The following is a 214,483-nucleotide window of genomic DNA, read 5'->3' on the forward strand; positions in this document are numbered from 1 at the left end:
CTGACCCGCTGAGTTCCTCCAACTTTTCATGTGTTGCAGGAGACGAAGAGAGGCTGAATGACACAAGAGGGGTTGGTGCCTGCTGAGAGAGAATGCTTGAGGTTTTCCCAGTAACCTGTTCTCCCTCACATATCCCTGACCCTCCTACCACCCATCCACACCAGAGGTAATTTGCAATGGCCAATTAACCTACCAACCTGCACGTCTTTGGGCTGTGGGAGGAAACCAGCGCACCCGGGGAAAACCCATGTGGTCACAGGAAGAACGTGCAAACGCCACACAGACAGCACCCAGGACCCTGGCACTGGAAGCTGCACCACTCGCCGAATTTTAAGACTTGAATTTGCTCCCTCTGGTCAAATATCTCTGACAATGAGTTCTGTCAGTTCAACGATGACCTTGGGTGTGAAATCCAGCTTAACCTTCAGGGACCTTTCCAGCGAGAATTTGCCGAACCTAAGGGAACATTTCTTACTGCTTTGGACCACCCAGCTTGTGAGGGCATAACATGGGGCGACTTAAACAATTCCCCACCCGCAAAATAAATTTAACTGCAGCTGTCAAAAGCACATTAAAATTGCAAGAACATCAGCAACATTCCAAAACACTAAAAACAATTTTAAAAAAGCAAAGCAACCCTTTTAAATAGTTCAAACATTTCTAAGCACCTTAAAAATGTTTAGAATTTAAAACACCTTTGAACACTTAAAATATAAATTAACAAGGTAATTAGAGATTATCAAAAAAGATTTTTGGAAAGAGTTAAAAGAATATAGATTAAATAAATAAGTGTTTGAAGTAGGCAAGCTCTTCCCCAGGCATTCATTTCGATTCGGATGCCCTCGCTCCCAGCCTTCTGTTCCAAATTCCACCAGGACTCCAGGGCTAGAGAGCAGCTTGGCTGCAGGACCCTATACCATTTGGGATTCCTGCTTTTGCACACAGATGTGCAGAAATCCTGCAGTTACATTGAGTGACACACTGAAACTCCAGCAGTCCGTTATCCCATTGTTTGGAAATTCCAGTGTTCGGCATCACTGGGGCTCTGTTATCCATATTCCCTATAAACTTGCCGGCGCCCTGGTTCTCACACTCCCTTTAAAGTGGTCCCCCCATAGATACTGCCTGATCCGCTGAGTTCCTCCAGCACTTTGTGTGTTGCTCCCTTTAAACTGGATTCACTGGATAATTTATTATAAAACAGGTAAATCAGTTTATTGTTGTCACACGTACCGAGGTTCAGTGAAAAACTTGTCTTGCATACCGTTCATACAGATCAATTCATTACAACAGTGCATTGAGGTAGTACAAGGTAAAACAATAACAGAATGCAGAATAAAGTGTTACAGTTACAAAGTGCAGTGCAGGCAGACAATAAGGTGCAAGGGCCACGATGAGGTAGATTGTGAGGTCAAGAGTCCACCTTACGTACTAGTGACCGTTCAATAGTCTTTTGACAGCAGGATGGAAGCTGTCCTTGAGCCTGGTATACGTGCTTTCAGGCTTTTGTACCTTTTGCCCAATGCGAGGGGGGGGAGAAGAGGGAAGTATAGACAGAGTCCATGGAGGGAGGCTGGTTTCCATGATATGCTGCTGTGAAACATTTTTTAAAAAGTGAATTAAAAGTATTAATAAGAGTTATATCCAATTGTCTGGAACATCTGCCAGTCCAGCACAGCCAAAGTCCCAAGGGTGTGGGATTATCGGAGTTTGCAATGGTGAATGGTGGTAATTTCTCTGTAGTTATCCAGTAATGCCTGGCCTGTGTTTCCTCTGAGCGAAAGGTATTATTACTTGTGATGAGGGTGTATGCTGCAGGGTGTGTAATGTGGAGTTCTTAAGGAGACAATGTGCTTTCTTTAATCCTTCACGTTGTAATTACTTGTTTGAAAGGTTGCTTCAAAGCTTGCCATCTGGAACCACAGCATCGAGGTCCACATCTCTGCTGCCAACCTCCAGCTCTACACCACTGCTCCCAAACTGAACATGACTCTTTTAGTTCTACTTTTTCTCTCTTTTAGCTGGTTCTTGACCAACGCCAGAATAATATCCCCCAATCTTAGGTGGGCTACTTTTCTTTAGTAACTCTTATGTGGCATTTTATCAAAGGCTGTCTTAAAGTCCAAAGTACTCCCCATCAGTTGATTCATGGCAACAACCTTTCCTCCAAAGTCAGCAAAACAAAGGAGCTGCTCATTGACTTCAGGAAGGTGGGGTGGTGCACAAGCTCCTGTTGACATTAATGGTGCTGAGGTCATTAGTGCTGAGAGCTTCAAGTTCCTAGGAGTGAACATCACCAATAGCCTGTCCTGGTCCAACCATGTAGACACCACAGCCAAGAAAGCTCACCAGCGCCTCTACTTCCTCAGGAGGCTAAAGAAATTTGGTATGTCCCCATCAACCCTCACCAATTTTTATCGATGCACCGTAGGAAGCATCCTGTCTGGTTGCATCACGGCTTGATCTGGCAACTGGTCTGTCCATGACCGCAAGAAACTGCAGAGAGTTGTGGACAGAACTCAGCACATCACAGAATCCAGCCTCCCCTCCATGGACTCTGTCTACACTTCTCGCTGCCTCGGTAAAGCAGCCAACATAATCAAAGACCCCACCCAGCCCGGACATTCTCTCTTCTCCCCTCTCCCATCAGGCAGAAGATACAAAAGACTGAAAGCACGTACCACCAGGCTCAAGGACAGCTTCTGTCCTGCTGTTATAAGACTATTGAACAGTTTCCTAGTAGGATAAGATGGACTCTTGACCTCACGATCTACCTCGTTATGGCCTTGTACCTTATTGTCTGCCTGCACTGCACTTTCTCTGTAAATGTAACACTTTATTCTGCATTCTGTTACTGTTTTACCTTGTACTACCTCGATGCACCATGTAATGAATTGATTGTATGGACGATATGCAAGACAAGTTTTTCACTGTACCACGGTATATGTGTATAATAATAACCAATTCCAATTCCACACCTCGGTGATTCAAGTGCTTGTCCAGATGCTTCTCCAATGTTGTGGGAGTCTCTGCCTCCACCACCCCCTCAGGCAGGGCGTTCCACACTCCAACCACTCTGCGGGTGAAAAAATTCCCCCTCAGATCCCCTCTAAACCTCCTTCCTCTCTCCTTAAACTGATGCCCTCTAGACACCCCCACTGTGGGAAAAAATGTTTTACTATCTACCCTATCCAGCCCCTCATAATTCTGTACGCCTCTCTCAGGTCCCTCCTCAGCCTCCTCCACTCCAGGGAAAACAAACCCGGCCTATCCAGTCTCTCCTTATAACTGCAACGCTCCATCCCAGGTAACGCCCTGTGAATCTCCCCTGAGCCCTCTCCAACGCCATCACATTCAGAGTCATACAGCGTGGAATCAGGCCATTCGGCCCACCATGTCCATGCCACCCAGTGGCCACCCATGCGTATCTAGCACTTCCATGCCTAGCTGTTTCAATCTGTTGTCTAGGCACTTCTTAAATGCTCTCGGGGTCTCTGTCTCCAGCACTCTCACAGGCAGTGCATTCCAGGTACTTGTCGACCTCTGGGTGAAAGAGGTCCCATTCTTCCTCAAAATAAATCCTGACGTTCCCCCTACTAATGTTGGGATCTGGATCGCACTGTCTGAGAATAGTGGAAGCAGATGCAATAGCAACTTCTGAAAAGGAAGTAATTTTTCAGGGTTGAGGCACAGGAGACTGCAGATCTGGAGCATCACACAAGATGCTGGAGGAACTCAGTGGGTCAGGCCCTCCTCCTGATCCACCCAGGTCCCCTCACACACCCCCTTCTTCCCAGAGCACCCCTGCTCGGTTTCCCAATTTCTTTCCCCTCCCTTACCTGGTCTGCCTATCATCCACACACTCCACAGCCCCCTATCCGCTCCCCTATCTGGTTCCACTCACCGTCTTACTTCCTTATCAGATTCCATCATCTGCAGCCCGTTATTGCCTCCACCAATCATCTCCCAGCCTCTGTCGCTACCTCTACCCCTCCCTGCCCCACCTGGCTCCCTCTGCCCACCAACCCCTCCTTCACCTGGCTCCACCTATCGCCAGCTCCTGCCTCACCCCCTCCCCCTCACCTCTTTACACTACCCGTCTCCCCTCTCCATTCTGCAGGGTCTCGACCGGAGATGTTGACCATCCCCCTGCCTCCACAGATGCCGCCCGACCCGCTGAGTTCTCCCGGCAGTCTGTTTCGGGTAATTTTGCAGGGTTATTGGTTGCAGGAGGAAGGGGAAGTGAGAGTGAGTGGACAACTCCTCCAGAGAGCTGGCACCGGTACATCGGGCCGAATGGCCTCCTGCCTCTTGGGCTTCTGACTGCCTCCTGTTGCAGCTGACTGATAATGTGAGGCAGAACAGTGACACAGTGAGTCAGAGATGGTGGCTGGCGCCTGGTGCACAGAGGTTTCTGCCTGGGGATTGATGTGAAGCAGAGGCCAGGACTGATCATCGGGTAAGAATTGCAGCTCTATCGTGACCTGTTGGCAGTGCCCCATGTTGTACAAATTAACCATTGATTGGACGTCAGTTTCAGCATTGTGTGCGGCTGATTGCCCTGTTTCTGCTGATAGATATCTCCCCGATTTTGTCAGTATTGCTGGCTTCCTGTTTCACAAGCTGCTCACGGTTCTAGCACCAGCCATTTGCCCGACAGAGCAGCAATTGTCCTGTTCTAAATATAGGTTTATTCCCAACGGGAGTAGCTTCTGCCGGTGGTATTCATGATCTGCTGCTGAGAAGGATTCTCCAAAGAACCCTTGTCCCTCTCCCATCCCTCCTGTCTTGTGTCCCTGAAGTAATTATCTGCTATGCAGTATTTGTGCTTCCTCCCAGTCTCTCTGTTACTGTCTCTGTCTCCCTGCCTCTGTCTCCCTGCCTCTGCCTCTCTGTCTCGGTCTCTCTCTGTCTCTGTCTGTCTGTCTGTTTCTGTTTCTGGCCCCTGCTTCCCTGTCTCGGTCTCTGTCTGTCTGTTGGTCTGCCTCTGTCTCTTTCTCTGCTTCCCCTCCCCCCCCCCCCCCCCCCCCCCCCCCCACCATGCTCTCTTGCCCACCCCTCATCCTCCCCCATTCAGAATCAAAATCAGGTTTATTATTGCTGACGTATGTCGTGAAATGTGTTGTTTTGTGGCAGCAGTACAGTGCAAGACATAAAGACATAAAAATTACTATAAGTTACAAAAATAAATATAGTGCAAAAGAGGAATAACGAGGTAGTGTTCATGGGTTCATGGACCATTCAGAAATCTGATGGTGGAGGGGAAGAACAGTTCCTGAGGGCACAGACCAACAGGCTCAAGGACAGCTTCTACCCCACGGTGATAAGACTATTGAACGGTTCCCTTATACGATGAGATGGACTCTGACCTCATAATCTACCTCTTTGTGACCTTGCACCTTATTGTCTATCTGCACTGCACTTCCTCTGTAGCTGTGACACTTTACTCTGTAGTCTGCTGTTGTTTTTACCCTTCATGGACTGTTCAGAAATCTGATGGCGGAGGGGAAGAAGCTGTTCCTGAAATGTTGAGTGTGGGTCTTCAGGCTCTCTGATGGCAGTAAGGTGAAGAGGGCACGTCCTGGGTGGTGAGGGCCCTTAATGATGGATGCTGCCTTCCTGAGGCACTGCCTCTTGAAGATGTGCTCCCCCAGTTCTCTCTCATCCCTTCCCCCTCTATTCCCCTTCCCCATCTCTCCTTTCCCTGCCTCTCTCTTACCCTCTTTTTGCTCTCTACACCCTTTCTACCCCTCTTCCCCAGATTTTTTTCTTCTCTGTGCTCTTTCTTCCCCACCTCCCTCTCCCCTTCTCTCTCCTTCCCTCTCACCCTTCCTTCTCCCCTTCCCTCTCTCTCCCCCTTCTCTGTCTCCCTCTTCTCTCTCTTCTCTCTCTCCCTCTTCTCTCTCTCCCTCCTCTCTCTCCCCTTCCCTTTCTCCCCTGCTCTCCCCTTCTCTTTCTCCCCTTCTCTATCCCCCTTTCCTCTCTCCCCTTCTCTCCCTCCTCTCTCTCCCCTTCTGTCCCCCCCCCCCTCCTTCTCTCTCCCCTCTCTCCCCCTTCCCTCTCTCCCCTTCCCTCTCACCCTTCCTTCTCCCCTTCCCTCTCTCTCCCCCTTCTCTGTCTCCCTCTTCTCTCTCTCCCTCTTCTCTCTCCCCTCCTCTCTCTCCCCTTCTCTCTCCCCTTCCCTCTCTCCCCTGCTCTCCCCTTCTCTGTCTCCCTCTTCTCTCTCTTCTCTCTCTCCCCTCCTCTCTCTCCCCTTCCCTCTCTCCCCTGCTCTCCCCTTCTCTTTCTCCCCTTCTCTATCCCCCTTCCCTCTCTCCCCTTCTCTCCCTCCTCTCTCTCCCCTTCTGTCTCCCCCTCTCTCCTTCTCTCTCCCCTTCCCCTTCCCTCTCTCCCTTTCTCTCTCTCCCCTCTCTCCCCTTCTCTCCACCCACCTTCTCATCTCTCTTCCCCTTCTCTCGCTCTCACCCCTTTCTTTCACCCCTCCTCCTCGTCCTCTTTTCTTGCATCCCCCCCCCCGTCTCTCTCCCCGCCTCACAACCTCTCTCCCTCCCCCTCCCCCCCTCCCGTTACGGCTACGTTTCCCCTGATCTTCTTGCTCTACCCGGTTCCCTTTCACCTCCCAACAACCTTGTGCGTCTTGCCCTTGGAGTCCAGCAATGAGACGTGGACCCTGCACTGGGTGCCGAGGGTCAGCAGGATCTACCCCGACAGTAAGCTGGCCACGGTGAAGCCTCTGTTACAGGTGCTGGGAACAGCACCGCTCCCTATTCGCCCAGTGTCTTACACGGAGTAACGCTCCCCCAGCAGTGACCAACCAAGGTCAGGCACCCAGCAAAAGCAAAAAGAGAGGATTTAAAGGGGAGAAAGAGGTGGGGGAACAGAGAACTTTCAGCTCCCAGATGTTTTGGATTCTGACTCACAGAAGACAGGTACCAGTGCCGAGGTAGTTTAAAACTGAACTTGCAAGAGGACAAACTGGAATTGGTTTAGTATTGTCACTCGTACCAAGGTCCAGTGAAAAACTTCTTGCATACGATCGTACAGATCAATCCATTAAACAATGAATTGAAGTCGTACAAGGTAAAACAATAGAGAATGCGGAGTAAAGTGTCACAGCTACAGAGGAAGTGTAGTGCAGGTAGACAATAAGGTGCAAGGTCATAGGACGGGTGTGAGGGTTTGTGGAGTTGGAGGAGACGGGGAGGTGGCAGAGTGGTTTGAACATGTATAATTTATATTCTGTGTTGTCTGTAACTATGCACCTGTGATACTGCTGCAAGCAAGTTTTTCATTGTACCCGTACCTCACTGTACTTGTTTACACGACAATAAATTCATCTTGATTTGCCATGAGGGTGGTGTGTGTGAGGAGCTGCTGTCGAACGATCAGCACCAGGTCAGTAGATGAACAGGGCCCTGGATGTAGTTTCACTCACTCTGAACCAGGCTGCCTGGTTCCTTTGGGAAACTCCGACATCGGTCATCCGGGCCTTGGCTCGGCTTGGATTTCTGTGGAAGCTCAGACAACTCCAGCAGTGTAATGAGCAGGCCAAATGCTAACATATCTCAACATCCACTGCCCAACTCACCGGGGGAACAGCAGTTACCACTCCAGATAAGGTCAAGACACCCTCTGCCTCTGGCCTCCACTCCATGCAGGGAGGGTGGAGTGGGAAAGGTGACCCCAGTTCTTGTGAGGGAATAAAAGTGTGTAGGTAGGTGGTGAATGTTTTCATTTTAATCTGTTTGAATACCCCCAAGGTATTCAGGGGCAGGGTGCCAGAGGAGGCTACCTCCAGCTGAGGCCCAGTCAAGCCTCGCCACCCAGTCCTGGCACCAGGAAGCTAATTGGACCCACAGTGTAATGGGAGGCAGGAAGGGGTTTGGGAGCAAGTGCAGGTGAAAGGCTGAATCAAACCCAATCTGGCAGCAGAGCTTGGAATGGTTTCACAGTTAAAGTCAAAGTCGAGTCTATTGTCATATGCAGAAGTCCATGTGTGCACAGGTGCAATGAAAAACTTACTTGCAGCAGCATCACAGGCACACAGCATCATATCAGCAGCATTCACAAGAAAAACTTAAATTAAACATAAATTATACACAATTTTTACAAGATAAAAACACAAATAGAACATAAAAAATGAAGTCCATTTTAGTGCAAAGTGATCAAAGTGGTCATAGTGTTGCTAAACTGTGGCGATTAGGGTTGTGCCGGTTGGTTCAAGAACTGAATGGTTGAAGGGAAGAGGCTGTTCTTGAACCTGGTGGTGTGGGACTTCAGGCTTCTGTACCTGGTAGCATGGATGGTGGGTGGTTCTGGAGCACTGCAGGAGAATAGTGCAGGAGCTGCCTTCTCTACCTCACCTAATGTCAGACGTCAATTTGAACCACGAATCAGTTGCTAGGAAGAGTCTGAAGGAGATCGCTTCTCTTTCAAGGAAGGGGCTGTCAATAGAGCACAGGAGTAGGTCATTTTGCCCCTCATGCTTGCCCCACCATTCAATACGATCATGGATTATCTGCCCCAGGCCTCATCTCTCCTGTGCCGGTTCACCTTAGCCCTCAGTTCCCTGATCTTTCAAAAATTTATCTCCTCATCCAGCCTTCTCCTCACGTTAGAGGCATGAGAGACCACGGATGCTGGAATCTGGAGCAACAACCAATCTGCTGGTAGAACTCGAGCAGCATCTGTGGGAGGAAAGGAATTGTCAACGTTTCAGGTCGAAGCCCTGCCTCAGGACTGAGAGGGGAGAGACCCAGTATAAGGAGGAGAAGCTGCTGTCTCCAATCTTCACACTGCCCTCCCCCCACCTTGCTCCCTCTGTTTTACTTCCCTTATTCCTCTCTCTCTGTCTACCTCTGTCTATCAATTCACCTGCCACTGTCTCCCAACTCCGCCCCCACTCCCCTCCCCTACCTGCCACTACCTGCGCCATCTTACACCCCTCCTCAGTCCACCCATTGCCTCGGACTCCTTTCTCACCACACCCCTCCCCCTCTGTACTGACCCTCACGTCTCCACTCTCAGTCCTGATGCAGGGTCTTGACCTGAAATGTCAACAGTTCCTTCCCAACCCCCCCCCCCCCCCCACAGTTGCTGCTCGACCCGCTGAGTTCCTCCAGCAGACTGTTTGTTGTGCCTTGCCTTAGTGTATTGTCCTTGCCACAAGCCCATCTTCCTGCCACACATTGCTGACGGACGTATACATTGGGGCGATCGTCGGCCCATCCCAGAGAACTGTGAAAGTTACTGGGTGGGGGATGCAAGATGGAGATTTACATCTCTGTTTTGTGACCTCTGGATGACAGTCATGCTGTGCTTTTTGAAGTGTAGTCACCAGTTATGTAGGAAACTCAGTCATCAAATTGTGCCCAGCAAGCAGCAGAGTGATAATGACCAGATAATCTGTTTTAGTGAGTTGCATCGAGGAACGATTGTTTGGAGTCATAGAGTCATGCAGCATGGAAACAGGCCCAACTGGTCCATGCCAACCAAGATGCTCATCTAAGCTAGTCCCATTTGACCCATGTCCTTCTAAACCTTTCCTCACCATGTACCTGTCCAAATATCTTTTAAATGTCATTATTGTACCTGCCTCAACCACTTCTGCTGATAGCTCGTTCCATGTACACAACACCCTTGTGGCAAAAGTTTCCCTCAGGTTCCTATTAAATCTCTCCCCTTTCACAAACCTATGCCCTCTCATTCTCAATTCCCCAACCGTGAGGAAAAGACTGTGTGCATTCACCCTCTCTGCGCCCCTCATGATTTTATACACCTCTATAAGATCACCCCTCATTGTCCTGTGCTCCAAGGAATAAAGTCCCTGCCTGCCCAACCTCGACCTCCAGTCCTGGCAACATGCTCGTCAATCTCCTCTGCGAGCTTCCCAGCTTAATAGTATCTTTTCTAAAGCAGGGTGACCAAAACTGAACACACTCCAAGTGCAGCCTCACCAACGTCCTGTACAACTGCAAGATTTGACAGGGCCCTGGGAAGATTTTCCTGTTCACCTTCAAAAGAGACAGCTGGGAGGACATCTCATGCAAAGGACAGCACCTCTGACACCTTCTCAATTGAGGGCTGCAGGGAACTGGCACAGCAGAGGAGTTGAGGCCTGGGGCAGATCAGCCATGAATGGCGGGCCAGGCTTGAGGGGCCGTGGCCTACTGCTCCTATGTTCTTCTGACAGCCCTCTCCTTGCAAGAGAAGTGATCTCCTCCAGACACTTCCTGGCAACAGACTCACGGTTCCCAAAAATGTACGGGAGTGGAAGCCCATATTCTAGTTTTGAGTCTCTGGAGCAGGATTTGAACCCCTGAGACACAAGAGACTGCAGATGCTGAAATCTGGAGCAAAAAACAAATGGCTGGGGGAGCTCAGTGGGTAAGGCAGCATCTGTGAAGAGATGTCCATTCCAGATGAAGGGTCTCGACCCTAAACATCAACTGTCCCTTTCTCTCTGGTTGACGTTTCAGGTCACGGTTCTACACAGGGATTGAGAATATAGGCGGGAGATATCCATTATAAAGAGAAGGAGGGGCGTGGCAGGGGCTGGCAGGTGACGGGTGGACTCAGGTGAGGAGGGAGATGATCGAGGCAGGTGGAGGAGGTGTGGAGTCAGGAGACTGGCTGGTGGGTAATAGGTCGAGACAGATAAGGAAAGAGAGAATAAGGAGGTGTTGGGTTGCATTGATGCAGACTTTGTGCTGCTGTTCCCAGGTCAGGAGGCAGCCTGAAGGCAGCCAGCTTGGACACTCTGCCGCAATGGGAGAATCCGTGCTGAAGAAAGACACTGCAACCTGGCAAAGGCCTCAAATCTCCAAGAAAGCACTGATGGAATGTTGCCTGGTGAAGTGGATCGTTAGTCGTGCGATCCCGCACAGAACAGGTATGATATCCACAAGTCACCCCACTGAGCTTGGATGCACAAAACCACTGTGCTTATATTGTCTATCACTGAGAGACAGGAGAGGGGGTGGGGAGGATTTAATACAGGATGTTCAAAGTGATGATGGGTTGTGACGTGTAAATTGGAAAAAAACTGGAAGGAGGATTAATAGTTCAGAGGTGAAAGTTGAATTGAATTTGAATTGGTATTGGTTTATTATTGTCACTTGTACCGAGGTACAGTGAAAAACTTGTCTTGCATACCGTTCGTACAGATCAATTCATTACACAGTGCATTGAGGCTGCACAAGGTAAAGCAATACAGAATGCAGAATAAAGTGTCACAGCTACAGAGAAAGTGCAGTGCAGGTAGACAATAAGGTGAAAGGTAGATTGTGAGGTCAAGAGTCCATCTTATCATACTAGGGAACCATTCGATAGTCTTATAACGGCGGGATAGGAGCTGTCCTTGAGCCTGGTGGTATGTGCTTTCAGGCTTTTGTATCTTCTGCCTGATGGGAGAGGGGAGAAGAGAGAATGTCCCGAGTGGATGGGGTCTTTGATTATGATGGCTGCTTTACTGAGGCAGCGAGAAGTATAGACAGAGTCCACAGTGGGGAGGCTGGTTTCCGTGATGTACTGAGCTGTGTCCACAACTCTTTGCAGTTTCTTGTGGTCCCAGGCAGAGCAGCCATGATGCATCCCGATAGGATGCTTTCTGTGGTTCATTGATAAAGGTTGGTGAGTATCAAAGGGGACATGCCAAATTTCTTTAGCCTCCTGAGGAAGCAGAGGCACTAGCCATGGCGTCTATGTGGTTGGACCAGGACAGGCTGTTGGTGATGTTCACTCCTAGGAACTTGAAACTCTCAACCCTCTCAACCTCAGCACCGTTGATGTCGACAGGTGCTTGTGTACTGCCCCCCTTCCTGAAGTCAATGACCAGCTCTTTTGTTTTGCTGACATTGAGGGAAAGGTTGTTGTCATGACACCAGATCACTAAGCTCTCTATCTCCTTCCTGTACTCCAACTCATCATTACTTGAGATACGGCCCACTACAGTGGTATCATCTGCAAACTTGTAGATGGAGTTAGAACAGAATCTGGACACACAAAAGTTATCCAAAAAGCCACAAAAGTCAATGATTACAAGGCCAAGTGGGAGGTGACCTGCAGGTGGGCCAAAATTCATCCCTGCTCGCTGATGTTGAATTGTAACTTCAGCGCACTGTAGTCTCCTTCTGAAGGTTGCCCTATTGTACATGAACAAGAGTTTCAGAAAGGGCAGCGATGTGGGAACATACAAGGTTGTTCACTTGGGTGGGAAGAGTAGAAAACAGAATGCTTCAAACAGAGAGAAGCCACTTGGGATCGACATCAATGACTTGGCCGAGGAGAAGTAAATGTTATCTTTCCACGTTTGTTAACGATACTAAACTGGGTGGAAGTGTGTGTAGAGAGGATGTAAAGATGCTTCAAGGAGATGTGGATATGCTGAATGAGTGGCAGATGGAACATAATGAGGAAAAATGTGAGTTCATCTACTTTGGTGCAAAAAAAAACCAGGAGTACCGAGTATTTCTAAACGGTGACAGATTGGGAAGTGTTGACTATGTCCGTGTTTTGTTGATTCATTCCAGAGAGGAGACCATTGGTCTCTGAGTCTCTGTTGGCTGTGATCGGAAAGGCCTTGGTGTCTTTGGTGTCTTTGTGCACAAGTCACTCCAGGTACAACAAGCATTTATGAGGACAAATGGTGTGTTGCAGGGGTATCAAGGGGTTTCCGGGGTATCAAGTCAAACATGACCAGAGATTGAGTTGGCCAGGTCTGTATTTTTTAGAATTGAGAACATAAGGAATAGGAGCACGAGTCGGCCATCTAGCCCGTCGAGCCTGCTCCGCCATTCAATAAGACCATGGCTGATCTGGTCTTGGACTCAGATCCACTGACCTTTTTCCCCATAATCCTTAATTCCCCTACTATGCAAAAATCTATCTGTGTCTTAAATATATTTAATGAGGTAGCCTCTACTGCTTCCCTGGGCAGAGAATTCCACAGATTCACTGGGAAAAGCAGTTCCTCCTCATCTCCATCCTAAATCTGCTTCCCTGAACCTTGAGGCTATGTCCCCTAGTTCTAGTCTCACCTAGCAGTGGAAACAACCTTCCTGCCTCTCTCTTGTCTCTTCCTTTCATAATTTTATATGTTTCTATAAGATCCCCTCTCATTCTTCTGAATTCCAGTGAGTACAGTCCCAGGCAACTCAATCTCTCTTCATAGGCTAACCCCCTCATCTCTGGAATCAACCTGGTGAACCTCCTTTGCACGACCTCCAAAGCCGGTGTATCTTTCCTCAAGTAAAGAGACCAGAACTGCACGCAGTACTCCAGGTGTGGTCTCACCAGTACTCTGTACAGTTGCAGCATAACCTCCCTGCTCTTAAATTCAATCCCTCCAGCAATGAAGGCCAACGTTCCATTTGCCTTCTTGATAACCTGTTGCACCTGCAAACCAACCTTTTGCGATTCATGCACAAACACTCCCAAGTCCCTCTGCACAACAGCATCCTGCAATCTTTCACCATTTGAATAATAATCTTCCATTTTTCCTTCCAAAGTGGATGACCTCACATTTACCAACATTGTACTCCATCTGCCAGACCCTTGCCCACTCACTTAACCCATCTATATCTCTCTGCAGACTCTCCGCATCCTCTGCACAATTTGCTTTTCCACTCAATTTAGTGTCATCAGCAAACTCAGATACACTACACTCGGTCCCCTCTTCCAAATCGTTAATGTATATCATGAACAGTGGCTGGCCCAGCACTGACCCCTGCGGCACCCTGCTCACCACTGATTGCCAACCAGAGAAACGCCCATTTATCCCAACACTCTGCCTTCTGTTGGTTAACCAATCCTCTATCCATGCTGATACCTTCCCCCAACTCCGTGCATCCTTATGGATAAGTCTTTTATGTGGCACCTTATTGAAAGCCTTCTGGAAATCCAAGTATACAACATCCACCTGTTCCCCTCTATCCACTGCACTCATTATATTCTCAAAGAACTCCAATAAGTTTGTCAAACAGGACCTGCCCTTCCTGAATCCATGCTGTGTTTGCCTGATGGAACCACTTCTATCCAGATGTCTCGCTATTTCTTCCTTCATGGTAACTTCAAGCATTTTCCCAACTACAGTGACAGCTGAGAGTGAGAGGAGATCTCACTGAGACTTGACATCCTTACAGGACTCAATATGTTGGATGCAGGGAGGATGCTCCCCCAGCTGAGGAGTTGAGAACCAGGGATAGGATGTGGTAGGCTGCTTGGAACTGAAATAAAGAGAAACTTCTTGAGGCAGAGGGTGGTGAATGGAGTCATGGAGCCATGCAGCACAGAGGCAGGCCTTTAGCCCACCATGTACATGCCAACCAGCAAGTACCTATCTATACTAAGCCCATTTACCACCACTTGGTCCCTCGCATAGTATGCCTTGGTGATTGAAGTGCTCATCCAGGTGCATCTTGAATGTTGTGAGTCCCTGCCTCCATCACCTTCACAGACAGTGGACAAACTTAAATTAACATAAATTATACATAACTTAGACGTGCAAAAAAACCAACAAAATAAACATGACACCAGTGCAAGATTGAGAGAGAGGGAGGGCCTGAGGTAGTGTTGGGGTTTTTCAGGTCGGTTCAGGAACCTGGTGGCAGTGGGGAAGGAGTTGTTGTTGAACCCTGAGATATGGGAGGAGCCGCAGTGGCGGGGTGGGACGGGCAGTGGGCGGAACAGAGGGACTTTCTTCAATGGGCAGTTAAGGAGCATTTAAGCCCCCTTTGTCTGTGTGGACTCCAGATCGAGGGCCTCGACCCGAAACGTCAACTGTCCACCTCCCTCTACAGATGCTGCCTGACCTGCTGAATTCCTCCAGCAGATTCCAGCATCTGGAGTCTCTCGTCTCTCCTTCGTCTGTGTAATTAGTTGTTGATGTTGTAAAGTCTGTGTCGTGTTGTATAGGCTGGCTAGATTTTATTAAAACAGATTGTCCTGAGATTGTCACACCGCTGTTTGTGGGAGCTTGCACAACTTGGCTGCTGCGTCTTCCACATTACAACAGGACCTGCTTTTCATTGACAATGAAGTCTGGGGAAATCCTGGGGCTGAGAAAGTCACAACTGAAGTCTACGCTTTCCTTTTGCTTTTGCTACTGACTTTGACATCTGCTGTAAAATTGCGCCCTCGAGTTATTGATGCTTCAGCCGCTGGAAACCTTCCTAATTATTTTCACAAAACTAATCCACAATTTTCAAATCTCCTGCAAGCCTTCTCTGCTCTCAGGAAGGTAATTCCAGCTTCTCCGATCAATACTTCCAGCTGTAATGGCTCATCCTTGGAAGAAAACCAGGAAATATTTTCTGAGAAACCTTTGTGTCACCTTCAGTGTAACACGAGGAATTGGACACAACCTGCTGTCTTGTAAATCTCTTCTGTCAAGTCTCAAATGGGCTGACTGCACATAGGCTATCGAATTTTAGAATCGTACAGCACAGAAACGGGTCCTTCTGGCCCACCTCATCCATGCCGACCCTGATGCCCATCACATTTGTCTGAATTAGGATAAGATAAGATAAGATACCTTTATTAGTCACATGTACATTGAAAGACACAGTGAAATGCACCTTCTTGTGTAGAGTGTTCTGGGGGCAGCCCGTAAGCGTCGCCACGCTTCCGGCCCCAACATAGCACGCCCACAACTTCCTAACCCGTATGTCTTTGGAATGTGGGAGGAAACCGGAGCACCCGGAGGAAACCCACACAGACACAGGGAGGACGTACAAACTCCTTACTGACAGTGGCCGGAATTGAACCTGGGTCGCTGGCGCCGTAATAGCGTTATGCTAACCGCTACACTACCGTGCCTGCCCTCTACACCTACCATACTGTATCCCTCTACACCTTTCCTATCTAAGTACCTGTCCACATGCCTTTTGAATGTTGCAATTGTATCTGCTCCTACCACCTCCTCTGGCAGCTCGTTCCAGAAATGGACAGAAATGGACTGTCAACGTTTCAAGTCGAGACCCTTCATCTGGGGATAGGACTCGGTCCTAATGCTGGCAAATGGGATTGGTGTAGATGGGCAAAATGGTTAGCATGGACGTGGAGGGCCGAAGGGCCTGTTGCTGTGCTGTGCGACCATGGTTCGAAGCTTCAGTGATTGCGAGGCAGAAGGGAGGACAAATTAAGTTGTGTGGAGGGTGGGAGGAGATGGAATATTGAAGGAGGATATGGTTATGTTCCTTCAAAGCCTCGCAGAACTGAGAGAATAAACAGGTTCCACTGGTATCACTCACCTTTGCTTTTGGTTGTTAAGCCAGCTCCATGTGGGTTGGTATTTGTATTATTGATGCTTGGGGTGTGATGTCAGAGCACCAGCTGTGTACTAAACAGGAACCGCCTTGGTCTCTGTTTATTTGCACACCAACTTTCATGTTATGCTTTGAGTTTGTAGATAAAAGGATGAAACGCACATGAAGGACATCTGTGGTGCTGCAGCAACCTTCACTCGATAGAAGCGAGGACTGAGTAAAGGCTAGGGGTTAGAGGTGAGGGGCTGAGGATTTAACTGTGAAACCGCCAGACTCATAGCACACTACCCCCAGTGACAGGCGGGACAAACTTTCTTTATTCCACACAGAATGCTGAATGAACTGGGAATAATGAGGGCACAACCTCAGAATAAAGGGACGTCACTTTGGAACTGGGATGAGGAGCAATTTCTTCGGCCAGAGGGCGGTGAATCTGTGGAATTCATTGCCAGGGAGGGCTGAGGAGGCCGTCATTGCGAGTATTTAAGGCACAGGTTCTTGATTGGTAAGGGGGGGTGGGGGTTAAGGGTTACAGGGAGAAGGCCGGAGAATGGGGTTGAAAAAAAACAGCCACGATTGAATGGCAGAGCAGACTCAATGGGCCGAATGGCCTCATTCTGCTCCTGTATCTTATGGTCTTGTCGCCTTGTGAACAGTGTTCATAAAATGATTCAAGATATCAGCTGGCATGCAGGAACCAAATAATTCCCTTTCAGAAATAGGATGAAGGCAGCAGTAACTTCAATTTTTATGGCAGTTTTAATATCCCGGGCTGTTTCACAAGAACAGAATTGGACTAAGTTTGACCCCAATTTACAGAAGGACTTGAGGGACTGGGTTATAGAGAGAGGTTGGACAGGCTAGGACTTTATTCATTGGAGCACAGGAGACTCGGGGTGAGCTCATAGAGGTGTATAGGATCACGAGGGGCATCAACAGGGTGAATGTGCGTGGTCTTTTTCCCAGGGCTGGGGAATCAAGAACTAGAGCGCAGAGGTATTAAGGTGAGAGGGGAAATAATAGGATCCTAAGGGGCAACTTTTTCACCCAGAGGGTGGTCTGTATATGGAATGAACTGCTAGAGGAAGTGGTTGAGGCACGTACATTAACAACATGGACAGGTACATGGATAGGAAAGGTTTAGAGGGATATAAGCCAACCACGGGCAAATGGGACTAGCTTAGATGGGAATTTTGGTCATCATGGACCAGTTGGACTGAAGGGCCTCTTTCCGTGCTGTGTGACTCTATGACTCTATAAGATGTCAGGCAGATTTTAAGGAATATCTAAAGGAGGAAATGAGGTAGAGAGGTTTAAGGAGGTGACTGGGGTATAAGCAGTTGCAGAGGATGAGATCATGAAGAAAGGGAGGTTGAAATGACTGGGGGATTTGAAATCAAGGTTGAGGATTTTAAATTTGAGTCTTTGAAGGAAGGGAAGCCATTGTCGTTCAGTGAGCTCAGAGGCTGGGTGGTATTGAGGGGCTCGGGGTACTGGCCACAGTGTTGTGTATGAGCTGCAGTCCAGGGAGGTTGGGGGCTGGGAAGCTGCCCAGCTGTGCTTTGGGACAACGACAGGGGTTGCTGATGGAGAGGATGAGGGGCCAGAAGCCCCGCTCCCCCACACCAAGATGGTGAATACCTGGTCTGACTGCAGGAAGAGAGGTAGAGAGGAAAGTACCTGTGGTGGGGATCGGATGGCTTTAGTCTTCCCAATGTTTATTGGAAGAAATTTCTGGTCACGCAGTGCCGACATCAGACGCTGTCTGGAAACCTCGTGACAGTGGAAGGCCGATGGCCGACGTTTCATAGCCACATGGTCATAGAGTCATGAAACATGGAGACAGGCCCTTCGGCCCACCGAGTCTGTGCCGACCCATTTACACCAATCCTACACACAAATGCCTTCAACTCCCCCCAGATTCTACCACACACTAGGGCCAATTTGCGGCGGCCAATTAACCTGCCAACCCACATGTTGTTGGGATGTGGGAGGAAGCAGGAGCGCCCGAGGGGATGGGAGAACTCACACGGTCACAGGGAGAACATGCAAACACCCCAAAGACAGCAGCCGAGGTAAGGATCGAACCCGGGTCTCTGGAGCAGTGAGGCAGCGGTTCCACTAACTCCACCACTGTGCTGTCCCAGAGTCGGGGATGACGACAGCGATAAGGTGCGGAGTTGGAGGATCCGGGGAGAAATCCCAGGTGCGGAGGTTGCAAGTACCATCGAGATGAGACGCTTGGATGCTCAGCAGTAAGGAGTGCCTGTGAATGTAGGTGTAGAGGCACCAGCAGCAAGGGCAAGGTTGATGAGGGAGCGAGGGGTGAGGAGGAAGGACGAGGGGAAGAAGCCTGTTGGGGGCTCAGACTCCTGCAACTAGAGGGGATTAGACTGCAATAGCAATTCCCCAACCCACTGAGCTGGGAGCTGAGGTGCTGCCCCCAGCACACAGGCAGGACCACAAGACATTGGGAAAAACATGCCTTCTCAAGGCTACAAATTAACAAAGCAATAGTATTGGCTGAGGGATTATGTTGGTGACCCAGGGGAAAGAAATACTGCATACATTTCCCATTTGCTGGACAATTATTGGCAGCACAGTGGTACAGCGGGTAGAGCTGCTGCCTCACAGCTCCGGACACCCAGCTTCAATCCTGACCTCCGTGTGGAGTTTGCATGTTCTCCCTGTGACTGTGTGGGTTTCCCCCGGGTGCTCCGGTTTCCTCCCACATCCCAAAAAAAGTGGTAAATTGGTTTATTATTGTCACAGGTACCGAGGCACAGTGAAAAACCTTGTCTTGCATGCTGTCCATACAGATCATTTTATCACGTCAGTACATCGAGGTAGTCGACCTCAATAACAGTGTATTCTGTTATTGTTTCCCCTTGCACCTTATTGCACTGCACTTTCTCTGTAGCTGTGACACTTTACTCTGTACTGTTATTGTTTTTACCTGTACTACATCAATGCACTCTGTACTAACCCAATGTAACTGCACTGTGTAATGAATTGATCTGTACGATTGGTTTGTAAGACAAGTTTTTCACTGCATCTCGGTACAAGTGACAATAATAGACCAATACCAATACACTTCAGTGCATTGAGGTAGTACAAGGGAAAACAATAACAGAATGCAGAATAAAGTGTTACAGTTACAGAGAAAGTACAGTGCAGGCAGACAATAAGGTGCAAAGATTGCCCCTGGTGTGGAGGTGAGTGGGAGAATCTGTGGGGAGACATTTGTGGGGGAGAATGAAATGTGATCTATGTTAATGGGCGCTTGATGTTTGGCACGGATTTGGGGTTGGGGGGGTGTGGGGGGCTGAAGGGCCACTGGGCAATAACAACTCGAATGCCACCAAGCACACCTCACCTGTTTTAACGGAACTCGTTGTTCAGTGGTGGGCAGGAGCCGCGCGTCAAACCCTGTCAGCACCGGATAACTCAGCAGCAAGTGACGACAGTGCTGCTGCAGGAGAGCAGGCAAAGGTTGTCTCAGCTGCCTCACTCACCAGGCTCTCAGCCAGCCTGACGTTCGCGCTGTGGACATGGGAGGACTGGCAGCCAAGCTCTCCACAGAGGCCCGCCGGCACCTCAGCCACAGAGGGCAGCGCTGCATGCCGGCTGGGGAACAACGGAAATCCAGCAGCTCCAAACATCGGCACTCAGGTACAGCAGAGAGCACACACCGGGCAACAGTCACTGGGCTCAGAGTGTGGGGGCTTTAGTAACGTGGTTAGTACTAGTTACAGAACCCGGTGATGGTGAGGAGCTCGTGGTGTGGCTGAAGTAGCTAAGATCAGATCTCTTTATTAGTCACATGTACATTGAAACACACAGTGAAATGCATCTTTTGCGTCGAGTGTTCTGGGGGCAGCCCGCAAGTGTCACCACACTTCCGGCGCCAACATAGCACGCTCACAACTTCCTAACCCGTATGTAACCTGTAGGTCGTGTTGATCCAGTTAAGGTTGCCATCACCTCCATCCAGGGACCCAAAAAGTCCTTTCAGGTGAGATGGAGGTTTATCTGCATCTCCCTTAATATCATCTACTGCATTCAGTGCTCCAAGTGTGGTGAGACCAAACGTAGACTACGTGACCGTTTTGCAGAACACCTGCACTCCATCTGTAACCGCGATCTGCATCTCCCCATTGCCAGTCACTTCAAGTCCCCCTCCCACTCCATCACGGATATGTCAGTCCTCGGTCTCCTCCACTGCCAGGAGAAATCCAAGCACAAACTGGAGGAACAGCTCCTCATTTTCTGTCTTGGAACCTTGCAGCCTAATGGCATGAACACTGAATTCTCTTCATCCAGAGAGCGGTAAATACCTGGGACACACTGCCAGAGAGGGTGGTGGAACCTGTGTTGCTGACAACATTTATAAAGTGTCTGGACAAGTACCTGAACCGGTTGGGTATTGAAGGCTATGGACAAAGTGCTGGAAGATGGGATTATTACGGATGGGTTCCTGCGGGTCAGCATGGACGTACTGGGCCCAATGGCCTGTTTCCATGCTGTAAGACTTTATGACTCCGTAACTCTATAACTTGGATAAAGAGAGGCCGTTGGGAATGGTTCTGTGGATTAAACAGAATACAAGAGGTGGGACCGGACTAAACATTGGTTGGGCCTCAGCTGGAGCACCGTGTAGGGTTCTGGTCACCACACCCCAGTGCTGGCAAAGGAGACAGGGGAGGTTTGAGGATGCTGCCAGCGCTGGGGAATTCTGGCTGTAAGGAGAGACTTGCTTTCAGGAGAGGTTTAATTGAGGAGAACACCATTATGAGGTGTAGCCATGGTAATAGAAAGAACCTGCTTCCCTCAGCAGGACAATCACCAGGAAGCAGATACTTAAAGGATTTGATAGAAAGGTTAGATGGGACCAACTTTGCCCAACAAGTGGTTGGGGCTGGAACTCACTGCCTGATAGCACGGTGGAAGCAGAAACCCTCTCCACATTGGGAAAGCACCTGAATGAGGTCTTGAACCCCCGAAATTCAGGGCTGTAGACCAGGAGTGGGGAAGGGGGAATCAACAGCGGGTGGTGCGAACACGGTGGACTGAATGGTCTCCTGTGTGTGGACTATGGACTTAGACACCAGTGAGCTGAGGGGTCCTTCACGTCCCATCTCCTGGTCCACATTACACACACTGCATCCATAGTGATCCAAGCTTCAGGTGAATCAGTCCCCCAACACCCTCAGGTCCCTAAAGCTGGTTACATTTCTATTTCCCCGTTCACAGGATGTGGACGTCACTGGCAATGCCAGCATTTATTGCCCATCCCTAATTGCCTCAGAACTGAGAAGGCAGTTTAAGAGTCAATAACTAGTGGCGCAGCTGGTAGATCCACTGCCTCACAGCTCCAGAGAGCCGGATTCAATCCCGACCTCTGGTGCTGTCTGTGTGGAGTCTGCACATTCTCCCTGTGACTGGGTTTCCTCCAGCTGCTCCGGTTCCCTCCCACATCGCAATTAGATTAATTGGCTGCTAAAAACTGGCCCTAGTGTGTAGGTGAGGGGTAGAATCTTGGGGGAGTTGATGGGATTGTGGGGAGAATAAAATGGATAAGTGTAGGATTGGCCTCGAAGGGTGTTTGATAGTTGGTGCAGACTTGATGGGCTGAAGGGCCTGTTTCTGTGCTGTATGTCTCTGTAACTCTGACACACTACTGGGTCTGGAGTCACATATAGGTCAGACTGGATAAGGATGGCAGATTTTCTAGCCTGGAAGGCATTAGTGAACTAGATTACAGTGGTCACTGTTATTAAGATCTTTATTTAGAATTACTTCATTAATGGTATTTAACCCTCACCAGCTGTAATGTTGGGATTTGAACTCATGACTCAGGACATTACAGGTGTTTGCTCACTTTGTATCTGGGTCTGGTGTAGTCCGACATATCGAGAGCGATCGCTCTGTGATCATTGCCCCGACCACCTTCAGATCTTCGCAACCCCTGCAATCTGAAACCTTTCCCACATTTTACGAAGTGTTAACGCAGCGTAACGTGTCACCCTCCTCAAAAGACCTGACACCTTCGATCCACCTCCATGCAACCAGCAAGGGCAATGTGGCTGTGGCCCAACCCCCACAGGAAGTCACTTTGGACTGCAGAACAGTGGTAAAAGATGCAAGGAAGTGCGTTAAACACGAGCGGGGTCAGAGTGGTGTTACTGAGCAGTCGGGCAAAGAATACAGTCTGAGAGTTTACCCTGTGTTGTTTTTAAATTTATCTGCTCTATGAGAAGCATTGGCCACTATCTTTCAAAATTCTATGGATTCTGGAATGGTTTACCTGGTAATAGTAAACACACCAATGAATACAGAGATGGGCACAAAACAACAGGAAGGCGCAAAGATAGTAGTGCAAACCAAAGTAGTGGAAAAAGAAATACTAAACAGAATAACAGAATAGAATTAAGAGTCCGAGGACGTAACAGCACCACTGGGAAGGGGGTGTGCAATGTGAAGGGGAGAGCAAATGTCATCCCATTATATAAGATAGGAGCAAGAGGAAAAACAGGGGACAACTGACCAGGCAGCTTAATGTCAGTGGTGGGGAAATGCTAGAGCCTGTGATAGAGGATATAATGACAGAGCACCTAGAAAGGTGTAACAGGGCTGAGCAGAGTCAGTATGGACCTAGGAAAGAGAAATCATGTCTGAGTAATTTGTGGAGCTCTTGCTGGATGTGACTGACAGAATGGATGAACCAGTGTATATGGTGTGTTTACCTCTCCCCAGCCCCTTTCCCCTTCCCTCTCTCCCCTGCCCCTCTCACCTCTCCATCTCCTCTCCCCCTCCTCTCCCCTCCCCTCCCCCTCTCCCTCTCCCCTCCCCTCTCTCCCTCCCTCTCCCCTCCCCTCTCTCCCTCCCCTCTCCTCCTCCCCTCTCCCTTCCCCTCCCCTTCTCCCCCTCCCCTCCCCCTCTCCTCCCCTTCCCCTCTCCCCTCCCCTCCTCCTCCCCTCTCTCCCTCCCCTCTCCTCCTCCCCCTCCTCCTCCCCTCTCCCCCTCCCCTCTCCCCCATTTCCCTCTCCCCCGTTTCCCCCTCTCCTCACCCCCCTTCCCTCTCCCCTTTCCCAGCTGGAGGTAGGCTCGATTTGGATCAGAGATGTAGACATCACTTCATGCACAGCTAGCAACACTCCCAGAGCACTTGGAGACCTCCAGAGGTGGTGAAGAGAACTGTCAAATATATTTTTTCTCTAGTGTTTGAACAAAACAGAAACTAAAGTAGTGTGAAGTTTGGTCAATAGAGCTGATTCTGTTTGGGAGTGTTCTGGGTTGATGCATTCATGCATAGGATGTGGACATCCCCACAAGGTCAGAACTTAATGCTCATCCCTGAATGCCCTTGAGAAGGCGGTGGTGAGCTGCCTTCTTGAACTGGTTCTGTTTTTCTGGTGAAGGTCTCCCACAGTGCTCTTGGGGATGGAGTTCCAGGATTTAGATCAAGTGACAATAAAGGACAAGTTGCATATTTCCAAGTTAGGATGGTAACTGGTAATTGGTTTATTATTGTCACATGTACTGAGATACAGGGAAAAGTTTTTGTTTGCGTGCTGTCCAGGCAGATCAGAATCAGGTTTATTATCACTGACTTAGATGACGTGAAATGTGTTGTTTTGCGCAGCAGTACAGTGCAAAGATATAAGGTTACTCTAAATAACAAAAATAAGTAATAGTGCCAAAAAATAGGAAAAACGAGGTAGTGTTCATGGATTCATGGACCGTTCAGAAATCTGATGGCGGAGGGGAAGAAGCTGTTCCAGAATCATTGAGTGTGGGTCTTCAGGCTCCTGTACCTCCTCTCCGATGGTAGAAATGAGAACAGGGCATGTCGCGGATGGTGAGGGTCCTTAGTGATGGATGCAACCTTCCTGAGGCATCGCCTCTTGAAGATGTCCGTGATGGTGGGGAGGGTTGTGCCCGGGATGGACCCTAGAGGGGACCCTGCAGGTGGTGATGTTCCCCTGCACCTCCTGCCATTGTGCTTGGTAGAAGTCGTACGTTTGGGAGGTGCTGTCAGATTAGCCTGGGCAGCACCAGTTTCAAAAATTTGCAGCCGAGTCATGGACAAGATTGCGGAAAAGTGTTACCAGCCTTCTGCTAACTGCTGTAGTGTGGAGCTCTTATTGACTGGTAATATCAGCCTCTTGTTAAGTGCGTTAATAAACACCTCTAATTAAGTGCAATAATATCAAGCTTCTATTAAGTGTGATAATATCGAGCTTCTATTAACTGCGTCTGTGGAGAAAGAAACAGAATGAATTGACGTGGCGTCTTGGACCTGAGACATTGACTCTGTTTCTCCCTCCACAGATGCTGCCTGACCTGCTGAGTGTTTCAAGCAGTTCCTGTCCTTATGCCTTCACAACCTTTCCTCCTTCGGCAGTCCCTGGGGATTGAGGGTGACTTGCTTCCAGTCCAGTTTTATGGATGGTTATGTAGCTAACAAGGCCAGTGTGGGACCTGCAGACTCATTGAAGTTGGGGGCAGGAGGTGTTGATGGGACAGGTGGCCTGTTGGTTTGGGACATGGTGCAGTCCTTCCACTGTTTATATAGGGCTTCTGTGTGCTCCCCGTGCATGAACTCAAGGTTCTCAATCCCATCCCAAATGTTCCTTCATGTTGAGCGGTCAATCCCATGCGATGGTGGGAACGTTACACTTTTTCAGTGAGACTTTGAGAACATCCTGGTATTGTTTCCTCTGTCTTCCAGGTAACCTCTTGCCGTGATGGAGTTCAAAACAGCCCATCTGTTTCAGGAGTCTGGTGTGGGGAATGTGAGCGAGATGAGCTGATGGAGTGTAACTGGGTCCTCAGTCCTGTGGCGTTAACCTGGGAGAGGACAGTGATGGCCCTGACAGCCCTGCAGGGACTTGTTGAGTTGTTCTTGGTCCCTCTCCTCACTGCTGCTAGAGCCTTCTTGAAGTTTGTTACTTTCCCGAACAGTCTCTGATGAAATCCATCCACATCTTCACCGTTCTTTCTTTTACATTATCTTCTGCCCAGTCTGCCAACAGCGGGAACAGAGCACGTCTCCCACGCCCTTCAGTGGTTTGGCATTGCCTGGAATGATCTCTGCCTCTTGCCCCATTTAATGGTGCATTCGGTACTCGGTGGGATCTCCAACTCTCACTCAGTGAACAGGCAGCCGTTGACAGGTTCAGCATGGTAGAGACCGCTGGTGAGGCATTGGTGTGACTGCACTTGGAGTACTGTGAGCAGTTTTGGTCACCCTGTTATAGGAAAGTCATTGTTAAACTGGGAAAGAGTGCAGAGGAGATTTACTAGGATGCTGCCAGGACTCGAGGGCCTGAGTTATAGGGAGACGTTGGACAGGCTAGGTCTTTATTCCTTGGAAAGTAGGAGATTGAAGGGCGACCTCATAGAGTTGTATAAAGTCGTGAGGGGCATAGATAGGGTCTTTTTCCCAGGGAAGGGGAACTAAAAACTAGAGGGCACAGCTTTAAGGTGAGAGGGGAAAGATTTAAAAGGGACCTGAGGGGCAACTTCTTCACGCTGGTATGTACATGAAATGAGCTGCCAGAGAAAGTGGTTGAGGCAGGCACAATAACAACATTTAAAAGACATTTGGAGAAGTACATGGATAGGAGGGGTTTAGAGGGATATGGGCCAAACATGGGCAATTAGGGCTAGCTTGGTGAGCACCATGGTCGGCATGGACGAGTTGGGCCGAAGGGCCTGTTTCCGTGCTGTATTACTCTACGACTCTGAGGTTCTTTAAACCACAAATTCCATCCTTTCACTGCTGTTGTGGATACGTCCAGTTCATCGCATACATCCTCCAGCTTCTCTGCAGAGAAAACAGATTGCATATCATCAGAATTTGTCAGCCTGAAATGTCCATGCTGGTGACTGGTAGCCAGACTTACACAGTGCAGTCTCGAGTCCGGTATGTGGCATTGTCCATCATCATTCTGCACACCAGGAGGTTGCCTGGGAAGGAGAGGCTGAGGTATGAGGAGAGACTGGATAGGTTGGGGTTGTCCTCCCTGGAGTGGTGGGGGCTGAGGGGGGACCCTGATAGAGGAATACAAAATCAGGAGGGGTAGAGATGGGGCAGGTAGTAAGAAATGATCCCCCAACAAAGATATCTAGAACTAGAGGGCATGTGTTTAAGGTAAGAGGTAAAAGGTTTAGAGGAGATCTGAGGAAGAACTTTTTCACCCAGGGGGTGGTTGGAATCTGGAACGCACTGCCTGGGGTGGTGGTGGAGGCAGCAGAGACTCTCAAAGCATTTGAGAACTATCAAGACAAACACTTGAATCACCAGGGCAGAGAAGGCTGCAGACCCAGTGCTGGTAAATGGGATTGTTGTAGATGGGTTCTTGATAGTAGCATGGACAGGAAGGACCAAACGAAGGGCCTGTTTCGGTGCTGTATGACTCTTGTCAAATCTGCTTCGTTATTTGTAGAGCACATGATGACTGCTTGAATAAGAATCAGCAGGTCAGGCAGCATCTGTGGGGAGAGAAGCATCAAAACCAGTTCTGAAAGGGTCCCTGACCTGAAATATTAGTTATTTCTCTCTCTCTCCCTCTCTCTCCCTCCCTGTATATGATGAAAGAACAGCCCTGACCTGAAGAAAAGACTTCAGCTCGAAGGGAGCACAGTGACGTTATGTAATGAACGTCATCTGTTGACAGGTTAAACTCAATGCATCCAGAATCAGGCTCTTGTCGTTTGTTCAGCCTGTTCCTTTGTGTGTACTTCAGGCACCCTGGGGAAGTTTTTCAGCAGAAGGAAGAGACCCTGTGTTCGGGATTTGCCTCTGAATGCACTCCGATAACACTGTGTTATCTAATTTTGCCAGCATTGTGTTTGGTGTTTGAAAATGACTTTAAGTAAATATCAAGAGTGCATGGGTGAAGTCTAACATCAGTTTGCAGGTCGTATAAAGGATCTCTCCTCCGTCATCAAATGTTTCCCTGAGATATCACCTTGTGCAGTCTGGAGCCCTGACGTAGTGCCTTTTGTGCTCTGCACTTCACTACTGTAGATAAGCGGGGAGGTAATGTGTTGCAAATCTCAAAGTAGATGCAAAACTGTTGACTGAGTAATTAAATCACTCGAATCATGCCCGTGGATTAATAGTCAGTAACTGGAGATTTTTCAATGTGTTCCCAGTCACACCACAGATCACACTTCAGTCTGTGGGTCTGCTTTGGTTGCAGAGTCTGCTGGTGGGTATAGAGTCATAGAGTAATACAGCACGGAAACAGGCCCTTCAGCCCAACTCGTCCATGCTGACCAAGGTGCCTATCTGAGCTACTCCCATTTGCCCGTGTTTGGCCTGTATCTCTCTAAACCTTTCCTGTCCATGTTGTTAATGTACCTGCCTCAACCACTTCCTCTGGCAGCTCGTTCCACATACGGACCACCCTCTGGGTGAAGCAGTTGCCCCTCAGGTCCCTGTTAAATCTCCCCTCACCCTCCAACCTTAAATCCATGCCCTCTGATTCTTGATTCCCTTTCCCTTGGAAAAAAAACTGTGTGCATTGGGTATGGGTGTGTCTGCTAGCATTGTTTATACAGATTGCCAGCACTGGGAATGGCTGAGAGGCTGAGAGTGGGAGTGCTGGTGATATTCCAAAACACAGGGTAGGCAGGTCGTCCCATTGTGCCTTTACATCTAAAAGCAGTGGACGTGGGTTTAAGGTGAGGAGCATGAGGCTGAGAGGGGCTCTGAGGAAAAACCTTGTCACACAGAGAGGGGCTGCAATCTGGAACACACTGCCTGATGGAGGCAGAGACTCCCACAACATTGGAGAAGTATCTGGACGAGCACTTGAATCACCAAGGCAGAGAAGGCTACAGACCAAGTGCTGGTAAATGGGATTATTGTAGATGGATACGATGGTCAGCATGGATGTGGTGGGCCGAAGGGCCTGTTTCTGCAGTGTATGACTGCATGGCTGTAAGCTTGATATCGCAGGGTCTGCAGTTTTAATAACATCATCATTTAAGTAGGGTGCCTAGTGTTCTCTTATACAGGTACAGCCATCAGTCGGAGATGGCTGTTGCCCACAGGAGATGTTGGAATCCGGAGCAAAAAGATAAATCTGCTGGAGGAACTCAGTGGGTCCGGCAGCATCTGTGGGGGAAAAGGTCCAACCCCGAAACAACAAATTTCGCAACGTATGTCAGTGATAATACACCTGATTCTGATTCTGAAACCCTGCATGGACTCGATGCAGTCCTGATGCAGGGTCTCGTCCCAAGATATTGATAATTCCCTTCCCCCTACAGACGCTGCTCGACCCGCTGAGCTCCCCCAGCACCTCCTGCCATCAGTTGGAGCCAGTAAGCAGCTGATTCCACCCCCCTCCCCGAGATTCCACTGCACTGTGGTGCATGAATACACCACCAGATGGAGCTGCTGAGCCTGCCAGCCCATTGGCAGAGCCCTGTCTGGGTCAGTTGGCGCAGTAATTGAGACTTCAAACATTGACACTTTGCACACACTCCTACCTTGCCTAGTGCTCAGGATGTGCTCCCAGGAGCAAGTAGAACCAATGCTAGAAGGGATCATTATAGCATCACATATACAGTAAAACTCTGATAATTGGGCACTCTCAGGACTTTGGTGGTGTTGCGCTACCAGATTTTCCAGACGTTTGGATGTTACTCCAATTAAAACCCTAACACACTTCCAATTCACCTTTTTATAGATGTTTCTAAGCAGTATAACAAATTTTCCAGTGAACTTGGTGAATTTAAATGCAGCAACACACAAGATGCTGGAGGAACTCAGCGGGTCAGGCAGCGTCTATGGATGGAAATGGACAGTCGATGTTTCGGTTCGAGACCCTTCATCTGGACTGGAAGATATGAGGAAGATAGCTGGTATAAAGAGGTGAGGGGAAGGGGTGGAGCAAGAGCTGGCAAGCGATAGGTGGATCCAGGTGAGGAGGGGTGAATTTGGAATACTGAGCAATTTTAAGCCCCATATCTAAGGAAGGATGTGCTGGCCCTGGAGACAGTCCAGAGGAGGTTCACAAGAATGATCCAGGGAATAAAAGGCTTAATGTATGAAGAGCATTTGATAGTGAGCAGGACAGTTTCAGTAAGATCCATGTCAGGAGGGTGGTCCTGCATACAGGGGGTCTCTCTCTCTCTCTCTCTCTCTCTCTCTCTCTCGCTCTCTCGCTCTCTCTCTCTCTCTCTCTTTCCCTCTCTTTGTTTCCCACAGCTCTACTAGTGTGTTATTCCTAGCCAAGCCCACTCATCCTCAAACCCCAGACTCCTGAGTTCCAAATAGAAACACTTCCAAGTAGAAACCTGTGTTCTGGTCATAAGTGTTAAATGGAGTTGTTTGTATACAAGTCTCAACACTGAGTAATACCTGGCAGTTCAACCACAGAAGCATCGCTGCCCAGCCTAACTCTGTGGTTACCTGACATGCTGCACGTGGTCACAGTTGAAGGACAGAGGACTTTTCTTAGAACATTAGCACAGGAACAGGCCCTTCGGCCCACTGCGTCTGTGCTGACCACAGCACCAATCCAAACTAACCCTATCTGCCTGCACATGGTCTGTATCCCTCCGGGATATAGGTGGCCAGCCATTTCAACTCCATTTCCCATTCCCACACCGACATGTCCGTCCATGGCCTCCTCCACTGCTGGGTCACGGCTAAACCATAATTAGAGGAACCACACTTCATATTCCACCTGGGCAGTCTCGACCTGACGGCACCAACATCCAATTCTCAAACTTCCGATATCCCCTCCCCCTCTGCCCCTTTTCCCCTATTTTCGCTCTCCCCATGGTCCTACTGGCCCCCCATCACCCCTTCTGTTCTCCCTCCCTCACTCTCTCCCTCTCCACCTGTCCGTCACCCACACGCTCCTCCCACCGGTTCCCCTCCCCACCTCCCTCCCTCTATTCCAGGCTCCGCCTTCCTCTCCTATCAGATTCCATCGTCTTCAGCCCTTTGTCACTTCTACCTATCACCTCCCAGCTTCTGACACCATTCCTGCCCTCATCTGCCTATCACCCCCTCCCCTCACCTGGATCCACCCATCACCTGCCGGCTCTTGCTCCACCCCTTCCCCCCCCCCACCTCGTTATACCGGTTCTCTCCCCTCTTCCTTTCCAGTCCTGATGAAGGGTCTCGACCCGAAACGTCGACTGTCTATCTCCCTCCACAGATGCTGCCTGACCCACTGAGCTCCTCCAGCACCTTATGTGTTGCTCCAGATTCCAGCGTCTGCGGTCTCTTGTGTCTCTGTACCCCTCCATTCCCAGCCGATTCCTGGGCCTGTCTAAATGCCTCTTGTTGTAGTTCCTGAAGATGAGAGAAGCTAAAACCAATCCCAGCAGTTCCAGAGGAATCATTGGAGTTACATTGGCTCATGGATCAATAACTAAACATCACAGCTGTGGAATCGTGCAACTTGGGATAAAAATAGCACCGAGTGAAATTTCAGCTCCGGGAGGAATAGAACGGAGGTGATGAGTCAGGCCACAGTGAAGAGGCAGGAGAACTGACACAGCAGTTTGAGAGGTTCAAGTAAGCTGGAGAATGGACCATGAGCTGCTCCCTGCAAGGTAAATCCAGGGCATCACTGTGACAGATTGCCCACATGGTGAGATGGGAAGATACTGGAATTCAATGGCACAGCCAGTAAAGCTGCTGCCTCACAGCGCCAGAGACCTGGGTTCATAGACCATAGAACAGTACAGCACAGGGACAACACACAAAGCGCTGGACGGACTCAACGGGTCAGACAGCACCTATGGAGGGAAATGGACAGTTGGCGTTTCAAGTCAAGACCCTTCACCTGGATTGCAGGGGACACCAAGTGAAGGGCCTCGATCCGAATCGTCGACTGTCCATTTTCCCCTCACAGATGCTGCTGGACCCGCAGTTTGTTTCTCGCTTCACAATCACAACGTTCTACTTAATAACACTGGTAGTTTGAGTGATCCACAAGCCTGACATTCCCAGCCGTAAAGAAATAATGCCAAACAGCTCAGAAATTGCTCTGATCAATAGGAGCGGCCAAAGCCTAGCTGGGAGTTCACTCTCCATGATCTATGATGGTGCCACAGAAATCCAGGGAGCTTCTGCTCATCAAATGCGAACACTGCAGGCACCTCTGCAGAGACTGGATCACCTCTGTTTGAGAACCGAAGCCAACTGTCCCACCAGCAATACTGTCACTGATACGACTCCTGGCACGCAACCGACGCTTTGTACATCGGAGACCGAGAAATCGCAATGGAACTCAACGTGTAAGGGGTGGCGTGCCAGTCTGGTGGTGTGGCATTTGTCACCTGCCAGCTATTCAAGGAGGGGCAGAGCAACGTTTTCTGTAGAGAGGCACCAGAAGGCAGGTATGGCTGGAGTGGGGCAGGGGTGGTTTGAATAATACAGGGAGGGCTGTAGGAAGGCAGCAACTCAGGATGCACCAATCAGCACCAAACCTTGAGTAACATACTGCTGACCTGGACACAATGCAGGAAGGAGATTATTGACCTGACCTCCTAAGTGAATATAAAAGAGCCATTAATTCTGTGCACTAAACCAGTGATACAATTAGCTGATAACTTCCACTTTCTGGCTTTCAATGATTGCTACGATTGCTAATTAAGTAAGGATTACACTCTGTAGCACCAGCTATCTCTGGAAATGGTTCTTCACATCTTCTTCCTTGGTTCCAGGCCCCTACCCCTGCAATGCCAACAGCCGGAGACCACACTCAGGAAGAAAGACACTTGCAACCTCCTATGTCTTCTGCAGTGGTCGAAGGGACTGAGAGTTTGCATGTGGGGAGGGGATACGTAGAACATAGAACAGTACAGCACAAGAACAGGCCCTTCGGCCCACAATGCTATGCCGAACTAATTAAGCTGATGATGCCTAATTACGTGAATCCCTTCTGCCTGCACATGGTCTATATCCCTCCATTCTCTGCATATTCATGTACTTATCTAAGAGCCTCTAAAATGCCTCTTCTATCACCCCTAACAGCGCATTCCAGGCACTCACCACTTTGTGTCTAAAAAAATATCCCTCTAAAACTTCCTCCTCCCACCGTAAACCTATGGACCACCATTGGAAAAAGATTCTGACTTTCTGCCCTATCTATGCCCCTCTTAATTTTATATACCTCCATCTGGTCACTCCTCAGCCTCCTTCACTCCAAAAGAGAACAAAACCAGCCTATACAATCCCTCCCTATAACTAAAGTCCTCCAATCCAGGTAACATCCTGGAGAATCTCCTCTGCACCCTCTCCAGTGCAACCACATCCTTCCTGTAGTGTGGTGACCAGAAGTGCACACAGTACTCCTAGTGCAATCTAACCAGTGTTTTATGAAAGTTGCAACATAACTTCCCAAATTTTATATTCTGTGAACCGATCTATGTAGGCAAGCATACCATATGCCTTCTTCACCACCCTATCTACTTGTGTTGCCGCTTTAAGGGAACTATGGACTTGAACAGCTCCTCATTCCGTAGTGCCCTGTCATTTCCTATATAAGCCCTACCCTACCCTACCCTACCCCTGCTTGATTTCCTAAAATACATCACCATACACTTGGTGGAATTAAATTCCATCTGACAACGCTCCGTCCAACTTTTCATGGATGTTACCTGGATTGGAAGACTTGAGTTATAGCAAGAGACTGTATCTGATCTAAATACTGCTGTAGCCTTGGACAACTTTCCTCCCTGTCCACAACTCCACCAACGTTCCCGCCATCCACAAACTTATCCATCGTATCTTCTGTGTTCACATCCAAGTCATTAATATATATCACAAACAGCAAAGATCCCAGCACCGATCCCTGTGGCACACCACTGGTCATGGACTTCCAATCAGAGAAACATCCTTTTATCACTACCCTCCGCCTCCTTTCACCAAGCCAATTTTGGATCCAATTAGCCAGCTCCCCTTGAATTCCATGCCTACTATGTAAGAGCTTGTCAAGAGCCCGACTCAAGTCCAAAGAGACAAGGTCTACCACCCTGTCTTCATCAATCCTCTCAATTACTTCCCTGAAAAACTGAATCAAATTAGTGAGTCATGACCTCCCCCCTACAAAGCCTTGCTGACTATTCCTGATAAGCACGCACCTTAACAAACATACATAAATACTCTCCCTTAGAACTTTCTCCAGTAATTTCGCTAACCAAGATAAGGCTCACACAGCCTGTAGTTACCTGGATAATCAACCCAATATCTATCTGATCACTGGAACCCAGGATCTGGTGAGGATTTTCCACAGGGTTTGGTAATAGTTTGTAACTGGGCCACAGGTGTGTTTCTGCCTCAGGCAGGTTGAATCCAATTGACAACAAAAAAAAAACTGCAGATGCTGGAAATCTGGAATCAAGACAGAAAATGCCGGAAACACTCAGTAGGTCAGGCAGCATCTGTGGGGAGAGAAACAGAGTTAACCTTTCAGGTTGAAAGGATTTGAAAATGAGAAAACAAGTTAGTTTGAAATTGAGTCACCTGGGACTATACTCGCTGGAATTCAGAAGAATGAGAGGGGATGTTATAGAAACATATAAAATTATGAAAGGGAGAGATAAGAGAGAGGCAGGAAAGTTGTTTCCACTGGTAGGTGAGACTAGAACTAGGGGACATAGCCTCAAGATTCAGGGAAGCAGATTTAGGACGGAGATGAGGAGGAACTGCTTTTCCCAGAGAGTAGTGAATCTGTGGAATTCCCTGCCCAGGGAAGCAGTGGAGGCTACCTCGTTAAATATATTTAAGATGCAGTTAGAAAGATTTTTGGTAGTTAGGGAATTAAGGGTTATGGGGAAAAGGCAGGTAGGTGGATCTGAGTCCCCGGCCAGATCAGCCATGACCTTATTGAATGGCGGAGCAGGCTCGACAGGCCAGATGGCCCACTCTTGCTCCTTATGTTCCTATGTATGAAATCGCAGAAAGATCGGGGGAGAAATGGGTAGGACAAAGGGAATACCTCTGATAAGTTGACTAATATCGTCCAGGTGATACCGATGTCTGTTTATATACAATAATAAAAGAAATTCTAGAAACACTCACCGGGATCAAAGAGCTTTCATCAGAATCTCTTTTTATAACTTGAATCCAATGTTACCTTAATATAGACCCACACTCTTAATTCTTTCCTCATAGTTCTGTGCAATGCATCTCACAATTATAAAAGGTGAATCAGGTTTCGAACACCTACTCTTCTGTTTCTGAGGGGTTATTTTGGATTGATATTTGGTTCCACAAGTTTAAATACCCTTCCCCATTTCTTGTCTTTTTCTGAATCTCTGCTTTGGTGTGTTGCTGTGTGTAACTGACCCCAACATAATGTTTTCTAACAAGCTGCCTCCAAAGGTTAGTGTTAAGTGGCTTTCCTGTTCATTGTCCCCACAGAGATCCATCTTCCCCACCCCACACCCCACAAGTCTTTGTACATTTCCCCGCCATTACATCCACTCGGAAAGTGGTCTTGGGGCGACCTCGCCCTCCCAGACCAATAGCCAAACAAAAAATGTCATTTCAGAAGTCAGGGACTCAAGATAAAAGGAGGTCATCCATTAACCAACAGCAAAAATTGTAACTCACTGACCGATGTTCAAGACCAATTGGTTAATGTTGACCTAAAGTAAACTTCACCAACTCAATGGTATAATGGTTATCAGAGGACTCCAGAGACTAACTAACCTTCTGCAAGCTTAGCTCAATGGTCAAGCTTGCAGAAGGTTAGTTAGTCTCTGGCATCCTCTGCCCCAGAGGGTTGTGGAGGCTGGATCACTGGGGGTACTTAGGGGAAGTTGATACACTTTTGAACGATCAGGGAACTGAGGGCCATGGGGAACTGGCACAGAAGAGGAGATGAGGGATGGGGCAGATCAGCCATGATCGTATTGAATAGGAGGAGAGGTTTGAGAGACCGAGTGGCCTACTCCTGCTCCTATTTCCTGAAGTAAACCATAGAAACCAGCGAAGCAACAGTCTAGGTCTAACTATAGTTACTACGTTAAAAGACATTGTATATCACATTCAACCAAGACACTGCACCTTGTGAAGCTGCCCACTAAACTCCCAGTTCTTGGTTGAACCAGTCCATGCAATGGCCTCCATCAGCATCCAGATGCTTTTGCAGTACACTGTGTTTCTGCAAACTGCCAACTCAGACAATATGGGATGCTGCTTCTCTTCAATAATTAACTCAGGTGTAGTCTATCAAAGGAAGCAATTACATAGTCAATTACAGCTTGAAATAACATTCTTAGCCATCGTAAGCTGCAATTAAATCACAAGGTCAATATTATTCAATTAAATAAACTTCTCCCAGACCATATCGTCAAGACGAAGTAGCCAAACAATGCTCAGGTTACACGATAATTTCCTCATTAACAAGCAGAAAATGCATCTTTGTGGAAAAAGTACAAGAGAAAATGTGGATGGAGGTATTCTAATTGTACTTGACAGCTAGGGTAATATTACTGAGCCGCTCATGGTCTGCAACATTGGGTTGTAAATCTTCCGATGTTAGCAAAGCTTGGAATAGTGGTGAAAATAGGAACAATGCTGCCCATGGGAATGTCAGGATAAGGGGCCGTGCATCCAGTCCATCTTGTTTTACTCTTCAGGTAGACTACAGGTCCTCGTTCCCTAGAGTTAAGTACCTTTGCTCAATGTGTCTTCGTCCCCCACCTCGTCAATCTGAATCTGAAGCCGATCTTCTAACATCTCCAACTTCCAGCACCATCACTTTTGTGAGCTCAGTAGCTGGTTTCTGCACAGCAAGATCCCACAAACAGCAGGGAGGTAATGACCAGTAGTAGTGCTGCAACCTTGCAGCCCCAGCTCACGGGGCTCAATCCTGACCTCGGGTGAAGTTTGCACGTACTCCCTGTGACCGGCGGGTCTCCTCTGGTTTCCTCTCACATCCCAAAGACGTGTGGGTCGGCAGGTTAGTTGGACACTGTGACTTTCCCTTAGTGTGGAGGTGAGGGGTAGCGTCTGGGAGGAGTTGGTGGGAACGTGGGGAGAACAAATTGGGTTAGGGTAGGATTAGTATAAAAGTGGGTGCTTGATGGTCAGCACGGACCTGGTGGGCCAAAGGGCCTGTTCCCCCGCTGTATCTCCGTGACTCAGTATTTGGATATTAAGGGAATCAAGGCATAAGGTGTTAGTGCAGGAAAGATCAGCATTAAAATCATAGAATCATACCAGCTGGAAACAGGCCATTCCACCCAACTTGTCCATTCTGACCAGTGGGCACCCTTCTGTATTAACCCCATCTCCCAGCACTTGGTCCATGGCCCTCTATGCCCATGCGATTCAATTGCTCATCCAGACTGTTGATCTAGAGCCTTGAATGGTGGAGCAGGTACAAGGGGGCAGAATAGCCAATTCCTGCTTCTACTTCTTACGTTCTGCCTTGGGATCTTCCATGTCCACCTGAGCTAGCAGATAAGGCCTCAGTTTAACACTTCACCTGGAAGCTGGGCTCTTCCCCAAATACCACTCTCCGTCATCCTAGGTCTCACTCATATCATTGATCTGCTGGAAATGAAGAGGCCTCCACAATCATAGCTCACTGCTCCAATCCTTATAGCAGGGCTAGAGTCACTTGCAACGAACAATCTGCTGGAGGAACTCAGCAGGTCGAGCAGCATCTGCGGAAGGAAAGGAATTGTCAATGCTTTGGGTCAAAACCCTGTATCAGGACTGAGGTAGAACGTTTAGAGGGTGGTTTGAGGGGAGTCGACAATTCCTCTCCTCCCACGGATGCTGCTCAACCCACTTGAGTTCCTCCAGCAGATCGTTTTTTGCTCCAGCTTCCAGCACTTGCAGTCCCTAGTTACTTACAATGATGAACTGTTGCTTTCTTGCCTGATCCTATGAGAAAGTAGATAAGGTACATAGCAAGAATCTTTTTCGCAAGGTAGGGGTTTCTAAGACAAGAGGGCATTATGTTTAAGGAACTTTATCACGCTGTCTGAGGGAGCAGTGGGAACAGTTACTCCTGCAACATTTAAGAAGCATCCAGACAAGCACTTGCATCACAAAGGTGTAGACCTAATGCAGGTAAGTGAGATTAGTATAGTTGTGGGGAATGATTAGCGTGGATGTTGTGGACCAAAGAGTCTGTTCCTCTGCTGTCTGAGGCAATGACTGTGCTTTCAATTGACTCTCTGAAAAGAACAGTAAGTTGAGCTTGAATCTATTATTAAATAACAAAAGGATGCCATTTGTGAACACTATCCTTTGGCACGGTGTCCAGATATAATTCATGAGGAGAGATCTTAAGCAAAATAGCTTTTTTTCCAAGTCTACTGACACCATTGTCTCAGCAAGGCATTGAAATCAGCACTTACCATAACATATTTTACAGCAAAGTCTGGTTGGTCTGCAGAGTTTATTTAAACAGTATACCACAGCAGACAGTCCGCAGAGTCTATTTACAGGGAATCTCCATTACTAATTCAGGAAATGTTTCCTGATTAAAAATTGAGTGTATCTGTAGCAAGGTGCAATGTGTGGAGGATAATAGATAAACACAAGTAATGCTCTTGACATGAATCCCAGCCACTTACAGCAAGTGTAGATCCCAGGCAATGGATGCGAGAACTACTCAGACATCTTCATTCTGGCCATGAACAGTGTCATCGCTTCATGAATCTGAGTTGGTGCAGGTGGAGTCTGTAAAGTTATGGAGCTCTCCTACACAACTTGCTGTCAGGTAGTTCCAGCTCTCTGAAAGTGTAGTCTGTGTATCAGGGGAGCTTTTAGGTTTGCCATTAAAATCAAGGGATTCTCCAAGCTTTTGGAACTACATTCTTTAGAGCAAAGATGGTCAGGAGGAGATTTGATAGGAATGAACAAGATCTTAACTAATAGAGGTTGTTCCCCTGAGTGGGTTGCTTGAACAGGGGGGCACAAATTTAAAGTGAATGGCAAAGATAATAGGGCATATGAGGGAAAACTCTCACAGTGGGAGAATGATTATGTGGGACCGAGTTATAGGGAGAGGTTGGACAGGCTGGGCCTTTATTCCTTGGAGCAGAGGAGACTGAGGGGTGATCTCACAGAGGTGAATAAAATCATGAGTGGCAGAGATAAGGTGAGCGGTCTTTTTTCCAGGGTTGGGGAATCGAAATCTAGAGGACATAGTTTTAAGGTTAGAGGTGAAAGGTTTAATAAAAACCTGAGGGGCAACTTTTTTACACAGTGGGAGGTTGATATATGGAACCAGCTGCCAGAGGAAATGGTTGAGGCAGGTACATTAGGTACGTTTAAGAAGTATGTGGACAGGTATACGGATGGCAAGAATTTAGAGGGATGGGGGCCAGGTGCTCGGAAGTGGGATTAGCATGAATGTACATCTTGGTCGGCACGGACAAGTATGGGCCGAAGGGCCTTTTTCCGTGCTGTACAGCTATGTGGAACTCACTGCCTATAAGCATAATTGAAGCAGAACTTTCAACAGCGCCAGCGACCCGGGTTCCATTCTGGCCGCTATCTGTAAGGAGTTTGTACGTTCTCCCCGTGTGTCTGCGTGGGTTTCCTCCGGGTACTCCGGTTTCCTCCCACATTCCAAAGACGTGCGGGTTAGGAAGTTGTGGGCGTGTTATGTTGGCGCTGGAAGTGTGGCGACACTTGCGGGCTGCCCCCAGAACATTCTACGCAAAGATGCATTTCACTGTGTGTTTCGATGTACGCGTGACTAATAAAGAAATCTGATCTTAAATGGGAGTTTGACTGTGCCTTGAGTGAAAAGGACTTGTAGAGTTTCAGGGAAAGAACAAAGGAATGGGAGGCCAATCAGATATCTCATCAAAGAGCCAGCATGGATTTGATGGGTCAAATGTCCTTATACTATTCCGTGCTTCCGCAATTCACGTACGGGAAGATCAGCTGCAGCCCTAGTGCCTTCGCGTTACAGTGATTCGTTGCTGCACGTGGCTACACGGCAGCAGCACCTGCACCAAAAGTTGCAGGAGAGAGGGAGCAAACCGCAATAATTCACAGTCTTTACAGATCCCCCATCAAACTTGCTCACTGTCACTGGCTGTTGTAAAATGTCCAACAACTCGTCTGAGGAAGGGCGGGGGAGCTCTCTGTTTAAATAATTTTCCCTCAACCAACAACACTAAACAAAGTTCAGGTCAGCTTGGTGTATTTGGGAGCTTCTCTGTACTCAAGTTATCCCAACAGTGATTTTTCTTCTAAAGCACCTCTTGGCTGTAAAATACTTCAGGACAGTAAAGCTTGTAAACTATCTACTTTGTTCCGTTGCACCAATTAACGCTGTAAAGAGCAGCAATTATTCTGGGATGAGAAGGTCGTCCTATCAGCAGACACTGGACAGTTTGGGTTTGTATTCCTTGGAGTTTAGAAAAATGACGGGTGACCTTATCCAAACACATAAGATCGTAAGGGGTTAGATAAGGTAGATGTTTAGATGTGTTCACTAGTGGGAGAGTCACAAATAAGGGGACATAATTGCAAAATAAGGGGGCAGTCATTTAAAATTAAAGTGCTAGAAATTTCTTCTCTCAGAGGGTAGTGAATCCCTGGAATTCCTGGAAGGGTGGAGGCTGGATCATTGGATATATTTAAGGTGGGAATAGATAAATATTTGAAAGATCGAGGAATCGAGTATTGGGGGAACTGGCACAGAAGAGGAGTTGAGGCCAGCGTAGGTCAGCCAAGATCGTACTGAATGGTGGGGCAGGTTTGAGGAGCTGAGTGGCCTATTCCTCCTGTTTTCTTATGTTCTTGTATGTTCTTGAGGCAATAGGAAGTCACGGGGGTGTTGTGGCCCACCTCTGATGGCGATATTGTTTGACCAACAAGTCCATTAGGCCACGGCTCCATAAGCCTCCATAACCTTGAACGTTGGGCAGCTCTGGGGACCCAGACGTTGGGCTTTTCATGTTCTACCCAGGACCATCTAGATACTCCAGTATCGTCCCCTTTTCCAAAGACAGAGGAGTTTGTAGATGAAACATTGTCCATGAAGGTGACAGAGAAGAGGAGCACTTTATACCGCAGCAAGATATAGATGGTCTGGTCAGTTGGACAGTGAAGTGGCAAATGCAGTTTAATCCAGAGAAGTGTGAGACAATGTAGTTGGGGAGGCGTGACGAAGTGAGGCAGTGTAAAATAAAAGGAAGGATATTGAGTGATGTGAAAGAACAGAAGGGCCTTTGCCCACAGATACTTAAAGGTAGCAAGACAGCTCAATAAAGAGGTTAAAAATCCAGATGGAATCCTTGGCGTTATTGGAATCAGAATACAAGAACAGCGAGGTTATACAGCATACAACACGCGTTCGGCCAGAGCTTGAACACTGCGTGGAGTTTTGGTCACAGCATTGCAGGAGAGGTTTGATTGCACTGGGCAGGGTGCAGGGGAGATTTACGAGGAGGTTCCTGGGACTGGGAAATTGTAGCTTTGAAGAAAGATCGGACTGGCTGGGGTTTTCTTTGGAAAAGAGATTTAATTGGATTGTATAAAATTATTATCGGGGGCCAGTTGGAAAGACCACAATTGACCTTGTTACCTTAACAGAGCAAGAGGACAGAGGTTCCTGGGCAGAGTGGGTGCTGTGCTGCAATGGCCCCTTTAGCACTGATTCCATTGATACTGTTGTTCCCGGGAATGCATTCTGAGCGCTGAGCCAGGTACCAGTCTATTCCAGATGTGGTCTCACCAGGGCCTGATGTAATTGTTTTCAATGTCTCTACTCTTGTACTCAAATCCCTTTACAATAAAGTCCCACTTACCATTTGCCTTCCTAGTTGCCCGTTGAACCTCAGGTGAACCTACTGTGGTTCCTGTACAAGGGCAGCCAGGTCCCTCCCAACAACAACACCGTTCTGTCTCTCACCATTCAAAACATATGCTTTTGTTCTATTTGTTTACCAAAGTGGATGACCTCACGTCTTTCCACATTGCATTCCATCTGCCAGGTCTTTGCCCAGTCACTTAGCCTGTCTATATTCCCCTGAAGCCTCTCTGCATCCTCCTTATATCCCATTTGTATTAAATGTGAACTTTGATGTATTGGTATTGATCCTCTCTTGTATATCAATGAAGTAGATTGTGAGCAACAGGGGCTGTGGGACTGTTCCCTGTGGTACCCACTGCTTCCAACCTCCCAACATGATAATGACCCATTTATTCTGTTTTCTGTCCATTAACCAATCCATGCCGAAATGTTGTACCAATACAGCATGTATACTAATTTTGTCTAATAACCTCTCGTGTGGCATCTTATCGAAGGCCTTCTGAATGTCCGGAAACACCACATCAGCTGTTTCACCCTTATCCATTCTGCCAGCTACGTCAGGTTTGTCAAACATGATTTCCCTTTCGTATGTTGACTCTGCCCAATCCTATTATTATTTTCCAAGTACCCTGTTACCACTTCCGTAAAATGATCCCAGCATTTTCCCTTTGCTATTAATGATAATCCATGGAGATTCACAATAGATCCAAATTCAAATCTAACAATTTATAGAAATGAACAGTTAAAAAGCTATAAATCTGAACATTTATTAAATCACAGCCCAGAGCACCCAAGGTCAATTCCATCGTAATATCCCTGCACTCAGCACTGTTCCAATAATGGCCTTTTAAAGTTTTACAAACTCATTATGACCATTGCATTGACTCAGGCCTTTATTCTAAAATATTAAACATTGCTGGATCAATAGGAGGTTTTAGCGTACTCTGATTCTGCATTAGTCAAGGTAGGTAAATATTGACCACACTTAATGGGAACTGAGGTCCACACATCTGGTGTGTGTGAGCACATTCTGTACCAGTCTGCTGAGGGAGGTTCCTACCCTGAGCACAAGGACTCCATTCACTTTTTGAAGCAGTGTTGAATCCTTTGGTGGAGAACACAGCTACTTAACCATAATGTGCCTGGCTCTCACTTACAGAGTGGACCAAACTCTATTTGCAGTCATTTATCTTACAATCTTCCGTTACATATGAAAGTTCCCACACTCCCTACTAACGTGAACTGGATAGAGGGAATGCTTCATCGGAAAGGTCCCATTGGTCAATTCTAGATCAATGACTTGATACACAGCAGACTCTGCCCCACACCACAGGTGGGCATAATCCTTGGTTTCATCTCCTTCAGGATAATCATTGCAAAACTTCAGGGAATATTTTGAACTGAACTTCTGATAAAAGTCAGGGTAAAACCCCATCAAGTGGCAGGTATAGGGGTTAGATACAGATTAAAACTCCCTCCACACATACTCCGAGGGATAAGAGCAAGCATGTAATGCTGAGGCTTCATAAGGTGTTAGTCAGACCACATTTGGGTATGGTGAGCAGTTTTGGGCCCCATATCTAAGGAAGGATGTGCTGGTGTTGGAGAGGGTCCAGAGGAGGTTTATGAGAATGATCCCAGGGATGAAAGGGTTAACATATGAGGAGTGTTTCATGGCTCTGGGCCTGTGCTTAGAAGGATGAGGGGGGAATTTCATTGAAACCTACCCGATACTGAAAGGCCTGGATAGAATGGATGTGGAGAGGATGTTTCCAGTAGTGGGAGAGTCCAGGACCAGAGGGCACAGCCTCAGAATAGAATGATGTTCCTTTAGAACAGAGATGAGGAGGAATTTCTTTAGCCAGAGGGTGGTGAATCTGTGGAATTGATTGCCACGGATGGCTGTGGAGGCCAAGTCATTGGGTGTATTTAAAGCGGAGGTTGATAGGTTCTTGATTAGTAAGGGCGTCAAAGGTTACGGGGAGGAGGCAGGAGAATGGGGTTGAGAAGGAAAAGTAAATCAGCCATGACTGAATGGCGGAGCAGACTCGATGGGCTGAATGGCCTAATTCTGCTCCTATGTCTTATGGTCTTATAGTAAGGGTTAGATACAAGAGTAAAGCTCCCTCCAGACATACTCCCAGGGGTAAGGGTTAGATACAGAGTAAAGCTCCCTCCACACATACCCTGAGGTGCAGGGGTTAGATACAGAGTAAAGCTCCCTCCACACATACTCTGAGGCGCAGGGGTTAGATACAGAGTAAAGCTCCCTCCACACATACTCTGAGGCGCAGGGGTTAGATACAGAGTAAAGCTCCCTCCACACATACTCTGAGGCGCAGGGGTTAGATACAGAGTAAAGCTCCCTCCACACATACTCTGAGGCGCAGGGGTTAGATACAGAGTAAAGCTCCCTCCACACATACTCTGAGGCGCAGGGGTTAGATACAGAGTAAAGCTCCCTCCACACATACTCTGAGGCGCAGGGGTTAGATACAGAGTAAAGCTCCCTCTCCACTGTTCCATCATACATTCCCAGAGCATGACAGTGTAGGATAGACACAGTATAACTCCCTCTGCACTGTCCCATCAAAGATTACCAGGGCAAGGATAGCATGGATTAGGTACAGAGTAAAGCTCCCTCCACACTATCCAATCAAACGCTCCCAGGATCAGGGGCTGCAGGAGTAAGATTCAGAGTAAAGCTCCCTTTACACTGTACCATCACAAACTCCGAGATCAGAAGAGCACAGGGTGGATGCAGAGTGAAACTCTGTCTGCACTGTTCTATCAAACAGTCCCAAGGCAAGACAGTGTGGGTCAGATACAGAGTAAAGTTCCTTCTACACTGTCCTGTCACACACTCTGAAGGCAGAGATAACACATGCTGGGTATTGAGTAAAGCTCCCTCTCCCTTTCCCATCAAACACTCGCAGGGCAGGATCTGTAGAGTAGAGCTCCATCTATACTGTCCCATCACCTGCTCCCAGGGCTCGGACAACATGGTTTAGACAGGGTGTAGAGCTCCCTCTACACTATACCATCAAACACTCTCGGGCAGATACATCCCAAATTGGATAATATAAAGGAAATAAAATGCAGAATAAATCTCCTCTACATCATCCCATTAGACTTTACGGGTAAGGTAAGTCATAATATCGTTCATGATATTGTTACACAGTAAAGAGACACCTCCAGGACAATTAAAGTGAGGAATATATACAGAATAAAGCTCCTTCTGTATCTTCCCATCAACTTTCCCAAGGCAGGTACAAAGCTGGTCTAATGCAGGATGAACCTCCTTCACCCTCTCTTTCATTAAGTAAAAGACAGGACATCACATGAGGGACTAGATAGTGAATAAACCTCCCTGTACATGGTTGTCTCAGTCAGTACCAACACAAGTGCACTATTGCTTATATACAGTGTAAATCCCCGCTGCCCCCCTCTGCACGAACACTCCCAGGGCCAGCACATCACTGCTCAGGTGCAGAGTAACACTGTCGCATGCTGCCCCATCAGTCTCTTACGGGGCAGGTGTAGTGCAGCTAGGGGAAAATCCTGGGATTTGTGGTTGTAGTGACTGTGAAACTGCTGATGTTCATTGTCATTCCACTGTGAAACTGACACCGGGCATGTGTGGTTTCATCTGGAAATCCTAAACCGCAGATTCAGCATCTTCCACTGTTAGCGGGCTTCTCCAATAGAATCTAGCTAAGTCACTCGAACTGATGTCCCCTTAAAATATTTACAAACTAGCCTCACTGTAGAGGTCTCTCTCCACTGTCCCACTAAACACACCGGTATCAGGCATAACATGGGTTAGGTAAAAAGTAAAGGTCCTTCCAAGTTTTCTTACTAAACACTCTCAGAACATCTGAAATAGGAGTTAGACATGGCATTACGTTTCTTCTACATTATCCTATCAAATAATCCTCGATCAGATACAGCACAGGTTAGATACTTAATGAAAATATCTCTGTACTTGGAGGAGAAGGCTCACCAGGGTGTTGCCTGGATTGGTGGACTTTAGTTATGGGGAGAGATTGAACAGGCTGGGCTTGTTTTCCCTGGAGCAAAGGAGGCCAAGGGGTAGCATGATAGAGGTATATAAGATTATGAGAGACATAGATGGGGTACATGGTCAAAATCTTTTTCCCAAGGTAGGGGTAACGAAAACAAGATGGCATGGGTTTAAGGTGAAAGGAAGGAGTTTTAAAGGAGATCAGAGGGGAGTTTTTTACAGTGAAGGGAGTAGTTGAGATCACTACATCCAAGAGGCATTTAGACAGTTGCTTAAAAAGGCACAGCACGGAAGGATATGGTTCTAATGTGGGCAAATGGGATCAGTATAGATGAGCAAAACAGTCAGCATGGACATGATGGGCTGAAGGGCCTGTTTCTGTACTTAACTACTCTGTAAGTCTATGACTACGACTATCCATGGGTTAAACATGAACTTTCCACTACACTTATCCGATTGAACTTGCTTAGAGTAGTTACAGCATTGCTTAAATTCAGAATAGAGCTTCCTTTACACCGTTCCCCTCAAAAGGACCCAGAGTTAAATCTCTCCCAACATCCCCATCAAACACTTGAATGGTATTGCAGAAGGATCAGCTACAGAGTAAAGCTTCCTTTCAGCAGCTCCTTGAGTGCAAGGGGACAATATTTCTTTGCACTCAGTTTTCACTCCTTCACCCATCTGACTGCAGGAATTGTAGGGATAGTGTCCATATTTTGAATGGGTTATGAGGCTGGTTGAATCTCTGCTAAGAGCCTTCCTAATTCAATGTGTGCTTTCTGTATGGCAGGCACGGTAGCATAGTGGTTAGCATAATGCTTTACAGCGCCAGTGACCCGGGTTCAAATCCGGCCACTGTCTGTAAGGAGTTTGTACATTCTCCCCGTGTCCGCGTGGGTTTCCTCTGGGTGCTCCGGTTTCCTCCCACATTCCAAAGACGTACAGGTTAGGAAGTTGTGGGCATGCTATGTTGGCGCCGGAAGCGTGGCGACACTTGCGGGCTGCCCCCAGAAATCACTACACAAAAGACATATTTCACTGTGCGTTTCGATGTACATGTGACTAATAAAGATACCTTATCTTATCTTAGACCAATACCAGTAGGGGTTTGGGATCTGAGCTGAATGTGCATGGGTTTCCTGAGTTTCCTGGAAGTCACCAGTAAACACGGTGAGATTTCATCAGCTCAGGGGATGAAGGGTTGGCAGTCTAATCTGGCAATAAATGCTGCAGCCACACATTCTTCTTGAATGACCATGTAAAGTAATTTTCCTATAGCATATATGGAGTCATAGAGGCATACAGGCCCTTCGGCCCATCGTCTGTGCTGAACATCAGGTACCCATCTATACTAATCCCATTTTCCAGGACTCAGCCCATAATCTTTCTCATGGCATTTTAAGACCTCATCTGTGTTCTTCTTCAATGTTGAGGAAGTCTCTGCCTCCAGCATCCAGGCAGCGTTTTTCAATTCCAACCACCACCAGGGTCGAAAAGTCTTCCTCAAATCCCCTCAAAACTGGTGTCCTGTGGTTATAGAACCTCTGCCATGGGGAAAACCTCCTCACTATCCACCCTATCTATACCCCTCATAATTTTGTAACTCCTATCAGGTCAACCCTCAGCCTCCTCCACTCCCAAGGAAAACAAAACCAGCCTGTCCAGTCTCTCCTCGTAACTGAAACGTTCCATCCCAGGCAATGTTCTGGTGAATCTCCAGTGTAATTGTATCCTTCCTATAGTGAGTACCAGAACTGAACACAGTGGTCCAGCTGTGACCTAACCAATGCTTTATGAAGGCAGAGACACAAAAGCTTCAGATGTTGGGATCTGGATCAAAAACCTGCTGGTCAGCAGGTCAGGCAGCATCTGTGGAGGCAGAGGGATGGTCAAAGTCTCAGATCAAGACCCTGCATCTGTATGTTGGCCTTCAATGACTTGTGTACAAGGATCCCCAGGTCCCTTTAAACATCTGCACACTCGATCTTCCACCATTTAGCAAACACTCAGCTTCTCTGTTATGTGATCTCACAATCTTCCACTTTACATTCCATCTGCCTTGATCCACCCACTCACAGATCATTCATATCCCCCTGAAGCCTCTTTACATCTTCCTCCGTACTCACCAAGTTAGTACCGTCAGAAAACTTGGAAACTTGATGCGTGGTCTCCTCAGCCTAGTGGTTGATCGAGACTGTGTATAGCTGGGAGCCAAGCACGGTCCCTGCAGAACCCAACCACTAACAGGCTGACAACCTCAGGATCTGTTTATTCCCACTCTGCTTTCTATCTGATAACCAATTCCCAATCCATGTCAATATATTCCCCCAGTTCCATGTGCTTGTACCGAAGGCCTTTTGAACATCCAAAGCCACTGGTTCCCCCTCATCTATTCTACTGACCGCTTCCTTCAGCAGATTAGATAAATGTGATTTCCCTTCCATAACCCCACCTTACCTTTGCTCACACCAGACCTGATGCAGGCTCTCGACCCGAAACATCAACCATCCCTCTGCCTCCACACATGCTGCCTGACCCAGTGAGTTCCTCCAGCGACTTATTCTTTGCTCTGATATTCTATAAAGTTGTACCATAGAAAGCATCCTATCTGGATGCATCACGGCTCGGTATAGCAACTACTCTGCCCTGGACCACAAAAAACTGTAGAGAGTTGTGGACACAGCTCAGCACATCACGGAAACCAGCCTCCCCTCCATGAATTCTGTCTACACTTCTTGCTGCCTCAGTAAAGCAGCCAGCATAATCAAAGACCCCACCTACCCCGGACATTCTCTCTTCTCCCCTCTCCTGTTGGGCAGAAGATACAAAAGCCTGAAAGCACGAACCACCAGGCTCAAGGACAGCTTCTATCCCGCTGTTATAAGACTATTGAACGGTTCCCTTATACGATGAGATGGACTCTTGACTTCACAATCTACCTCATTATGACCTTGCACCTTATTGTCTACTTGCACTGCACTTTCTATGTAGCTGTTACACTTTATTCTGCATTCTGTTATTGTTTACTCTGTACTACCTCAATGCACTGTGTCATGAATTGATCTGGATAAACGGTATGCAAGACAAGCTGTTCACTGTACCTCGGTACATGTGACAATAATAAACCAATTCCAATTCCAATTCATAACCTCCCTGCTCTTACTTTCTGTGCCCTGGCTAATGAAGGCAGGTATCTTGTATGTTTTTTTAACCACATCAAGTTTAAGTTGATTGTCATGAGCACACATACCCAGGTATAAATGCCATGAAAATTAGCTTTTGGCAGCAGCAGCACAGTACAGTACAAAAACGATAAACAAATTAACATAAATCACACATAACTTACAAAAATAAATAAAGTAAACATAACAACATTGGTGCAAGTTGCGAGGAAAAAGAAATGCAGTCGGAGGCAGAGTTGGGGTTTCTCAGGTGGGTTCAAGAACCTGATGGCAGTGGGGAAGAAGCTGTTGTTGAACCTTGAGGTGTGGGGTCTTCAGGCTCCTGCACCTGCAGATCGAACATTGTTTCCCTGTGTTGCTACCGTCATGGATCCTTGGCCATGTACACCGAGGTCTCTCCGTTCCTCAGTATTTCCCAGGGCCCTACCATTCACTGTGTCCGTGCTGGCCTTATTTGTCTTCCCAAGATGCATCACCTCACATTTCTTTGGATTTTTCTGGAGATTGTTGAGAAAGCTCTGAAGGAAATCTAGTTAGAAATGGAACCATGCCTTTGAACCGAGCAACCAGTTGGTAAACTTATGCAAAGGGCAGTCAGATCTCCATCAGCTGTGACCTTACTGGATCATGGGGCAGGATTGAGGGGCTGAAGGGCCAATTCCTGCTCCAGACTCTTACGTTCTTAAAGCATCAACTAGTTCAATGCCAGATGTGTGGTAACATTGAAGTGTCTCTGACAGATGTGCATGCTTGTCTGTGTGTGTGTGTGTGTGTGAGTGTGAGTGTGTGTGTGTGTGTGTGTGTAACAATCTGTGTGTTTGTTGTGTTTTGAGGTTGTGCATGTGTTTGTGAGTATGTGTGAGTTTACATATGTGTGTGTTTGTAAGTGTGTGTGGGAATGTTTTTGATTATGTTACTGAGTGTGTGTGTGTGTGAGAGAGAGAGTGTGTGTGTTTCTCTTACTTCTTGACATAATTGATTGTGCGATGAGTTTCCACCCACAGTGACCCAGGCCCACCTCATTTGTGTTCACAGCAGTGACCCAGGCCCACCTCCCTCGTGTTCACAGCATTGGAACCCTTATCCATGCTTTTTTACCTCTGGTCTGGACTATCTCAAGGTACTCCTGATTGGCCTCCCATGTTCTACTGCCTGTACCCAAACTGGGCAGCAGGTCCGGTCTATTACCGGTGTAGTCCGCCCTTCCGCCCATCATCACTAACCCACATCGGTTCCCAGGAAAACATCGCCGAGTCTTAAATGTTTTCCACTGCTTCTGTTGTCTCATCCCTCTATCTCTGCAGCCCCTTGTGCGTGTGTGTGTGTGTGTGTGTGTGTGTGTGTGTGTGTGTGTGTGTGTGTGTGTGTGTGTGTTTCAAGGTCTTTCTATCTGTGTGTGTGCCTATGTTTCACAGGCTTCCTCTCAATATGTATTTGGCTATTTGTATGTGGTTGTGTTTCAGTCTGTGTGTATGTGCTTCTTGTGTTTGTATTTATCTGTGTACATGAGTGTTTGTGATTGTCTCTGTATGTGTGTGTTTGTGTGTGTGTATTTTACTGTGTTTAAGTGTGTCTGTGTGTGTGTCTCTATGTATGTTTGATCTGTGATCCTGTGTGTGCGTGTTTGTGTTTATTTCTGTGTTTATGTGTGTCTGTCTGTCTGCCTATCTGTAATTGTGTGTGTGTGTGTTGCTTATTTCTGTGTTTGTGTGTGTGTGTGTGTGTGTTTGTCTACATTTATCTCTGTGTTTCTGTGTGTGTGAGTCTGTGTGTATTTCTGTTTACTTCTGTGTTGCTGTGTGTGTGTGAGTCTCTGTGTGTCTGTGTTTATATGTGTCTGTCTGCCTATCTGTAATTGTATGTGTGTTGCCTATTTTTGTGTTGCTCTGTGTGTGTGTGTGTGTGTGTGTGTGTGTGTGTGTGTGAGAGAGAGAGAGAGAGAGAGAGGGAGAGAGAGAGTCTGTGTGTGTGTTTCTGTTTATTTCTGTGTTGCTGTGTGTGTCTCTCTCACTCTCTCTGAGGATGTGGGACCATTCGGGCGACGGGCTATGTGTCAGTGCCGCTGTCTGCGGTGTCGCTGTGGAGACCGGTGCCTTTCAATCACTGCCCCTCAACACTTCAGTGAAACTCAGAGAGTTAAGTTGAAGGCTGAGAAAGGCCGGCAGAGCAGCTGAGGTAAGCTCTGGATATCCTTCAGGTCGCCATGGTAATTCCATTACCAAAATCAATGCGGAGGATCTCAATGGCAGCGCAGTGGCTGGCACCTACACCCACTTACAGTGCTCCCTCCCCCGCAGGCTGATGCCAGGGGCTCTCCCTATAGCGGGCGGCAGTGAATGCACCATGTGGCAGCCTCTCGGCCCGTCTCCCGCTGCTCTCCGCTGACTGCGTCCCGCAGGAGCCCGGTCCCCGGGAGTTCCCCCCACTCACACACACACACCACCGCCGGTCCCCAGTGAGCGGGGGCTCGCCACACCATGGAGTTAATCGCAGTGGCGGTGGTGATTGTCTTGTTCATCGGAGTTCTCAAGCAGTTTGGGATCCTGGAGCCCATGTCTATGGAAGGTACTTGCGCCTTTGATAAAACTTGGGAGCTGGGGTGGGATGGGGGGCGTGTGAGATTTATGTCTGAGAGCTTCCGAACCCGGAGTTCAGGGGCATCAAGTCTCCCCATCCACGCCGCTACCAACAGACCTGCCCCGGGGGGTATCTGAGGCTGGTCCGTGTCACAGGAGGTGAGGTGGTGCTGGGGAGGGGGCTCATTATTGGGGCACAAACTTTTCCCACCTTCAGGCCTCCCACCCCCCCCCCCCCCGCCCTCCACCAACTTGGATCTTGAAACTTGAATCCCACCGGGGAGTGGGATTCAGCGAAGTCCGCGGTTGGGACGGGGCTAGCATGGGCGCGAGGGGCCGAACGGTCGCCGTGGGTTCCCAGCGAGCGCCCACCTACCTTCGCTTTGGGACGGGGGTGGTAAGTTTTGGATTTAGATAGCGGCCGGGGGAATCTGCGGCTTCCCCGGGGGAGTGGGGGGGGGGGGGGGGGGTGGAGATGGGGGTGTGTGCGTGGGAGGGCAGGGCGGGGAGGAGACCACGGGATGGGCGCTGGAGCCGGCGGAGGGTGCACAGCGCCTGGAATGGGGGTCCCAACGCGTCGGGAGCCGGGACAGTGAAGGCGCCCCCGCCGCTGCATCCTCGCCCCTTTGCCCCGGAGTCTCCCTGTCTGTGGAGCGCAGGCTGATCCAGCTGTGGACGGGGTGATCCAGCTGTGGGCGGAGGGGGGCTTCCAGCTGTGGACGGGGAGGGGGGGGGGAGCTCCACATGTGTGCCCACCAAGCTAAAGGCGCGGCCACCCTGCGCCAGAACCCGGTCTCACACAGCGGCCGCCTCTCCTCTCCCGGGGTCCGAGGAGAGGAATCTCTCCCCGGGACAGGGGCTGAGAGGGGCCCGGTGCCTGGTCTCTGACCCGCAGCGGGACATCTCCGACGGCGCACGGCCGGCCAATCCCACACGGGGACATCAGGGTGGGGAGCCGGCTATGGGCAGGGGCAGGGGCAGGGGCGGGGGTGGGCGGTGCAGGCGGCAGTCCGAGCACCGGGCCGTCCGGAGAACCGGGAGCACCGGCAGTGGGACTTTGGGCAACTCCATTCACAAGCTTGTTGGGCCGTTTGGACCATCGGGACTGAATGGTCGCTACCCTACCCTAACCCTTCCGCACCCTAACGCTAACATACCCACTCCCTACTCCAGCCTACCCGACCCCACATTGCTGTATCCTCAACCTACCCTCTGCCAACCCAGTGTAGCCATTTCTCTACCCCCTCCCCACTATGCTTCTAACAACCCTACCCAGCTGTGTAGGGCTGAGTACACCACTCTACCCATAACCAACCCCACAGCCCTAAACCCTAGGTGAGAGGGGAAAGATTTAAGAGGAACTTGAGGGGTAACTTTCTTACAGGGAGGGTGGTATCTATGTGGAACCAACCACCAGCGGAAATGGTTGGGGCAGGTACAATGACAACTTTTCAAAGACACTTGGACAGGTACATGGATCGGAAAGGTTTAGAAGGTTATGGACCAAATGCTGGCAAGTGGGACTAGGTTGGATGGGACACCTTGGTCGGCATGGACCAGTTGGGCCGAAGGGCCTGTTTCCGTGTTGTATGATTCTGTGACTAATCCTTACCCCATCTTAAATCGACCCTACACTGCCTTAACCAAACCCCACTGTACCCTAACCTTACCCTATGCTATTCCACTGTACCCATATCCTAGCATACCTGCATCAACACCTAGCCTTGCTCTACCCTAAAGCTACCCCACCCTAACCATTACCCCACTGTACCCATAACCTACCCTAATCCTTACCCCACCTTAGAAGTACTCTACCCTACATGTACACTTAACCCTGCATGACTGTATCCTAATCATATCCTATTCTAGGCTACAGAGTCCTTAACCTACTGTGCTTGTAACTTAACCCTACCCCAGCCTGAAAATAGCCTAACACCACCTTGTCATAACCCTTGCTCCATTGAATCCATACCATACTTTACCCTAACCCAGTCCTACCTAGCTGGACCTATAACCTACCCTGACCCTTACCCCATAGTACCCACACCATAGCCCTAAACTAACCTAAACCTACCCCATCCTAAACATACCCTGCCCTGCCATATCCTAACCTTACCCTACCCTAGGTCTGGCAGTGTCCTGGGATCTGAGCGTACCTGGTTTGGTGGGGGGGGGGGGGTGGGTGAGAACGGTGGGAGGGATATAGATGTCAGGTAGGTAGTTGGAGGTGAAGTAAGCAGTGGGGGTTGTAGGAGGGTCTGGGTGGTTTTGTGTGATAGGTAGTGGGGGAGTGCAGGTGGGGTGGGTGGGAATGGAGGGGAGTTCGGTGGAGATGGATGTGGGAGGTGGGAGGGAGGGTGAAGGGGATGTAGGTGAGGTGGGGTGAATGGGGAGGTGTCCATCAGTGCGCTTGATCTCCCCTTTGGTGTGGACCTTACGGACCACACGCAGGAAAGGTTCCGCAATTAGAAATGGCCCAGAGTTAAAAGGGAGTCCCATTTCCCAACATAACCGTCATCTGACCCTCACATAGACACACTTCACCAGGCTCCCTGCCGGCTGGGTATCAAAGATCCCTGGACACCACTTGAAGGAAGAGCATGGGAGGTCTCCCTGATGCCCGAACAATACACCGCACCCCATCCCACCTCCCCAATATCACTAAATCTCATTATCTGGTTGGTTGCAGTTTTGGTAGCTTGCTGTGCACAAACTAGGTTACTGTACCTCCTACAACAGTGGGGAACTCCAGAAAGTGCTTCATTGTAGGCACCATCATTAAGGCTGTTCCTTGTAACTCACCGATAGCCCCCTGAAGCTGGGGTGGAGATGGATCGGACAAAGCTCATGGTGGATCTCCCCGCACCCTATAAACCTCATGTCAGGATGGGCGACAAATTGTTTTTAAGCTGCATCTTAAGGGAGATGCAGAGACGTTCAGGGAGGGAATTCCAGAGCTTGGGGCCAGGCAGAAAACCATGGAATACTTAAACTCAGGGATCTCAAAGAGGACAGAATACTGGGAGCAGAGATATCTGGAAGGGTTGTAGGGAAGGAGAGGATTACAGTCACATCTGTTACACCACTAATTCATCAACTGAAACTGGTATATTGCTACTCTTTCTCTGTATCCTTTCATATTCCTTCTGAGTGTTGCTTATTTCTAAATTTTAAGTGAATCCCAGTAACCTTTTGCACTGTTATGTGTCGACAATGGTTCAACCTGATGTGTTAGTCCTGATTCTCTCTCCATGCATGCTGTCTGATCCATGGAGCATTTGCAGTATTTTCTGCTTGTAACTGTGCTGAACCTTCCTTATTTTACTAATCCATTGACTAAAGACAATAGCTAACAACCCCCATCCCTACCCTGCCTTTCCTTTTGCTGGGATATTCGTCATCATCATAGGGTCATAGAACAGTACAGCACCATACAGGCCCTTCGGCCCATATTCCTGAGGCTTTGATGTTTTGTGTTGTTCAGATACCAAAAACCTTTCCCTCTCCCCCAAATCTTTGTGCAAAGTTTTGTCCGATTCCTCATAACATTAGCTATCCCAGTAGGGAAAGCTACAATCTGCCACCCTCGTAGGCAACGTAGATCCTCTCCTTTCTAGATTTTGTTTCAGTGAATCGTTACTGTACTCTCCCTATCCCCACCCAACTACAAAAAGGTCGAGGGGCACTGACTGGTCAGTGAGATGGAGTTGGTTGGAAAAAGCCGAGAGAATGTCATAAATGAGAAATTCCCCCATTTGGAAAGCTTTCACGAGAGTCTTCCTGTGCCCATCCACCAACGTCGTGGGTCCTTCCATGGCAGGCACATGGCATTGTGCCCAGCAATGGATCCCATGGCAGTGCTTGGAAGAAGAACGGTGATGCCAGGATTGTCAATCAGGAAAACTCAGTATTCCACAAAGTGGGCACACCTATTGGCTTCACTGGGAACAGTGGCTGGTGATACTAATGGTGGGTGGAAGGTGCAGGCTGGTTCCACAAACTTGCACTCGTTGAGGATGGATGGATCGTTGAAGTGATGGAGACACTGACATGGTGAGCAAATGGTGCTTTCTATTCACTTGTGGGATGTGTTGCCATGGGTAAGGACAGCATTCGTTGGCCATACCTAACTGCCAAGTTGGTGTTGAGCTGACATCTTGAACCACGCAGTCCAACCGGTGAAGGTACTCCCTCCATGAAGGAATATGCTTCCCAGTCAGAATGGTGTGCAACTTGCAGAGGAACCTGTGGGTGGTGGTGGTCCCATTAACCAGCTGCCCTTGTGCTTCTTGGTGGGAGAGATGGTGGGTTTGGAGATGCTGGCAGAGTAACTGCGGTGCCTTTTGTAGATGGTGCACCGTGCATGTGGTGTTGGAGGGAGTGAGTGTTCAGGGTGGTGGAGGTGGTGGTGCCAATCAAGCGGGCTGCTCCGTCCTGCATGGTGTTGAGCTTCCTAAGTGTTGAAACTGCACTCATCCAGGCAAGTGGAGAGCGTTCCATCACACTCCTGACTTGTGCCTTGTAGATGATGGAAAGGCCTTGGGGAGTCAAGGAATGTCATTCCCGGCAGGATTCCCAGCCTCTGATCTGTTCTTGCAGCTACAGTATTCACGTGGCTGGTTCATTCGAGTTTCTGGTTGTTTGAATGTTCTTCATGGTCAAAGGAAGTATCAAAGGGGCATTCAGTTGAGGAAATGTGTTGAGGATGGGAGCAGTCCCTCTGACCCAGGCCAGCAGGGTTGTGCCTTCCTCCAGCTGAATCCTGAAGAGTTGAAGTTTGCTCATTAATAATACAGCTCGCTTTGTACAGACTCGGCTTCCTGGCTCTGCTGTCTTTGCAGACAGGAATAGATCAGTGACGTGCTGAAGGACACATGGACCCAGTCTGCAGTCTTCATCAACCCCACTTGAAGTGCCCTGAGGTCCATGTCTTGTGGTGGGAGCTCAGCACTGGCTTCCCATACAGAATAGCCCCAGCTTTTATTAAACTGGAAACAGTGCAGAAAAGCTTTACTAGGATGTCGCCGGGACTTGAGGGACTCAGTTATAGGGAGAGGTTTGGACAGGCTGGGACTTTATTCCTTGGAACATAGAAGACTAAGAGGTGATCTTATAGAGGTGTATAAAATCATGACGGGCATAGATAAGGTAAATCGCACAGTCTTTTCCCCATGATTGGGGAATCAAGAACTAGCGGGCATAGGTTTAAGGTGAGAGGGAAAAGATTTAGTAGGGACTTGAGGGGCAACTTTTTCACACAAAGGGCGGTATGTATGCGGAACGAGCTGCCAGAGGAAGTGCTTGAGGCAGGTACAATAACAACCTTTAAAAGACAGCTGGGCAGGTACATGGATTGGAAAGATTTAGAGGGTTATGGACCAAACGCTGGCAAGTGGGACTGGCTTGGATGGGGCATCTTGGTTGGCATGGACCAAGAATTATCCAGATGAAGGGTCTCGACCCGAAACATCGACTGTCCATTTCCCTCCATAGATGCTGCCTGACCCGCTGAGTTCCTCCAGCATTTTGTGTCTTACCCCAATTACCAATCACCAGTTAAGAGAGGGGCAGACACAGTCCACAGGATGAAAATCAAAAACACTGCAGATGCTAGAAATCTAAAACAAAAACAGAAAATGCTAGAAACACTCAGCAGGTCAGGCAGCGTCTGTGGGAACAAGAACAGTGTTGACTCTGTTTCTCTTCCCACAGATGCAGCCTGACCTGCTGAGTATTTCCAGCATTTTCTGTTTTTCTGTTACAGTTGGCAGGATGAGTTGGGTTGAGATTTATAGAGAGGCTGAAGGTTCTGCTATTTGCAAAACATTTGTTAGGGTCTTCTGAACTCTCGCTGACTCCCTCCCCTCCTGCAATCTGTCCAACACCCACACGCACTTTCACTTCACCTTCCTGCTCTGACACACCCCTCCCTCTGTCACTAGTGCTGGAGGTTCCAGACACACCATCCCACAGAGGCTCCCCGCCACATTATCGTTCACACGGGCTCCCACTGCCTGGTCCACTGGATGCATGTTTATTGGTCTCTTGTGGAACATCTGAACCCACGTAGAACAGGGATCGTGTTACTCTGTTATTCACAGCACAACTATTGATGAGCTAACAGAAGAGAGTCCTTTGTTGCAGGGTTGTTCTATTTACAGTAAAAGGTAGATTAAAAATAGCACGTCTGAATTGTAAGTGAAATTCGAGAGGACGAGAATGCATAGAGATGGAAATCATATCAAAAATCAATGAAACTGTGTGTTCTCTGATCATTTTAGCCTTTGGAGAGTGGAACTGATCTCAATGGCTACCTCAGCTGTGTAGTAGCTGGGATAGTGCCTGATATCCAGCCTCTTCTCTGCACCTAGGGTGGGGTTGGAGCCTCATAACTTGAGCAGAAAGAACGGGGATCGGTTGAACATTCCATTCCATAGAACCATAGAACCATAGAACAGTACAGCACAATACAGGCCCTTCGGCCCACAATGTTGTGCCGACCTTTAAACCTCACCTAAGACTATCTAACCCCTTCCTCCCACATATCCCCCGATTTTAAATTCCTCCATATGTTTATCTAACAATCTCTTGAATTTGACCAATGTACCTGCCTCCACCAGTGCCCCAGGCAGCGCAGTCCATGCCCTTCCAATAACTAAATGTCCATTGCTGATGACACAATAGGCAGGTTGGAAAGTAACCATGGAGAAGAACTGAGGTGTCAAGGGGATATAGATAGAGTGGGCAAAGATCGTCGGTAACAAGGTCATGATATTGTCTAAACATTGAGAGGTTGCAGAAACGTCAAAAGTTGAGTTGAAAATCAAAAGTCAAGTTTATTGTCAGATGCACAAGTCCATGTGTGCACAGGCGCAATGAAAAACTTACCTGCAGCAGCATCACAGGCACATAGTGTCATATTGGCAGCATTCACAAGGAAAACATAAATTAAACATAAATTATACAAGAAAGAACACAATTAGAACAAAAAAAAAACAAAGTCCTTTGTCAGAACTGACATGAAGAGGGGTCTTTGTGTCCTTGTGTATAATTCACAAAATAGGTATATGCAAGTAATTAGGAGAGCTAAAAATGTTATCGATTATTACTAGGGCAATGAAATACAGAAGTAGGGAAGAAAAAACAAACTGCTGGAGGAACTCAGTGGGTCAGGCAGCATCTGTGGAGGGAGATGGACAGTCAACATTTCAGGTTGAGACCCTTCATCTGGACAAAAGATAGAGGGGAGAGAGCCAGTATAAAGTGGGGAGGGCTGGAGCAAGAGCTGGCAGGCGATGGGTGGATCCAGGTGAGGAGGGGTGATGGGCAGATGGAGGAGGGAGGGAGTGGAGATAGTGACAGAGGCTGGGAGGTGAGAGGTGGAGGCGGTGAGGGCTGCTGATGGTGGAATCTGCTAGGAGGGGAAGGTGGAGCATGGAACCAGATAAGGGAGGTGGGGAGGGCGGATGGGAACAGCGGGGAGAGGGGACCAGGAGTGGCTGGGAAAGTGTCTGAAGGGGGCTGGGGAGGGTGTTGGAGGAACTGGGTAGATCAAGAGCAGGAAGTGAAGGGACAGAGAGGGAGCAGGTTACCTGAAATAGGAGAATTCAATGATGATGCCATTGGGTTGTAGACTTCCCAGGCAGAATATGAGGTGCTGTCCCTCAAGTTTGTGTTTAGCCTCACCCTGGCAAATTGGTAAACTAGTTTATTAACTTGGCTGTGTGGATTCAGAATTGGCTCACTCATAGAAGACAAAGGGTAGTTGTAGATGGAGCATATTCTGCCTGGAGATCGGTGACCAGTGGTGTTCTTCAGGGATCTGTTCTGGGACCCCTGCTCTTTGTGATTTTTATAAATGACTTGGATGACGATGTGGAATGTTGGGTTAGTAAGTTTGCAGATGACACAAAGGTTGGCGGTGTTGTGGATAGTGCAGAAGGTTGCTATAGATTACAACAGGATATTGATAGGATGCAGAGCTGGGCTGAGAAGTGGCAGATGTAGTTCAACCCAGAAAAGTGTGAAATGATTCACTTTGGAAGATTGAATTTGAAGGCAGAATACAAGGTTACTGGCAGGACTCTCAGCAGTGTGGAGGAACGGAGGGATCTTGGGGTCCATGTCCATAGATCCCTCAAGGTTGCCACATAGGTTGATAGGGTTGTTGAGAAGGTGTATGGTGTGTTGGCCTTCATTAGTCGGGGTATTGAGTTCAAGAGCCACAAGGTAATGTTGCAGCTTTATAAAACTCTGGTTAAACCACACTTGGAGAATTGTGTTCAGTTCTGGTTGCCTCATTATAGGAAGGATGTGGAAGTTTTAGAGAGGGTGCAGAGGAGATTTACCAGGATGCTGCCTGGATTGGAGAGCATGAGGATAGGTTGAGCGAGCTAGAGTTTTTCACTTTGAAGCAAAGGAGAATGAGAAGTGACTTGATAGAGGTGTACAAGATGATAAGAGGCATAGATCGAGTGGACAGTCAGAGACTTTTTCCCAGGGCAAAAATGGCTCACACAAGGGGGCATAATTTTAAGGTGATTGGAGGAAGGTATGGGGGGACGTCAGAGGCAAGTTTTTTACACAGAGAGTGGTGGGTGTGTGGAACGCACTGCCGGCGGAGGTTGTGGGGGCAGATACATTAGGGACATATAAGAGACTCTTAGATAGCTACAGGAATGATAGAAAAATGGAGGGCTATGTGGGAGGGAAGGGTTCGATAGATCTTAGAGCAGGATAAAATGTCAGCACAACATTGTGGGCCAAAGGGCCTGTACTGTGCTCTAATGTTCCATGTTCTATGTTCTGTTATTGTCACATGTACCAAGGTACAGTGAAAAGCTTTGTTTTGCATGCCATCCATACAGATCATTTCATCACATCAGTACATGGAGGTAGTGCAAGGGAAAACAATAACAGAATGCAGAATATAGTGTAGAGAAACAAAGGACGGCAGATGCTGGATTCTGGATGAAAAACACTGTGATGCTGGAGGAACTCAGCAGGCCAGGCAGCATCCGTGGAGTAAAGCAGGCGGTCAACGTTTCGGGTCAGGACCCTCCTTCAGGACTGAAGATAGGAAAAGGGGAAGCCCGATATATAGGAGGGAACAGCAGAGCAGTGATAGGTGGACAAAAGAGGGGAGGCGGGGTGGGCACAGGGTGGTGATAGGTAGATGCAGGTAAGAGACAGTGATAGGCAGCTGTGGGGGAGGAGGGGAGAGCAGATCCACCGGCGGAGGCGTCAAAGGTAAAGAGAGGAAAAAGGGTAGAAAAAAGAGAGAGAGGCTGGGAAAGGGAAGGAGAGAAGAGGCCTGTTTGGGGGATGCGGTTTTGGGGGGGTGCGGTTGAGGGGATTACAAAGTGGGAGTATTCAATGTTCATGCCGTTAGGCTGCAAGGTTCCAAGACAGAAAACGAGGTGCTGTTCCTCCAGTTTGCGCTTGGAATTCTCCCGGCAGTGGAGGAGGCCGAGGACTGACATATCTGTGATAGTGTGGGAGGGGGAGTTGAAGTGACCGGCAACGGGGAGATGCGGGTCGTGGTTACGGACGGAGCGCAGGTATTCTGCGAAACGGTCACCTAGTCTGCGTTTGGTCTCACCAATGTAGAGGAGGCCACACTTGGAGCACCGAATGCAGTAGATGATATTAAGGGATTGGTGAATGAAAGGACTGTTTGGGTCTCCGGATGGAGGTGATGGAGGTGTAGGGGCAGGTGTTGCACCTATGACCGGGGGCAGTTGAAAGTCCCCAGGGTGGGAGTGGGATGGGTGGGGGTGAGGAGTGGGATGGGTGGGGATGAGGAGTGAACTAGGGAGTTGTGGAAAGAGCGGTCCCTGCAAAAGGCAGAAAGGGGTGGGGAGGGGAAGATATGCTCGGTGGTGGGGTCCCGTTGGAGACGGCAGAAGTGGCGGAGAATGAGTGTTGGACATGTAGGCTGGTGGGATGAAATGTGAGGACAAGGGGCACCCTATCCCTGTTGGGTCTGGGAGGGGTGGGGGTGAGAGCAGAGGTGCAGGAAATGGCAGAGATGCGGGTGCGAGCTCTCTCGACCACATTCGGGAGGGAAGCCCTGGTTAGTAAAGAAGATGGACATCTCGGAAGTCCTGGAGTGGAAAGTCTCATCATGGGAGCAGATGGGGGGGAGGTGGAGAAATTGAGAAAAAAGGATATCATCCTTGCAGGGTGAGAGAAGCTCGATGTCCTGGAGAGATGTCCAACTCCTTCACTAACTGGCTTCCAGACCCAACAGGGACAGGGTCCTCTATTCCATTCCCAGGCAGTGTGTTGGGATGCTTCATGTTCACCTGAGGGAATGTATGGGCCTTCAGTTTAGCATTTTATACAAAGTATAACACGTGCAACCGATTGGACCCAGCAGTGCAGAATGCCTCCAATGCAGAGCTGCCATCCCTAGATTAATATCTCCAGTTTCCGCCGTGTGCCATAAATTCATAGATAGACACAGCACAGAACAGGCCCTGTGGCCCACCAAGTCCATGATGACCATCAAGCTCCCATCTTTACACTACTCCTACCCCAGCCCATTTTATTCTCCCCACATCCCCATCAACTTCCCCCAGATTCCACAACTCACCTTCACTCTAGAGCCAACTTACAGCGGCCATTTAACCCACCAACCCAGCTTTTCAATGCAGATGGAAACTGGAGCATCCGGGGGAAACCCGTGTGTGTTTTGAACACCCAGGGCGTTGAAGTTTCAAACTCCCCTGGCACAGAACGTGGAGTACAACAAGCCACCAATATATTGTCCCCATGGTCTTTCTTCCTGGTGTTCTTAGGCCTAGAAGGATCAAAGGATATGGGGAGGAAGCAAGAACAAGGGACTGAACTTGGACGATCAGCCATGATGATATAGAGTGACTGCTTGCTCGAAGGGCTGAATGGCCTAGTCCTGCTGCGATTCCAAGGTTGGTATTTGATGGTAGCAACAGCTCTGTGGTCAGAATTATTTGCAAACAGTGTCATAGGGATTGAGTCTTTTGAGAAGTTTGATGACAGCAGGGCAGTAGACCTTGTCTAAATGGACCTTGGTAAGGCATTTGACAAGGTTCCGCCTGGTAGGCTGGTCCAGAAGATTAAGTTGCATCGAATCTGAGGGGAGCCAGCTAATTGGATCCAAACTGGGCTTGGTGATAGGAGGCAGTGGTGAAAGGAGGCTTTTCTGATTGGGAGTCTGTGACCAGTGGTGTACTACAGGGATCCGTGCTGGGACCCTTGTTACTTGTGATCTCTATTATCGACTTGGATGTGAATGCAGGAGGTACGATTAATAAGTTTTCAGATGATACAAAAGTTGGTAGTGTTGTGAGCAGCGGGGAAAGTTGTCTAAAGCTGCAGCAGGACATTGACCAAGCGGAAAGTTGAGCAGAACATTGGAAGATGGAATTTAATTCTGACAACTGCGAGTCGATTGTTTCGGGAAATCAAATAGGGGTAGGACATGTGAAATGGTAGGGCATGAAGGTTGATGAGCAGAGGGACCTTGGGGTTCAAGTCCACAGTTCCCTGAAAGTGGCACCACAGGTAAATAGGGTGGTGAAGAAGGCATATGGCATGCTTGCCTTCACAGGCCAGGGCACAGAATATAAAAGTTGGGAGGTAATGTTATAACTTTACAAAACACCGGTTCGACTTCACTCGGAGTATTGTGGGCAGTTCTGGTCACCACACTATAGGAAGGATGTAATCTGTGCTGGAGAGAGTGCAGAGGAGGTTCTCCAGGATGTTGCCTGGATTGGAGGACTTTAGTTATGGGGAGAGATCGGAGAGGCTGGGCTTGTTTTCCCCGGAGCGAAGGAAGCTGAGGGGTCACCTGTCAGAGGTGTATAAAACTATAAAAGGTAAAGACAGGGGAGATAGTCAGAATTTTTTTCCCATGGTAGGGGTATCAAGAACAAGAGGGCATAGGTTTCAGTTGAGAGGAAGGGGAGTTTTTTACACAGAGAGGGGTTGATGTCTGGAACTCGGTGCCAAAGGAGGCAGTGGAATCAGATACAGTCACTACGTTTGAGAGACACTTAGACAGACACGTGAATAGGCAATGCGTGGAAGGTTATGGACCTAATGCGAGCAAATAGGATGTGTGTAGATGGGCAATAAGGTCAGCATGGATGTGATGGGCCCAAGGGCCTGTTTCTGTGCTGTATGACTCTATGACTCTCTTCATTGTGTTCATCCCATTGGAATTGGAATTGATTAATTATTGTCACATGTACCGTGGTACAGTGAAAAACTTGTCTTGCATCCGTTCATACAGATCAATTCATTATACAGTGCATTGAGGTAGTACAAGGGAAAACAATAACAGAGTGCAGAATAAAGTGTAACAGTTACAGAGAAAGTGCAAGTGCAGGGCGACAATAAGTTGCAAGGTCATAACAGGTAGATTGTGAGGTCAAGAGTCCATCTTATCGTACTGGGGAACTCTTCAATAGTTTTATAACAGTGGGATAGAAGCTGTCCTTGAGCCTGGTGGTACGTGTTTTCAGGCTTTTGCATCTTCTGCCCGAAGGGAGGTGGGAGAAGAGAGAATGTCCAGGGTGTGTGGGGTCTTTGATTATTCTGGCTGCTTTACCAAGGCAATGAGAAGTATAGACAGAGTCCATGGAGGGGAGGCTGGTTTCCGTGATGTGCTGGGCTGTGTCCATAACTCCCTGCAGAGTTTCTTGTGGTCTTGGGCAGAGCAGTTGCCATACCAAGCCATGATGCATCCAGATAGGATGCTTTCTATGGTGCATCAGTAAAAATTGGTAAGGGTTGATGGGGACATGCCAAATTTCTTTAGCCTCTGAGGAAGTAGAGGCGCTGGTGAGCTTTCTTGGCTGTGGCCTCTATGTGGTTGGACCAAGGCAGGCTGTTGGTGATGGGCACAGTGTATGAGCCACCCTCAAACAGTGGGCAGAGCACAAGATGCCACAGGCTCTGTCTCTTGCTGCTGTGTCAGATGCTGTAGCCCAGTCCCATTTCACCGTCACCTCTGCACCAGACTGCTCAGGTCCAAAGGCTGGTTAGCACCTTCTGGGGGTTCAGTTACCCCTCTGCCCTGCAGGAAGTCGCTCCACTCCCCGCACTGACCCCACTGCCAATCCCCATCATGAGGAAGCTTCTGCCTGACTTCAGAGTTGTCCTGCAGGGATCCAAGTGCCTAGCATCCCCTTTTTCCCATTTCCCAACAGCACGTCCAAATCTAATGCAATGCAACCTATCTTCGCCCAACCCTTTAACCTGTTGTATCATTCTGTGAACACGATCTGCACTAAATCGGCTCCAATGAGTTGCAGTTCTGTGGCTAACACAGCAGCCTTGGCGTGTGAGCCAACTGCTCCGGCAAGTACACAGCATGTCGTTTACGCCTCACAACAAGCCACGTAGTGAGTCCTGATCTCACAAGGTCAAGCCAAGCCAGGAATTAGATTACCAGCACCTACGCAGCAGGAGCAGGAAGGCAGGCAAGCAGGAAGGAGAAGAAAATGCTTAAGATGCCTCGTCAGCACTTTTAAAGAGAAAATGCAGGTTAATGTATCAGAGGGATGAGCCTTCACCCTCGGGAAGACTCTGCTCCTGAAGCGTGAATTGGACTTTTACCTCCTAATGGCAAGCTAAATTACTTTATACTTCCAGCTATTTAAGTTCAGGTTAAGTGGAGCTTTGCAGTAAACAGGCATTGGGATTAATGGAAATTTGAGAGACAACTTTGTAAGTTCAGTAATAGGTACCATGATCTTTTGTTTTTCAAAAAATGGAGCAAATTCAGAAGCAAACATTTGCATCGTCTGTTTGTCATAGGGAAAGATTTTGAGGCTATTTTATGGACAGTAGCGAATGATAACTTAGAACCATACAGTCTGAAAGGAGGTCACGTAAATATCTGCACCAACATTTTGTAAAGGCTTTCAAATTAACCCCAATAACTTATTTTCTGTTCTAAGTCTGGTTCACAGCAACTCGCTGAGTAAATTATTTATTTATCATGCTGCCATTTGCCAAGTAACGAAATTCTGTGTCTTTTACTGATCCTTCTGCATTGGAAATAGTTTCTTATTCCTCTGTCAAAACTCTCCACAATTCTGAATGTCTCCATCAAATCTTACCTTCAGTGTTATTAGGTAACAACCTCTGCTTCTCTGGTTTCTCCATCTAACCACAGTCTTCCATCCTCACCACAATCTTGATAAGTCTCTGCATTCTTTGGAAGGTCTGACAGTACGCTGACAGTATCACAGAATCATTCAGCATGAGAACAGACCCTTCAGCCCACTGAGCCCGTGCTAGCCATTAGCCACTTACACTGATCCCACTTTTATTGTACCCCATATTCCCACACACATTAGGGACACTTTATAATGGCTAATTAACCTACCAACCCGCAAGTCCTTGGGATGTGGGAGGAAACCAGAGCACCCGGAGGAAACCCACACAGTCTCAGGGAGAACGTGCAAACTCCACACAGACGGTGCTGGAGGTTAGGATTGAACCCGGATCTCTGGAGCTGTGAGGCAGCAGCTATGCCATTGTGTTACTTTTAAGGTTCTTACATCGATTAAGTCCTTGAGACAACCATCTTCTGACTCAGAAGTAAGGATGCTGGCAAAAGAGGGGAGAGGGCTCTCAGAATGCAGAGAGGAGTATATAGTGAATGAATAGTAGGGCACACACATAGAGACAGTGGCACTCACAAAGAAACTCCCATCGAGTGACATAGTCCCCAACCAGTGACAGGGCATCCCTGGTAGATGCCAGTGTTGTAACTATATTAGAGCTGCTTGGCTGGGCTGCAGGTCTTCAGCAGTCATCCAGGGTGCTGTCTGGTCCCACAGCCCAGTGCTGTCAGACATTTCTTGGTATCATGTGGATTGAACTGAATTGGCTGACTAGTTGGGATCTCAGGAGGAATCAAAGTTGGTTGAAGTTGTTTGCCAGTGCTTCAGCCTTGTCTTTGGGACTCACATGCTGGGCCCCACAAGTCAAGTCAAGTCAAGTCGAGTTTATTGTCATGTGCGCAAGTACGGTGAGGTACAGATACAATGAAAAACTTGCAGCAGCACCACAGGCACCTAGGTACAGACAACACACAGAGTATAAATTGTACATAAATTATACAAGACAGTGAAGAAAAAAGACTTCAAAGCTAACATCAGTGCAAAAAAGCAACACAAGTCCACAGTAGTGCAAGAGGTGGTCCGTAGTGTTCCGTTGCTGAGGGAGGGTTAGGGTTGTGCAGGTTGGTTCAAGAACCTGATGGTTGTAGTTCAATCATTGAGGGTGGGGATAATCTAAAGGCTTTCTGTTCTCATGAGCTGTTTAACTGTTTGACTAGCTGTGGCAGGACTGCAGAGCTTTGATCCCATCCATTGGCTGCGGGATTGCTTAACTCTGTCTTTTTCAGGCAAATTCAATTCTAACCAGAAAGGAATAGGAAAATACTTTGATAGTGTAGAGAAATGCTGATAGGGTAATTGGCTGCGTAGTGTGATAGATGATGGCAGACTTGGTGGGGGGGGGGTGGTGGAGGGAGTAGGTGGCAGGAAAATAAGTGGGAGAATGGAATTAATGGGGTTGCTCTGAGAGCTGCCACCCTATGATGCCACCCTATGATGCCATCCTATGATGCCACCCTATGATGGCAGCTCTCAGAGCAACCCCATTAATTCCATTCTCATGAGTCGATGGGCCAAATGGCCTCCTATGTCATATGGAATATAGAATTTTCTGAGCTTATGATGGATCCCCACATGCTGCGATAACCAGAAAGTAATTAAAGTGGTCCAGATTTTAAGTCTACAACCTGGTGAAGGAGAGAGATCGAACCCAGACGTACATTCACCATTCAATCTGATCGTTACACTTCCTTCTTCTGAGCTCGAGCTTGTGCTTATGCCAAGCGAAATTAAATTTCAATTCATCCTTATACCTCTTTGAATCATAAATATTCTCCGTAGGATCTTCCCTTCCTTGCGTCATCTTTGATTCTGTTTTTTTCCAAATAGCAGCATACGGAATCGTGAAAACCCACAACAAGGAAGAAGCCCTTCAGCCTATACACCTGTTCTATCTCTCTGGAGGGGAAGACGTGCTTGGTCCCATATTTTCCATATTTTCCCATAACCCTGTAAACTCCTCAACTCACTTCTGTCCAACTTGTATTTCCAATTATTTGTGGAACTCCATCCAGTGCTTCTTCGGGAGAATGTTCCACATCTCATTTTTTCTCCCAGTGGAAAAGACCGCAGTACATCTCTGCTTGCAATGAATTTGTGCAAAGACTTTAAACCAATGACCTCTGACTGTTGACCACAGACATTTTCTCTGTTCTATCAAAACCTCTCTTCATGTAGAAATCTTCTGTTACCTTTCCTTACCTTTCCATGTTCTGAAGAGCAGTCCTTTATCTTCCGACCTCGTCTGTGAAGATCAGTGAAGAAGGTTGTTAAAGAATACAGCGGGATAAAGATCAGTTCCAGAAACGGGCAGAGAAATGGCAGCTGGAGCTTAATCCGGGCAAGTGCGAGGTGTTACAGTATGGGAGATCAAATGTAAAGGGACGGTACACAGTTACTGACAGGACTGTTAACAGCATTGATGTACGGAGGGATCTTGGGGTCCAAGACCATATTTTTCTGAAAGTAGTAGCACAAGTACGTGGTGTAGCGGGTAGCGTAACGCTATTACAGTGTAAGCGATCCGGGGTCAATTCCAGCCACTGTCTGTAAGGAGTTTGTACGTTCTCCCCGTGTCTGTGTGGGTTTCCTCCGGGTGCTCCGGTTTCCTCCCACGTTTCAAAGACGTACGGGTTAGGAAGTTGTGGGCGTGCTATGTTGGCGCCGAAAGCGTGGTGACACTTGCGGGCTGCCCCCAGAACACTCTACGCAAAAGATGTATTTCACTGTGTGTTTTGATGTACATGTGACTATTGTGTGCAGTTTTGGTCGCCCCATTACGAAGGATTTGGAGAGGGTGCAGAAGAGGTTCACCAGGATGTTGCCTGGATTAGTGGGTATGAGCAATAAGGAGAGGTTGGACAAAGTTGTATTGTTCTCTCTGGAGCATTGGAGGCTGAAGGGAGACATGATGGAAGTTTATAAAATTATGAGAGGCGTCACAAGATCACAAGGCAAAGGAGCAGAAGTAGGCCATTCAGCCCATCAAGTCTGGTCCATGAGCTAAACTAAAACTATTCCTATCTAGCCCCAATTTCCAGCCTTATCCCCATATCCTTTGATACCTTGACTAATTAGATACCCACCAATCTCCTCCTTAAACACCCCCAATGATCGGGCCTCCACAGCTGTATGTGGCAAAGAATTCCATAAATCCACGACCCTCTGACTAAAGAAATTTCTCCTCATTTCTGATTTGAACCGGTACCCTCTAATTCTAAGACTGTGCCCTCTAGTCCTGGACTCACCCACCAAGGGAAACAGCTTAGCCACATCTACTCTGTCCAAGGGTAGACAGTCAGAATCTTTTTCCCAGCTTTAAGGTGAGAGGGGGAAAGATTAAAGGGGATGTGGACGGCAAATTTTTTAAGAAGAGAGTGGTGGGTGCCTGGAGTGGGCTGTCAGGGGAAGTGACAGAAGCAGATACGATAGTGCTGTTTAAAAGGCACTTTGGCAGGGAATGGAGGGGTAGGGATCATGTGCAGACAGATGGGATTAGTCTAACTTGGCATCATGATCAGCACAGACATGATGGGCCAAAGGGCCTGTTCCTGTGTTTTACTGTTCTATGTTCTCTGTTCCTCATCCCTGGTGACACCTTCCCCTTCCAAGGCCATTATATCTTTCCTGAAATATGCACAAAAATCCCACTGGGGCCTAACCAATGAACTACAGTGTTTGCCTCTGACCCCTTTGCCTCTACATCCGAAGCCTCTGTTCGTAAACACGTCAAACTCAATCTTTTCAACTCAGCTCATCCACTTGTTCTGCCACCTCTAAGCATTTGTGTACATGAATATCAAGCTCTCTGTTTGTCCCCACTTCCCAACATCCTGCCACTTGCAGTAAAACTCAAATAATCCAGGACTTTGGTGGCGCTAGGCTGGCAGATTTTCCAGACTATTGGATGTTTTTCCTACTTATAACCCAATTCACTTTTACTTCCCTTTTTGCAACATTACACAGTCACATAATAAAAGTGCCAGTGAAGCCGGTGTGTTTAAAGGGAGCAGGAAATGTACAAACAACTCCAGATCCTGGCTGCTGTCACAAACCTACACACATTCCTGACTCCTGGTATTCTGGACGCCAACCCCTACTCTGACCACACACCCACCCACACACTGGACCCCGGCTCACATTCCGGACTAATGAGTGAGCCAGAGACCAACAGGGTTTCTGAACAATCAGATGTCAGATTATCGGAGTTTTACTTTATATTTTACTGTCTCTTTACTTAATCTTCCCGAGGTCCGTTACTTCACACATCTCCACCAAACTCCATGAGTGGTGCTTTTAGTAATTTCACCACCTTGTCAATGACACCCTGAAATCCACAACTCATCTCTCATTCCCACCCACTGTTTACCCAGGTTCTGAATCATGTACTAACTTTAGACTCCTGCCCCTCGTATTGGGACCTAAGTCATTTAAGAATTGAGCAGTGGTGGACTGGAATGTGGAGTTCAGTGGTAAGGAAAGTGGTGAAGGATAGAACACCCTGCAAAGAATAATAGAGTCAGCATGGATTTATGAAAGGAAAATCATTTTTGACTGACCTAATGGAGCTTATTGAGGATGTGATTAGTAGCAAAGATAAGGGGGGCACCAGTGAGTCTGTCTGGATTTTCAGAAGGTCTTATTAAGGTCTCACACAGGAGACTGGTCAGCAAGGTTCAAGCAGATGGAATTAGAGAGATGTACTGGAAGACTGAGAATTCATTATTGGACAAAAAGCAATTCAAGTCGAGTTCATTGTCATGTGCACACGTACGGTGAGGTACAGGTACAATGAAACACTTGCAGCAGCATACATGGATTCAGACAACACACAGAACATAAATTATATATAAACTGTACAAGATGGGGAAGAAAAAAACTGCGCAAAACAAGACATTAGTCCAACAAACACAATCAGAGACAAGTCCACGGCAGTGCATGAGGTGGTCCGTAGTGTTCTGTTGCTGAGGGAGGGTCAGGGTTGTGCAGGTTGGTTCGAGAACCTGATGGTTGTAGGGAAGTCGCTGTTCCTGAACCTGGTGGTGTGGGACTTCAGGCTTCTGTACCTCCTGCCCGATGGGAGCAGTGAGAAGAGGGCATGACCCGGATGGTGGGGATCCTTGATGACAGGTGCCACCTTCTTGAGGCAGCGCCTCCTGTAGATGCCGTCAGTGGTGGGGAGGGCTGTGCCCGTGATGGACGGGGCTGTGTCCACTACTCTCTGCGGCAAGGAGCGGGGTTAACTGGATCCATGTCAGCCCGTCAGTTTGTGAGTGGTGGGTTTGGCAGGGGTTCGTGCTTGTGCTGCTATTGCTTTCCACAATCTCCATCAGTGCCCGAGAGGATGAAATGTCATGTTTCCGCATTCACTGACAGCACTCCACGGGGTGGGATGATGAGTCTGGACGAAGGTGTAAAGGGGCTTCAAGGGGACATGGAAAAGATGGAATACAATGTGGAAAATGTGAGGTATTGATATTGGTTTAATATCGCCACATGTACTGAGATACAGCGAGAAGTTTACGTCTTGTGTGCCATCCAGACAGATTGTGCAATACAGAAGTACATCAAGGTAGTAAAAGGAAAAACAGAATGCAGGACAGAACAGAAAGGCAAAGTATTTGATGAATAGTGAGAGATTGGGTAGACTTGATATTCAGAGGGACTTTTTGTACTTGTACATGTTGTTAAATACTCAACTGCAAGTGATTAAGTGAGCAAGTGGTATTTTGGCCTTTAATATTAGAGGATTTGAGTACAGAAGTAAAGATGTCTAACTGCAACTCTCTCGGGCCTTGGTGAGACCACACCTGGAGTATCGTGTACAGCTTTGGTCTCCTTACTTGAGAAAGGATACATGTGCTATTGAGGGAGTGTAGTGAAGACTCACTAAACTGCTTCCTGAAATGGCAACTGTACCGTATGAGTTTGAGTAGATATGGACTGTATTCTGCCATGTTTCAAAGAATGAAGGTCTCATCACAATTTATAAAACTCTTAAAGGGCTTGACAGGCAGGATGCAGGGAGGATGTTTTCCGATGAGGAGTCTAGGAACGGGGGGCACAGTTTCAGAGTAAGGCGTAGGCCATTTAGGACAGAGATGAGAATCTTTGAAGCAATAATCTGTTGGAGCAACTTAGTGGGTCGAGCAGCATCTGTGGGGGTAAAGGAACTGTCGACGTTTCGTGTCGAATCCTTGCATCAGGACTGCTCAGGAATCAGTTGAATCTTTGGTATTCTCTACCACAGGGGTCGTGGAGGTTCAGTGATTGTGTTCATTCAAAACAGAGATCGACAGATTTCTTGCCCAACCTCTCCTTAACCCCTAGCTCATACCTCCTGCCTGGATTAGAGGGCATGAGCTTTAAGAAGAGGTTGGACAAGAAGCAGTGGAGGCTGAGGGGAGACCTGATAGAAGTTTACAAAATTATGAGAGGCACAGACAGAGTGGACAGCCAGTTTCTCCCAGGGTACAAATGTCCTGCTGCAGGGTTTCAACCCAAAACATCGACAATTCCTTTCCTCCCACAGATGCTGCTCGACCCGCTGAGTTCCTCCAGCAGATTGCTGCGTTGGAAATGTAAATTACTGGAGGACATGCATTTGAGGTGAGAGGGGGAAAGTTTAAAGGAGATGTGCAGGGCAAGGTTTTTACACAGAGCGTGGTGGGTGCCTGGAATGTGCTGCCAGGGGTGGTGGTGGAGGCAGATACGGTAGAGACGTTTAAGAGGCTCTTAGGTAGGCACATGAATGTGCAGAGAATGGAGGGATATGCAGGCAGAAGAGATTTAGTTTAATTGGTATTGGTATTGGTATTGGTTTATTATTGTCACTTGTACCGAGGTACAGTGAAAAACTTGTCTTGCATACCAATCGTACAGGTCAATTCATTACACAGTGCAGTTACATTGGGTTAGTACAGAGTGCATTGAGGTAGTAAAGGTAAAAACAATAACAGTACAGAGTAAAGTGTCACAGCTACAGAGAAAGTGCAGTGCAATAAGGTGCAAGGTCACAACAAGGTAGATTGTGAGGTCATGGTCCATCTCATCGTATAAGGGAACCATTCAATAGTCTTATCACAGCGGGGTAGAAGCTGTCCTTAAGTCTGGTGGTACGTGCCCTCAGGCTCCTGTATCTTCTACCCGGTGGAAGAGAATGACCCGGGTGGGTGGGGTCTTTGATTGGGCTTTGTGTCTGTGTTCTAAGAGAATCAAGGGTAATGGAGATAGTACAGGGATGTGGTGCTGAGGTAGAGGATCAGCCATGACCTCGATGAATGGCAAGGAAGGCTTGAAGGGGCCAAGTGGCCTCTTCCTCCTCCGGTTTCTTACGTTCTTAATTAATATGTAACATAAAATTGAATCGGATCTTCTTACATTTTCATTTCTCATTTTAAGTGATGGGCTTTGTTAACAATTCTTGGGATAAAGGTTGGAAATCTGATCCATCTATAGATCTCTTCCCCGCTGCTATCAGTTTTCTGAACCGATCACCTCTTTCACACCCCCTTCCCAATGATGCTGCCAAGTTCTCGGTCTTAACTCTCCCTCTCTCGGTTATTGTTATTGTCACTTTAGCATTTCTTTTAGCAGTACTTCAGATTGCACCACAGCCTTTGCACCTTTCCATTATTGCTGCGTTTTCCGCTGTACCTATTGTGTTTATTATTACCCTGTACACTGTTTACTCTGTGAGCTTCACGTGAGCAAGGAATTTCATTGCACCCTGGTGTGTGTGACAATAAACTAATCTGAATCTGAATCTGTAACTAGATCACCCTCAATGATTCAGAAACAACTTCTTCCCCTCTGCCATTAGATTCCTGTACAGCCCACAAACCCATGAACACTACCTCGTTATTCCTTTCCTTTGCACTATTTATTTATTTTTGTAATTTAAAGGAATTTTTATGTCTTGCACTGTACTGCTGCCACAAAACAACACATTTCACATCATCTAAATCAGTGATAATAAATCTGATTCTGATAACTCTGGAGATGCTTATGTAATTTCAGTTAGACTATTGAACAGTCCTCTAGTACGATACAATTGACTTTTGACCTCATAATCTACCTCGTTATGGCCTTGCACCTTATTTTCTGCCTGCACTGCACTTTCTCTGTAACCATAACACCATATTCTGCATTCTGTTTTCCCTTGTACTACCTCAATACCTTGTTGTAATGAAATGATCTGTATGGATGGCATGCAATACAAAGTTTCTCACTCTATCTCAGTACTTGTGACGATAATAAACCAATTTACCAAACTCTTGGTCTTTCTCACCCAATCGACTGCCACCTTTCTATTGCTTGTGACAATACCTACACGACTGACTTCTCAGCAGAGAGAACAACATTGCTTCATGGGGCAGTGAGACTGTATGAGAGACCTGCAGCAGTGACAGGTTGCACCAGACTCAATTCTAGTATCTCTTTGCAGATAACAGTGACATTGATGATGAGCTATCGACACTGCGCCATCAGCCTGAGGGTCTTGATGAACTACAAGCAAGGACCAAGTTCTCCAAGAAAGAAATCCAGTCTCTGTACAGGGGCTTCAAAAATGTACGTAAGATCTGACTGCATTATCTGTGTGAAGGACCTAATTGTGCTGTCCCTATATGAAAGATCTTCCTTCATTCCACATATATAAAATCAGTGTTGGTCCTTTGTAAGATCTATCTCAGTAATATCTGCCTTTCCCTTGATAAGATCTGGAGATTGCAGCTGCTGGAACCTGCAGCAACAAACAATCTGCTGGGGGAACTCAAGTGGGTCGAGCAGCGTCTGTGGGGGAAAGAACTTGTCAACATTTCCATATCAGCTCCTGATGCAGGGTTTCGACCTAAAGTGTCAACAGTTCCTTTCCCCCTCCCCACAGATGCTGCTCAACCTGCTGAGTTTCTCCAGCAGATTGTCTGCTGCTCCTTTATAAGGTCTAATGTGTGCCCTACGTGTAAGACCTGACCTAACCCTGCTTATGAAAGCCCTGACTACATTATCTGTCCACGTGACCAGCTTATGTTGTACCTTTATAAGATCTGTCTTCCCCATATTTGTATTTGAAAGATCTGACAGCTTCTTTCCATGCAAAATTCAAGTCTTCTCTTCACTTGCAAAACCTGTCTGGTTTGTCAAGATGCCAGGTCTCGGGTTTGCTTCATTACTCTGCATTGCCCCATTGTATTTAAATCTCCCTGAGCTGTTAGCAAATTACTTCAGTGTTCTCAGTGTCTTCCACTCTAAGTTCCTTCTCAGCAGACTTCCAGAGGGAATTCCCAAAGTCAACCACTGTGGTCACAGTAGACCCTCCCTCGGTAAAGCTGTTGCAGAAACAGACTGGCAGGGGCCTGTAATTACAGTGTGGCTCACACACAGGCAGTTTCCATTATAAATATGGATGGAGGAAGTTAAAATGGAAATATTAAAGTGCCCGAGTCAATCACATTAAAATGAATACTGAGCTATGTTTGCAGTTTTGGTTCAGTCAGGTCCTATTATCTAATCTATTTCCATTGAAGATCTCACTTAGTCTTGTTTGTATAAGTTATCTCCATCTGTCTTTCTCTCCCTCTTACACACACACACACAGACACACACACATCTACACAAACACACGCAGACACTAGACACACACACTCCTACACACACACACACACAAGCACTAGACACACACACACATCTACACACACAGACACTACACACACAGACACTACACACAAACACACACACACAAACACACACACACATACACACACACACACACACACACTAGGCACACAAAGACACACATACACACAGACACACACACAGACACTAGACGTACACAGACACACACATATCTACACAAACACCCACAGACAAGACACACACAGACACTAGACACACACAGACACGCACACACAAGCACACATACAGACACTAGACACACACACAGACAAGCACACACAAGCAAACACTCTGTCTCTAAATGTACACCAACAGAAGTAATGCTTGAATACAATAAAATGCTCTAAAATGTACAGATCATTCAGCCAACTGCAATACGATAGTGGCATAAAAATAGGGATGGTGTGGTTCATTACTGAAGGTGACTGGCATATTATGAAACTCACATGCAAAGTAAATTTCCTGGCCTTGCTTTTTGGGGAAGTTGGGAGAATTCCTGTGGTACAGAATTGTTTCCAGCACCAAAGGGGCCATTCGGCCCATTGACTCTGTGTCACATCCTGCTGGACCGGTCCCAGCAGCCCCACTCCCCTGCTCTCTCCCTGTAACGTAGCATGTTACTCTCTCTGAAATGTCCATCCAATTTCATTCTGACAGCCCTGATTAATTCCGTTCCCATCACTTCAGCAGATCCAAACTACTCTCTCCATAAGCGACACACAAAATGTCGGAGGAACTCAGCGGGTCGGGCAGCATCTGTGGAGGGAAATGAACAGTCGACGTTTCGAGTCGAAAACCTGTATCAGGACAGGTTTTGACCCCAAATGTCGACTGTTCACTTCCCTCCATGGATACTGCCTGACCTACTGAGTTCCTCCGACAGTTTGTGTGTCGCTCCAGATTTCGAGTGTCTGCAGGCTCTCTTGTGTCTCTGTTGCACTCGCCACATAAGGAGGTCCCTCCTGTATGTTTCGGTCAAAACTTCGCCTCTCTGGTCCTTGAACCATCTGCTGAAGGAACTCTCCATTCACCCACTCTAAACCAGTCAAGATCTCGTCCACCTCTCTCAAATCTTCTCTCAATCTCAAGGGGACAGTTTCTCCAGCTTAGCCCTCTGTCCGTTGGAGCATAGCCAGGGTGACACAGGTAAAACCCTAGCCACTGCCCTCAAACTGGATTGTTACAGCCTCTCTCCAGTTGCAGGCTGACAGCTTAGCAACAGCATAAGGGAGCTGACTGTTGACTCCCTGCCTTTGAAGGAGGATGGATTTCTCTGCCCTGGAATAACTCTATTGATTTGTTACCCAGTTGAACACTTCTGCTGCTGTACGAGGTGCCTTGTTATTGAAATTTGATGCCGTTCTCTGCCTGTGTAAGAGGGGAATAAGTTACGAACAGCAGTCTCAGCCACTCGTCCTCATTGCACCTTAATTCTGCTTTTGCTTTCTGTTCTTCTGCAGCTTCCTGCTTGGGAAAATGTTAAATGTATTGTGACCAGATTATTGTTAGATCGCTGCTTGTTTTGAGGAGAATTTGAAATGCCAAACACTGTAAATCAAGAATTATGTTTCAATGGATCTTTCACACCTCAGCGTGTCCCAAGGCCAATGAAATGCTTTTGAAGGGCTGTAGCCCAGAGAAGCAGCCAAGCTGTACACAGCAGGATCCCACAAACAGCAATGTGATAATGGTCAGCTTATCTGTCTTTGTGATGCTAGGGGTAACTACTCCGTCACTTTGAGGCACGAAACTCTTGATCTGTTATGGGTTCAAGTCCAACTCCTGAGGCATGACTGCAGAAATCCAGAGTGGCACTCTGTAGCTGCCCTGTTTACAGTGCTGTCCTTTAGATTCAGTTGTTACACTGACCTGCCCTCTTAGTTGGAAGTTAAAGACATCAGGGCAATATTTCAATAGCAGGAAGTTATACCGGTGTAACCAGCTCCAAATTCCTGGGTGTTAACATCTCAGATGACCTGTCCGGGGCCCAGCACATCGATGTAGTCATGAAGAAGGTGTGCCGGCATCTCTACTTTCTTAGAAGTTGAAGGAGGTTTGGCATCTCACCAAGTTCTCCAGCAAACTTCTACAGATGCACTGTAGAATGCATCCTGACTGGTTGCATCGTGGCCTGGTATGACAATTCCAATGCACAGGAACATAAGAGGCTGCAGAGAGTAAGATAAGATATTTATTTATTAGTCACATGCGCATCGAAACACACAGTGAAATACATCTTTTTGTGTTGCTAAGAACGTGCTGGGGGCAGCCCGCAAGTGTCGCTACTCTTCCGGCACCAACATAGCATGTCCACAGCTCCTAACCTGTACGTCTTTGGAATGTGGGGGGAAACCGGAGCACCCGGAGGAAACCCACGCAGACACGGGGAGAACGTACAAACTCCTTACAGACAGCAGCGGGAATTGAACCCAGGTCGCTGGCGCTGTAATAGCATTACGCTAACAGCCTGGTCCGTCACAGGCACGGCCCTTCCCACCACTGACAGCATCTACAGGAGGCGCTGCCTCAAGAAGGCAGCATCTATCATCAAGGATCCCCACCAGATGGGCCATGCCTTCTTCTCGCAGCTACCATCAGGCAGAAGCCTGAAGTTCCACATCACCAGGTTCAAGAACAGTTACTTTACTACAACCATAAGGTTCTTGAACCGACCTGCACAACCCTAACCCTACCTCAGCAATGGAATACTACGGACCACCTCTTGTACTGCCGTGGACTGGTCTCTGATTGTGTCTTTTTTTTGCATTGAGGTCCTGTTTCTGCACAGTTTTTTTTCTCTCTTCATTGTCCTGTACAATTCATGTATAATTTATATTCTGTGTGTTGTCTTTACCCACGTGGCTGTGTTGCCGCTGCAAGCAAGTTTTGCATTGTACCTGTACCTCAAGTACTTGTGCACATGACAATAAACTTGACTTGTAATGAATTTGACTTGGCATCCAGAAGGGATATTGCAGATCTTGAAAGCATTGTGACGAGCAGTGGCAGATGCAGTTTTCAAAACACAAAAACACAAGAAACTCGGTGCAGGAGTAGGCGACTCGGCCCCTCAAACCTGCCCCACCATTCGATAAGATCACGGCTGATCTGCCCCCGAGCCTCAACTCCACCTCTGTGCCTGTTCCCCGCAGAATTCAGTTCCCTGATCTTCCAAAAATTTGCCGGCTCCTTTTAAATTGCAAGAGTCCAAGCAGGAAGAGGTCAAGGTTAGGATATGTTAAACCCCTTCTCCATTTGCCCCCAAGTCTGGCTGCCACTATGTGATTGCCGGCAGAAACGGCAGTGAGGAGGGCACATCATTACAGATACCATTCAGTGTGTGGCATTGAAGGTCTAAGTACTTTAACGTTCCGAGCTTTGATCCAGGTTTGTGCTGTGAGTTTCACCCAGTTTTCTTCAAGGTGCAATGGTCTCCCTCTGGAAGACCTTCTCATCTATGAAAAGGAGGAAGGTGAGAGTGTGGATTGGAGTTTAATTATCAGGAACTGTGCTCCTCCTCCAACCTCCAATTCTGCATTGCAAAGTGAGTTTGCATTAAAAGGAGAACTCAGCTCTTAAAACAGCTCTAAAATTCACTCGCATGCAAGTTTGAAGTTTCTGCATTATTTAAAACAATTAAACACTTCTGTAAAGATTTTATGGGCAATAGTTCTTATGGTAAAGAGGCTAAAAATAAAATTCATTAAGCTGGCTTTGGGAAGGGATCTTTGAAAGATGTTTCTGGCACAGTTGTTAACTATGGTTTAATAGCCCACCCTGATGATGCAGGTATAGCCTCCTGCTCTACAGATACCTTTTACCTCCAACTAAAGGGGCAACTCAGTTAAGGGCAGTGCTCGAGTGTCACTCAGGAGTTCTGTGCTTATGCCTTTGGAGTTGGACTTGAACCCGCAATAGATGAAGTGCGTCATCCTCAAAGCAACAGAGTATTCATCCCTCATTTAACATCACAAAATATAGATAAGCTTAACAGACGTCATTAAACTGGAAAGAGTGCTGAGAAGATTTACAAGGATGTTGCCAGGACTCGAGGGCCTGAGTTATAGGGAGAGGTTGGGCAGGCTAGGACTTTATTCCTTGGAATGTACGAGACTGAGGGGTGACCTTATAGAGGTGTATAAAATCACGAGGAATATAGATAGGGTGAACCAAAAACTAGAGAGCGTGTGTTTAAGGTGAGAGAGGAAAGATTTAAAAGGGACCTGACGGGCAAATTCTTCACGCAGAGGCTGGTGAGCAAATGGAACAAGCTGCTAGAGAAATGGTTGAGGCAGGTACATTAACAACATTTAAAAGACATTTGGATAAGTACGTGGATGGGAAAGGTTTAGAACAATGGGCCAAATGCGGGCAAATGGGACTAGCTTAGCACCATGGTTGGCATGGACAAGTTGGGCCGAAGGGCCTGTTTCCATGTTGTATTACTCTGTGACTCTAAGCTGGCCATGGCCACATTGCTGTTTGTGAGATCTTGCTGTGTACAATTTGGCTGCTTGTTTCTCTTGGATGCAGCATTTCATTGGCTTTGGAACTTGCTGAGATTGTGAAAGGTCCGTAGAAACATAAGTCTTTCTCATTCTCTTCACACTGATCTTCCTCCTCTTAACTCCTCGAAGAGGATTGCATCCTCTGCCTTCTGTTTCTTCCCACACCCCCGGCCTTTACCTCATCCTACTGTTTCACTTAGAAATTTTGAGAGAACAGTTTGTGATACCTGATATTATATTGAAGGATAAACTGTAACAATGCACGTTTATGTTTACAGGAATGCCCCAGTGGGATGGTGGATGAGGAAACTTTTAAAGCAATTTATTCCCAGTTTTTCCCACAGGGAGGTAAGAGATTTAACTAATTCCTGGACATATAATATGAAGGATTGTGACTTCATAGCAGCAGGATGTCTCAAAGTGCTTCACAACTGTTTAGAAGGGTGATTGGTCACTGTTGTAACGTCAGCAATAGATGGATTGTGAATGGAATTGATTACTCTAAGCTATTCATGAGGAACAGGGGCATGGACAACAAAAAACACAGATACCACTAAGGCCACACAGGAGATTCTGCAGATGCTGGAATCTGGAGCAACACACACACAATGCTGGAGGAACTCAGCAGGTCAGGCAGCATCTATGGAGGGAAATGAACAGTCGACGTTTCGGGTCGCTACCCTTCAGATAAGATCTTTATTAGTCACATGTACATCAAAACACATGGTGAAATACATCTTTTTTGCGTAGAGTGTTCTGGGGGCAGCCCGCAAGTGTCACCACGCTTCTGGCGCCCAGGACTATTGACCTTTCGTCAGGATTCAGGACTCCCTCCTGATGGAGGGTCTCGACCCGAAATGTCGACTGTTTATTTCCCTCCATAGATGCCGCCTGACCTGCTGAGTACCTCCAGCACTTTGTGTGTGTTACCACAAAGGCCACTTGCATTGGCTGTGGTCAATGCCTCCATGGATATAACAACATCTATGACAGTTCCAATTTGTTCAAACATCCGAATCCATCTCCAAACCTCCCATGTTCCTGACCCCTGGTGTTCCCACCTCTGACTCTGACTCTAGCTGCTCACCATCTATTGAATGTTTAACTACTTGTCAACACATGACATCAAATGCAACCCATCTCATGGCAAACAGGATTCGCCGGCCACCACGGGAGAAAGAGCTCTGGAGGAACACGCAATATTTACCAATGCTCCCAGTAGTAGTCATACAGCACAAAAACAGGCCCTTCGGCCCAACTGGTCCACACTGACCAAGATTCTCCTCTAAACTAGTCCCATTTGCCCGCATTTGGCCCTTATCCCTCTAGACCTTTCCTACGTGCACCAGTCCAAGTGTCTTTTAAATGCTGTTAATGTAGCTGCCTCAACCACTTCCTCTGGCAGCTCGTTCCATATACGGACCACCCTCTGGGTGAAAAAACTGCTGCTCTCCCCCTCACCTTAAATCTACGCCCTCTAGTTCTTGGTTCCCCAACCCTGGGAAAAAGACTGTGTGCATTCACCCTGTCTATGCCCCTCATGATTTTGTACATCTCTATAAGATCACCCCTCATTCTCCTACGCTCCAATAGAAAAGTCCCAACCTGCTCAACCTCTCTCCATAACTCAGTCCCTCAAGTCCCGGCAACATCATCGTAAATCTCCTCTGCACAGCAGGAAGAGATTTACAATATACAGCCAGTCTCATGAGTACGCAGATTCAGGCATAGTAGGTCAGTGGACAATGAGGATAAACTAAGTGATACTGTATATTATTTCCAAATCTTTCATTGTAAGGAAACTGGAACAAAGAGTAAAGTGTTCAGAATTACAACGAGATATTGTTCCTGTGGTAACTAGTTGGTATAGACTTGGGCTTAAGTTCTGATGTTAGGAAATGATACTTCAGTGTATAGAACGTTGTCCTGAGCCCGTCAGGGGTACAATGTATGGTTTAGGAATTGAAGTGCAGGAAAGATAAACTGGCTTCGGAAATGCTGAAGCTCAGATTCACCTCAAAGATGTCAAGCCTTTGAAGGGTTAAGATATGACATCAGTTTATAAAAACTTGGTTTCTGAGCCATGAGTTCAGAGGATTGGGAGATGATCTACTTACAACGTTAACATTTCTAATGTATTTGGGACAGGTGTATGTGGCGATAATTTCATAGCTGGAGAAATCAAATTCAATCTATCGGATTTAGAGGATCCAATTTAGGATCTAATCAATTGCAAAAGTATGGACCTGACACAGGGTTCTGACCCAAAACGTCGACAGTTCCTTTCCCGCCACAGACGCTGCTCGACCCGCTGAGTTCCTCCAGCAGGTTGTTTGTTGATCCAGATTCCAGAATCTGCCGTCTCTCATGTCTCCTGGAGCTCCTCTCCCCTTGTTCTGTCTGATCAATGGTGGAACAGTCTAAACTCACCCACTTTACAGTGGGATAGACTTTACAGTCTCTCTGCTGTAGAAACAGGTGGAGTCTGAGAATGACACTGGGGTGCTGATGATGAGACTACTCTGTGTACAGACTGAGCCACACTTACTGGCATCGTGGAGTTATAAACCACGAAAACAGGCCGAAGAAGATCCACACTGACCGTCAAGCACCCATCTAACTAGTCATACACTGATCCCATCTTCCTTTCATATCTCCAGTTATCCCCTCCCTCCCTGAATCACCTGTCACCCACCTACACAAAGGGCAACTTACAGTCACCAATTAACCTCCCAACTTGCAAATCTTTGGGACGTGGGAGGAAACCGGAGCACCCGGGGGAAATCCACACGGTCACAGGGAGAATGTGCAAACTCCACACAGACGGAGCTCAAGGTCAGGATTGAAATCGGACTGCTAGCACGGCGAGCCAGCGACACTACCTGCTGCACCACTGTACCGGCCTTAGTCCATTTTCAGAGAAAATCACAGCTTGATCTTCCCCAGTTGGTGACTGTAAACGTACTGTCTCTGAGTTGTTGGGATAAAGCCCACCACCCATCTGGCTTGGTGGTTAAACCCACTCTCCCTGGTGTGTTTGGAAGGAACTTCTCCCCTCATTCCTCTAATAAAGATCTAACCTGCTCTCATGATAAGACAACCCTCTCCTCCCAAGAACTAGTCTGGTCAATCTCCTTTGGACGGCCTCCATTGCCACTATATTATTTCTTAGGTAAGGTGACCAATACAGTGCACAGTCCTCCAGGTGTGGCCTTGCCAACACCCTGTACAATTATAACAAATTCCGCCAACTCTCCCTAGCAACTAGAAGTTGGACCCAATGCCCCTGGTTTGTTGACTTTCTTTGCAGCTTCACTGCTGTGTTGGGATTGAGGCCAGTCACCTGGTGTGTGAATACTGAGCCCATTATCCCTCTTGTGTGGACAATAAACGCAGTCTCCCCAATGTGATGGAATTGCATCCACTCTCACTGTTGAGATGCAGGACGCACTCCCTGAAATACTAACAGAGACCCTGGTCCTGCTGTATGACAATTCTCCCTCCCCGTGGAGATAGCGCTCGTCCTATCTGCTGTCTAGGTAATGAACCCATTCCCACTAGTAGGTTAAGATGGAGTCATTGCTCCCCTTGTTCAGACTTAACGCCTCTCCCTGGTGTGTTACACGTGTGTTAAAACTTGCTTTAAAGACATTTGGACAGATGCATTGGATAAAAATGGATTGGAGAATATGGGCGAAATGCAGACAGATGGGACTAGCTCGGATGGACATCTTGGTCAGCATGGACGAGTTGGGCTGAAGGGCCTGTTTCCGAGCTGTACAACTCTATGACTCCATGCCCACACAACCAATACAAACAGACCCTTCAGCCCAACTCATCTATGCCGACCAAGGTGACCACCTGAGCTGGTCCCATTTGCCTGTGTTTGGCCCATTTCCCTCTCAACCTTTCCCATCCATGTACTTACCCAAATGTCCTTTAAATGTCATTATTGTACCTGCCTCAACCACTTCCTCTGGCAGCTCATTCCTTATATGCACCACCCTCTGTGTGAAGAAGTTGCCCCTCAGGTCTTTTTTAAATCTTTCCCCTCTCACTTTAAACCTATGCTGTCTAGATTTTGGGAAGAGGACTGTGTGCTTTCATCCAACCTATGCCCCTCAGAAAGTCACCCCTCATCTCCTACGCTCCAAGGAATAAAGACCTAGCCTGCCCAACCTCTCCCTATAACTCAGGCCCTCGAATCCTGGTGATATTCTTGTAAATCTTCTTTGCATTCTTATATATTGTGACTGAGCCCACTCTAATTAAGTATTGAGTTTGTGCACTCTCTCCCTGCTCTGTTGGGACCAGGTGCACTCTCTCAGGTTTGTCATCATTCACCTCTCTCTGAGGTTGACTCCTCTCACTTTATGTTGTGATTTAGATCATTGCTGTGAAAGCCAAAAATAACCCGCAGATGCTGGAAATCTGAAATAAAATGCTGGAAACACTCAGCAGGTCAGGCAGCATCTGTGGAGAGAGAAACAGAGTTAACATTTCAGGTCAGAGACTCTTTGTCAGAGAGTTTTGAGAGTGAACTTGCAATTACAGCTGTGTTCAGGTTGGGTCCGTTCCATGTGGTATGTTGAGATCAAACCCACTTTTCCTGGAGTGTTGAAATGATCCCACTCCTGCTGCTGTGTTTTTAAGTTGAGTGCACTTTCCCTCTGTTCAAGTTCAGCCCATTCTCCCTGGTATGTTAATGTTAAGCACAGGCTCCCTGAATTACTAAGAATTACTGAATTATTAAGCACAATACCCCTGGATTATCTTGGTTGGTGTCTTGAAGCTGAGCATACTTTAGTTGGCACGTTAATGTTGGCTCCACACTCACGGAGTTGTTGAGTAATAGCCTGAAAGCACGTACCACCAGGCTCAAGGACAGCTTCTATCCCGCTGTTATAAGACTACTGAACGTATGATAAGGTGGGCTCTTGATCTCACTATCTACCTTGTCATGGCCTTTGCACCCACCCGCACTGCACTTTCTCTGTAACTGTAACACGATATTCTGCATTCTGTTATTGCTTTTCCTTTGTGCCACCTCGATGCACTGATGAGATGAAATGATCTGTATGGATGGCGTGCAAAACAAAGTTTTTCACTGTACCTCAGTACATGTGACAGTAATAAACCAATTTACCAATTTAATACAGCATAGAGACGGGACCTTTGGCCCAACTTGTCCATATTAACCATAGTGCTCCGCATTTAGATAAGTACATGGGTAGGAAGGGTTTAGGGGCACATGGGTCAAACATGGGCAAATTGGAATTGGAATTGGAGTTGGTTTATTATTGTCACATGTACTGAGGTACAGTGAAAAACTTGTCTTGCATACCGATCGTACAAATCAACTCCGTGGTACGATAAAGTGGGTTCTTGACCTTACAATCTACCTCGCTAGGACCTTGCACTTTACTGTCTACCTGCACTGCACTTTCTCTGTAGCTGTTACACTTTATTCTGCATTCTGTATTGTTTTACCTTGTACTACCTCAATGCACTGTGTAATGAATTGATCTATATGAATGGTATGCAAGACAAGTTTTTCACTGTACCTCGGTACAAGTGACAATAATAAACCAACTCCAATTCCAATTCCGATTCCAATTTGCCCACGTTTAACCCATGTGCCTCTAAACCCTTCCTATCCATGTATTTATCCGAATGTCTTTTAAATGCTGTTATTGTACCTGCCTCAACCCACTTTCTCCGGCAGCTCGTTCCATACACGCACCACCCTCTGCGTGAAGAAGTTGCCCCTCAGGTCCCTTTTAATCTTTCACCACTCAGTGTTATATTGGGTGTGAAGCCACCCCCATGTGCCCCTGTTCCCCAGTGTGTATACGTTGAGCACACTCTCCCTTCTTTGTGATTAAGCAGACTCTTCATTTTATTTTGAGATTTTGCCCACTTTCCCCTGTGTGTTGTCATTGACCCCTTCTCTGCAGTGTGACAATTTGAGGCCCACCTCCCCTGCCTTGAGATTGACCCCACAATGTGTCGTTATTAAGCCCACTCTCTCTGCAGTCCCCAATGTGGGAGTGTGTGATGGGACGGCATCAGGGGGAGCTTTACTCTGCGTCTAACCCATCCTCTCGCAAGGCTGGTCTGCATTGATCAGGAGAACGCCGGCCTGTTCTTCAGCATGTTTGGAGAACGTGAAAATACTCGGCTGACACTGATCCAAGTTTCCACTGTAGGAGGTAAAAGCAACACATTCCAGTTTGCTGCGTCTCAGAGACAGCTCCAGACCCAGACAGGTGTGTGAGTCATATCCAGACAGTATCATACACGTACCCAAACCATATCAACACGTCTCACATACCAAAGTGGGATGTGGCTAATCCGATGGCACTTTCGATCCATTGACAATAAAGACTTGGCTTGATGGCTTTATATTGAATGCTGTTGAAATCATAAGACCAGTGGGCTCCCACTGCATTACTTCATCACAACTAAAGGTCTTTAACTGTCTGTTTTCCTATCCATCCTCCCACTGGCTGTTTACATCCGTCCACAATGCGAATATTACTCCAGATATAGTTCATACATAAGTAATCTGACCCCGCCGAGGTTGGAAACAGAATAATTCAGTAGCCCCCACCTTTTCCCCATTCAGTGAGGTGGTTGCTGATCCCTGTCTATCGAAGAGGCTGCAGTCAGATGTTGTTTACAGAGGGGACTAGGGGAACTGTGAACACTTGCACAAAAATATGTGGAGGATGCTCGATTAAAACTGGATTGATGCACAAATGCAGACCATGCCCAGGCAACCAGTATTAAGGAGCAGTGGCTGCCAATTATATGAGAATCGCTCCAAAATATATTACTTACACAGAACATAGAACAGTACAGCGGAGGAAAGAGGCCCTTCGGCCCGCAGTGTCTGTGCTGAACACAGTGCCGAATTAAACTCTTCTGCCTGCACATGATCCATATCCCTCCACTCCCTGCAATAAGCACTTATTATAAGGTGTGCACTTTCAATGCAAGTATTCGTACTGAAGAAAGAGGAAGTAAGTTCTACACTTGTATAACGGGCCGCAACTGAGCAAAAGAACGTGAAGGAAAATGATTCAGTATCTCTGCAGCATTTTGTACGTGTACTGACACACAAAAGCCTCTGTCTGTGAGCTCTCCCCCTGCATCGCACCGGGTTTCTAAATGTAAAAGTTGGTAAATTGGCTTATTATCGTTACCGAGGTACAGTGAAAAACTTTGTTTTGCATGCCGTCCATACAGATCACTTCATCACATCAGGGCATCGAGGTAGTACAAGGTAAAACAATAACAGAATGCAGAATAAAGTGTTACAGTTACAGAGAAAGTGCAGTGCAGGCAGACAATAAGGTGCAAGGTCATAATGAGGTAGATTGTGAGGTCAAGAGTCCATCTTATCGTACTAGGGGTCTGTTCAATAGTCTTATAAAGCTGTCCTTGATCCTGGTGGTACGTGCTTTCAGGCTTTTGTATCTTCAGCCCAATGGGAGAGGGGAGAAGAGAAACACTGAACACAGAACAGAACAGGAACAGGCCCTTCGGCACACAACATCTGTGCCGTACTTTATGCCAAATTGAACTAATCCCTACTGCCTGCACATGATCTATATCCCTCCATTCCCTGCAAATTCGTGAGCCTATTTAAACATCTCTTAAATGCCACCATTGTATCTGCTTCTACCACAAACCTGGCAGACCGTTCCAGGCACCCACCACTCTCTGTGTAAAAACTTGTCCTGCGCATCTCCTCTGAACTTTCCCCCTCTCACCTTAAAAGCACGTCCTCTAGTATTTGAATCACACCAGGATCCTGTGCATAAACCTTCAAATAAATTGCCAAACTGTATGTCATCTCCTTACAGCAATGTTTTACACTGTGACTAGAGAAACAAAGGACTGCAGATGCTGGAATTTATATGAAAAACAGAATGATGCTGAAGGAATTCAGCAGGCCAGGCAGCAGCCGTGGAGAAAAGCAACCGCCTGGTTTTCTCCACGGATGCTGCCTGGCCTGCTGAGTTCCTCCAGCATCATTGTGTTTTTCATTTACTCTGTGACTCTTTATTTTAATGCTGAACAGTACTAATGTAAAATTCAGCAAAAGTAAATGAATCATGGTACTGCCCCTCACTGAACTGGCAAATCTTCAAAGAGAATATAGCTACGTCTGCATTCTCCTTCTGTATAAATGTAAATAAACTAAAAATATCTTTTTTCACATATCTTGCATTTTGAAAAAAAGTTATGAAATTGCTTAATGTTCTGCTGGGTTCGTGAAAATCCCAGATTCGTAAATATCAGAAAAACAAGAGTTTGCTGTATTTACAACAGTTGTCAGCTGTGACCTAATCAGGAAATGGAATTCCGCCCTTAAATACCAGACAGAAGCAGGACCATATAAACAACTCTTACTGGGCATCAACCACAAATCCCACAAGAGCTGGTCTTCCAGTTTGAGTTAATTCAAGCTCATCCAATGTGCCTGGTGCAGAACCCTCCTGAAGTGTTTCCTGTTCTTGTTCCAGATGTTACGACGTATGCGCATTTCCTGTTTAATGCATTCGACACAGACAAGAGTGGAGCGATTCGATTTGAGGTGAGGCATGGTTTGAGAAAGACTAATGCAATGGAATGTTGGGAATAAGTAAAAGAAAAACACATTTCTAAAGGAGCTTCCCTGACCTCAGGAGACCTTTGCAACCGATTATTCTGAAAGTTGGAATGTAGGAAGCATGGTGTGCACAGGAAGATCCCATGAGCAATAAATCGACAATCATCAGTGGGTTAATAATTCCTGCCCTCTTGGTGTTATTGGATCACTTATGAGAGACAAGACCTGTAGGGGTAATGGAGACAAAATTACTTATTGCATCATAGAGAGATATAACCAGTAATTCACACTAAACCTACATAAATCCCATTTTATTCTCCCCACGTTCCTATTAACTCCTCACCCACACACTAGGGGTAATTTACAATGGCCAATTAACCCACCAACCCGCATGTCTTTGTGATGTGGGAGGAAACCGGAGCACCCGGGGGAAAGCCCTGCAGTCACAGGGAGAACGTGCAAACTCCACACAGACAGCGCTGGGGTTCGGGATTGAACTTATACCTCTGGTGCGGTGAGGCAGCAGATCTACTAGCTGTGCCACTGTGCCTCCTAAAAAGAATCGGATGGGCAATAAGGGGTGAAAGAAAGAGTGGAACTGACCCTGCTGGGATGTGATGTACTGAAAGGCTTTCTCCTGTGCTACGACAATCTTTGATTCAGAGGACAGTCGGCGGGTGTTCTAACCTCTCAGTACCACACTGTAGTATCAGCCCCTGTTTTTTGATACTATGTGGGACCTGAATATTCCAACAATAGGAAAGAAAATTAGATTAGAAATCTCAGACTAAAGATCTAGCACCACACAAACAGTCAAATGGGCTCAGCTCCACTTGGTTGATGGATCTGTTGGCAATTTCCCCACCTTAACTCCAGCGAGGCCCCACGGCTCCAGAGACCTGGGTTAGATCCTGACCTCAGCTACTATCTGTTTGGAGTTTGCACGTTCTCCCTGTGACCACTTGGGTGCTTCTGTTTCCTCCCACGTCCCAAAGACATGCTGGTAGGTTACTTAGCCGCTGTAAATTACCACACAGTATAGGTAAACAGCAAAAGAATCAAAGAAGAGTTGACGGGCGTCTGAGAGAGAATAAATTGCAGCGATACATGGAAGTAAGGAGAGGGGGAACAGGACAGATAGGATTGTTCTATTGGGAGCTAGCATGGAACTGACAGGGCGAATGGTCTCTTTTTGTGTTGTAGTGTGTAAGGCAGTTAAATGTACCTTTTTACAGATTGCTCATTTCTCCCCAACCTCATTATCTTGCTCCCACTTCTCAGGATTTTGTTATTGGTCTGTCTGTTTTACTGCGGGGAACCGTGAATGAGAAACTCATCTGGGCCTTTAACCTGTACGATATCAACAAGGACGGCTACATCACAAAGGAGGTAGGGAGCCCACACCCAGCACTGTTTGTTAATCTGCAGCAACAGATTGTGTTGGAAATATTTATCACTATATCCGTAACATCATGGAAGAACAAATAACGGAAGTGTAGTGTTTGGAACTGTCAGACCCATTAAAGAGAACTTTTATTATCGTTCCAGTAGCTTTCGGTAACTGTTGCAATGCTGGCTCTGCTCTGTGTTTCTGCCTAATGCTGCAGCAGTTTGCTGGAATAACCAGCTGTGTCTCTGTATATATCTGCCTCTTCTCCAGCACCCAACAAATAATTAGCGCAGAAAGATTGTTTCTGTACTCCTGTTCAATAGGAAATCACTGTCTGTAGCAAACACCCACCCAAAAGTGACTGTATATTCTAGGCATTGAATATAAAGTGGAGCTGGCCTGCTAATTAGGGCCACGGAATACACAAAGAAGATGGAGAAGTGAGGAAGCGAGTGTGAATAAGTTAGAGGACAAACAGGAGTTAGCTACTTGTCCTCGAGATCACTCTTCTGCTGTTCAACAAGATCGTGGTGATCTGATTGTAACTGCGTCTCTGCCTTCCTGTCTAACCTTTCACCCCAACACCCTCACTTGCCGAGAGTTGACCCACCCCAACCGTAAAAATATTCAAGGCCTCTGCTTCCACCAACATTCCCAAAGATTCGTTACTCCCCAAGAGTGAAACCTTTCCCTCACGTCTGCCTTAAGGTGGCATCCTTTATTTTTAAACTGTGACCCCTAGTTCTAGATTCTCTCACAAGAGGAAACATCATCTCCACCTGCGGCCTGTGAAAACCCCTCAGGATCATGTATGTTTCAGTCAGGTCCTCTCTCCCTTCTGAAGCCGAGCCGAGCCGAGCCGAGCCTGTCCAACCTTTCCTCGTAAGACAGCCTGCCCATTCCAAGTAAACCGCTCCTGAATTGCCTCCAACATATTAACATCCTTCCTTGAATAGTGAACCAGATACTGTTCACAGTATTCCAGGCGTGGCCTCACCAGTGCATTATATTGAAGCATAACCTCCCTGTTTTGTATTCAATTCCCCTTGCAGTAAGCCATAACATTCTGTAAGGGTGCATTATGCAACCTGGTTATAACTCCTGCTATCATTTAGGCTGCATAGCAATGGTTTGGAATGAGCTTTATTGGCTAGCAAGTGGTTATGATGCATGCTGTAAAGTTAAGCACCCAATAGTCACTCTTTGTAAAGTATCTTGGTCTGATTCAGCTGGCAGATGTTTTACACATGTTGGAGTCACCATGGTCAGGTCTGATGTCACAAATCCTTCTGTTGTCTTTTCAGGAAATGTTGGTTATTATTCAGTCAATCTACAGCATGATGGGCAGATACACATACCCCGCCATACACCAAGACGCCCCATTTGAACATGTGGAAAAGTTCTTCCAGGTACTGTGGAGAGCTGAAACACAAGCAAAGGCTGGAAATCTGAAATAAAACATTGGAAATGCTGGAAGCCCTCAGTGGGTCACAGGGTGACGGAGTTGTAGAGTCACACAGTCAGGCAGCATCTGTGGTGAGAGACGCAGGGTTAACCATTCCGATTGGCTCTTCACTGGCAGTGGGAGATACCAGATAAAGCAACCTATGGGGAAGGAGGCAGAGAGAAAAACACAAGGGGAGGTCTGGAACTGGCTCCTGATTAACGGCAAAAGGGCTGATGGTGCTAGGGAGAAGCAGATGGGAATGGGACCCTGCAGAGGTGAGAATGGAGATGGGGTACGGGAGAATATGAGGGAAGATGGGAGGTCTCCCAGTCACAGAGGGTTTGTGAAGCTCAGGAATGTGGTGTTGAATATTTGGATGCTAACTCTGGAAACTCATGGGTGTTTTGTTCCTCAGAAGATGGACAGAAACCAAGATGGAGTGGTGACGATTGATGAATTCCTGGAAACCTGTCAAAAGGTCGGTGACGCATCAGTTCTGGGAGTTGTATAGAATAATACATCATGGACACAGGCCCTTTGGCCCAACTCATCCATGCCAACCATGGTGCCCATCAAGCTAGTCCCATTTGCCTGCATTTGGCCCATATCCCTCTAAACCCCTCCTGTCCATGTACTTATCCAAATGTCTTTTAAATATTATTGTATCCGCCTCATCCACTTCCTCTGGCAGCTCGTTCCATAAACACACCACCCTCTGTGCAAAAAAGTTGCCCCTTCAGTTCCCTTTTAAATCTTTCACCTCTCACCTTAAACCCACGCCCTCTAGTTTTTAGTTCCCCTTCCCTGGGAAAAAGACTGAGTGCATTCACCCTATCTATGCCCCTCATGATTTTATACACCTCTATAAGGTCAGCCCTCAGTCTCCTACGTTCCAAGGAATAAAGTCCCAGCCTGCTCAACCTCTCCCTGTAACTCAGGCCCTCGAGTCCTGGCAGCATCCTCGTGAATCTCGTCTGCGCTCCTTACAGTTTAATGATGTCTGTCCTATAACAGGGCCACCAAAACTGTGCACAATGCTCCAAGTGCGGCCTCACCAACGTCCTGTACAACTGCAACACAATGTCCCAACTCCTATACTCAATGCCCTGACTGATGAAGGCCAGGGTGCTTGGGATATTAGACTGCATGCTCATTCTCACAGGGCTAGTCTGGCCAATTTATCATTTCCAAGATCCAAGAATTTCTTTTGGCAGGGGTAGGTCATTCAGCACATTGTGCCAGCTCTCTGAAAGAGAGATCTAATTAATCCCATGGTTCTACTCATTCTTCTTTTATTTCATTTTTAAGTATTTATCCAGTTCCTTTTTGACAGTTACTTTCAAATCTGCATTCTGAACCATAGCTTACTGCATGAGAAAAACCTCCTGTAGTTCACTTGCGTATTATTTTATTTCTGAGTACTCGGTCAAAGCTTTTCATGATCCCGAGCGCCTCCCTTGTCTTGTTCTTTAGAGTCTTAGAGTCATACAGCATGGGAACAGGCCCTTCAGCCCACTGAGTCTGTTCTGTTACACTATTCCCTCACCAATCCCACTTTCTTCACCATATTCCTATCCAACTCCTCCCAGATTCTCCCAATTAACAATCTTTGGGATGTGGGGGGAAACTGGAACGCCAAGAGGAAACCCACGCGGTCACCGGGAGAACGTGCAAGCTCCACACAGACAACGGCGGAGGTTGGAATTAAACCCTGGTCTCTGGAGCTGCGAGGTAGCGGCTCTACCAGCTGTACCACCGTGCCACCCATGCTCTGAGGAGATTCTGATTTCCCTAGTTCAAAATGCACCACGACACATTTCTCTGCATTGAATTTAACAGACCACATCTATGTCCTCTTGGAGTCTCTGCCCCTCCTTGTTTCCCCGTTGGTGTGTTTTGTACGATAACATACATCAACAACGTACATCAAAAAGAGAAGTAATCTGACTACTGAGCCCCAGGGACACCCGCACACACTTCCCCTCCTGGTCCAAAAACAACCCTCCTCAACTACCTTCTGACCCTTTGCCAATTCTGTCCTCACCCTGTCACCTCTAGTCCTGTGAGCTACGGTGTTGTTAACACTTTTACTGTCATCTCTCCTGCAGGATGAAAATATTATGCACTCTATGCAGCTCTTTGAAAATGTTATTTAGAAGCATCTGAAACTCTGTGCAGAATTGGGGCATCGCACACTGGAACCTTAGATATCGTTTCACACTCTTTGTAATCCAGGGGATCACTGAGTACGCTATTTCCTCTACAAAACTTTTTTTAAAACAGTTCAATTAACAATTAGGAAGAATTGTTTCTTTGCACCTCAACTCTTTTCTCAACAAGGTCTGACTGAGCAAGATCTGCTCCTCTGTGGTGAGAAGATATTTTTCCAATGGAAATAATGTTATTCCCTCCAAGATCCTGAATCTGACAGATTCAAAGCTCTCCATACATCAAAGGAATGAGATGGAATAGAAGGATTTACACTCAACAATAACCATATCTCACTGTTTTATTACTGCCCTCATGGCTTATTGGAGAAGCAAGAGATGGAGCCTTCTCTAAAAGCTGTCACTCACTGGAAGCTCGTCTGAGTGGAAGCTACTGATCCTGAGCAACCGAGCCGGCAGACTGGAAATTCTTTAAACACTGAAGTAACTTCCAGCCCTACATAAGGCTCCTTCGGTTTTAATGGCTGATTAATTACCTGCTGTTTCCTGCCACATTAAGATGCTTCTAGCTGAAGGAAAAAAAATCAAAAGATAATTTTCAGATCACAATTTTCAGTTCTGTAATTTTATTTGCATTTTATTTTAAATCTTGATTAAAGGTGTTTAAACAGTCTTGGTTTACACTACTGCATTGTTACCGGTTGGACATGCAGGCTGGGTTCTTAAAACATCATGTGTTTCTGAACTCTCAAATCTTGCTGCAGTGGCCACTCAGCCAAAGTACCAGACTTGGAGACACAGGACATCACAGGTGCTGGAATCTGGAGCAACTCACAAGATGCTGGAGGAACTCAGCAGGTTGGTCCAGTCATCCAGTCCAGATGAAGGGTCTCGACCCGAAACGTTGACGGTCCATTTCCCTCCACAGGTACTGCCTGACCCACAGAGTTCATCCAGCTTCTTGTGTGTTGCCAAAATACCAGACTTGCCTGGGAGTGAGACTGGTTTGAATTGAGCATTTTGGCCACTACACTGCTCTAATCTACTTTTGAACACACACACACACACACTAGACACAGACATACACAGACCTTAGACACACACACACACACACACACACACACACACACTAGACACACACACACACAGATACAGACACACACACACACACAAATACAGAGACACACACACACACACAGATACAGACACACACACACATTTCAATTTAAGAATTTAGAAGGTTAAAGGCTTATCTGATTGCAGTTTGAAGATACGAAAGGGGAACCGATAAGACAGATAGGAGGAAATGATTTTGCTGGTTGGGGAATCTTGCATTGGGACATTGTCAAAATATTAGACAGGATTTAAATTCAGAAAGGAGACAAAAGAGTCTGCAGACACTGGAATATGGAGCTGGAGGAACTCAGTGGATCGAGCAGCATCTGAGCAGGATGGTTCTGGAACGTGGCGACTCGTTACAAGCTGCTCTCTCCAGGTCCATTCATTACTTCTACTCTTTTAAATCTAAATTCAATGATTACACTTTATTCTGCATTCTGTTACTGCTTTTCTCTTGTACTACCTCGATGTACTGATGTATGGAATGATCTGTATGGACAGCATGCAAAACAAAGTTTTTCACTGTAGCTCGGTACATATGACAATAATAAACCAATTTACCATCTGTGGGGGGGGAGAGGAATTGTCGATTGTCAAGCTGAGTTCCATTGCAGGGTCTCGACCTGAAACGGCAGCAATTCCTTTCCCCCTACAGATGCTGCTTGACCTCTCCAGAATGCTGTTTGTTGCTTAAAATTTGGAAATATTCCCTTGTACAGAGTAATAGAAATTTAATGTATTCAGACTATTATCCATGTTCTCCACAGTAGTACAGAAGTTAGAACTCCAGAGATCCGGGTTCAATCCCAAACTTGGGTGCTGTCTGTGTGGAGTTTGCATGTTCTCCCAATGACTACGTGGGTTTCCTCCCACACCCAAAGATTGGTAGGTTAATCAGCTACTTTAAATTGCCCCTAGTGTAGGTGAGGGGTAGAATCTTGGGGGACTTGATGGGAATGTGGGGAGGATTAAATAGAATTAATGTAGGTCCAGTATAAATGGGTGGTTGATGGTCGGCACAGACATGGTAGGCCGGAGGGCCTACTGTATTCCCAAAAACCGTATGGTAAAGATTTATTGCTCATCCCTATCTGCCCTTGAGAAGTTAGTGGTAAGTCAGCTTCATGAACCACTGCCGTCCTGGTGAAGGTGCCCCACAGTGTAACAGGGCGGGCAAGCAGAACGTATTCCATCACACTCCCATTTTGTGCCTTCTAGGTGGGGGAGAGGTTCTGGGGCATCAGGAGATGTCAGTCACCATAGGATTGGCAGTCTCTGACATTTTCATGGAACCACAGGATTTATGTGGCTGCTGCAGTTGAGTTTCTGCTCTCTGGTGACCCCAAGGATGTTGCTAGAGAGGGACTTGGTGATGGCGATGTCATTGAATGTCATGGTTAGACAGGTCCTTGTTGGAGGTGGTCAATACCTGGCCCATCGTGACATGATGTTACTTAAATATAATATCTTTACTTCATATCAAAAGACGGCCTTATAGGAATTTCCATTTTCAACAAAGATCTAACAGTGTAATTATTATTTTGGATTGCTTTCAGTGCTTTGATAGGTTTTATCATTCGAGTTCATGCAGAACTCAGCCACAACTGGAAAAGATTACGGGTAAAGGAAAATGAACAGGACCTTGGAGATGCACAGGTCAGATCTGAAAGGAGTGGAGGTTGTAGGAATGAGGAAAAGTTTCCATAGGACAGGTCCTGGTAAGTAATTATGGGACTGGGAGGTTTCACGGGGAGACTCATAGTGTCAGCAGTGTGGGCATCCAGGGCAATGTACTGACTGATCTGGAGCTTAAAAGGAATGAGTTGAGGGACGGAGAGAGACAGAGGGAGGGAGAGAGACAGAGAGAGGGAGGGAGACAGAGAGATGGAGAGAGAAAGAGAGACGGACAGACAGAAAGAGATGAATTTAAAGGCTAGACGTGAGGGAGGAGAATTTTTGACATACTTTTCATTCTCAGCTGGATCGCAACTGATGCCAAGAGATCACTACCCAGATACTGGCTCAGTTTTCACAAGCTCATGTTTTATAGATTGCAGGCTGAAAGCAAAAATGAAAACAATTGATTGTATCACCTTGGTTGTATCTCCTAGGATTTAGGAAGTGGAGTTCTATTACCTGGGATTTGTGAATAATAATGTTAAATTCCCTGGAATAAGGAAACTGGAGTTATATTTCCCAGAATCTGGGAAATGGAGTCATGTTTCAGGAAACATGGGAGTGCCAATTAATATTGTGCATGATCTTGGGGATGAGTATAGATTGAGAATTGGTTATTGGAGTTGAAGAAGGAGTAGGAATAAATGGTCCTGATCGGGATAGAAGGCCATGACTAGTGGGCTCAACAAATAAACTGAGATTATTAAACAAAATTAGTGCAGATAGTGTTGTGGATAATGTTCTGGTGGGGATTAAGGATGGATTTGGGAGACTGACCAGTAGGGTGCTGCAGGGATGGGTACTGGGATCCCAGCTGTTCCCGGTCTATATCAATGGACTGAGGGATCTTGGGGTCCAAGTCCACAGCTCTCATAATGTGGCTGCACAGGTTGATAGGGCGGTGAAGAAGGCATACAGCATGCTTGCCTTTATTAGTCAGGGCACTGAGTTAATGAGTCAGGATGTTAAGTTGCAGCTTTATAAAACTCTGGTTAGGCTGCATTTGGCGTATTGCTTTCAATACTGGAAGCACTGATCACCCCATTACAGGAAGGATGTGGAGGCTTTGAAGAGGGTGCAGAAAGGGTTCACCAGGATGCTGTCTGGATTAGAGGGCATGTGCTATGAGGAGGGGTTGGACAAACTGAGGTTGTTTTCTCTGGAGCGGTGGAGGCTGAGGGGAGACCTGCTAGAGGTTTATAAGATTATGAGAGGCACAGATAGAGTTGACAGCCGGTATCTTTTTCCCAGGGTAGAAATGTCTAATACCAGAGGACATGCATTTAAGGTGAGGGGGGATAAGTTCAAAGGAGATACGTGGGGCAAGTTTTTTACACACAGTGGTGGTGCCTGGAATGTGCTGCCAGGGGTGGCGGTGGAGGCAGGTACGATAGAGGCATTTAAGAGGCTCTTAGATAGGCAGATGAATGTGCAGAGAATGGAGGGATGTGGACCTTGTGCAGGCAGAAGGGATTAGTTTAGTTAGACATTTAATTACTAGCTTAATTAGTTCAGCACAAAATCGTGGGCAGAAGGGTCTGTTCCTGTGCTGTACTGTTCTGTGTTCTATGTTCTATCAATGATTTAGTGTATGCTTGTGATACAAGGTCAACCACAGTCTTAATGTAGAAGCAGGCATGAGGGGCTGAATGGCCTCCTCCTGCTTCTATTTCTTGTTATCAGTGGAGGCTGAGACCCAGAGCAATAATGCTTAAAGATGCCACCAGCAGGAAGGGGTGGGGGTTTGGTTGGACCTTCAAGTGAGAGAGTGCGAAGATAGATCAGATATCTTTATTAGTCACATGTACATCGAAACACGCAGTGAAATGCATCTTTGCGTAGAGTGTTCTGGGGCAGCCCACAAGTGTCACCACGCTTCTGGCGCCAACATAGCACACCCACAACTTCCTAACCCGTACGTCTTTGGAATGTGGGAGGAAACCGGAGCACCCGGAGGAAACCCACGCAGACACGGCGAGAATGTACAAACTCCTTACAGACTGCGGCTGGAATTGAACCTGGGTCACTGGCGCTGTAAAGTGTTACATTAACCACTACACTACTGTGCTTCAGAGGTTCCGTCAGTTGACAGAAAGACATACAAGCATGATAGAGCCCTTCTCAAATCTGTAAATATACGCCAATGATCCTGAGCACTCCAGTAGGCCATAGCCTAGAGTCATAGAGAGATACCGCACAGAAATAGGCCCTTCGGCCCATAGAGTCTGTGCTGACCATAAGGCAGCCATTTTTACACCAATCCTACCCAAATCTACTTTAATCTCCCCACATTCCCATCAACTCCCCTCAGATTCTACAACTCACCTACACACTGGGGGCAATTTACCACAGCCAATTAACTGACCAGCCTGCATGTTTTGGGACGTGGGAGGAAACCAGAGCACCCAGGGGAGACCCACATATTGGTATTGGTATCGGTTTATTATTGTCACTTGTACCGAGGTACAGTGAAAAGCTTGTCTTACAAACCGATCCTACAGGTCAACGGTGGTCACAGGGAGAACATGCAAACTCCACACTGACAGCAGTGGGGGTCAGGATTGAACCAGTGTGCCACCCATACTTTTCTACTTTTCGTGGGAAGTATTGAAGCTTCAAAACCCCATCTTGTCTTTGAAGGATTAAAAAAAGGATCATCAGAGAGCAGGGAGGAGGTGAGGTTTCAGGGCATTTAGGTTGATGAGAGTTTTGGACAAAAAGCAATGGTTTCTCCATGGGTCTCACAGGTGTGGAACCCACTTTGTGACTAGACCTCTACACACACCCCTGCCTTACCATGGTTTCACTGGATGCACAGGGGAATAGGCAGAATTCTGGAAAATCACTGTGGGAGGTGTTGGAATATGGTGGTGGAATGGTAGTCAAGTTACAGGACAAGTCCTCCCAATATCTGAGTTCAAATCCCATCATAGCAAATGTGGAATTTAAAAAGAACGTAATTACCACTACTGGATCATTGTAAAATCCCGTCAGATTCATGGATACCTTTTAGAGGGATGAAATCAGCTTCCTTACCCCGTTTTTAACACCAGCCTCACCTTAAATGGTCCTGCCATGCAGTTCAAAGGCAATTTGGGACACTTGGTGCTGCTGATGCAAGTTCAAGTTTTATTGTCACAATGTATAAATGCCATGAGAATTAGCCTTTTGCAGCACAGTACAAACATGACAAACATAAGTTAACATAGACTTAAATTAACATAAATTATACATAACTTACATGACAAAATAAGCTAAATAAATATAATAACTTTAGTGCAAGTTGAGAGAAAAAAGAAATGCAGCCCGAGGCAGTGTTGGGGTTTTTCAGGTGGGTTCAAGAACAGTGGGGAAGAAGCTGTTGTTGAACCTTGAGGTGTGGGGTCTTCAGGCTCCTGTACCTCCTGCCTGATCGCAGCATCAAGGAGAGGGCACGGCCCGGACGGTGGGGCTCCCTGATAATGGATGTCACCTTCCTGAGACTTCCTGAGACAGATGTCCTTGAGGGTGGGGAGAGCTGTACCCGTGATTGAACTGGCTGAAAGCAAATTGCAAAATTTTTTTAAAAAGTCAGTGCTGGGGAGCAGAACATTGAAAATTGATAATTCTTTTCAACAAGGTCTAATTGTGGCTTTGTATATTGTGCTGAATATTGACTGCACTAATGGGAAACAAATCCCATCGACCATTTGCTGGTTTATGTGTTTTGAGTATAATGCATTGCAGATTATTACACTGACTGTCCCCAAATATTATCCCCAAGACACTACTAAATATTCTGGTATCCCATTTGAAATAACTTTTTCCTGTGCTAACTCCAGACCAGAAGGCACCAGCATGGTTCGGATTGGGAAGCTCTGTCCTGGCTTGGAATGGGGTGCAGACTGAGATAGTCCTGGATCCAACAGGCCAGACTGATGGGATTGCAATGCAAGGACAGTTTGAGCAGATTCAATCTTTAACCCTTGGCGGCACAGTGGTACAGTAGGTAGTGCTGCTGCCCGACTGCTCCAGAGTTCAATCCTGACACAGGGTTCTGTCTGTGTGGAGTTTGCATGTTCTCCTTGTGACTGTGCGGGCTTCCTCCCACATGCCAAAGACGAGCCAGTTGGTGGGTTAATCGGCTGCTGTAAATTGTCCCCAGTGTGCAGGTGGGTGGAAGATGAATGTGAGGGGTGAGGGGAGGGTAGTTTATGGACCCTGGAGATGGTCACTCAAAGTCACTTGATCTTCAGAGAGAAAAACTACAAAGGCAGAGCATGAGTAAACGCACCCTCTGCTCACACCGGGAGCGAGTGGTTGCATGCTCAGACCCTGTGGACGTCTCTACAAGCCGAGGGTGCCCGGGGAGATCAGATACCACATGCAGAACTACAAGACCTGTAGATCTAAAGCCACCCTTCATTCTCAGTAAGGACCAGACAGACTCCAGGCAAAAGTCTGGCCAGGTCTGTCTCACCTGGATGGGAAAATGTACCCGATGACAATGGATTCTTTTTGAGATATTTTGGGAGACAGACTTTTTGGAGAAACCCATTTATTAATAGTCATTTGTAAGCATGTGACAATAAACTCGACTTGACCACACTAACCGCCATGTCACAGGCTGACCACCGCTGGCACATCAATGTGTGGTTAGGGCATAACCTGTAGTGGTGACAACACGGACTTCCCCCCTGTCCGCCTGTCACCCACTGGCCCCTGTCTCACCCCTCCCCTTTTCCTCTTTGGACTGGCCATCTCTGCTCTCCACTCTCAGCCCTGATGCAGGCTCTCGACCCGAAACATCGACAATTCCTCTCCCCCCTCCCCCCACCGATGCTCCTCGACCCCTGGATCATTTGTTGTTACAGGCTTGCCCCAGGAGATGGTGAAGAAGAGCGTTCACTTCAGAGGCGGGGGCACCATCTCAGGAAGACCAGCTGGGAAGCTTGCTTGATGGAACCAGGATACTGGAAGTATCCTGACTGGTTGCATCATGGTCTGGGGCGGCAATTCGAATGTCCAGGAACGTAAGTAGCTGCAGAGAGTAGTGGACTCTGCCTAATACATCATGGGCACATCCCTCCCCACCATCATGAGGCCTTGCCTCAAGAAGGCAACATCCATCATCACAGATCCCCACCATCCGGGCCATGCCATCTTCTCACAGCTCCCATCGGGCAGGAGGTACAGAAGCCTGAAGTCCCCACACCACCAGGTTCCGGAACAGCGACTTCCCATCAACCATTTGGTTCTTGAACCAACCGCCAAAACCCTAATCACTACAGTTTAACAACACTATGACCACTTTCATCACTTTGCACTAAAATAGACTTTTATTTTTGCATCACACACAAAATGCTGGAGGAACTCAGCAGGTCAGGCAGCATCCATGGAGGGAAATGGACAGTTGACGTTTCAGGCCGAGACCCTTCATCAGGACAGGAAAGAAAGAGGGCAGAAGCCAGAATAAAAGGATGGGGAAGGGGGAGGAGCACGAGCTGGCAGGTAAGAGGTGAATCCAGGTGAGAGGGGGGAAAGTAGGTAGGTGGGGAGGGGGGGAAGTAGGAGTGATGTGAGAAGCTGGGAGGTGATCGGTGGAAGAGGGAAAGGTCTGAACGAGATGGAATCTGATCGGAGAGGACGGTGGAGCTTGGAATAAAGGGAAGGAGGTGGGGAACCAGAGGAAGGAAGGTGTGGGGGAGGGGCAGGTGGTGAGGGTGGGGGTGGGGGAAAGAGAAGGGACGAGGGGGCCAGAGGGATAAGGGAAAACCAACGGTGGGGGGGGGGCAGGGATGGAGGGGGGAATGGAGGGAGTGGTTACCGGCAGTTAGAGAAATCGATGTTGATGCCGTCAGGTTGGAGACAATATCCCCTAATCTGCGTTTAGCCCCAACTTGGCAATAGAGGAGGCCGTGGACAGACACGTCAGCGTGGGAATGGGGATTGGAAGAAGGATGTCTGGCCACCGGGGAATCCTGGCTATTCTGGTAGACAAATTGTGTATAATTTACATTTAATTTAAACTTTTCTTGTGAATGCTGCTTATCTGATGCTCTGTGCCTGTGATGCTGCTGCAAGTAAGTTTTTCATTGCACCCGTGCACACATGGACTTCTGCACATTGCAATAAACTTGAGTTTGACTTTGACGTGGAGGTGAACCACTACTGGCCCTGGGTAAATCCAACCCCATTGCAACATATCAGGAAGGTGATCCCACCTTGTTGAGTACCTGAAAGATGTTGTGTTCCAATAAAGAACACAGTTATTTCTCTCACTTTGCCTTTTATTGTTTCTCACTGCTGGGTAACTCTGATAATCTGCTCTCTGACTATTCGGAAATCCCGGAGATTCAGGATCAGGTGATGTGTCCTGCGATCCCTTTGAACTCACCAGGGCCCCGTTGCTGAGCTCCTATTAAACTTACCAGGTTCTCTTGGACAACCCCTTCTGGCCTTTTACCCTCTCTCGACCTTTCCAACCCATGTACCGCCTCCAACCCCTCACCCTCCCTTCTCTCCTCCGAGCCCCCTTCCCCCCACCACCCGACCCTGAGCCCTCCACCCTACTGCCCAGTTCTGACCCCACAACTGACCCCAGCTCCAACCCCTGCCGTGACATCACCATCCTCCCCGCGACCTCCCCCTCTCTGATGCAGAGTGGTCTGTCCTCCACAGAGGCCTCACCTCTGTACCCCTGTGCCCGCACCTCGACGAGTTCCATGTCCACCATTGCCTCCTTCCATTCCAGTGCTTATCCCTTTGGTGAGGAGTCCGAACCTGCCCTATTGATGACCACCTTCTCTTGTCCCCAACCCTCCTCTGCCTCTCGGACGCCCGCTTCCGGCCTTTTACCCTCTCTTGATCTTTAGGTTTCCAACTGCTTCCACTCTCCCCTCTTCTACCTGCCCATCAGCCCCCCTCACCTGGATCCACCTATCACCTGCCAGCTCTTGTTCCACCCCTCCCTTCCACCCCTTTATACTGGCCATCTGGACTCTGACCTCACGATCTACCTTGTTGTGACCTTGCCCCCTATTGCGCTGCACTTTCTCTGTAGCTGTGACACTTTACTCTGTACTGTTATTATTTTTATCTGTACTACATCAATGCACTCTGTACTAACCCAGTATAACTGCACTGTGTAATGAATTGACCTGTACAATCGGTGTGCAAGACAAGTTTTTCACTGTACCTTGGTACAAGTGACAATAATAAACCAATACCAATCTCCCCTCTGTCTTTCAGTCCAGACGAAGGGTCTCGACCCAAAACGTCGACTGTCCATCTCCCTCCACAGATGCTGCCTGACCCGCTGAGTTGCTCCAGCAGTTTGCTTTTTGCTCCAGATTCCAGCGTCCGCAGTCTCTCGTGTTACCAAGTTCACTGTCTAAGTTTACTATAACACTGTGTAACATCTAAGAAAAGTATGCGTTAGGATATTCCTGCGAATAACATCCAATAGTCCGGAAAATCGATGTGCGGGCCGGATTATCCGAGAGGTGTGGGGAATGTAACACTGAGTGCCTGCCCCTTTAAGACATGCAGCAAGTGACCCAACTCTCCAGTTTGCAACAAGTGTGGAAGCAGCTGGCGGGAAATGTTGTTACATATAATATTTTCTGCTGTAAATAAAGCCCCTTAAGTTTAAACTACTGGTTACCCTGGGGTTCTTAGGCAGTGAAGGACAGAAGGTAGTGATGTGAAGCAGGCTTCAGATGGGAGGAAGTAGCCCAGTTTGACTTCTGTGTGTGTATGCCCAGGGTCAGTGTGTGTGTGCCCAGGGTCTGTGTGTGTGTGCCCAGGGTCAGTGTGTGTATGCCCAGGGTCAGTGTGTGTGTGCCCAGGGTCTGTGTGTGTATGTCCAGGGTCAGTGTGTGTGTGTGTCCAGGGTCAGTGTGTGTGTGTGCCCAGGGTCAGTGTGTGTGTGCCCAGGGTCTGTGTGTGTGTGTGTGTTGTATCAGGGGTGTTGCACCGGCTGGGGAGAGGGGTGTGTGCGGGGGACCAGGCTTTGCATTGCAGTCGGCAGTTTGGAGGGTGGGGAGCGAGCTGGGGGCGGTGTGAAATGTGTGTGTCGTGGTGGGGGGGGGGTGAGATGGGGCTGGGGTTGTGTGGACGGCTGGCGGGGTTTGCTGAGGGTTGGAGCGACTGAAGTGTTTTGGAGAGAGTGGGCTGGGATTCTGCGAGTGGTTGGCAGGGTTTTGTTCAGAGGGAGGGGAGAGGCGAGGGGGTGGGGAGGGAGCGGGCTGCAGGCAGGAAGTGTGCGAGAGTCTGAACAGGTCTCGGGGTGGAGTCAGCGGCGGCGAGAAGGCGGAAAACACAGTCCGGAGGGAGCGAGGCTGCGGCCGGACACCGGCGGCTGCGGATGGCCGGCGGGCGAGGCTGAGCGGAGCCGGTGGAGGGGACGCGGGTCCCACAGGGGACCCGGGATCGGCGCTCGGCGGCCGGATGGACGCGCTGCTGCTCACCGCCAACGTGGGCTCCCTCTTCGACGATGTGAGTTAGACGGGACGGGACGGGACGGGGCGGGGCGGCGCGGCGGGCACCCCGGGGTGGGGGTAGTGCTGGGGGGGGGGGGTCCCGGAGCACCCCAGGGTGTGGGTGGGGGGGTGGTGTCTGGGTGTCCTGGATCACCCCAGGGTGGGGGTAGGTGGTGCTGGGTAATCTGGAGCACCCCAGGGTGGGGAGGTGGCGGTGGGTGCTGGGTGTCCTGGAGCACCCCAGGGTGGGGTGTGATGGCGGGTGTCCCAGAGCCCCCTGGGGTGGGGAGGTGGTGGTGGGCGCTGACTGTCCCGGAGCACCCCAGGGTGGATGGGGGGGGGGGATTGATGCTGGGTGTCCCAGAGCTCCCTAACTGCTGGGACACTGCCCCAGATCCCTCCGCAGGGAGCAGACCCCTCCTCCAACCCAGCCTCTCGTCTGTCCAGGAGGGGGATCTTCACAGTGATGCCACTGGAGTCGAATATCCAGGCCATCACAGAGATGGGGAGGCAGTGGGGGTGGGGGGGCGCTCATTGTTTCTTACCAATTTGTGCTTTCAGGGTGGGCAGGTGGGGGTCCCGTGGGAAGTCAAGTTGAGTTTACTGTCGTGTATACATGTTTTACATTGTACCTGTAACCTCATCATGTACAATGAGGTTACAGGTACAATGTACAACTTGCAACAGTATCACAGGTACAGACAACACACAGAAAATAAATTATACCAGACAGTGAAGCGAAAAAGACTCTGCTAAACAAGACCTTAGTGCAAAAAAAACACACACAATCAGATACAAGTCCACGGCAGTGCACGAGGTGGTCCGTGGTGGTCCGTTGCTGAGGGAGGGTTAGGGTTGTGCAGGTCGGTTCAAGAACCTTATGGTTGTAGGGAAGTAGCTGTTCCTGAACCTGGTGGCGTGGGACTTTGGGCTTGCACTATTTATTTAGTTTTGTAACTTATAGTAATTTCTGTCTTTATGTCTTACACTGTACTTCTGCCACAAAACAGCAAATTTCATGACATATAGCAGCTATAATAAACCTGATTCTGTGCCTCCAGCCTGACGGTAGCAGCGAGAAGAGGGCATGGCCCAAATGGTGGGGATCCTTGATGATAGATGCTGCCTTCTTGAGGCAGGGCCTCTAGATGCTGTCAGTGGTGGGGTCCCTGTGATGGGCAGGGCTGTGTCCGCCACTATCTGCAGCCTCTTGCGTTTCTGTGCATTGGAATTGCCATAGCAGGTGGTGATGCAACCAGTCTGGGTACTTCCTGCAGTGCATCTGTAGAAGTTGGTTAGTGTTTGATGCAGTGTGTTAGAGTATAAACTGAGTCACCTCCTGACTCCCCAAAGTTTTTCCACCATCTACAAGCCGGGAGTGTGATGGAACACTCCCCACTTGCCAGAATGAATGTGGCTCCAACATCCGAAGAACTCAACACCGTCCAGGACAAAGCAGCCTGCTTGACTGTGTCCCCATCCACCACCCTGTAAGTTCCCTCCCTCCACCACCGGTACAGTGGCTGCGGTGTGAACCGTCTACAACAGAACCGTGGTTACTTGTCCAGGGTACTCCAACAGCGTCTCCCAAACCCACCGCCTCTCCCACCAAGAACAAGGGTGGTTTTGAGGGACCCCCCCCGTGGGTTCCCCTCCAAGTCATACACCATCTCCACCTGGAGAGCTATCATTGGTCCTTCATCACTGGGTGTAAACCCGAGCCAATAGCATTGCTGGGGCTCCTTAACCTGAAGGACACCAGCACTTCAAGAGGTCGTCTCACCACTACCATTTCAAGGGCAATGTTTACAAGAAATGTCCACAGCCCATGTAACAATGGAACGGTAATAATGTTATAAAGTTTGTCTCTTCTGTCCTTGAGGCACTCATTTAAGATGGTGCTGAGCTCCACCGGTCCTTGCTTGATGTGCAGGCTGCACATTGAGAGTGGACCGGATATTCAACTGCAGCATCACTGTCAAGGCTGCTCTTGACCTTGTCTGTTGCAGGGCTCAGTGGAGCTGGTGAGTGAGAGGTCATCGATACACAGGAGTCACAGAGAGAGACAGCACAGAACAGGTGCTTCTGCCCACAGAGTTTGTGTTAACCATCGACCACCCATTTATATTAACCCCATTTTATTCTCCCCACAGTCCCGTCAACTTCCCCCCAGATTCTACCCCTCACCCACACACTAGGGGCAATTTACAGCGGCCAATTAACCTCCCAACCCGCACGTCTTTGGGATGTGGGAGGAAACCGGAGCGCCCGGGGGAAACCCACGCGGACACATGGAGAATGTGCAAACCCCACACAGCCAGCACCGGGAGCCAGGATTGAATCTGGGCTCTGGAGCGCTGAGACAGTGGCTGTACCAGCTGTGCCACCCAATTGGAGCACGCTGCCTCACCTGGTGTGGTTTAACTTATGGGTAGATGCTCCTGGCCAGGTAAGAATCCTAATCATCGCTGACCTCCGTTTCTCCAGGGCTTTTGCCCCAGACCGTCACCGCCCACCATCATGCTGTTGCAAGGCCAGTCGTCCCCTCCCTATTGTGCTAGTTCTTTTTTGCATTCACTTTTTGGGATCTGGGCATCCCTAACAAGGCCAGCATTTGTTGCCCATCCCTTCTTGCCTTTGGACTGAACTTCAGAGGGCGTACGAGGGCCATCTACTTGTGGGTCTGGAGTTGCATAGAACGGTTATGGCCGGCCATTGTGTACACACTGGCTTCCTACCAGAGCACCTTAGTTCCACTCCCTGGCCCTTCTCCGTAGCTTTGCAGATCTTTCCTCACCATGTACTTATCCATTTCCCTCAAAGGCCACAGTGGAATCTGCCTCCACCACATCTGCAGAAAGTGCATTCCAGATTCCAACCACACTGTTTTAAAATGAGTTTTTCCTGATGTCACTCTCAATTCTCTTCCCTTTTGTTTTTATACCTGTGACCTCTCAAACTTGACTCCTCCATTAATGCAGACGGCCTTCACTGTCCATTCTGTGCAGGACCCCTCAACGTTTTGTATCCCTCTCACAGATCTCCCCTCGCCCAAAGAAAACAGTGGCAGCCACTCGAAACTCTCTGTGTCACCACAGTTCCTCGTTGCAGGAACCACTCCATAAATCTTTTTTGTTTTGTCTCTATAAAACCCTGACGTCCTTTCCGTAATGAGGCGACCAGAATTGAACACCAGGCTCCAATTGAGGCTGGACCAGTGTTTTATTAAAGTTCAGTATGACTTCCCTGCTTGTGTACTCTGTACCAATAAAGCCCAGAATTGAGTATACCCTATTAACCCTTTCTCACCCCACCCCTCCGCTGCTTCCAACTGCACCCCTTTGTGAGCAGTATCCTTTATTCTATACTGTCTCTCCTTGTTCTTCTGACCTCACCGTTCTCTGTGTTAAACTTCATCTGCCGCACCTGTGCCCACTTCTTCTCGGTTCACTACCACCAAGTTTTGTGTCATCCACACATTTAGAAATTGTTTGCTTGCACCCTCAAATTTAGGTCACTAATATAGATTAAAACAGGCACACCGATCCATTGGGAACGCCAGTATTCACCTTCCTCCAGTCTGAAAAATAACCCTTCCCCACTACCCTCTGTTGTGTATCATTGAGCCAACTCTGTAGCCATGTTATCAATGTACTTTTGCCTCAACTTTGCTGATAAGCCTTCTGGAAGCACCATATAAACTGCGTTACCCTCAGCCACTCTAAATACTACCTCATCAGAAACTTCCATTAAATTGGTTAAACGTGATTTGCCCTTAACAAATCTGTTGGTAACCAGGGGAGGACCTGTACTATCCCAGTTTACATTGGTTTAATTTTCCTCTAATCCTGCCCTGTGTCAGTGTTTCTAAAGCTTTCCCATCACTGGGGATAGATTGACTGGTCTGCTGCTACAGGGCTTATCTCTTAGAGTCTGACGTGGAGGGTGTTTAAAGACGAACTGCACAGAGTACAGGACAGGTGTGTTCCAGAAAGAAGAAAGGACAAGGCTGGCAGGGTAAGAGAACCTTGGATGTTGAGAGAGGTGGTGAATTTGGTCAAGAAGAAAATGGAAAAGTGTGTAAAGCTTAGGAAGCTGGGATCAAACAGAGCACAATTATAAAGAAGCCAAAAAGAAACTCAAGAAGGGAATTAGGAAAGCCAGGAGGGGCCATGAAAAGTCCTTGGCAAGTAGGATTATCCCAAGGCACTCTATACATGTGTCAAGAGCAAGAGGATAACTTGGGAGTGGGTAGGACCACTGAAGGATAGAGCATGTGCTTAGAAGCGGAGGATGTGGGTGAGGTCCTTAATGAGTGCTTTGCATCAGTATTTACCGAGGAGAGAGACATGGAGGATAGGGAGGTCAGTGTGGAGCGTGCTAATGTGCCAGGGCATTTCGAGATAAAGGAGGAGGTAGTGTTGGGTCTCTTAAAGAGCGTTAAGGTGGATAAGTCCCCGGGACCTGATGGGATAAACCCCAGGTTATTGGGAGAGGCAAGAGCTGAGATTGCTGGGGCCTTGACCAATGTCTTTGTGTCCTCTCTAGCCACAGACGAGGTCCCGGAGGACTGGCAGGTAGCTAATGTTGTTCCATTATTCAAGAATGGAAACAGGGATAATCCTGGTAACTATAGACTAGTGAGCCTCATGTCAGTGGTAGGGAAGTTACTGGAGAGGATTCTTAAGGATAGGATTTATGAGCATTTGTAAAACCATGTCTTAATTAGGGACAGTCAGCATGGCTTTGTGCAGGGCAAGTCGTGTCTTACTAATGATTGAGTTTTTTGACGAGGGTGACTGATGAAGGTAGATCTGTGGATGTTGTCTACATGGATTTCAGTAAGGCGTTTGACATTTTCCCTCATGGGAGGCTCACCCAGAAGACTAAGATGCACGGGATCCATGGTGAATTGGCCGTTTGGATTCAGAACTGGCTTGCCCATAGAAGACAGAGGGTATGGTCGATGGGACTTATTCTAGCTGGAGGTCTGTGACTAGTGGTGTTCCTCAGGGATCCGTACTGGGACCTCTGCTGGCTGTGATGTATATAAATGACCTGGATGAAAATGTAGATGGGTGGGTTAGTAAGCTTGCAGATGATACGAAGATTGGTGGTGGTATGGATAGTGTGGAAGACTGGCAAAGGATACAGCGGGATACAGATCAGTTGCAGACATGGGCGGAGAAATGGCAGATGGAGTTTAACCCGGCCAAATGCCAAGTGTTGCTCCTTGGGAGATCAAATGTAAAGAGACAGTACACTTAATGGCAGGACCCTTAACAGTGTTGATGAGCAGAGGGATCTTGGGGTCCAAGTTCATAGCTCCCTGAAAGTGGCTACACAGGTTGATAGGCATATGGCATGCTTGCCTTCATTAGTCGAGGCACTGAGTTCAAGAGTCACGAAGTTATGCTGCAGCTTTATAAAACTTTAGTTAGGCCGCATGTGGAGTATTGCGTTCAGTTCTGGTCACCCCATTATAGGAAGGATGTGGAGGCTTTGGAGAGGGTGCAGAAGAGGTTTAGCAAGATGCTGCCTGGATTAGAGGGCATGTGCTATATGGAGATGTTGGACAAACTTGGGTTGTTCTCTGTGGAGCGGCTGAGGGGAGATCTGATAGAGGTTTATAAGATTATGAGAGGCATCGATAGAGTAGGCAACTGGTATCTGTTCCCTAGGGTTGAAATGTCTAATACCAGAGGGCATGCATTTAAGGTGAGAAGGGGGTAAGTTTAAAGGAGATGTGCGGGGCAAGTTTTTTTTACACAGAGTGGTGAGTGCCTGGAATGTGCTGCCTGGGCTGGTGGTGGAGGCAAATATGATACGGGCATTCAAGAAGCTCTTAGACAGGCAAATGAATGTGAGGGAAATGGTAGGATGTGGACCTTGTGTAGGCAGAAGGGATTAGTTTAGTTGGGCATTTTATTACTAATGTAATTGGTTCGGCACAACACTGTGGGCTGAAGGGCCTGTTCCTGTGCTGTACTGTTCTGTGTTCTAAGTTATCTCACCTCTCAACTATCTCCTCCTTTGGAAGCACCCTGTTCCCTGGTAAAAGCAGATGCAAAGTGCTCACTTAGCACCTTAACCCTGCCTTTGGCAACCACATGCCAGTTCTCATTTTGGTCCTTAATGGCTTCCCCCTCCACGTTTCACCCTGTTGCTGTTTATATGCCCATAGAACACTGAAGAGTCCTGTTTTACATTGGCAGCTACTCCTTTTTGCCTGCAGTCTCTTTGCCACTTGTTTGTTAATTTTCTCTTCCCTTCCGATTCTTCTGTAATCAGCCTGCTTCCTGCTGGTGTTTGCAACCTGACACTCGTCACAGCAACATTTTTGTTATTATTATCTTCCTCTGGATCGCTTCCATTCACACAGCTGTAGATCTGGGAATGTGCCTCGACCAGACCCGAACCACCTCCTCCTTAAAGCATAGCCATTGTTACAGCTTTGCCTGTTGACATTGGGTTCCAATTTACCTGAGTCAGATCCACTGTCAACCTATTGAGAGTGGCCTTGCTCCAATCAATGATTTTTATTCTGAATTCTTCCTCCTAGTTTTCTATAGTTAACCTGAACCTCATGAGTACCTCGAAAATGCTGCCCTACCAGAACTTGGTGCACTTGCCTCACCTCATTCCCCAGAACCAGATCCAGCAATGATATATCCTTGTCGGACCAGAACTATACCCTTCTCTGCCCATGGCAATGTTGTACGTCCTCCCCAGCTGACAAACACCTGACTTGTGTACGGCTTGTACGTATGAGTGGGCATTTGGGAGGTGGACGGGATGGATGGGGACGGATTTGCCAGCTGCTATGGGGCTGCAGGCATCTTGTGCCGGGTGGGAACTCAGTTCGCGGCTGTAATTCCGACTTGGGAACTGTCTGGGTCATGGACAGTTCACAGGAACAGAACCCTGCTGTAACCCGAGGAGATCCTGTATCATCCGAGTTTACATTGGTTTCACTTAAATCCCCATTAAAGTCGAGTTTATTGTAAGATGCACAAGTCCATGTGTGCACAGGTGCAATGAAAAACTTACTTGCAGCAGCATCACAGGCACAGAGCATCAGATAAGCAGCATTCACAAGAAAAACATAAATTAAACATAAATGATATACATTTTTTACAAGAAAGAACAGAATTAGAATGGAAAGTGGTCATAGTGTTGCTATACTGCAGTGATTAGGGTTGTGCAGGTTGATTCAAGGACTAAATGGTTGAAGGGAAGTCACTGTTCCTGAACCTGGTGGTGTGGGGACTTCAGGCTTCTGTACCTCCTGCCCGATGGTAGCTGTGAGAAGATGGCACGGCCCAGATGGTGGGGACCTTTGATGATGGGTGTTGCCTTCTTGAGGCAGCGCCTCCTGTAGATACTCCCGATGGTGGGGAGGGATGTGCCCATGATGTATTGGGCTGAGTCCGCTAATCTCTGCAGCTTCTTGCATTCCTGCACATTTACATTGCCGTACCAGACCGTGATGCAACTAGTCAGGACACTTTCAACAGTACCTCTGTAGAAGTTTGTTAGTGTTCAGTGACAAGCTGAACCTCCTTAACCTCCTAAAAAAGTAAAGCACTGGCGTGCCTTCCTTGTGGTTGCATCTGTGTGCTGGGCCCAGGACAGGTTGTTTGATACATTAACTTTCAGTAATTTAAAGCTGCTGACCCTCTCCACTGCTGATTTCCCCCAATGTAGACTGGCACCTGTTTGCCCGCCCTCCCCTCCCCTCCCCTCCCCTCCCCTCCCCTCCCTGAAGTCAACAATCAGCTCTCTAGTTTTACTGACGTTGAGCGAGAGGTTGTCGTTGTAGCACCACTCAGCCAGGTGTCCCGTCTCGCTCCTGTACACTGTCGCATCACAACCTGTGATTCACCTGACAACAGTGGTGTTGACGGCATTAATTACCCTTTAGTTTTTTTTGCACTACTATAATCTCTCTCTTTACTTGCTCTCATGGTTTCTCTCCTCACAGATGCTGCCTGACCTGCTGAGTGTTTCCAGCATTTTCATTTTTTAGTTCATGTTTCAGATCATTATTACGACACATCCTCTAACTACCGCTAAACCAGATAACTCAGTTGTTGTTAACAAGCCTTCATCCCTCCTCAATCTGGCAAGGCCACCATTTGTGTCCCTCAAACCCCTTCGATCAGACATTCCCTTTCCTCCCACTACCTTTTACACACATTTTGTTTATAAATCTTGGAATTGTGATGTAAGGTCTGCGATGGGCAGCGAGGTGGTGCAGCGGTTAGTGCTGCTACCTCGCAGCTCCAGAGACCCAGGTTCGAACCTGATATCGGGTGCTGTCTGTGTGGCGTTTGCATGTTCTCACTGTGGCTGCACTGGTTTCTCCCGGGTGTTCCAGTTTCTTCCCACATCTTAAAGATGTGCGGGTCGATTAATTGGTGGCTGTTAATAACCCATTTGTACAGGCAATTGGGAAAAGAATCAAGGGAGACTTGATGGGCATGTGTGAGAGAATAGATTGCAGGGAAACAAGATCAGATTTCTTTATTAGTCACACGTACGTTGAAACATGTTGATGCGTGTTTTGTGTAGAGTGTTCTGGGGGCAGCCCGCAAGTGTCGCCACGCTTCCGGCGCCAACATAGCATGCCCACAACTTCCTAACCTGTACGTCTTTGGGATGTGGGAGGAAACCGGAGCACCCGGAGGAGACCCACGCAGACATGGAGAGAATGTATAAACTCCTTACAGACAGTGGCCGGAATGGAACCAGGGTCGCTGGGGGCACTGATGGGTTTGCTGAGCTTCGAGCTAGCATGAGCCTGAAGGGCAGAAAAGCCGCCTGCTGTGGCGTAATAACATAAACAAATGCTGGAGACAGTCAGGTGAGACCAGGAAAGAGACAGAGTTAATGTTTCAGATTGATGAGCTTTCAACAGTCCTGGGAAAGATTTTCTAATGAAGGGTCTCTGAGCTGAAAGGTTAAGGTTTCAGTATCTCCAGATGCTGCCTGACCCGCTGTGTGTTTCCAGCATTTTCTGCTGTACTTTGTGCAGTTCTCATGTAAATGTCTGTCTCGCCCATAATAAGCAAACTACGCTTTGGATGAAATAGAGAGAGAGAGAGAGCTGCTGTCACTTCAGGGTGCCTGAATGCACTCTAGACTTTGCTTTTTATTGTGTGGTGACTGTCCTAATGTAGGACACAGGGCAGCTATTCTCAGCAAGTTTAAAAGGAGCCAGAACCAGGTGTTCCCCAGCTTACGGGTGCCTGACTTGTATACACGGTGTACATACGAACGAGCATTTGGGAGATGGGTGGGATGGGCAGGCACGGTAGTGTAGCGGTTAGCGTAACTCTTTACAGCGCCAGTGACCCGGGTTCAATTCCCACCACTGCCTGTAAAGAATTTCTACATTCTCTCTGTGTCTACGTGGGTTTCCTCCCACATTCCAAAGACGTACGGGTCAGGAAGTTGTGGGCATGCTATGTTGGCGCCGGAAGTGTGGCGACACTTGCGGGCTGCCCCCAGAACACCCTATGTGCATTTCACTTTGTGTTTCGATGTACATGTGACTAATAAAGATACCTTATTTCCTGAAAGAGCTGCAGACATCTTCCACTGTGTGGGAACTCTGTCTGGGGCTGCGTTTCCGTGTTCGGGTTAGGAACAGTTCACGGGAGTGGAACTCTGCTGTGACCTGGGGAAGGGGAACCTGTAATCCGTGACACTGAGGGGTAAATTTTGGAAGAGCTTCCCTGAGCTTGAGCTGAGGAATCGTTTCCATTCACTGAGCGAGCAGGCAGGATTTGGGTCAAACAGGTCCCACTGGCAAGGCAGCACTCCTTCAACTGCTGCACTCGAGCACCAGCCTGAACTTTTTCTTCTTCAGCCTCTAGAGTGTGGAATGAGTCTGTGACGTCCTCTCTTGAAGCAAGGGGCTTGTGCTGAGCTGAAAAACTCCAGGTGGCTTTGTGTTGGGATCTGCAGCTGATGGATAGTGGATTGACACGGGGTGTTGTGGGAACTGAAAGGCCCAATGTGTCCCAACTCAGACCTTCCCCTCCTATCACGGGGCCTGGTTTGTAATCCTGTTATTACCAAGGGATTTCAAATGATCTCATGTGATTTAAATACTCAGGAAGAATAGCAAAACAAAGCCTCACGGGTAAATTCCTCTCTCACCGTTCATTTGTGTTTAAATGTAATGGGATAGACCCAGTGGGAGGCAAAATAAGGTGCCATGGTGACACAGTGTTCAAATACTTGGACTAATGATACGGAGAAAGAGTTCAAATCCCACCCCAGCAGTTTGTGGAAGTTAAATTCTGTTAATAATCTAGAATTTGAAAAGAACACTGAAAAGCCTTGGTAATCTTGACTGGATTGTTGTGAAAAAAACATTTGAACATAGAACATTACAGCACAGTACAGGCCCTTCAGCCCATGGTGTTGTGTGACATTTTATCCTGCTCTAAGATCTATCTAACCCTTCCCTCCCACATGGCCCACCATTTCTCTGTCATTCATGTGTCTCTTAAATGTATCTTCCCCCGCAATCTCTGCAGGCAGTGCATTCCACGCACCCACCACTCTCTGTGTAAAAAGAACGTACCTCTGACGTTGCCCCGTACCTTCCTCCAATCACCTTAAAATTACACCCCCTCCTGTTAGCCATTTTCGCCCTGGGGAAAATGTCTCTGACTGTCAATAATGCTTCACTTTGGTTCACTGAAGTTCTTTTATGGAGTACATATGTGCTCCTTACCTGGTGTAACCATGTGTATGTAATATAGACTCATCGAGAGATCCCGCATAGAAACGGGCTCTCTGGCCCACTGAGTCTGTGCCAACATCAAGCACCCATTTTTACACAAATCCCATTCTGTTTCATCAGTCCCATCAACTCCCCCCAGATTCTCCGCTCACCCACACACTAGGGACAATTAACCCATCGACCCGCATGTCGTTGGGATGTGGGAGGAAACTGGAGCTCCCGGGGGAAACCCACACAGACACAGGGTGAACGTGCAAACTCCACACAGACAGCACCTGAGTAAAGGCAATAAAGCAGAAAGAAATCGGGGAGACCGTTCCTGCTAAATTAGGTCAGTGTCAGTCGAAGTGATGTAACAAAATAGTTTATTATTCATGTTTGTGACCACAGGGAGTTTGATGAGGTTGGTGAACTACAGACACTGTTGGCCATGTATGGCGATAATGATATAGTGGCCAGCACATCACGGAAACCAGCCTCCCCTCCATGGACTCTGTCTATACCTCCTGCTGCCTTGGTGAAGCAGCCAGCATAATCAAAGACCCCACCCACCCGGGTCATTCTCTCTTCTCCCCTCTCCCATCAGGCAGAAGATACAGGAGCCTGAGGGCACACACCACCAGGCTCAAGGACAGCTTCTACCCCACTGTGATAAGGTTATTGAACTGTTCCCTTATACAATGAGATGGACTCTTGACCTCACAATCTACCTTGTTATGACCTTGCACCTTATCGTCTACCTGCACTGCACTTCCTCCGTAGCTGTGACACTTTACTCTGCATTCTGTATTGTTTTACCCTGTACTGCCTCAATGCACTGTGTAATGAATTGATCTGTACGATCGGTATGCAAGACAAGTTTTTCACTGTACCTCAGTACAAGTGACAATAATAAACTAATTCCAATATTTCAGAGATACGGCTCCAAAAGGGAGCAGGACTGGACATTAAATATTCCTGAATGCCAAGTGTTCAGGAAGGGTAGGGAGGGAGGAGGGGAGCATTGTTGACTAAAGATAATATTACGGTGCTTTAGAGAGAGGATGGTTGGGGGGGGGGGGGGTGTCCAAGGACGAATCTGTTGGTTCGTACTAATGCAGGGGGAAGGTTTGCTGCTGAGTGTAGACGAAATGTTACATGAGGAGGCAGAAAAATAGTGAGGTTGTCCCAGTAATGTACAAAATGTGGCAACTGTTGGAAATCTGATCTAAATGCTGGAAAAATGGTGTTTAATTTTCTTGTAAAAATTGTAGATAATTTATGTTTAATTTACGTTTTTCTGGTTGATGCTGCTTTACATCTTCCCCTCCGCCATCAGATTTGTGAACGGTCCATGAAGGGTAAAAACAACAGCAGACTACAGAGTAAAGTGTCACAGCTACAGAGGAAGTGCAGTGCAGATAGACAATAAGGTGCAAGGTCACAACAAGGTAGATTGTGAGGTCAGAGTCCATCTCATCGTATAAGGGAATCGTTCAATAGTCTTATCACCGTGGGGTAGAAGCTGTCCTTGAGCCTGTTGGTCTGTGCCCTCAGGAACTGTTCTTCCCCTCCACCATCAGATTTCTGAACGGTCCATGAACACTCCCTCGTTATTCCTCTTTTGCACTATTTATTTATTTTGTAATTTGTGGTAATTTTATGTCTTTGCACTGTACTGCTGCTGCAAAACAACGAATTTCGCAACATATAAATCAGAGATGATAATTCTGATTCTATTGCTACGTGCCTGTGAAGCTGCTGCAAGGAAGTTTTTCATTGCACCTGTGCACACATGGACTTGTGCAGATGACAAGAAACTTGACTTTGGAAGACGGAGCAGGACAAGCAAGGGAGGAGAAATTGAGCTGATGTTACCGGTTAACGATCTTGTGTCAGAACTGGCCACCGTCACAAACTGGGAAGGCAGGTTACCTGAAATTGTTGAATTCGGCATCGAGCTCAGGGCTGTGACGTGCTGAGTCTGGGATTCTGTCCTGGGCCAAAAACAGAGGTTCGGAGACACTGTTCCTCTGTCCACTATTTTTACTTCAGACTTCACCTGCAGGTTTTCTTTGTGTTTCGACAGAGGCTGGAGTGGGAAGGTTGATGTGTGGGCTGGAGAATTGAAGGGACAGGCAACAGAATCTTGTGTCTCTTGGAGATCATTTCTCATTCATCTCAACTCCAGTGAGAGTAGGTCCAACCTGTTCTTATGAGAGCCCCTTCGTCCCGGTAAACAACAGGGTGAACTGCCTCCAATGTAATTATATCCCTTCTCTCTCTCAGAAAGGAGACCAGAACTGAACCCGTACTCTAGGTGCGGTCTCACCAACACCCTGTATTGTAGCAAGACTTCCCGACTTTTATACTCCCACCTCCTTTCTATTAAACGCCAATATTCCACTTACCTTTATAATCATTTCCCGGACCTTCCTGTTGACTTTCCATGTTTCCTTTAAGAGGACTCCCAGATCCCTCTGTTCAAAAGTGTCCTGCAAACTCTCGCCATTTAGTTAATATTTCCGCCTCCCTGTTTTTCCTCGTGGTGCAGTCAGTAGAGCCACTGCCTCAGATCCGGTGACCCAAGTTCGATCCTGACCTCGGCAGGAGGAAGTCACTGGGAATGTGGCGAGAATGAAGTGGGTTAGGGTAGGATTAGTATGAGTGAGTGTTTGATGGTCAGCACGAACTCAGTGGGCCAAAGGGCCTATTTCTGTGCTGTATGACTATAGTGTTCCATGCTCGTGTTCCTGAGAAATGGGGAGAAATTTCAGCTCTGGGGACACTGGTATGTGGTTATACACACCGCTCTGGAGCTTAACTAACGCAGGGCCAGTACGTGAATCCTCAGCAAGATCCCGGTATCCCCCACCCCGCGTCCCTGGTCTCCTGTCACCCATGGGAAGGGCCCTTTTATTCGCCAGTGTTCTGCACCCTTCTCCCCTCCAAAGGTGCTGCACGTCAGAAATGTTTCATTGGCTGTACAATGCATAAGCACACCCAAGGCAAGACTTTGTACTGTGCATTGTTTAATGGTGAGTGGAGGTTCTGGGAAATCTGGAAGGGTGAGTCACATTGCTCAATAGGAAGTCTTAAAAACAGTCAGCAGGAGCCTGGTCAAGTAATTTTACCCTGTGACCATGAACCATTTTGGTTAAATTATGAAATGAGCAGCGTTACAGATTCACAAGTCCTTGCCTGCCAAAGATTCATTGAGTTTATACAGCACGGAAGCAGGCCCTTCGGCCCAACTCGTCCATGCTGACCAAGGGGCCTACCTGTGCTCGTCCCATTTGGCTGCGTTTGGCCCATGTCCCTCTGGACCTTTCCTCTCCATGTACCTGTCCACGTGAGTTGTAAATGTAATTGTACCAGCCTCTACCACGTTCCATATACCCACCACCCTCTGTGTGTGTGGGGAAAACTTGCCCCTCAGGTCCCCTTTTAAATCTTTCCCTTCTCACCTTAAACCTGTGCCCTCTAGTTTTAGACTCCCCTACCCTGGGGGAAAAGACTGTGAGCATTCACCTTATCTATGCCCCTCGTGATTTTATAAACCTCCAGTAGGTCATCTCTCGGCCTCCTTCACTCCAGACGTCTCTCAGTGCTGTGAAGGGAGGCCTAGAGAGAGCTGACAATACACCCTGTGATTGTCGGCACTTCACATGTGGCCCGCAGTGTGGAGAGGGTGTGAAGTAGCCTCAGCTCCACCCAGCCAGACCTCTGTTGGCAGTTCTGTTATGTCAGCAATAAAAGTAATTGGTAATTATTTTATTATTGTGACATGTACCAAGATACAGATACACAACTTTGTTTTACATGCCATCCATACAGATCATTCCAAAATATAATTACATTGAGGTAATACAAAGGGAAAAGCAATAATGGAATGCAGAATATAGTGTTACAGTTACAGAGAAAATGCACTTCAGGTAGATAATAAGGTGCAAGGTCATGAAAAGATAGATTGAGAGGTTAAGAGTTCATCTCTATCGTACAAGAGGTCTGTTCAACGCTCTTATAAGAGCGGAATAGAAGCTGTCCTTGAGCCTGGTGGTACGTGTTCTTCAAGCTTTTGTACCTTCTGCCCAACAGGAGAGGGGAGAAGAGAGAATGACCGGGGTGCAAGGGGTCTTTGATTACGTTGGCTGCTTTCCCGAGGCAGCGGGAAGTGTAGACAGAGTCCATGGAGGGGAGGCTGGTTTATGTGATGGACTGGGCTGTGTCCACCCCAACAGGTTTTAATAAAACTGTGTTATGGCCATGTGTCTAACTCAGTCAGTGGTGTCTGTGGAGCAGAGAATTTGGTTCATTGTTTGCTGTGGTGGTGTGTGACAGATTCTGAGATCCAGTTTTAGGGTTACAGGGGAACGGGTTGGGGTGTCGCACACTCGAGTTCTGTTTTAGGGTGATGGGGAAGTGTTGGGGTGTTGCACACAGGCTCTGCTTTAGGGTGAGGGGGGAAGGTTTTGGGTGTTGCACACTCGGGCTCCGTTTTAGGGTGAGGGAGGGAAGGGTTTCGGTGTTGCACACTTGGGCTCTGTTTTGGGGTGAGAGGGGAAGTGTTTGGGTGTTGCACACTTGGGCTGTGTTTTAGGGTGAGAGGGGAAGGGTTTGGGTGATGGGAGAAGGGTTTGAGTGTTGCACACCCGGGTGTTGATTTAGGGTGAGGGGGGAAGGGTTGCGGTGTTGCACACTTGGGCTGTGTTTTAGAGTGAGGGGGGAAGGGTTTGGGTGTCACACACCCAGGCTCCGAGTCCTGTTTCTGTTATGGTACATGGGCCTGGTCCTCACTGTCACACCTTTCCCTCTGTCTGCCGGAGAAGCAGGCAGTAAGTGGAAGGGACGGGACACAGAGCCACTCTCGGTGGTGAGAACAAATGGGCCATGGATCCTGAGTCTAACTGAAGACCTCTCCCGGGCTGCTGCTGATGCCTCGGCCTGTGTTTCTGACCAAGGGAGGTTGGGTGCCTCCTTTCGGACACTGACTTTGTTTCGTGTTTTGCGCCGTGTTTCTCAGAATTGCACTGGACTGGATTTAGCTGTGCAGCATTTGCATTGTTGCCGTGGGGTCCAAAGTGAATTTGCATTTCATTCAAATCATCAGAATTTAGTTTACAAATGGGGGGAAAAAACTAAATCCTCCCTGCTGTCTGAATCTGCTTGGGTTAAACTGTCAAAAGACTTCAGGATTGAAGTTGGTGGAAAGGAACTTCAAGATGCTGAGCTTTCTGAACATGTATAACCCATTCAATGTGTGCAGGGGAAGGTGAAGCTCCCCTCCAATTAGCTTGCTGATTAGTGTCAGTACGGACTGACAGTGGGTGTGGTCATGTGTCGACCCTTATTGGTTTATGGCCTGCCCAACGTTACAATGTGCCTGGGCCATTGCAGGTACTCTTGAGTCAATCCAATTTTATTCCCTTCCCGCACCTGTTAGTACCCTGGATGCACGTAAAAGGAGCTTGTATCTCTTTGAAGTTTTCTATATTAAGGAAGATCCAAAAAAACTGCAGATGCTGGAAATCCAAAGTAAAACCAGAAAGTGCTGGAAACACTCAGCAGGTCAGGCAGCAACTGTGGAGAGAGAGCAGCAGTTAACGTTTCAGGTCTGGGACCTGCTGTCAGATGATGAAGATGGATCTGACACATTAAGTGTTTCTCTTTCCAAAGAGGCTGCCTGACCTGCTGAGTGTTTCCAGCATTTTAGTGTCATCCGGCACAAAAAGGCTTTCCGGCCCACTGAGTCTGTGCCGACCAACAAGCACCCATTTTCATTAATCCTATACTTGTCCCATTTTATTCTCCCCACTTCCCCACCAACTCCCCCCAGATTCTACCACTAACGTACACACTGGGGGCAATTTACAGCGGCTAATTAACCTACCAACCTGCACATCTTTGGGATGTGGGAGGAAACTGGAGCACCTGGGGGAAACCCACACGGTCACAGGGAGAACGTGCAATCTCCACACGGACAGGACAAGAGACCAGGATCAAACTTGGGTTGCTAGAGCTGTGTGCCAGCAGTCCTACTGGATCTTTATACTCCCTATGTTAAATGCTACTCTAGCCTTATCCTTTATTCCTAAGGCATTCCAATAAAATTTTCCTGGTGTCCTTTGTCAGTTTTCACACCTCTATTGTCCTGATGCAGGGTTTCGACCAGAAATGTTGACTATTCCTTCCTCCCCTACAGATGTTGCTCAAACTGCTGAGTTCCTCCAACAGATTGTTAGTGCTTCACACCAATTCTCATTTTTTTTCATTCCCCAGTTTCCAATAACAGGTGTAACCATGAGAAACATATTGATTGAGTTTTGTTTCAGTGACACCATTCATGATTCAATGTCCCAAAATTCTTTCCAGCCAATGAAATACTTCCTTGGTGTGCTGTAGGAGGCATTGGCAGGCAATCCTGATGTAAACAGCAGGCTGTTAACATCCAGATCACAAGCTTTCCCGATGCTGATTGAGAGGTGATGGGCGTTAACTTCCCTGCACCTCCTTTGGGATACTTTTTTGACTCCTGTCCAAGAGGGAAGAGGTTGAATGATCCACTTGCACTGTGAGCCTTTCGAATGGGAGCCACGGCAAAAAGAGAATTGCCCACTGAGCTACAAATGAGTTAATTCTTCAAGTATTATCTTGTTCGGGAGCAGTTATGCTGAAAAGGAAGTAGTTCCAATGTCACAACTGTCCTGTCCTCTGAATGACTTTGGTACACTCTCTTCCTCCACTTCAAACTTCCCTTCAGTGTAAAGCTGCTAAATTAAGTAATCACTTAACTGGTTGCAGTAGAATGTTTGCTTTATAACTGTCTACAGGCATTGCGTCAGAAGTTACCAAGAGTAGCCAACTTGTACTAGTGTTGGTAGTTGGTATCACAGCTTGGTCCAGCAACTGCTCTGCCCAGGACCACAAGAAACAGCAGAGGGAGTTGTGGACACAGCTCAGCACATCACAGAAACCAGCGTCCTCTCCGTGGACTCTTGTCTACATTTCTCGCTGCCTGGGAAAAGCAGCCGACATAATCAAAGACTCCACCCACCCTGAACATTCCCTCTTCTCCCTGCTCCCATCGGACAGAAGATACAAAAGCCTGAAAGCACGTACCACCAGGCTCGAGGACAGCTTCTATCCCACTGTAAGACTATTCTTGTACGATAGGATGGACTCTTGACCTCACAATCTACATCATTGTGGCCCTTGCATCTTGTTGTCTGCCTGCACTGCACTGCACTTTCTCTGTAACACTTTATTCTACATTCTGTTATTGCTTTTCTCTTGTACGACCTCGATGTACTGATGTTTGGAATGATCTGTTATGGATGGCATGCAAAACAAAGTTAAACCAAAACCAATTATTGTCACACGTACCACGATACATTGAAAAACTTTGTTTTGCAAAGTTCACTGCAGGCAGACAATAAGGTACAAGGGCCACAATGAGGTAGATTGAGAGGTCAAGAGTTCATCTTTATCATACAAGGGATAGAAACTGTCCTTGAGCCTGGTGGTATGTGCTTTCTGGCTTTTGTATCTTCTGCCCAATGGGAGAGGGGAGAAGAGAGAATGTCTGGGGTGGGAGGGGCCTTTGATTGTGTTGATTGCTTTACCGAGGCAGCGGGAGGTGTGGACGGGTCCACAGAGGGGAGGCTGGTTTTCGTGATGTCCATAACTTTCTACAGTTTCTTGTACCCTTGGCAGAGCAGTTGCCTTACCAAGCCGTGATGTGTCCAGATAGGATGCTTTCTATGGTGCATCAATAAAAATTGGTGAAGGTCAAGGGGGACATGGTGAATTTCCTTAGTTTTCTGAGGAAGTAGAGGCGCTGGTGAGCTTTCTCGGCTGTAGTGTCTACATGGTTGGACCAGGACAGGTGATGTTTACACCTAGAAACATGAAGCTCTCAACCATCTCCACCTTGGCACCATCGATACTGATGGGCATGTGCACTGTCCCACTTCCTGAAGTCGATGGCCAGCTCTTTGGTTTTGCTGACATTGAGGGAAAGGTTGTTGTCATGACACCATACCACTAGGCTCTCTGTCTCATCGTTAGTTGAGATTCGGCCGACCACAATAGTGTCATCTGTGAACTTGCAGATGGAGTTAAAGCAGGATCTGGCCACGCAGTCCTGAGTGTGTTGGGAGTATTCTTGAAAAGCGTGTGTGACGTTTTTGGTGGCGTTCGATGATGGCCAATGTGCAGTTGCGAGTTATCACTCGCTCATCCTGTGACGCCCTGGGGAATTGGGGTGCCTATCAGCTTCACGAAAAATTCAACAGAGCGAACTGCTTTACGCTCCAGTGGGTCCAGCTGAGGCAGTCTACAGGTACTATTGACCCAAAACCTGATAGAAGTGTATAAAAGGGTAGACAGTCAGAAGCTTCTCCCCAGAGAGGAAATGTCAAATACCAGAGGTAGGTTTAAGGTGGGGGGGGGGGGGGGGAGTTCAAAGGAGATGTGCAGGGCAAGTTTTTTTACACAGAGAGCGGTGGGTGCCTGGAGCACGCTGCCAGGGGTGGTGGTGGAGGCAGATACGATAGAGGAGTGTAAGATCCTTTTAGACGGCTACATGAACAGGGAATGGAGGGATGTGGACCATGTGCAGGCAGAAGGGATTAGTATAATTTGGCATCATGGTTGGTACAGATGTGGTGGGCCGAAGGGCCTGTTCCTGTGCTGGACTGTTCTGTTTGTTCGCTTTTAGAAACCTGGTCGGGTGCAGTGGGAGAGCCCACGGGCAGAGACTTGTGTCCGTGCAGGCACAAAATGCGGTAGGAATAGCGAATCATGAAAGGCCTGAATAGAGTGGACGTGGAGAGGATGTTTCCGGTAGTGGGAGAGTCTAGGACCAGAGGGCACAGCCTCAGACTAGAAGGGCGTCCCTTTAGAACAGAGATGAGGAGGAGTTTCTTCAGCCAGAGGGTGGTGAATCTGTGGAATTCATCGCCACGGACGGCTGTGGAGGCCAAGTCATTGGGTGTGTTTAAAGCGGAGGTTGATAGGTTATAGATTAGTAAGCGTGTCAAAGGTTACAGGGAGAAAGCAGGAGAATGGGGTTGAGAGGGAAAAGTAAATCAGCCATGATCGAATGGTGGAGCAGACTCGATGGGCTGAATGGCCTAATTCTGCTCCTATGTCTTATGGTCATTCTGTTTCAAGTTCTCTTGCTTGGTTGCGGCCCGTTATACAAGTGTAGAACTTACTTCCTCTTACTTCAGTGAGAATACTTGCATCGAAATTGTGCACCTGTTGAGTAAACAGCAGCCATCCCATGCCAGCAACACCCTGGGAATGGCAACAAAGGACTAACCATGTGGCAGAGGTGTTGGTGGGGGGGTTTGGTGGGAGCCCAGCGATGGCCCCAGCACCACAACCTTTGGGTCCCGTCAAAGGTCAGCATTTCCGATGGGTGCTGGGAGCCTGCTGATCGGGTTGGGAAGGCAGCTGCTCAAGCCTGAAATACAAACAGCGAATGCTGGAGATACTCAGCAGGTCAGGCAGCATCCATGGAGAGAGAGGTGGAGTTAACATTTCGGGTTGAAATGAGTAACCAGGCCATCGAGTGAACAAATCAATCAATCTGAAATATTACCTCAGGTTCTCTCTCCACAGGTGCTGACTGCCCTGTTGAGTATTCACAACACGCCTTGTTTTTATCATTGCACTGGATGATGGGTAATGGGAATAATGGACAAGTAGTTAAGTAGCGTTAATTGGTTTATTATTGTCACACGTACCACCAGGCACAAGGGCAGCTTCTATCCTGCAGTTACAAGACTATTGAATGGACCTCTTGTACAATAAAATGGACCCTTGACCTCAATCTACCTCGTTATGACCTTGCACCTTATTGTCTGCCTGCACTGCACTTTCTCTGTAACTGTAACACTTTATTCTGCATTGTTATTGTTTTCCCTTGTACTATCTCGATGCACTGATGTGGTGAAATGATCTGTATGGATGGCATGCAAAACAAAGTTTTTCACTGTACCTCAGTACATGTGACAATAATGAACCAATCTACCGAGAAAAAGTGAAAAGCTTGTGTTTACGTGCCATCCATACAGATCATTCCAAACATCAGTACATCAAGGTAGTACAAAAGAAAAAAGATAGCAGAATGCAGAATATAGTGTTACAGTTACAGAGAAAGTTCAGTGCAGGCAGACAAATATGGTGCAAGGGCCACAACGAGGTAGATTGGGAGATCAAGAGATCATCTTTTAGTGTATGAGAGGTCCGTTCAAGAGTCTGATAACAGTGGGATAGAAGCTGTCCTTGAGCCTGGTGGTACGTGTTCTCAGGCTTTTGTATCTTCTGCCTGATGGGAGGGGGGAGAAGAGAGAATGTCCGGGGTGGGTGGGGTCCTTGATTATGTTTTTCCGAGGCAGTGGGAAATGCAGACAGAGTCCATGGAGGGGAGGCTGGTTTTTGTGATGGATACTTAAGATGTGAATCGGAGGTTTTGTTTTAATTGATTGACAAGATCTGGGTGTTGCTGGCAACACCAGCATTTATTTCCCGTCTCTCACTGCCCTGGAGAAGGTGGGTGATAGCCGCCACCTTGAACCCCTGTAGTTCCTGTGGTGACCATCCTCCTGTTGGGAAGGGAACACTTGTGAGGCACTCACTACCCCACTGGTTCCCATCCCACGTGTTGGGTGACAATATGACTGCTCCCTTTTCCTTTGCTAGTGTCTGTGTAAACTCCATCTGGAACAGTGCATCTGATAAAGGACATATTGGCCTTGGAGTGAGTGCAGTGTAGGTTCTGTCACAGAAAAGGATTACTCGGACCCGGAGGGTGTCTGCTTCCAGAAAGCCTTTATTGTAGCATGATATCATGGAGAGCTCAGACTCCTAAAAGCGGAGTTCCGAAACTCTGCTCAGCAAAGGATTACACTCATTTTTATAGTTAAAGTATATGTGACAAAAGCATTGATTCACACAAATACAAACGTTTCACAGCATGTTTCTAGGCGATAACCCGAAGCACCTATCAGCTTAAAAGTTACTCTGCCTGCAACGTTAGGGTAGATTACGAAACAATGACTCCAAAGGAAAATAGGTTCCCACGTCCTTCTTATAGTACAAGCAAGCATGGGAGTCAGTTACTTATACAGTAGCTGGGCACGGTCCGCTAGTTGGCAGTCCACCAAGGACAGACAGCACAGCTGTCGCAGCAGAAATGGCCCGACCACCCCCTGGCCAAATCTCTAATCAGCAATAATGCTTTAAATTTTCTTCCACAGGTTCACCAGAATGATGGGTTAATTTATCAGTACAGGCCGCACAGAATAGAAGATTAAGGGGTGATGGAGACACAAGAGACTGCAGACACTGGAATCTGGAACAACAAACAACCTGCTGGAGAAACTCAGCGGGTCGAGCAGCGTCTGTGGGAGACGGTTTCCACTTGAAACGTTGACCATTTCCTTTCCTCCGGCAGATGCTGCTCGACCTGCTGAGTTCCAGCAGATTATTTGTTGATTTAAGGGGTGATCTTCTGACTGATGGGTGCCACACTCTCCTGGGGTACACTGGTTTCTTTCTGTGCTTCGTAATGCGGCTATTTAGGTTGGATGAAGTGGATCAGAGGACATTTGACTCAGGACCCTGTCCAGGGTTTCTGCGCGGCACCCATTTAACCCATAAAGAATAGTTGGTCTGGCATCACTGTGTGTAAGCAGAGGTCCTGGCCATGAGATTTTTTTCCCATTAGCCTAACCTTGGGTACTGAAGTGCCTAAAGTTAGTGAACTGAACGATCGTAGGGGTGGAAGGAATAAAAAGAAGTAGGGTATTATGTGATTTGTAAATGCCAGCATAGATCCGTTGGGCCGAATGGCCTATTCTCATTGCTATTGGCCAGGGTTGGGTGAACAGGAGGGTGGAAGGTCAAAGGTGGGAGGCAGCATGTATACAGTCCCCAACTGGGGAAGCTCAGGCTGTGATTTATCAGATAGCTGGGCAGGGGTGGGGCGGCGGGTAGAGCTGCTGCCTCACAGCGCCAGAGACCCGGGTTTGATTCCGACCTCCGGCGCTGTCATTGTGGAGTTTGCACGTTCTCCCTGTGACTGTGTGGGTTTCTTCCCAAAAAAAATGTGCGGGTTGGGATGTTGCGATTGGCTGCTGTAACTTGCACCTAGTGTGTAGGTGAGTGGGAGAGTTGATGGGACTGTGGGGAGAATAAAATGGGGTCAGCGTAGGATCGGTGTCAATGGGTTGTTGATAGTTGGCGCAGACTCGATGGGCTGAAGGGCTTGTTCCCGTGCTGTGTGACTGGGAGAATGAGGAGAGACAGCACGGATTAAATGGTGCAGTGCTGAAGGGTTCACAGGGACGCTTTAGCTGAGTATACCCAGCTATGAAGGTGCAGAAGGGAGTTTAGAGAAAATCAGCATAGAGGAAGATTTTGGTTATGGGACAAACTGGCAAATTTCATTCACGTAGCACTTTTGACCTAGAAAAAGCTCAAAAAGTTCTTGCTCAGCTCCTCCCCCCTGCTCAGAATTACTGCCTGTTACAGACACAGGAGATCAGGCTTGCTGGATCTTCTCATTCCAAACCCCAGTGACGTGCTCCGAGCACTAACAAGGCCTTTGGTGATGCAGCAAGGAGACGTTGCCTTGAAATGTCCCTGACATCCTGTGACGGCTGAGTAAATAAATTGGTTTATTATTGTCACATGTACTGAGGTACAGTGAAAAACTTGTTTTATATGCCGTCCATACAGATCATTTCATTACAGCAGTGCATTGAGGTAGTACAGGGAAAACAATAACAGAATGCAGAATAAAGAGTTACAGAGAAAGTGCAGTGCAGGTAGACAATAAGGTGCAAGGCCATAACGAGGTAGATTGTGAGGTCAAGAGTCCATTTTAACGTATAAGGGGTCCATTCAATAGTCTTATAACAGCGGGTTAGAAGCTGTCTGTGAGCCTGGTAGTACGTGCTTTCAGGCTTTTGCATCTTCTGCCTGATGGGAGAGGGGAGAAGAGAGAATGTCCAGGGTGGGTGGGGTCTTTATGCGGGCTGCTTTACCGAGGCAGCAAGAAGTGTAAACAGAGTCCATGGAGGGGATGCTGGTGTCCATGATGTGCTGGGCTGTGTCCACAACTCTCTGCGGTTTCTTGCGGTTGCAGGCAGAACAGTTGCCGTCCCAAGCCTGGATAGGGTGTTTTCTATGGTGAATTGATTTAAAAATTGGTGAGGGTCAAAGGGGACATGCCAAATGTCTTTATCCTCCTGAGGAAGTAGAGGTGCTGGTGAGCTCTTCTTGGCCGTGAAGGGTCTCGACCCAAAACATCGACTGTCCATTTCCCTCCACAGATGCTGCCTCACCCGCTGAGTTCTTGCGAACATCCAGTCCCCACTTTGGCAGTGGTAAAAGCTGTGGAGGGCTTTTGATGCTTCTCCTCTCTTGGGCTGTCCATTGGGGCTGAGAGTTACTCAGGGGAGACCTGAGCATACACATGCACACATCTGTCAAACTGGCAGAGCATAAAAGCAGGGAAGTTGTGCTGAACCAATACATTGGTTAGACCACAGCTAGGACGTTGTATTTGACTCCAGACATCACGGGCCCCAGTTTATTGTCTTGTAACAGAGCGGCCCAAAGACACAGATACTCTGGTCGCAGGGCAGGTCCAGAGGAGATTTACGAGAGGATGAGAGGTTTTAGTTGAGTGGAGAAGCTGGGGTTGTTTGCCTTGGACAAAGATCACTCGCTCAGTAGGCACCTCGGTCTGCATGGTTGAGTTGGGCCGAAGGGCCTTTTTCAGCGCTGTGTCGCTCTGAGGATTAGACTGAGGGAAAACTGCTCCTGTGGTCCGAGGAGCAGAGGACTCGGATTTAAAGTGGTGGGCATAGATCCGAGGAATGGGAGGACTCCTTTACGATCCAGAACACGCTGCCTGATGCAGATTCATGAGTGGTTTTCTACAGGGAATTGGATAAAAATTGAATGTCCAACAACAGCAAAACTGAGGGCGAGCAGCAAGGTGGGACTGTTCCGTAAACTGGATGGTTCCTGAGAATAACAATTCTCCCATCCCCTTAATTCCAAGTCAAGTCGAGTTTATTGTCAGATGCACAAGTCCATGTGTGCACAGGTGCAATGAAAAACTTACTTGCAGCAGCATCACAGATAAGCAGCATTCACAAGAAAAACATAAATTATGCACAATTCTTACAAGAAAGAACACAAACAAAACAAAGTCCTCATGTTTGTGTTGTGGTGAGAGTGATTTTCATACCTCCACCTCCCATTAGCTTGTGTGCTCTGAACAGTGTGCAGAATCCTTCGCTTTTTCTGTGAACTTAAAGGGCACAATTTGCATTGTGTTTAATAATAGCAGTTAATAAGCCAGTGTCTGCAGTGGCCAGACTGCCATGGGATGTTGAGCTATTGGGACGAATGTGCCTGGATCTGACTCGCCTCCCATGATCCCCACGCTACTGACCCGACCAGGATGCAGGCAGTTGATCGAGGGACCCCCTGTATCCAGGTCTCAGCTGGGACGGAGCCTCGGGCATGCCAGAGCAATGGGCTTTTGAACTTTGAGGGAGTCGAGGAGGAATACAGGGATAACACCAGAAAATGATGCTGAGAGAAAAGCCACGATTATTGAATGGCAGTGAAGGGCCGAATGGTCTCCTCTTGCTTCTGGGGCATCAGCATCTACCCCATTAACGTTCACTAACAGTTTTGAGATGTCTCTTTAGCAATGATTAAAGATGCTGCCAAAAAATTTTTAAAAACTAAAGTAATACAATAAAATTATTTAAAAATTCAATAAACAAAAATATTTAAAGCATTTAACTACTTGAAAAAGAACATCTTCCTGTTCTCCAAGCCACAATCAGGCAGCAGGTATTGGTATTGGTTTATTGTTGTCACTTGTACCGAGGTACAGTGAAAAACCTGTTTTGCATACCGATCGTACAGGTCAATTCATTACACAGTGCAGTTACATTGGGTTAGTACAGAGTGCATTGATGTAGTACAGGTAAAAACAACAACAGTACAGAGTAAAGTGTCACAGCTACAGAGAAAATGCAGTGCAATAAGGTGCAAGGTCACAATAAGGTAGATCATGAGGTCATGGTCCATCTCATCGTATAAGGGAACCATTCAATAGTCTTATCACAGTGGGGTAGAAGCTGTCCTTAAGCCTAGTGGTACGTGCCCTCAGAGTCCTGTATCTTCTACTTGATGGAAGAGGAGAGAAGAGAGAATGACCCAGGTGCGTGGGGTCTTTGATCATGCTGGCTGCTTCACCAAGGCAGCGAGAGGTAAAGACCAAGGAGGGGAGGCTGGTGTCTGTGACGCGCTGGGCTGTGTCCACAACTCTCTGCAGTTTCTTGTGGTCCTGGGCAGAGCAGTTGCCGTACCAAGCCGTGATACATCCAGATAGGATGCTTTCTGTGGTGCGTCGATAAAAGTTGGTGAATGTCAAAGGGGACATACTGAATTTCATTAGCCTCCTGAGAAAGTAGAGGCACTGATGCTTTCTTGGCTGTGGCATCTACGTGATTTGACCAGGACAGGCTGTTGGTAATGTTCACTCCCAGAAACTTGAAGCTCTCAACCCTCTCGACCTCAGCACTGTTGACATAGACCGCCCCCTTTCCTGAAGTCAATGACCAGCTACCTCACAGCTCCAGCCACTCAGTTCCATCCTGACCTTGGATGCTGTCCGTGTGGAGTTTGCACGTTCTCCCTGTGACCGCCTGGGTTTCCTCCCAAGTCCCGAAGACCTGCCGGAAGGTTTCTTGGCTGCTGTAAGTTACCCCTTGGTGTAGGTGGGTGGCAAAACTACCAAAGGGTCACTGATGAACATGTGCGAGAAAGGGTAAGTCTCGGGGTGACAGAAGTAAGGAGAGGTGGAACGGGATTGGTATGCTGGGAGCTACAGTGAACCCAATGGGATGATAAGATAAGATTTCTTTATTAGTCACATGTACATCGAAACACAGTGAAATGCATCTTTTGCGTCGAGTGTTCTGGGGGCAGCCCGCAAGTGTCGCCACGCTTCCGGTGCCAACATAGCATGCCCACAACTTCCTAACACGTACGTCTTTGGAACGTGGGAGGAAACCGGAGCACCCGGAGGAAACCCACGCAGACCCGGGGAGAACGTACAAACTCCTTACAGACAGCGGCCGGAATTGAACCCGGGTCGCTGGCGCTGTAAAGCGTTACGCTAACTGCTACACTACCGTGCTTGCCTACGGAAGAGTGGTCTTCTGCACCATAACAAGAGAGAATTTCCATCGGAATGAATGGGGCCACTGGTTCTTCAGGTGTGGGGTGGGGAATCTCAGCAGGACTGGCTACTGCCAGTGGAGTCCAGCGCCTGGATGGTGATTCAGTAACCCCATGGTTCCAGTGGGCACATGGGTGTTGGTACTTACTATTGTCACCCGTAGCAACATGCAGTGAAAAGCTTTTGTTAGTATTATCTGTGATATTTCAGCCAGTAACAAATTGTTGCTCACACAGGTTCAGAAGCAGGGAGCTGACAAATAATTGGCTAAGGCCTGGGGTGAGATCTTCTGCCTAAAGTGTGATTCGGAGAGTTATCCAGCATGGAAACAGGCCCTTTGGTCCAACTCGACCATGCCTGCCAAGATGTTTATAGAGACACGAGACCACAGATGCTGGAATCTGGAGCAACATATAAGATACTGGAACACAGACAGTGTTGATGCTAATCTACGTTAGTCCCATTGGCCTGTGTTTGGCCCATATCCCTCTAAACCTTTTCTATCCAAATGTCTTAAAACATCGTAATTGTACCTGCCTCTACCACTTCCTCTGGCAGCTCGTTCCACACACTCACCACACTTCGGGAAAACTTGCTCCTCAGATCTCTTTTAAATCTTTCCCCTCTCACCTTACACCTGTGCCCTCAAGTTTTAGACTCCCCTACCCTGGGGGATAAAACTGTGACCATTCACCTTATCGTGACTTTATAAACCTCAAATCAGGTCACCCCTCAGCCTCCTTCGCCCCAGGAAAACAGTCCCGGCCCGTCCAGTCTCTCCTTATAACTCAAACCCTCCAGTCAAGGTGGCATCCCTATGAATGAGATGCTGGAGGAACTCAGCGGGTCAGGCAGCATCTGTGGAGGGAAATGGGCAGTCAGTGTTTCGGGTCCAGATGCAGGGTCTTGACTTGAAACGTCGACTGTCCATTTCCCTCCACGGATGCTGCCCGACCCGCTGAGTTCCTCCAGCGTCTGCAGTCAACGTTCCTGTGGATCTTCTCTGCAGCCTCTCTGGTACACAGGCGACAACTTTTCCACTATTCCAGCAGTCAATAAATAAGTGATAACTGTGGGATTACTGGGTGGTGTTGATATGGCAGGGGTGCAAGTACATCCTGGGCGGTGGGGAATTGAACTTGCAGCTCGATGTCCCTACTGGTTAAGCAACCGGGGAATGGGGTGTGAATCATCATCCACCACCCAAGAGTAATCAATGCCCCACACTCCGTGCTGGCGATTAATGAAACTGCTGCTCTCAGTGACCTGAGCAGGACATGTTGGAAGGGTGAATACCTCAATGAATGCCCCTAGTTTTCTATAGTGCAAGAAGGCCATTCAACCCATCAGGTCTGTGTCAGCTCAGAGCAATCCTTATTAATCCTACTCCCCTGACTTGGTTCCAGCAGCTGTCTGCACCCTCTCTCCGTCTGCCTCCAGCTGTCACCCACCTGCCGCGGTCTCCCAACTCCACCTTTTCCCCCTCCCCTACCCGGCTGGACCTGCCCGTCATCTTTCACCCCCCTCCTCCGCCCACAGCACCTCAGGCTTCTATCTTACCACTTCCTCCCCTACCCCCCACTTCCTCGTTATACTGGCTATCTCCCTTCTCCACTCTCAGTCCTGATGCAGGGTCTCACCCCGAAACGTCGACGGTTCCAGCAAATTGTTCCCCCACAGATGCTGCTCGACCCGCTGTTCCTGCAGCAGATTGTTTGTTGTTCCGGATTCCAGTGTCTACAGTCTCGTGTGTCTCCTCGATCCCCTGTAGCCTGTTACCTGTTGCACGGCCATTAACTCCACTCACCCACACTATTAACCTACCGACCCGCACGTCTTTGGGATATGTGAGGAAGGAATCAGGAACTAGAGGGCATAGGTGTAAGGTGAAGGGGAAAGGATTTAAGAGGGACAACATCTTCACCCAGAGGGTGGTCCATATATGGAACAGGCTGCCAGAGGAAGTGGGTGAGGCAGGTACATTAACAACATCTAAAAGACACTTGGAACAGGTCCATGGATAGGAAAGGTTTAAAGGGATATGGGCCCAATGCGAGCAAGTAGGACTTGCTTAGATGGGGATCTTGGTCGTCATGGACCCAGATGGGTTCATGAAACTCCAGCACCCAGGTGAATGTGCAAACTCCACACAGACATGAGGTCGGGATTGAACCTGGGTCACTGGAGCTGTGAGGCAGCAGAACTAACCACTGTGTCATACAACACCCTCACCATTTGCCTGTGGCTAGTACTCGCCTTCGCTGAGTGCTGGACGAACTTCCAGCCAGAAGGATAAAGATCGCACGTTGCTTTTGAACAACTGGCCTTCATCAGTCAGAGTTTAGAAGTCGGGACATTATGTTGCAGTTGTATAAGGCATTGGTGAGGCCGCATTTGGAGTATTGTGCACAGTTTTGGTTACCCTGATATTGAAAAGACGATATTAAGCTGGAAAGAGTGTAAAAGTTTACGAGAATGTTGCCAGGACTCGAGGGCCCAAGTTGTAGGGAAAGGTCGGGCAGGCTGGGACTTTTATTCCTTGGAGAGTAGGAGACTGAGGGGTGACCTTACAGAGATATGTAAAATCATAAGGGGCATAGATAGGGTGGATCCACACAGACCTTTTCCCCATGGAAAGAGAATCCGAAACTAGAAGGCATAGGTTTAAGATCAGAGGGGAAAGATTTAATAGGAATCTGAGGGTCAACTTCTTCACACAGAGGGTGGTGCGTATATGGAACGAGCTGCCAGAGGAAGTGGTTGAGGCAGATACAATAAGTGTTTAAATGACATTTGGACAGGTACACAGATAGGAAAGGTTTAGAGGGATATGGGCCAAGCACGGGCAAATGGGACTAGCTTGGATGGGCATCTTGGTCGGCATGGACCAGTTGGACCGAAGGGCCTGTTTCCGTGCTGTGACTCTTGACTACACGTGCAGGTTTTCCCTGTGTGTTGGCCTGAACTGAGCCCACACTGTAAGAAGCAACACACACAAAGTGCTGGAGGAACTCAGCAGGTCAGGCAGCATCTATATAGGGAAATAAACACTCCCTCCTCCCCTTACCTTTATATTCTGGCTTCTGCCCTCTTCCTTTCCAGTCCTGATGAAGGGTCTCGACCCGAAATGTTGACTGTTCATTTCCCACCATAGATGCTGCCTGACCTGCTGAGTTCCTCCAGCATTGTGTGTGTGTTGCTCCAGATTCCAGCATCTACGGAATCTCTTGGGCCACACTATAAGGAGACAGACTCTCAGCGTTGTTAACGTTGCTCAAAGGTTTGTGATGTTAACGTAGAGTGTAGATGTATGCAACGTAGTCTGGTCTCCAGTTGCCTCAGATCTCTGTCATTGGACGAAGATCTTGCTTGGTCTAGCCCGTGTGGTATTCCACATGCAACGGCTCACCCACGTTTAAATAAAGCAAATCACACATGGCTTTTTGCTGCCTAGTGGAAGGAGTCATCCTTGATGCCAAGGGACTGTGCAAGTGGACAATCTGTGACAAGAGTTCCCAAGAATGGGTTCCCGCGGAAATATCTGACGGCCAAACCACGTGAAGAGCCGTTCATGCGGTCGCCCACTCTTTGCAGTCTGTGCGTTTGCAGAGAACGTCTGGGGAAGGGTGCAGGGTCCCTTGTCACTGCTCATCCCCAGCAACTGTGTAATGGAGGACTCTTTCTGATTTGGGGGCCATTCCCAGGGGGACACACCGAGACAGAGATCGGTCATCACCTCAGTGAAAGATGCTCTTTGGTTTGCCGGAACTTGTTGGTCTTCCTGTACAACGACGTGTCCCTGTAGGAGTGCTGCTGACTGGCACAGTCCAGGCTGCAGGAGTACATGCTGAGGGACGCACTGAGGCTCGGTGCAGCCAATGCAAAGGCTCCGTGGGGGAGGACCACAGTCTTTAGGGTCCTTCTACCACTGGACCCTGTGTAGAAGCCTCTCAAACACTTGAAGTTTGTATCATCCCAGGAGGCGATGGTGCTTTGTACACAAAATGTGCTGACACTACCAATGTATACAATAGAACCATACAGCACAAAACAGGCCCTTCGGCCCACCATGTTGTGCCGTCCATCAAACCACCCTCACACTATCTAACCCTTTCCTCCCGCATATCCTTCTATCTCACATTCCTCCATATGCCCATCCAACAAACTCTTGAACCTGTCCAATGTATCTGCCTCCACCACCACCCCAGACAGTGCATTCCATGCACCAACCACTCTCTGGGTGAAAAACCTCCCCCTGACATCTCCCCTGAACCTCCCACCCATAACCTTAAAGCCATGCCCTCTCGTCTTGAGCATTGGTGCCCTGGGAAGGAGGTGCTGACTGTCTACTCTATCTATTCCTCTCAATATTTTATATACCTCTATCATGTCTCCTCTCATCCTCCTCCTTTCCAGTGAATAAAGCCCTAGCACCTTAAGCCTCTCCTCATATTCCATACGCTCTAATCCAGGCAGCATCCTGGTAAATCTCCTTTGCACCCTCTCCAACGCCTCCACATCCTTCCTATAATGAGGCAACCAGAACTGAACACAGTACTCTAAGTGTGGCCTAACTAGGGTTTTGTAAAGCTGCATCATCACTTCGCGGCTCTTAAACTTGATCCCACGATTTATGAAAGCTAACATCCCATAGGCCTTCTTAACTGCTCTATCCACCTGTGAGGCAACTTTCAGTGAACTGTGAATATGAACCCCCAGATCCCTCTGCTCCTCTACACTGCCAAGTACCTTGCCATTTACCTTGTAGTCTGCCCTGGAGTTTGTCCTTCCAAAGTGTACCACCCCACACTTCTCCGGATTGAACTCCATCTGCCACTTGTCAGCCCAGCTCTGCATCCTATCGATATCCCTCTGTAAGCTCCGACAGCCCTCCACACTATCCACAACACCGCTGATCTTAGTGTTGTCCGCAAACTTACTAACCCAGCCCTCCACCCCCTCATCTAAGTCATCTATAAATATCACAAAAAGTAGAGGTCCCAGAACCGATCCCTGTGGGACACCACTAGTCACAGCCCTCCAATCCGAGGGCACTCCCTCCACCACAACCCTCTGCTTTCTACAGGCAAGCCAATTCCTAATCCACACAGCCAAGCTTCCCTGGATCCCTTGGCCTCTGACCTTCTGAAGAAGCCTACCATGCGGAACCTTGTCAAACGCCTTACTAAAATCCATGTAGACCACATCCACTGCACTACCCTCATCAATCTTCCTGGTCACCTCCTCAAAGAACTCCATCAGGCTTGTGAGGCAAGATCTTCCCTTCACAAAGCCATGCTGGCTGTCCCTAATCAGTCCATGTTTCTCTAGGTGTTCATAGATCCTATCCTTTAGAATCCTTTCTAACAGCTTACCCACCACAGACGTGAGACTCACTGGTCTGTAATTCCCTGGACTATCCCTACTACCTTTTTTGAACAAGGGAACAACATTTGCCACCCTCCAATCCTGAAATCAAAATAGATCTGAAAACACTGTCAATATATAGACTGAACAGCACTATGAATATAAAGAGCCATGCACTGTGTTTTTAGTACTTGCATACATATTTTTTCATGAGTAAAGTTGAAACAAAAATCTAAAGAGCTCACACAGTAGAGCTGGACAGTGAGGGGGATCTTAGGGAGACTTTAGCAGAGAGGAAAAGCAAATGAGTTCCAACCTTGGGGCAAAATCGGCCAAGGGAATGAGGGTTGTGGGTTGGGGGGGGTGGGGGGAGACTTAGAGGTGCTGGGTTATGGGTGGGTTTGAGGGATGGGGTTACAGAGGGAGGGAGGGAGGGCTGAGAGACCCGGAGGGCTGAGAGACCCAGAGGGCTCACAACAAGCGGAAGTGAATATGAAAATTAATGTGTTGTTTTTAATTCTGTTTCGTCCCAGTTGGAAGGTTTGCAAATGATCTGGTTACAGGAGTTTTATCAGGTGAGTACTTGAAGTTGCACTGGCAGCTTGTGTGATATTTGTGTTCCCATTGGTCACTCTTGGCCAACATGTTAACTGTGTTCCCATTGGTCACTCTCTGACCCTGTGTTACATGTTCTCCCATTGGTCACGCTTGGCCAACATGCAAGTGAAAATCAACAAAACTGCAGAGGCTGGAAATCTAAAATAAAACCAGAAAATACTGGAAATACTCAGGAGGTCAGACAACATCTATGGAGAGAGAAACAGAGCTAGATGAAGACTCTTTGCCAGAAACATTGACTCTGTTTCTCTTCCCAGATGCTGCCTGACCTGCTGAGCATTTTCTGTTCTTGGTACTCTTGGCCAGCAAGTTACCTGTGCTCCCATTGGTCAGTCACAGCCGATTATGGTATGTCTACCCCTATTGGTCACTCTCCATCCGTGTGTTATGTGTTTTCCCAATGGTCACACTTGGCCAACATGTTACTGGTGCTCCGATTGGTCAGTCTCAGTCTGCTCTCATTGGTCACTCTCTGTCCATGTACTTCCCTTGAGGTTTCAGTGGTAACTCTTGGCTCATGTGTTACCTGAGTTCCTATGGGTCAGGATCAGTTCATGTGTTACCCGGGCTCCAATGGTCACCTCAAATAAAAGCAGAAATTGCTGCGACTACTCAGCAGAGTCATATAAAGAGTAGACAGCTGGTATCTTTTTCCCAGGGTCGAAATGTCTAGTACTAGAGGGCATGCATTTAAGGTGAGAGGGAGTAAATTCAAAGGAGATGTGCGGGGCAAATTTTTTTTTACACAGAGAGTGGTGAGTGCCTGGAATGTGTTGCCTAGGGTGGTGGTGGAGGCAGATTCAATAGAGGTGCTTAAGAGGTTCTTAGATGGGCACATGAATGTGCAGAGAATGGAGGGGTATGGACATTGTGTAGGCAGAAGGGATTAGTAAGGTGTTTAATTAGTTCAGCACAACATTGTGGGCCGAAGGGCCTGTTCCTGTGCTGTACTGTTGTATGTTCTATGCTGGAAATCTGAAATAAAAACCGAAAATGCTGGAAACAGTCAGCAGGTCAGGCAGCTTCTGTGGAGAGAGAAAAGGTTAATATTATAGGGCCAGGACCTTGCATGTTAAGTTTTTCTCTCTCTGAAGATGCTGCCTGACTTTTGGAGCAGACTCGATGGGCCGAATGGCCTACTTCTGCTCCCTTGTCTTGTCATCTGACCTGCTGAGTGTTTCAGCATTTTAGAGTCATAGTCATATAGGACAAGACAGGCCCTTCGGCCTACTGAGTTGGTGCTGACCATGAAGCACACATTCACACTAATCCTATACTTATCCCACAGTGAGATGTGAGAGGAACCCGGCTCAGCCGGGGAGGGGGTGGGGGGGGGAAATCCACGCGGTCAGAGGGAGGACGTGCAAACTCCACACAGACGCAGTCAAGTCCAGAAGTAGTGAAGAGATAGGTGAGGGCTTCTGCAGTGGGCAAGCTGAGGCAGGGTTGTGGAGGGGCGAAGGGATCTGGCAGCGATGGGGCGCATCCCGTTTTAGAATTGTGGCTGAGGGTGAGCCTTTGGTTCCGGCTCAAATATTGAAGATGTCCAACCTTCACTGGCCAGTTACCGACCAGCTCCTCGCCTCACTCGGCTTCCCCTCCCTTTCTGTAAAACTGACGTCAACCTGACTGATCTGAAGGAAGGGACAACGTCGCTTCTTCCAGCCTCGAGCTTGTCGGCACCAACTTAAAACAAAGCAGAGACACGAGAGACTCACCAGATGCTGGAATCTGGAGCAACACACACAAAATGCTGGAGGAACTCAGCAGGTCAGGCAGCATCCGTGGAGGGAAATGAGTCCTAACGAAGGGTCTCAACCCAAAACGGCGACTGTTTATTTCCTCCAGCACAAGTTCCTGCTGAGTGCCTCCGGCATTTTGTGTGTGTTGCTTAAAGCCAAGCAGTATCAGTCTTTCGCAGGTGTAGGGGCAATGGTTGCACTGACAACGTGTTGTGTTATGTCTCTCTGCACAGGCAGTGGCAAAGTACAAACCTCACTTCATCGCTGTTCACTGTCAGGAGATCGGAGGGAAGGACTATGAAACTGGCATGGTGCACGTGGGCACGTTTGTAGAGTGAGTATGCCTCACTTGATTGCAGTTTGAACACAGAACGCTACAGCACAGTACAGGCCCTTCGGCCCCAATGTTGTGCCGACATTTTATCCTGCTCTAAGATCTATCTAACCCTTCCCTCCCACAGAGCCCCCTCTTTTTCTATCATTCATGTGCCTAGCTAAGAGTCTCTTAAACATCCCTAATGTATCTGCCCCCACAACCTCTGCCGGCAGTGCGTTCCACGCACCCACCACTCTCTGTGTAAAAAAAAACTTACCCCTGACATCCCCCTTATATCTTCCTCCAATCACCTTAAAATTATGTCCCCTCGTGTTAGCCATTGTCGCCCTGGGCGAAAAGTCTCTGACTGTCCACTCGATCTCTGCCTCTTGCGGCGACTGCTTTTGTAGGTGATTAAGTGTAGAACCATAAATTGCAAAGTGTCACGGACCACGGAACAAGGCTGGTGGCTGTGAGATAACCTCAACACTGGTGGAACTGTAACCACGAGCATTCACCCCTCAGCCCAGTTCTCCCCTTTTACTGCATGTGTGAACCCGTCAACACAAAACATGGAGACTGTCAGACTGACGGTGGTCATGCTGAGACCCCCTGCAGTCACCTTGCTGCTTCTCTGATTCCTTTTGTCTGTCTGCTGCATTCTTCGTGAAACAACTTAGCCAAGGAGTTGGGTTGTTGAGTGATGGCCCGAGAAGAGATGACGGACGGGGAGCATCAACGTGTTAAAGTCGATAAATCAGACAACAGCAGAACCAAAGAACTTACGATTATTGCTTTATTAGATTTACGCTAGTGGGAGTGAGGGATACAGAGAGATTAAACAGTGTAACCTGAGGTCTGTATTAGGCTCACTCAAATAAGTCTCGGGTACTGCGTATCTTTATACTTATTCTCGTGGGAAAGCTTGGTGGAAAGTTACACTTACTAAGGCATTTGTTTACATAAAGCTTTTAGCTCAACAAGATAAGTCTAAAAAACTTTCTTTCCCACTCACACCCGGCCTTAAATCTAGACAAAACTTAGTATTACCCCATGGCTGAAATAATTCTTTTCCCTGGGAAGGCACTGACAACGAGAAGCATATCGTTAACCCTTGCATTCCCAGCTATCTTTTACAAACAAACAAGGCTACCCATGTTGAATGAAAGAATTAGAAAGGGGCCGTTATACTACGGGGAGTGTCCGATAGACAGTCTGAGGCAGATACAAGAGCAAATCTGTAATCAAATTCGTAACCACTGCCAAAACACAGGGCCAGTAATAGTGGAGGATTTCAGTTACCTTGGGGTACAGGCAGTATAGACTATTCCTCAACTGCATTTGGGAGGGTTTTTTTAACCAGAATATAGCAAGCCCAGCAAGAGGAATGGGGGGTGGAGGGAGATGTGGTTTTAGGGAACAAAGCCGGGCAGGTGGAAGGGATATCAGAGAGGGGAGCATTTTGTAACACTGATCATAATTCAGCGAGATTTAGCATGTCTTTGGAAAAGAAGAGTAACGTTACCTCATTGGGCTAAGACCAATTTTACGTGACCGAGAAGGGATTTAACAACAGTGGAGGGAAGTTGACGAGTTGAAAGTAAATTGGTCTTGGAGCAATGGGAGGTGTTCGGGGGAGGAAGGGGGTAACACAAAGAGTCTTTGGCCTGCCAAATCTACGTGGTGGGATACACCAAAGGTCAGATAGAGCAAAATGGGGAAGCTTATGTGAAACGATAAGAGCTTAGTGCAACAGAAGGTCAGCATTTAAAAGGGAAATTAGCAAAGTAAATAGGTTGTAGGAGGAAATATTGATAAAAGTGAGACAACTTTGCCGTATAATTACTTAGAGATAATAGAATAACTCAGGAAAGAGTAGGGCCCATTATGGATGAAATACATCTTGATGCGTGGAGGACATGGGTGGGGAGATTAATGAACACTTTGTGACTGTCTGCAAGAGTTAGAGAGAATGCTGATGTAGTTACGTAGGATGAGATATTGGACGACAGTAAAATGGATAAGTCACCAGGTCCAAATGAAATGTATCCCAAGAAGCAAGGGAGGAAATCACGAGATACTGACCATCGTTCTACAGTCCTCTCCGGAGACAGGTGTGGGGCCGGGTGATTGGAGGGTGGGTAACATTGTACTGTTTAAATGCTACAGTTATGTGGGGTCTTGGAGAGACCACACTTGGGAGTATTGTGGACGCTTTTACTCTCCTCACCTAGGAAAGCATATGCAGGCGATAAAGAGGGTGCAGTGAAGATTTACCTGATTGGTTCCTGGGATGGCGGGTCTGTCACATGAGCAGAGGTTGAGTAGGGGGGGATCTACTGAGAAAAATGAGAGGTGACCTCATCGAGACATAGAAAATTCTGTGAGGGCTTGACAGGGAGGATTCTTGGGGGGGGATATCTCTCCCGGCCCCAGTAAGGGTTAGGACATTTACAACCAAAATGAAATTTTGATGATGGGGGGGTGGGGGGGGGTGAATCTTTGGAATTCTCTGGTCTGAAGCTCTGTGCAGGCTCTGTCATTGTGTTTTGGATCAATGAGGGATGATGCAGGAAGATGACACAGAGGAGGGGTGAAGAAGACTGGGAATATGTAGCCTCGCAGGGGACGGGGAGGGGTGTTGTTGTGTCTCCACTTATGCCCCTCCGGCCTCTGTCTCCACCTTCACCCCCCCCCCTCCCCCCCCCCACCTGGCTCCATCCTGATTCCCTCAGCCAATCAAAGCCTGCAGTTTGTGTCTCCTGCCAATCCCATCAAAGTGCAGGGGAGATAAAGGAAATCCTATGGAAATGGACTTGAAGGCTGACTTTCAGGGCCCCAGGCCTGGGATGGCAAGGCGGAATTAGTTTCGTCATCCAGCATGGACATGGTGGGCTGAAAGGCTTCCTGTCAGTGATGATCTACACTTCTAGCAGGATCAGGATGCAGGTAATGTTGCAAGATGAGCATCATTCATGGAGACAAACAGTTCATGATTCAGAGACACAAGAGACTGCAGATGCTGGAATCTGGAGCAACAAACAATCTGCTGGAAGCACTCAGTGAGTCAAGCAGCATCTGTGGGAGGGAAATAGATGAACATTCAGTCCAGATGAACGGTCTCGACCTGAAACATCAACTGTTCATTTCCCTCCATTTCGTTGCCTGACCCACTGAGTTCCTCCAGCATTTGCATATTGCTGCAGTTAACAATCCGGCTTGATGATCTATTAACCCCCTGAGGATGCTGCCTGACCTGCTGATTGTTTCGAGCGTCCCCTGTTTTTATTTGATTGTTGGTATCTGCAGGATTTTATTTTGGCAAAGCCGACCTTTCTGTTGCTGCAGAGGCAGCAGCACCCCCGTCAGTCACCTCCGGGTACTGCAGTGTCATAGAGTCATACAGCACGGAAACAGGCCCTTCGGCCCAACCGGTCCATGCCGACCAAGATGCCCCATCCAAGCTAGTCCCATTTGCCAGTGTTTAGCCCATAACCTTCTAAACCTTTCCTATCCATGTACCTGTCCAACTGTCTTTTAAAAGTTGTCGTTGTACCTGCCTCGACCACTTCTTCTGGCAGCTCACTCCACAACCTTCCACCCTTTGTGTAAAAAAAAGTTGCCCCTCAAGTTCCTATTAAATTTTTTCCCCCTCACCTTAAACCTATGCCCTCCAGTCCTCGATTCCCCGACTCTGGGGAAAAGACTGAGTGCATTCACCCTATCTACGCCCCTTATGATTTTATACACCTCTATAAGATCACCTCTCAGTCTCCTACACTCCAAGGAATAAAGTCCTAGCCCGTCCAACCTCTCCCTATAACTCAGTCCTCGAGTCCCGGCAACATCCTTGTAAATCCTTTCTGCACTCTTTCTAGCTTAATAACATCTTTCTTATAGCGGGGCAACCAATGGTGAAACAGTTATCCTTCACTCCCTGTGTAATCCAGTCTGATAAAGGTCAGGGTGGGGGATTCTCACTGAGAAGGAGGGGGGGAGAGTGATTCTCACCGAGAACTGAGGGTTCGTGGCACAGTAATTCAGCAGTGGAAACTATTACAAGTGGGGAATAAAACCAGAAAATGCTGGAAAGACTCAGCAGGTCAGGCAGCATTTGTGAGAAGAGAAACAGATAATGTATCAGATGTGGAACCATTTATTGGAATCCAGATCCACAATGTTATCTGTTTCTCTCTCCGCAGATGCTGCCTGACCCGCTGAGTGTTTCCAGCATTTTCGGTTTTTATTTCGGGCTTCCAGCATCTGCAGTCTTTTGATTATTGAAAATTTGGGTGGAGAAGGTACCCAGAGCCTGGCATTGTAGTGGTGCAGCTGGAGTGCTGCTGCCTCACAGCTTCAGAGACCTGGGTTCAATCCTGACCTTCGGCGCTGTCTGCGTGGAGTTTGCATGTTCTCCCTGTGACCCACGTGGGTTTCCCCCTCAGTGCTCCGGTTTCCTCCCACATCCCAAAGACGTGCGGGTTGGTAGGTTAATTGGCCGCTGTAAATTGTCCCCAGTGTGTAGGTGAGTGGGGGGAGTTGATGGGAATGTGGGGAGAATAGGTTACAGGGAATATTAAGGAATGGGATTGACCTGTGAGTCGATGGGCTGAATGGCCTCCTATGTCATATCCTGGAGCTGAGCAGCAGGCTCTTTGAGGACCAGTGCCTCATTGTAACGTACACTCGCTTCATCTCCCCCACAGTGGTATCCTCTCCAGTAAAGAGATGCGGCAGTACAACAGAGCCCGTGTGTACCTGGACGAGGACTTCACCGCTCATAGCCATTTCACGGTGAGTCAGGGGCACAACTTTGCATCTACGGAGTAGTTGTTCACGTCTGTCGGACGAGATTGCCTTGTGTTGATGAGGTTGCGTTGCTATGTCAATGACTAAGCTGCCTGATCCCACACCCATTGTAATTGGTTTATTGTCACATGTACTGACAATTTTGTTTCTGTGCCATCCAGACCGATCATTCCATGCATCAGTACATCGAGGTAGTACAAGAGAAAACAACAGAATGCAGAATATAGTGTTACAGTGACAGAGAAAGTGCAGTGCAGGCAGACAATAAGGTGCAAGGGCCACAACGAGGTAGATTGAGAGATCAAGAGTTCATCTTTATCGCATGAGGCCCATTCAAGAGTCCTACAACAGTGGGATAGGAGCTGTCCTTGAACCTAGCTGAGATGTATCACGTTGTTGCCCTGGGACACATCGTGGTACGGAGTCACCAAGATAGTAATTGGTGTATTATTGACACATGTGTCAAGATACAGTGAAAAACTTTTTGCATCCCATTCTATACATCAATACATCGACGTAGTACAAAGGGAAAACAATAACAAAATGCAGAATATAGTGTTACAGTTACAGAGAAAGTGCAGTGCAGGGAGACAAACAAGTTACAAGGGACCAACAAGGTAGATTAGGAATCAATAGTATCGTACAAGAGGTCCATTCAGGAGTCTTATAACAGAGGGATAAAAGCTGTCCTCGAGCCTGGTGGTATGTGCTTTCAGGTTTTTGTATCTTCTGCCTGATGGAAGGGAGGAGAAGAGAGAATGTCTGGGGTGGGTGGGGTCTTTGATTATGCTGACTGCTTTACCCAGGCAGCGGGAAGTGTAGACAGAGTCCACAGAGGGGAGGCTGGTTTGTGTGATGGACTGTGTCCACAACTCTCTGCGGTTTCTTGCAGTCTTGGGCAGAGCAGTTGCCGTACTGAGATGTGATGCATCCGGATAGGATGCTTTCTCTGGTGCATCAGTAAAAATTGGTGAGGGTCAGCAGGGACATATGAATGGTACAGGGCCTGAAAGGGTCAAACAGCGAGAGTGGGTATCCATAGATCCAGTGGGGCTGTGGAAAGTGGGAGAGGGAGTCTGCTGGGTGCAATTAGGGATCTGTGGTTGGAATTCGGATGAGTAGGGCAAAACTTTAAACCAATCGGCACCAGGGTGATGTGGGGAGGGTAAAACCTTCCCCACCCAACTGATCTCAAATTTCCAGCACCTGTGTGTTTGTGTTTGTCACAGGATTTGAGGGGAGAGTTTGTCGGATTTCCTCTCCCCTCTGTGTGACATCTGTGCTCAGATCCTGTGCTCCGACGGATTTCGTCCCTTTCCCGTTTTGGGAAAGCTGGCATTTGCAGGTGTCAGCCACCAGATGGCAGCCTGGCACAGGAAGCCACACTCTGCCGTACATGGCTCTTCCACCCGGTGAACCTTCACATTGAGCCATAGATCCGTACAGTCCCTTTGGCCCACTGCCAACTGCTTTGCTCATCTGCATTAAACCCATTTGCCTGTCCGTGCTTATTTAAATGGAGTCACAAGAGACTGCAGACGTTGGAATCTGGAACAACAAACAATCTGCTGGAGGAACTCAGCAGGTTGAGCAGCGTCTGTGTGTGTGGGGGGGGGGGGGGCGGGGGGAGGAATTGTCGACGTTTCAAGTCAAAACCCTGCATCGGGAATGTCGACAGTTCCTCTCCACCCACAGACGCTGCTTGACCCGCTGAGTTCCTCCAGCAGATCATTTGTTACCCATTTAACTGTCTGAATGCCTCTTAGACCTAGCGATTGTATCCGATTCCGCCCCCTCCTCTGGCAGTGAGTTCCCGATATCAACCACTCCGTGTAAAATAAAATAAATCTTATTCCCCCCCCCCCTTTAAATCTCCTTTCTCTCACCTGAAACCAAAGCCCCCTTGTTTTTGATGCCCCTGTCAAGGATACTTCAGCAGCAGAGGCCCTCAGCATTTAACCCCAGTGTGAGAATGTCCTGCCTTCTCCACTAGCTTGGGAATCAGAGGGAAGCCCCCACTCTCAGACCTTGTATAAAGAGCTTTGAGGAATCAGGTTACTCCAGGAGCGCTGAGCCCCAGAGACGGTTCACAGGGTTCTTTCGCCCTGCCCTATGCTTCCTCAGCCACAATGTCCGGGAAACCTCTGGCAGTTCAGAAATGGTATCATCTTCCAGCTTCAACTATTTACAATTATGAGGTGCCGTTGAAGTTCCGGACACATCTGAAAATACTTCCAGGGAATATCAGAATCGGATTTATTATCACTGAAATTTGTTGTTTTGCAGCAGCAGAACAGTGTAAAGACATAAAAATCTATAAATTACAAAAATAAATAAATATTTTTAAAAAGAAATAACAAGGTTCATGGGTTCATGGACCGTTCAGAAATCATATGGCGGAGGCGAAGAAGCTGTTCCTGAATCGTTGAGTGTGGGTCTTCAGGCTCCTGTACCTCCTCCCCGATGGTAGTAACGAGAAGAGGGAATGTCCCGGGTGGTGAGGGTCCTTAGTGATGGATGCCACCTTCTTGAGGCACCGCCTCTTGAAGATGTCCTCGATGGTGGGGAGGGTGGTGCCCGTGATGGAGCCGGCTGAGTCTACGATCCTCTGCAGCCTCTTGCGATCCTGTGTATTGGAGCCTCCATACCAGGCGGTGATGCAACCAGTCAGAATGCTCTCCACCGTACATCTGTAGAAATTTGCAAGAGTCTTTGGTGACCTACCGAATCTCCTCAAACTCCTAACGAAGTAGAGCCGTTGGTTTGCCTTCTTCATGATTGCATTTGGACTTCAGTGTCACAGTCTCACGCAGCAGCTCACTCAAGTGGGCGGATGGTCCTGAAGGAGGTGGAGAGAGTCTCGGGGTGGGAGTTGTGGAGCTTGTGCCCAGTTGGATCTGCCATCAATGAGATGATCGAAATCGGGATGTTTGAGGCCAGGATTCGAGGAGTGCAGAGATCATGGAGAACTGTAGGGTTGGGAAGAGTCTCTCAGTCCAAGGTACGGGGCTGTCACCAAGGGAGATTAGACCCAGAGACCTCTGGACCATCTCCAGAATTCTGGCTCAAGGTGATTTCAGCCAACATCTTCACTGTGGAGCGTTAGTCGGGATCCAGGACTTGCAGAGCAGGGCGTCAAATCACAGGCTAGGGGTGGACATTTCATCCACCATTCAAACCCCTACTGGGGTAGCTACTGAGGTGTACCTCATGAGAGGGTGCCCATGAGGAGGCCATTCAGCCCATCGAGCCTGCTGTACTGTTAGATCATAGCTGCTCAGTAACTGAAGACGAAGTTGCAAGGTTGCGACTAGTTGAGCTTGGATGAAGCCATTCCAGTTAGTAGATGGTTTGAGGACTTGGGAACACAAAATTTTAGACAAAAGACAAGGCTCAGGGAAACGGCATGATGATGCGGCTGGTTGACCTACTGCCTCACAGCTCCGGAGACCCAGGTTTGATTCCGGCCTCCACTGCACATTCTCCCTGTGACTGCGTGAGTTTCCCCCGAGTGCCCCGGTTTCCTCCCACATCCCAAAGACTGTGGGTGGGTTAAATGGACACTGTAAATTACCTCCCCCCCCCCCCCCCCCACCCCCAGTGTGTAGGTGAGTGGTAGAATCTGGGAGGAGTTGATGGGAATGTGGGGAGAATGAAAAAACAAGATTAATGTAGAATAATGGTGGAAGGGACAGTTAATGCCAGGACCCTTAACAGTGTTGATGTACAGAGGGATCTTGAGGTCCAAGTCCATAGCTAATTGAAAGTGGCAACGCAAGTAGATAGGGTGGTAAAGAAGGCGTACGGCATGCTTGCCTTCATCGGTCGGGGCATTGAGTATAAGAGTCAGGAACTCACATTGCTGCTGGATAAAACTTTGGTGAGACCATACTTGAAGTATTGTGTGCAGTTCTGGTTGCCCCATTACAGGAAGGATGTGGAGGCTTTGGAAAGGGTGCAGAAGAGGTTCACCAGGATGCTGCCTGGATTAGAGGGGATGAGCTATAAGGAGAGGTTGGACAAACTTGGGTTGTTTTCTCTGGAGCATCGGAGGCTGCGGGGAGACCTGATTGGAGTTTATAAGATGATGAGAGGCACAGATAGAGTAGACAGTAGGAATCTTTTTCCCAGGGTAGAGACGTCAAATACTAGAGGATGTGCATTTAAGGTGACAGGGGCAATTTCAAAGATGAGGTGCGGGGCAAGGTTTTTACACTGAGAGTGGTGGGTGCCTGGAATGTGCTGCCGGGGTGGTGGTGGAGGCAGATATGGTCATGGTGTTTAAGAAGCTGTTAGATAGATACGTGAATGTGCAGGGAATGGGGGGATACAGATCATGTACAAGCAGAAGAGATTTAGTCTAACTTGACATCATGTTCGGTGCAGACATTGTGAGCCGAAGGGCCTGTTCCTCTGCTGTACTGTTCCATGTAGTGTAACAGCTCTGGGTGCTCGATGGTCAGCATGGACTCAGTGGGCCGAAGGGACTGTTTCAGTGCTGGATCTCTCTCTGACTCCATGACGTACAGGGAGAGTGTGAGGAAGCCCTTTTTACTCAGAGAACAGCCGTGGTTTGGGGGTCCCTGCTGATGGCAGGGATGGAACTAGTGAACCGGAGTTTCCGATGGGGAATTGGACAGGGGAGGAGGGCAGGGGAGGATGGGATGGGGACGGGGATTGCTGTAGTGTGAGGTGAAGCTGTAACCATTTTGTGAGTCAACCCCATTTACCCAGCTTAATCCCATTTCCATACGACCCTAACTGAGGAAATTCCACCATCGTAAATCATAAGAAATCTGTTTAAACCCCACCCTGAACAGTTTGGGGGAAATGATCCAGTGATCTGGTGTCTGGCTGGAACAGATCGGCTCCAGTGATAGGTTGCGCCCACTGTTCTGGACTCCCTCTTGCTGGAGGATGTAGTGTCTCTCTGCATCCATCAATGACTCCTCATTCACATTGATAGATATCTTTTATCAGTCACATGTACATTGAAACACACAGTGAAATACACCTTTTGTGTAGAGTGTTCTGGGGGCAGCCCGCAAGTGTTGCCACGCTTCCGGCGCCAACATAGCATGCCCACAACTTCCCAACCCGTACGTCTTTGGAATGTGGGAGGAAACCGGAGCACCCGGAGGAAACCCACGCAGACACGAGGAGAACATACAAACTCCTTACAGACAGCGGCCGGAATTGAACCCGGGTCGCTGGTGCTGTAAAGCGTTACACTAACCACTACACTACCGTGCTAATCACTGAAATTCCTGGGCACATAATAGAGTCAAACACAGAACAATACAACACAGGAACTGGATCTTTGACCCACAATGTCTGTGCCGAACACAATGCTGAATTAAACTAAATCCCTTCTGCCTGCACATGGTCTATGTCCCTCTGCTCCCTGCACATTCATCTGCCTATCTAACAGTCTCTTAAGTGCCACTATCGTATCTCCCTTCACCACCACCCCAGGCAACACATTCCAGGCACCCACCACTCCCTGTGTGGAAAAATTTGCCCCACACATCTCCTTTAAACTTTCCCTCTCTCGGCTTAGATGTGTGTCCTCTAATATCAGATATTTCTAACCTAGGAAGGAAGACTCTGTCTATCCTGTTCCTGTCTATGCCGCTTATAGTTTTATAAACTTCTATCAGTTCTCGAATTAATAGAACCCCAAAAGGCTGGTGATTTGTAGATTCCATAGAGGAGTACCGTACGGAAACAGGCCCTTCAGCCCAACTCGTCTGTGCTGACCACATGTAAGTCCATGTCTCACAAAGGAACAGAAGGAAATAGGAGCAGGAGTAGGCCACTCAGCCCCTCAAGCCTGCCCTGCCATTCACTGTGATCGTGGCTGATCTGCCCCAGGCCTCGTCTCCACCTTTGTGCCAGTTCCCCTGAACTCCTTCATCTTTCTGCCTCCTCTTTAAACACCCCAATGATCTAGCCACAACCCCCTGGGGTAGAGAGCTCCAGAGATTCACCACCCTCTACAAGAAGTCACTAACCCTTTTCGACCAAGCATTGATCTCTGATCAGGTAACATCTGGCTCCTTGAACAGCTGGCAGCCAAATGTTTGGGAGAAACCTGGCAGCGAAGCCCAGATGTTCCCCATGAACTGAGTGCAGGGAGTGGCCGAGGTTCCAAGCCTTGGGATGGGAGGTTGAGGGTGCAGACTGTGCCTCGGAAATTGCCCATCCCAGATCCCCCAAGAGAGATCTGCTTCCCCCATTTTGTGTAAGACGAGGCTTAGGTAATAGCAACTTTCTCATTCCAAAACTATTTGCTTCACAGCTGGGAAAAGAAGTTAATAAATTGAAGTCTAGATTAAAATTATTGATCTGTCCATTTGTAAACGATGAATTAAATCTTCAGACAGCTGTATATGCGTCGGACAGACGGCACCGATTAAAAATGGCACAGTACACCAGAATATTCTTTAACTCTGGGCCCTGTGTGTGTTTTGATTGATTCCCCATTAGTTTGGGGGATTTTGCCAGTTAATCTTTGTTCCCTTCACTCACTGCCCCCCTGTAGAAATGGGAATTTGATGAATAATCATTTGTAAGTCAGTAGATTTTTATTAAACTGCACACGATTTGAGTATTTGATTAATGTGGGGACCGATTTCTGAGCGCGGGAGAGAGTTTTGCATTGGAACATGTGAGTATGGCTGAAGACTCCTGGAACCGTCAGCAGCTCTCCGAGTGAGTGACGGGACGGGGGGTGGGGGGGGGGGGCAGTGACCCTCCTCCCACTGACTGTGGGTCACCGGTTGCAGCACGGGAGGGAGCCCAGTACTGGGCAGACTGCTGGTCTGGCTGGAGTGGGACTGACCCGTCCGGGGCAGGGTGCCCGGGGTGGGACTGACCCGTCTGGGACAGGATGAATGCAGTGGCACCCTTTCCTGCGTTAGTTACTGACACAAGGTCCATGGGCGGAGCTGTTACAATTGGTCACCGCTCTGAGCTTTAAACTCTGTTGCAGGACGTCAGCAACTCCCCCCCCCATATGTGTCGGATGATTTGGGACTGCCCCCCCCCCCCCCCCCCCCCAGTCAACGAGATTCATTTGTCCTGACAGAGGTTTCCTCGGGGTGTTCTTTACCGAGCTTTGCCGAACTTTCTCCCCCCTGTGGAATGCAGCAATGGGTCCAATCTCACTGCCGTTCCCCAGCATCGAGACTGCACCCACCTCACCAACACCATGTACTTCAGTAATGAGTCCAAGACCCAAGTCACTGTAAGGTCATCTACATTATTTATAATTAGTTGTTCCTTTAAATGTTTTAATAGTTTAATCTTTTCCTGTACGTAATCATTTTAAACTTTGTACTAGCTTATTTATTGTTTTTGGGGCTTTCTGAAAATTGGGGATATATAGAAATATTTATGAAATTTAAAAATTTTGACAGCTGGCTAAGCCTGGCATTGTGGCTTCACTGGCTATTAAATCTTAGAGTTTCTTTGGGAGGATCTTACCTTGGCTCTCCTATGTAAAGGGATTTACGCTGGGAAGATCCTACAGGGAGTCACCTACCAGGATCAAGAAGGCTTCTTGGGAAATAGTTGGCAAAGTTCCACATGAGGCAGGTGTGTTGGGGAGGAGAGCAGTTGAGGGCGGGAGGCTCAGCACGCCAAGAAATTCGAGCCTCGAATAGATGCTGATTACACCTTTCTCCAGCAGTTTCCAGGTCTGCCTCTGTGGGAATCTGCCCCCAACCACCCAATGACTCTTGGTCGAGTCCTGTAGCGCTGGGGAGGCAGTCTCCGGCCCCTGTGAGCTCTCTTATCCCCAAGTAACCAGCTGTGCAATTTCTTCCCTATAAGCTGGAACGATTGTGAAGAGGATTTACGAGAACGTTACCTGGACTGGAAGGTCAGAGTTATAGAGAGAGGTTGGGCAGGCTAGGACCTTATTCCTTGGAACATAGGAGACTGAAGAGTGACCTTATAGAGGTGTATAAAATCATGAAGGGTATAGATAGGGTGAATGCACATGGTCTTTTACTCAGGAAGAGGAGCCAGAAACTAGAGGACATAGGTTTAAGGCAAGAAGGGAGAGATTTAAAAGGAACCTGAGGGGCAACTTCTTCACCTTGAGGGTGGTCCGTGTATGGAACGAGCTGCCAGAGGAAGTGGTTGAGGCAGGGACTAACATTTAACATGCAGTAGGACAGGTACCGTGATAGGAAAGGTTTAGAGGGATATGGGCCAAAGGCAAGCAAATGCAACTAGCTTGGATGAGCACCTTTGTCAGCATGGACAAGTTGGGGCAAAGGGCCTGTTTCTGTGCTGTACGAGCTCCTGAGCGAGAACTTCCACCCCTCCCTGCCATCCTGGGGAAGCCTGTCTCTCCAGCTGTGCCCCCGAGTGCGGCCGTTGGTGGGGTCACTGGGATTAACTGGTCCAGAACACGTCCCAACCCTGCTTCTGGTCAGTCCCCCCTCCCCAGTACGGGAGGGAACTAGTCAGGAGCACTTGGTCGACCCTCGGAGCACGAGACATGGTCAGAAACCCCAAAAGATGTAAAGCCAAGGGGCAGTTATCACCTGGGAGTGATGGTTTCCAGCACAATACCAGGGGATGCACACTTCACACTGAGGGTGGTCTGACTTGGGCACTGGTTCATCCAGAACGCCTTCACCCACACACCGCTCACAAACAATGTGTCCCTGTTGTAATCTCTCCGCTCTTCCATTTTCCCAGGCCTTGGGCAGCATGTACTTCCTGCACGAATCAATTCAGACAATTCACCAGTTCGATTTTAAAGGTAATGTTTGCAGTTATACATTTACAGATTCTGCCGTCTGATCTCCCCCTCCCTCACTCGACCTCCCTCCTCCTTCGCTCGCACACACACTTTTCTTGCCTGCATCCTCTGCCAATTTCATCATTTATCTGGCGCCTGCCTCATCCCTGGACTGTGAAATCCCTTGCCGTCCCTCGACCCTTCACCTTTACATCTACAGGCTTCGCAGGTCAGGTACAAACTTCAGTCGATCTGACTGCTGTTTTTGTAAGTACTTTGTACCTTCACCTCCCACGTACACCTGCGTAGCTGCGTTACAGACCTTCGCGCACCTCGGGGAACCGTGTGTGCGATGTTGACTGTTGGGTGTGAAGCTGCGACCAGTTACGGTGATTCTGTGACTGAAGGAAGACAACAGAAGATCCTGTAAACATTCGATGGATTGGACACCACTGCAGGAGGCAAACGGTCAATCAGTTCTGGACTTGAAACGCTATCTGTTTTTCTCTCTCCACAGATGCTGCCCAACCTGCTGAGTATTTCCAGCATTTTCTGTTCTTATTTCAGATTTCCAGCATCTGCCGTTTTTGGATTTTCATTTTCTGTGGGTGAAGGATGTTGGTCACGGCTTAAGGAGCAGAGCAGTGAGGACAGGTCACAGCCTATCAGTAAATAATGTCCTGTCTGAAGCAGAGAATAGGAAACCTCATCCCCCTCCTGTCCTGGACAAGAAGGGAGTGGGCAACACGGTGGCCCAGCGGGTAGAGCCGCTGCCTCACAGCTCCAGAGACGCGGGTTTGATCCCGACCTCCGGCGCTGCCTGTGTGGAGTTTGCACGTTCTCCCTGTGACCGCGCGGGTTTCCCCCGGGTGCTTCAGTTTCCCTCCCACATCCCAAAGACGTGCGGGTCGGTGGGGTAAATTGTCCGCTCTAAGTTTTCCCTAGTGTGTGGGTGAGGGGTGGAAATCTGGGGGGAGTTGATGAGAATGGGGGGAGCGTAAAATGGGAGTAATGTTAATAAGCGAGTGGCTGATGGTCTGTGTGGATTCAGTGAGCCGAAGGCCCTGTGCTGTCCGTAGCTCTCAGTGACTCTAGGAACAGTCCCTATGACTGAGACTGCCAGTATCGAAGGGTTAAGGTGACACGTTCTGCCTCCCCCGCCCCCCCCCCAACCACCACCCCTCCCATCCCTAGCTACAGAGGTTGCCAGCTATGCTACAGTGCTAGTCGCAGTCTCCTGGTTTGTGGAGTCTCCGGAGAGGATTGTTACCGTGTTCATCCACCCTTGTTCGACCTGACCACCTTTCCTTCCGCTTCCATCCAGGCCAAGAGTTCAAGGAGGTGGTTGGGAAGGAGGTCCATAATGCACATCTGGAAGGCAACAGCATGATTGAGAAGGAGAGGTTTCCACAGGACTTCTGGCCTGAGGTAGGGCTAAAGCCAGGAGAGGCTTGTAGTTGCATCACGCTGAGCCAGATGTGCAGTGTACAACCGTCATACTACCCTACGCCAGATGTGCAATCTGTGTGTGTGTTGTACCACACTGAGGCAGATGTGCAGTCTACGTATTGTGCCACACTGCTTCAGATTTACAGTGCACTTGCATTGTAACACACTGAGGCACGTGTGCAGTGTACACCCGCCCTACTGTACTCCGCTAGAAGTGCAATGTGTGTGCAACGTACTACACTCAGCCAGATGTGGTGTGTGCAGCGTATCTGTATCGTAACACACCGAGAGTCTTGTGGCGTGTACTAGTAATATACCACAATTAGGCAGATGTGTATTGGTATCACCACATCCACCCAGATGTGCCTATTACAATTAATTGTGAAGAATGAGAAGTGATCTTACCAAGCAAGGAAACCGTTCAATAGTCTTATAACAGCAGGATAGAAGCGGTCCTTGAGCCTGGTGGTACATGTTTTCGAGCTTTTGTATCTTCATGACAAAATGGATGTTTTTTTTTTGCTACAGTTCCATCTTTAATAAATTGACACATGGCTTCTCTTTCCCTTCCAGTGTAAGTGGTCTCGGAAAGGTTACATCCGGACACGCTGGAGATTCCAGGATCAGTATGACATTGTCCTGTGTTTCTTGTTGGGTTATAGGGAGGGAGGGCTCAGGTGGAACCAGGGACTCAACCTAAGGAGGTTAATGAAGAGTAGCAGAAATCCACCCAGATTCGGGGGATATCTTCCCCTCAGAGCTATGCAGCATAGAAACAGGCCCTTTGGCCCAACATGTCTATGCTGACTAAGGTGTCTATCCAAGCTAGTCCCATTTGCCTACATTTGGGAAACATCCCTCTAAACTGTTCCCATCCAATTATCTGTTTAAATGTCTTTTAAACGTTGTCATTGCCTCACTTCCTTTGGCAACTCGTTTCACAGACTTTCCCCTCAGGTCCCCTTTAAATCTCTCCCCTCTCACCTTAAACCTATGCCCTCTAGTTTTAGACTCCCCTACCCTGGGGAAAAGGCTGTGACCATCCACCTTGTCTACCCCTCTACAAACCTCTGTGAGGTCACCCCTCTGCCTCCTTTGCTCCGGGGAGTCCCAGCGATGGCTGCCGGGGTGATTGTCAATCAGAAGACGTCACTGGAGGGAATTGAGGGAGGTTCTTAGGCAGGGCAACTGCCAGTGTGTCCCATTCTGTTACCAAGTGCCAACGTCCCCGTGCTACGCTGGTGTTAACTCCGCCACTCTTGCAGGCTACTCCCCCTTGACCTTCCAGCTCGGGGGAGTCCCCATCAGGGTGGGGAGCCCACATCCGCTCCCAGCTCCAGTAACCGCCAGGCCAAGCCCGAAACCGGGTTCCCATTCCTCAGGTTGGTTGTGATGCAGGAGATTCTCGCAGAGCATTGGTGCTGCCGGGACGCAGCCCAGCGTGGGCTGATGGACGAAGCCCATTCTGTTGTTCATTGTAGAACACAGAACAGTACAGCACAGGAATAGGCCCTTCGGCCCATCGTGTCCGTGCCCACCATGATACCAAATTAAGCCAATCCCATCCGCCTGCACGTGATCCACATCCCTCCAGTCCCTGCCTGTTCCTGTGTCTGTCTAAATGCCTCTTAAACGCTGCTGTCGCATCTGCTTCCACCACCTCCCCTGGCAGCCCCTCCCGCTCTGTGTGGGGAGGGGGACATTGCCTCGTAAATCTCCTCCTTCAGACTACTCCCACCCCCACCTTAAAGCTGTGTGGCATTGGTGTTGGTTTATTATTGTCACTTGTACCGAGGTGCAGTGAAAAGCTTGTCTTACAAACCGATCGTACAGGTCAATTCATTACACAGTGCAGTTACATTGGGTTAGTACAGAGTGCATTGAGGTAGTACAGGTAAAAACAGTAACAGTACAGAGTAAAGTATCACAGCTACAGAGAAAGTGCAGTGCAATAAGGCGCGAGGTCACAACAAGGTAGATCGTGAGATCAGAGTCCATCTCATTGTATAAGAGAACCATTCAATAGTCTTATCACAGCGGGGTAGAAGCTGTCCTTAAGTCTGGTGGTACGTGCCCTCAGGCTCCTGTATCTTCTACCTGATGGAAGAGGGGAGAAGAGAGAATGTCCCGGGTGGGTGGGGTCTTTGATTATGCGGCTGCTTCACCAAGACAGCAAGAAGGGCTTCACTGCATGACCAGTGATCCAGTGATAATTTTCCCGCACAAAGAGCCCACCATGTGGGGAGGGGGATCGGTTTGATGGGTGCAGGTGGGGGGAGGGGTTTTATGGGGACAGGCAAATGGGACCAGCTTAGATGGGAATCTTGGTTGGCATGGACCTCTTGGGCTGAAGGGCCTGTTTCCGTGCTGTATGTTTCTTTGTGTGGTGTGGGGTGGGCGGAGGTGGGGGGGTGTGTTTCTGTGTGGGGGAAGGGATTGAAGGGTCCACGTGGTGGAGATGGGTTTGATGGGTGCACAGGTTTGAGCTGGTGGGGGTTGGGATGAGTGGGAGGCCGTGTGAGGAGGTGGGTGAGGCATTGGATGGGACGTGTGTGGACTGGGGGTGATTTGAGGGGTGCACCTTGGGGTAGCAAGGCCTGGTCACTGCAGGCAGGGTAGTCGGCACTTGGTCACTTCCTTCCCCAGCTTCACAGAACACTGACGCTTTTATTCCCGGCACAGAGTCTTTGACCTGGTGAACATCCATCTCTTCCATGACGCCTCTAATCTCGTCGCCTGGAAGAGTCCGTCTATCTTCTCGGGGAACAGGCGGAAGGCACTGGGCTATGTACTCAGCAGGTGGGTGAGGAGACCTCGTCTCTGAGGTCACAACACCAGCGCAGGTTGGGAACTGCTTGGTGTTCAGTTAACGGCTCCTGATACCCCGGTGCCCACAATGTTGCAGTGTGTGAGGAGGGAAGACCACACAGCAAGGTTCTGCTCTCTGTCTGCCCCTGGAAATGTGGGATGGGACGGTGTAGAGGGAGCTTTACCCCTGTGTCTAACCCCAACTTCTACCTGCCCTGGAAATGTGGGATGGGACGGTGTAGAGGGAGCTTTACCCCTGTGTCTAACCCCCACTTCTACCTGCCCTGGAAATGTGAGATGGGACGGCGCAGAGGGAGCTTTACCCTGTGTCTAACCCCCACTTCTATCTACATAGAACACTACAGCACAGTGCAGGCCCTTCGGCCCACAATGTTGTGCCAACATTTTATCCCGCTCTGAGATCTATCTAACCCTTCCCTCCCACATACCCCCCTATTTTTCTATCATTCATGTGTCTATCGAAGAGTCTCTTAAATGTCCCTAATGTATCTGCCCCCACAACCTCTGCCGGCAGTGCGTTCCACACACCCACCACTCTCTGTGTAAAAAAAACATCTGCCCTGGGAGTGTGAGACGGGACAGTGTAGGTGGTTTACTCTCTGTCTAATGTCGAGTGTGGACTCGAGGGGCCGAAGGGCCTGTTACCCTGCTGTATCTCTCTATGATTCTATCAATATTTAAGTTCCACATTGAGATGAACTGCAGTCCCCTGTGGGATTTGAACTCGTGTCTCGGAGAACTTGGTCCGTGTCCTTGGATTGTACAACCGTGATGTCACGGTGAGTGCGCAGTGCTGGGGTTTCTCTCCTGGACCGTGATCCCGTTGAGCTCCCTGCACAGATTCCGGGAGAGGGGAGCCGTTCTGTGGAGACCGGCTCCCACCTCATGCTGCTCTGACGGGGCCATAACTCAGCAGCCCGCTTCGAAGACTGACTCTGAAGCCTGCGGATTGAGGCTCGTGTTCTCCCTGTTCCTGCAGGATCACGGACACTCGCTACGAGAAGGTGCCGTTCCTAATTTTCGGAGACTTCAACGTGCGGCTGGACACGCAGAGAGTGGTGGAGGTAACGTGGGAGCTGCTGGGTTGCCTGCTGAGGTCCCTGGGGTGTGGACCCTTCCCTCTCAGTCAGTGGACAACTCCTGTCAGCTCATTCAATCACCATCGCTCTCCCGTCCAACGACCTAAACCCCTTTCATCCTGGGTGGGAGCACGGTGGCACAGCGGGTAGCGTATAGAAGAATGAGGGGGGGACCTCATAGAAACTATTCGACTGTTGAAGGGACTGGACAGAGTAGATGTGGCTAAGTTGTTTCCCTTGGTGGGTGAGTCCAGAACAAGAGGGCACAGTCTTAGAATTAGAGGGTACCCATTTAGATCAGAGATGAGGAGAAATTTCTTTAGCCAGAGGGTCATGGATTTATGGAATTCGTTGCCACATACAGCTGTGGAGGCCCGATCATTGGGGGTGTTTAAGGAGGAGATAGATAGGTATCTAATTAGTCAGGGGATATGGGGAAAAGGCCGGGAATTGGGGCTAGATTGGAGAATAGTTTAGCTCATGGGGAAGTGGCAGAGCGGACTCGATGGGCCGAATGGCCTACTTCTGCTCCTTTTGTCTTTTGACTTCACAGCTCCAGAGACCCGGGTTCAATCCTCACCTCGGGCACTGTGTGGTGTTTGCACATTCTCCCTGTGACCACATGGGTTTCCCCCGGGTGCTCCGGTTTCCTCCCACATCCTAAAGGCGTGTGGGTTGGTGGCTGTAAATCACCCCTGGTGTGTGGGTGAGGGGTAGGATCTGGGGGGGGGGGAGTCGATGGGAATGTGGGGAGAATGAAAAACAAGCTTAATGTTGGACTGGTGTGAATGTGTTTGATGGACAGCACGGACTATGTGGGCTGAAGGGCCTGTTTCCGTGCTGCATCTCTCTGCGACTCTCTAACTTACTGCATCATCATTCTGAAATGTTGCTCGTCACAGATTCAAACTACAGTGCAACAGTAGAGGCCATTCAGCCCATCGTGCCTATCCTTTGACAGCTCCTCACTTATTAATCCCCTTCCCCTACTCTTCCCTTGCACCCTCTGGTTTTCTTTCCCTTTCCAAGTATTTGTCCGGTGCCTCTTTACAAAGTCACCGCAGGCTCTGCCTCGCCGGCGTTGCATTCCAGATGATCCAGATGTCTCCTCCTGTGACCTTCCAACCCCTTTAAACCTGTCCTCTTCCCACTGAGCCTCCAACCACACTGAGTACTTTCTCCTTACCTGATCCCCTGGTCACTTGAAGGAGGAATTCCCAGCTTCTCCCCTCTCTCTGGAAGTCCTCCATTTGTAGAACCATTCTGGCTCATTCTCATGCACCCCCTCCCTGATCTCGACACTCTCCGCAGTGCGATGACCAGTAGCTCAATGGGGACTGAACTGATGGGTTGGAAATAATTGGTATAACTGAATATTTTATTGTATGACTCAACCCTCAACATTGGTTCTTGCCTCTTGTATCCCAGACCCTCTGTAGTCCTGCCACTGTACAGACTATACTGACCAATGACGCTGAAGATGTGAAGAAGGTTCTCTTTCAGGAGAAGGACAATGACCACAAGGTATGGGCGAGGACATTTACTGTCAGCCAATCCAGCTGGGAACTGGGTACTTCAGATGTTCTTAAAGCATTCACTTCTCCCTATGGGAGAGGAAAGGGACAAAGGATCCTTTAACTCTCAGCCAAATTCCTCAGTAGCACTGTGGCGCAGCTGGTAGAGCCGCTGTCTCACTGCTCCAGAGACCCGGGTTCGATCCTGACCTCGGGTGCTGTCTGTGTGGAGTTGGCACGTCCTCCCTGTGACCTCGTGGGTTTCTTCCGGGTGCTCCGGTTTCCTCCCACATCCCAAAGGCGTGCGGGTCGGTGCGTTAATTGGCCGCTGTAAATTGCCCCTCAATGTGTGGATGAGGGGTAGGATCTGGGGGGAGTTGATGGGGTTGTGGGGAGAATAAAATGGGGTGGGTGTAACTCAGTCAGTGTGGACTCGATGGGCCAAAGGCCGTTTTCCGTGCTGGATGGCTCTCTTTTCGAAACGAAAGTGAAGCAGTTTGTATTGCAGTGGATTACTTACAGGATTTATTTCTTGTTGGTCACATGGGTAAAACTGATGACTGTGAGCTTAGAGAGTATGCAGTAACTCCAAATGTTCCGTCGGTGGGACAGGGATGCTCAGGTGATGGAGGAGCCATTGGCTCATTCGAGTACAAATGGGATCAACATCTTCCAGTGCAGTGTGAGCACTCAGAGAGCTAACAAGTGTTGGATGGAACAAAGACACAAGGTAATAGGAGCAGGAGTAGGCCGTCATCCTTCAAGCCTGCCCCACCACTTAATATGGTGGTGGCTGATCTATCCTCTCCTGAGCCACTTCTCCCTAACCTTCTGTTCCTCGATCTACCAAATACTTATCCACCTCCACTTTAAAATACTTTCAACGATCCAGCTTCCACCATCTGCCAGGGCAGAGAGTTCCAAAGGTTCACTACCCTCTGCAAGAAGGAATTTCTGCGTACCTCAGTTTTAAAGGACAGGCCCTTATCTTGTAATTATTTCCCCTTGTTCAAGATTCTCCCACTAATGAAAACTTGCCGACTGCTACCCTGTCGAACCCCCTCATGTTTGAATAAGGTCACCCCTCAGCTTTCACTTCAAGAAATGCAGACGCACGCTGTCTTACCTCTCGGTAGGACAACCCTCTCATCCCAGGAATGAGACTGGTCAATCTCCCTTGGGCAGCCTCCAGTGTTACTACATCTTTATGTGAGGGGACTAAACCTGGGTGCAGTACTCCAGGAATGGCCTTACCAACAGCCCATACAACTGTGACAAGACCTCCCTATGTTCAATCTCCAACCCCTTAGCAATGAAGGCCAAAAGGCCGTTTGCCTTCTGAACTGCTTGCACGAGAGGGATAATTGACGTTAGACCTGTGGTTCCCAAGGTTCTCCGTCACTGGGGTCTGCCAGGATCTGCTCTAACTGACTGGTTGGAACCGATTGCCACAGTTAGACGATAACTTCGTTATCGGTGTGATTACCAGGGTGGTAAAAGGTGAACTGGTTTGAACTTTTCTCATTCGGTATCTGCTGTACCTGATCATCAAAGATTTTATTCTGAGACTGTAGGTAGATTGTGTAGGACTGAGAGTTATTAACTCTGCCAATGTCTAGTGATCATTCCACACAGCAGGGCACCTGGTTATGGTCTGGGCTGGTTCGCAGAGATGATCAGTCAAGTTGAGCTTATTGTCATCTGCACAAGTCCATGTGTGCACAGGTGCAATGAAAAACTTACTTGCAGCAGCATCACAGGCACATAGCCTCAGATAAGCAGCATTCACAGGAAGAAAAGACATCTTTATTAGTCGCAGGTACATCGAAACACACAGTGAAATACACCTTTTGTGTAGAGTGTTCTGGGGCAGCCCGCAAGTGTTGCCATACTTCCAGCGCCAACATGCCATGCCCACAACTTCCTAACCTGTACGTCTTTGGAATGTGGAAGGAAACCAGAGCACCCGGAGGAAACCCATGCACACACGGGGAGAACGTACAAACTCCTTACAGACAGTGGCTGGAATTGAACCCGGGTCACTGGCTATGTAATAACATTACACTAACGGCTACACTACCGTGCCTGCCCTAAAAACGTAAACCTATATTATGTGCAATTTTACAACAAAGAACAGAATTAGAACAAAAGAAACAAAGTCCATTCAACCCTACAGGTGTAACGTGGTAGGTACCCCATGGAGCTTCAACAAGACATGGGCACTAGAAGATATCAGAGCAGGAGACCAAAGACTGGTCAAAGAGGTCGATTTTTAAGCAGTGGTAGGAGAGGGAGATTCAGGAAGAAATTCCAGGGGATGGGAAGTGACTTCAGTGTTGTGCAGTGAAGGACACAGTACCCAGTGAGGGAGGCGTTGTTAGTGCACTGATCTGTCCTAACTTCAGGTTATGGTTGTGTTGTGGGGCAGTTGAATATTTCAGTAAAATATCTGATGGTTACAGATGTTTCTAAGAAATGTTTCTGCCTTTATTGTTCAGGTCCTGTTGAGGATTGAATCAAAAACCTTCGACTACTTTGATCAAGATGTTTTCCGAGAAAACAATGGAAAAGCTGTTCGTAAATGCCAATCTTTTGTACTCTTCCGTACCTTAATGTGATTTACCAATTGCCGAGGCCTGTTGCACAGTGCAGGGTGCTGACTGTTCATCTCTCTTCAGCTTTTAGAGTTTGACAAGGAGCTGGCCACTTTCATCAATGAAATCTGTGAACTTGACATTCAGTTTCCACCAAGGTATGGAGGCCTGAAGGAGGGGAGTGAGCAAGAGTAACTGAGCACTTGACATTCTTATTCAAGTGTGAAGTGATTAGTACGCACTAGAGAATACATGGGCTGTATTGATCAGCTTTCTTTTGATGTCTTTTTAAGCTACAAGGACGTGTAAGGACTTCTGAAATCAGACCACCTGCAGAGCAGTGCAGTGGGTAGAGCCGCTGTCTCAGCACCAGAGACCCGGGTTCAATCCTGACCTCGGGTGCTGCCTGTGTGGAGTTTGCACGTTTCCTGTTTCCTCCTACACCCTAAAGATGTGCTGGTTGTGGGTTAATTGGCTGCTGTAAATTGCCTCCCAGTGTATGGGTGGTTGGGGATGTGTAGTCGGGGTGGGATGCAAGAGGGAATAAAGTGGGATTAATGTAGGATTAGTGTAAATGGATGCTCGGTGGCAGGTACAGACCCAGCGGGCCAAAGGGCCTGTTTCTGTGCTGAGTGACTCTGTGAATCTAGTCCAATGTTTCAAAGGAAGAACAGCCTGCTCATCCCTTGTGTTAATGGAGATCAGGGCACGTGGCATGCCTTCTGTTGCATGGAATTCCCGCAGAACAGAATCTTCCCATTGCTTGGAATTCTGGATGGAGCCATGGAATTCCAGATCTTGGAATTGGAACAGATCCAGACCTTTCCCTGTGCACACAGAACTTCCTTTAACCCGAGCCAAGTGTCATTGGGTGAGCACGGGGTATAAATCCTGCACTGGAGAGGTTTCCCTGATCCAGTGTGTTTGTCTTCCAGTTATCCGTACAGTGAAGTCAACACTGAGGGAACGCTGTACGCCAATACTCGTTGCCCAGCCTGGTGTGATCGAATCCTCATGTCTCCATCTGCCAATGAGGTTGTCGTAAAGGTAACGTCAGTCACTGATGTTCTTCCTTCGGTTCAGATAGGTGCTACTCAACAACACCTACGTTCTGCATCACAGGCCCTGACCCCAGAGTTTGGTTAAAGGGACAAGTTTCCCTGTGGTGTGAAGGAAGGCTGGGTGTGCAGAGGTTCAGAGTTCCCAGAGGAGGGGGTCTGACACAGTGGCCGAGTTAGTGGAGGGTGGACCAGGGGGTTTGGGGGAATTTTGGGGCTTCAGGAAATGGGGAAAGGCAAAGCTTTGAAGGAATTTGGATACGAGCATGAGGATCGAGACCTCGAGGCATTGAGGACAGGCCACCGGAGAGGATGGCAAAGGATGGAATGATTGTCGAGGGTTTTGGATGAGGGGAGGTTTGCAGACGGAGAGATTGAAATAGTAGAAGTGGAAGTAGAGTTGGGTCTCACTGCCACGGACACAGAACCCTGTTCATTCCCATAATTGGAGGGGGTGACTTCCAAAGGGCAGCAGGAGAGGATCAAGGGCCGGGCTGGGAGGATGTTTGGAGTAACTTTTTGGGGATTGGGAAGAGTGGCCAAGACCACAAAGATCTACTGCATCCAAAGGGGGAATGGTGAAACCAACTGAAGTGGCCAACGGAGGAACACGGTGAAGTCAACAGTGTCAAGGGATAGAGATCAAGGAATATAAACTGGGGTGACTGCCTTCCACTGACCTTGGTGGCGGATAAGTCAGGAACAGGAATCCAGCTGAGGGGATTCTGATATGGATTTCCTGGAGAGGGTTTTGGGGAGTGGTGGTGACACTTTCGAGGGGAGGGTAGTGCTGGGGATTCTACATCACATCAACAGAGGAGAGAGTGTGGGCATGTTGAGAGAGAGTTCAAGAGAAGACGAGGCATTCCTGCCTCTGTATACTCCGCAGCTTAATCTGTGGTTTACTGTGGAACGAGGGGACACCGAATATCTCCTCCTGTCCCAGTGTGTTTGTTTCAATTTCCACAGAAGGAGATAGAACGCCCTTGGATAGAACATACCCCTGAAAGCATCTGTTGTGGTTAGTAGAGCTCTTTCATTGGCAGTATGGATTCTGGGATAGTGCTGCCTCCATTACACACCCTTGTTAAACAAGAGGATAAAGGTGTGAGATTATATTGCTGGCAGTCAGTTTGGACAATCTCAGCTGAGCGGGACACTGAACGAGGATGTTTATCTTGTCGGTGTGCTGAGAGCTTGGTTGTTGAAGTCAGCTGATTGGTTCAATCCTTCTGTGGCGTAGGGGGAGAACAAACACAAGATTAAGGGTGATGTGATAAATTATTCTGATCGTGCCTGACTTTGTCTTTTAGGGGAAGTATGTGTATGATATGATGGGACCTGCAGTCTGCATGGGCGACCACAAGGTACAAAACTTGAAACGTGAACGGTTTGTGATGGGACACTGAGAATAGTCGCTGACAATGGGTATTAGTGTAACATGGGGACACCTATCTTAGACAGCTAGTTTTTGCAAAAATACTCCCAGGACAGGGAGATCACAGCCTAGGTACAGAATAAAACTCCCTCCCTCCACACACTTGTGTGGTAAGGACAGCTCAGGTTACACACAGAGTGAAGTTCCCTCTACGCCGTCCCATCACATGCTCCCAGGGTACAGGTTAGACACAAGAGTGAAGCTCCCTCCACACCGTCCCGTCACACACTCCCAGAGCACAGGCCTGACACTAACACACTGCTCCTCCTCTTGGCCCGTGGCCCATTCCCCCACCAGTGAGGAAGGGAGATGCCCAGGTGGCTGGTGGTGTGGGAGATGGTGACTGTCGGTGTTCTGACCACCGCTGGTGGTCGAGGCGAGCTGAATCTCCTGTTGGGGCTCAGGACAGCAGCTGCTCTCTCTGCTGACGTGTGTCCCGTGGTGCACAGGCTGCATTGCCAAGGATTTCCTGTCCTAATCCACCTTCCATTTGCTTTCTATGCAAGCCCGGTCCAAGTACCCGCTGAGTTACTGAGCGAGTTCCAGTCTCCAGTGGAGGGGGGTATCTGGAGGGGGGACGTACCCTCAGTGAACCCCTGCCTCCAACACAACATCCCTGGTTACGGCCACTTCTTGCAGCTTGGCATGGGCCACGGCCTCACACAGCCCTGACACACTCCTGCAAACTGTTTCCTTGAAACTGCTGAGCGTGTGGATTGCCTTCCATACAAATATAGAAACAGGAAGTGGTGGGGCTGTGTGGGAACCTCAAATATTGACCGCAAGGGTGCTTGCATTGTTGTTAAACCCTTGACCTTAACACAGGCATGGTCATAACTGCCGTACAGAAAGAAGCTTCAGTGAAACTACTTTGAACTTGGAATTGCTTCATTATTGTCACATGTACTGAAATACGGCAGAAAGCTTTGTCTGCGCGCCATCCAGACAGATCGTTTCAAACATAAGCACATCGAGGTAGTGAAAAGGAAAGCAAAATGCAGAATATAGTGTTACAGTTGCAATGCGGGTAGACAAGAAGATGCAAGGGCCACGACGAGGTGGACTGAGAGATCAAGGTTCATCTATTAGTGTATGAGAGGTCCTTTCACGAGCCTGATAACAGTGGGATAGAAGCTGTCCTTGAGCCTGGTGGTGCGTGTCCTCAAGCTTTTGTCTCTTCTGCCTAGTGGGTGGGGTGGGGGGGGGTGGGGGAAGAGAGAAGTCCAAGCGAGAGTTGCCTGGGTGGGATGAGAGAAGAATTTGGTGCCTCCCACAGTCAAATAGCCTGTATGGGAACTAATGGGCTGGGAACGCATGTGAAGCAGAGTCAGGGAAGCCTCCATTTATGGGACAGTGCGGGGTGGGGCAGGTTCGTCCGACCCGACCTCGTCACAGGTTCCTGATGCCGAGCCCGTGGGCAGAAGGTTCGAGCTGATAAACTCCTTGCTCATTCCATTATTGTAAGAACCAAAGAACACGCTGCAAGGAGGACTTGCATTGCTGTAGCGCCTTTCACCATCTGGGGTTGCTTCACAGCCAAGGTGAAGTGAGGCACCACCATTGATGTAGAACAGAGTGTGGAACCTGACACACAGCCAACTCCCTCACACAGCGGTGAGGGAAGACACCCTGTACACCGGTGACACGGGGAGAGAGAGAGAGAGAGAGAGAGAGGGATATCGGGAATAACTACCATCTGTTCCTTGAAAAAGTCATACAGAAGGGAAACAGGCCTTTAGGCCCACCGAGTCCATACTGACCATCAAACACCCATTGGCACGAATCCTGCACTGATCCCATTTTATTCTCCCCACATTCCCATCAACTTCCCCGAGGTTCTACCCCTCACCTACACGCTAGGGGCAATTTATACTTGGGGTCTCGGGCGGACGTCCAGCCCGACGGTGTGGTGCTCCCTCTGGTCTGCACGGTGGGCGGGAAGCTGGAGTACATACTCCGATCTGTGGAGGACACGGCCATTAGTTAGGGCGAGAGTGCTACTCACTTCACCACAAGAACACAGAACGGTACAGCACAGGAACAGGCCCTTCGGCCCACGATGTCTGTGCCAAACACGATGCCAAATTAACCTTTCTGCCTGCACATGGTTCATATCCCTCCATTCCCTGCACGTTCATGTGTCTAATTAACAGCCTCTTAAACACCTCTATCGTATCTGCCTCCACCACCACCCCTGGCAGCCCCTTCCAGGCACCCACCACTCTCCGTGTAAAAACCTTGCCCCGTACATCTCTTTTAAACTTTTCCCCCTCTCACCTTGGTACCTCTGGTATGTGACATCTCTACCCTGGGAAAAAGATTCTGACTGACTGCTCTATCTATGCTTCTCATAATTTTATAAACTTCTATCAGGTCTCCCCCCAGGCAGGCACGGTAGTGTAGCGGTTAGTGTAACGCTATTACAGCGCCAGCGACCCGGGTTCAATTTCCACTGCTGTCTGTAAGGAGTTCGTACGTGCTCCCCGTGTTTGCGTGGGTTTCTTCCGGGTGCTCCGGTTTCCTCCCACGTTCCAAAGGCGTACAGGATAGGAAGTTGTGGGCATGCTATGTTGGCGCCGGAAGCGTGGCGACACTTGTGGGCTGCCCCCAGAACACTCTACGCAAAAGATGCATTTCACTGTGTTTTGATGTACATGTGACTAATAAAGAAATCTTATCTCAGTCTCTGATGCTCCAGAGAAAACAACCCAAGTTTTTCCAACCTCTCACAGCACATGCCCTCTAATCCAGGCAGCATCCTAGAAACCTCTTCTGCACCCTCTCCAAAGCCTCCACATCCTTCCTGTAAAGGGGCGACCAGAACTGCACGCAATACTCCCAAGTGCGGCCTAACCAGAGTTTTACACAGCTGCACCATGTGGGACACTGATTCAATAGTATTCCTGTACCGGAGTGGATATTCTAAACTCTCTTTCCTCTTTGTTTCCCCTCACCAAATCCAGCCAGTGTACCTGTACTTCCAGATCGGCGTGTGACGACACAAGGTAGGAGGATGGAGCCCTGTCGATTGTAAACCCCAGTGTAACTTTTCATACCTGTTTTCTACCTTCTGCCCATTACCTTCCTGCTTTATTTTTCTGAATTGGTAATTGGTTTATTATTGTCTTGTGTACTGAGATACGGTGAAAAGGTTTTGTTTGTATGCCATCCAGACAGTTCATTCCACACATAAGTGCATCGAGAAAACAGAATGCATAATATAGTGTTACAGTTACAGAGAAAGTGCAGTGCAGGCAGACAAATAAAGTGCAAGGGCCACGACGAGGTAGATTGGGAGATCAGGAGTTCATCTTTAGTGCATGAGAGGTCTGTTCAAGAGTTTGTTAACAGTGGGATAGAAGCTGTCCTTGAGCCCGGTGATACATGTTCTCAAGCTTTTGTATCTTCTGCCTGATGGGAGGGGGAGAAGGGAGAGTGACCGGGGTGGGAGGGGTCCTTGATTATGTTGGCTGCTTTCCCGAGGCAGCGGGAAGTGTAGACGGGTGGGAACAGGACTGACGACGAGAGTGAAGACTTCAACAACTGCAGCAAGGAAAGAATCTGCTGGAGGAACTCAGCGGGTCGGGCAGCATCTGTGGAGGCAGGGGGATGGTCGACCTCTCGGGTTGAGACCCTGCAGAGTCGAGAGGGGAGACGGGCAGTGTAAAGAGGTGAGGAGGAGGGGGTGAGGCAGGAGCTGGCGATAGGTGGAACCAGGTGAAGGAGGGGTTGGTGGGCAGAGGGAGCCAGGTGGGGCAGGGAGGGGTGGAGGTAGCGACAGAGGCTGGGAGGTGATTGGTGGAGGCAATAACGGGCTGCAGATGATGGAATCTGATAAGGAAGGAAGACGGTGAGTGGAACCAGATAGGGGAGGTATGGTGGGCAGAAAGGGAACGGTGGGGAGAGGGGAGGGGATAGGGGACCGGGTGGGTGGAGTGCAGATGATAGGCAGACCAGGTAGGGAGGGGAGAGAAATCAGGAGGGGGAGTCTGGAAAGCCGAGGGTGTGTGAGGGGACCTGGGTGGATCAGGAGGAGTGTCTGACCCACTGAGTTTCTCCAGCAGTTTGTTTTTTGCTGCAGATCCCAGCATCTGCGATCCTGTGTGCACACCGTACAACATTACTTCCTTTCAGTGAGATATCAGTTGCTTCTCAACAGGGACTGGTAGCTGATAGGTGGAACCAGGTGAATCGGAATCAGGTTTATTATCACTGACATATGTCATGAAATGTGTTGTTTTGTGGCGGCAGTACAGTGCAAGACATGAACATTACTATAATTTACAAAAGTAAATAAATAGTGCAAAAGAAGAATAACGAGGGTGTGTTCATGGGTTCATGGACCGTTCAGAAATCTGATGGTGGAGGGGAAGAACAGTTCCTGAGGGCACAGACCAACAGGCTCAAGGACAGCTTCCATCCCACGGTGATAAGACTATTGAACGGTTCCCTTATACGATGAGATGGACTCTTGACCTCACAATCTACCTTGTTGTGACCTTGCACCTTATTGTCTACCTGCAAAGCACTTCCCTGTAGCTGTGACACTTTACTCTGTATCCTGTTGTTGTTTTTACCCTGTACTACCTCAATGCACTGTGTAATGAATTAACCTGTACGATCGGTACAAGTGACAATAATATACCAATACCAATAGAAACTGTTCCTAAAACGTTGAGCGTGGGTCTTCGGGCTTCTATACCTCCTCCCCGATGGTAGTAACGAGGTCAGGTGTAGAAGCGATGCTTAAACTTGTAGAGCCAAACGTTAGCCCAAATCTCAGGTGTTTCTGCTCTGTCTGATTTCCAACGACTCTTCAACCTTCTCTTTTCAGGTGGCAAGGGACCTCAACCCGCGATACTCCGATCTCCCCCGGCCAATGGGAACCCTAGTGTCGACCGGCCCAAATGTCGAGCAGTCTCTGATGTTCACCCCAGAAATCAGTATAATCATTTGAAAGCTCAAAGTTTTGTTGAATTCCGTCAATACTTAACTGATCACATCCATGTTCCTACTCCCCAGGATTATTCAGGGGTGATCCGAGGTCCAGGGAGAGAGTTCCTGTCAGACAATTCACAAAGAACAACTAGAATTCCTTTAACCTTTTGGGTTTTGTACAGAGAATAGTTAGGAGCAAGAGCTCGTTGTAGACACTTGCTGTACATAAGCTTTATTTATCTTGGTTTAAATTCCTCTCTCGGGTAAGGTGGGAAGTGGGTGAGGATGCCAACCTCAAGCGGTAGGGTGTATAAATTCGGGAGCGCGATCAATGGGACTGGGATTGGCTGTGAGAGTTGGACATCGATTCTAGGGCTTGGCAAGAGTGTGGTTCGAGGGATCTGGGAGGGCTGGTGGTGTCATGGCAACACCAGCCCCTCCTGAGACTGCACCTCTCCTGTCTTCGAATATCCAGCTAATCGATACAGGTCTCCACAGCCACTCTCTCTGTGCACACGTCAGGTGTAGAAGCTTCAAGAACAGGAAGGGGGAGGGGTCTGTTGCAAGGTGCATGCGTCAGAACCCAGTGGGCAGCCAGTAACGTCCCACGGAGACCGAGCTTTGGTCAGGTGACCAGCCCAGCCTGTGGGAAACGTGCTTTGGTGTCTGACGTTGTCAGCAGCTGAGCTCCACAGGAACCCTTGTGGTTCACCACATTGTTGTGGTTCCACTGTTCCATGTCCACTTCCCCCAACGTGGCCTCTTCCCTCGCAATTCAGGATGGGGAGCTGTTTCTCTTTGATCATTTTATATCTCTGATGCCCAAGCATCTCTCTCCAACTCTCCCCTCCTCTCCCTCTCCTTTCCACTGCCCTCAAGTGCTGTTAAATCCAGTTCTGATGATACAGAAAGGTTCGGTGTTTCTACCTCGGTTGGCGCTACCTGGGAGTGTTACCTGATTGCCTCCTGGGACAACAGGGTCATTGTAGAACATAACGGATTGCGCTGTCAGTCCAGTGCTGAACACTACCAGACTAAGACCCAGGCCTAATCCCAGGTCAGTGAGGATCGCTGGAGACTGGGAAGTGACTCTCCATCAAGGAAGGTGAAGAATGGCTTCATCTGATGAGAGTTGGGAGGTGGGTAAGAGGGAGCACTGTCCTTTTCTGTTCTTTTGGGGATGAGGCTTTGCTGGCAAGTCCGATATTTATCGCCTGTCGACTGACCTCTGCACAGGGATTGATCACGTTGGGGTTCAGGCAGTCCAATTGCGTCGACTGATAGATGGGGGCGTCATAGAGTCCGCACTGATGCTACTTTATTCTCCCCCCATTCTAGCACTCACCCACAGACTGGGGCCAATTTACCAGTCCATTAACCTCCCAACTCGGACGTGGGAGGAAACCGGAGCACGCGGTCACAGGGAGAATGTGCAAACTCCACACAGACAGCGCCCTGACAACAGTCAGGGTTGAGCCAGGATCACTGACGCTGTGAATGTCCTTTCAGTTCCAGCCTTCCCACCACACTCACCCCTTCCCTGCACTGACCTCCACTCTCCACCACCTCCACCTCCCCCCCCCCCCCCCCCCCCCCCCCCCCCCCCCGCCCAATCTAATTGGTCCAAGGCCTGGATCTCCTGCCAGTTCTGGCCTACCCCTGGTGTCTCAGCTGAGTTCAGACAGGACCACGGCAACTGTTAGTTCAAGGAGAACTCTTTCCTCTTCACCCCCCCCCCCCCCCCCAACTCACCGGGTGTGCTGCCCGCTTGGATCTCCTGATCCATCCAGGCGGGCAGCACACCTGGTGAGTTGGGGAGGGGAGGTTGGGTGGGCTTTGGGAGAGAAGCAGCTGAGATGCCTCTTCCGGGCTGCTATCTGCCGCTCCTGTGGCAGCGTGTGCGGGATAATGGGTGATGGGTTACAGTGGAGCTGTGGGAGAAACAATGGGGTGACTGGGCCAGTTATCCCAGAAACCAGCGGTGTTTTGGGGGAGATGGAGGAGAGCGGGGAGATCAGAGTCTGATCACTGGTTCAGGTTTTGTACGTTTTATATAACATTTGTAGCAATGTTAGTGCCTCGTGTGTGGACGCTGTGTCCACTTTACGTCTTGGCTTTGTAAACAAAAAACTGAAATAAATTCTGGTGTGAGCCTTTCTGCAGAACGATCTTGTGTTGAAGGGTTGTCATGGAGCAGTACAGCACAGATGCAGGCCCTTTGGCCCAACCAGTCCATGCTGACCTCGGTGTCCACCCAGCTAGTCCCAATTTCCTGCGTTCGGCCCATATCCCTCCAAGCCCCGGCCCTCCATGTACCTATCCAAGTGCTTCTTAAATGATACTGTTGTTCCTGCCTCACCCACTTCCTCTGGCAGCTCGTTCCATACACTCACCACCCTCTGCGTGAAAAAGTTGCCCCTCAGGTCCCTTTTAAGTCTTTCCCCTCTCACCCTAGACCTATGCCCCCTAGTTTTGGACTCCCCTACCCCTGGGGAAAAGACTGTTACCGTCCACCTTATCTATGCCTCTCATAATTTTAAACATTTCCTTAAGGTCGCCCCTCATTCTCCTGCGTTCCAAGGAATAAAGACCCAACCTGGTCAACCTGTCCCTATAACTCAGGCCCTCGAGTCCTGGCAACATCCTCGTAAATCATTTCTGCACTCTTTCCAGTCTAACTACATAACAGGGCGACCAAAACTATACACAGTACTCCAAGTGCGGCCTCACCAATGACTCGTACAACTGCAACATAATGTCCCAACTCCTATACTCGATGCCCTGACTGATGAAGGCCAGTGTGCTAAATGCTTTTTTCATCACCCTGTCTTCCTGTGGCTATCACTGGGAAGAGACACCGCCTGCTCCTGGGGTCCTACTGCAGGTGCTGGACGGATGTCTCCTGATGTTAGCCCATCCGTGGCGAGCTGTGTATTCAGGATCACCGTCATGGAAGACAGCTCCTCCTGTGGGCCACAAACAGCTGACATTTGGACAGGTTCAAAGATAAGAAAGGTTAGGAAGGATATGGACTAAATGCAGGCAAATGGGACTAGCTCAGGAAGACACCCTGGACGTACTCTCGGCCTCTCTTCAACGCCAGCACATCAACAGGAGACTTGGGCAACTCTCTTTGAGGTGGTGTTTTGGAGGTCAGGATTCTCTGCTCCAGAGGATGCTGAGAGAAAAGGAAGGTTGATATTTTGTGTCCTCCCGGCACTGGCTCTCCCGTGCCCTGGTTTCCACCGCTCCACCACAGCAGGTCATTTTCCAGAAATCCCTCACTGGAAAATCTTCGCCTTCTCCAAGATTGACTCGGCATCAAACTGTGTTTGATTGAGACATCTTGGGGCCTTTTCCCATGTGGCACACGTGCCAAAGGTATTGTTGAAGATGCAGTAAAACTCCAATGATCTGCAATCCAATTATTTGGAGACGCCGATGGTTTGGCATCTGGCTCACCCAGTGATGTTTGTTGCACTACCCTGGGACCCTTGTTCCCACACACTCTTTAATTTCACCTGGTTCTGTTGGCTGTTGTCCCTCTCAGCCTACCGGGACCTTGTTTCCTGCAGTCACTTTAAACATACTCGGTTCGCTGTAAAAAAATTACTATTCTATTGCGTAAATTTATGGAGAAAGTGAACTAAATGTGTGTTGGAACTGGAATGACATCCAATATTCCGGCGCCACTGAAGTCCAGGTGTTCTGGATTTACAGAATTTTACTGTATTGTGGCCGATGTGAAGACTGTCAAGTGTAAGACCATCGACGTGCATCGTGCTTTGAAACAACATGATGTTTAAGATCCACGAATGTATTCATGTTCCAGGTCACTCTCCTTACGCCAGGCCAGTTGCCGTTCAGTTGTAACACACACTCTGCTGGAGGAACTCAGCAGGTCGAGCAGCAGCTGTGGGGGGTGGGGGGAAGGAACTGTTGACGTTTCGGGTGGAGACCTGGGTTGGTGGAGGACTTTGACCCAAAACGTCGACAATTCCTTCCCCCCCCCCCCCCCCCCCCCCCCCCACCACACAGATGCTGCTCGACCCGCTGAGTTCCTCCAGCAGAGTGTTTATTGCTCCAGGTTCCAGCATCTGCAGTCTCTTGTGTCCCCTGCTGTTCAGTTGTATGTGCCTTGGAGGTGACCTCTGACAGTAGGGTTGTTGTAAAAACCATTCAGGTTCATTCACATCCTCAAATGGCCTAGCATTTGACTCATTCCAAGGGCAATTAGGGATATGCAATGAATGCTGGCCTTAACAGTGACATCCAGATCCTGAAACAGGATTAAATGGAAACAGAACCCCTGCTTGACTATTACATCAAAATCACGTTCAATCTTTCAGCAGAGACCATCCAACAGACACTAGGACTAGACACTCAGCATCTGGACTGTACCCCCCTCAGGATCTTAGCTGTTTCAGTCTAGCTCCCTCTTGTTCTTCTCTCCAGATGGTACCAGTTCAGCCTGCAGACAACCCAACCTGGCCATTCCAGGTGTTAATCCGGTAAGGATTAGGTGCTTCTATACTTCTGTATATTTCATTCTACATTCATGCTTTCAATTAATCAACAGCAACTTCATGTTTTTTTAAATACATTTAACACCTTTAAGCAAAAATAAACTACAAAGTGGAGTGGATGAGCTTCCTAAAGGTGAGAGAAGAGGCAGTGAACTAAACAGAGATTGTAAAGCAAGATCTGATCAGTGGTTATTGGCTGAAACATAGAACAGCACAGGAATAGGCCCTTCAGCCCACGATGCTGTGCCGAACTAATTAAGCGAATTAAGCTAATTAACCTAATTACACTAATCCCTTCCACGCATGGTCCACATCCCTCCATTCTCTTCAAATTCATGTGTGTATCTAAGAGCCTCTTAAATGCCTCTATCGTATCTGCCTCCACCACCCCTGGCAGCACATTCCAGGCACCCACCACTCTCTGTGTATAATAAAACTTGCCCCACACATCTCCTTTGAACATTTCCCCCTCTCACATTAATTTTATAAACTTCTAAGATGTCTCCCCTCAGTCTCCACTGCTCCAGAGAAAACAACCCTAGTTTGTCCAACCTCTCCTTGTAGCTCATGCCCTCTAATCCAGCCCTTGATTATGTCGGCTGCTTTCCCGAGGCAGTGGGAAGTGTAAACGGAGTCAATGGAGGGGAGGCTGGTTTGCGTGATGGACTGGGCTGTGTCCACTACTCTACAATTTCTTTCTGCCCGAGAAACTCCAAGAACATTGGCCCATGGTTTGCGCTTGATCAAGGATGGTGTTGGCTGGAACACAGTCATAGATGGACAACCAGAGGATCTGCACAGGTCAAAATTTAGCTTGTATCTTTGGGTTGTACCCATATTTAAACCACTATTTTGGGTGGGGTGGGGTGGGGTGGGTTGTATTGAGTGAATCCTGCCCGCAATATATTTTGACACACTGATGAAGTGAAACCCCTTGTCTCAGCAAATCAGTTTTTGTGATGTTGGTTGAATGGTGATTATTAGCCCGGACGCTGGAAGGAGATGGCCTCCTCTTCATCATGAGGTCTCCTACATCTGGAGAGGGCAGTCCAATTAGCGTCTCATTTGAAAGGCCAGTCTGCTGACACTGCAGCAGTCCCTCACATTGCCCACATTTCCAACTCTTAGATACCTTTGCTCCTCAGTGTACGCACGTACCACTGGGACAGTGGTTGAATTACCAAACCAGAAACCGACACCAACGATCCAGGGACCCAAGTTCAAATTTAAAATGGAGCTCGCCTTGACAATGACATCATGAAAACATTGAGTTTGGTGAAAACCCTGTGGTTCACTAATGCCCTTACCCAGTGTGACTCCAGACTGAAGAACCAATCATTGACTTCGGAAGAGGGAAGTCAGGAGAACATGTGTTGGGTCAGAGGTGGAGAGAGTCAGCAGCTTCAAGTTCCTGGGTGTTAACACCTCGGATGACCTGTCCTGGGCCCAGCACATCGATGTAGTCACGAAGAAGGTGCGCCAGCATCGCTACTTTCTTAGAAGCTGAAGGAGATTCAGCATGTCAACAAATACTCTACTCTAAAAGACTTCTGCAGAGGCACTGTAGTAAATATCCTGACTTAACATAGAACACTACAGCACAGTACAGGCCCTTCGGCCCACAATGTTGTGCCGACATCTTATCCTGCTCTAAGATCTATCTAACCCTTCCCTCCCACAGAGCCCCCCCCCCCATTCTCTATCATTCATGTGCCTATCTAAGAGTCTCTTAAATGTCCCTAATGTATCTGCCCCCACAACCTCTGCAGGCAGTGTGTTCCACGCACCCACCACTCTGTGTGTAAAAAAACTTACCTCTGACATCCCCCTTATACCTTCCTCCAATCACCTTAAAATTATGTCCCCTCGTGTTAGCCATTGTCACCCTGGGTAAAAGTCTTTGACTGTCCACTTGATCTATGCCTCTTATCATCTTGTGCACCCCTATCAAGTCACCTCTCATCCTCTGTCTCTCCAAAGAGAAAAGACATAGCTCGCTCAACCTATCCTCATAAGACGTGCTCTCCAATCCAGGTGGCAACATCCTGGTAAATCTCCTCTGCACCCTCTCTAAAGCTTCCACATCCTTTCAATAATGAGGCGACCAGAACCGAACACAGTTGCATCATGATCTGGTCTGGTCATTCCAATACAGAGGAACGCCAGAGGCTGCAGAGAGTAGTAAACACAGCCCGGTCCATCGTGAGCACAGCCCTCCCCACCACTGACGGCATCTACAGGAGGCGCTGCCTCAAGAAGGGGGCACCTGTCATCAAAGATCCCCACCATCTGGGTGATGCCCTCATCTCGATGCTACTGTCAGGCAGGACGTACAGAAGCCTGAAGTCCCACACCACCAGGTTCAGGAACAGCTACTATTCTACAACTATCAGGTTCTTGAACCGACCTGCACAACCCTAACCCTACCTCAGCAACTGAACACTACGGACCACCTCGTGCACTGCTGTGGACTTGTCTCTGATTGAGTTTTTGCACTAGTGCCTTGTTTTGTGCTGTCTTGTTCTTCACTGTCTGGTGTAATTTATGTTCTGTGTGTTGTCTGTACCCATGTGCCCGTGATGCTGCTGCAAGCAAGTTTTTCATTGTACCTGCACCTCACCGTACTGGGGCACATGACAATAAACTCGACTTGACTTGAGAGCCACCGATGAGTGACTCTGAATGGTCTAACACTGATCAGAATAATTCAGGTTGAACAACAAATACTGAAAAACAAATAGCTCCCTTGTCTCTCCCCGCACTGTCAGACCAAAGTAAGTTTAAACGCCAAGTACAATAAAACAATCCACTATCCCATTGTTCAGAAATGTTGAAGGTTTGACCTCTGACTCACCAAGATACTCATCCCACACTCTCTTTAAACTCACTGGGCTTACTGGAATATTTATTATTCTGCTGTGCAGCATCTAAATAAAAGTGAATTAAACGTGCATTGGTATATGAGTAGGAGTAATATCCAAAGTCCAGAAAATCTGCCAGGCTGTTCCCACTAGAGTCCGGATGATCGGAATTTTGCCGTAGTCTGCAGGAGATGTTACTCCTGAGGAAGGTGAGCAGGGTCAGAGACCCAACGCAAGGGCACTTTGCTGGACTTCACCTGCAAGGTGGGCCAGTGAGGAGGAACGTAGAGATACCTGACGACTGTCTGCTGCCAGGAACATCACTGCCGATCTATGCTGCACTCGCTCCAAGACCACGGAAGCAATGTGGAAAGAGGAAAAGTTCAAGGATTTTCTCAAAGGTTCAACATCCCCACTTACTCCTGGGGATTGGGAATTGGTTTATTATTGTCACATGTACCGAGGTAAAGTGAAAAACTTTGTTTTGCCTGCCATCCATACAGATCTGCTCCACCATCCACTAAGATCATGGCTGATCTGATTTTAACTCCATCTCCCCTTTCCTGCCCAATTCCGATAACCCCGGACGTCTCTGCAGTCTGAAATCTGTCTTTATCAGCCTTGAAAATATTGAGCAACTCAGTCTCCATAACTTCAGGTAGAGAGTTCCAAAGATTCACAACATTTAGGGGCGGTACGGCGGCCCGGCAGGTAGAGCCACTGCCTCACGGTACCAGAGACCCGGTTTCGATCCCGACCTCTGGCGCTGTCTGTGTGGAGTTTGCACGTTCTCACTGTGACTGCATTGGTTTCCTCCTAGGCCAAAAGGGTGGGGGGGGGGTGGGAGTTGATGTAAATAGGGGGAGATTAATGTTGGATTGGTATAAGTGTATGGTTGATGGTCAGCACAGACCTGTTGGACCAAAGGGCCTGTTTCTGTGCTGTATGAATCCCGGACACTCTGGATGGGTCAGTCCCACACACCGGAGACTCTGGACAGGTCATTCCCCACACACCAGACACCCTGTCCCGGATGGGTCAGTCCCACACCAGACACCCTGCCCTGGCAGGTCAGTCCCACCCCGGGCACCCTGTCCTGGATGGGTCAGCCCCACTCCAGATACCCTGTCCCAGATGGGTCAGCCCCACTCTGGACACCCTGTGCCGGACGGGTCAGTCTCACTCCAAATACCGTGTCCCTGACAGGTCAGTCCCACTCCAGACATCCTGTCCTGGACGGGTCAGTCCCACACCGGACACCCTGTCGACGGGTCAGTCACACTCCAGACACCCTCTCCCGGATGGGTCAGTCCCACACCGGACACCCTGTCCCAGACAGATCAGTCACTCTCCGGACACCCTGTCCTGGACGGGTCAGTCCCACTCTGGACACGCTGTCCAGGACGGATCAGTCCCACTCCGGCCAGACAGCAGCCTCCCCAGAACTGGGCTCCCTCCCGTGCTGTGACCAGTGACCCACAGTCAGCGGGAGGAGGGTCACTGCCACCCACCACCCCGCCCCCCCCCCCCCCCCCCATCCCGTCCCGTCACTCACTCTGAGAACTGCTGACGATTCCAGGAGTCTTCAGCCACACTCACGTGTTCCAATGCAAAACCCTCTCCCGCGCTCAGAAATCGGTCCCCACATTAATCAAATACTCAAATCGTGCGCAGTTTAATAAAAATCTATTGACTTACAAATGATTATTCATCAAATTCCCATTTCTACAGGGGGGCAGTGAGTGAAGGGAACAAAGATTAACTGGCAAAATCCCCCAAACTAATGGGGAATCAATCAAAACACACACAGGGCCCAGAGTTAAAGGAATATTCTAGCGTGCTGTGCCATTTTTAATCGGTGCCGTCTGTCCAACACATATACAGCTGTCCGAAGATTTAATTCATCGTTTACAAATGGACAGATCAATAATTTTAATCTAGACCAGTTCCAACAGCAAAGGCTGGGGTTTGAGTGGGCCTGGAAGGAGAGTGTCACAATCACTCAGACATTGTCATGCACAGACCTTCTGTCTGACCTTGTACACTGCTGCTGCCTGATGCCCCAAACTGGAGCTAAGGACAAGTATTTTACACCAACCTAGTCTTCCTTCACCCTCCAAATCTCTGACACGTACTATCTCTCCTCTCCCCCGTTGCAGAGCACTTTTATCCCCAGGATTCGTTTTGTTGGACTGGTGTTTAATCCCTCATCTTTTGAAACAAAGTGGTCTCACTATGTCAAGTTTTGAGTTTATTGTCATGTGCACAAGTCCATGTGTGCACAGGTGCAATGAAAAACTTACTTGCAGCAGCATCACAGGCACAGAGCAACAGATAAGCAGCATTCACAAGAAAAACATAAAGTAAACATGAATTATACACAATTTTTACAAGAAAGAACACAATTAGAACAAAAAAAAAGTCAATTTTAGTGCAAAGTGATCAAAGTGTTGCTAAACTGCAGTGATGAGGGTTTTGCCAGTTGGTTCAAGAACTGAATGGTTGAAGGGAAGTAGCTGTTCCTGAACCTGGTGGCATGGGACTTCAGGCTTCTGTACCTCCTGCCCAAAGGCATAAGGGGGATGTCAGAGGTAAGTTTTTTTTATAGAGAGAGTGGTGGGAACGCACTGCCGGCAGAGGTTGTGGGGACAGATACATTAGGGACATTTAAGAGACTCCTAGATAGACACATGAATCATAGAGAAATAGGGGGCTATGTGTGAACGAAGGGTTAGATAGATCTTGGAGCAGGATAAAATGTCAGCACAACATGGTGGGCTGAGGGGCCTGTACTGTGCTGTAGTGTTCTATGTTCTATGTTCAATCGTAGCTGTGAGAAGACAGCACAGCCCGGATGGTGGGGATCTTTGATGATGGATGTTGCCTTCTTGAGGCAGCGGCCTCCTGTAGATACTCCTGATGGTGGGGAGGGATATGCCTGTGATGTGTTGGGCAGAGTCCACTACATCATGTGCACTAAGATACAGTGAAAAGCTATTGTTCTGTGTGCCATCCAGACTGATCATGCCATACAGAAGTACATCGATGTTGTAGGAAGAAAACAGTGCAGAATATTGTGTTACAGTGTTCCAATGCAAGCTCAAGGAACAGCACCTCATCTTCTGACTGATTGCAAGGCAGCATTCCAGACTCTACACCAAGTTCTTCAACTTCAGATAACCAGCAACTCCAGCCTTTGTACTTCACATGTTCAACATTCCGATGTCTTTTTCTTTCTTCTGGTGATTTCACAATCATTTGACTTCCTGTCTAGACCCACCTTAAATTCTTCAAAGCTTTTCCCACCCTATTCTCTCCGTCTACACTTCTCGCTGCCTCGGTAAAGCAGGCAACATGATCAAAGTCCCCACCCACCCCAGACATTCTCTCTTCTTCCCTCTCCCGTCTGGCAGAAGATACAAAAGCCTGAAAGCACGTACCACCAGGCTCAGGGACAGTTTCTATCCCGCTGTTATAAGACTATTGAACAGTTCCCTAGTACGATAAGATGGACTTCTGACCACACAATCTACCTCATCTTGGCCTTGCAGCCTATTGTCTGCCTGGATGGCACGTTCTCTGTAACTGTAACACTTTATTCTGCATTCTGTTATTGTTTTCCCTTGTACTACCTCAGTGCACTCTTGTAATGAAATGATCTGTACGGATGGCATGCAAACCCAAGTTATCACTGTACCTCAGTATGTGTGACAATGAGAAACCAATTTACAAATTAAAGTCTCCCACCCACTCTCTCACCACCTTCCTCCCCTCCCCTTACCCTAACTCTCCCTGCACCTTAAATCTTGTTTCCCCTCCAGTTTGTCCCAGTTCTGACTCGACTCTGTCTCTGTCTCCAAGGATGCTGCCTTACCCGCTGGGTATCTCCAGTGTTCTGTGTTTTTGTTTCAGGTTTCCGTCAGCTGCAGGGTTTTGCTTTGGGTTTCCAGACAGTCGGAAATTCAACCCAGCGAAGGACTTGCACTATGATTGGTAGGGCACTAGGGAGTGTAATGGAACAGAGGGACCTAGAAGTACAAGTGCATGGCTCGTTGAGAGCGGTGTCATAGGTAGACAGGGTGGTGAAAAAGGTGCTTAGCACGCAGGCCTTCATAAGATAAATAAGATATCCTTATTAGTCACATGTACATTGAAGCACACAGTGAAATGCATCTTTTTACGTCAAGTGTTCTGGGGGCAGCCCGCAAGTGTCGCCACACTTCCAGCGCCAACATAGCATGCCCACAACTTCCCAACCCGTACATCTTTGGAATGTGGGAGGAAACCAGAGCACCTGGGGAGACCCACGCGGGCACGGGGAGAACGTACAAACTCCTTACAGACAGCGGCGGGCATCAGTCAGGGCACTGAGTACAGGAGTTGGGACATTATGTTGCAGTTGTATAAGTCGTTGATGAGGCCGCACAGAGCAGTGTGCACAGTTTTGGTCGCCCTATCTTAGAAAAGATGTGCTTAAACTGGAAAGAGCGCAGAGAAGATTTACGAGGATGTTGCCAGGACTCGAGGGCCTGAGTTATAGGGAGAGGTCGGCCAGGCTCGGTCTTTATTCCTTAGAATGTAGGAGAATGAGGGCCATCCTTATAGAAGTGTTTAAAATTATGAGAGGCATGGATAAGGTGGACAGTAATAGTCTTTTCCCCAGGGTAGGAGAGTCCAAAACTAGGGGGCATAGGTTTAGGGTCAGAGGGGAAAGATTTAAAAGGGAACTGAAGGGCAACTTTTTCACGCAGAGGGTGGTGAGTATGTGGAACGAGCTGCCAGAGGAAGTGGGTGAGGCAGGAACAACAGGATCATTTAAGAAGCACTTGGATACGTACACGGAAGTGCGGGGCTTGGAGGGATATGGGCCGAGAGCAGGAAATTGGGACTAGCTGGGTGGGCACCGTGGTCGGCATGGACTGGTTGGGCCGAAGGGCCTGTACCCGTGCTGTGTTGCTCTATGAATCTTGGATCAGTCTCACGATGCTGGTTGTTGAGAGCTCCTGCCGAGAAACACTTGAACCGCTCAGAACCCAGGCTGTTGTCCTGTTCACTGAGTGCATGGAAAGAATCCAGAGTCTTTTTGTAATGACGTCACTGACCCAATGATGTCATTATACCCAGCAAGCATTGCAGCATGAAGAAGCCACCCATTGGTGCTATGCAACAACAGCTCAGTTTGGAGTATAGGCTGCAGAACAGTTGGGTAATGAACAGTGAGTCCTGGTTCAGGGCTCGACCGGAACATCGACCATCCCTCTGCCTCCACAGATGCTGCCTGACCCACTGAGTTCCTCCAGCAGTTTATCTTTAGCTCCAGATTCCAGCATCTGCATCTCTTGTGTCTAAGTGAATAAACCACTGGAATTCCTCATTTCCTTTAATCTGTGTGCATTTATATTTTGGATGGAATAACCAGCTCTTCTGCGATACCTTTCGCAAAGGTGCCAGCAGATTTTGCAACAATTGTGCTGACAGAGGCATTTCCCCAACCATTCATATCACCAACCCTGTCTTGGCATCTCTGGCCCAGTGAGTCCCAACCCAAAGATCAGGGAACAATCGTCAGCCGACCTGTGGGGGCTGTGACCATGAACTTGCTTCTCCCCACAGCCAGAAGTATCACCAGAGAGGACAAACAAGAGGCCTGATTCAAACAATTAGAGGAGATCTCATTAACATTTCTAACACTTCTCACTAGACATGACAGGAAGGATGTCCCCCCGGCTGAAAATCTAACGCCAACGGTCATGGTCTCATATTAAGAGGCAGGTCACTTAGAACTGAGATGAGTGTTTCCTTTGAAAATCTCTCTCTCCTGCAGAGGCTCAGTGTTTGGGTTCATTCCAAACAGAGAACAATAGATTTCTGGATATTAAGGGGATTCAGGGATATGGGGATCGGACAGGAAAACACTGCTCAGGTAGAAGATCTTGATAAATGGTGGGGCAGGCTCGAGGGGCCGAATAGCCAATTCCTGCCTTTAATTCTTGCGTTCATTCCATCCTTAGCTCTAAGTTGGTTCCAACCCACTGACAGAGTTGGCCCAGGTGGGGGCTAAAAATTGGGCTATTTTGCTCTGTGTGGCCACATTCGACATCTTGCAACAAGTGACTGAGGTAACGGGAAGTGTAGGGTCCAGCGTGGAGGGGGTCAGTTACAACACACACGTTATCCAACAGGGTGGGAGAAGATCAGATGGTTTGACTATCTCCCAACTGGATCTATCTGGGGACGCCGAAGTCGTCCACACTCTGTACTTGGCTTTGGTGTGGTGAAGTGTATCCGATGGTGACGGCCCTTTGGGCTGAGCGCTTTGGGGTACCCCAGGGTCACGCCAGCTGCCGCACTTCTGTTTCTTACACCGCCCCCACCACGAGGTTTGTCTGAGGAACAAAGCAATCATGAAGTTGTCGTCTCAGCAAACAACCTGGGCTGACAGTGTCCTTGCAGTCTGACATCATCCATGAAGGGGCATCATCCTTCACTGCTCCCCCCCACCCCCTTCCCTGGGTGCGGTGGTGGAGAGGAGGGTGTGAGGGAGCAGCTACTGGCTGCTGCTGTGTGTGTGTAAGTGAAGCATCCTTGAGATATGGGACTCCTCAAATCTGAATTAGTCATCTCACAGTGCAGCCTGAGTGTAGTGTTACACCTGCCACACTGTGAGTACAATCCTTCCATCGCTCCAATTTCCCCCCCCCCCCACCGCAATCTCCCTCCAACTCTGATCCCTCCCTCCCCCGTATCTCTTCCAGTCCCAATCTGTCCCAACCACTTCCTCACAGCTCCAGAGACCTGGGTTCAATCCTGACCTCCAGCGCTGTCTGTGTGGACTTTGCACGTTCTCCCTATGACCGGGTGGGTTTCCTCCCACGTCCCAAAGACGTGCAGGTCAGTGGGTTAATTGGCTGCTGTAAGTTGCCCCAATGAGTAGGTGAGGGGTGTGAGAATCAGAGGGATGGGGGATATCCGTGGGTGTGTGTGAGAAAATAAGTTCCAGGGAGATGTGGGGGAATGGGATTGATGGGATTGCTCTGAGAGCCAGCAATGATGGGCCAAATGGCCTCCTCATTACACAATATGAAATCCCTCCCTCTATCCATCCCTGATCCCTCTCTCGAAATTGTGATTCCTCCCATCCTGCGTTCCCGATCCCACTCTCCAACCCTAGGTCCCTCCATCTGTCAATCATCCCCTTCCCCGGATCCCTCCAGCCCACATTCACTCAGGGTAGGGGAGGAGGAGGCACGCACCAGGCTCACCGTTACATTCTGCAGGAACATCTACGTTGCCTCCGGCGTCCGGACTTCCTCTCCTGCCTGTAAATATCTGAGCCTCTGTGTTGTGTCTATTCTCCACCTGAAAGGTTAGTCACTAGACAGTGGTGTGAGGTGAGGGGAAGAATGAATTTAGCTGTGAAATCAGGAGCTTCCACTAATTTTAATATCTAATTAATAAATCTTTTATTATAGCATATGTGATATATTCATTGCACATTTTATAATATGCATATTTACATCACCCGTTAATGCCACGAGATGCAGCTTTGCAGTATATTTGTGGGCATGACATCACTGCAGTGATCTGTGACATCACTACACTGATTAATGACATCGCTGCCCTGATCTATGACATCACTGCACCTACCTATTACAATATGATTCAGAACTGTGACATCACAGTGAGGACCTGTTACATCACCGACCCGTGACATCACCGACCCGTGACATCACTGCACTGTGCTATGTTGTCATTATCCTGCCTTTAAGCAGTTTACACTTTTAACTTGCAGATGACAAATAAAAGAGATCTTCCTCGGTGACTGAGACAGCGCCATGGGCAACGTTTGGGTCTTCTCAGTTTCCAGGAGATATTTAGGGACAGCCACTGTCTACAGATGAAGGATGGGAATTGATAACTGCCAGTCAGTGGCAGTGGGGAGGAGCTGGGTCACAGAGGTACCGCATTTCACCAAACGTTTGGCATTAATCCACGTGCTGGTGTCCTGGACCTAAGGCCTTGGCACTTGTCAGTGTTTCCCGATCAGAAATGGTGGGACAACCCAGAGTGGGCAGCAGTGACCCACTGACCCAACACTGAGCAACTACGCCTCCCAACCCCACTAATCCACCACTTCACTCACACTCCCCGATTCCTGAATGTTGACACACTTCTCCAGGAGCCTCCTCCTCTACTGAAGCAAAGAGAAGGTAAAATGAAGGCTTTTTAACAAGGCAGTAACATTACAAAGAAGAAAAAAATGAAGGGAGAGGCAAACGGACCAACTCTGGGTCATCGCCCTAGAAGGTTCATTCCGCCTCTCCCTCCACAAGTGCAGGGTGTCGGCAGCGTTTCCCGATCTTACTCTCAGTGAAACATCTAAGAGCGGCCTCTATTCTGCCAGCGTAACTTTACCCGTGGAGCAGGAAGAGCCCAGAGGAACGTTCCAGTCACTGGAGTAACCTAACACACTTTTCTATCGGAGCGGCACTGTGTGTTCAGGCCGTGTGTGTGCCCAACCTCAGCTTTGAAAACGCTGGTCCGTGCTTCCTCAGTAACAGTCTCAGTTTCTCGTTGTCTGAATCGGGATCCAGGGGTTTGTTGTATTCCTCGTCCTCCTCGTCTCGCCCGCTGACCTTACCGGGACTGGGCATGGCCACTGGACTCTCACTCGAAGCTTTCTTCCTCCACTTCGTTCTCCTGTTCTGGAACCAGACCTGTGGTGTTGAGAAGAACATGAGTCAACTGAAGACAGGAGAGCCTGCAGACACTGGAATCTGGAGTACGTGTCTTCAGAAGGCGCTGGAGGAACACAGCGAGTCAGGGAGCTGAATCAACTCAAGGTGACCATTGTGACCCAGACCCCCAGCCAGGCTGCATTTCATCTCCTCACCAGAAGAACATGAAATCCAACTCAATCTCAAAAGGATTGTAGAAACAATTTGGGTGAAAATATAACAGCAGGGTTAGTAAGTTTGCAGACGAGACTAATGATATTGTAAACGGTGAAGGTTGTCGAGAATTACAGGTGGATCTCAATCAGCTGGATAAGTGGGCTGAGGAGCGGCAAATGGCGTTCAATTCAGGTAGGTGCCAGGTGTTGCATTTTGGGAAGTCAAACCAGGGCAGGACTTTCACAGTGACCGGTCGGGCCCTGGGGAGTGTCGTAGAACAGAGGGACCTAGGCGTAAAAGTACATGGTTCCATCAAAGTGCCGTCACAGGTAGACAGGGTGGTGAAGAAGGCGCTTGGCACACTGACCTTCATCAGTCAGGGCACTGAGTGTAGGATTTAGGACATTATGTTGCAGTTGTACAGGACGTTGGTGAGACAGCACCTGGAGTATTGTGGACGGTTTTGGTCGCCGTTATAGGAAAGACGTCATTAAGCTGGAAAGAGCGCAGAGAAGATCTACGAGAATGTTGCCAGGACTTGAGGGCCTGAGTTATAGGGAGAGGGTGGGCAGGCTGGGACTTTATTCCTTGGACTGTAGGAGACTGCAAGGTGACCTTATTGCGGTGTATAAAATCGTGAGGGGCATAGAAAGGGTGAGTGCACTCAGTCTTTCTCCCAGGGAAAGGGAATCAAAAACCAGAGGGCGTAGGATTAAGATGAGCTGGGAAAGATTTAAAAGGGACCAGAGGGGCGGCTTTTACCACGCAGAGAGTGGTACATTTATGGAACGAGCTGCCAGAGGAAGTGATTGAGGCAGGTACATTAACAATATTTAAAAGATACTTGGACAGGTACATGGATAGGAAATGGGCCAAACGTGGGCAAATGGGACTAGTTTAGATGGGAACCTTGGTCGGCATGGACCAGTTGGGCCGAAGGGCCCGTTTCCAGTCTGCTGATCACTTATCATTCAATTCCTTGCCAATGTCAAAACTTTCCACTTCCTTCATACTCTGAAGTTTTCAAAGTGGTTATATTGGCATCAGGGGAAGAGGAAATATCCATCCCGCCCAGTGTTACACAGAGCTTGTCTGATCTCCTTCCAGCAGTACCTCCCTTTATGCCTGAACCCATGCATGAAGCTGTTCCGTGGCACGGTTCCCCTCGGCTGTGACACATTAATTCTATCTCCCCTCTTGCCCAGTTTCACTCTGTGTCTCCGTTGACCGAACCCCTTCACCATGGTTTACCTCCTGTCTGGCTCAACGCTGCCAATCTTGACACTGACTGGTTGGCCTCTCCCTCCTGGTGAAGTGCCGGAGACTTGAGTGGAATTCCCAAGAATTGTAGAGATCGCAGAATCATGGAATTGTTCTGTCGGAGAAGGGGGCTGTTCATCACCTCTGTGTCAGCCCCCATCACAGCCCACCCGTACCAATGCCCCGTATTTTCCCCACAGCCTTGAACTATACCCTCTCTCCAGTGCCTGTCCAACTCCCTTCTGAAAGCTCTAGTCATGGAGTCATACAGCATGGAAACAGGACCTTCAGCCCACTGAATCCTATGCCAATCCCATTTTATTCTCCCCATACATCCATCAACTTCCCTCCCCTCCCCCCCCCCCCCAGATTCTACCCCTCACCCACACGCTAGGGGCAATTTACAGTGACCAATTAACCTACCGACCTGTATGTCATTGGGATGTGGGAGGGAACTGGAGCACCCGGGGAAAACCCACATGGTCACTGGGAGAACGTGCAAATTCCACACAGACAGCGCTGGAGGTCGGGATCGAACCCGGGTCTCTAGAGTAGTGAGGCAGCAGCTCTGCCCACTGCGCCACTGACGGATTCTGCTTCCATCCCCACTGGAGATCAGATCCACTCTCTGCAAAGGAATGATTTTCCTCACATCCACCTTTGGTGCCCCTGGTCCTTGAAACACCCACTAATGTGGACAATCTTACACCCTCCTTAAACTAGTCAAGGCCCAGTACAAATCCATCAGCTCTCCTCTCAACCTCCTTTCTTCCCCAGAGAGTAACCCCAGCATCACCAGTCTAACCTTGGAGCTGACATCTTATATTTTCGTTACACTTCCTCCCAGAACCCTGCCAGTAAACCTCCGCTTCACCCTCTTGGAGGACTTCACACCCTAAAGCATGATGAGCAGATCTGGACACGGTACTCCAGCTGTGGCCTCACCAGTGTTACCTTCAGTTCAACATCGCCTCCATCCTTGTGACCTCTGTGCTTCCAGGAACCATGGGACTCACTACGCACTCGCTCAATTACCAGAACATGGTGACTCGTTGCAAGCTACTCTCTGCAGATCTACTCAATTTACCAACACACCTTGTCGCTCTCAAGAACTGATACATGTACACACAGGCCCCTCTCTTCCTGCACACCCTTTAGGGATGGCAGAAGGCAAGAAAACCTCTGGATTCTGGATTCCTGCTGTCCTGGACAGAGGGGTTCAGGACTGCTAGTTATCCAGGTACCACCCACAACAATAACATTAAATCTCTCACCTTGACCTGGGACTCGGTCATCCCCAGTGAGTGAGCGAGGCAAGCCCTCTCAGGTCCAGCCAGGTATTTTGTTTGTTCAAAGGTCTTCTCCAGGGCGAAGATCTGGTGGCCAGAGAAGGTGGGCCTGGTGTGCTTCCTCTTGGTGTCAACGTCCACCAAGGAGCTCTTCTGTGCTGGGAAAACAGACGAAAGGAGGGGGTTTCATGGAGGTCTGGGTGCTGGTGGGCTGGGCACTGGGTCAGAGAGAGACGCTCACTCAGCCTGTATGAATGTTCATAATTGGTGCGGTGTGAACCCCCAGCGTCATAGTGCAGCACACATTGGGTAAAGAGAAGCAATCAATGCCCCATTTGGTGTAGTAGAGTCATAGAGACACACAGCAGGGAAACAGGCCCTTCGGCCCATAAGATCAATGCCGACCATTAACAACCAATTACACCAATCCTGCATCGTTCCATCTTTAAAAGATTCTCTCCCCGTTCTCACCCACCCCCCCCCCCCCCCAGATTCTACCCCTCACCTACACACTGGGGGCTTTTTACAGTGGCCAATTAACCTCGCAACCCACACGTCTTTGGGATGTGGGAGGAGACTGGAGCGCAGGGAGAACGTGCAAACTCCACACAGACAGCACCCGAGGTTAGGATTGAACCCGGGTCTCTGGAGCTGCAAGGTAAGTGGCTCTACCCGCTGTGCTGCTGTGGTTATCTGTGTCAGCTCCAATGTGTGACTCCTGCCTATGACTCCAGAGCTGGTATACAGTGCTCCCTCCAACAATACACATCGAGTGGTCAGCATAAACACTGCTCCGGTGACCATTCAGCCCTTGAACTTTGTTCTCATGGATCCCACTCCTGAAGCTCCTCCTGTCGCTGACAGACACCCCATGGGCTCTCTGAAGCCTCTGATGCTTTGCTGAGGAGTTCGGTTTTTTTACATGAGGAATGTCAGACCGTTGAAGGGCAGCAGGCAAGGATTGCCATCATGGAGGGCAGTGTCTGGGAGTTGGAGCCACCTTCCCAACCCCAGGCTGCTGGAAGCAACCGCACAGCAGAGGTAACTTGTGGCTGCAGGCAGGCAATTCAGCACAGACTGGGAATCGCTTCTCAGACCTCCGTGAGCTCAATATTATTGGCTGATTCGACATCTCAATGCCACTGACTGATTGGACACCTCTGCCATCAGCTGACTGGGCATCTCAGTGCCACTGACTGATTGGGCACCTCTGCCATTAGATGATTGGGCATCTCAAACCCATCGGCTGATTGGACACCGGTGCCATCAGCTGATTCGGCATCCCAATGCTATTGCCTGATTGGGGGACTCACTGCCATCAACTGATTTGTCATCTCAATGCTATTGGCTGATGGAACACCTCTGCCATCATCTGATTGGCCAGTTCAGTGCCATTGACTGATTGCACTTGTTAATTAATGAGCGATGGCTGTCAGCAATGGTAGCTTGCCACCTAGAACCTTTCTGAAGCTGGATAGCTTGCTTTGCTTGGAATATTTTTACGAAAGATTGTCATCGATCTTCATGTGAGCCATTGAATTTATTGAAAGATTTTGGGAATGGAAGATGAAGGCAGGGATAGGACAGTACATTTTTTAAAAAATATGAATTAATGTGCCTCCTATCTCTTCCCCAACCAGATCGAGCATTAATCATTTCCATCTTTGATGATCCAAATCTCAATCCTTTCAGCCATAAATGATATCCTTTTTAGATCTCTTAATGTAACCACGTTTTTTTAGTTTCCCTGGTAAATAGAGTAACTAATGAAGGGTCTTTGAACTGAAACATTAACTGTTTCTTTCCCCACAGATGCTGCCTGACTTGTTAAGTGTTTCCAGCATTTAAATTTTCTTAAACTATTCAACTTTTCTGCTCCTTCACTGTTGTTGCCTGTGAGTTTATGGCACATATTCCCTTCCGTCCCTATCCCTATCCGTATCCTGATCACCCTTTTATTAGTTATGTCTCTGAAGAAACTGTTCTAAATTCACTCATTGCCCTTCAGTTGTGAGCCCAGGAGTAAATATGCACTGTTCAGCTACAAATCGCAAATGTTTTTATCGCACATTCTATGACCTGTTGAAGTGTTTTACACAGACAAGGAATCACTGTGTCAATAACCTGTAGTTCTCTAAGAGTTAAACCCCTCCCGAACTTGCCTTGCATCTTATTGTCTGCCCGCACTGCACTTTCTCTGTAACTGTAACACTATATTCTGCATTCTGTTATTGCTTTTCCCTTGTACTACCTCAATTTTGGAATGATCTGTATGGATGTCATGCAAAACAAAGTTTTTCACTCTACCTCGGTACATGTGACAATAATAAACCAATTTACCAATTACCAGTTACCAAGATTCACGATGATGCAAGCATTAAAGTTTTGAACAGTCGGGGATTTATTGACTTCTAATCAAAAAGTAAATGTTAATGGCCAAATAATCGGAAGTAAAAGTCAAAGTCGAGTTTATTGTCAGATGCACAAGTACATGTGTGCACAGGTGCAATGAAAAACTTACTTGCAGCAGCATCACAGACACATAGCATCAGATACACAACATTGACAAGAAAAACATAAATTAAACATGAATTATACATAATTTTTACAAGAAAGAACACAATTAGGACAAAAAAGAACAAAGTCCATTGTAGTGTAAAGTGGCCAAATGGTCACCGTGTCTCCACAGTACTACACTTACTTGCGTTAGATGGGTGCCTGCCTGCTCTCCAGCACGGCTCAGGGGACGGGCAGTAACGGGTTGGGTCTGGGGGCCTTACACAGGCAAACGGCATGTTGTAATATATCCCAGGTCCTGCCTCCGTGCCGAAACTGCTGAGCTGGGATATCCCGGGAACAAAACCAGTCCTGCCTGATGCCCCCACACTCGCTGGTTTGCTCAAGATATCTGTAATGCCGTAGGGGGTCCCAACACCAAGGGGGTCCGGGTTCCCGCTGGGAAGCAGCCTAGCGGCTGGGTGACTGGGTGGGGCCCAAGGGTCGGCACGGTGAGCCGGAGGTTTGTACACGTCAGGTGTGTAGCTCAGAGCAGGCAGGCTGTCTGTTGCCCGCGCCTCAAGTGTTCCCTGCAGACCTGCATCCATGTGGATCTCCACCATCGCAAGTGTGCCTGCTCCTGGGAACTTCCGTCTGAAGTTTCTGTGGACCGCTTCAGATCATTGCCCTTCCCATAGCGAGTGCGCCTGTCCAATAACTGAGCCACGGCCCAACCTAACCCGAGCCTGCAGAGTAGACAGAACTGTCACTGTTGGCAACTGTTACTGGCAGTGGAATAAACTTTAAACCCTCAGCTCCCTGCAGCTTGGAGAACTGTGTCATCGTTTGGTGAGTGTGGCTGGCCCTGTTGCAAATTAACTGCCACCCCATTGGCCAAGTGTACCTCAGCTTGGTTTCCATTGGACGCCCATATCAATGACTCGCACTTCAACTGGATGGTTTATTTTCTTGGTGACGGTCAATTTTCCCTCGACCTGCCTTCAGCCCCTCCCCTTATCCCCCGCCCTACACACACACACACACCCACACACACACACACACACACACACACACACACACACACACACGCACACACAAACACAAATGCACACACCCACAAACACATACACACACACATACACACATATACGCACACACACACATACACACACACGCACAAACATACACACATGCACACACGCAGACACACAGACACACACACGTACACACACACAGACACACACACACACACATGCACACACACACAGGTGCACACACACACAGGCACACACACACACACACACACGCATACAGACACACACACGCGCACACACCGCCCCATGCAAGAAGCTGTCATTTTCAAAGCAATCTCACACAAGTCAAATTCAGCGTAGCAGAGAGCCCGTGGAACCACGAGCTGTCAGCTAATCGATTAGGACAATGATAATTTACACAACTTTGATTAAGAAAAATGGGCAGAGCAGAAATAAAACGACAGCCACCCCGGGAGGCGGCAGTGCCCGGCGTTTGTGGGAATGCCCACATTGCAGAAATACTTCATTACAGACAGCAGCATCTCCTAACCCCCAGCCTCACTCCCTCCCTCTCATTCTCCTGCCCATTCCCCCATTCATTCTGCCTCTTCATCTTTTCCCGTCTGCTCTCCTATTCCATCTCTCTCGTTCACCCTTTCCACCCCGAGCTCAGTCCCCGATTCTCTGCTTCTCGTTCTCCCTCCGCCTCCCACCGCTTCACTCCATTGTTCCACCTCCTCCAGTGTCCTCGCCCTCTCGTTGTCTTTTCCTGCCTCTTGTCACTTGTCCTCTGCCTCGTTCTGCTTTTCTCCTCCTTGAAACCCCTTCTTCTGAAAATTTGGTGTCTTTGTGTGAAACATGAGGCAAAGGTCGGTCCCTTGATGTCCCTCCACCCCCCCCCCCCCCCCCCCACCACGGACTTCCTGGAGCCAAATATTGGGAGAACGATGGAGCGATACACCACGGACTGCACAGTGAAGAGATGGGCAGCACCTCACCGCATTCCTCATCCCTCCCACCACGTCACATAGGTTCACGCTTACATCACCTTTACCTTGGTCACCTAAATCAATGAGATGTACTTCCAGATAAGATATAAGATAAGATATTTATTTATTAGTCACACGTACATCGAAACACACAACGAAATGCGTCTTTTTGCGTTACTGAGAACGTGCTGGGGGCAGCCCTCGGGCAGTCTGTCTTTTGGTGACAGCCAATTGGTCCCAAACTCTCACCTTCCATCAGACTCGGCTACCACCCAGAGCTACGTCTGATCAAATTCTTTTCACGGTTACTGGCTTGGACTGAGTTGGTTTATTATTGTCACGTGTACCGAGATACAGTGAAAGACTTTACGTGCCATCCAGACCAATCGTGTCATACAAAGGGGCAGGCACGGTAGTGTAGCAGTTAGTGTAACACTGTTAGACCGCCAGCGATCCGGATTCAAATTCGGCCGCTGTCTGTAAGGAGTTTGTGCGTTCTCCCCACGTAAGAGCTGACATAGATAATTGGTACATCTTGGGTAGCACAGTGGCGCAGCTGGTAGGGAGGCTGCCTCACATCTCCAGGGTCCAGGGTTCAATCCCCACCTCCGGTGCTGTCTGTGTGGAGTTCGCATGTTCCCGGGTTCTCTGGTTTCCTTCCACGTCCCAAAGGCGTGCGAGGGGGGTGGGTTAATTGACAGTTGTAAATTGACCCTGGGGTAAGAATAAACAAAGGCTCAAAAGGGAGTTGATGAGCTTGAGAGAGAGTGGATAAGTTGTAGGGGCTCAGGGAGAGGGGGATTGGGATCGATGGGGTTGTTCCCAGGACCCAGCATTGACTTGATGGGCTGAATATGCTCTTTCTGTGTTGTTGTAAGACAATAAGCATACAGGCACAGTACTGTAGCGGTTAGCGTGACGTTATTACAGCGCCAGCGACCCGGGTTCAATTCCGGCCGCTGTCTGTAAGGAGTTTGTACATTCTCCCCGTGACTGCGTGGGTTTCCTCCGGGTGCTCCGGTTTCCTCCCACATTCCAAAGATGTACTGGTTAGGAAGTTGTGGGCGTGCTATGTTGGCGCTGGAAGCGTGGCGACACTTGTGGGCTGCCCCCAGAACACTCTACGCAAAAGATGTATTTCACTGTGTGTTTCGATGTACATGTCACTAATAAAGATATCTTCTTATCTCATCTAAACATGTCGAGGGAGTAAGAAAAAACAGAATGCAGAATAAGTGGCGCAATGGGTAGAGCCACTGCCTCAAAGCTCCAGGGACCCGGGTTCGATCCGACATCCGGTGCTGTCTGTGCGTGGGGTTTGCACGTTCTCCCTGTGACCGTGTGGGTTTCCTCTTAGTGCTCCAGTTTCCTCCCACATCCCAAAGGTGTGTGGGGTTTGGTAGGTTAATTGGCTACTGTAAAAATGGGATAAAATGTAGGATTAGTGCAAGCAGGTAGCTGATGGTTGGCACGGCCTCAGTGGGCCGAAGGGCCTGTTTCCTTGCTGTGACTCACTATGACTCTGAGGTCAGGTAGATGGAGTGGGTGGAAGTGCCGAGCTGATGCTCATGTTACAGCAGCACACTGCACTCATTACCTTGTGGTGTGCTCCCATCTCACCACCCCCCCCAACCCCACCCCACCCCACCACCCCTCACCGCCTCTCTGACTCAGACCCTGGACACCACCAGGTGCTTTCGTGTACCATGAAGATGGTGGTGAAGAATTACAGCAGGATCTTGATCAGCTGGGTAAATGGGCCAAGGAATGGCAAATGGAGTTTAATTCAGATAAGTGCGAGGTGTTGCATTTTAGAAAGTTAAATCAAGACAGGACTTTCACAGTGACCGGTCGGGCCCTGGGGAGTGTTGTAGAACAGAGGGACCTTGGAGTTCAGGAACATGGTTCCCTGAAAGTGGAGCCACAGGTAGACAGGGTGGTGAAGAAGGCCTTTGGCACGTTAGCCTTCATCAGTCAGGGCACTGAGTACAGAAGTTGGGACGTTATGTTGCAGTTGTACCGGACATTGGTGAGGCCACGCTTAGAGCATTGTGTTCGGTTTTAGTCGCCCTGTTGTAGGAAAGATGTTATTAAACAGGAAAGAGCAGAGAAAAGATTCACGAGGATGTTGCCAGGACTTGAGGGACTGAGTCATAGGGAGAGGTTGGACAGGCTGGGACTTTATTCCTTGGAGCGTAGGAGACTGAGGGGTGACCTTATAGAGGCGTATAAAATCATGAGGGGCATAGATAGGGTGAGTGCACATTGTCTTTTTCCCAGGGTTGGGAATCAAGAACCAGAAGGCATAGGTTTAAGGTGAGAGGGGAAATATTTACTAGGAATTTAAGAGGTGATTTTTTTTACGCAAAAGGGTGGTACTTAAATGGAACGAGCCACCAGAGGAAGTGGTTGAGGCAGTTACAACGACAGCCTTACCTGAAACACAGTTGGACAGGGACATGGGCAGGAAAGGTTGAGATGGATATGGGCCAAATGCAAGCAATGGGACTAGCTTGGTTGGGGCATCCTGGTCGTCATGGACCAGTTGGGCCAAAGGGCCTGATTCCGAGCTCTATGACTATGTGATATACCCTCATTCACCACTTTCTGTGTAGAGTTTCTCCTGATGAGGGCATATCCACGTTAGAGGAAGGTCTCTCATCTTTTCAGGTCCGTTCATCGAAGTCAAAGGGAAGTCATGCTTGACCGATCTGTTGGACTTCTCTAAGGCTGGAAGTGTAAAGTGGATTGGATGTGGTGCGTGAGGATGTCAAGGAAGCATTCGGTAAGGGAGATTGCTGAACAAAGTTAGAACACGTTGAACCAGTGTGGATTGAGGCTTAGTTAACTGTAGGAATAAATAGGTTCTTTTGGGTTTGGCATGCATACAGACATACGCAGTACAAGCAAGAGTAGGTCGCTCTTGTTCAGGCACACTCCGCCATTTAATGAGATCAGGGCTATCTGATTGTAATCTCAATTCTGCATTCCCGTCTGCCTGTGGCAACTCTTCACACCCTTACTTATCAAGGGTCTATCTACCTGTGCCCTACACACATGCAAAGACTGCTTCCACTGCCCTCGGAGGAAGAGAGTTTCAAAGACTCACTGCCCTCTGTGGAGGAGAAAATCACTCCATCTTTCTCTCTCATAAATGTGTGGCCACTTATTTTAAAACTAGGTAGATTCCCACAAGAGGAAATTTCCTCTCCACCCCTCCCTCTCCCCACCCTCCCCACCCCCCGATTCCATCTACCCGTCATCCTTCATCCCTCCTCAGTCGGCCAGTCACTAACATCCCCTCTCACCCCTACCCCTCTCCTCCTTATACTGGTCATCTCCTCTCTCCACTCTCAGTCCTGGTGCAGGATTTCGACCAGAAATGTCCACAGTTCTTTTCCCCCCCACAGACGCTGCTCGGCCCGCTGAGTTCCTCCAGCAGATTGTGTGTTGCTCCAGATTCCAGCATCTGCGGTCTCTTGTGTCTCCATCAGTCTGGTAAACTTTATCTGAACTGCTTCCCTAAATGAGACGGGTACTGTGCAGGGTTCTCCAGACGTGGTCTCACCAGTGCCCTATGGAACTGAAACTAAACCTCCTCCAGCGGTAAACACGATCATCCCAACAACCTTCCTAATTCCTCGCAGTACCTACATACTAGCCTTTTGCAAATCACACACCGGGTCACCCAGATATCTCTGCGTCTCAGAGCTCTGCAGGCTCTCATCATTTAGATAACATACTTCTTTTTCACTTTTGGGGTTGTAGAGTCATACAGCACGGAAACAGGCCCTTCGGCCCAACTCATCCATGCAGACCAAGTTGAGCTAGTCCCACTTTCCTGCATTTGGCCCTTATCCCTCTAAAACTTTCTTACCCACGCACCTGTCCAAACACCTTTTAAATGTTGTAATTCTACCCACCTCTACCACTTCCTCTGGCAGCTCGTTCCACATACCCACCACCCTCTGTGTGGAAAACGTTGCCCCTCAGGTCCTCTTTAAATTGCTCCTCTCTTCCATTGAACCTATGCCCTCTAGTTTTGGACTCCCCTACCCTGGGTAAAAGGCTGTGACCATCCACCTTACCGATGCCCCTCATGATTTTATAAGCTTCGATAAGGTCACCCTTCAGCCTTCTACACTCCAGGGGAAAAAGTCTCAGCCCATCCAACCTCTCCTCATAATTCAAACCCTCCAGTCTCGGTAATATCCTCACATATCTTTTCAGCACCTCTCCAGTTGAATGACACCCCTCCTGCCAAGGTGGACAATGTCACAGTTTCCCACATTATGGTCCATTTGCCTACTCACTGAACCTCTCTGTACCCTTCTGTACCCCTCTGCACCCTCCTTAAGTCCACCTCACATTTACTTTCTTACTTATCTTTGTGTCGACAGCAAATTTAGCGACTGTTCTTCAGTGTCTTCATTCCAAGTTATTTACGTAAGTCGTAAAAACTCAAGTCCCCAGCACCGGCGATTGGGTCAAACGTTTGATGTTGAATTGTCAGAGATGATTTTATTGAGGCTCGGGAGATATCGAGGTGAACCAACAAGGTAGAAGGAGGGAAACCACTGCCTCTCCAACGCCATCACGTCTCTCCTGTAACAAGGTGGCCAGAACCAAACGGTGCCAGAGGACATTTAACTCCCTGGATCTGTAGACAGGCCCCATAGAACGGATGGCATCAGACAGCAGAGCCCATTCAGAAACAAAATACCGCAGATGTTGGAAAACAATGCAGAAAATTCCGGAAATACGTGGAAATCAGGCACCATCCATGGAATGGGACACAGAGTTAATGTTTCAGCCACAGACCTTCCATCAGAACCCATCATCAACTCATCAACTCAAGACTCATCAAGAGTCATCAACTCAAGGCTCGATGAGATCAAGGCTGGTTTGTCACATTTAGCCAGATTGATCCCATTGTATTGAGACACTTGGTTCACAAAAAAAGCTAGTAATCTCAGAATTAAAATTAGCAGTTGCAACTTGCAGTGATTCTAGAGCAACAATTGAGCTATGGGAGGAAGTCAGTGGATCAGGCAGCATCTGCGGAGGAAAATGTTGGTGTTTTGGGTCGAGATCCTTCAACTGGACCTGACACATTGACTGTCCATTTCCCTTACAGATGCTGCCTGACCCACTGAGTTCCTCCAGCATTTTGTGTGTTGCTCCACAGATCCCAGCATCTGCCGTCTCTTGTGTCTGCAGCGATCCTAGCCTAGGCTGGGAAGAACTGGTTTCTCTTCTTCTACCTTATTAGTTCCCCTCAATATCTTCCAAACCTTAATAAAGTCGTCCCTCAGTTCAACACTGACATGACGTCAAACATTCAGCCTAATCTCCTTGGTGAGCAGCAATCGCGCCTCTTGAGTTGGAAGGTCGTGGGATCAAAATCCACTGCAGAAGCCTACGCCCCTGATCTAGGCTGGTACTTCTGTGCATCGATGAGGGATCCCTGCCCTCGTGCATGAGAAGTTAGACCCAACCTCAGTCTGCCCTTGAGAGGATCTCATGGCAGTGAGTTGCTGAGTCCCTCACTCAACATCAATAATACCTACCCCATTGTGGGACTTCGTTTCAGACCTAACAATAGGTTAAACTTCTAAAGAATTTCATCGGTTGTAAGTTGTTTCTGCATGTTGGGAATGAAGAATAAAGTATAAAATCAAAGCCTTGCTCTTTGGGTTTCTAGACCAGAGAGAGATCTGAAGATGGGGCAGATTGGTAATCTGAACCACTGGGGTGTTGTGTGAATGTGGGAGAGGGGCAGAAATGTGCTGAGGTTGTGAAGATCCCACACACAATGCCAGCTAGTCACTTAAACAAAAGTTCTTTCTCGATTAATTGATTTATTGATGTGTTTATTACAACCAGAAGAGCAGTAAAACTCTACTCAGCTGCAATAAATGCATCTTTAATTTCTAATCTCTGATTACTGCTACTGGAATATGAACCTTGGACAACACTTTATAGCCATAGATAGTTAAAGTATGGAAACAGGCCTTTCGGCCCATTGAGTCCACACCATAAAAAGCATCCTATCCAGCTGTGTCACAGCTTGGTACGGCAACTGCTCTGCCTGTGACTGCAAGAAACTGCAGAGAGTTGTAGACACAGCTCAGCACATCTCAGAAACCAGCCTCCCCTCTGTGGACTCTGTCTATACTTCTCGCTGCCTCGGTTTCTCACTGTACCTTGGTACATGTGACACTAATATGAAACATGTGAAACTAATAAACCAATTTACTAATTTACCAACCATTTCCCCGTTTCCACGAATCCTTTCCTTCCCACATTCTCACCAACTCCCCTGAGACTCTACCACCCATCTACAGACCAGGGGCCAATTAATTTACCAATCCGAATATCTTTGGGATGTTGGAGGAAACCAGAGCACCCAGAGGAAACCGACATGGTCACTGGGATAACATGAAAACTCCACACAGACAGCACTGGAGATCGGGATCAAACCGGAGTCTCTGGAGCGGTGAGGCGGGGGTCTACCAGCTGTACCACTGTGGTCACCTTCATTGTGTCTTCTATGTCTTCATGAGCCCCATCTGTGAGAGGAGAGCCGCACTCTGTTGACGACAGGGTGTTGGTTCAGGACACAGTTAAGACATTTTTCAAAGTGTCCATCCTTAATTGCTTCTGAACTGAGGAACATTTGAGAGTCATTGGGTGGGTCTGGAGTCATCTACAAACCAGACTGGGTAAGGACAATAGATCTTTGCCTCCACCACCCCCTCAGGCAGTGCGTTCCTGATTCCAACCACCCTCTGGGTGATAAAGTTGTTCCTCCGAACCCCTTTCACCCTCTCACTCCTCTGGTTTTGGACAACCTCACTTTGAGGATACATTTCCTGCTGTCCACCTGGTTTCTCACTGTCAACCAGGTGGGCGACTGGGTAAGGATTGTAGATCTCCTTCCTTGAAGAATGTCAGTGAACCAGATTAGGGCCAAACTAGTAATTTCCTGGTCAGCATTACTGACCTGGTTTTTCACTTAATTCCAGATTAGTTTAATGAGTAGAATATAAAGTCCCCAGCTCCCGTGCTGGGATTCGAACTCAGGTCCCCTGACCAGAGGTCCAGCTGTTAACCAGCACCCTACCATACACCTGGGGAGTCTGCTATGTGAAGGTAAATTAGGACATGGTGGGCGCAGAGGAGGTTCCCCAGGACGCTGCCTGGGATGGAGCAGCTCAGTTAAGAGGAGAGACGGGAGAGGCTGGGGGCTGCTCTCCCTGGAGCGGAGGAGGCTGAGGGGAGACCTGATGGAGATGTACAAAACCATGAGAGGCAGAGGTAAGGTGGACAGCAGGAAATGTATCCCCAAAGTAGATTTATCTAAAAGCAGAAGAGTGAGAGGAGATCTGAGGAAGAACTTTATCACCCAGACGGGGGTTGGAATCAGGTATGCACTGCCTGAGGGAGTGGTGGAGGCAGAGACTCCCACAATATTTAAGCATCTGGATGAGCACTTGATTCACCGAGGCAGAGAAGTCCATGGACCAAGTGCTGGTGAATGGGATCAGTGTAGAAGGGTGCTTAATGCTCAGCATGGCCAAGATGGGCCGAAGGACCTGTTTCGTGCTGTGTGACTTCATGATGATCTTGTGGTGACATTTGGGTGACTGCATGGCCACTTTACTCCCCTTAACTCCCTCCCCTAGCTCGATCTGCCCCTCAACACTCCTCCCCTCCCCTTGTCCGCCAATCACCTCCGACCCCTGCCTCACCCCTCCCCCTCTCGTTGTTACACTGGCCGGCTTCCCCCTCCACTCTCAGTCCAGATGCAGGGTCTCAACTCAAAACATCAACCATCCCTTCCCTCCCCACAGACGCTGTCCGACCAGCTGAGTTCCTCCAACAGAGTTCGCTGCTCACTTGGCTGAATTTCAGTTCAGTTGCAGCAGCTTCTCTGGGTAAGAAGTTTCTCTGATCAGCCAGGCCCTGCTAACCAACGTTGCCCCTGAGCCCCTATTCGAGGATTGCCTCAGATCAGTCACCAGCCAAAGTGAGCAACTGAACCTCTGAGGCAGAGAAAGCTGCTGACCAAGTGCTGGTAAATGGGATCAGTAGAGATGGGTATTAGACGGTTAGCATGGACAAGGTGGGCCGAAGGGTCTATCTCTGTACTCTGAGGCTCCTGGACAGTACCTCGGGATGTTTCACTACATTAAAGATAAGCACAAGTTGTTGTTGGGAATCCCCAGTGACAGTCATAGGGTCGTAGAGTAATACAGCACGGAAACAGGCCCTTCGGCCCAACTTGTCCATGGTGCCCACCAAGCTGGTCCCATCTGCCCGCCTTTGGCCCATATCCCTCTGAACCCCTCCTCTGCATGTCCTTACGCAAATGTATTTGGAATGTTGTTATCGTACCTGCCTCAACCTCTTCCTCTGGCAACTTGTTCCGCATACTGACCACCCTCTGGGTGAAGAAGTTGCTCCTTAGGTCAACTTTAAATCTTTCCCCTCTCACCCTAAACCGATGCTCTCTAGCTTTTGGTTCCCTTTCCCTGGGAAAAAGACTGCAATATTCACCCTATCTATGCCCCTCATGGTCTTATACACCTCTGTAAATTCACCCCTCAATCTTCAACATTCCAAGGAATAAAGTCCCAGCCTGGCCAAGCTCTCCCTGTAACTCAGGCCCTCGAGTCCTGGCAGCATCGTCATGAATTTTCTCTGCACTCCTTCCAGTTTAGTGATGTCTTTCCTATAACAGGACGTCCAAAACTGTGCACAATGGGGAGCTGTGAGGTGGCAGTCCTAACGAGGCCACACCGTCCTGTTCACATTAAACAAGTGGAGGCTGGAAGACCCAGGGAGAAACCCACACGGTCACAGGGAGAATGTGCAAACTCCACGCAGACAGCACCCGAGGTCAGGATCGAACCGGGGCCTCTGGAGTGGTGAGGCACCACTGTGCTGCCCATTATGACTGATGCTAAGGATCACAAGATCACAAGATCACAAGACAAGAGAGCAGAAGCAGGCCATTCGGCCCATCGAGTCTGCTCCAAGGAAAGGGAAACAGAAATGAGAAATGGGGAATGGGGGAAGAAAAAAAAAACTATTCTAATCCCAATTTCCAGCCTTATCCCCATATCCCTTGATATCCTGACTATTTAGATATCTATCTATCTCCTCCTTGAACGCCCCCACTGATCTGGCCTCCACTGCTGTACGTGGCAAGGAGTTCCACAAATTCACCACCCTCTGGCTAAAGAAATTTTTCCTCATCTCTGTTTTGAAACTGTACCCTCTAATTCTAAGATTGTGCCCTCTGGTCCTGGACTCACCCACCAAGGGAAACAGCCTAGCCACATTTACTCTGTCCTTTCCTATCAATATTTTAAATGTCGCTATGAGGTCCCCTCTCATTCTTCTGTACTCCAGTGAGTACAGTCCAAGAGCCGACAAACGCTCCTCATACGTAAGCCCTTTCATTCCTGGAATCATCCTCGTAAATCTCCTCTGAACCCTCTCCAACGTCAACACATCCTTCCTAAGATGTGGGGCCCAAAACTGCGCACAATATTCCAAATGAGGCCTCACTAGTGCCCCGTAGAGCCTCATCAACACTTCCTTACTTTTATACACAATACCTCTCGAAATGAATGCCAACATAGCATTCGCCTTCTTTACCACCAATCCGACCTGGTGGTTAACCTTTAAGGTATCCTGCACGAGTACCCCCAAGTCCCTTTGTACTTCCGTGCTTTGGATTTTCTCTCCTCCTAGATAATAATCTGCCTGCTTATTTCTGCTTCCAAAGTGTACAACTGCACATTTCCCTACATTGAATCTCATCTGCCATTTCCTTGCCCATTCTCCTAAACTGTCTAGGTCCCTCTGCAACCTTCCTATCTCTTCAATACTCCCTACTCCTCCCCCTATCTTGGTGTCATCCGCAAACTTAGCCACGAAACCATTTATTCCATCATCCAAATCGTTAATGTACAAGGTAAAAAGGAGCGGTCCCAACACTGACCCCTGCGGCACACCACTAGTAACCGGTAACCTACCAGAACGAGATCCTTTTATTTCCACTCTTTGCTTCCTGTCAACCAGCCAATGCTCCACCCATTCTGTTATCCTACCCGTAATTCCATGACCTCTCATCTTATTAATCAGTCTCTTGTGAGGCACCTTATCAAAGGCATTTTGAAAGTCTAAATACACAACATCTACCGCCTCTCCCTTATCCACCTTACCTGTGATTTCTTCACAGATACTAGATAAGGGGCTGGTCATATAAAACCCAGGTATGTAGAAATTTCTCCTTGCAGAGTCATAGTCATTCAGCACTGAAACGGACACCATGTAGCACCACCATTATCTGTTCATTGTCCATGACTGTACAAGTTTCTACAACCACTTGCATTTAGATAGACATCTCAAGGCTCTCAATGGAGCATCCACATCTGTGTGAGCCGGTGAGGACAGAGATTAGGCTTAGGTGACCAAAAGCTGGCTGAGAGGTGGTTACCAGACCCAGATCTACACGATACGATGCTTCGTAACACTTCATTCACAGTGGGAGACAAAAGATGTCAAAACTGTCATTTATAAACATTCTGTCTGAGAGGTACTGTGAAGCATTTCACATAAAGTGAGTCACCGACAACACGTGGGAAATTAGAATGGCCGACGTGTACACATCAAAGTCCAACAAAGAGCAATGAGGAGATGTCTGTTTAATCATTCACCTGTAAAGTTGTTTAAGGAACAGTCCCTATTCAGGCCACCAGAAGATAGATTCCCTCTTTGTGGCATGGTCTTGGACTATTTTGTGTAACCATCTGAAAATGCTCAGATGATTCAGTTTGACATTTCTCCAACCAAACCACAGGCTGGAATAGGAGTGCTGAATTCCTCCATCTACAAGGTGAAGGTTGCCTGTACCCCCTCCTCAACGCTCCCTCTGCTCTCACCCCCGACCTCTGCTCATCTGCCCTGCATCCTTATCACTTCTAGGTTCCTCATTGCTCCAAGGTCATCTCTGCTGATTAGACGTCTGTGGCCAGTGGTGTTCCGCAGGGATCAGTGCTGGGACCTCTGTTTGCAGATATATAACTGACGGCTGAAAATGCAGGCGGGTCAGTTAGTAAGTTTGCAGAAATTGGTGAGCTGTGGACAGTGAGGAAGGTCGTCAAAGAATACAGCAAGATGTAGATCAGTTATAGCTATGGGCGGAGAAATGGCAGGTGGAGTTTAATCTGGGCAAGTGTGAGGTGTTGCACTTCGGGAAGTCAAATATAAGGGGTAGGTATAAAGTTAATGGCAGGAGCCTTGACAGAGGGATCTTGGGGTCCAAGTCCATAGTTCTCTGAAAGTGGCAGCACAAGTAGATAGAATAGGAAAGAAGGCATATTACATGCTTGCCTTCATCGGTCGGGACATTGAGTATAAGAGCCAGGAAGTCACGTTGCAGCTGGATAAAACTTTGGTTAGGCCACACATGGAGTATTGTGTGCAGTTCTGGTCACCCCATTACAGGAAGGATGTGGAGGCTTTGGAGAGGGTGCAGAAGAGGTTCACCAGGACGCTGCCTGGATTAGAGGGTATGATGTATAAGGAGAGGTTGGACAAACTGGGGTTGTTTTCTCTGGAGCGTCGGAGGCTGAGCGGAGAACTGATAGAAGTTTATAAGGGGCATAGATAGAGCAGACAGTCAGAAACATTTTCCCAGGGTAGAAATGTCAAATACTAGAAGACAAAGCTTTAGGGTGAGAGGGGGGAAAGTTTAAAGGAGATGTGTGGGGCAAATTTTTTACACAGAGAGTGGTGGGTGCCTGGAACGCACTGCCAGCGGTGGGGGTGGAGGCTGATACAATAGTGGTGTTTAAGTGGCTGTTAGATAGACACGTGAATGTGCAGGGAGCGGAGGGAGATGGACCATGTGCAGGCAGAAGGGATTAGTTTAATTTGACATCATGGTCGGCACAGACATGGTGGGCCGAAGGGCCTGTTCCTGTGCTGCACTGCTCTATGTTCTTTGTACCCCGAGACACAGCTCACTCCCCAACCTCGGATTTCCTGATTAAAAAAAAACTCCTTTACAGCTGCAACCTCTCCACCCTACTGCGCCCTCGCCGACCTCCCTTTCATCTAGGAGGGCTCTGAACGTGCCCTAACCTGCTGGGGGGCTGTCGGCACTCGGTCAATGAGTACGTTCAGACTCTTCAATGTGAAGGGATCGAGAAGTGTCAGTAAAGTAGTGGTGACGGATCAGCAGTGATTGTACCGGCTCAAGGGACCGTATCGTCTATTCCTGCACCACATTCTCATGAAGAAATTCCTTCACCCCAACTCCATGTTTTTCTGTCATTCACCATGTTATCGCCCAGTTCCTTTGGCCTTATCTATTAGCTTAAGCAACGCGATGTGATAAGGAATACCGCTGGCTGATAAGTAGCCAGTACACAGTTCGATCTGTTCATGTCTTCTCATATTTCTGCTGCAGCCTTCTCTTTTCCTCACTTTGAGATATCCCAAACGACCAAGTGATGGGCACATTGCAACAAGCTGGTCATGTTGAGTCTTCAGTATTGGTATTGGTGTTGGTTTATTATTGTCACTTGTACCGAGGTACAGTGAAAAACTTGTCTTGCATACCGATCGTACAGATCAATTCATTACACAGTGCAGTTACATTGGGTGAGTACAGAGTGCATTGATGTAGTACAGGTAAAAACAATAACAGTACAGAGTAAAGTGTCACAGCTACAGAGAAAGTGCTGTGCAATAAGGTGCAAGGTCACAACGAGGTAGATCGTGAGGTCAGAGTCCATCTCATTGTATAAGGTTCAATAGTCTTATCACAGCGGGGTAGAAGCTGTCCTTAAGTCTGGTGGTACCTGCCCTCAGGCTCCTGTATCTTCTACCCAATGGAAGAGGAGAGAAGAGAGAATGACCCGGGTGGGTGGGGTCTTTGATTATGCTGGCTGCTTCACCAAGGCAGCGAGAGGTATAGACAGAGTCCAAGGAGGGGAGGCTGGCTTCCATGACACGCTCAAACAGCAAAAATCAGAGGATGGGGTCTATATCTGGGTGCCTTTTATTGGTGGAGGGGAGGGCAAACTATGCTCCGACAAACAGGGCAGCTCCTGCACAGGCTACAAACAACCGGCTGGAAGAACCCAGCAGGTCAAGCAGCATCTGTGGCAGGAAAGGAACTGTCGAGACCCTGAATCGGGACTGAGAGTGGTGAGTGTAAAGAGGAGGAGGGGAGTGGCGAGAAAGGATTCCGAGGATGTTGGTGGACTGAGGAGGGGCGCTGGGCAGTGCACAGGCACAGATGGTGGAGCTGCTGCCTCACAGCTCCAGCAACCCGGGTTCAATCCTGACCTCGGGCGCTGTCTGTGTGGAGTTTGCACGTTCTCCCTGTGGCCACATGGGTTTCCCCCGGGTGCTCCGGTTTCCTCCCACGTCCCAAAGACGTGCGGGTCGTAAGTTAAAAACTGGACACTATAAATTGTCCCTAGTCTGAAGGTGAGAGGTAGAATCTGTTGAGGGGACTGTGGGGAGAATAAAATGGGATAGGGTAAGGTTAGATAAATGGTTGGCTGATGATTGGCATTGGAAATTCCCAGGAAAGGTGTAGTACAGGTTCGAGACAGTGGAAAGCTCCCTCTACACTGTCCCAGCGAGCTCCCAAGGGCTGCTGTATGGGTCAAATAAACAAGAAAGCTCCCTCTACACTTCCAGAAATGGTACAGGATGAGGAAGGTACAGACTTAACTCAGGTGCAGACACAAGACTCTGCAGATGCTGGAATCTGAAGCAACACACAGAACGCTGGAAGAACTCAGCGGGTCAGGCAGCATCTGTGGAGGGAAATGGTCAGTCAACATTTCGGGTCGAGAACCTTCATCCGGTCCAGATGAAGGGTCTCAACCTGAAACGTCGACTGTCCATTTCCCTCCACAGATGCTGCCTGACCTGCTGAGGTACAGACTAAACCTCCTTGCAATCAAAAACTCCCAGAGCAGTACAGCATGGGTTACAGTATTAACTTGTAGGTAAGATTCTTCAGACAGGGGACAAGCCGCAGGTCAAAAACAACCCAAAATATAACAGCGATTGCTTCAAAGTGAACATTGAATGCTTTAGATTTGAACGTTATGATAGTGAGTTGGAGTAAGGTGATTGATGGTACATGATACACTTCTCGCCCACTCCATGTTACTCCTGGCAGAAGGTTACCTCCCATGTAATCCTCACAAACCTCTACAAGAGGAACTGCCCTTGCTCGAGGTGTTGTGGAATTCCCCCTCCAGATATCAATCGATTTTGGAAATCAACCAGAAATCTTATCAAGGGCTTTGGACGAAGGTTATAAGGTACTTTCATCAATTAGGATGTTGTTTGAAATTATTAGAATCAAAATCAGAATCAGATTTGTTACCACTGACTTATATGATGTGAAATTTGTTGTTTAGCGGCAGCAGCACAGTGAGTGTGGGTCTGCAGGCTCCCGTACCTCCTCCCCGATGGTGGCAATCAGATGTACACCTGGTAGCCATGCCACAGACCTCTTGCTCCCACATCAGTCGGCACTCTTGCCCTGGGCTGTGGCCCCTGTTCCGTTGTCTACGATTTGACTGTAATCGTCTCTGACTCACCAAAGCAGCCAGGAGTGCACTCGTACCTCCCTCCGCCATCACTGAGGGATGGGTGCTCTGAGCAAGTTGTGCAGTGCACTGGCGCAACGGGCAGAGCTGCTACCTCACAGCTCCAGAGACCCAGGTTCATTCCTGACCCCTGGTATTGGTATTGGTTTATTATTGTCACTTGTACTGAGGTACAGTGAAAAACTTGTCTTGCATACCGTTCATACAGATCAATTCATTACACAGTGCAGTTACATTGGGTGAGTACAGAGTGCATTGAGGTAGTACAGGTAAAAACAATAACAGTACAGAGTAAAATGTCACAGCTACAGAGAAAGTGCAGTGCAATAAGGTGCAAGGTCACAACAAGGTAGATCGTGAGGTCATAGTCCATCTCATTGTATGAGGAAACCATTCAATAGTCTTATCACAGTGGGGTAGGAGCTGTCCTTGAGTCTGGTGGTACCTGCCCTCAGGGTCCTGTATCTTCTACCTGATGGAAGAGGAGAGAAGAGAGAATGACCCGGGTGGGTGGGGTCTTTGATTTGCTGCCTGCATGGAGTTTGCACCTTCTCCCTGTGACCACGTGGGTTTCCCCCGGGTGCTCCGGTTTCCTCCCACATCCCAAAGACGTGCGGATTGTAAGTTAAAATTGGACACTGTAAATTGTCATTAGCGTGTAGGGGAGGGGTAGAATCTGTGCCGAGAACAAGCATGCTCTTTGGGGTAAAAAGCAAGCTGCTGGGGGAACTCAGTGGGTCAGGCAGCATCTGTGGACAGAAAGGGATGGTTGACGTTTTGGGTCGAGACCCTGCATTGGGACTATCACTCTGCCTCCACAGATGCTGCCTGACCCACTGAGTTCCTCCAGCTGTTTGTTTTTTGCTCCAGATTCCAGCCTCTGCAGTCTCCCTTGTGTCTGCTCTGTTGGGATTGGCGAAGTGGAAAACCCTACCCTCAATCCCCACCATTGATACAGGTTATAGACTGCTGGTCCCAAACATCGATCCTTTCAAATCCAGTCAGCTTGAGTTTATTGTCATGTGCACAAGTACAGTGAGGTACAGGTACGATGCAAACCTTACAGCAGCACCACAGGCATGTGGATTCAACACACATAAATTATACCAGACAGTGGGAAAAAAACTGCATAAAACAAGAAAATAGTGCAAAAAAGACACAGAGACAAGTCCACGGCAGTGCAAGAGGTGGTCCGTAGTGTTCTGTTGCTGAGGGAGGGTTAGGGTTGTACAGGTCGGTTCAAGAACCTGATGGTTGTAGGAAAGTAGCTGTTCCCGAACCTGGTGGTGTGGGACTTCAGGTTCTGTACCTCCTGCCCAATGGTAGCTGCGAGAAGAGGGCATGGCTCGGTTGGTGGGGATCCTTGATGATAGATGTTGCCTTCTTGAGGCAGCGCCTCCTGTAGATACTTTCAGTCATGGGGAGGGCTGTGCCCGTGATGCACCAGGCTGTGTTCACTACTCTCTGCAGCCTCTTGCGTTTCTGTGCATTCCAGATCCTTGATGCAACCGATTAGGATACTTTCACAACTCTCACCAGAGCAGTGTTGGGAAATCCTCCTCTGCCATCCTATGCCAGCGAAGCCTAGAGGAGGAGCAGAATTCCCTTTCATTTCCATGGGGAATCCTGATCCAAGCATCGGTAGATAAAGTTATTTAAGTCAAAATTGAGGGTGCTGGAAATACTCAGCAGGTCAGGCAGCATCTGTGTAGAGAGAAGTAGAATTAACATTTCAGGTTACTGAGCGTAACAGGGAAAAGCTAGAAAGCAAACAAGTCCTGACAAAAGGTCTTCAACCTGAAATGTTAGCCCTGTTTTTGTCTCCACAGCTGCTGCCTGACCTGCTGAGTGTTTCCAGCATTTTCTGTTTTATTTCAGATTTCAGCATCTGCAGTTTATTAAATTTTAAATTAAAGTTCAACGACATATTTTTCACTTGCTATTCCCTAATTTATAGAATTATTTGTTAGTTTTAAACTGATGTTATTTTTTCCTTTTATTTTTATAAAAACACAAGTATATTTTATTTTTTAATTAACACTTTTTTATGGTTTTTAGAAGTTTGAATGCCACAGACATTTAAAACTTGTTACAGACCATCCCAAAGTTTGAAGGGAGTTGAGGATTAGCCTCCAGCTGCCTCCTGTCAGGGGTTGCCAGTGGTTTGGGGGTCAGTACCTCTATGGTACGTTGCCACCTGGCCACTGACTCTGGGATCGGAAGAACCAAGGTGGTTGGACCTGTGTATCTGTCCCATGTCTGTACGGTCCTGGGGGAGAGACAGACAACTGCTCCAGAGGACACAGAGGCCAATAACTAAGCACATCTTCATAGAGGCAACTTTAAGAAGGGAGAGCAGGAAAGAGAGGTTTGTTGGAGAAGAGGTTTAAATTTACAAGGAGACCAACTTTTGGAAGAGATGGACAAACTGGAAAAGGTGGTGGTACGGTCCTGATGTAAAGGGCAGAGATCTTAGCTCAGGGAATCAAGAATAAATCTAGCTGGGGCAAAGAAACAACATGAGGCAGAAAATATTGGTGGGAGTTGTCCATGGGACCTTAAACAATAGTGGAAATGCCGGGCACAGGAAAGTAATCATGGAGGACCTCAATCAACATAAGCGTTTGGGCAAAGTATGATGGAGGAACCAACGAGGAAACGGGACATTTTCTGTCCAGTTCAGTGTAATGAGACAAGATTAACTGATGATCTGGGCTTTTAGGGACCAGTGATCATAACGTGATAATATTTCATATAAAGACTGAAAGTGATTTTATTCAATCTGAAATCAAGGTTTTAAGCAAACTGCAAAGGCTCGAGGCATGAGTGAGTGACGGTAGGTTGGAACCCTACATTTAAAGGGTTGACAGTAAACCAGCAAGCCATATTAGCGGTATTTAGTGTAGAAGTGTCTACATCGAGGACATCTACAAGGGGAGATGTCTCAGGAAGGTGATATCCATCATCAGGGACCTCCACCATCCAGGATGTGCCCTCTTCTCGATGCTGCCATCAGGCAGGAGGTACAGCAGCCTGAAGACCCCACACCTCAAGGTTCAACAACAGCTTCTTCCCCACTGCCATCAGGTTCTTGAACCCACCTGAGAAACCCCAACACTGTCTCTGACTCTTTTCCCCCCAACTTGCACCTTGTTTACTTCATTGGAGTAGGCACAGTAGTGTAGCGGTTAGCGTAATGCTATTACAGCACCAGCGACCCGGGTTCAATTCCGGCTGCTGTCTGTAAGGAGTTTGTACGTTCTCCCTGTGTGACTGTGTGGGTTTCCTCCGGGTGCTCCGGTTTCCTCCCACATTCCAAAGACGTACAGGTTAGGAAGTTGTGGGCGTGCTATGTTGGCACCGGCAGTGTGGCGACACTTGCGGGCTGCCCCCAGAACACTCTACACAAAAGGTGCATTTCACTGTGTGTTTCGATGTACATGTGACTAATAAAGATATCTTAATGTCGTTAAGTTTTGTTTCGTTTTTCTTGTAAGTTATGTATAATTTAAGTCTATGTTAACTTATGTTTGTACTGTACTGCGCTGCTGCTGCATAAAGCTAATTTTCATGGCATTTATACCCTGGGTGTGTATGCCTGTGACAATGAACTTGACGATAAACTTGAGGCGAATTCACGATTTAAGAATGATTATCTAGCTAGCTGGTGAAACAGCTAGGTGGCAGTGTGGGTCTCTGTACCGGGCAAAGGATGAATCTACAACGGGGAGACTGGAGAGAAAGTTCAACAGTTTGATTCCTAGATCTGTGGGTTTGTTGGAATGAGGAGAGATTAAAGGATGAGAGGTGATCTCATTAGATACATAACATTCTTACGGGACGTGACATGGTAGATGTGCAGCTGATGTTTCCCTGGGCGGGAGTGTCGACGACCAAGGATCAGAGTCTCAAAAGAGTCAAGGACTGAGACGAGGAGAACTGTGGTCACCCAGAGAGTGGTGAATCTTTGGAGGGCTGGAGAGGCTCAGTCACTGAGTGTATTTAAGAATGAGATCGATAGATTTTTAAATATTTTACGAATGAACATCTAAGGGGTAGTGCAGGGACAGGTCACCGAGGTAAATGACCAGCGATGATCTGACGGAACGATGGAGGAGGCACAGAGGCGTGGCCGATCCCTGCTTCTGATACTTCAGTATTCCAGAGCTTGGGGTCTTGGCAGCCGAACAGTGGATAAGGGTAGAGAGGTGAACAGAGGGAGAGAATGAACACGGGGAGGAGAGGGGGGAGGGGGATGGAGATAGAAAGAGATGGAGAGACGGAGAGAGGGAGAAAGAGAGAGAGAAAGGTGGAGAGGGGGGGAGAGAGAGAGAGAGAGAGAGAGAGAGAGAAGAATGGAGACAGAAACAGGGAAACAGAGAGTGAACATGGGGTCAGGGACGGGGAACAGGGTCAGGGACGGGGAACAGGGTCAGGGACGGGGAACACGGGGTCCGGGACGGGGAACATGGGGTCCGGGACGGTGAATGTGAGGGCAGTGGGTGATCCCAGTGACCTGGGAAGGTTCGGTTACGGTTGCGAAACTTGTGTGTGCCTTGAAGCTTTCCTCTGCCTCTTCCTTCAGCCCCTTATGTAGTTACCTTTACCATGACTCACATCTCACGCTGGAGTTCCCTGTCCCTGAACATCACCTGGGATGTTTCCTTGCAGATACTGGTGACAGCAGTCTCCCGACTGATCCTGTTGTGCGGGGCGAGAACAGTGTACAGAGGGATCCGATCGGAGCTACCCTAGTGATAAATGCCCTGTATAAAAACCTCCTCCAACGGCAGAACCATTTCACCGACAGCACCAATACCTCACTGCTGGTCCCTCCCTCAGCATCCCCTGGGAGAGTCACATTGCTCATCTCGGGAACATGAACCTCGGCTTCGATTTTCTCAAAGCAAGCTACAGCTGGGGCCACAACCCCTGGTGGTGTCTGGGTGACGAGCTCATTGTCAAGAGATCACATGAAGAGATGTGCCGCAGGCAGGAAAATAGGCCCAGTAACCCAATCCTCGCTCAGTGGCAATTCAGCAGAACACACCCAGACTCTGATCAAAGGTCTCAGTGAAAATGAAACTGATAGCTGCAGATCTCCTGGGAAGCAGAGGAGGATTCCTGCCTGCTCGGTGTGAGTGGAGGTGATCCTGCAATGCTTGAGGTTCCTCAGTGACCTAGCATTTACCCAGCCCAACGTGATCCTCAGCGCATGAGGCAGCACAGTGGTAAAGTGGGTAGAGATGCTGCCTCACAGTGCCAGAAACCTGGGTTCAATCCTGACCACTGGTGCTGTGTGTGTGTGTGTGTGTGTGTGTGTGTGTGTGTGTGTGTGTGTGTGTGTGTGTGTGTGTGTGTGTGTGTGTGTGTGTGTGTGTGTGTGTGTGTGTGTGTGTGTGTGTGTGTGTGAAGTTCCTGGGTGTCAACATCTCAGGGGATCTGTCCTGGGCCCAACACATTGGTGCAATCATGAAGAAGGCACACCAGTAGCTCTACTTCGTTAGGAGTTTGAAGAGATTCGGTACGTCATCAAAGACTCCTACAAATTTCTACAGATGTACAGTGGGGAGCATTCTGACTGGTTGCATCACAGCCTGGTATGGAGGCTCCAATGCACAGGATCGCAAGAGGCTGCAGAGGGTTGTAGACTCAGCCAGCTCCATCACGGGCACAACCCTCCCCACCATTGAGGACATCTTCAAGGGGCGGTGCCTCAAGAAGGCGGCATCCATCACTAAGGACCCTCACCACCCAGGACATGCCCTCTTCATGTTACTACCATCGGGGAGGAGGTACAGGAGCCTGAAGACCCACACTCAATGATTCGGGAACAGCTTCTTCCCCTCCGCCATCAGATTTCTGAACAGTCCATGAACCCATGAACGCTACCTTGTTATTCCTTTGTTTGCACTATTTATTTATTTTTGTAATTTATAGATTTTTATGTCTTTGCACTGTACTGTTGCAGCAAAACAACAAGTTTCATGTCATATGTCAGTGAGAATAAATCTGTTTCTGATTCTGTGGAGTTTGCACGTTGCCCTGTGACCTTCTCCCGGGTGCTCTGGTTTCCTCCCATAGACATGTGACGTGTGGGTTGGTGGGTTAATTGGCCGCTGTAAATTGCCCCTTGTGTGTGGGTGAGTGTAAGATAAGATAAGGTAAGATATCTTTATTAGTCACATGTACATCAAAACACACAGTGAATTACATCTTTTGCGTAGAGGGTTCTGGGGGCAGCCTGCAAGTGTCGCCACGCTTCCGGCGCCAACATAGCATGCCCACAACTTCCTAACCCGTACGGCTTTGGAATGTGGGAGGAAACCGGAGCACCCGGCGGAAACCCACATAGACACGGGGAGAACACACAAACTCCTTACAGACAGCGGACGGAATTGAACCCAGGTCACTGGCGCTGTAAAGTGTTACGCTAACCGCTACACTACTGTGCCTGTATGTTTATTGTCTTACAACAACACAGAAAGAGCATATTCAGCCCATCAGGTCAATGCTGGGTCCTGGAAACAAACCCATCAACCCCAATCCCCCTCTCCCTGAGCCCCTACAACTTATCCACTCTCTCTCAAGCTCATCAACTCCCTTTTGAGCCTTTGTTTATTCTTACCCCAGGGGCAATTTACAACTGTCAATTAACCCCCCCCCCCACCCCCGCATGCCTTTGGGACATGGAAGGAAACCGGAGAACCTAGGAACATGCGAACTCCACACAGACAGCACCAGAGATGGGGATTGAACCCTGGACCCTGGAGATGTGAGGCAGCCTCCCTACCAGCTGCGCCACTGTGCTACCCAAGATGTACCAATTGTCTGTGTCAGCTCTTATTCATGTCCAACCTATGC

General features: G+C 48.4%; 3 protein-coding genes across 4 annotated transcripts; 2 read left to right on the plus strand and 1 right to left on the minus strand.

Moving 5' to 3' along the window:
- The first annotated feature begins 4,359 nt into the window (after positions 1–4,359).
- LOC127584243 (calsenilin-like) lies at positions 4,360–93,346 on the plus strand. Of its 2 annotated transcripts, XM_052040879.1 has the most exons (9): positions 4,360–4,459; positions 10,723–10,891; positions 73,459–73,583; positions 79,474–79,543; positions 87,730–87,800; positions 89,097–89,204; positions 90,510–90,614; positions 91,068–91,130; positions 92,761–93,346. In XM_052040879.1, the coding sequence occupies exons 2-9, from the start codon at positions 10,768–10,770 to the stop codon at positions 92,806–92,808; spliced, it is 714 nt and encodes a 237-aa protein (XP_051896839.1). In that variant the 5' UTR covers positions 4,360–4,459; positions 10,723–10,767; the 3' UTR covers positions 92,809–93,346. The 2 variants fall into 2 exon arrangements, with proteins under 2 accessions (XP_051896839.1, XP_051896840.1); XM_052040880.1 differs by lacking the exons at positions 4,360–4,459; positions 10,723–10,891 and adding an exon at positions 50,626–50,821.
- Positions 93,347–101,537: 8,191 nt separating this feature from the next.
- LOC127584153 (inositol polyphosphate-5-phosphatase A-like) lies at positions 101,538–171,775 on the plus strand. The gene is made up of 17 exons (XM_052040734.1): positions 101,538–101,588; positions 103,810–104,094; positions 137,002–137,043; positions 139,062–139,162; positions 143,851–143,938; positions 152,669–152,732; positions 154,036–154,139; positions 154,734–154,786; positions 156,843–156,959; positions 157,969–158,053; positions 159,497–159,592; positions 162,081–162,155; positions 162,261–162,334; positions 163,112–163,223; positions 164,548–164,601; positions 167,636–167,677; positions 169,507–171,775. Exons 1-16 carry the CDS (start codon positions 101,538–101,540, stop codon positions 167,666–167,668), a joined length of 1,434 nt encoding a protein of 477 aa, XP_051896694.1. The 3' UTR covers positions 167,669–167,677; positions 169,507–171,775.
- Positions 171,776–185,495: 13,720 nt separating this feature from the next.
- Positions 185,496–191,559, minus strand: LOC127584154 (homeobox protein Nkx-6.3-like). The gene is made up of 3 exons (XM_052040735.1): positions 191,142–191,559; positions 188,426–188,598; positions 185,496–185,714 (listed from the first exon to the last, which is right to left on the minus strand). The coding sequence occupies exons 1-3, from the start codon at positions 191,557–191,559 to the stop codon at positions 185,496–185,498; spliced, it is 810 nt and encodes a 269-aa protein (XP_051896695.1).
- Positions 191,560–214,483: the final 22,924 nt, after the last annotated feature.

This window comes from Pristis pectinata, chromosome 29, assembly GCF_009764475.1.
Source record: "Pristis pectinata isolate sPriPec2 chromosome 29, sPriPec2.1.pri, whole genome shotgun sequence".
Classification (NCBI taxonomy): domain Eukaryota; kingdom Metazoa; phylum Chordata; class Chondrichthyes; order Rhinopristiformes; family Pristidae; genus Pristis; species Pristis pectinata.

Coding starts and splice junctions, on each gene's coding strand:
- LOC127584243 (XM_052040879.1), top strand. CDS start 10,768: ATGGGAGAATCCGTGCTGAAGAAAGACACTGCAACCTGGCAAAGGCCT. Junction 79,544..87,729: donor CCAGTTTTTCCCACAGGGAG/GTAAGAGATTTA, acceptor TTCTTGTTCCAG/ATGTTACGACGTATGCGCAT. Junction 87,801..89,096: donor GTGGAGCGATTCGATTTGAG/GTGAGGCATGGT, acceptor CCCACTTCTCAG/GATTTTGTTATTGGTCTGTC.
- LOC127584153 (XM_052040734.1), top strand. CDS start 101,538: ATGGGGATTGGAAGAAGGATGTCTGGCCACCGGGGAATCCTGGCTATT. Junction 104,095..137,001: donor TGGGCTCCCTCTTCGACGAT/GTGAGTTAGACG, acceptor GTTTCGTCCCAG/TTGGAAGGTTTGCAAATGAT. Junction 163,224..164,547: donor CCAATGAGGTTGTCGTAAAG/GTAACGTCAGTC, acceptor TTTGTCTTTTAG/GGGAAGTATGTGTATGATAT.
- LOC127584154 (XM_052040735.1), bottom strand. CDS start 191,559: ATGGTGGAGATCCACATGGATGCAGGTCTGCAGGGAACACTTGAGGCG. Junction 188,599..191,141: donor CAGGCACCCATCTAACGCAA/GTAAGTGTAGTA, acceptor CTGTTTTCCCAG/CACAGAAGAGCTCCTTGGTG. Junction 185,715..188,425: donor TGACCGAGTCCCAGGTCAAG/GTGAGAGATTTA, acceptor TCAACACCACAG/GTCTGGTTCCAGAACAGGAG.